Source organism: Eriocheir sinensis, chromosome 27 (genome assembly GCF_024679095.1).
Source record: "Eriocheir sinensis breed Jianghai 21 chromosome 27, ASM2467909v1, whole genome shotgun sequence".
In the NCBI taxonomy this organism is placed as follows: domain Eukaryota; kingdom Metazoa; phylum Arthropoda; class Malacostraca; order Decapoda; family Varunidae; genus Eriocheir; species Eriocheir sinensis.
Window position 1 is genome coordinate 8,751,121 of NC_066535.1, and position 247,500 is coordinate 8,998,620.

The 247,500-nt window shown below is 40.0% G+C and overlaps 8 protein-coding genes and 1 long non-coding RNA gene across 16 annotated transcripts in view; 5 read left to right on the forward strand and 4 right to left on the reverse strand.

Annotated features, from left to right (window-relative positions):
• Positions 1–3,862, forward strand: part of LOC127004080 (mpv17-like protein) — a 6,280-nt gene extending 2,418 nt beyond the window's left edge. The window contains exons 3-4 of the mRNA XM_050871399.1: positions 1,850–1,981; positions 3,594–3,862. Coding sequence (XP_050727356.1) covers positions 1,850–1,981; positions 3,594–3,737 — 276 coding nt within the window. The 3' untranslated portion in view covers positions 3,738–3,862. The remainder of the gene's footprint in view (positions 1–1,849; positions 1,982–3,593) is intronic.
• Positions 3,863–8,606: 4,744 nt separating this feature from the next.
• On the forward strand, positions 8,607–15,191 carry LOC127004081 (reactive oxygen species modulator 1-like). Its single transcript, XM_050871400.1, has 3 exons — positions 8,607–8,855; positions 11,005–11,165; positions 13,173–15,191. Exons 2-3 carry the CDS (start codon positions 11,026–11,028, stop codon positions 13,279–13,281), a joined length of 249 nt encoding a protein of 82 aa, XP_050727357.1. The 5' UTR covers positions 8,607–8,855; positions 11,005–11,025; the 3' UTR covers positions 13,282–15,191.
• A 1,810-nt stretch (positions 15,192–17,001) lies between these two features.
• Positions 17,002–118,846, forward strand: LOC127004082 (uncharacterized). 3 transcript variants are annotated; one of them, XM_050871401.1, is made up of 13 exons: positions 17,002–17,253; positions 32,974–33,190; positions 46,670–46,983; positions 49,202–49,441; positions 52,819–52,914; positions 104,340–104,486; positions 105,096–105,191; positions 106,884–107,204; positions 108,929–109,092; positions 109,711–109,904; positions 110,059–110,207; positions 110,670–110,917; positions 111,795–118,846. In XM_050871401.1, exons 2-13 carry the CDS (start codon positions 33,160–33,162, stop codon positions 112,033–112,035), a joined length of 2,241 nt encoding a protein of 746 aa, XP_050727358.1. In that variant the 5' UTR covers positions 17,002–17,253; positions 32,974–33,159; the 3' UTR covers positions 112,036–118,846. The 3 variants fall into 3 exon arrangements, with proteins under 3 accessions (XP_050727358.1, XP_050727360.1, XP_050727359.1); XM_050871403.1 differs by lacking the exon at positions 106,884–107,204; XM_050871402.1 differs by lacking the exon at positions 32,974–33,190.
• On the reverse strand, positions 71,569–76,648 carry LOC127004084 (uncharacterized). Its single transcript, XR_007757615.1, has 2 exons — positions 73,551–76,648; positions 71,569–73,445 (listed from the first exon to the last, which is right to left on the reverse strand). It is a non-coding gene; the product is annotated as an uncharacterized LOC127004084 (long non-coding RNA).
• On the reverse strand, positions 118,552–131,225 carry LOC127004083 (general transcription factor IIH subunit 2-like). The gene is made up of 8 exons (XM_050871405.1): positions 130,823–131,225; positions 129,852–130,053; positions 129,402–129,530; positions 128,881–129,054; positions 127,976–128,220; positions 127,196–127,336; positions 121,813–121,921; positions 118,552–121,463 (listed from the first exon to the last, which is right to left on the reverse strand). Exons 1-8 carry the CDS (start codon positions 130,879–130,881, stop codon positions 121,338–121,340), a joined length of 1,185 nt encoding a protein of 394 aa, XP_050727362.1. The 5' UTR covers positions 130,882–131,225; the 3' UTR covers positions 118,552–121,337.
• Positions 131,226–132,177: 952 nt separating this feature from the next.
• On the forward strand, positions 132,178–150,401 carry LOC127004086 (beta-1,3-galactosyltransferase brn-like). 4 transcript variants are annotated; one of them, XR_007757617.1, is made up of 3 exons: positions 132,178–132,844; positions 135,637–135,692; positions 140,062–140,943. XR_007757617.1 is itself a non-coding variant. In XM_050871407.1 (3 exons), exon 3 carries the CDS (start codon positions 140,957–140,959, stop codon positions 142,022–142,024), a length of 1,068 nt encoding a protein of 355 aa, XP_050727364.1. In that variant the 5' UTR covers positions 132,202–132,844; positions 135,637–135,692; the 3' UTR covers positions 142,025–150,401. The 4 variants fall into 4 exon arrangements, 2 of the variants coding, with proteins under 2 accessions (XP_050727365.1, XP_050727364.1); XR_007757616.1 differs by having other exon boundaries at positions 132,196–132,844; positions 140,004–140,933; XM_050871407.1 differs by lacking the exon at positions 140,062–140,943 and adding an exon at positions 140,957–150,401 and having other exon boundaries at positions 132,202–132,844.
• A 2,084-nt stretch (positions 150,402–152,485) lies between these two features.
• Positions 152,486–213,527, reverse strand: LOC127004085 (nucleoprotein TPR-like). The gene is made up of 40 exons (XM_050871406.1): positions 213,328–213,527; positions 207,214–207,397; positions 206,515–206,611; positions 205,999–206,102; positions 203,834–203,993; positions 201,782–201,956; positions 200,886–201,113; positions 199,786–199,958; positions 199,372–199,491; positions 198,958–199,114; positions 196,551–196,732; positions 194,983–195,123; positions 194,271–194,476; positions 192,730–192,857; positions 187,980–188,104; positions 186,206–186,429; positions 183,467–183,633; positions 182,979–183,198; positions 181,989–182,115; positions 179,971–180,083; positions 178,847–179,004; positions 176,343–176,509; positions 175,969–176,187; positions 174,861–175,076; positions 174,412–174,518; positions 172,180–172,249; positions 171,838–171,984; positions 171,243–171,296; positions 170,827–170,910; positions 170,506–170,661; positions 170,068–170,127; positions 169,774–169,904; positions 164,902–164,971; positions 163,935–164,076; positions 161,918–162,069; positions 159,870–161,610; positions 159,584–159,700; positions 159,203–159,421; positions 157,840–158,061; positions 152,486–153,563 (listed from the first exon to the last, which is right to left on the reverse strand). Exons 1-40 carry the CDS (start codon positions 213,491–213,493, stop codon positions 153,388–153,390), a joined length of 7,605 nt encoding a protein of 2,534 aa, XP_050727363.1. The 5' UTR covers positions 213,494–213,527; the 3' UTR covers positions 152,486–153,387.
• Positions 213,528–224,917: 11,390 nt separating this feature from the next.
• On the reverse strand, positions 224,918–241,897 carry LOC127004087 (lysosomal-associated transmembrane protein 4B-like). 3 transcript variants are annotated; one of them, XR_007757618.1, is made up of 7 exons: positions 241,552–241,859; positions 239,858–239,898; positions 239,246–239,323; positions 235,416–235,539; positions 232,127–232,209; positions 230,812–231,018; positions 224,918–228,409 (listed from the first exon to the last, which is right to left on the reverse strand). XR_007757618.1 is itself a non-coding variant. In XM_050871409.1 (6 exons), exons 1-6 carry the CDS (start codon positions 241,831–241,833, stop codon positions 228,305–228,307), a joined length of 879 nt encoding a protein of 292 aa, XP_050727366.1. In that variant the 5' UTR covers positions 241,834–241,892; the 3' UTR covers positions 224,918–228,304. The 3 variants fall into 3 exon arrangements, 1 of the variants encoding a protein (XP_050727366.1); XR_007757619.1 differs by lacking the exon at positions 235,416–235,539 and having other exon boundaries at positions 241,552–241,897; XM_050871409.1 differs by lacking the exon at positions 239,858–239,898 and having other exon boundaries at positions 241,552–241,892.
• A 763-nt stretch (positions 241,898–242,660) lies between these two features.
• The window catches only part of LOC127004088 (uncharacterized), a 31,532-nt gene continuing 26,692 nt past the window's right edge, over positions 242,661–247,500 (forward strand). Inside the window, exon 1 of the mRNA XM_050871411.1 lies at positions 242,661–242,757. Coding sequence (XP_050727368.1) covers positions 242,676–242,757 — 82 coding nt within the window. The 5' untranslated portion in view covers positions 242,661–242,675. The remainder of the gene's footprint in view (positions 242,758–247,500) is intronic.

Genomic DNA, 247,500 nt, shown 5'->3' on the forward strand with positions numbered 1-247,500 from the left:
TTTAACATCATAAGAGGTTATGGGAAAATCTGATGTTAAACAGAAATGATGATGTAATGAAAATGAATGAGGATGACTTTGTGAAGTGGAAGAGTATAAGGACAGGACTGAGGGAGAAAGTATCAAAGATAGACCACCAGTTAAATGGATCAGTAAAGTGGATTAATACTGAAGAGAATTACAGGAGAGATTACAGGCAAGGGATTTCAGCCATTGCAAGGGTGTACCAGAACAAGGAAATTTGAAGGTGCTTCTGCTGTGACCATTCCCTTGCAAGAAGCTCATATAAGGGGACAGAGCTTCAGAGGGCCTTAAGTGGTTGCATGTACTCAAAACAACACTGCAACCCAGGACTATATTGTCAATAGCAACTTAACATCAATGTCCTTTCCTCTGTACTTCTTCTTCCCACTTACTTGGGCCATGTACATAGTAATTATTTCCAGTAAGGTCTTTTGTTTTCAGCTAGTATGCTTGATAATATCATTTTTTTTAATTATGGATATTTTTAAAATGATTAATTAATGATGCATTCAGAATTTGTTTCATTCTACAGATTACTAAATATTAAAAGGTGGATATTAATAGAGTTATGATAAACGGAGGAGAAAATTTCCCAGTAAGGTGTGCAATGCTGTGCATTCCACACCTGTGACCTGTTGCCCAGATGCTGATATTATCTGAGATTAATGTAGCTTGAAACCCACCATATGATATCTAGAGCACATCACAGTCAGAGGCAACCAATGGTCTTCAGAGTTAAATATTATGCATACATGTTTTCTACATCCTGATCTAATAATTACCAGCTCCCTAGAATCATTAATTTTTTGAGCATCAACCTTTAGACTACAGGTTTAGTTATATACCACATCAACAGCCTTGGCTATTGCTACGGGTGTAGTTGTGTAACATAAGCCATTTTCCACTGGAATATTACAGTGAATGCAGCAACAATGGGCCTATGTGCTTCTTCTTTTCTTAGCATAAATTTCCACAGTTGGTAACCTCCTCTTATCACTCACTCCTATGTCAGCTGTCAAGATACACGGAAGTCATGTGAAAACAGTGAAGTCTACGGAGAAAACGACATCACAATAAATTTTAACACTTTTTATCTCCAAAATTACTTAATGTAACTGAACAAATTGTAATGCACTGAAATTGGACAGTTTACTGATCATCAGCATATTTTTATATACTGGAAATATCCAAAAATACACAGCTAATGTTCCCTCACTCACAGGCTCACCTCTCCTGCTCCCACTAATGCTTCAGTTAGGATTTAAACCATCAATCATAGTCAGGTTCAAGGTAAGCTGAATCAATTGACATCAAAATGAACTTCAGTGAAGTTCCACTACTGGAGTAATTGAGCTCAGAAAAATAACTTTGCGTTTGGTGCCTGCTGAAAAACTGTCAAGTGTGGGAGTTGCAAGAACAAATTCCTGCACCCTATAATTTAAATTGTACCAGAATCATTGACTTTTCCTCAAAAGATGCTGCCATGGCTCACTCATTGTTACATTCATCCATCTTTACATATGTCGGACTCTCCAGACTATTATTTGCCAGTTCCTTTTCATCAGTATTAAAAGCATAAAGTCATTATAACTTATTTACTTTTCATCAAAGGTGCAAGGTAGTTGAGTTATATGATGACATAGGTCCTGACAGTGTTTTATATTTCCATGATACACAGTAAAATGTATAGGATAGGAAAACACATTTGCCAAACTCTTAATTTAAAGGTAAAAAAATCTAGAAAAAAAATATTCTTGCAAATATGATTTTTGTAAAAATGCTAACTGCTGCTTTTAGGAGACTGAATATAGTTTCTTCTCTGCAGGCACTTGTTGAGCAGGTGACATGGTCACCTTTTGCTTACACGCAGTTTTACCTGTGCATAAACCTGATGGAAGGAAAGTCATGGGATGAGTGTGAGCAGCAATGGAGGACAAAGGTGCCACAAACATGGAAGGTAAAACCTAGTTTCCTCTGCCTCACACTGTTGATCATTGCATGCTGGCTGTTCACATTAACTGGGAAAACAAGCCTCACTTCCTTTCCCATTTTGTCTATATAATTAACTGCTCCACAAGCAAGGCACACCCCCTCTAACATGCTTCATACTATGTCCACATTGTCTTGGCCAATAATATTTGTCAAGGTAATGTGAACAAAGTAAGCATATATTATTAACAATACCACAAGCAAGTCTCATCCCCGGTCCTGGTGAGGGTGCATGTGATTGGTGGTTGCTGGGAAAGAAAAATTAATCTTGTTGTTAGTTGTTGGGTTGGTGTGGGCAGAGGTTAATTTGAAAGTTAATGTGAACAGAATTATCCTTCATTAACATCATTATCATCATCATTGTTACCATCACATGCAGCAGCAGCTGTATTTATGTTATTATTGCCAAATTAACATGCTTAGCAGAGTTGCAGGAAGCAAGAATCCCTTGCAAGTTTGAACAATATGTATGACCATTGTACTATAAGCATAAAATAGCTCAGATCCACTTATATTTTGCCTTTATTCATATTAAATTATAATCAGAAATTCCTGTAGACAAATTGATCTGCTCTCATTCGAATAAAAATTGTACAAGTTAATAGATTTGTTTATAGAGCTAATGTTCAGCCTTAGATTAGGTAGAGTTTTGGTCACTTGCTTAATTAACTGTGTTGGGTTACTTTCTTAACTCAGTCACCTTCTAGCCAGCCCTTTCCAGGCATGCATCATATAGCACTTTGTAGTTTGAATTATTTTTTGTGTATCATTTATCTCAATAGGCGCACCTAACATCACCGTAGCCAATCCAGGATTTAGTACATTTCCAAACTACTAGGAGGTAGTGTTATAATTGTATTTCGTAAAGAATCCTTTTAACCAAAAACTAACTAAAATTATGGGTATTCTTTTTTTTGACAGAACACTGAATAAACTACAGAACAATAATATGAAAATATGCATAATTATCTGTAGCTCCGAGGCCCGAGGCAGCCCATACGCCATTTTGCGGGTATCAGATACCATAAATAGCATACTTTTACTGGGCAAAGCAGGTGATGTTACTTATTGTGACTTTGTGAGCTTTCATATTTATCTATTTGTGTATATTTCATGGTGGCAAAACTTCCATTACTAGTTTCATTTTTACTAGTGACACGAATGTGACCGTTTTTCACAATAGAATTTCACTCAAATAAGTGAATCAGACATGACAGAAATATTACCAGTGTGTGTATGAATGAATACAAAGATAAGCACATACTTTGATTTAACTCTAGGATGTCTCGTTGATCATTAATAAATTAAAACAAAATATGCGGATAGACTACCCTTTAGCCCGCTACCGCTGTATGGCGGCTAAAATAGTCCCTCCACCAAGTTTGTACCCCACATTTGGTGATGTTAGGTGTGTCTATTATGTGATTTATGTCTTTCAGCAGCAATGTAGTTTACCCCAAACATACATTTTCAGTTACTCAATCATGGCAAACCACATTTATTTCAACACCTTACTTTATTTTCTTGGGCAATCATTCTCACAGCTGACTTGATTCATACATGCCAGTCTGTGGTTTTAGACTGGAGCGTGTTTCTGGCCGGTGGTCCAGACGGTGAACTTCTGGCTGGTGCCCATGAAGAACAGGGTGCCCTTCACTGCCTGCTTCTCCTACATCTGGAACACCTTTCTCTCCTACATGCACCACAAACAAGTGCCAGCTTAGGGCCTCCAGGGATAACCTTGGTGTGCAACTCAAGATAAATTTTGTAGATATTTTAAAACAAATCTTATCTTAGAAGAATGGCTTACTTACGCAAAGTGTGAATATTTTAATTGATATGTGATTAAAAGTATATATATATATATATATATATATATATATATATATATATATATATATATATATATATATATATATACATATACATATATATATATATATATATATATATATATATATATATATATATATATATATATATATATATATATATATATATATATATATATATATATATATATATATATATATATATATATATATATATATATATATATATATATGTGTGTGTGTGTGTGTGTGTGTGTGTGTGTGTGTGTTTTTAACTGCTGGTCTTTAGGAAATAGCAGTGGAGTGTTACTTACACTTTTTTAAGTGTAACTAAAAAAGCCTTGGGGACTTTCACCTTATTTTTATTGGTGTCCTGCATGTACAGGTAAGCCAATGTGATAGTGCAGATACTAATAATGAATACAGGGTAAAATTGCAGAACAACTACTTCTCCCCCTCCACCATTCCAGCCCAAATTAAACCCCAAAACAAGCCTGGGGACCTGTGGGGAACTGGGGTTTTGGAAAGGAAGAAGGCAAAATCACTGAAAAATGAGCTTCCAAAATTTCCATAAAAAAATCTGTCAAATAGGAAAAATTCCCTGGTCTCGAAAGTAAGGAAAGTCCGTAATGTATATACAGTCACCCCTCAAATAGTACAGGGGTTAGGGACCCAGGGCCCCCGTACTATTCAAAAATCCATATAAAATTAGTGACCCCCATAGAAATACTCCTGGGCTGAGTTTGAGAGAGGGAATCGGGACTCTCGGAACGTCCCGAGTGCTCTCAAACGTGTGACGCGGCAGCACAAATTACCAACTCAGCACGTGCGCTGGCTCCCAGCTTTGAGATGTGGAGCGACTTCATGCTGTGATGACGTCATCAGCAAATATGGCGGCTAACGGTGACCAGATGTGTAACGTTGTCTCATTAGAATCATAGGCATAATTACCTACATACTGTAGACATTTATAACACATGAACTACATGCTACAGTGTCATATCAAGGTGTTAAGAGGCTCAGTCTGCTTAGCCCATGTGAAACCACAATACTGGACTCAGAATTTCAACGCAACTCTGTTGATTTCAATGACGAACTGTAGGTTTACTAATAACAAGTGCGCTCTGAAACTTTCGCTAATGTGAACCTTGGTAAGAGTTTTATACAGTGCAATATAGGTATTAACGACTAGTATAAGAAGGACTAGACCTACAGTTTAACCGAATACAGTTAACAGGCTGTGCTATTGTTAGCTCATTATCTTTATATTTTGTTTTGGTTGTTATAAATATTTATGGTATATGTACAAAGGGTCTTCAAAAAAATCATGAAAATGCATGTTGATAAAAAAAATCATGTTTAACATCCTTATTTTCCCTTATGGGGATAGAGGGGCTATGAGTGTCTCCCTCTGTTGAGAATATGCATGAATTTGATTTTCTTTGCTCTGAAATAAACTAAAGCTGGAGCAAGAACATCATTATGAATATGGTAAAGCTTTTGTGGAAGAATGGTGAAATCATTAATGCTTTAGGAAATTTTATGGAGACAATTCCCTGAAGAAATAATCATTATGCAGTTTAAATGGATAACTCATTTTAAGAATGGAGACATTGATGATGAAGACAACACTCACAGGGGCAGGCCATGCACCTCAGCTTGTGAGGAAAAGTTGATGGTGTTTGCACCCTAATTGAAGAGGACCAATGATTAGCAGCAGAAACAATAGCCAACACCCCAGACATCTCAGTTGGTTCAGCTTTAACCTGGTAGCAGCGATGGGCCAAATTTGTGGCTTTACTGTGTAGCAGCGACGGGCCAAATTTATGCCAAGATATAAACCCCCCAAAATAGATGATACATAATCTGATCACAAATGCTTTGACATATATTATTGTAATGACACGACTTGCCTGATGGGCGAGCCTCCCATAACCCACTTAGCCAGGGGGGTACCTCTTTGGCCGACTGGTAAAGGAGTGGCTCTCCCGTTACGCTGGTTGCGGGTTCGATCTCCAGCGCCGGCAAACCTTTCCTTGTCTGGATTAATTTCTCGTGTGTTTCGTTACACACAGAGGTCGTGTTGGAGTATAGTAAAAGAGTAAAAATTCTGGCATTTCATTATGAAATGGTTTGTGTGAGGGGTGATTTTTTCTCATTTTTCTCGCTTGGAGGGACCATTAAGAAACATGATCCCTGCTGCTACCAGGTTAACAATGCTGACAGAAAAATTCCAGTTGAGAAAACTTTTCACTTGATGGCCCCCAAACCGGTTGCTCTTGGATCATTTGCAGACAAGAACAAATCTTTCAATGGAAATTTCAAGCAAACAGGCTGAAGATTCTTTGCATTTCTTCAAAGAACTGTAACACGGGATGAATCATGGCTCTACCAGTACAATCCTGAAGACAAAGCACAACCAAAGCAACAGCTGCCAAGAGGTGGAAGTGGTCCAGTCTAAGCAAAAGTGGACTGGGACCATATTTTCAAACGCTTCGCCGCGTACACACTCACATTTGACAGGGTTTTTGAAGGGGTATTGGGCATTTCCAGAGGTACATTTATGAGCCTGGTGGTAGTTTGACCCCTCTTCTGTAACTTAAACGTGAAAAACACCCATGAAAACCCGATTAAACTCTATTTTAGCCTTTGGAAATATATGACATGAGAGGTGGAAGCGTCTGAGAATACTGATCCTGGTCAGGAATAAAAGTCAGGGCAACTGTGTTTTATTATTATTATTATTATTATTATTATTATTATTATTATTATTATTATTATTATTATTATTATTATTATTATTATTATTATTATTATTATTATTATTATTATTATTATTATTATTATTATTATTATTATTATTATTATTATTATTATTATTATTATTATTATTATTATTATTATTATTGAGATCTAGGAAAGGGCATTAGGGGAAAGTAAATAATTGGTATAGATGCAGAGTCCACTTTATGAGCAGACATGGACATGAAAAATAGACAGTAAAGTAAGGAGAAGACTGAAAAATTTGGGTACAAAAAGAGTACCTAATCATGCATAATTAACTCTCAATCTGTATTGCCTTGTTATAATATCTATTTATCTGAATGTCACTCTATTTTCACTTGAACTAACATTTTGTTGCTTGATCCTATCAGTTAGGCAGACTCTATTGATTTAATTATCTATCTTCTACCCAAGTCATTTCAGCCTTAATTTCCTGCTGTGTTGTAGCGCTGTGCTGGGATTATAAACTTTGTAACAGTGTATTTGTTCTCTTCCGACTCTACCTATTGCACTGTGCTTTGATATTAAAAGTGTTTGAGATTGATGAAGAAATGGTAGTTACATGTAAATGTGTACATGTAATACAAACAGAAAAGTGCTGTTGAATGACTGGAGGGACCAAGGAACCTGCTGATCCTCTCTAAATATTGTTGACAGGGTAATCCCAACAAAGGCTGATATATGACAGGAAGAATCAAAGTTCTCGGTGAGCCCCTATGAGCATTACTGGTAGTTTTCTTCCGTCCACCAACTTAATCTTTAAAGACACTTTTGGAAGTAAGTTTCACTACTTTGGTATTGCATTTTTTAGGGACTAGCATGTTTTACTGTGTAGTCTGTCTTCCATGAAAAAAATTTAGCTACAATAAACTATCAATCAATTATATATATATATATATATATATATATATATATATATATATATATATATATATATATATATATATATATATATATATATATATATATATAGGCTACCTATAACAATTTATAAATTTCTAGAGTGGTTACTCCTAAGTTTTAAGCAGAATACTCTCCACATAGCACTGTCGTTGTTTAAACTTCACTAAAAAAAAAAAAAAAAAAATCAAGCTTACCAAGCACCATACCCACGTATTGAGCCGCCCTGCCTCTTCCCTCATCAAAAAGTTTTCCATCTATATTTCCTACAATTCCTCCTTTTCATTTGTTTCCTTGAAAGGCTTTGATGAGCTACCCAGTCAAATTATTAGTATAGAGCCTAGCTACTTATTATCCTTTTGTCTGCTTCTGCTACTCTCACACGCTGAAGCTAGGTTTTGTTGTTCATGGCCATCCTTTAAAAAGCTAAATGACTCATGATTGATTGATATTGTTGTAAGTAAAACAACAAGGGAGAAGGGAGGAGCATGAATGTCTCTACTCTCTAGGTGCACCAAAATTTTCCGTCAAATTTCCGGTGTGTGTGGATCAGTGTTGCCAACTCAAAATTTACAAATCCGCTAGGATGGCATGAAAAATCCGCCAGATTATAGAAAAATAAAAAAAATTTGCCGCTAGATTGGAAAAAAAAAAATTATTCTACTGTCAATTTTTTTTTTTTTTTTCCTTTCCATTTCAAACAAAACCTCTGATTTAGATTTAGCGCTTTAATTTTGCAAACTGGTGTGGATGGAGCCACCCATACATTATAATTATATAGGCTACAACAAATACTTCATGATTTAAAAAAAATGCAATGGCATGAACAAAAAGATTTCTATAGGGACATACTGACCAAGTGGGAAAGGAAAATAAAGATAACGCAAATATCTGGCTCAAGTTTTATTTTTATAGTAGTTCCTTTTTAGTCTATAAAATGTGTTTGAATAGCTCTCTCATTTTGACTCTCGTTTTATTTTAGTATGTCGTCTCTTCATTGTTTCATTACATTCAGCCTTAAATTTACTTTTTGGACATTTTAGCTGTTTATCTCTGTAATCTTATTCTGAGCCTGTTTCCCCCAACTGTTTACTTCACCCATCCATAAATTTGGAACTATATCAATTTGGGTCATATTTTGATTTTTATTGTAATTCTGGGCTGTTTTACTGGTTGAGTGTGACTTTGTATCCCTGTGATAACTTGTGTGCCGAGTGTGTGTTTACCTGACGCAGGCCGCGGCCTTGACGGTGCAGGCACTGAAGGACGGAACGTGTGTGTGTGTTTGTGTGCTACGTGCCGCTCCTCGCCTCCTCCTCGCTGCAGGTGTGTTGTGACCTGTAACGCCACTCTGCATTGAGGGCAGGTGATAGGAGTCTGCGTGAGACTGGCAGCGGGTCAGGGACACAATAGTAAAGTTGGATAATTCATGCTAAGCAGCGCGATGCCCCGGTGCTCATCCCCGTCGCCTCAGCCCTCGAGGCTGTGGTGGGTAAGAACCCTTTACCGCGGGACATGGCCTTTGTGACATCGGGGTTACCGCAGTTCACTTTCGCCAGGTACCAGCGTAAAAGGGAGGATGAGAAGCTAGGTGTTGTCCCTATTTTGGTAATACTTCATTATTACACCTAAATCATCATGGCATAGCAGGCCACAGCCTGCCACTTTCCAATGTCATAAACAGATGGCAGAAGCAGAACCCCACCATTACCTAAGGGATAGTAACCTATTGCTGTTAAAATAGTAACATTGCAGTCAAAAGCAACCAATTGCTGTTGGAATAGTAACCACCATGAACTTGGTAGTTAAAATATCAGAAATGAGCAATATGCCACAGAACTTCAATCATTGGGGACATACACTGGGGAGCATGTCACCTCGCCCACCCTAAGATTCAATCCCCATACAAGTCTCCATGCAGGTCAATTTCCTATCCTGAATCATGGCAGGATCCAAGTCAAAAGCTTTGTGGAAACCTCTTTGCCCACCACAGAGGATTTTCTTTTTCAGAAATATCCCAGTAACTTTCTTTTGACCTGTTTGCTTTGTATTGCTTCTTAGGTCCACTTTAATTCTTCTTCGCACGTAGATACTTCACTATGCACTGAGCTGTTTTTCTGTACACTTTGCTTACAGTCTTTTGCTTTTCCATTATATTTTTTCTCTGTTTCACTTCTAGCCTACTTTGGTTGTGAGGGGTGAGTATGGGCAAACACTAAGAATAATGCCCTTTTTTATTTCTCTTTCACTGCTGTGCTCTTTTTTCCTTTTCTCAACATTGCTCCAGAAATATTTTTGTAAAATGGGAGGCGGTGGCTGACTGGTTAGCATGCCAGCTCCGCAACCAAGAAGATGCAGGTTTGAGTCTTGCCCACTGCCACAGCTAGGATTTTTCAGTCACTGCCGAGTGGCCTAAGACATGGTGTCCTGAAGACCAAGAAAACACACTAACGCCATAGGTTGAAGTGTTAGAAAAAAAAAATTCTTCACAGTTTCTTCTTTACATCCATACAGTCCTAGCATTGTGCTTATTCCCCACATCTTCCTCCCCCAATCTGTTGTTCCATTCCTCTTCCCCAATGATCTACACCAAGGATGCTATTTGCCCCTGCCCTTCCTCTTCATATCTACTACATGCCATTATCAGGTGTTCTATGGTTTCCCTTTTCCCCTACACACAAGCTGCAATTCTGGTCTTACTTGTCTCATCAACTTGTGGGTGGTGTGCTAAATGCCCATACAGCCAAAATTGGTGTCCATGGTCTATGGGATTCCTGAGCTGCTGTAAATACCCAGCAAATATTACCAGAATTGTGTCCAAAGGCTATGACATTCCTACATTGATGGAGAGATTGTATATCAGTCCTATTGGGGAGAACCAAGAATGCTGTATACCATTGTCATGTAGAACTGAGAACTGTAGTAGTGACAGCTTTGTGTTGAGTAGAAAGTGTAGTTACCTGCCTAAAGCGGAAAGCACTCTAAACTCCACTTGGCCGAGGGCCGAGTGGGTAGAGTGCCAGCTTCTCATCTCGCTGCTGTGGGTTGGATCCCTGGCATCGTAAAGTTTCTTTACCCCTCTCTTATCAAGATACATTTTGCATGTACGTATATGAGACACTAATGAGATAGAAGTTATTAAAAATCACCCTCACTACAAAAGTTCAGCTTCTTCAAGCTGTGACAAGTACCTATACAGAGCTTGCCACTGGTGGTGGGGTAACTAAGATCATCCTTGCCATGATTGTGTGATGGAAGAGGCATTTATAAATAACTGTGGTTAGTTTATATATTCATAAAAAAATTGTGAAGTGTGGTAACAGACAGGATGTCTGGCATGTTTTGCAGTACGTATTGGGTTTCACCAAATTACTTATTAAGTTATATTTTTGCTAGTTTGTTAACATGTACCAGTAGGAAGAATATAATGGATGTAAGATTTCTATCATATATGTAATCACTTTCCTCTCCCCAGGACTAACCCGTGACTGCCACAATGCCAGCTGTGCCAGCAGGAAACTACTATCAGCAGGGGCAGGGGCCCAGCTGCTGGGACAGGGTCAAATTGGGCTTCATGATGGGCTTCTCTGTGGGCATGGCAACAGGGGCCCTCTTTGGGGGCTTCACTGCTCTGAGGTACAGTAAGATTTCAAGCTAAATGATATTTCATTTTGGAGATTTACCATTTTAGCAATGGGAGGCAGTGGCTGAGTGGATAGCGTGATGGCGCTGCGTTCTAGACGACATGGGTTTGCGCCCCACTTGGTGCCACAAGCTGGGATTTTTCAGCCACCGTCGAGTGGCCTTGGACTACCCACGTGCTGTCCACAAGACCACCTATCAACCCGGACTCTAGATTCTAGGATCAAAGATGAGCTCTGAGGGGCCGCATGAGCCAATGCAAGATGGTGCCACTATAAACACTTGCCTGCACCACAACAGGCTGGGGCTGACCATCAGGCCCTATCAAGAAAGCCTACTGCCCCCATAGGCGAAAACATTAAAAAAAAAAAAAAAAAAAAATGAAGGGTATCAAGGTTATAGTTGTAATAGGTTAAAATGTTCCCAATATGGAAACAGACCTAGGATAAAACAGGAATATCTAAAAGTCCACAGCACACTGGGCAGGACTTAGGGAATGTAGAGAATGGAAATCTGTTTTTGTCTCCATTTTTGCTGATTTGAGATTCTGTCTCAGGACTTGACATGAATGCCATTGCCAGAAAATTACTGATACTGATTAGGTATACTTTTATGACCTTCACTTAAAGTCTTAAGATTCTGACTCATGAGACCTGACCTCATATATTGACTTGAAAAGATATAATATTCAATTTGATCTGAATATACACATTTCCAAAATTCATTGACTGAAATCTTTATGATTTGCCTATTCTCATATATATATATATATATATATATATATATATATATATATATATATATATATATATATATATATATATATATATATATATATATATATATATATATATAATTATCATAACTTCATTGGTTTTTGAGGTGGACACTTCAATCAAAGACCAAAATGAAGGTTAAGGTATGTAGAATATTGGCATGTACTTAGTTATAAAAAAATATATATATAGGTCCGAAAAGTAGGTTTTTCAAAACATCCATGATGTAATATACTAATAAACAATAAATGCTTATTAGCGCTCTGTACATTTTTATTTCACTACTTTCTTATCTCACTTTCAACTGCGTGGGTGATAATGTATACAAACCATTCCCTATATATATATATATATATATATATATATATATATATATATATATATATATATATATATATATATATATATATATATATATATATATATATATATATATATATATATATATATATATATATATATATATATATATATATATATATATATATATATATATATATATATATATATATATATATATATATATATATATATATATATATATATATATATATATATATATATATATATATATATATATATATATATATATATATATATATATATATATATATATATATATATATATATATATATATATATATATATATATATATATATATATATATATATATATATATATATATATATATATATATTAGTCAATAATCTTCTTTTAAGGCCATGACTTGGTAGAACATTTTTGTCATGACATGGATGGAAAGAAAAAAATGGTGTTTCCTTTCTTTTGAAATATGCATAACTAATATATCCAACAAACATCTGTTACAAGTGCTCATCAGTGAGTTGGTGATTAGTTGCCAGGAACCTCTTCTCAGGAAACTTCTCGGTCAGTCCTCGTGGATTCCTGACCCTCTGACCTTGTCCGGTATATCCGAAATCCGTTGAAAGCGGGTCCGTTGTACCAAGGGTTTACTGTATAACACATCAGCTTATTCCTCCTCCCATCTAGTATATACGTGAAAGTAGTCTTGTTTTTTTGTGCTGCTGCAGTGGTAGCACAAAGGGGAGAGGCTTAGGAGTTAGCCTCCCAAAAAATCCTCTTAACAATCCCATTAATCATAAAACTAATAATTGTTCTTTTCTCTTGGTACAACCTCAGCTCCCCTTTGCACCAAGGTAGCCACCACTGTGCTATTGTAACCATCTCAAATCCATCTCACAGGTATGGGCTGCGAGGGCGTGAGCTCATGAATAACGTGGGCAAGGTGATGCTCCAGTCTGGCGGCACCTTTGGCACCTTTATGTCCATTGGCGCTGGCATCCGGTGCTGAGGATGCCTGCTGAAGTCTGCTCTAGATAGATACACATTTTCCTCTCATATCTGTGGTGATATTGCTGTGCCACCAGAGCCTTGTGTTGGCCTCCAGGTGGCAGCTCAAACAGGAGTTATATATGTAAAATGTTTATATGCTGAAAAGATATTAGTTGTTAGGTGTTTTGTTCCTGCTATTGTGAGTGCAGTGAAAGAAAGGTACTAGGTATAAAAAAAAAAATAGTTATCTTTTTATTTTATTTATTTATTATTTTTTTTCCTCCAAGTTTAAAGGTGTCATTACTATTAACAAACATCAATCTGCTAGGTGGTAACTCATGAATGTGCTTATATGATTAATTTTCAGCATCCTTATTGTTATATATATTTGTTTTCCTGGAAATAGGAAACATTATTGTTATTTATTTTTTGTTATTGTACAATATTTACCCAAAGTATAAGTTACGTAATGCATGGGTGTATGTACTGTGTCACACATTTTCTTGGTCAATCTGTTCCTTGTCCAGTTTTTTTCCATGACACTCAGAGACTTACGTACGCACCTAGTTCCCTTTTCATTTGCTGAACTAATAATGTATCCGATATTCTACTAATAAACCACAATAGTGCCGGATAAAAGATAAAATAAGTTTTAGACATGACCACAAAAGCATTCTTGACACCCAGAGATTGTAACATACCTCAATTTTTTACTTTGCTAAATCAAGTGCATTTGTTTAACACTTAATTGACCCAGAGAATTACATAATAGATGAATAGAGTATTTAGGCACTGGCCAATAATGGAGATTCCAACACCCAGATGCTGTCACATACATTTGTTCCTCCAAGTGGCAAATTTTAGGTAGCACATAACAAAGGGAATTCCTGACACCAAGAGTAAGTGTATCACAGAAGAGAGCATAAGAAAAATAATCAATTGGCGGGGTCTCCTCTAGGGCTAGTTCCATAGTTTAATACAATGGGTTTGTAAGCCCCCAAACCAAACAAAATACTGCAATAAAAATTCCTTGTATAGTGTTTGGTGTTCATGTAGAAGGTAAGAATTTTGAGAACACATGCAGGAAATCTTTTTTAGTATCTGGTGTCAAAGAGAAAACCTAACGGAGAGGCATGGTAGCTGTGTGGGTAAGAGTCAAATCTCAGAAGTGACAAGTCAGGATGAAGTGATTCAAACCTCACAACCCTGAAACAGCAACCCTATTTGCACTTGGGCCAAAGCTGTCAAGAGAGAGAAGAGAAGGGAGAGAAAGATGATACACAGAAGAGTAGATAACCTAACCAATATGGAGAGTATAGTTGGTTTGGACTCTCACAAAGCCACGAGCTTGAGCAAGTGTACCATGGCATCACGGGCCAGAATGGTGTGTGCATGGTTACCCATCTGTGACTGAAGAACCTTATCACCTTATCAGATTTTTCTCACTATCTGTTTGTCATTGGAGATGGAGATATTGATGGAAATGGTCATTTTTTAAGGAGACCGTTTTATTTGTTAGTATGGGTATTACCTCTTGAGAAATACTTTACATAATTACTTTCTCTATTCTTATTTGGTACACTTATGGAAAGTGTATGATACAAGATGCTAACATGATAATAGTACTACTTGAAAATATTGTCAGTATTTATTTACTATATGTATATTTAAAAGGGTAAATGTTTTGCAGAAAAGGCATTGTCTAAAAGAGTGGTTGAGTTGATGTACTTCTTCAGTCTGATAGTTCATGCTCCAAGAAATTAAACAAAACTTCTATGGTTTGGCTTTAGTTCAACTTTGGATGATACTTTTCACTCAATTTGTAAACCTATTTATCCTAAAAATCCAAAATTGACTGAAGCAAGAGTGTTAATAAGCTGTAAAAAGTACTGTGGCATTTTCAAGGTAAAATGAAAGTGTATATAATTATGTGTGCAATTTTCTTTCACCCATTTATCCAAACCTGTGTGTGTAGCTTTTTATATGCCATGTTTTAGCCCTTGTGTTTTGGGAATGGATTGTGTGAGTGCCCTCTTTTCTCTCTCTCTCTCTCTCTCTCTCCTGAAAAATAAAAAGGAAATTAAAAAAGAGCATAGTAAGTGTTGGTGGTTGTACTAATACGAAATCTTTTGAAAGTATGCATTAATATTTTTCTTGCCCCATGCAGTTTGAAATGGCTCAGTGAGTGTTGGTCTGCCTCTGTGCAATGACTGGGTAAAATGCATCGTTTTTTTTTATGATTCTAACAGTAACACCCCTTGCATAAACACTAACTTCTTACCGAAGGCGTCATCTTGATAAAATTAGAATAAGTAAAGTATATTGGCAGGTTGACCATTTATCTGGTGCAAATGTAAAAGCTTTTTCTTCCTCAACTGAATGGGGATTTTTATATTATATTATGACATAGACGCTAAATAATGGCTTGTAGAGGCGAACAGACACTTTAGATAATGTCCGTAGAAGCATGGGATAACGCTGAAATGACCTTGTGTCCTATCAGCATTTACACCGTGACACTGAACCAAGGCCTTTTACCTGCATAGTCCTTGAACGCCAACTCTAGGGTTGGCGTTCAAGGACTATGCAGGTAATAAGCCTTGGTTCTAGCTAGCTATATGGGGATGATGTACATGTGGAGGGGTTCCAGGGGGGGGTTAGGAGGGAGGTTACGGGGGGGGGGGGGAAGCGAAGCCCTCCCGTTAGAGGTTAGGTTGTGTAAAGTTCGGTTGGATTAGTGTAAATATGCTTCCCCACCCAAAAAAAACGATTTCCCACGGGTCCCCCAAGTTGAACCTTTCTGCGAGCTATTTTGCGTCTGCGGCGGCGGGTGCACAAATGGCATTGAAAAGTTAATCATTTAGTGATTTCCGGAGAAAAAATACTATATCTCCATAATAAGCAGCATCATATTTTGTCCAGAAATAAGCAGTCAACATCTCGAAATTAGTAGGCTACCCTTTCGTGAATAATCCCCGGGTAGAAATCTGCAGCATGTTAATTAAGCTACATAACATGATAGTAAGGTAGAGCTAAATAAATCAATTTCTTTGCATCGATAGCAGAATAAGCAGAGCGCCTCTATACAATATCTACCAAGTCGGGAGAGAAAACATATCAAAGATATTTACTGTTACGCCATTACGTTTTCCTGTTCGAAGAATAAAATATAGACAATTTCAGTTGATATACGCTGAGCGACATTCAGGGTTTCGCCATCCACAAGCAGAGAAAGGCTGATAACGATATCACGTAATTTTAGGGGAAATGGCAGTGGTGGCGTATCACTATAGACAGACAGATAGGTAGATTCTTTAGATATTTTACTGACTCCACCAAAGCAAAAAACACTTACAGCTACCGTAAGCATTATAACTATTTTCACTGATGCAGCCCAGAGAAAAAAAACAAGCATGCATAAGATTTAAGAATAAGACAAAATAACATTTACCAAAATACAAGCATACAGAAAACAGGTAAACTAAAAAAAAACATGCGAAAAAGCAAGGCCACCAAAATTTCGGAATATGAAGAATAAAAAAAACAACGAAAATAATGGACATACGAGGAAAAAGTCACCATATGGCAATTAAATTCATCACCAACATACACGCATTACAAACAGCCAGCAACATTTCTGACTATAAAGAAGAAAAAACTAGAAAACGAAGGGAATTAATAATGCACAAACGAGGCATGTGGCAACTTTATCACCAACACGGCATTACGAACAGCGACCCCTGCCAACCCTCAGTGCAGGTTAGACAGTGAGGAAGAGAGGATTGACACGTCGCTTCTGAGTGCACACGGAGGCTTTACAACAGAACACGGACTAATTTATTGCCATTCACTCACACAACCGGACTATCGAGACTCTATTGGGACTAAATACGCCGTCGGGTAGGTGCTGGAAAGGCGCCTGCGGGGGGATTTCTCTGGTGCCGTCGTCTGCTGCTGGATCTGCCCACCTTTGCACAGCTGATTTCGACAGGTTAGTGAGTTGCCATGGTCAGCCCTTTGTTCTGTTGTTGTTGTTGTGCTCCCTTTAGCCATACACTCGTCCTCCCTTCCTTTATTTTTCACCCTATAAGTTGGTCTGGTGTGTGTGTGTGTAAAGGGGAGCAGAGAGATGGAGAGATGGAGGAGGAGGAGGAGAAGGAAGGAGTTTTGCATTGAACCAGGGACGAATTTTATGGATGCTTTGATTTGGGTGAATTTTGCTTGTTTTTCCGTGTTTGTGAGCGTTATGAGAAGTACAGGGAGGAGAGGAGATGGAGGAACTTGAAAAAGAGAAAGAGGAGAAGAGATGGAAGTGGAGGAGGAGGAGAAGGAAGGAGTTTTGCATTGAGCCAGGGACGAATTTTATGGATGCTTTGATTGGGTGAATTTTGCTTGTTTTTCCGTGTTTGTGAGCGTTATGAGAAGTACAGGGAGGAGATGGAGGAACTAGAAGAAGAGATAGAGGAGAAGGAGGGATTTTGCATTGAGCCATGGACGAATTTTGGATGCTTTGGTTTCCTTGCTTGGGTTATTTTTTGTCGTTTTCCATGTTTGTGAGCAGAAGAGATGTTTGGAGAGGAGGTAGAGCAAGAAGAAGGGAAAGAAGAGGAGAAAGAGAAGAAGGATGGAGGGATTTTGCACTGGGCTAAGGAAAATTTTTATGGATACTTTGGTTTAATCGTTAGTTTGGGTGACTGGTTGTATTTTATATATTATATTATTGTATTATATATTGTATGTGTTTGTTTGCGTTAGGAGAAGAACAGGGAGGAAAAGCGGTGTATGTAGAAGAGGTGGAGCAAGAGGAAGAAGTAGAGAAAGAGGAGAAGGAGGGATTTTGCACCGAGTCAGGGAAGAATTTTATGATGCTTTGGTTTAATCGCTGTTTGGGTGAATTTTGGTTGTTTTTTCCGTGTTTGTGAGCAGAGAAGTGAAGAGATGTTTGGAGAGGAGGTAGAGCAAGAGGAAGAAGTAGAGGAAGTGGAGGAGGAGGGATTTCACATTGAGCCAGGGAAGAATATTATGGATGCTTAGATTTCCTTGCTTGGGTTATTTATTTATTAATTTATTTTTCATGTTTGTGAGGATTATGAGAAGTATAGGGAGGAACTGGAAGAAGATAATTAAAGAGGAGGGAAAGGAGGAATTTCGTATCCAGCCAGGGACGAATTTTCTGGATGCTTTGATTTCTGTGTTAGGTTGATAATGATTATTTTCCAAGGTTGTAAGCAGAAGAAAAAATAAGAGATGTTGGGTAAGGAGACAAAGGAAGAGGAAGAGGAGGAGGAATGATTTTTTTATGGGCAGGGAAAAGAAAAAAACAAAACAAAACAAAAAAACGAATCCCTGATGCTTTGTGGTTTCACTGTTCAGCTAATTTTGGTATAAGCTCTACGGCTTTTGTTTGAGCATTATCAGGAGTGCAGGGAGGGGAAGGGACAAGGGACGATTTGCCTCCTCAGTCCTTTGTTATGATACATTTAGCTAGTCACGCAATCACATGATCCCAACCTCCCTACTCCTAGATTATAATTATGAGGCAAGTAATGAGAGGGGCCTACGCGCGTCTTAAAGTAATGGAGGTAAGTGAGCTCCTCTGTCACTACAAGCCCCATTTCCATACATACATACATACTTAGAAGACGTACAGATACCCCAAACAAAGCAATCCCTTTAGCCACACACACACACACACATACACACACTTCCCCTTCCCTTAAAATGACCTGCTACGGAAATATAATCAACGGGTTTTTGGCCCATATTCTTAAAAACGTACGACCATGACTCATGACCATTACGCGTAGTTCCCAAGGCCACCAAGAAGATAACCCGGATGTTCATGAGTGATTTTCCTGTTTAAGGTGCAGAAGGCGCGTAAAACAGTCTCAAGGATCACAAAATTGTCCACGTAAAGCCCAGCAACTTAGTCTTTTCAAACAGGCGTACTGAGCTGCATACCTAATATTGCGCATATCTATTAGTGGAAGGAAAAGAGGCTAGGAAGAAAAAGGAGTTAAAGAAGGATGATGGGGGGGAGAACTAGCGCTTATCTAACAGTGAAAGGAAGAGATGATAAAAAGTAAAGGAGTAATAGAAGGATCATGAGGGGGAAGACGAGCGTTAATCTAGTGAAAGGAAGAGACGATAGGAAGAAAAGGAGCAAAAGAAGGATCATGAGGAGGAGGACCGAGGACGAGCACTAATCTATTAATGAAAGGAAGAGACGATAGGAAGAAAAGACGCAAAAGAAGGATCATGAGGAGGAGAATGAGCCTTTTTTTTTTATTAGTGACAGGAAGAGAGGATAGGAAAAATGTGAGTAAATTTAGGAAGATGAGTGGGAGTGAGAGATTCTTAGTTTCAGTAAAAGATGTTATATATGATTTTTTGTTTGGCACATTTTGGTTGATTCTCCGTGTTTGTAAGCTCTTATCAGTAGTGCAAGGAAGAAGAGGGACATCTGGAGGGGAGGTAAAGGAACAGGGAAGAGGAGAGGAGAGAAGGAGGAAGGGAAAGGAGGAGGAATAAAGGAAGGAGAAAACGGTAAAAAGTCATTGATGCTTGAATTTATTTGTTGGGTAGTTTTGGTTGTTTTCCGCGTTTGTAAGCATTGTTAGCTGTGTTAGGATGAATGAGACAAGGAGAGGAGAGTAAGAAGAGTAAGAATGGGTAATCCGTAACTGTAGAAGAAGGAAGCGAAGGATGAGGGATAAGAAGGATTTGGTCACAGGTCTCAAACTGGTCTTTCAAGAGATGGCAGCCTCGCACATGTTTCCTGTTAAGTGTTCACCATTCTCTCTCTCTCTCTCTCTCTCTCTCTCTCTCTCTCTCTCTCTCTCTCTCACCACCCGAAATTGACCGCTCTTTTGGCCACTCTTCTATATCTACTGTCTTTTGTAGGTGCAGCAATTGGTTGACTTTTTCTCTCTCATTTATCTTTGCCCTTGAACTGCTTCCATTACTGTAAACAAAAAAAACAAACAAAAAAACGTTCAGCTAAGCACCTAATTGGAATAGTATAATCACCCCAACTTAATACAGGGCTTATATTATCATCAGTTTTTAAAGATTATCTTCCTCCCACTTGCCCAGAAACATAATATTCCTCCTTGTCTTAATACATATGTTTAGCACGTGTATTTATGTATCACTTTCATTGGTTTGTTTTTGTTTTGTGAGAAGAGGGAAAAAACATGAATATCGTCACCTTTGTAAACAAAGCGCCTAAGTCATTATTTTCTACTTTCCAGGAAATCGTACAAGAAATGTCACTATCTCATTTGTATTAAGATTTAGGCAGGAATGAAAAGGCCAATTCTAGAACACTCAAACCCTGAATGATCAAGGCAACTATACAAAAATGAGCGTCACATGTTGAAAAATTGATGTTGACAAAAACCTGAAAATCTCTGAAAAATGACTTAGGCGATTATTTTATGAGGGTGACGATATTTCTTTTTTCGTAATGCTGTTTGTTGCAGCTACTCCTTTTTTTTTATTTCTCTCTGACTCACCGGAAACTTCCCTCTCAGTCCACTTTCTCTACTCTTTTTGCTTGTTATTGCGTGTTGTCGGGTTTTATTATTACGTCTGCCTTTGTCATATTCTAGTTCCCAGCCATATGACTCATCCAGATCCGCCTTTCTCTCTCTCTCTCTCTCTCTCTCTCTCTCTCTCTCTCTCTCTCTCTCTCTCTCTCTTGGTTTCACCGTAAACTTGTGCAAAATACGTCTTATGGCCATATTGCTTAAAGGTGTCTATTGTTATTATTATCATCATCATCATCATCTTTTTTATTATTATCATTATCATCATCGTCAACTCAAAATACAACGACCTCGAACCTGTTTCTTGCCTCTATTGAATTCCACACATTTCATTTCCAGTTACTTTGTCTGGGGGCATACTCGCGCCGTACCATTACTGTCAAGAGGAAATTAACTCCTTGGCTAGAACCGTAGATGAAGGAGCAGAGACCTAAGCGGCGATAAAAAGCGCCCGAGGTCTAAAGAAGAAAAAGTTTACCCGTTAACAAATTGGTTCGTAGAAACTAGAAAGCGCGTAGTAAAGTGATGCTGGAACTGATGTCAAGGGAATGGCCGAGGAAAGGGGATTTGTAATAAAGGTGCAAATGTTCCGGTTACAGTTCAGTATATAGCTGACTCTTAAAGTCCATAGGTATATTATCGGAGTTGATGTCAAGGGAATGGCCGAAGAAGAGAGAGCTTGTAATATAGGCGCCAATGTTCTTGTTATCGTTTTTTTTCTAACTAAATCTTTTAAAGTCCAGTGGTATATTTTGCCCTCTTTGCACATCTTGTCACGTGCATAACACAAGAAGGAATAAAGACGAAAACAGCGCAGTAAGAACATAATAAATACAAATAAATAAAAATAAAATTACATGTATAAAGTACGATGACAAAAGATCATGATATCTTGCAAGCTGAGAAAAAACGAAAATCTTAAATGACTCGACAGATGAATAACATGCTACTTATTTTTAACTGTAAATTCCTTTCTATTAAAGTTTGTGGAGTTTTGAGTTTCCATTTTCATCCGTTTTCTTCAATTCTACTTCTGTTTCATCTATTCTATTCTACTTTTTAATCAGTTCAACTTTTATGTCTGTACTTCTTTTTTTATTTTCTATTTCTAGTCTAATAACTTCTTTTTCATCTGTTCTATTTCTATTCTACTTTTTCTTCTGTTTTACTTCCAATATTTTTTTTATCAATTCTACTTTTTTTGTCCATTCTACTTGTTTATCTATTCTACTGTTTTATCTGTTCTGTTTCATTTAGGTATTCTGCGTCTATTCAACTTTTTTTCAGCTATTCTACTTCTTGTCTGTTTTCAAGTTAGGTTTGTTGCAGTATCTCATGTTGCTTGTATCTTATTAAAGGCGTTTCGAGTCTCAGCGCCTTCCCGTGACGTCAGGAAGGGGATCCGGTCTTGAACCCGGAGCTAACCCCCCCCAGCAACTCTATAATCGTGAACATGGGTACAAACTGTCAAGAGAAAAAAAGAAGTCGTGGGGAAACTATTAAGTGGTTGCCCTTATTTGATGTGTTTCGTATTGCTGCCCAAAGAGGATGAGAATCATGCATACTTACGGCGGATGTTTTAAACGTATTAGGAAGTTTTTCTTTTAAACGTCGTATTAGTTTTTATTAAGTTATGTTGCTAGTTTGGCTTTTCATTACATTTTTGGACGGAGTTGGTCTGTGTTGGACAGTGGAATTGGCCCTTAGAGTCAAAATCATATGGTTAGATTAGGTAGGCCGGTCAAGGTAAAGGTAAAGTTGAGTTCAACTTCATACGCTATAGCTGCGCGTGGCAGGTAGGTAGGCCCGTTAAACAAACATTAATATCATAGAAAAAAAGAGCAGTCCTGTCCTGTTTGGTATATGAAGGTGAACTACTCTAAAAAAAATAGATATATATAAAACGTCAACCGATCCTGTCTTCCCCCCCCATTTTTTTTAATGAGTTGTAGGGTACGGTACATGTCATACGCTAAATGACTGTCACGAGGAGTTGTGTCAAAGCATTGCGTAGGTAGCTTGACATACGTTTCCGACACTGACTCGCCATTATTATCTCCAACGGAAATACTTGGTTCCTGTGGCGAACAAATTCAGAGAACACTTGCTTATCAGCAGACGTTACACCACGCAGCTTTGTGGATGACCCAGCATGTTGAACAACGAGCTAAGAAAAGTTATTGTTAAAGAACTCACACCGAAAAAATATATATATAGATCACGCAGTAATGGGTAAAGATCGGGCTGAATTCAGGCTCAAGAAGATAAGACGAGAGTGCGTGGACAAATAAGATAGAGGTGATTGCGTCGTTACTGCAGATAGAACGTTCCAGTGAAGGGTACGTAGATAAATTTATCGGTGTGGAGAGCAGAGAGTAATAACTGGTTCTCAGGGGCTGCCTTGTGGAAACCGGTTGATCATTTGTAGTCTCCTTGTATTCATGTGTATAAAGCGAATCTTTAAAGCACGCCATTTAATGTTATCAGCGTTATGTAAAGCCCCCACGTGTCCTCCCCCGTGACGCGGAGTAGTTGCTGCAAGATTAGGTGAGGTTAGATAGAGGATGTCGGCCGCCCTCTGCTATACGGATCCAATGGACTATTAAGTTTTTAGAAGAGGCATCACATGTCCACCTCTTTGACGCTGGATTGGGGCTGCATGTTTTTTTTTTTTTTTAATTTTTTTTTTTTTTTTAATTTTTTGACAGCAGAGGAGACAGCGCAAGGGCATAAAAAACAATAATGAAAAAAAAGCCCGCTACTTACTGCTCCTAAATAGAGTTGAGGTTTGATTAGTTTAGGTGAAGCAGAAGTTAGGTTAGATTGGGTTAGGTAGAAAATATCGGTCCCTTTCTGATACAGGCACTTATGATCTGTTTGCGTGCATGTAGATCCCACTCGTGTCCACCTTGGCGATAGATTGGTGCTGCCTGAGGTTAGGTTAGGCAATGTTTGTTCTGGTAAGGTAGAGGTTTGGTTAGGTACGGTATATGTCGGTCCCTCGCTGATATAATTCTGATAGTTTGTTAGGTTAGGGTAGGGTAAGTAAGGTTAGGTTATATTATGTTAGGCAACGTTAGAGTAGATTAGGTTAGGTAGGTGTCGGCCTCTCGCTGATACGTTTTTTTTTTTAGTTAGTTAGGCCAGGTCGGGGTAGGAAAGGTTAGGTTAGATAAGGTAAGATCAGGTAAGGTTTGGTTAGATTAGGGTAGGTAACGTTAGGGTAGGTTAGGTTAGGTAATTGTCGGTCTCTCGCTGATACGTTTTTTTTAGTTAGTTAGGTAAGGCCGGGGTAGGAAAGGTTAGATAAGGTAAGATCAGGTAAGGTTTGGGTAGATTAGGTTAGGTAACGTTAAGGTAGGTTAGGTTTGGTAATTGTCGGTCTCTCGCTGATACGTTTTTTTTAGTTAGTTAGGTAAGGTCGGGGTAGGAAAGGTTAGGTTAGATAAGGTAAGATCAGGTAAGGTTTGGTTAGATTAGGTTAGGTAACGTTAAGGCAGGTTAGGTTAGGTGGGTGTCGGTCCCTTTCTGATTTTTTTTTTTTAAGAGCTGTATGTGTGTATGATATATGTATGTAATGTATGTATGTATGTAGGTCCCACACGTGGCCTCCTCCTTGACATTGTATTACGCTGTATGAGGAAAAGTGAACCTGGAATATGTCATTATCAGCAATGTCACCGTAACCTATCTGTGACTTTTTTGTATGTTATCTTGGTTCTTGATGTTATCTGCATGTGTGTGTGTGTGTGTGTGTGTGTGTGTGTGTGTGTGTGTGTGTGTGTGTGTGTGTGTGTGTGTGTTTCCACTCATCTTTCAAACACACACACACACACACACTAAAGACTAAAGTAAATACAACATCAAAATATAGTTAGTCATGCAAAGTGTTCGTTTTCTTGTGTGTATATGTATATAATTTGAGAGAGAGAGAGAGAGAGAGAGAGAGAGAGAGAGAGAGAGAGAGAGAGAGAGAGAGAGAGAGCGCACCAGTAGGTTAGTAGTAACGCAGAAAGAATTCACGTCGATACTTTTGGATTACACTTACCGTAACACCTCCAGGTGCCAACATTCCGAAGCTCTGCACAAAACATTTCATTATTTTAAGATTATCATTTACGGCCTGTACTACCTGGGTGTGGGTGTTGAGTCCCCACATTCCATCCCTCCTTCCTCTAAGACGTAGTTGGTATTTCTTTTTCTTTTCGTTTATTATTTTTTTATATTTTTTACATTTTTCTTCAGTTTCCGTTTTCCTAATTCGTCTTTAATTCGTTTTCCCTCTTGTTTCATTTATCGATATTTAATCATTTATTGCTATTGTTTTTCTCATTCCAGTAAGACATAGTTGGTATTTCTTTTTCCTTTTCGCTTATTATTTTTTTATATTTTTACATTTTTCTTCAGTTTCCGTTTTCCTAATTCGTCTTTAATTCGTTTTCCCTCTTGTTTCATTTATCGATATTTAATCATTTATTGCTATTGTTTTTCTCATTCCAGTAAGACATAGTTGGTATTTCTTTTCCTTTTCGCTTATTATTATTATTTTTTTTTTACATTTTTCTTCAGTTTCCTTTTTTCCTAATTCGTCTTTAATTCGTTTTCTCTCTTGTTTCATTTATCGATATTTAATCATTTATTGCTATTGTTTTTCTCATTCCAGTAAGACAGTTGTTATTTCTTTTTCCTTTTCGTTTATTATTTTTTTATATTTTTACATTTTTCTTCAGTTTCCGTTTTCCTAATTCGTCTTTAATTCGTTTTCTCTCTTGTTTCATTTATCGATATTTAATCATTTATTGCTATTGTTTTTCTCATTCCAGTAAGACATAGTTGGTATTTCTTTTCCTTTTCGCTTATTATTATTATTTTTTTTTTTTTACATTTTTCTTCAGTTTCCTTTTTTCCTAATTCGTCTTTAATTCGTTTTCTCTCTTGTTTCATTTATCGATATTTAATCATTTATTGCTATTGTTTTTCTCATTCCAGTAAGACAGTTGGTATTTCTTTTTCCTTTTTTTTTTTTTTTTTTTACATGTTTCTTCAGTTTCCTTTTTTCCTAATTCGTCTTTAATTCGTTTTCCCTCTTGTTTCATTTATCGTTATTTAATAATTTATTGCTATTGTTTTTTCTCATTCCAGTAAGATATAGTTGGTATTTCTTTTAATTTCCTTTCTTTCCTTTCCTTTCTTTCCTGTGAGACTAAGTTGATGGTTTTTATCCCTTTTCGTTTGTTTTTTATTGTTTTTTCTTTACTTCCCTTTTGTTACTTAATTTTCTTTCATCTTTTATTGCCATTGTTTTTCTCATTCCAGTAAGATATAGTTGGTAGTTCTTTTAATTTCCTTTCTTTCCTTTCTTTTCTTTCCTGTGAGACTAAGTTGATGGTTTTTATCCCTTTTCGCTTGTTTTTTATTGTTTTTCTTTACTTCCCTTTTGTTACTTAATTTTCTTTCATTTTCATTTGTTTTTTTATTCGTTTTCTTTCTCGTCTCATTCACCGTTACCTACTTGTTCATTTACTTCCATTATTTTCCTTCTTCCTGTATGACATAGTTGGGGGTTCGTTTGTCTTTTCTATATTTTCTTCTGTTCCTTACTTTTTCCTTTTTTCTTGCTCTATTGATTCTTCCTTTTCTTCCTTCCTTTCTTATTGAAATTTATCTTGGTGATTCATTTATTTACATTCTCTTTACTGTTCCACCTGTTAAGATGATTTTACCATTATTCTTTGATTTAGTTGTATATATTTTTCGTATTTTCCATTTTTGAATAGGTACATGCTTTCTTTTATGCATATTTGCTGTTCATTTTTTCTAGCATCCTTCTTCATTCATAGCGAGGAGGAGGAGGAAGATCAAAACCAGGAGGAGGAGAAGGAGGAGGAGGAGGAGGAGGAGGAGGAGGAGGAAGAGGAAAAGGAAAACCAGGAGGAGGAGGAAGAGGAAGACCAGGAGGAAGACCAGGAGGAGGTGAAGGAAGAGGAAGACCAAGAGGAGGAGGAGGAGGAGGTGAAGGAAGAGGAAGACCAGGAGGAGGAGGAGGGGGATCGGGGCAAAAGAAGGGTATTGAAACTTTATCAGATTGTTGTGATACGTGGAACCTCTTAATTAGGAACGAAAGGGGGGCAAATGGCGTCTTAGAGAGAGAGAGAGAGAGAGAGAGAGAGAGAGAGAGAGAGAGAGAGAGAGAGAGAGAGAGACGCAATTTGTAAGTCTTCCTCGCGCCGCTGAATTGTGTGTGTGGACATGAAGTGGAGAGTGAGGTGAAAGTGGGCTGATGATGATGATGATGATGATGATGATGGTGGTGATGACGGCGGTGATGGTGATAATGGTGGTGGTTTTGGTTATTTATCCGTCTGTCTACCTGTTTGGCTATTGTAATTCTGCATTTTTCTCTATCTATATCCTGGCATCTGTCTTTATCTGTTTGTCTTTTAATCAGTTAGTCTGTCCGTGGATCTGTATCTATATCTATATTTTCTTATCTGTATCTATTCAGCTAGCAATCTATCTGTCCATCTCTATCGAACTATATTATTATAACCCCATTTACCAATCTTTCTTTCTCGTCTTGTTTATCCTTGTATAATAATTTATTTGCACCCCCCATCAACACACACACACACACACACACACACACACACACACACACACACACACACACACACACACACTTCCAGGTACGCATAAGTTACATCCACTCCAAAGATTTTAACTTCAGGTGGGCATGACAGTCCAGCCTAAACAACTGACAACATTCCCGTCAAAAAACAAACCGATGACTGTAAAGGAACCGAACGAATGATAAGATAAAGCTAGGTGTTGGTTACGTAAAGAACACACCTACCTACCCTCCTACCTACCCACCTACCTGTATGAATGACGTGATGGAGATGATAAAAGACAGGTGTACCCGACAGATTATTACGTCTATAGTTTCGCAGTTTTTTTCATGTATAATTCAAGTGAGGTTTTACGCATACGTGTCAGGGTTGAGTTAGATGTTACTGATGTTGGTCATGGTGGTGATAGTGGTGGTTTTGCTATTATTATCACCTGTCATTATTGTTATCGTTATGAAAGGTTATAGTACGAATGACTATTTATACGTAAATGTTACAAGCACACCATGAATGAAAGGATGTATAAGTGTAGGCAAACTGCAGTAGTAATAGTAGTAGTAGTAGTAGTAGTAGTAATAGTAGTAGTAGTAGTAGTAGTAATAGTAGTAGTAGTAGTAGTAGTAGTAGTAATAGTAGTAGTAGTAATATAAGTGGGTGTAATATAGTAGTAGTACAGTAGTAGTTGTAGTAGTAGTAATATAAGTGGGTGCAATATAGTAGTAGTAGTAATAGTAGTAGTAGTAGTAGTAATAGTAGTAGTAGTGGTTTACCAATAATCGCGTACGAAGCAACTCGGAAAACGACACACACACACACACACACACACACACACACACACACACACACACACACACACACACAGCCTAGGTGCTCGTGTACTCGTGTGTTCGATGCGTCACGACTAAACAGAACGGCTTAATTTTTTCCTACTTTTTTGTTGTATGCTCATTTTTTTTTCCCCCTTCACACATTCATCCACGTGTTTACCCTTCTAGCGTTGGTCTCTGAAGGTTGGTGTCACTGTGTGTGTGTGTGTGTGTGTGTGTGTGTGTGTGTGTGTGTGTGTGTGTGTGTTTCCGGTGTGTCGCTGCTACCCTATAATATTAGTTTTGGTTTCCGCTGACGTTATATTCAGTTTGGTCCTATCCATTCATGTCTGTGTGTGGGCGTCAAGAGAGAGAGAGAGAGAGAGAGAGAGAGAGAGAGAGAGAGAGAGAGAGAGAGAGAGAGAGAGTCGTAGTTATTCATCTTTTTATTCACTGACATTGTATACTGGTTTGGTTTGTGTTCATGTATTTATTTAATTGCTCTTAATACAGATTGACCTCGTATATTTTTGTCTTTCATTATATGTTTTCACCATTCACCTTCTTTCCATTTATCTAAACGTTATACTTAAATCACTCTTTATTTTATTTACGGTACTCTATTTTCTTTTCCCGTGTCGTATTTTTCACCATTCCATCACGTCCAGATTGCCTAACACATAACACCTTTGTTTTGCCGCCTCGAAGTTCATACTGTACCATTCTTGTTGTTTTTTAAGGTAATGAGACAAGCCCCATATATATTTTTTTTATCAAACATTTGGGGGCTTACAAATCCACTTTCGATAAGGTTTTCATAAAGGTAGTCGGCATTTCCATGGATATTTTTTTTACCTTAGTGATAATTTGACAAACTTATGCACCATGAATGAGAAACACTCTCATGAGAACCCGACTGATCTCCTTTGTGGCCTTGTGATATATTTGTTGTGAGCCGGAAGTGTCTTAAGAATACGGACCTTTTTTTTTTGTGTGTGTGTGTTATAACGCCTCGATTCTGCGGACTGTGGAATCGTTTTATTTTTCTATGATGGACAGTTTTTTTTCCTTTGTGGCCTTGTGATATATTTGTTGTGAGCCGGAAGTGTCTTAAGAATACGGACCTTTTGTGTGTGTGTGTGTGTGTGTGTTATAACGCCTCGATTCTACGGACTGTGGAATCGTTTTATTTTTCTATGATGGACAGTTTTTCTCCTTTGTGGCCTTGTGATATATTTGTTGTGAGCCGGAAGTGTCTTAAGAATACGGACCTTTTTTTTTTGTGTGTATGTGTTATAAGCCTCGATTCTACGGACTGTGGAATCGTTTTATTTTTCTATGATGGACAGTTTTTTTTTATATATAGATGTATTGTTTAGCTGACCTCAACTACCCACATACCTCTTGCCTGGGACATAGACTAAAGTACATCGCGCACAGCTGTTGATGAGTGTGTAATGTTAACCTGAAAAACACCCGAGTCATCTACTTTATGGTCTTCGGAAATATTTGTTATGAAAGCCGAAAGCGTCTTAAGAATACGGGCCAGTTTTGAAGATTACACCTCGTTGATTTACGTAAGGCCAAACACACTGCGCCACCTGGAGGAGCGAATGAACGGTAGAATTAATTAAGGTAGTGGTAGGGGAAGGGACTGTTGATAAGCTCGCGCGCTAGTGTGTGTGTGTGTGTGTGTGTGTGTGTGTGTGTGTAGTTTATTCAGAGCTGTATGTTTTGGGGAAAGTGTATGTGACTGCCAGCTGAGTTGTTGTTGCTGGTTGTGGTGGTGGCTTTGTTGTTGTTGTTGTTGTTATTGTTGTTGTTGTTGTTAAAGTTTACTCCCTCCTGGATTGGCGTGTGTCTGGTGGCTTGGTGGTGATGGCAGTGATGGTGATTGTTGTAGTTGTGGTTGTTGTTGCAGTGGTCATCGTAATATTGGTTGTGGTTGTTATCCTTATATTTGTAGATGATTCTAGTATGAGTTAGTTGTTATTGTGGTTGGTATGGTTGTCGTATGCATGGTTGCTGTGGTGGTGAGAGGAGGTCGTTAACGTAGTAATAGTTGTTCCGGTGGTGTTATATTTATCTGAAATAGTCGTGTTTTTTGTAGCAGTTCTAAGGTGGGTGCTTTGTATGTTTATGGTGATGGTGGTAGTGGATGTGATAGTAGTAGTAGTAGTAGTAGTAGTAGTAAGTAGACGAAAGAGTGGTAGATGTGGAAGTAGCAGTATATGTAGTAGTAGTCGTAATATAAATAGTAGCAGTAAGTAGACGTTATGGTAGTAGTTGTGGTAGTAGCAGTAGTACATATGTTGTTATTTTCGTTATAGCAGTTGTGGTGGTAGCGGTGGTGGTGGTGGTGACTTGTCGGTGCAGCGGCTATTTTTGTTGTTTGTGATGGTGGTGGTGGTGGTGATAGTAGCATTAAGGCTAATCCAACAGGGCTATCAGTCACGTGTGTGTGTGTGTGTGTGTGTGTGTGTGTGTGTGTGTGTGTGATTACGAAGGACAACAGCAGAAACCGGTACACATGCACCAGAAATCGTCCTGAGAGACAAAGAGAGAGAGAGAGAGAGAGAGAGAGAGAGAGAATTCTCATGGTCATTTAGGTTGTTGTCTTGTTAAGTTTATTAGGCGCTTAGTTAGTCAGTTACGGTAGTTATTTAGTCAACTAGTTAATGTAATAATTGACTAATATAGCTGACTAGTTCTTGGTAGTTCATGTAGTTAGGAAGTTAATAAAATGAGTGTTAGTTTGTCACCTAGTTTATTAGTTAGGAAGTTAGTGAGGTAGTTAGATCGTGGTCAGATAATTAGATGCTTAGCTCCTTAGCTGACAAGTTAGTTACTGAATAATAATAATAATAATAATAATAATAATAATAATAATAATAATAATAGTAATAATAGTAATAATAATAAGCCTGCTAAGTTTGTGTGTGTGTGTGTGTGTGTGTGTGAGAGAGAGAGAGAGAGAGAGAGAGTATTGAGATTAGTTGACGGTTTTTATTTGTCGAGTAACGACGAAACGTGATTCAAGAGGGGCTCGTGTAGTGGAGAAAGTGACCGAGTGTGTGTGTGTGTGTGTGTGTTCTCCCTCTTCTTCATCTTTATCATTTTTTCATCCTTTTTTTCTCCTTCATTTTCCTCCTCCTCCTCCTCCTCCTCCTGTGATTCTTCTTCTTCTTCTTCTTCTTCTTCTTCTTCGTTATCATCTTCGCCTTATTATTATCATTATCATCATTATATTTCGTCTTTTGTTTTCTTTTTCTCTTCCATGTCCCTCCTCCTCCTCCTCCTCCTCCTCCTCCTCCTCCTCCCTTTCCACGTGTTCCACCTGTCTGCCCACGTGACCACTGATCCTGTTTCGCTGGTAATCCGCCTCCTCCTCCTTGTCTTTCTTCTTGAGGATAATAACCTTAAGTGATGCTCCGGCTTTTTCATCTTCTTTACCTCCTTTTTCCTTTTTTTTATTCACTATATATATTTTTTCTTCCTTCTTTCTTCCCGTCCTTCATATATTCTCATTGTTTGTATTTCCTTTGTCTTTCTTTTTTTTCTAATTCTTATTCGTCTTTCTTTTTTTTCTGATTTTTATTCGTAATTTTCTGCCTCTTCCTTTTATCCTTGTCTTCCTCTCATTTTTCTTATTGTTTATACATTTATCAGTTTGACATAGCTATCCCTTTTCCTCTTTACCTGTTTTTTTTTCTGTATTTAGTCTCTCTCTCTCTCTCTCTCTCTCTCTCTCTCTCTCTCTCTCTCTCTCTCTCTCTCTCTCTCTCTTGTCCGGTTTGTTTCAGTATGGTGGGTTATTTATGGCAGCAGGTGGGGGTGGTGGGTACAATCGCTGGTAGTGGTGGATAGAAATCCTCAAACAGGACTTCCCTTTGTGGCCAGTGTGTGTGCTGTTTGCTTGCTCTTGGTGCTCCGTAGAGACTTGTCAACCGCACTGTCAACACGCTTTACCCGACAGCCCCGTTCCGTGGTTGCCAACACACACACACACACACACACACTGGTTGGCGGGTGGCCTTCCCAGGAATTAGCTGACTAGCTGTCTGCCTTCACCTCGTCCTCCGCGTCGTTTGCTGTGATTACACTAGGAAGTTGCTTCTGTTGGTGCTGCGTCTGTCTGTTTGAATGTTTAGTGGTGAAGTCATCATCCTTTTAACCCAAGAGTTAACCTCAAGTATTATTCTGCCAAGAGAGAGACTCGCACATTTACGCATGCACGCGTCCACGTTCGTGCGTGCACATAGCTGCACACACACACACACACACACACACACATAGGGCTTGGTGAGGTTGGGGTAGCTCGCGGCTGGTATTATTATGATTATTATTATTATTATTGTTATTATTATTATTATTATTATTATTATTATTATTATTATTATTATTATTATTATTGCAATTAATACTGTTGCTGCTATTCAGGATACTAACTCCTCATACTACTACTACTACACTATACTACTACTTCCATTTGCTATATTGACAACTAATTCTAACTATTGGTAACATTTTGATCAGGGTTTTGGAGAAAAATATTACCACAATGGCATGTTCACACATCCATAATTTTCAGTCTCTCTCTCTCTCTCTCTCTCTCTCTCTCTCTCTCTCTCTCTCTCTCTCTCTCTCTCTCTCTCTCTCTCTCTCTCTCTCAATGACCACGTGCTTTCTCATAACAAAACAAAACGAATTCTCGGCCACTTCACAGGCAGGCGAAGAAGGCTGCCAGGTGACTCGTCTGCTCCGGCGGTAGGGGTGGAGGTGCAGGTGAAGGTTGTGGAGGTGGTGGTGATGGTGGAGGAAGAAGAGGAGGAGGAGGAGGACCAGTGAAAGACGAGCGCGGGAACCCCAGTCTCTTGTTGCTACCCAGCCGCTGCCTCCCTTCCGTCCCTGCATGGCCCTGATGATGATGATGATGATGACTTGTAAGAAATAGCTGTTGTTTGCTCTTGGCTGACTGTTGGTTGGCTGTATTACTTTGGTGGCTGGTTGATTGGCTGAGTAGCTGGTTGACTCAGTAGTTGATTGGCGTAGTAATTGATTGGGTGACTGGTTGGTCGAGTGACGAAGTAGCTGATTGGTTGGTTGAGTGACGAAGTAGTTGATTGGGTGATTGGCTGGTTGATTGACTTAGTTGATTGGTTGGCTCGTTGGTTGGTTGACTTTGTAGATGATTGGCTGATTGAAGTACGGAGTAGTTGATTGGTTGACTGGCTAGTTGAAGTAGTTGATTGGTTGGCTGGATGGTTGAAGTAGTTGACTGGTTGACTGCCTAGTTGACGAAGTAGTTGATTGGTTGGCTGGATGGTTGAAGTAGTTGATTGGTTGACTGGTTAGTTGACGAAGTAGTTGATTGATTGGCTGGGTGGTTGAAGTAGTTGGCTGACTGGATGAAGTAGATGAATGGTTGACTTTTTGGCTGATTCCCTATTGGTTGATTGGTTAGCTGACCGGTTCATTGGCTGGGTGATGGGCTGATTGACTTAGTAGGTGATTGACTGGCTGGCTGGTTCAGTGACGGGCTGTGTGGCATATTAAGTAGATGATTGGTTAGCTGTCTTATTCACTGACCGGCTGGTTGGTTGTAATTAGGAAGATGGCTGATTGATTAAGTCGTAATTGATTTGCTGTCTGGCTGATTGCTGGCCGGTTAGTTAACTTGTTCACTTGATGGCTGGCTGTAATTAGGAAGGTGGTTGATTGGCCTTCTTGGCGGTTCCCTGACTGGCTGAGTGGCTGGCTGGCTGACTCAATGATTGGCTTACTGGCTGGTCCACTGATTGGCTGTCTGGTTCTGTAGTGGTTGGCTAGCTCACTGGTTCACTGTCTGGCTGAGTGGCTGGCTGGCTGACTCAATGATTGGCTTACTGGCTGGATCACTGGTTGACTGTCTGGTTCTCTGGGTGGTTGGCTAGCTCACTGGTTCACTGTCTGGCTGAGTGGCTGTCTGACTCAATGATTGTTTTACTGGCTGGTTCACTGATTGGCTGGCTGGTTCTCTGGGTGGTTGGCTAGCTCACTGGTTCACTGTCTGGCTGGGCGGCTCAACTGGCCCTCAATGCCCTACATAATATCCCTTGGCTGATTCACTGATTGGCTTACTGGCTGGTTCACTAATTGGCTGTCTGGTTCTGTAGTGGTTGGCTAGCTCACTGGTTCACTGTCTGGCTGGGCGGCTCAACTGGCCCTCAATGCCCTACATAATATCCCTTGGCTGATTCACTGATTGGCTTACTGGCTGGTTCACTAATTGGCTGTCTGGTTCTGTAGTGGTTGGCTAGCTCACTGGTTCTCTGGCTGGCTGGGCGGCTCAACTGGCCCTCAATGCCCTATATAATATCCCTTGGTGGTGCTGTATGGTCCTTGCTGAGATGGGTTGATTCATTACTTCTTACCTACCTTGCTGACTGGATGGTCGGTCAGAGGGTTGGTTGGTTAAGTGGTTGATTCATTGATTGGTTAATTGGTTGATTCGACTGGCTTTTCATCATTTTAGCACTTTTTTTTCTTTCTTTGATTTTCTTGATTATAGTACACCGATTGTTTCCCAGGTGATTTCATTCATTCATTCATTTATTCATTCTCTCTCTCTCTCTCTCTCTCTCTCTCTCTCTCTCTCTCTCTCTCTCTCTCTCTCTCTCTCTCTCTCTCTCTCTCTCTCTCTCTCTCTCTCTCTCTCTCTCTCTCAACATTATTCATTCCCCATCCTCCTCAAGGTCATTCACCCCGGACTGCCTCGCTCTACACGCAAGGCAAGGATTCTAGTTTACCTCTTCCCTTGTTTGCCCCTCCTCCTCCTCCTCCTCCTCCTCCTCCTGCTATTCATCATCATCTTCCTCTCTTTCCTTATCCTGCACTTTTCTTCCTGTTATTATTATTATTTTTATTATTATCATCATCATTATCGTTGTTTGTATTATTATACTCCTGCTCATCTTTTAACATTTTAATTCAGGAATGTTTGTTCTAACTTGCATTCTTCCTCTTCCTCATTCTTCTCCTCCTCTTCCTTATTTTCTTCTTCCTCAATTTTCCTCCTCCTCCTCCTCCTCCTAACATTTTCTTTCATGAATGCTCTAACTTGCATTCATTGAAGAGACCACTCCCTCCTCCTCCTCCTCCTCCTTTTTCTCCACACCTCTTCACAGACAGCTGCAAGGCGGAGTGGTCTGTCTGTGTCTGGCTGGCGGTCTGGCTCTCTTTATCTCATTGAAGTGCGCCACGCTATACAACTTTCTCGTTAACATTAATTACTCTCTCTCTCTCTCTCTCTCTCTCTCTCTCTCTCTCTCTCTCTCTCTCTCTCTCTCGACAGGGTTCAAGACAGTCGCAAAGTTTTAATAGCCAGGTAAAATGATAACAACAACAAAAATAAGGATAATAATAATAATATAATAGCTACTGTATTTAATCAACTTTTATTATATACAAACCGGAATTTGTTGGGGATAAGGAGAAGCAAACAGATATGATAAAATATAATATTCAATAGATTCATTTGTACGTTACTTATAAAAAAAACTGAACTCGAAATTTTCCATACTTACTATGTCAAATGTGCTCAATTTCCTAACCTACCCTTTTTGTCAAACTTACTTAATTTCCAAACCTACCATACTCTTTTCCAACCCTACTTTATTTTCCAAAACTAGGTAATCTATTTTCCAGACCTGCTCTCATAAACCTAATCTATTTTCCAGACCTGCTCTTATAAACCTAATCTATTTTCCAAACCTGCTCTTGTAAACCTAATCTATTTTCCAAACCTGCTCTTGTAAACCTAATCTATTTTCCAAACCTAATTTTCGAAACCTACTCTATTTTCCAAACCTGCTCTTGTAAACCTAATCTATTTTCCAAACCTGCTCTTGTAAACCTAATCTATTTTCCAAACCTGCTCTTATAAACCTAATCTATTTTCCAAACCTGCTCTTGTAAACCTAATCTATTTTCCAAACCTCTATTTTCTCTCTAAACCAAATATTTTCTGCCCAAACCAACTCTTTATTTTCCACCCAAACTAACTCTGTATGCAAACCAACTATTTTCTACCCAAACCAACTCTATTTTCTATCCAAACCAACTCTTATTTTCTACCCAAACTAACTCTGTATGCAAACCAGCTCTATTTTCTACCCAAACCAACTCTTTTCTATCCAGACCAACTCTTATTTTCTACCCAAACCAACTCTATTTTCTATCCAAACCAACTCTTTCTACCCAAACCAGCTCTATTTTCTATCCAAACCAACTCTTATTTTCTACCCAAACTAACTCTGTATGCAAACCAGCTCTATTTTCTACCCAAACCAACTCTTTTCTATCCAGACCAACTCTTATTTTCTACCCAAACCAACTCTATTTTCTATCCAAACCAACTCTTTTTCTACCCAAACTAACTCTATTTTCTATCCAAACCAACTCTTATTTTCTACCCAAACTAACTCTGTATGCAAACCAGCTCTATTTTCTACCCAAACCGACTCTATTTTTTATCCGAACCAACTCTATATCCAAACCAACTATATTCAAGCCAACTTTATTATTCTACCCAAACCAACACTATATTCAAACCTACTTTATTTTCTGTCCAAACCAACATCATCTTCTACCCGACGCCACTTCCATTTTCCGGTCGTTCATCTTATAACTTGCGTTGGAACGGAATAAATCACTGCCGTACGTATAGGTGGTTAGCCCCGCCCTACGCCTTTCTTTTTCCTTTATGCTCCTTTGTATCAGGGAGCAAATATTGACGGGTTTATTTGTCCATTATAATTGTACTGCCTTGAATGGTGCCTTTGTTTGTTGTAGAAGTATTATCATTGGCATTATTATAAGTAGTAGTAGTAGTAGTAGAAGTAGTGGTGGTAGTAATAGTAGTAGTAGTAGTAGTAGAAGTAGTACTGTGTGTGTGTGTGTGTGGCCTCTCGTGTGTCTGAAGATATCCTAAACTTAACCTTACTAACCAAAACCTAAAGTTATCATAATAGTGTGTGTGTGTTTTGCCTATCATGTGTCTGAAGACTCCCTAAACTTAACCTAACTTAGCACAAACCAAAGTTATCATAACATTGTGTGTGTGTGTGTGTGTGTGTGTGTGTGTGTGTGTGTGTGTGTGTGTGTGTGTGTGTTATCAGGCCACCCGTCGCGCATTAGTGGAGGAGGTCATTAAGCTGACCATGCATGTAATGATGATATGATAATGTTATCTGTTTGCCTTACTTTATCATCATCATTTTTTTCTTATTATTATTATTATTATAATTATGTTTTTGTATTTTTGTTTCTACTACTACTACTACTACTACTACTACTATACTACTACTACTTCTACTACTACTACATTAATAGTGTCGGTGCGGTGCGAGAAAAGTTAATCGCTGCATATCAGGTTGTTTAAAAAGTGTCAATATCATGACTGCATCTCTTATGTCTATTGTCTCGTATTACTCTCTAGTGTTATAAGTGTAGTGTAGGGGCGTGTTTCCCGCCGCATATTTAGCCTTTTTTATTATTATTATTATTATTATTATTATTATTATTATTATTATTATTTTTTTTTTTTTTTTTTACTGAGGAGTTTGTAGGTTTCAATCGCATCTGTTGGGTCGAAGGAGGTGGTTTAGGGTTCTATTCGGTGTGTTATTTCAAGAGCAAGGTAGTGCGTTGTTAAGAGATTTGATGGGTCAATATATTACCTTTCCCCCCTCACCCCCCCCCCCCACACACACACACACTTAATACTACTCGTTCTTGTTCTTGTTTTCTTCGTCCTCCTCCTCTTCATCATCATATTCTTCTCTTCTTTCTCTTCTTCTGCCTTCTCCTCCTCTTCAGCGTGTGACATAAGAGATAGGCGGGTCAGCACATCCGTAAACTGCTTAATACTCACACAATGACACAACGTTACAGTTAATGACGTGGATGGTTTTCAAATGGCACTAAAATCTTCTCCATTTTCTCCTCCTCTTCCTCCTCCTCCTCCTCCTCCCCCTCCTCCTTCCGTGGTTGTGCTGGTGATGGTCTGGTCAGTGGAATATTCCGTTGACGTTCCAGTACAGGCTGATCTTAATATATGCTACTTCTGCCATGTTGGTACAAACACACACACACACACACACACACACACACACACACACACACACACACACGGGGCCACAATAGTTCACATGGACCGGTTCACCTGACTTGTTTCATTTTTACCCTCGAGCTCTGAACTATTAGATATTTAGATAGACAGACAGATAGGCAGAGATAGATACACTGACATAGATAGAATGACTTTTGACTACATTCTCTACAACAGACAACATTGTAGGTCAATTACACTGACTGCATAAATACGAATGACATTTTGTTTTTTATCGAAAGTATTGGCAGCTGCGGTCCATATAAGATAGCGAGCATATTAGAGTTCAATTAAAAGAATACCCACATGTACGGACGATGATGCCCCTCGCCGAGCCGCCCCATGCCTTCCCTTCAGCTTAGTTACTCCCTGTCATGTAACACGTTCTCCCTTCTTATAGTATTGGTGTGCTAGCGCCCGCTCCCTCCTTTCTCTCTGTGAACCACTTTTACGGGTTACATTTCTTCTTGTTCTCCGCCTGTTTGCGAGGATAACGCCAATCTTAGTTTTTACCCCAGAGCTGAGGGAGATTTTCAGGTCCAGTATTAACACTTATATTTGCCAAAGAAAACATTACTAACATTTAGAGAATGGTTTTCAGCAAGGTTTACTATTATGACTTAATGAAACATTTTGTTAATATTTATATGGCGCAAATAAAATATAAAAAAGTTATCGTAAGTGAAGTCTGCAAATAATCTATGATGACGAAAAACAGTTTAGAAGCTGCCGTTGCTTTTTGAGTTGGTTGTAACTGGAACCATTCGGTAAGGGAGCTCACGGAATGCTGCAATACAGTTCGCGCCGCAGTAGACTATGTGGATCCCGTTAATCGTGCCTATCTCGTAAAGAATTTAAATGTTATCAGGTCATTAGAGAAACTGCAATAACGCAGTGAAAAACTTTCAGTGGTATTCATTACCAGATTTTCAGGTTAATTGATGTTGACGAGAATAGGAAGTGAGCATCATGGAATAGAGAATTAACTTGATGGTAGTCTAATGATTATAGACAAAGAATGGACTTGGGCAGGTCATGCGTAGGATGAGAACCAAAATTACAGTGGCAACCCAGAGTTCGTAGAAGTTAGGGCAGACAAAGAACCACTTGGAGAGAAGTTAGAACATTTCCCGGAGAAGGGTGAAGAAAACCAACACGAGATTGAGACTGGTGGGTTACGTTGCGAAAGGCCTTTTGTATTGTAATAAACAGAAGACTGTAGTACATAATGCCTGAAGCTTATGATGATATATGAGACGAGAAGCTAAAGATAAAGATAAGTATTTAATGTCACTCGTATAATTTATTTACATCAACGTTTTTTTGTCTACTTTTTTCCCGTTGAAGCTTTTAATAGATTTTCTTAAATCGAGTTTAAATGTGATGTAGATATGGCGAGGGATACTAAAGGGAATACAAAGAAAAAGAAAACTGAGTCGATTATTATTTGCTGAATGTTCTGTGCCGCATCGAAATATTGAAGCAGACGTGTACCAAACTAGAACCAATTTAGTTCCTGGAGTGACATGGGGTGAAAGGCATCCAGTTATCGATCGACCTAAGCTGTGAGGGGAGGGAGCAGGCAGGGCACGAGGCAGACTGTGTGTGTGTGTGTGTGTGTGTGTGTGTGTGTGCGTGCGCGTGTGTATACCCAGTGACCCTGCCTGCTGCTCAATAATTGCAAGCCTCGTGTGTAGATTCACGGCATTAAGTCAGTGTGTGCTTGAGAATCTATTGTGTCTTTGGCCCGCAGGTTGCTAGCGGGATGGAGTAAGAATATAATGCGCACTTATTTCACTTAGTTTATGACGAGGTTTGTAGTCTCTCTCTCTCTCTAGTAGCGCGGGCGGATTTTTCTTCATAGTGACGCCGCCAAATTTAAATCTTGCTGCTTGGCTCATACGATTCCACCTTTCTAAGTTCCCTTGGGATAAATCGCTTAGAACAGGATAACAGTGGCTGGTTATAGTGTTTGTGAAGGCGAAGGAGAGTTATTAGAAAGGCTTTAAATACACGTTCAGCCGAGATTTTATTGTTTGTATTGAAATCAGTAAATCACACGTTTCATTATTCATACGAGTTGCGGAGTGATAGAGGGAAGGTCAGGTGTATTGATTGTATTGTAATTTTCTTAGGCGAAGTTTTAGTGTATTGAATTATCGTATCAATAGCCTAGTTATGTTATGCAAATATTAGGTATAGTTTGTGAATTATATCGCATCTGTAGACTAATTATGTAATGCGAAGGTTATAAGTATAGTCAAGTCGTGTTATGCGAAAGTTACGTGTATTATGTAAAAGTTTAATCTGTCTCTAGCCCAGTTTATAGTGTTTTTATTATATATGTTGTTCGGTTTTATTGCATGTCTTAGCTAGGTTATGTAATGCTCGTATGAGAATCAGGCACCTATACAACTCCCAATATACTTATACACGAGTCGCGCAGTGGTGAAGGCTAAATATATCAAATTTCGACTATATTCTAGTTTACACTATATTTATATTATTAGCTTTAGATTTAGATATTAATCGGTAGCTAAGCTTAAGTTGTTTGTATTCTGAATAGACGATTACACAACCTAACGTGATATATACGAGTTTGTTGTGATGGTAAAAGACGAGGAAAGTTATTTAGGCTTGATCTGTGTTTATCCAAGTTTATATTTATACGAGACAGAGGTGGTACAGAATAAATATAGCTACATAATAAACGTATATATGTAGTCATACATGATAGAATCTTAATATGCGTTTGTATAGCCGAGTTGATGAATGCTTTTTATCACAATATCCGTATGTGTCCAAGTTTAGGAATGTTTGCCTTACGCTACTGAATCTAAATATGTGAATGTGTAGGCGAGATTAGGTATGCTTTCCCTATATTATAGAATCGAAATATGTAACAGAGCCAAGGCAGTGTTTTCTTCCAATGAGACAGCTCATTACTTATCATTATCTATACGAATTGCAAAGATAAATACATGTTAAAGTTGTTGAATATGTGTAGCCATGTTTTCAGACAGCTACACTACTTGTTATTATCTATATGAGTTGCAAAGTTAAGTAGAAGGTTAAGAAAAAAATTGTTGAATATGCATAGCCAAGTTTGTGAAGGCTTGCCTTGATACTTTTTTAGTATATATATATGAGAATATGCTGTCAGTTGACACATTTCTCCTGGCACAAAGGATAGAAGAAGGGGGGGGGGTCAGGGGTCATAATGATACAAAAAAAAAAAACACTTACAGTTCACAGACAATTCATCAGTATTCTTCTGTCTTCTTTCATTCATCCCATCAGGAATCAGGATCTTCCTTTTTTTTTTTTTACTGTTTGCCTTGTTTTATTGAATTTTATGTAAATCTAAGTTGTGTCCTCTGGAAATCAGGCAACAACACAATTATATATACAAGTCACGCCGCTGGTTAATGCATGCACGACCGCTCGGTAAACCAGCGCAATGCAGGGTGTTGTTTGATTGCGAGAGTTCATCGGACGCCAAGGAACGAGAGACCAGATAAATGCGTGTAATGACTTTGCGAAGGCAGTGTTGGTTGTTTGGTTGGTTGGTTGGCGTGTGGAACGACCATGTGCAAACCAGGAACTCGACAGCTCTGGATTGTGTTTTAGACTTTAAGCTAGAGAGTTAGTCAGTGAGTTCCTTTGACACCAAGGATTTTGTGACTCAACGAATATGTATTAGTTAAGGAAATAAAAAGGTTAGAAGTTGGTGAATGATCACATGCTAACCTAGAATACGACACATCTGGACTCTGTATGAGCTAGAGAATTACGTTGACTGTCAGTGAGTTTAATAGACGCCAAGAAACAAGAAACCAAACGAATGTATAAGTTGAAGAGAGACTGCTGTTTTTAATGTTTATGCAGCGACCAATGCAAGCAAGGATCACGTTATCACGGGATGCTGTTTGAGTTAGAGCATTAGACAATTAGTGAGTTCAGTAGAAACCAAGGAACGAGAAAAACAAATGTATATATAAGCTAACGTGGGAAAGGGCGATGGTTATGTTTGTGCAGCGATCAATGCAAACCAGGATCTCGATAGTCTGGATTTTGTTTGAGCTAGAGCTTGAAAGTCGGTGAGCTCAATGGAGGCCGGAGAACAAGTGACCTAACAAATGTGTAAATAAATCAACGAGGGAAAGGTTGATGATTGTTTATTTAGCGATTAATGCAAACCAGGATCATGATATCACTGGATTCTATTTGAACTAGAGTGTGAAAGTCTGCGAGTTCAATGGAGGCCGGAGAATAAGTGACCTAACAAATGTGCAAATAAATCAACGAGGGAAAGGTTGATGATTGTTTATTTAAGGATCACTGTAAACCAGGATCACGATAGCCTGATCTTTTGGGGGACTAGAGTTTGAAAGTCGGTGAGTTAAATGGAGGCCGGAGAATAAGTGACCTAACAAATGTGCAAATAAATCAACGAGGGAAAGGTTGATGATTGTTTATTTAGCGATCAGTGTAAACCAGGATCATGATATCAATGGATTCTATTTGAACTAGAGTGTGAAGTCGGTGAGTTCAGTGGAAGCGAAAGAATAAGTAAATAAACATACATGTAAATAAATTAACGACGGAAGGATTGATGGTTATGTCTGTGGAGCGATCACTGCAAACTAGATACCGCTGAATTCTGGTTTTTGAGTCATAAAGTTAGTGAGTTCAAATGTGCAAACCATTAAACTTGATTGCTCTGGAATCAATTTCAGCTAGAGTTAGTAAAGTTAGTTCATTCAGTGCCTCAAAAGAGCAAATGGCCCGTTTTTTTCAGAGGTTACCGAGGGTTGGTTAGTGAGTTGGTGTCACAGGAGACCAGGAACTCACCAGCACTGGGAATTGCAGATTGAGCGAGATCAGTCTTATAGATAGGGAGAGTTGGGCCATTCGACATTTTCTTTTATGCCGCTCATGCTCACTCCTACCCAGCGCTCCTGCCTGAACACTACTGGTGGAATTTCAAACTACTTTTTTTTGTGGGTTTGTGTTCACTGTTCAGGCTGGGTAGGAGGCAGTGAGCGTGAGCGGCATAGATGCAAATGACGTCTCGGGAGATCATGGTCAACCTCTTCATATCCGTGGCTCTGGGCTCGAGAGTTTAGTGCATGCAAAGATACAAGAAACTCGATGAGTGTGTGTTTGTGAGTTACCGAGGGAAAGGTTGGTTGGTTGCAGCGTTACCAGATTATCGTACTGAGCACATCCGGTTTCTAACCCATCACTATTGCAAAAAAGACATCAATAATTAACAGTATTAGCAATGACTTTAACTAAATACGGTTATTTGTGTGGGTGCAACAGATTTGGGTCTGAGGGCCATATTCTTAGGACCGCTTTCACAGTCATTTTGTTTGTTTAGACCGTTACCAATGGCGGCGATCGACGCTATAGTATTTCCACGTAAAACTGGCCGATGGGGTAGTGGCGGCTGCGGGGTTAGCCTAGCCCTGCACCTTGCCACACACTCTCAACACCTCTCGCTTCCTCTGCAGCCGCCACTACCCCATAGGCCAGTTTCACGTGGATAACTATTGCGTTGATCGCCGCCATTGGTAACGATCAAAACAAACAAAGTGACTGTGAACGTGGCCCTTAAACATTTCGGCGCCCGAGCACACACATTTGACATGGCTTTCGTAGGGGTTATGGGCCTTTCCAGTGGGTAGTTTAATGACCCTGGTGATAGTTTGACCCTTCTTCTAAACCCTGAACCCCCCCAAAAAATCTCTAGAATCCGATTGAACATATTTTCGTCCTTTGCAAATAGTTGATGTGGGTGTTGGTAGCATCAAAGAATACCGCTCAGAAACTGATAAATGCAGTGTTCTGAGTACGACAATCTGGTGACGTTGGATGGTTGACTGATGCATAGCGATCACTACAAACTGATAATCTGCCTGCCTGCCTGCACTCGAGTTTGGTGTCGGTAAAGTTCATTGACCGGCAAATACCACGCTGTGTTAATAACTTACGAGGCCTGAGGCTGATGTGTAGCTGGTGGAAGCGACTCGTTCAAGGAGGAGGAGGAGGAAGAGGAGGAAAAAGAGAAGGACGAGGAAAAGGAAAAAGAGAAAGACGAGGAGGAGGAAAAAGAGAAAAACGACAAGGAGATGGAGAGGAGGAGGAAAAAGAGAAAGACGACGAGGAGGAGAGGAGGAGGGAAAAGAGAAAGAGGAGAGGAATAGAGAAAGACGTAGAGGAGGAGAATGAAAAAGAGAATGACGAGGAGAACAAGAAGGATGTTGACTCGCGGCTTCTGAAACTCTCGCTTTTAGGAATAAGAAAACAACGTCATGGGCACCGTTGCCAGATTGTCGTACTCAGAGCATAGTATTTACCGGTTTCTGACGCTTAACTATTGCCAAGAAACATCAGGAATTAACTATTTTAACGATAATTTTAAGTGAATCTCCTTATTGGGGTCCACGAGACAGTTTTTGGGTCGGAAGTCGGTAAACATAAGAGGCTGAGTAAGACAATCTGGCAACGTTGGTTACGGGGATCATAAAACTACCCATGGAAATGCCGCAAACCCCTACGAAAGCCTTGTCAAATAAGTTTTTTTATGCCCTTGAAAGAAGAAGAAGAAGTGTGCTAGGGAGCCGAAATGTTTAATAAGAATATAGCCCAAACCCATTCTTCATAATCTTTACCTTCCTTGTTTGTTTGTTTTCATATTCTTTTCTATCTCCTTTATCTCTTTTACTTCTCTTTGCTATTTTTATCCTCATTACCATTACGAGCTTCCTCTCTATCATCATGTCATTTCTTTCACCTTCGCAGATGTTCCCATCTAAATACTCGCTTTTAGGAATAAGAAAAACAACGTCATGGGGGTCATAAAACTACCCATGGAAATGCCCCAAACCCCTACGAAAGCCTTGTCAAATAAGTGTGGAAGTGAGCCGAAATGTTTAATAAGAATATAACCCAAACCCATTCTTCATAATCTTAACCTTCCTCGTTTTTCATATCCCTTTCTTTCTCCTTTATCTCTTTTACTTCTCTTCGTTATTTTTATCCGCATTGCCATTACGAGCTTCCTCTCTATCATCATGTCATTTCCTTCACCTTCGCAGCTGTTCCCATTTATTTGCCCGGGCTGAAGGTGGCGGTAAGAGGCGTCCTTCATATTCGCGGTGTCGGTGCTGGTGCCAACTTAGCTCCGCGTGGATAAGCGGCCGATCTATTACCAGGGTTTGGGGCGGGGGGAGGAGGAGGAGGAGGAAAAGGTCGAGCTATTCTTGTACTTTCTATATTTTGCAGTCTCCCCCTCTTCACCTGCCGAGACGCTACGCAAAGATCACCTAGTATCTCTCTCTCTCTCTCTCTCTCTCTCTCTCTCTCTCTCTCTCTCTCTCTCTCTCTCTCTCTCTCTCTCTCTCTCTCTCTCTTCTTTTTTTCTTTTTACATCTTACATATTGCAATTAAATACAAATATGTCGATGAGCGGGCAACGTCTCTCTCTCTCTCTCTCTCTCTCTCTCTCTCTCTCTCTCTCTCTCTCTCTCTTCTTTTTTTCTTTTTACATCTTACATATTGCAATTAAATACAAATATGTCGATGAGCGGGCAACGTCTCTCTCTCTCTCTCTCTCTCTCTCTCTCTCTCTCTCTCTCTCTCTCTCTCTCTCTCTCTCTCTCTCTCTCTCTCTCTCTCTCTCTCTCTCAAGAACATAATGAGTCTTCAGTAAGATGGTCAGTACTGATTATATTAACTTAAAACCATTTCTTCTTCTTCCTTAAAATCATTTATTCTCCCTCTTCGTAAATTAATATAACCTCTTGGTGTCTGTCTCTTTGGCATTCACTACGTGACTGCCACGCCTTTCAACTCGTCCATCACACCATTATGTAAGGTGATCCTTGCCCGTATATGTATTAATTGTATCTGATTGTCTATGATTTAAACCCATTTATTACATATTCGGACTTTTTATACAAGAGCAAGGCAGAAAAGTGTGTGTGTGCGTGTGTGTGTGTGTGTGTGTGTGTGTGTGTGTGTGTGTGTGTGTGTGTGTGTGTGTGTGTGTGTGTGTGTCCCTTGCGACTACTCATTGTAAGACTCAAACACTCGCTTTCTGCACTACTACTACCCTACTACAACAACAATAATAACTAATAATAATAATAATAATAATAATAATAATAATAATAATAATAATGCTACTGCTACTACTACTACCACTACTTCCTATAAAACTCAGCTCAGTACTCACCCCATCCTTCCCTTTCTCCCCCCACAGATGCAGGCGGGCAGACAAGCCGCATCGAGGGCTCGGGCGGCATGGTGGTAGGCGGGCACAGTGGCGGTGGTGCAGGGGGCAGTATTACCACGACGGCCCACCAGACTGTGTACCCGAGCCATGGCCCCCCAGCACCCACGCCCACTGCCGCCTCCTCCTCCTCGTCTGCCTCCTCGCTCGGTCAGTCCCTAAGCGAGTCCCTCTTCTCGTCCCTCAAGAGCTTCTACGAGAGCATGACCAATAATTTCTCGGAGGCGTGCCGGGCTAACTGCTCAGGGCGTGGCGAGTGTCTCAATGGAACCTGCGTGTGTCTGGTGAGTGGGTGCTGGTGTGTGCGTGGGGGGGGGGGGGGGGGTAGTGAGGGAGGGTGTAGTGGTAGAGGGTTCGTAGTGGGGGCAGTGGTTGTAGTAGTAGTAGTAATAGGAGGAGGAGGAGGCAGAGGAGGAGGAGATGGGGAAAAAGAAGAGGAGGAGGAGGTGATAGGGGAACAGAAGTGGGAGGGCCAGGGGAAGTAGTAGTCATAGTAGTAGTAGTAGTAGTAGTAGTAGTAGTAGTAGTAGTAGTAGCAATAGTAGTAGTAGTAGCAATGGTAGTAGTAGTAGTAGTAGTTATAGTAGAGTAATATTAATAGTAGTCACCGATAAGGCTGAGTATTCTGCTACACAACAAACGAGCGAAGTCTAGTCAGATTAACACGATTAGCACACTTCCGTTCACACTGCGAGTAGAGAAGCATCACATTTATCAGTAATTTCAGTATCTGTCCTTGAATCCAATCACGTGGGCCGCGGAGATCAGGGCGCTCCCGAACAAGCTTTATCAAATCCTCAAGAATCGGTAAAGCTTTTTTCGGAAGCGTCCTGATCTCAAAGATTCAATGTATTGGATGCTCTGAGATTGTTACGTCATCAACACATCACGAAACAGGTGACGAAACGTTGGAATATTATTATTATTATTAATATTATTATTATTGTTATTATTATTATTATTATTATTATTATTATTATTATTATTATTACCTATTATTATTATTATTTTTTTTTTTTACAGCAAAGGAGACAGCTCAAGGGCACAAAAATAAGGAAACAATAATAAATAAAAAAAAGCCCGCTACTCGCTGCTCCTAAAAAAAAAAGAATCAAAAGAGGTGGCCGAAAGAGGTCAATTTCGGGAGGAGAGGTGTCCTGATAGGTTTGCTTAGTGAATGAAAAGCCTCCACCGCGGCGCTCATTCTAATTATTATCCTCGTTGTAAAAATGTAGGTCACGTTCTTCCGTTCGCTGCAACATGTCAGGAAGGGGGAAAGTTTTTATCATCAGTTTTAGTGTCTGTGAATTAATCTCTCTCTCTCTCTCTCTCTCTCTCTCTCTCTCTCTCTCTCTCTCTCTCTCTCTCATACATAGAAACATAGATAATAAATTTAAACATATTGGTAGATATACTAATTAATACATTGCTGAAATGATAGTTAGATAGACAAATAGATGAATATAGGTAGATACTATAGATACGATAGATTAATAGATGAAATAAAGTGCATGAATTGAAATGAAAGGCGCTGAGGCTCACGTAATCTAGTGGAGCTTTTTTTTTTTTTTACAACAAAGGAGACAGCTCAAGGGCACAAAAAAAAGGAAACAATAATAAAAAAAAGCCCGCTACTCGATGCTCCTATAAAAAAAAAAAGAGTCAAAAGAGGTGGCCGAAAGAGAGGTCAGTTTCGGGAGGAGAGGTGTCCTGATAACCATATGTACGATAATGAGTAGGAGGTAATGAGGGCGATGCAGGTACGAAAAGATGGTGCACTTATCGGTTCGTCATATGTTAAAAGTTATAACATCTAATTTTACTCTTATTTATTTTATATCCTCCTCTCCTGTCCTCTTTGCTTCGATGTGCTCCCCCTTCACTCCCTCATCTTTGCATATTTCGCCTACTCCTTCTCCAAACTTCTACTCCTCCCTCTCCTTTTCCTTTTCTTCTTCCTCTTATTTTCCTTTTCTTCCTCCTCTTATTTTCCTTTTCTTCCTCCTCTTCCTCCTCCTCCTATTCTTCTTGCTCCTCCTCTTGTTTCTACTCCCAGTCTAACCCGGTAACAGCGAGGATCATGTTTCTTAATGCTCCCTTCAAGCGAGAAAAATGAGAAAAAATCACCCCTCACACAAACCATTTCATAATATATATCAAAGCATTTGTGATCAGATTATGTATCATCTATTTTGGGGGGTTATATCATGGCACAAATTTGGCCTGTCGCTGCTACACGGTAAAGCCACAAATTTGGCCCGTCTCTGCTACCAAACCATATCTAGCCAAATCCAGCCTGACCTACACTAAGCCAAACCCAACAGAAACCAAACCTAATATAACAAACTAGCTTAGCATTACCCAGCTTAACCTCACCGAACATAACCTGATATACTCGTACACCAACCCAGCCAATTGACCTTTTACCCAACCTACCTTAAACGCAACAAATGAAAAGCCAAAACCACACCACTACTGTTCTCTTTCCTTCCCCTCCGTCAGGTCCAGTATGAAGGGGACACGTGCCGGGAACCCAACCTGGCGTACTTCATTAGCTTCGCCACCGTGTTCTACCTGATCGCCGCCGTGAGCCTGGCGCAGCTGGTGGTGTGCGTGCGCGCAGAGTATATGCGGCAGAAGGCTCCCTCCCTCCGGCGTGCGTGTCGCGTCACCACACAGAAGATGCTTTACGTCATCACCTTCGTCGCCGCCACCCTCCGCGGGGCCTACTTCTCCTCGCCCGTGAGTGTTGGTAGCAGTGTGGGTGGGGATGAGGGGGGAGGGGGAATGTGTGTGTGATGGGGTGGGGTGGGGTTGGTGTTGTGTGTGTGTGTGTGTGTGTGTGTGTGTGTGTGGAGGGAGGAGGGCATACTGTTTTGTTTTCGTTTGCTTGTGTGTTCTGTTTTTGTTTGTTTGATGTGTGTTGTTTTGGTCAGGTTGATGTTGGTTGTATGTCTGACTGTTTTGGTTGGGTTGATTGATGTTGGATGTGTGTGGCAGTTTTGTTTGTGTGGGTCATTCATATTGGGGTTTATGGTGGTGCTGGTTTGGTTGGTAATCCTTGGCACTGATGACGAAAGACATTGCTGTATCGTTTTGTTGTGATGGTGAAGGGTGTTTTGTGGTTGCCAGAAAGCTTTGTTTATTTATTCATTTCAGTTGTGGTGGTTTGTTGTGGTGATACAAGTGGATTGCTGTTGTCACTCAGTTCTGCTTTACTTATTCATTCCAGTGGTAGGAATTTGTTGTCATGGTAAAGGGTGTTTTGTGGATGTCGTCTAGGTCTGTTTTATTCATTCATTCATCGATCCATTCTGGTATAATCTTGCTGTGCCCCAGATTCCCGTTTTTTTTCGGAGTTCAGTGGTTGTTGTGATGGTAGTTGTTGTTTTGTGGTTGTCGTTTGATCCACTTTTATTCACTTGTTGTCTTGGTATTTGTTGTTTTGTGGTTGTCGTTTGATCCACTTTTATTCACTTGTTGTCTTGGTATTTGTTGTTTTGTGGTTGTCATTTGATCCACTTTTATTCACTTGTTGTCTTGGTATTTGTTGTTTTGTGGTTGTCGTTTGATCCACTTTTATTCACTTGTTGTCTTGGTATTTGTTGTTTTGTGGTTGTCGTTTGATCCACTTTTATTCACTTGTTGTCTTGGTATTTGTTGTTTTGTGGTTGTCGTTTGATGCACTTTTATTCACTTGTTGTCTTGGTATTTGTTGTTTTGTGGTTGTCATTTGATTCACTTTGATTCACTTGTTGTCTTGGTATTTGTTGTTTTGTGGTTGTCGTTTGATTCACTTTTATTCACTTGTTGTCTTGGTATTTGTTGTTTTGTGGTTGTCGTTTGATTCACTTTTATTCACTTGTTGTCTTGGAATTTGTTGTTTTGTGGTTGTCGTTTGATCCACTTTTATTCACTTGTTGTCTTGGAATTTGTTGTTTTGTGGTTGTCGTTTGATCCACTTTTATTCACTTGTTGTCTTGGAATTTGTTTTGTGGTTGTCGTTTGATCCACTTTTATTCACTTGTTGTCTTGGAATTTGTTGTTTTGTGGTTGTCATTTGATCCACTTTGATTCACTTGTTGTCTAGGTATTTGTTGTTTTGTGGTTGTCGCTTGATCCACTTTTATTCACTCATTCACTCATACATTCTGATCTAATCTTACTACGACTCAGATTTCTATTTCTGCGGTGATTTCCTCTAACGTGGGAAGGAAGGGTTATCTGGGAAGGCTCTCGAGTAATTATATTATCAGTCTCTCTTGAAGCCCTCGCCGCGTAACACAAGCCCGTATTCTTACCCTATCGTTGTAGTTGCTGGGCTTTTCATGTGTTGTTTTGTGATGCTAGTTTTACACGACTTCTGCACCTTGAAAGGGAAAACCACTTATGAAAATCCGTATATCTTCTCTGTGATCTTGGAAAGTAGTCGTAATGGGAGCCGATACGTTTAAGAATATGGACCACAGCCTCCAGTGCTTAGCGGCCTTACGTGTACGGTTGTTTACGAGGGTGTGACGAAGCCCCGGCCTTGCCAGTTCATAGGCCAGTCAGTCAGTGTTGTTTTGCAGTGATCATTGATTTGTTTTAATTGGTAGGTCCTTGTTAGATTAGTGTTCATATTTTGTCATGTTCCCAGTTCATTAGCTTAGTAGGCTTTAAATGGTTGTCTCTGAAATTACTCACTACTTGCTCAGAAGTATTAAACTGAGGTGAGATAACTTAAGAATTGAGATTAACGGTGAAATAGATTAACAACCCTATATTCGCAGATGACAGTCTTACGAGCTGATTCCGAGAAATTTAGATTGCTGTTGTCACTCAGTTCTGCTTTACTTATTCATTCCAGTGGTAGGAATTTAAAGGGAGTCTGAAAGTAGGTCTGGAGAAGAAAAAGTACTGTTTAATAATCGATTGGCTGGACAAATATAATGATCGGGAACGAAACATTTGAGATGATAAAGAAATACATACATAATATCTGCGACAAACAATTATTTCAAACTCATTCCACAAAACAAATCAAAGACAATGGCTAATGGATGGAGCGCTTTTGGTAAACAAACTAATATGAATAGCAACCGGCCCCTCCGTGAAGATAAAGGTTATAAAAATCAGAGTATTCTACCAGTCCTAACACACGGTTCAGAAACTTGGCGCCTAACACACACAAAAAAAAAAAAGAAAGCTGAGAAGCGCACAAAAGGAATGAAACGAGAAGTGTTGGGCATAACATGGAGAAACAAGAAACGAGCATCATAGTGAACACAAAAAAACAAAGATATCATAATGACAAGAATAAGAAATGGTCCTCGGCAGGTCTCACCATGCGTAAAACTGACAACAGATAGACAGACAAATTAAAAGAGTAGCAAAGTAGGAGTCAGGGCAAACAGGAGGCCATATTAAAAAAAAAGGAGATGGGGAGATGAAGTAAGAGCATATGGCGGAGCTGGATGGAGTACACTATCATCAGTCGAGAGGTGGAAAACGTTGGGAAAGGCCATTATCTTGCATTGGACTAAGAATGGCTGCTGCTGACGATGATGATGACCGTCTTGGCTTACTCTATATTATACTCTATGGGTTTTCTTCCTATATATGTGTTTTTGGTGTTGGTGATGGCGTTTGTGGTCATGTTGATTGCAGTCGTTAGTGGTGTTGGTGTTCGTGGTGGTGGTGATGGTGGTGTTGTTGTTATTGGTGGTGGTGGGAGGGGTCAAATATTACCATCAATGCATTTTCCTTTCTTCTCAGGCTAATAGTGATGGCAGGTCGGTAATGGTAATAGTAGTAGAGGTCATGGGAATAGTAGTCGTTTTAGTGTTGTTGTTGTTGGTGGTGATTGTGTTATTGTTGTTGTTGTTGGTGGTGGTGGTGGGAGGGGTCAAATATCGGTACATTTTTCTCTCTCCTCAGGCCTCTCATTCTACTGGATTCTCATTTTACTGGAGCAGCGCTGGGCTTTTTTTTTTTTTTTTTTTTTTTTTTTAGCTGTTTCATTGTAAAAAATAGTGATCTCAGGTTGGCAATGCTAGTAGTCAGGGTCGCGGGAGTAGTAACAATTGTAAGTGTGATGGTCATAGGAACTGTCTGAGGCGTCCATTTTCTCCCTCCAGGCTAACGCTGACCTCAAGTTGGCGCCCTCCTTCGTCAGCGCCTTCTACCCCATCATCCTCAGCGGCGGCTCCCTCATCGTCTGCTTCTGGGCCGAGGTGAGTGTTGATTTGCAGTTTGTCTCGACTTGTCCCATTTTCTAGTATGTGTTGATTTTCCCGTTTTCTTATCCCGGACGGAGTGGAAAAATTTGGGCGGCTTTTCCGATACGGCGATACCCTACGCCCCTGTCCACCCAGCAGTGAATGGATGCCAGGTATTAATTGGGGGTTGTGTCCCGTCTCCTGGGATCTGTTCCATTCTATAATTCCTTCCCCTTCTGTCCCTCTCCGGCATATGACCACAGATGTTGCGCCGACTAAACGAAACTTTCCCGTTTTCTTTTTTGTGTTGCTTCTGTTCCTACACGAGCCTTACCATGAACACAGTGATATAAATTGGAAAACAACAACACGACCAAAAACTAATTGCTACTACTCATACTAACACCAATAAACATTCGCCTGATTTATTAAACATCGCTGTAGTCTTTTATTAACAATGATTTGCTGATGACGTGTCTTTTTTTACCCGTTTTTCAAGGGGTGATTAGTTAGTTTTATTGATTTTTTTTTTTTATATCACTTTTCACGAGTTTCTACAATATGTCGACGTTGTGAAAATCCAGCACTTTTAGCTAATTCCATCCCAAAAAATTAATTAAAAAGTTCTACTAGCTACATAACTGTTGGTATATGCTAATCCAACGACCATGACATACAAACTCGCTTGTATCGCAGTCACCACGTGTTTGTTTACTCGTCGAGTCACGTGTTAGTCTGTGACCTGTGGCATTATACAGACACATCCTCTTTAATATGACCCCCACTGCATGGTATTATACACGTTCACACAGGCTCCTCTGCTCCTGTACAAACCTTCGTGATGGCGGGTGACAGAAACGAACTCCAACAAGGAACCAATTCACTATCATTCGACCGTCGCCTCATCTGTTCCGTTCTTAATTAAAAGTCTGGAGTGAAGCCAGCTGGCCTTTGTTTTCATTATTATTATTATTATTATTATTATTATTATTATTATTTACAGTAAAGGAAGCAGCTCCGTGACACAAAAAAGCCCGCTAAGCTCTGTCTCCACAAAGAAAAACGTAAGAGTATTAAATTGTTAGTGAGGCGTTTTGATACTCCCCTCTCGAGAGCCTTCAAGTCGAGGGAAGGAGGAAATACAGACGAAGGAAGACATAGCCTTAGAGAGCCTGCTGAACTGCTCTTTGGGAATAATTGAGAGAAAGAGGAGACCCAGAGTGAGGACATGGGAGTCTTAGATAGGCTTGCAGCACCCCCTCGACCCCCCTCGTATATACCGGTACCTCCCCGGGAGTGGCTTACGTCAGGCTCGGCAGGTGTCTGAGCGGCTATACTCCGTCACCGCCTTGGAGACACGCCCAACACTTTATTTTCCCCTTAAAGTTCCTGGTGGTCCAATTAAAATCAACTTGCCTTGATAGAGAGAGAGGTGTGCCTTATTGCCCTCATATTATTTTTATTATTATAAGAGATAAAGCAAATAGAAAGTGCGGGCATTATAAGGTGCATGGAGGTAATAAGAGTGCATGTTCAGCAGCCCCCAAACATCTGAGACGCCGAGAAAAAGATGAAAGTGAAAGCAATGAGAGAGAAGGAGAAAAAGGACGAGAGTATAGATTATAGAAATGGTGAGACAGAGGGGTAGATTAATAAATATCTTAAAAAAACACAACAAAAATAAAACAATTAAGAAATAAAAAAAAAACGAATAAAATGTGAGGAGCACATAAGTAAAAATTCTAAAAAAACGCTATTAAAAGCATAACATAAATAAAACGATAAGTATATAAGTAAAAATATCTGCTATATATCACAAGGAAAAAACGACTAGCATAATTTTATCATTTATTTTTTTACCCTGTATTTTATTGAGTCACGTCTACAAACCACTTGCCAGTCCCTCTCTTCACCTACCTTTACCTGCCTCAAATAGTCCGCCTTTTTTTCCTCCTTTTTTATTTCTATTTTATTACCCAACACGTCCCTCTATACTCCTACCTTTACCTACCTCAAATAGTCCGCCTTTTTTTCCTCCTATTTTATTTTTATTTTATTATCCAACACTTTGTATTTCATCGACTTTCATTGTCACAAGTTTCTCGCTACAGGAATTGAGTTTTTTCCAACCTTACCTTTTTAGTATTTTTCCATTCATCATCATCACCAAAATTCACCCTCAGCCTATGCTATTTTTTTTAACCCGTCCGCTGCGATTGGCACGGATTTGGCCTTCCCTAGTAGCCTGGTAACATATAGTCCCAGGTCTTTCTCTGCCTCTGTGGTGGATAGTGGAGTGTTTCCCATGTGGTATTGGTGTGCTGGATATCCCCTCCCATGGTGCAGGACTTTACATTTTTCTTCATTGAATTGTAACAGCCACTTTTTGCTCCATTCCAGTAGCTTGGTGAGGTCTGACTAGGAAATCCGCATTCAGGGAGTTAATAGCATAGGCTGATGGTGAATTTTGGTGATGATGAACGGAAAGATAATAAAAAGAACAAAAGCCTTTCCCAGCGTCGTCCACCTCGTCTCTCCGTCTGATGTTAGTGTAGCTTTTTTTCAGCAGAGGAGACAGTGCAAGGGCGTAAAAAAAAGAAAAGAAAAGAAAACAATTAAAAAAAAAGCCCGCTACTGACTGCTCCGGCACATGTTCTATTTCCATCTCTCCGCCTGCTTGTTCGCTGCCTGCATTAACTTGTGCAATACCTGGGCTGCCACTCTTGCGTTGGTAGTTCATTTGCCTTGCCGACACTTATTATTATCATTATTATTATTATTATTATTATTCAGCTCATTTTTTTTACAGTGTACTTCACCAAAACCTTTAATTAACAAAAAGTACCTAAGCAAGAAAGACAAACACCCAGGAGTTCTTTTCATAGTGTGTGTGTGTGTGTGTGTGTGTGTGTGTGTGTGTGTGTGTGTGTTTTTCAGTCCTTGGCCTCCTAAACCTGTCTAACTTAACGTGTGTGTGTGTGTGTGTTTACATGCTGGTGATGAGTTGTAGAGGAGGGAGGGATGGGGAGAGAAGTGGAGAGAAGAGGGAAAAAAACTGAAAGGGGTGGAGAGGTGGGAAAACTTGTGAAGTGGAGGGAAGGGGGGAAGAGGGAGAATAGAGAAGGAGAGGGATAAGAAGAAGGGTTAGAGAAGAATGGGGGGTAGGAGAGCTGACGAGGGAAAATGATAGAAAGTAAATAGGAGGGCTAGAGGAAGGATGGAGGGAAGGAGGAAGAATGGAGAGAATGATACTTGACAGGAGAGATAATGAAAGGAGGTGAGAGGAGAAGGAAAGTTAACTGGAAAGAGAGAAGAAGGAGGGATTAGAGGAAGAATGGAGAGAAGGACAGTTGACAGAGGGGAGAACAGAGAGAAGGAAAGAAGGAAGGAGGAAAGAGGAGGGAGGATGGAAACGGAGGAAAGTGGAGAAGGAAAGTTAACTGGAAAGATGGAAGAAGAAGGGATTAGAGGAAGAATGAAGAGAAGGACAGTTGAGAGGCGAGAGAATTAAAAGAAGGAAACCGGGAAGGAGGAGAAAAAAATTAGTTCACAGGAAAGAGGGAAGAAGGAGGGATTAAAGGAAGAATGGAGCGAAGGAAAGTTGACGGAGGGAGAATAGAGAGAAGGAAAGAAGGAAGGAGGAAGGAAGGGGGGGGGGAGAAACAGAGGAAAGGAGAGAAGGAAAATTAACAGGAAACAGAGAAGAAAAATGGAGCGTTTAGGAAGAACGGAGAGAAGAAACGTTAACAGGAGAAGGAAAAGGGGGGTGGAAACAGAGGAAAGGGAGTTACTTAATGAAAAAATAATGATGGAGAAAAGAATTAAAGGAGTTGAGGAAATGACAGAAAAAAAGAGGGGAAAGTGGAAGGGAGAAGATAGGGTAGAGGGAGGAGTGAAGAGAAGTAAGAGCAGGGATGGTGGAGAGGCAATAGAGAGGAAGAGGAGAGAGGGAGAGAAAGGATGAAGAAAGGAAGGTGTGAGGAGGGAAGTGAGGGACGAATGAGAGAAAGGAAAGAAAGTGGAGAGAAGAAAATCCCTTATCTAACCTAAGAGAGAGAGAGAGAGAGAGAGAGAGAGAGAGAGAGAGAGAGAGAGAGAGAGAGAGAGAGAGGTGGTGATGAAGGAGAAAATAACGAAATGTGATTTATATTCGGTAGAGTGAAGAAGCAAGGAGGAGGAGGAGAGGAGAGGAGGAGGAGGAGGAGGGGGAGGAGGAGGAGGAGGAGGAGGAGGAGGGGGAGGTTATAAAGTCGGGTGGCAAGGCAAGGACACATGTACCGAGCTGAGTGAGAGAGAGAGAGAGAGAGAGAGAGAGAGAGAGAGAGAGAGAGAGAGAGAGAGAGAGAGAGAGAGAGAGAGAAGCCTTACATTACATTATTTTACACAAAGGAAGAAGGAAAGCGAAGAAAGAGCGTACGTACATGCTGGATTACGAAAGGTGTGTACGCGTTATTGTGTGTGTGTGTGTGTGTGAGAGAGGAGGAGGAAATAAGCACGTTGATGGGTGTGCGCAAACATTTACACAGCACCAAGGTAGGAGAGAGAGAGAGAGAGAGAGAGAGAGAGAGAGAGAGAGAGAGAGAGAGAGAGAGAGAGAGAGAGAGAGAGATATTCCTTGTTGAATTTTACCTCATAACGAAAATTTGAAGCAGTAGATGCAAATATAAATTCATGGGGGCAGACGCTGAGAGAGAGAGAGAGAGAGAGAGAGAGAGAGAGAGAGAGAGAGAGAGAGAGAGAGAGAGCATGGGTAGAACACAAGGAGGACGATAAAGAGGAGAGGAAATAACGTGGAGGGAAGAAGGAGGGGGGGGTGAAAGGAAGGAGGGAGGGGATGGGGAGAGGAGTCCTTATCCGTTTCTTGTCACACTGCTAACAATGTGTGTGTGTGTGTGTGTGTGTGTGTGTGTGTGTGTGTGTGTGTGTTTGTACTTACATGGCTAGTGTGTGTGTATTGGCTGGTATGTGTGTTTACACCAGTGTGAGAGAGAGAGAGAGAGAGAGAGAGAGAGAGAGAGAGAGAGAGAGAGAGAGAGAGAGAGAGAGAATGTGACCAGCGTAATGGTAGGTCGCTTAAAACTAGAACACTGCCTCCTCCTCCTCTTCCTTCTTCTGGTCCTCCTCCTCCTCCTCCTCCTCTTTCTCTTCCTCTTCTTCTGAATGACCATTGAATACTAACCGCCAACACACTTAACAACAAGCACACTAACTAACTAAAACAACAATGATGTCCTGCAAAACTGCCCTAAACACACACACACACACACACACACACACACACACACACACACACACACACATTAATAAAACAACATATATTCACATACTCGAATACATGCATACATCACCACGCACTACCATCCTATACAGCCCGCTACACTGCTTCACGGCCTCAAACATGCATAGGTACGCCGCTAAACTGGCTACACTGCTACATGGCTACACTTAAAGCATATAGAAGAAGGAGGGGCTCTTGCACAACATAAGCTAACTGACACTCACCTTCTGGCTACACTATATATTTATAAGCCTTCTGCGTCATCATCATCATCATCTTCAGTTCTAGCTAGTCCACTGCATGACTTAAGACTTTCCCAGCACTCTCATCTCTGTGTCTGATGTTAGGTAAATGCTTCACTAAATATAAAACTTTTCCGTGTCATCATCATCATCATCATCATATTCAGTTGTAGCTAGTCCACTGGATGACTTAAGACTTTCATCTCTGTGTCTGATGTTAGGTAAATGCTTCACTAAATATAAAACTTTTCAGTGTCATCATCATCATCATCATATTCAGTTGTAGTTAGTCCACCGCATGACTTTCCCAGCACTTTCATCTCTGTGTCTGATGTTAGGTAAATGCTTCACTAAATATAAAACTTTTCTGTGTCATCATCATTATCATCATCAGCCATGACTAGCCCTCTGCATGGTTATAGGCTCTCCCAACGGTCTCCATCTCTGTGTCTGTCTGATGTTAGTGTACTCCATCCTGTTCCGGTAAACTCTTCACTATGTAATACTTCAACGTCATCATCATCGTCGTCATTATCTTCATCGTCAGTTCTAGCTAGTCCAATGCATTTTAAGGTCTTTCTCAACGTTCTCCACCTCGCCCTGTCTGATGTTAGTGTACTCCCTCCTGTTCCGGTAAACCCTACTCTATATAACCCTTCAACGTCATCATCATCATTATCTTCATTTTCAGTTCTAGCTAGTCCACTGCATGGTTAAAGGTCTTTCCCAGCGTTCCCTATCTCTCTGTCTGGTGTTAGTATGCTCCATCCTGTTCCGGTAAACTTTGCACTATATAATACTTCAACGTCATCATCATCATTATCTTCATTTTCAGTTCTAGCTAGTCCACTGCATGGTTAAAGGTCTTTCCCAGCGTTCTCTCTCTAATGTTAGTGTGCTCCATCCTGTTCCGGTAAACTTTGCACTATATAATACTTCAACGTCATCATCATCATCATCATTATCTTCATTTTCAGTTCTAGCTAGTCCACTGCATGGTTAAAAGTCTTTCCCAGCGTTCCCTATCTCTCTGTCTGGTGTTAGTGTGCTCCATCCTGTTCCGGTAAACTTTGCACTATATAATACTTCAACGTCATCATCATCATTATCTTCATTTTCAGTTCTAGCTAGTCCACCGCATGGTTAAAGGTCTTTCCCAACGTTCTCTCTCTAATGTTAGTGTGTTCCATCCTGTTCCGGTAAACTCTTCACTATATAATACTTAAACGTCATCATCATCATTATCTTCAGCTTCAATTCTAGCTAGCCCACTGCATGGTTAAAAGTCTTTCCCAGCGTTCCCTATCTCTCTGTCTGGTGTTAGTGTACTCCATCCTGTTCCGGTAAACTTTGCACTATACAATACTTCAACGTCATCATCATCATCATCATCATTATCTTCATTTTCAGTTCTAGCTAGTCCACTGCATGGTTAAAGGTCTTTCCCAGCGTTCCCTATCTCTCTGTCTGGTGTTAGTGTACTCCATCCTGTTCCGGTAAACTTTGCACTATATAATACTTCAACGTCATCATCATCATCATCATCATCATTATCTTCATTTTCAGTTCTAGCTAGTCCACTGCATGGTTAAAGGTCTTTCCCAGCGTTCCCTATCTCTCTGTCTGGTGTTAGTGTGCTCCATCCTGTTCCGGTAAACTTTGCACTATATAATACTTCAACGTCATCATCATCATCATCATTATCTTCATTTTCAGTTCTAGCTAGTCCACTGCATGGTTAAAGGTCTTTCCCAACGTTCTCTATCTCTCTCTTTGGTGTTAGTGTGCTCCAATCCTGTTGCGGTAAATGCTCTATTTTTTTAATCTCTCCACCTGGTCCTGTCTGACCTTTGTTTGACTTCAGTAGTTTCTAGGATGCCACTCTGTTACTTTGCTTGTTCATCATTTTTCAAGTCTCGACATGACACGACCTTCTCAAGTTCATTTCATATTCTGATCGTGGTTGGAATGTCTTTAACCTTTGTTCACTATTCATGATGCTTCCTGTCTCCATGTCACACACAGCTTTCATCTCTCCATTCTTCTTTGTTCCTTTCGTAGCTTTATTTCTAGCTATTTAGTCAGGAGTACGAGATGGCTAACATTCACTCATCAACAGCAATACAGTAGACACTAGCATATGATCCTGGCAAGATGTATGTGAATAGCCTTGCGGTTGAGGGTCAATAATTATTGTCCCTCGTAGAAAGTGATTCCATATTCCGAGGATAATTATAATCAAGGCGCCAAAGAAAAAAAAAGTCGGTATTCTCAGTCACTTTTGCCTCTGAATCAACTATTTCCGAAGTCGTCCAATAATGAGATGAATCGGCTTCTCAGGAGTTTTTCTTTCACATTTATGATACAGAAGCCTTGCCAATCTACCACTAGGCTCATGAAAATGCCCATGGAAATGTACTCAACCTCTGCGAAAACTATCTAATATGAGTATATAAGCCCCGAGGTGTTTGAGAGTATGGCCCAAAGGCACTTCATAATAACAGCAAAAGGAACCCAGTCCATTTTTTTTGGGGGGGGGATCAATCAGTTAGTCAGTAATTTATATTTTTCGTTCATCATTTGGTCAGTCAGTCAGTCAGTCAGCATATCTTTTAATCACTAGAGTAGACAGTCGGGGGGTAAAGGAAGCAGCTCAAGGGTAAAAAATAGATAAATAAAAACCAACAGCACTAGCCCAATAAAAGAAAGTAAGAAGAGAGGTCAATTTCGGATGGAGAGGTGTCTTGATACTCCCCTCTACGCCCTTTACTTCTCCCGTCTCATATCCAGGCAGGTCCATATTGCAAGCCTCCCTTCCCTGGTCATTCCCTTTACATCAGAACCGGCAGTATCAGCGCGCCAGACCTTACTCCTAGCGAACTCTCCTTTACCACTTTACGGGGGTGATGTAAGTCGGGGAAAACTTAAAAAGGAGGATAGAGTATGAGAATATATATATTGAGAGAGAGAGAGAGAGAGAGAGAGAGAGAGAGAGAGAGAGAGAGAGAGAGAGTTCAGTACTGCGTATAAAGTCTGCCCCTAACAGAAAAAAAGAGAGAGAGAGAGAGAGAGAGAGAGAGAGAGAGAGAGAGAGAGAGAGAGAGAGTTCAGTTCTTGTTATAAAGTCTGCCCATAACATAAAAAAAGAGAGAGAGAGAGAGAGAGAGAGAGAGAGAGAGAGAGAGAGAGAGAGAGAGAGAGAGAGAGAGACTAACTCGGGAATTAATGCAGTTCGTGTTTACCTGGATGTCCGTCTGCACCTCTCTCTCTCTCTCTCTGTTTTGGGGAGACTTTCTACGCAGTAGTGAACCATTCTCTCTCTCTCTCTCTCTCTCTCTCTCTCTCTCTCTCTCTCTCTCTCTCTCATTATTTTCAAACAAAGCGGCGCCCAAGTACACTTATTTGACAAGGCTTTCGTAGGAGTCATGGGCATTTCCAGTGGTTGTTTGATGGCCCCGGTGGTAGTCTGACCCACCGTTGCCAGGTTATCGTACTCAGAGCATAGTATCATCGGTTTCTGACGCCTGACTATTGCCAAGAGACATCAGGATTTAACTTTTTTAACGATAACTATAAGCGAGTCTCGTTATTGGGGCCCAGAAGACAATTTTGGGGCAGGAAGTCGGGAAGTATAAGCGGCTGGGTACGACAATCTGGCATCGGTGGTCTGACCCTTCTTCTGTACCATGAATTCAAAACAACACTCATGATAACCCGACTGATCTCCTTTTTCGGCCTGTGGATATAGCTGATGTGAGAGGCGGAAGCGTCTGAGAATATCGATTTTTGTGCTTTTCCTGTAACTAGCCGAGTTATGATGGCCTTATCTAACAAGCCGAGGCGGAGGAGGGCGGGCGGCCTTCAATCCCTTTTTTATTTTATTTTGATAAGCACATTGAAATAGCTTATCGTTGAGAGAGAGAGAGAGAGAGAGAGAGAGAGAGCATGTAGCATTGTAGTTCTCGAAATTATAATGGGAGAGATGAGAAGGGCGTTCGCAATGATGATGACGAGGAGGAGAAGAAGGAGGGGGAGAACAAGTAACCTAAGACTCATTTAAATCGTTGTTTGATTGCTCTGAGTCAGGGGGGAGAGAGAGAGAGAGAGAGAGAGAGAGAGTGGGGGGGGGGGAGGTAGGGATTAGTGTGAGGAGAGCAGAAAGGAAGGTATGGCAATTGGAGGCGGGGATGAGGTAAGGAGGAACGAGAAGGAGGAGGAGAGGAAGGATGTCAGCGAAGGAAAGAGAAGGAAGAGTAGAAGGCGGAGCGGAGGAGAGAGAAGTGCAAGGGAAGGATTGCCGGAGAATGTCAGGAAGAGGAGGGGGAAAAGCGGGAGCAGGTAGGAAGGAGAGAGAAGGAAGAATGGAGGAACAGAAGAGGAAGGAGGTGATGCAAAAGAAAGAAAAAAAATAAGAGGAAGGAAGGAGAAGGAGAGAAGCAGGGGCTTGAAGAAGAGAGATAACGAGAGGAACATAAGAACATAAGAACGTAAGGAGTCTGCAAGAGGCCGGTTGGCCTATACAAGGCAGTTCCTGTACACTTAACCCCACCTTACCTCACCATCCATGGCTTTATCTAACCTCTTCTTGAAGAGGAATAAGAGATGGTCGGAAGAGGGAGGGAAAGATGCAAAAAAGAGGAGCAAGAGGAACCAGGCAAGGAGGGAAGAGGGAGGAGGTGAGGGATAGATGAGTAAGAAGGGAGACAAGAAGGAGAGGAGGAGGACGGTGGTGCAATGGAGGGAGGGAGCGAGAGGCAAGGCAGGCAGGGAGGGAAGGGAGGGATGTTCACATCGACCCGACTTGAGTTCAGGTGTACCGAGAGTGGCAGGTAAGGCTTGGTGCACGAGTACTTACCTGAGAGAGAGAGAGAGAGAGAGAGAGAGAGAGAGAGAGAGAAGGTAAGATAAGGAGGTTATAGACAAGGAAAATTAAGAGGAGAAGGATGGAAATGAAGGAGAATGAGGTTACAAAGAAAGAATGAAGAGAGAGAGAGAGAGAGAGAGAGAGAGAGGTTACAAAGGGTTGGACAGTAAAGGAGAGGGAGGGATGTTTAAGAGGTGAGAAGCTTATGTAGGAGAGATGAAAAGGAGGTTACAGAGTGAAGGATGGTCGAGAGGAGGGGGAGGAGGTTACAAAGCAGATAGTTAGGAAGTGGAGTTTGATGTAAAGAGGAGGAGGAGGAGGAGGTTACAAAGCAGATAGTTAGGAAGTGGAGTTTGATGTAAAGAGGAGGAGGAAGAGGAGGAGATGAAGAAAGATGAAAAGGTTACTGAGGAGTTAGTTAAGAAGTTGAGTTTTATGTAAAGAGGAAGAAAGTGAGGAAAGGGATAGGAAAAGAGGAGGAGAAGGATGTGATGGTGGTGGTGGTGGTGGTGAAGGAAAAGGATGAAGAAGGAGAACAGGAGTAGAGGGAGAAAGATGAAGAGGAAAATGAAAAAGGGAAGGAGGAAATGGAGAACAAGAAGGGAGGAGGAAGAGATGATGTTCAATGTTCTAACTCTGAAATTCCGCCTCAATGTTGCTTCACTCTTTATCTTTTATCAGTTTTCTTGCTCACTGCTCTTCTGAACTTGATGACGAGGCTTCTACTCCTCCCGCGGCCTCACTACACACGACTTTCTCCCTACGCTCACCCCTCTGCTGTCCAACTCCCTAATGCAAGAGTTAACCAACACCTTCATGACGCATTCACCCCTCCCGCGGCCTCACTGCACACGACTTTCTGCTTACGCTCATCCCTCTGCAGTCCACCTCCCAAATGCAAGAGTTAACCAGTACCTTCATTCTTTCATCTCTTTCACTGCCCTTTGCTATCCAACTCCCTTATGCAAGAGTTAACCAGTACTTTCATTCTTTCATCTCTTTCACTACCCTATGCTGTCCAACTCCCTTATGCAAGAGTTAACCAGTACTTTCATTCTTTCATCTCTTTCACTGCCCTATGCTGTTCAACTTCCTAATGCAAGAGTTAAGTTGTACCTTCATTCTTTCATCTCTTTCACTGCCCTTTGCTATCCAACTCCCATATGCAAGAGTTAACCAGTACCTTCATGCTTTCATCTCTCTCACTGCCCTGCTGTCCAACTTCTTAAATAATCTCTTTCAATACCCTTTGCTACCCAACTCCCTTATGCAAGAGTTAACCAGTACCTTCATGTGTTAATCTCTTTCACTGCCCTTTGCTATCCAACTCCCTTATGCAAGAGTTAACCAGTACCTTCATGCGTTAATCTCTTTCACTGCCCTATGCTGTCCAACTATCTTATGCAAGAGTTAACCAGTACCTTCATGTGTTAATCTCTTTCACTGCCCTTTGCTATCCAACTCCCTTATGCAAGAGTTAACCAGTACCTTCATGCGTTAATCTCTTTCACTGCCCTTTGCTATCCAACTCCCTTATGCAAGAGTTAACCAGTACCTTCATGCGTTAATCTCTTTCACTGCCCTATGCTGTCCAACTCCCTAATGCATGAGTTAACCAGTACATTTATTCTTTCATCTCATTCAGCATGGCCTATGCTGTCCAACTTCCTAATGCAAGAGTTAAGTAGTACCTTCATATTTTCATCTCTCACTGGCCTATGCTGTCCAACTCTCTAATGTAAGAGTTAATCAGTATATACCTTCATGCTTTCATCTCTTTCTCTGCCCTATGCTATCTAACTCCCTAATGCAAGAGTTAAACAGTACCTTCATACTTTCATCTCTTTCACTGCCCTATGCTATCCAGCTCCCAAATGCAAGAGTTAAACAGTACCTTCATACTTTCATCTCTTTCACTGCCCTATGCTGTCCAACTCCCTTATGCTTAAGTTAACCAGTACCTTTATTCTTTCATCTAATTCATTGGCCTGTGCTGTCCAACTTCCTAATGCAAGAGTTAACTCATTCTTTCACCTTTCACTGGTACACTCTGCAACAGCCTTTTTTTTTTTTCGCCTATAATTCTTCCTTCTTACGACTTATACGCCTTCAAGAGAGCAGTATCAAGACGCCTCTTTAGCCTAATGTTATGGTGACGTTCTTCTTTATTCAGTTTTCGTTTTTATGGAGTAGCGTTTTGTCGATTATTTTTTTCTATTCTATTCTGAAGGAGGAGGAGGAGGAGGAGGAGGAGGAGAAGTGAAAAAGGAGAAAGATTACGATTATGTTATTTTGAGTGGTCCTTGAGAGAGAGAGAGAGAGAGAGAGAGAGAGAGAGAGAGAAAATGACCCCGAGCATTGTCAAGGGAATGAAGTTGGGACAGAATAAATAATCGAGTTGAAGGGAAGAGACTTGACGGGGAGAGAGAGAGAGAGAGAGAGAGAGAGAGAGAGAGAGAGAGAGAGAGAGAGAGAGGCAGAAATTTTCAGATAACAAAGACAACCTATTAAGCAAGCAATATTATCTATTTCAGAGAGAGAGAGAGAGAGAGAGAGAGAGGGGGGGGGGGAATTTAAAAGATAACAAGACATCCCATAAAGCAAGCAAAGTTATCTTTTTCCTGGAGAGAGAGAGAGAGAGAGAGAGAGAGAGAGAGAGAGAGAGAGAGACATAGAGAGAGAGGGAAGGATTTAACAGATAACAAGACATCCCATGAAACAACCAATGTTATCTTTTTCCTGGAGAGAGAGAGAGAGAGAGAGAGAGGGAATTTAACAGATAACAAGACATCCCATGAAGCAACCAATGTTATCTTTTTCCTGGAGAGAGAGAGAGAGAGAGAGAGAGAGAGAGAGAGAGAGAGAGAGAGAGAGAGAGGGGGGGGGGGATTTAACAGATAACTAGACATCCCATGAAGCAAACAATGTTATCTTTTTCCTGGAGAGAGAGAGAGAGAGAGAGAGAGAGAGAGAGAGAGAGAGAGAGAGAGAGGGGGTGGGGATTTAACAGATAACTAGACATCCCATGAAGCAAACAATGTTATCTTTTTCCTGGAGAGAGAGAGAGAGAGAGAGAGAGAGAGAGAGAGAGATCAGGTTGGGTCTTCCGACGTGACGCAAAACATCATATTCCGCAATGCAGCCGGTTCGGACCAGATGAGACCAGAGAGAGAGAGAGAGAGAGAGAGAGAGAGAGAGAGAATGCAATATACCATAAAAAAATTAATGGCATGACAAGACAAACCATTTACTCTTGTGTTGTTGACTCAGCGGGTTAGTAGTTTGGCCTTTCTTTAACAGCCTTCATTTCTGGGTGTGTTAACTAGTGGTGTAGAGTTTCATTCAAGGTCGCTCAAGTTAACTAGTGGCGTAAGGTTTCACTCAAGTTCATTCATCGCCTACGTAATAGTTATCGGGATCTGCTTCAAATTTGTGTAGGACTGTAAACAAAAATAAATCAAAAATGTTCCTCTAGAAGGTGCAAACTTGAACTGTATGCACCGTGAAGGGAAAAGAAAAAAAAAGTTTATATACGTAATAGTTATCGGGATCTTCAAATGTATGTATACTGTAAACAAAAATGAAAAAGAATGTTCGTCTAGAAGGTGCAAACTCGAGCTGTATGCACCGTGAAGGGAAAAGAGGAAAAAAAGTCTCCTGAATGGTACAAGACGAAATTCATGTCTAACGTAAACGAGAAAGGAAAAAATCGGTCGTCTTAGAGGTACAAAGACTTTAAATTTGTGCCAAAAGCGAGGAAAGAAAGATTATTACTTTTGTACCGTAAACGTAAAAGAGAAAAGTCAGTCTTAATGGTACAAAGACTTTTGAAACTTATGTATCGAATGTGAAAACGAAAATTAATATGAGGTACGAAGGCTTAAAATTTTGCGTACGGTAAAAGAGAGAAAAAATCGGTCCTCTTAAAGGTGGTGAGACGAAATTTATGGATCGTAAGCAAGAAAAAGAAAAAAAAATCTGTCGTTATGGCTTTTTTTTTTTTTTTTGTGTGTGTGTGTGTGTGTGTTTACGAACGCTCTGGCCTTATGGCTAGGTATACTATTGCATTTTTTTACTTTTTTTATTTATTTATTTATTTATTTTTTTTTTTTATTTTTTTTTTTTTTTTAGTATATAACATCTTCCAGCAGCCTTCCGATTCTTTTTCTTATCATATGCACGCTCTTATGTGGCTGATGAATAGAACTATATTTTCCCGTTCCTCATCCTAGTTTCTCACGCTTTTTTTTTTTTCGTATTCTGCACAAAAAGAAAAAGAGAAGGAAAGTATGTCGACCTTGAATTTGAAAGACTCCTGGACCCGTATTCTCAAACCTTTCGGCGCCCAATTACACATATTTGACAAGGCTTTCGCAGGCGTTTCGGGTACATATTTTCAGGTGTAATTTAATGGCCCTGGTGGTTGTTTAACTCTTCTTCTGTACCATGAATGTGAAAAAAAACTCATGAAAGCCCGATTAATTTCCATTTTGACCTTTGAAAATAGTTGATGTGCGAGGTGGAAGCATCTGGGAATACCGCCCCTGAGAACCCGATAGTCTCCTTTGTTGCCTCGGGAAACGTTTGCTGCGAGGGCCGGAAATGAGGATACGGGGCGGAGACTCAGCGTAAGCCTTCATGTAAACAGAAGAAAAGAACGGAAAAACTAGAAAAAATGTGTTCGTATAAAAAGGTATGTGCAGAATACGACAAAAAAGCGTGAGAAACCAGGGACAGAATAAATAATCGAGTTGAAGGGAAGAGACTTGACGGAGAGAGAGAGAGAGAGAGAGAGAGAGAGAGAGAGAGAGAGAGAGAGAGAGAGAGAGAGAGAGAAGGTGAAAAGGAAAATTAATCTGAGATACGAAGGCTTAAAATTTGTGTACCGTAAAAGAGAGAGAAAAAAGGGACAGAATAAATAATCGAGTTGAAGGGAAGAGACTAGAGAGAGAGAGAGAGAGAGAGAGAGAGACAGGGTGAAAAGAAAAATTAATCTGAGGTACGAAGGCCTAAAATTTGCGTACCGTAAAAGAGAGAGAAAAAATCGGTCCTCTTACAGGTGCTAAGACGAAATTTATGAATAGTAAACAAGAAAAAGGGACAAAAAATCGATCTCAAGAAGAGGAACGGGAAAATCTAGTTCTATTCATCAGCCACAGAAGAGCGTGCATATGATAAGAAAAAGAATCAGAAAGCTACTGGAAGATGTTATGGACTAAAAAAAAAAAAGATATGCATGGAAAACGAAAAAAAAATGTAAAAAAATGCAATAGATAGTGTAGCCATCAAGCCAGAGCGTTCGTAAACACACACACACACACACACACACACACACACACACACACACACACACACACACACACACACACACACACAGAAAAGAAAAGAAAGCCATAACACTTAATAAAGGAAGAAAATTATATCATGTACCTAACGATTTTATTCTGAAGATAAAGAAGAAGAAAAAAGAGCAACAACAACAACAACAACAACAAACGAAACCATCCTTTAAACCGCTGAAATAAGACAAAGACAACAACCTCATTTTATTACTTGAGAAGCCAAGGGGAGAGGGGGGAGGAGGGAGGGAGGGAGGTCCATGCAGTTAAGTGTGTAAGGGAGTGAGTAATGTCTGCTGCTGTAATAATAATGCTAACGTTCGTAATTGAGAGGAGTAAAAGAGGAGACAACAGGGGGGTGCGAGAGGAGGAGGAGGAGGAGGAGGAGGAGACGAAGACATGAAAGAGGAGGAGGAGTTTAACGGAAAGAGTTGAGTCATTGTCTTGGAATGGATATGACAATGCAGAAGAAGGAGGAGAAGGAGAAGGAGGAGGAGGAGGAGGGTAACATAATAATTGTGGTGGAGGGATGAAGGAGAAGATAAAGGGGGAAAAAAAAGCAAAATGACACGTGGGAGAAAAGGAAGAAGAGGAAGGAGAAGAAACAAGAGAGATAGAAAAGGAAATGTAAGAAGACTGAAAAATATGGAGGTGGAGGAAGGAGTAAAGAGAATTCGAAGAAAGTTGAGGAGGGAGGAGGAGGAGGAGGAGGAGGAGGAAGATAAACAGGGGGGACGATGGGGGGGGATGAGGGAGATGGAAGGAGAAGATAAAGGGGGAAAAAAAAGCAAAATGACACGTGGAAGAAAAGGAAGAGGAAGGAGAAGAAACAAGAGAGATAGAAAAGGGAATGTAAGAAGACTGAAAAATATGGAGGTGGAGGAAAGAGTAAAGAGAATTCGAAGAAGACGAAGAAAGAAGAGGAGGGAGGAGGAGGAGGAGGAGGAGGAGGAAGATGATAAACAGGGGGGACGGGGAGGGGGGATGAGGGAGATGGAAGGAGAAGATAAAGGAAAAAAATGACACGTGAAAGAAAAGGAAGGAGAGGAAGGAGAAGAAACAAAGGAGATAGAAAAGGGAATGTAAGAAGACTGAAAAATATGGAGGTGGAGGAAGGAGTAAAGAGAAGAATTCGAAGAAGACGAAGAAAGAAGAGGAGGGAGGAGGAGGAGGAGGAGGAGAAGAAGAATAACAAAGCGTGCAAGAGAATTAACCATCCGTACCCAATGACAAGAAAACAAAAATAACCACAGTAAAGAAACACCATTACGCAAGAGAGAGAGAGAGAGAGAGAGAGAGAGAGAGAGAGAGAGAGAGAGAGAGAGAGAGATGGTCCTCAACTGATATGTTCTAAAATTAAACTTATTCAACATTTATCGAGAAGCGAAGTCAGTCAGTCAGTCAGTCAGTCAGTCAGAGAGAGAGAGAGAGAGAGAGAGAGAGAGAGAGGTGAAGTAAAATTATTTGTTAGAGAAAATTATTTAACAAACCCTTGAATAAAATTAGTTGAGATAATAGTAATAATAATAATAATAATAATAATAATAATAATAAGTCGCCGAATATCCTCCTCCTCCTCCTCCTCTTAGGTTTTTTTTCTCGTTTTCTTTTTCTTTCTTTTTTTTCTTATTTAATTGTTCATCGCTTCCTCCCCCTTTAAATTTTCGAGGAGGAGGAGGAGGAGGAGGAGGAGGCGATGTAATAAGTAAAATAATAAAGGTCACATGATTATGGTAAGTTGGTAACGATAATTTTACTGCTGCTGATAATAATGATGATAATGATTAAAAGGAAGAAGAAGAAGAAGAAGAAGAAAGAAGAGGAGGAGAAGTTGTATTAAGTCAAAGAACAAGAAAAAAAATGATTATGGCAACGATCATTTTGCTACTGAAATGCTTGCTGATAATGATGATGAAAAGAAAGAAGAAGAGGAGAAGGAGGAGGAGGTCTGGCACACTGTCACTCCAACTCAAGTCGCCACAGAGGCCGCTTATAAATAGCTGAGAGAGAGAGAGAGAGAGAGAGAGAGAGAGAGAATACTGTGTCCGAGAAATTCTACTCACGTGGTTTTAAGAACATCTAAAGTCAGTCGGTATTTCCTTTCGTTTTCTTTCCACTTCCTTTCTTTGTTTCTTTTCTTATGGTGTTTTATTTGATTTTTTCTTTCTCACTTTCGCTTTTTCATTCATTTAGTCTTCCTTTCATTCATCGTTTCTTTTTTTTTTTCATTATTCATGCATTCATTTTTGTCCTTTCCTCTTTCCTTCCTTTTCTCTCTCTTTCCTTTTTCCTTATCTATAAAGTTTTCATATTTTAGTTTAGAAGTGTATTCTCTTTTTAATTCTCTCTCTCTCTCTCTCTCTCTCTCTCTCTCTCTCTCTCTCTCTCTCTCTCTCTCTCTCTCTCTCTCTCTCTCATTCGTTTTCCCTTCATTTCCAGTCTCCCTTCTTTTATCCTTTCCCTTACACACACACACACACACACACACACACACACACACATCCCCCCACTTAACCCTCACTCATCCTCCCTCACACTCACTCACTCAGTCACGCACTCTTTCCAACCAATCGCTTCCAGTTACATGTGAGGCACTCCTTCACTCTGTCCTCATCAATCAGAGTGCCACTAAAGGAAAGGCACTCAGGCACTTGTATCACTCAGTCGCCGTGGCCCATGTAAACACACACCCTGGCACTCTTCTCTGTAGTCACCATGGCAACGGGTATAGGCAGGCTGGCACTCAGCAGGCATGGGTGGCACTGTTGTTCATTATGGGTGGCACTACGATTTTGTATTGACTTATATCTGTATCGGTTGGTGTTGCTTGTTTGTTTATTTGTTTGTTTTATCGTGTGGCATCTTTTTCGTTTTTTTATGAGGATCACAGACTCATGTTTTATCGTGTGGCATCTTTTTCGTTTTTTTATGAGGATCACAGACTCATGTTTTATCGTGTGGCATCTTTTTCGTTTTTTTATGAGGATCACAGACTCATGTTTTATCGTGTGGCGTCTTTTTCGTTTTTTTTAATGAGTATAACAAAGACTCGTATCAACATAATGAGTGATGGTAGCATTGTAAAGCCTAAGAAACTCCTACGAAATGCTGATCCGAATGAGAAAAAGGCAACATATTCTGCCGGCCTTTGCTTTAACTAACATCGACAACTCCATCCCACAGTTTTGTTCTCCTTCTCCACCTTGGCATCGTTTTCTATTCCCAGAGTCGTTAGTTTTATCCTCGGTACAAGAACAAGAAAAACTACATGCTGTAAATAAAGTTTTTAATGAGGGGAACAGCATAATTTTCCATCACTTCGAGTTTGATTCAAGGCTGTTCTTCTTCTTTTACCCATCGCTTTACATTCTTACAGGACCGTATTACTAAACATTCCGTCGCCAAAGTTCACCTATTTGACAAGGCTTTCGTAGGAGCTTTGGGCATTTCCAGAAGTAGTTTTATGACCCTGGTGGCAGTCTGACCCTTCTTCTGCACCATGGACCTAAAGAGCCACTCATTAGAACTCGGCTGATTCCCTCTTTAACCTTTAGAAATAGTTAATATGAGGAGCGAAAGAGTCTTATAATACCAACCTAGTAGTGTCGTTAGTTTTATCCCCAACAGAACAAATACAGGTATATGCCCTAAATGGTGCTTTAATGTAAGGGAAACAGCATATTCTTCTACACTTCGTTTGCTTCAAGGCTCCGTGCCACACTGCTATTCTCCGTCTTTATCTTGGCATCGTTTTCCTTTCCCAGGGTCGTTAGTTTTATGATATGTACAAAAAAAAAAAAATACATGCCCTTAATGGTGGGTTTCTTTTTCTTTTTTTCTTTTCTTTTTTAATGTGAGGGGAACATCATATTCTTTCCTTACTTCGTTTCATTCAAGGCTCCATTCCACTGCTATTTTCGATCTCTACCTTGGCTTCGTTTTCCTTTCCTGGGGTCGTTATCTTAACCCCTTGACTGCGGATTTCCTACCAGAAGACATCACCAAGCTACAGGAATGGAACAAAAAGTGGCTGCTACAATTCAATGAAGAAAAATGTGAAGTCCTGCACCTTGAGAGGGGATATCCAGCACACCAATACCACATGGGAAACACTCCACTACCCACCACAGAGGCAGAGAAAGACCTGGGAGTATGTGTTACCAGGCTACCAGTGAAGGTGAAATCCGTGCCAATCGCAGCGAACGGGTTAAGTCCAGTACAGAACAAGAACAACTACATGGTGCTTTCACTGAGAGGAGAGCATCATATATTCTTCTGTTACTCTGGGGTTCATTCAGAGCGCCGTGCCACAATTCTGTTTTACCTCCACCTTGGCATCGTTCTCCTTTCCCAGTCAGCCGTCGCCAGTGTGTGTTCCTGCGTGCGTGGCTGTCCAATACACTCAATACCTTGTTTATTCAGGTGCTTCTTATGACGGACCGCGCGGCACACATTCCCTCGCTCGATAAATGATAATGACGCAGCTGGCTTACGAATTAACCTTGACCCCGTTCTCAGTAACATGTGATAGAAAAACCACAAATTGAGAGGTTGCCCACTTAGCACATTTATCGATAGGAGTACACAAAGCTGCTCAAGTATGTAAGGAGACTGCAAGAGGCCAGTTTGTTTACACTTGGCAGCTCCTGAGAACCAGCTATTAACCTCTGCCCTTGCTATCCATAAATCTATAGGGTTGTATTATAATTCACTTCGTCGCCCAAGCACACATATTTGACAAGGCTTTCGTAGGAGCTGTGGGCCTTTCCAGGGGTAGTTTGAAGACCCTGGTGGTAGATTGACCCTTCTTCTGTACCGTGAACCTAAAGAAACACATATTTGACAAGGCTTTCGTAGGAGTTGTGGGCCTTTCCAGGGGTAGTTTAAAGACCCTGGTGGTAGATTGACCCTTCTTCTGTACCGTGAACCTAAAGAAACATTCATTAGAACCCGACTGACCCCCTCTTTGACCTTTAGAAATAGCTGATGTGAGAAGCGAAGGTGTTTTATAATACCGACCATATTTATAACCTCCATTTGAAACCCTCAGTCGTATTTGCACCATCTACATGACTACTAACTTCTTTCCCTTCGTCCACTTCCCCTATTTGTAAACTAGTTCTCCCGCTCTCCTTAACCTGAATTTATATAACTTTACCCATTGTTTTGCACTTTTTTTTTTTTGCAAGGCCAACACATCAACACAGTGACGGTTTTTCATGGTCGTCTTGGCGTCCTTTACTATAGAGACAGATTACGATTACTCTTGTCTCCTGCCTGAAAGAGCTATAATGGTCTTAAATATGCGGCCAGTTTCACAGTTTGGCACAGCAAGTTTGTAAGCCCCCAAACCAAACACTTTTAAGTGAGCGGCCTTTCAATCGTGTAGGAGACTAAGGTTCATCATCTCCTGTACCATTGTCACCTTGGGAGAAACGACCCCGGAAGAGCTGCCACGGTGTCCATGAGCTGGGGGATCCTTCCTGTAGATCACGAGTTAATTCCACGCGGTTCAACACAGTTTCTTTGTAACTGCCCGAGCCAAACTCTACAATCCCATACAATCTATAACAGTTAGGTTTTCGACCCATCACACACACACAAAAAAAAAAAGATTTATCGCATGGTTTTCTCAAATTTCTTACCTAAAAAGCACTATACAGGGAATATTAATAGTGTTTTAAGAAACGAACCCCAACACATGAACACGATTGTTACTTCTCTGCAGGCCTGGTCTTGTCCGTGTTGGCAACAATATTATATAATACGATTGTAGCTCTCCTGGTTGTCTTGTAGCTTTCCTGGTCTTGTTCGTGGTGACAACAATGTTATATAACTCGATTGTAGCTTTCCTGGTTGACTTGTCCGTGCTGGCAACAATATTACAGAGAATGATGTCAATTAAACTCCTTCGTTATACAATAGTCATTAATAGTGTGTGGCAAAAGGTTCATCAAGGCGGAAGTAACTTTTGTAGGTCACTTTTTCTGTGTTGGCAACAATATTACAGAGACTGATTGCTATTAAACTCCTGCATCATAGTGGCCATTAATACTATTTACGGAAAGTAGGTCATCAACAACCCAGCGGTAGCTTTTATCAGGTCGCTTTGTTTTCCGTGCTGGCAACAGTGTTTAAGAGACTGATGGCTATTATTAACTACAAACCCTTCATTTGCTCTCCATACATATTCTATTATATTTGAATTACACGATAGAATTTTTACGCGGCCCCTTTAGAAAATCTGAACACATGAATCGAGCTGCAAAACCCTCTTGAATACTTACAATACTTACGATTCTTACCGATTTTTTGTTTTAAATTACGCGGCTGGTTCTGGAAATAAATGCGTAAATCGAGATGCAAAACCATTCATTTACGCTATACTTACTTTCTTTTTTTATTAATTCTGATATAACTTTACTGATTTTCATTTTTTATTGAATTTCCTGATATAACTTTACTTATTTTCTTTTTTATTGAATCTCCTGATATAACTTTACTTATTTTCTTTTTTTATTGAATCTCCTGATATAACTTTACTTATTTTCTTTTTTTATTGAATCTCCTGATATAACTTTACTTATTTTCTTTTTTTATTGAATCTCCTGATATAACTTTTATGTAGCCTCTTTAAGAAATCAGTCATAGTAGAAATTGACCACTACTTATATTGCCTTAGTTTTACATATACACCAGTCATCGCAAACCTTACAGATCTTAGGTCGGTATTTTCAAACGCTTACGCCTTTCACATCAACTAGTTCCAAAGGCCGAAAAGAAGATCAATCGGTTCTACTGGGCTCTTTTGGGAGGTGGGATGGGGGGAGGGAGTTAACCCGGTAGCAGCGACGGGCCAAATTCGTGGCTTTCCCGTGTTTCAGCGACGATCCAAATTTGTGCCATGATATAAACCCTCCAAAATAGATGATGCATAAACTGATCGCAAATGCTTTGATATGTACTATGAAATGGTTTGTGCGAGTGGTGATTTTTTCTCATTTTTCTCGCTTAGAAGGACCATTTAGAAACATGGTCCCCGCTGCTGCCGGGTTAATGGTAAAGAAAAAGTCAGACTACCACCGGGGCCATAAAACAACTCATGGAAATACCCAGAAATTCTACGATACCCTTGTGAAGTGTTTGATGGGCGCCGAAACGTTTGAGCATATTGTCCTTATTAATGTCAAACGGCCACGTCCATTTCCTTCCGCGTGCATTCTGGCCCACATGCGAAGTGACACCCTTTGTCATCAGTTCTCCCTTGCAGCCATAAACACTCGTCTTACTGGTGCCAAGAGTGGGTAGGAGACGAGATGGCGACAGTGAGAGAGAGAGAGAGAGAGAGAGAGAGAGAGAGAGAGAGATGGGTGCGTGGTGGTTCCCTCTCTCCCTCCCTCCCTGGCTGGCTCGTTGGTTGGCCGTGTGTGTGTGTGTGTGTGTGTGTGACTCAGCATCTTAGAATTCCTCGATGGGATTCGTTGTCTGGGAGTTGTCATTATCTTCACCTATTCTTATCGTTGTCCTTGTCGTTGATGGTATTACTATTATTATTGCCATTATCTTTATTGTTTTGTATATTCTTTTTAATCTCCCAACAATATTTCATGGTTGTATTTATCTTTCTTATTTTCTTCCTTTTCTTTCCATTTGGTTACTTTATTCTTCTTTTTCTTCCTTCTCCGCCTCCACCTCCTGCTTCTTTCCCCTTCTTCTCTTCTCCTCCTCCATCCTCTGTCAGCAACTCCTCTCCCCCACCTCTATTAATCTTTTTCTTGGGTCCACTTGGTGAAATGTGACATCGCAACACACACACACACACACACACACACACACACACAGATTCAGGAAGTAAGACAGTCTACTTACTTTATCCGCTTCCGTGTTGACCGAGTGACAGTGCTCTCTCTCTCTCTCTCTCTCTCTCTCTCTCTCTCTCTCTCTCATCACTTTCCCTTCTCCCTTCCTTTGCTTTCCCTCTTCGCCCGTTCATTATTTCTCCCTCTACTTCCCCCTTTTCATCACTTTCCCTGTTCTCTCTCTCTCTCTCTCTCTCTCTCTCTCTCTCTCTCTCTCTCTCTCTCTCTCTCTCTTATATACACACACACACACACACACATATCGTAAACAAAGTATGAGTCACACCCCAGTCAGTCGGTATTGGTCAATGTTTACAATCATAGCGAACACGTGTCTGCCTGATGCGTTCCTATTCACTCACTCTTCTGTGCCTCGAAAATACAGGGTGGTAAAGAGGAGGAGGAGGTAGAGAGGTTGTTTTTAGTGGTGGTGATGAGGCGAGGAGGACGGAGGATTTTAAGAAGGAAGAAGAATAAGATGATGATGAGGAGGAGAAGAGAGAGGAAGAATGGGAGGAAAATAAAAAGAAAAAAAATAATGTGGAAGTAAGAGGAGGGTGGAAAATGAAGAGAGAAAGAAAGATAAGGAGGAGGAAAAGAGAATGGAGGAGTAGGAGGTGAAATATTTAAAGTAGAGAAGAAAACAGAATAAAAAGATTAAGAAGATGATGATGATGACGATGAAGAGGAGAAGTAGAAGGAAAAATGACGGAATATATAAGTGAACGAGGTAAAAAAAAAACATGAAGTATATAATCTAGGAAAGGGAGGAGGAAGAAAAAAGAAAAGATGAGGAAAAAAGAAGTTGAGGGAGGAAAGCAGGAAGATATAAAAATGAAGAAAACAGGAATGGAAATGAAGAAAAATAAAAAGAGGAGGAGGAGGAGAAGCTGGATATACAGGTCGGTGTGTGTGTGTGTGTGTGTGTGTGTGTGTGTGTGTGTGTAACGAGGAAGAAGAGTCGTTGTGGTGTTCCACTTAAGTTAATCTTCATCAGTTAAAGAAGGATATTGTTTTCTCTTGTTGTTGTTGTTAGGAGGAAAGTGTTATGTAAGGGAGATGAGTGAGATAAGGTCATGAGTATTAGCCGATTTATTTCTCATAGTTTGTTTATTCTTTTGATTAATCCAACCCCCCGAGTCTGCCTGTTTGTTATTCAGTCTGTCTTTCGTCTTTGTAATTTAATCGGGTCTTGCGTCTGGTTGCATATTATTGAAATTGCTCCATCTTCTGTCTGTTGTTCTCATGATTGCGTATGTCTGTGAGTGTCGTTCAAGTTGGGTTTCGTTCTTCGTTTCTCTATAATCTATATATTGGCTGTGTGTGTGTGTGTGTTAATTTGTTTTCTGCTGTATGTTTGTGGTTTTCTCTATCATCATCCACCTCCATCTCCTCTATCACCACTATTCCCTCCTCCTCCACCCTATCATTATCATAATCACCACCACCACCACCATCACCCACCTCAACGTCTTCCACCACCACTATTCCCTCCTCCTCCTCCTTCCTATCATTATCATCATCATCATCAACCCCCACCCCCACTATCTCTACCACAACTACTACTACTACCACCCTCATCACCTCTCCTACCGTCACTTTCATAACCAACCTCAACATCAACACCACCCTATCATCATCATCATCACTGTTCCTCATCATAAGTCAGCATCTTCCGCCCTTTGTGTCAGGTGCTGTCTTGGCCCCTCCTTCAAGGGTTTTTCCCGCCAAGTAAACCGTCGTGAAGGGTTGAGGGGGAGGGGTAAGGGTTGCTAAGGCTGGCTGGCTAACTGACACACACACACACACACACACACACACACACACTTAAACCTTCATAGTCATAGTTGTGTGTTTCTTGTGTGCAGTTTCTCTCATATATATTGATTTTAATCTCTCAAGGTCTCTCTCTCTCTCTCTCTCTCTCTCTCTCTCTCTCTCTCTCTCTCTCTCATATTTCACCCGTATACGATTTTTTTTTTTTTTCAACGCGCAAAAGTCTATCATCCCTTATCAATATCTCATAATACTGCGCACAATATTTCCTCAGCGTGTTCGATAATTTATCACTGCACAACACTCTATATCACACCGACGTACCACAGACAGTATAAAGCTTGGAGGAAGAATGTATTTTCCTCCAAGGTATAAAGGTTCAGTCAGTGTTGCCAAGGATGGGGAAGGAGGAAGGGAGGGGAGAGAAGGTCTGACTCACGCCTTACTTCCCTTCGTTTTCCGTTGGCTGTTGTTTTTATTGAAGCGTTTTCGTTGAAGTCATTTCTTACACCCACCTCTGGCTTCTCCCTCTCATTTCCCAGAGAGAAGAGAAAGGGAGACGGGGGGGCAGATATTCTGCCAGATTCTCCTAATAGCACCTTTAACCTCCGATTCCTCCTTAAAATCTTAATTATTTTATATATACACAGAGGTTCGCAGACTGGCAGCGCGGCGTCTGGAGTCTGACGAAGGCCGTGGTCTGACTCAATTTTGTGGTCGGTGACTGTGTTCATGAGCTCATTTTACTGTTTCAAAACTTTAGAACGGTGCTGTACCCAGTTACGTCAAGAAGGTATTTATCAGTGAAAAATGTTCATGAATGTATTCATAAATACTTTCAAGAAGTATTTGTATTTGTATTCGAATTTAAATTATTTCAGTGTGTTGGAATTTGAAGTATTCGTATTCGTAATCGAATACACAAATCTTGTATCAACTCCATCCATGATAGCTACAGCCTACATCTATGTCTGCGCTAAGTGTTCCCTGAGTGTAGAAACCGTGCCGTGTGTTTCAGTCTCGGCCGCAGCACCGTCCGTTCACTGGATTTTTTTTTTTTTGAGAGAGAGAGAGAGCGTTTTTACGCTTTGCTCTTTTATGCTGAAGATCGAAGCGCGGCCTTGCCAAGAAACCCAAACACGGCTGTTAACATGAGCAAATGATATTCTTGAGATGACCCAGTTTTGGGTTATGCATTGCCTTCACGACCTGGTTACCAAACTTTGTTTTACTCCGTAAAGCGAATGACTTCCCAGTCCAGTATTTATTAATTCGTCCGTTGAGGTAGTGACCCAGTGAACAGGAGTCCCGCCACCCGGTAAACGAGTCCTGCGACCCAGTAAGCATCAGTTCTGTGACCCACTCCATGAAGATCCCTGATCGTAGCTGTTATGCCCACGGAGACCTATTTGTTCTTGGCACTTTTTTTATCGTAGAGCTCGTATATGCATAGACCCCCAACACAGCTAATAATCTAAACCGTTATGTCAACAGAGATCCATTCCCAGACATGATCAGCAGAGGATGAACAAGCAGTGACCTACGTTCTTGAAGCTGTGCTCGCTCAGCCCAGCCCAGCCCAGCAGCCCCCACACACTCGTGCTTGGCTCTCCTATTTCAGCCTTGGCCAGCGGACAGCGCAGCACACAAGGGTCACTGTGACCACACGAGCCTTGGGGCATATTATCGCTTCTCTGCAACAGCTGCCAAGACTTGTTTGTCGTGGTACAGCGTCAGGGAGTTTCTGGTGCAACACAGTGATCATCCACGGCAAGGCCGTCAGTGTTTACGTGCGTGCTGCTCGTGGCAATGAGGCAAGACCTGCGCGCGTGGCTGCCGCTGCCGCCTTGGCTTGCAGAAACAGGTCACGATGCAGACCAGCGAGGACCGCGACCTGCCAGGCTGGGCAGGTTGCGTCGCGGGGTTCAGGTCGACCGATGGTCTTGGAGATGAAATTTCAATCCTTGACGTGACGCCACAACACCGGCCGGCACCACAATGAGGACAGTGCCGCTGCTAACCAGTCAGCCATCGGCCAGTCTGTAGCTGAGCAAGCCGCATAACCAACCATTGGTGGAATGTTATGTAGCCAGCCAGTGACCCCCCAGCAGCTAACTAAGCCATCCAGGAGCTGAATAAAGAAGCAGTGGGTTAATAAGCCAGACACTGGTTGGCTAGGACAATGATCTTGAACCAAGTTTGGGTATGTGTATCACCCTCACGCACCGTTTTTTTTTTTTTTTTTTTTTTTTTCCGTGCACGTATAGTAATGGCTTCTCCGTCAAGTATTTATAATTTGCGGCGAACCAGTAAGTCGAGTCTTGCGACCCAGCGCTGCACCAGTTGTGACCCGCGCTGAGCTGGTCAGTGAATGGGCCAGCCATCGGCCGGCCAGCAGGTGAATATGTCAGCAAAGATTAAGCAGCTTGTTATGTCAGGGCCAGGCAGGCAGCTAGCGGAGCGGCGCCGACCCTCGCTCCACTGACCCACGCTGCCGGCGACGCTGAGTCTCCCCTCGTCGCCGCTGCTGCTGTGGGACGGGGTAGAAGAAGGTGGTGCAGCAGCAGCAGGAGGGGGGAGCGGGCGGGGGCGGCTGACCTCCAAAGCCTCGGCCTGCTGGATCAATACTCCACACAAAACCTCGCCGTCAGTCCGCCCTCAGGCCCCGGGCGTAGGCTGCTGCTGCCGCCACAGATGATGTGTTGATGTGGTGATGATAGTTGTGGCGATGACAATGCCGGCGAGGGTGAGGGAGAAAGGCGCTGCTACATAATGCTGATCTTTGCATAATGGTGATAGTGGTGGTGGTGGTAGTGAGGATGATAAGAGAACTTAGCATAATAAAGGATATCCCTTCCACGCTGATTTATGCCGCTCACCACTACCCTCACAACCACCACCAACACCACCACCATTATTATCATCACCCTCACTATCACCATCACCACGTGCTAACCAGGTGACAACCACGTGAGGATGAATGACTCACACACACACACACACACACACAGGAACCCCATAGCGACCTCTGACTCTCTGAGATGCAAGTCTTAGTTGAGTGTGCAGTGGGTTACTAGGGAGGCGAAGGGAGGTGAGGATAGGGAGGCAGGGAAGAGGTGATGCGGCACTGTGGCCCTTGTGTGTGTGTGTGTGTGTGTGTCTGTGTGTGTGTGTGTTACCATGCTCGGTGTGGCTCTAAGGCTTCATTATAACCCTCATGTATGTGATGTGGCTACGTGTGATTTGCATGTGGTAGTGTGGGTGTCCTCGTCATCAACGTTTGGCATTCGTAACCTGAACTAATGACTTGTGGTGTGGCTCTCACGCACTGTTGAAAAGAATGTGTGGTGCGGCTCGTGACGTCGATGTGTGACTGTATGGTGTAACTGTGAATGAGCGTGATACTATGGCACTATTAGCTGATAGATATAGAACCTGAAGAAACACTCATTAGAACCCTCTTTGACCTTTAGAAATAGATGACTTCCATAGACTCTGGTTTTGTTCATTGGCACTATACAACCGAGACTCTGGTTTTGTTCATTGGCACTATACAACCGAGACTCTGGTTTTGTTCATTGGCACTATACAACCGGACCTGTAATGTGGCTTGTAATGTGGTAGTGTGACTTTGTATTGTGTGGCATTGTTGTAACTGTGAATGAGCGTGATACTGTGGCACTCTTAGCTGATACATAGGTACTTTGGTTTGGCTCATTGGCACTATACAACCGGATCTGTGATGGGGCTCGTGTGGCCGTGATGGTCCCTAGGTGCCACGCAAACAGGCCCGTGATGTGGCTCGGGATGTGATTCTATGACCGCATGGGGTGTGGCTTTGTATGCGGCTCTGTGAAGGGTCAATTTAGCGTGGCACTCATTAATAACACATAGACGCGGCGGTGATTCCTAGGTGCCATGTAAACAGGCCTGTGATGTGACTGGGAATGTGGCACTGTGACCTTGCGTGATGACATGTGGCACCGGGGATGTGTAATTGATGATAATGTGGCATTCATCGGTGTATAAATTTTGTGTGGTTCCTTGGCACTGAGTAAACGCTTGTGAAAAGAAAAGAACGAGAAAAGTGATGATGATGATGAGGAGGAGGAAGAAGGAGAAGAAGAAGAAGAAGAAGAAGAAGAAGAGGAGGAGGAGGAGGAGGAGAAGGGAAGAAAAAGAGGACTGTATATTATTAGTGTGGCACTCATATAAAGAAGTTATATTTTTCGGGCATAATATCAACGACCTTGTAAGCAGAAAAGAATAAGGAAAAGGAGGAGGAGAAGGAGACGAACGAGAAAATGAGGAAGAAGAGAGGAGGAGGAGAAGGGGTCTCTCTCTCTCTCTCTCTCTCTCTCTCTCTCTCTCTCTCTCTCTCTCTCTCTCTCTCTCTCTCTCTCTCTCACAATGCCTGTAACGTTACCCACTGGCACTGTCGCCCCAAAATGTGGCCCTCGCGTGGCCCTGATAATGGCTGTAAAGGGGAGAGGGAGGGACAGATATGGATGGGGGGGGGGGGGCTGGCGGACATGAGGGAAGGAAGGATAGGATAGTGCCGGAAGGAGAGGAAGGGGTGAGGCAAGGAGGGTGAGGATCATGGAGGATGCTTGGGTTGGGGAGGGGCCGGCGTGGAAGGAAAGGAAGGAAGGGTTAGGGGAAGGGAAGGGAAGGGAAACAACGGTTGAAAGAAATATGGAAAGGGGTGGAATATAGACAGCGAAAGAAAAGGAAAGGAAACAAGAAGAGGAATGGAAAGGTAAATGAAGGAAAAGAGGAAATAAGCAAGGATAGGGGGAAGCATGGACAGCGAAAGGGAATGTACAGAGAAATGAAAGCGGTGAAAACAAAAACAGTGAAGGGCAACGAAGGACTGGAAAAGTAAAGGAAGGAAAAGAAAAGAAAGGAAGGAGAGAAGGGAGGCAAGGATACAGATGATTTTGAAGAGGCTGGCTCCCCCCCCTCTCTTGCCTTCCTCCATTTTCTCTCCCTTTCTTCCTCCTCCAGTTCTTCGTCCTCTTTGCACCCTTTCTTTCCTCCCTTTCTCCCATTCCCTCTCTCTTCCTCTCCCTCCATTCCTTTTCTCCCTATGTTTCTCTCCTCATCTTCCTCTGGCTCTCCCTTTCTCTTCCACTCTCCCTGCCTCCCTTTATATCTCCCCTCTCCTCCTCTCCTGTTCCTGTCCTCTCTCCCTTTCTCCCCCTCCCTTCCTCCCCCTCTCCCTCCCTTCCCCTCTTTCCCTCTCTCCCTCCCTCCCCCTCTCTCCCTCCCTCAAAGCTGGCCCATCGATCGCTCCTCTTTATCTCTCTTGTCCTTCAGTTTACACTCTCTCTCTCTCTCTCTCTCTCTCTCTCTCTCTCTCTCTCCTTTTTCTTCTTTCTCATCCTCATCCTACTTCTACTACTAGTAACTACTACTACTATTGCTACTACCACTACTACTACTGCCACTACTACTACTGCCACTACTACTACTGCCACTACTACTACCACTACTACTACTGCCACTACTACTACCACTACTACTACCACTACTACTACTACTACTACTACTACTACTTAACCCACACACACACATAATCATGCTTGACTACTACTACTACCACCACCACCACCACCACCACCAAACAAGCATGCAGTAGTAATTGTAGACTTCAAATGCCCTAACATTGGCTGGGACACGCTCAACAGACTCATGGTGGAGGACACACTATTCACCCAGATTATTGCCCAGCCGACGCGAGGAAACTATATACTGACAGGTCTGGTATTGGGGACTGACCTTGACCTTATACGCGACGGGTGGGGAAAAAGTAGATAATTGCGATCATCACCTCATTCGTGCCAGTATTCAGGGCCTTATTCTCAAATATTTCGAGGTTTACACACCCACGCATTGTAAGGATTTCGTAGAGGTTGTGGGTATTTCCATAGGTAGTTTTATAAGCCCCGTGATAGTTTGACAAAGCTTCTTCACCGTGAACGGGATAAATATTGAGAACCCGACTCATCTCCTTTGTGACCTTTGGATTTATTTATTTATTTATATATTTATTTATTTTTATTCATTTATTTATTTGGATTTTTTTTTTTTTTTTTTTTTTTGTGTGTGTGTGTGTGTGTGTGTGTGTGTGTGTGTGTGCGCGAGACCTGGAAGTGTTTAAGAATACGGCCTTTGATTACATGCAAGTCCCCCCCGCCGCTACAAGTTGACAGTTTTGTGACATCGGCGAGTGGCTTTATTTACCCACATTCTGCCCTGAGGACCACCTGTCAACCCGAACTCTCGATTAACTCTCCAAAGTGGATCAAGAATAAGCTCCGGGTGACACCATGAACCAAGCAAAATGGCGCCACCTTAAAACACTTGCCTGCGCCGTGACGGGCTCGGGCCAACTAGCAGACCACACCAAGAAAGCCTATACCGCCGCCATAGGCCTAAACATGAAGAAAAAAAAAAGAATATTGACAACACACGACCAAGACTACGAAACTACGTGGATGAATTTGACACCTTTGAAGTTCTTAGGCAACCTAGTTTTTGTTGCCTGCTCTTCCGTGTTGCCGTGTTTCCTCCCCACCCTGCTCTTAGCCACCGAAGCGAGGTCGTCCGAGGTTGGCAACGTGAAAGTAAGGAAGCTGGAAGGACATTGAGTATTACAGGGGGTACGCTCTCTCTCTCTCTCTCTCTCTCTCTCTCTCTCTCTCTCTCTCTCTCTCTCTCTCTCTCTCTCTCTCTCTCTCTCTCTCTCTCTCTCATTTCTTATTCCTCTTCCATCAGTGCCTCCTCCTCCTCCTCCTCCTCCTTTTTCTTTGCCATCTCCATTCCATGCACGCAACACCTCCCCTTCCTCCTCCTCCTCCTCCTCCTCCTCCTCCTCTTCTTCCTCCTCCTCCTCCTCCTCCTCCTCCTCCTCCTCCTCCCACTGCTTTTTCATCTCCATTTCAAGCACGACTCCTTCATCTCCTCCCTTATCTCCTCCACCTCCTCCTCCTCCTCCTGCCTCCTTCCCCCTTCCCCCTCCACCTCTCCCATTGTCTCCTCCTCCTCCTCCTCAGTAATCTATTATCTTGTTTGGGTCATTTCTTTTCTTGCTCCAGTTTTTCTTTTTTATTCTTTATTTTTCGGTCTAATTTTCCTCTCTCTCTCTCTCTCTCTCTCTCTCTCTCTCTCTCTCTCTCTCTCTCTCTCTCTCTCTCTCTCTCTCTCTCTCTCTCTCTCTCTCTCTCTCTCTCTCTCTCTCTCATCCTCCTCATTTTCCTCATTTATTCCTTAACTCTTCTATCCCCTTTTTGTTCCTCTCTTCTTTCTTTTTTTTCTCCTTTTTTTACTGTCCCCGATTTTCTTACTCCATTTTTTCCCTAATTCTTTTTTTCTTCATTCTTTTGATCTTATGTTCCGTTATTTCTCCCTCCCTTCTCTCCTCCCTTCTTCCTTCGTGTGTAGTTTTCTTTATTTCCTTCCTTCCTTCCTCCCTTCTTTATCCTTTCTTGCTTGCTTTCCTTCTTTCCTTCCATCCTGTGTAGTTTTCCTTATTTCCTTCCTTCCTTCCTCCCTTCTGTATCCTTTTTTGCTTGCTTTCCTTCTTTCCTTCCTTCCTTTCATTGACAATCCTTTCTTCCCCTCCCTTTTCTCCCCTTCCCCTCCCCTCCCCTCCCCTCCCCTTCCCTGTAATTTTCACCTCCATCTCCGTCCTTTCACTCCCTCCCTTCCCTTGACCCTCTCTTATCTCCCCTTACTTCCCTCCCTTTCCCCTTCTTCCTCTCTCCTTCTCTCCCCTCCCTTCCTCCAGTCTGTATACCTCCCTTCTTGCTCTCCCTTTTTCATTTACTCCATTCTTCCTTCTCTCTCTCTCTCTCTCTCTCTCTCTCTCTCTCTCTCTCTCTCTCTCTCTCTCTCTCTCTCTCTCTCTCTCTCTCTCTCGTGGCGCATTAACCTATTTTAAAATTTCTGGAAGTGAAGTGTTTTATAGTTGCGGGCAAGAGAGAGAGAGAGAGAGAGAGAGAGATTTCTTCCTTCCTTCTTTCTATTGATTTTGTCTCAGTCTTCGTTCACTCCAATTTTTTATTATTATCATCTTATCATCATTATCTATAGACATTTTTTGTGTGGGGGAGAGAGATAAAGAGAAAGATTATAACTATTGATGTCATCTGTCCCTTCTTCCCTCTTCCTCCGGCTCTGTCCTTACTATTCCCTGCTTCCCTCCTTCTATCCTTGCTATTCCCTCCTTCCCTCCTTCTCTCCCTACCTATCTTCGCTGTTTCCCTCCTTGTCTTAACTATCCCTTCCTATCCTCCCTTGTCTCCTTATCTGCACCTATCCCTTCCTCTATCCCTCCCTGTCTTAACTATCCCTTCCTATCCTCCCTTGTCTCCTTATCTGCACCTATCCCTTCCTCTATCCCTCCCTGTCTTAACTATCCCTTCCTATCCTCCCTTGTCTCCTTATCTGCACACTAACCCTTCCTCTATCCCTCTCCCTCCCTCCCTGTCCTATACCTCCATCCCTCTCCCTCCATCCCTCCCTCTCTCCGCTGGGCACGTTTTATCTATCACACTCAGCTAATGACAAAGGGAGATATCGCGTGGCCACCTTATATCTCCCATATCAGCAGGAGGAAGAGCAGCGATGTGGACAAAGGGTGTTTCTTGCATACTAATATTGATTTCTGGGGCGAGGGTCGGGAAGAGGGGGCATCTCAAGGGCGAAGGTGGATTATGTAAAGAGAGAGAGAGAGAGAGAGAGAGAGAGAGAGAGTTACCGTGTGTGATAAATTGAACTGATGACAAAGTTTTTTTTTTTCCTACTTCAAGTTTTTATTCCTTCTCCCATTTACTCTTATTCCTCCTTTTCCTCACATGTTTCTTATCTTTTTTTTTCTCCTTTTAAGATAAGATGTATATGGAAAGATTATCACTGTTTGTTGTTGTTATTGTTGTTATTATTATTATTATTATTATTATTATTATATTGTCATTGCTACCACTACCCCTACTACTACTACTACTACTACCACCACTACCACTACTGTTATTTTATTTATTTTATTTATTTTTTATTTATTTATTTTTTTTTTTTTGAAAGGGAGGTACGGAATAAAAGATGAGGGGGAGCAATTACGTTTTTTATTGCTATCATCCATCACTGTTATTATCATTGTTGCCATTACCGGTGCTATTACTGCCGCTGCTGCTACTATTACCGTGGCAGCCACAGTAGTAATTATCATGCCACACGTAGCGACTCCCCTTGCAGCCAACCATTGCTACAAGTTATATCATTTATTTGTTTGGCTAGGCTGGGTTAGGTTAGGTTACTGACATGAACACCCCCGCTAAGGTAGTACCACTGTTGCTACTACTACTACTACTACTACTACTACTACTACTACTACTACTACTACTACTACCACCACCACTACTACTACTACCACTACTACTACTACTACTACTACCACTACCAACTCAACACACTACTACTACTACTACTACTACTACTACTACTACTACTACTACTACTACTACCACTACCAACTCAACACTACTCCTATTGCCCATCACCAACATTACCACCGTCATTACCACTGTCACCACCACGACCACCACGTCTGTCACCATCACTCATATTCTGTCACTCATTGCTGCCACTGCTGTTGTTGTTTCTTACTGTTCTTGATATAGAAAAAAATTGTCAACTATTACCACTACTACTACTACTACTACTTTTTTTTTCTACTACTACTACTACTACTACTACTATTACTACCACTTTTGCTATTGTTTTCTGTTGTTGCTGCTGTTGATAATTTTACAATCACTTCAACAGTTTCAGATGCTAGACTTATAATCATTTCCACAACTGCTACTAGCCTATTACTATTATTACTATTACTGCTATTGATGCTGAAGTTAGTGTTTGTTACTATTGACATAACCACCATCGCCCTCATCGTCATAAAGCAGACATGAATGTACTTATCATAACACCCACATACTGTCCTCTATTCCCTCCTCCCTCACCTTACCTCCCTCTATCCCTCCCTCTGTTCTCACTATCTCTCCTTCCATGGAGGTATTGATTATCTGTCCTCACCCTGACCTCGGTTTATCTGGACCTGATTCATCATAGCCCAACTCATAAACAGACCTGACTCTCCTTGTTAACTATGTGACCTTACCCCAACCCCACCTCTAAGACAGGGGTCAAACATGCATGCCAACGTAGCCAAGTACTTCCATGACGTGTTTGGTCACTACCCGTCAATCGCTGACTAATCCTACAAAAAGATGGCTGACTGACAGTTCGCTGGCGTCACCCCGAGCGCCTCACTCCATGCCTCCCTCCCTCTCTTCATTATTTCCCTCTGTCCCTCCCTCCCTCCACACCCTGTCTCCCTATCTCTTCTCACTATCCCTTCCTTTCTATCCTTCTCTCTTTCCCTCCCTCCCTGTCCTCACTATCCCTCCCTCCCTCTATCCCTCCCTTCCCTAACTCTCCCTCCCTACTCCCCCTGTCTTCTTATCTGCATAGTCCCTTCCTCTATTCCTCCCTCCCTCCCTGCTTTCACTATCCCTCCCTCCCTTCCCTAAGTATCCCTCCCTACTCCCCCCTGTCTTCTTATCTGCACTATCCCTTCCTCTATTCCTCCCTCCCTCGCTGCCTTCACTATCCCTCCCTCCCTGTCCTTATACCTCCATCACCCTCCCTCCCCCCCGCTGGGCATGTCACAAACACCACTTATAAGTCATAACTCCCCCACTTATCTACACTGTCAGCTTGTATCTTTGCGTAACCCTTCCTCCCTCCCTGCTTACCTTCGTACCTCCCTTCCTCCGTGACTCCCTGCATCCCCTCCCTCACTACTGCAGCTCCTCACTCCCTCTCCCTCCATGCTTCAAACTCATTCCTCTCCCCTCATGTAATTCTCACTTTCTCTTCATCCTTCTCTTCTCCCTGTCTTCCCACACCTTTCTTCTTTATCTCAACCTTCATCCATTTTTTTTCTCTCTCCTCTTCCATCCCTCCTCTTCCCTCCCCCTCAGTCTCTTTCATCTTATTTCTCTACATTATACTTATCCTCTTTATCTCCCTTCCTTCTAACCTCTCCTTAATTCAGTCTTCCTTTCTCTCCCTCCCTCACTTCCTATCTTCCTTCTTCCCCTCTACCATCGTCCCTTTCCAAATCATCCTCTATCCTTCCTTATCTGTTATCCATCTCTCTCTCTCTCTCTCTCTCTCTCTCTCTCTCTCTCTCTCTCTCTCTCTCTCTCTCTCCCCTTCACCCTCATCCTGCCTCCTACATTCAACTCCTCCCTCCTCTCTCTCTTCTTCACATCCTCGTCCTTCTTTTACCTCACCTTCTTCCTTTATTTTTACTCCTCTCTACTACTACTACTACTAATACTAATACTACTACTACTACTAATAATAATAATAATAATAATAATAATAATAATAATAATGATAATGTATTAACTGAAAAATATAAATGCAAGTGTGAAGGCTTTAGAAAAATCAGCATTATTCGAATTACTACTACTACTACTATTACTACCACTACTACTACTACTACTACTACCACTACTACTATTAATGCCACCACCACCACCATCACCACCTTTCTGAGTACTGCACGACCTTCACCAACGGAAAGAGGGGAAGGAGGGAGCGAAGGGGGAAGGGAGAGGGAAGTGTGAAGCGAGGTCATGACACATTGCCAAATATTTGACCTTTGCCGCGCTCCGCTAGTATCCTGGGAGAGAGAGAGAGAGAGAGAGAGAGAGAGAGAGAGAGAGAGAGAGAGAGAGAGAGAGAGAGAGTATGTTTTCTTTTAATTAAGGTTGAAGTATTTTTTATCACTCATATGACACACACACACACACACACACACACACACACACACACACACACACACTGATCGTTGTCTTCCTTTTCCTTCCTTCCTTTATTGAGCCCTTCCTTTGCACCCTCCCTCTCATGTCTGTCCTCTCCTCGTAACTTCCTTCCTGCTTACCAACTCCCTTATCCTTCCCTTAACACTTCTCTCCATTTTTCTCATTTTCCACCTAACTTCTCATCTCTGCATTCCTTTATCTCTTTGTCTCCCTTCCTCCTCACTTTTCTTGTCTTTCTTTCCTTTTTTTTTCTCACTTTTCTTGTCTTTCTTTCCTCCATCTGTCTCCTTTCCTCCACACTTTTCTTGTCTTTCTTTCCTTTCCTTTCTCAATCTGTCTCCTTTTCACTTTTCTCATCTTTCCTTCCTTTCTCAATTTATCTCATTTTCTCATCACTTCTTTCATCTTTCCTTCCTCTCTCATTCCAGATCCTTTTCTCTTAACTTCTTTTATCTTTCCTTCTTTTCCCATCTACTTTCCTTCTCACTTTTCTCCTCTTCCCTTCCTTTCCTCTTCACTTCTCTCGCCTCTCCTTCCTCTCTCCATCCATCTCTTTCCCTCCTCACCTTTATCAGATCTCCATTTTTTCTTCATCACATATCTGTCTGTCCCTCTTCTCACTTCTTTCATCTCCCTCTCCTCCTTATTTCGCTCATCTCTCTTCATCACGTATATCTCTTTCCATCTTTTCCTCACTTCTATTATCTCTTCAACTTCTTCGTTTCGTACCGCAAACTATTTTGTTTTCTTCTCATTATATTCTTGATTCGGAAAGTTAGCAAGAGAGAGAGAGAGAGAGAGAGAGAGAGAGAGAGAGAGAGAGAGGTAACAGGACTGGAAACGGTCAGGATAAGGTGGATTAGGAGTGAAAGTTGAAAAGGTTGAGGCAAGGTTACGTTGTTGAGGTTACTACTACTACTACTACTACTACTGCTGCTACCACTACTGCTACTATTACCACTACTACTACCACCACCACTACTACTACTACTACTACTACTACTACTATACTACTACTACTACCACCACCACCACCACCACCACTACTATTATTACTACTACTACTACTACTACTACTACTACTACTACTATTACCACAACCACCACCACCACCACCATTGCTACTACTACTACTCCTACTACTACTACTACTACTACTGCAACCACTACTACTATTACTACTACTACTTGTACTATTTCCAGTGCTAAATTTTTCACTATCACTAGTTTCTTCAGCTTCTGTGGCTATATTGAGAGAGAGAGAGAGAGAGAGAGAGAGAGAGAGAGAGAGAGAGAGAGAGAGAGAGAGAGAGTCACCTGGTGTGGCAGGGGTACGTTTTTTCCACTCAACTCACTCCATCTCGTATCCTCTTCATCTTCATCCTCACATATTATTTGGCTTGTTACACCTCGTCCTTCATGCATTGATCCTCCTCCTCCTCCTCCTCCGCCTCCTGAGCCCTCCTCCTCCTCCTCCTTGTAAACTTTTCAAATTCATATTCATAATTTTGTTTTCTATCCTTCAAAATCCACGCCTTAATAGTACCTCCTCCTCCTCCTCCTCCTCCTCCTCCTTCTGCAGGTCGCAACGGCTCACATTGCACAGGTGTTCGCTGTCACGTGTCGGAAAAGCAGTTTGGCGGCTGTTGCTAGGGGGGTGGAGAAGGACGGGGGGAGGGGGAGGGGGAGGAGGAGTAGGTTAGGGGTAAGATTGGTGGAGGAGGATAGAAGGTGAAGGAGGTGTTGGCTGCTCTTGTTGCGAGGGAGGAAGGGGAGGAGGATGTGTGACTCCTCTTGTTTGGAGGGAGGAAGAAGAGTAGAAGGAGGAGGAGGCGGCGATGGTGCTGGTGCTGGTCATGGTGGTGAAGGATAAGATAGGTAGGCGAGGAGGTGGAAGAAGAGGAGAAGGAGGTGTTGTTTGAGGGTAAAATGGAGATGAAGAAGTGAGGAAGGAGTAGAAAGAAAAGGGAAGAGAAGGGGAGGTTTGTGTGAAGGAGGAGGAGGAAGAGTAGTAGAAGCAGGAGGAAGAGGAAAGGGAAGTCTTACCTGCTCTGTTTGCAAAGGGAGGAGGCGAGCAAGATGGCGATGTGGAGGTGAGGGAGGAGGAGGAACAGCAGGAGAAATAGGAGGTGGTAAAGGGAGAGTAAAGGAAGAGGAATAGACGTTAATAAGGGGAAGGAGTTAAGAAGGCGTTTGCTGCTCTTGTGTTTCTTAGAAGAAAAAGAAGACGGAGAAGAGGAAGAAAACGCGAAGAAATATATGGGAAAGTTAGAGGAGAGAAGAGAAGGAAATGATGTGTTCGCTGATCTTGTTGCTGAGGAGGAGGAGGAGGAGGGCGTTACAGGAGGAGGAAGGTGAAGTGTGAAGGAGGAAGAAGAGGGGAGAGATTATCCTAAAGTGGAGTGTGAAGGACAGACAGACACACTCACCAAATAATCATGAGAGTATGAAAGAAGAGGAAGAGGACAAATGAAAGGGTAGAGAAGTAAATAACAAAGAATGAAAGGAAAGAAACGGAGAAAGAAAAAATAATGGAAGAGGTGGAGAAATAGAAAGAAAATTCAAAATAAAAATAGGAAGGTAACCAAGACGAGCATCAAGAAACGTAAAAAAAGAATGAAAGAAAAGGAAGATAGGAAGCAAAATGAAAGACATAACAGAAAAAGAAAAAAAATATGTAACCAAGACTAGGATCAAGAAAAATTACACTATGATAGAGAAATTGGTAACATGTAAAGGGTATTAAAATCATAATAATGATAATACTTATAATAATAATAATAAAACATTATGCAGACAAGGACGATGAGGATGAATAAAGGGGCTTTCACACATTCATGAACTGTATCCGGTGTGGTGTCATCTGACATCCCACCCTTAACTTCGTATCGCGGAACCCAAAATTTACAAGCGTAGAGTAACTAAGTGAAGCATCTAAGTAAAAAAAAGTACTAAGGATTACCTAAAAAGCGATGTAAAGAGGAACCGGTCACAAGAAGAAGAAGAGTGTGATACACACATAAGTCATTTGCTTTAATAAAATAAATAAACTTGGGTGGGACAGATCCCGACAAGCAGTCGACAAAAGACACGGTATCGTGTCGAAATTCATGTATGTGTACAAGATGGGATGTCTCACGATACCCGGATGTCTCATGACACCACACCGGAACTGCGACGCTGCGTGATTCGGCATCACTTCACGTCCCCTAGCATTGTGACTGTGTTGTGTGTGTGTGAGAGAGAGAGAGAGAGAGAGAGAGAGAGAGAGAGAGAGAGACGAGGAAGGAGATGGTGAAAGAATAGAAGTCGGAAACGATGAGAGAGAGAGAGAGAGAGAGAGAGAGACGAGGAAGGAGATGGTGAAAGAATAGAAGTCGGAGAGAGAGAGAGAGAGAGAGAGAGAGAGAGAGAGAGATGAGGAAGATGGTGGAAGAATAATAGACGGAAACGATGAGAGAGAGAGAGAGAGAGAGAGAGAGAGAGAGAGAGAGAGAGAGAGTGTCCTCAGGCTATAACTATTACTGTGGTCCTGACGAACAATTCGAGGCACTTTTTTTCCCATGATCCAGCTCGGTTTTATGGCCGTCAGAGATTAGCGAGTAGTTCATGAATCTGTGAAAGACAAAGAAGGGGATTAGGAGGAGGAGGAGGAGGAGGGCGGAAGGGAACAGGCCATCAGATTGCACAGTCGATTATGTAGCCGGTTATCGTCAGTCATTCTCTCTCTCTCTCTCTCTCTCTCTCTCTCTCTCTCTCTCAAGGACTTGTATGATTGTTTCTTCTTTCATTATCTGCGGTTTAGGAGAGAGAGAGAGAGAGACACACACACACACACACACACACACACACACACACACAGAGAGAGAGAGAGAGAGAGAGAGAGAGAGAGAGAGAGTTACCCCCTATCAAACATAACCAATGATATAACCGTACCACCAGCACCTTCATCACCACCACCACCACCACGACCACCACTCAACTTTTCACAACCGCCCCCATCAACCACCACAACCTTCACCCCCACCACCCTAAAAACCACTACGCTAGACCCTTGGGTGTGGTCGCCCTAGGAAGCGATCACCGTCACCATGGAGAAGAGGGGGAAAAATTCGAATTATTAAGGGCAAGTCTTATGGGTTCGGGAAAGCGAGGTCGCGGTGCGTTGCCATGACGACGGTCGCTCGGTGCATGTGTACTGGCGGGAGTGCTTTGTCCGTCCGCCTCTCTCTCTCTCTCTCTCTCTCTCTCATCCGGATGCACACACACACACACTTGTTTAGATACATACCCATAAGCTGCAGAGAGAGAGAGAGAGTTTTCTTATTGCTACCTTTCCGCTTCTCCAAGAAATTTTCAGCTTCCTCCTCTATCTCCTTCCCTTCTTTCTTACCTTCACATGGAGGGGAGCGCGTTTCTCTCTCTCTCTCTCTCTCTCTCTCTCTCTCTCTCTCTCTCTCTCTCTCTCTCTCATTAATATGTTTTTCCTCTATCCCCCCTTCCATTTCCAGTCTCTATCTCCGGTGCATTCTTCTTTCCTCTCTCTCTCTCTCTCTCTCTCTCTCTCTCTCTCTCTCAGATAAAACTATTATTTGCTTTGAAGTGCAAATTTTTTATTCAGATTTGACGTTCATTTCATAGCAAACTGAATTTATCCTCTTATTTTTTTTTGTTGTTGTTGTTGTTATTATCATTATTTATTACTTTTATTATTACTACTATTATTTCTACTACTTCTACTACTACTACTACTACTACTATTACTGCCGCTACTGTTGCTGCTGCTACTTCTATTTTTTGTCTCCTCCTCCTCCTCCTCCTCCTCCCATAAATTTCAGCAATATTTCTTTGAATGTTAATTAAGCCTTGCGCCTAGCAAATGTCTTGATTAAATACTCCTCATACCTTTCTCCACACACACACACACACACACACACACACACACACACACCACAACTGTTATTACATGGTGGTGGTGAATTTGGGTTATGATGGTGCTGGTGAAAGTGATGCTGGTATAGTGAGGGCTGCAGGGTAGAAATAATGGTGCAAGGAAGCTACGCAGTGATGGTGATGGTTTAGTATGGACTAGTGATAGTGAAGTACGGGAGTGATGGTGATTTAATTAGTGTAGCTTAGTGATGGTGAAGCCTGTAATAGTAATATGATGTGATGATAGTGGTGATGATGAATGGTTTAATAGAGCCAAATAGTAATGCAGTGATGGTTTGGGTGTAGGTTAGGGGTGGCGATGTGAAGAATGGTGAAGTCCTGTAATGGTGATAGTGATGGTGGTTGAAAAGGGTGATCATGGTGAAGGTGGTGGTCGGGTGAAGTGACCGAGAAACTGACTCCAAAACATTCCATGAGTCATCTTTTTGTAATGACTTTCTCTCTCTCTCTCTCTCTCTCTCTCTCTCTCTCTCTCTCTCTCTCTCTCTCTCTCTCTCTCCACGCACAGAAATAAAATGAAAATACAAACTCCAAGCATTAGTCATAACCAATAGCAGTAACTAAAACAACAAAGATGATGCTAATAATAATAATAATAATAATAATAATAATAATAATAATAATAATAAAGGTTGATGAACGGAGGACATCGATTATTAGGGTCACAATACTATGGCGTCTTCACTGGCCGCCATGGGGAAGTTAATATTGCAGAGGGAATGGTTGGTTAGATAGCTGGGTCTCTCTCTCTCTCTCTCTCTCTCTCTCTCTCTCTCTCTCTCTCTCTCTCTCTCTCTCTCTCTCTCTCCAGCTTTCCATTTTTTGCACGTCTTTGATTTCAGCATTGATTACAACTTTGTCAGGAGATGGAATTTTACTTCTACACTCATTCAAGTTAACACACACACACACACACACACACACACACACACACGAAAAGGAGTGACATGACTCACATCTTGATAAGCACACACGCGTTCCGTCGACCTGAAACGCCTTCTATATAAAAAAAAATACTATCCAATTTTTCCATGGTATATCCCTGTTACTTGTTATCTTGTCCTTCTCTACTCTTTCACCTCCCCTCATTTAATTTCATTTCATATCCCCTCCTGTCATTATTTTCCTTTTCTTTCCCTTCCCTTATTTTACTTTTCTTTCCTTCTGTTTTTCTCTCCTGTATTTCCCCCCCTAGACAGTATCTCCTCCTCCTGGATCCAGTCACTCACTCCCTTAAAAAAAAAAAAAAAAAACTTGGCCTTGTTCCCTTGTTGAGTATATTGTCAACCTGCGTCACCACCACCACAACCACCATTGTTTGTTGATACATAGTGCAGCAGCAGCAGTAGTAGTAGTAGTAGGAATAGTAATGTGGGACGGCATATTTTTCCCGCCGGCGCCTTGGTCCATTATAATTGTTGTCAATGTACTTTTTTTTCTTTTATTTTTCTGTATCGACATAATTTCACGTATGTAGAGGGTTGCACCGTACTTTTGAGTTCTTTTGCCCAGAGCCTTCGAGTTATCATCAGACAGGGGCAGTATCAAGACACCTCTCCAACCGAAATTGACCTCTATTCTAGCCACTCCTGTTTGCTGTGAAGGAGCAGCGAATTGGCGTTTTATTTCTATTTCTTTGTTTATTGCCCTTGAGCTGTTTCCTTTGCCGTAAAAGTGTTGCCTTCTACATACAGCCGCCTTCAACCTACGTACAAGCAGCTTTGGAAGTTCCCCATTTTTAGATTGTTTGGACAGTCTCTACATTTGATTCAGAAACTTAACGCCTCACTAATGATTAAGCGAGAAAACTTTTAAATTCACAAAGAGGAATGGAGAAAGAATGCTGGGTATAACAAGGCAGGAAGCGAGCATCATGGATTAGGGAACAAAGGTCAAACATATTTCAATGACGCATGAAGAATAAGTTGACTTGTGAAGGTCATGTCATGTGTAGAACTGATAACAGGTGGACAGCCAAAGTAACAGTGATCAGGGCAGACAGAGGCCCATGCAGGTGAAGAGGTGAAGCTAGAGCAATTGTCGAAATAGGATGAAATACACTATGAGAGAGAGAGAGAGAGAGAGAGAGAGAGAGAGAGAGAGAGAGAGAGAGTACTGTGGGTGAGAGGAAAGTTAAGAAAAAGGTGAGGAAATAAAAATAAGGAAAGTAGTTGATGGGAAAGGAAAGGAAGAGTGAATGGATAGAAGGAAAGGAAATAATTTAGCCAATGAGAAGTAAAAAGAAATGAGAAAGTGGAGGAGAAAAGGGAGAAGAAATGAAAAAAAATGCATTGGAGGAAAACAGAAAGGAGAGGGAATAGTGTAGAGGAGAGGTGAGAGGAAAGGAAAGGAAAGAGAAGGGAGAAAATAAGAGGAAAGGAAAGACAAATTGGAGATCGGCTTGTCTTGCATAAGACACGTGTGTTGCAGAGGATCTCTCTCTCTCTCTCTCTCTCTCTCTCTCTCTCTCTCTCTCTCTCTCTCTCTCTCAGCAGTTCACGTGACCAGAGAAGCTTATTTTTATTTTTATTTTATCCTTGATGTTCACTATTACGTAGAAAATTCTGGAGGCAAAAAAGTGTTGATATGTCAGAATTAAGTTGCTTGGTTTTACTTCCTTATCTGTTTTAATTTTTAGACACATTTTTTTATTTATTATTCGTTTTTCATATGTATATTTCTTATCCACAGTATCATTTTTCTCTCGTTTTTTCCATCTTCTTCATCATCATCATTTTTTTCTTATTCTACTACTACTACTACTACTACTACTACTACTACTACTGCTACCACCACTACCACCACCACCACCACTACTACTACTACTACCACTACTACTTATATAAACATTTTTCTCTTTTAATTCTTTTTTATTATTATTATATTTTATCATCATCATCGTCGTCATTTATGGATTGAGCATTATAGTTGAGAAGGAAAGAAAAAATAAGTGAAGTAGATTTAAAAATGAATCCACCTACATAAATAATATCACAGCAAATGTTTATGTAGAACGAGCTGGCTGCCCTTTTGAAAGTATTCGGTCTGCCAGGTAAGAAGCATAAGCAGGATTTTGTCTTTTATATATTTTCCCAGAGTGGAAGTTTGGGGCCACTGAGTGAAAGGAGAAGTAAGGAGGAGGAGAAGGAAAAAGAAATCTCCAGACGGACGCGAACTAGACCAGAGAGAGAGAGAGAGAGAGAGAGAGAGAGAGAGAGAGATTGGTTCATTCACATAAAATATATCTGCTTTGTCTTGTCGGTTGCGTGCGTCAGAGAGAAGGGGAGGGTCAGACCGTGTGTGTGTGTGTGTGTGTGTGTGTGTGTCAAGCAGAAATATAGTGAGAGGCTATCTGTCTTGAGCATGCATATCTTGACTCAACTGGCTGCAGGACTTGGATGGCGGGGCGGATGGCTGTGGGTGGCTGGATGGGTTATGGATTGGGCCATGCAAGCAGCCACGTGCAGGGTGGGGGAAAGCTAGGTTAGGTAGGTGGATATGATTGACAGGGAGCAATAAAAGTAGTAGTCTAATATAGTAGTAGTAGTGGTAGTAGTAACAGTAGAAGTAGTAGCAGTAGTAGTAGTTTCAATCATCATTGGCCTCTATTTTTCCTCCTTTTCACATATTATTATTATTATTATTATTATCAGTGGCAGCAGTAGTTGTATAGTACACACCGCTCACAATAACCCCAAAACGATTCTCTATAAGGAAATGGAAGTCTTACAATAATTGAAGCGTTCCTTTAATTTTGGTTGCAGGTTTTGTTGCATTATTTTTACGGAGTAGTAGAGAGAGTGGGGGCATATGCTAAAGCTGCGCGTGGGGCTTTTCTCTCTCTCTCTCTCTCTCTCTCTCTCTCTCTCTCTCTCTCTCTCTCGTTTGTAATGCTTATATTCTCGACACATTTCCATCATTAGTTAAAAAGAAGAAAAGGAGCGCCAGTGATGAGACGCAAACAGACGCTTGAAACTCCATCCAAAATTCAGTTTCTCTCTCTCTCTCTCTCTCTCTCTCTCTCTCTCTCTCTCTCTCTCTCTCTCTCTCTCTCTCATGAAGTTAAGAGGCTTATATGAGTGTGCTCACGTTCCTGTGTTCACGTTCCGAGCATGGTTACCGTGTGTGTGTGTGTGTGTGTGTGTGAGAGAGAGAGAGAGAGAGAGAGAGAGAGAGAGAGAGTATTAGTCGAACATGTGAATGCTTATTGCACGAGGAAGAAAGGACAAAGCGAGGGAAGGAGGAAGAGGATGATAAAGTAATGAAGGAAGAGGAGGAGGAACAGCAGAAGGAAGGATTAGAAGGAAGGAGGAAGAAAAAAGAAGATCGGAGGAGGAACAGGAGAGAGAGAGAGAGAGAGAGAGAGAGAGAGAGAGAGAGAGAGAGAGAGAGAGAGAGAGAGATGAAGGGCAGGAGGAGGGTGAAGAGGAGGAGTAAGAAGGGAGTTAGAAAAGGAGGAAGGGCGAGGGATAATTGGAGAGGAAAGGAAGAAAAACGAAATCTAGGACGAGATAGGAGAGAATGAGGTGTAGGAAGAGGAGTAAGGAAAAGGGTGTAGAGAGAGATGAGAGTTAAGTGGGTGGGTGGAGAGTCAAGTGCTGTGAATATATCCGCTCACGTCAGTTCTGGTTAGAGAGAGAGAGAGAGAGAGAGAGAGAGAGAGAGAGAATTTGGGGACGAATGGAGTGGATAATATAAAATGCAGGATGTAATGCAACTTCCTTCTCTTTCTCTGCATTTCCTGCTCCTCCTCCCTGAGGGTAAGACTTCACCTATTACATGCAGTGCAGTTTTTATCCCCTAATTACAAGGACTTTATTATAGAAGCAACTTGGACGCGCTACAAAAATCATGCCATCACCCACAAGACCCAGCTTTATGAAGCGACTCATCTCTTTACGTTAGAAAAGATCCGATTGCGAGGAATTTGATGCAGGTCTTCACGTGTAAACCTGCGTAAGTTCAGTAATGCATATCCATTTTTTTAACTCAAAACTAGCATGATATCTAGAAATTACAGTCCACCTATCAAAACGAAGCGATGTAGTACAAACCTCGGCAGTAGTTTTATTATTATTGAGTCGAGCCTTCCGTCAGTGGAATAACCTTCCTGCAAAAGTAGCGGGGGAACGTACGCACGGGGGCGCGTCGGTTCACTCACTCACCGCCTCCACTCCCGTCTTCCCGTTAATGCAAAAACTATCAACTTTAAAAACTGCATCCACCGTTACTGATCATCTCTGTCAACAGGCTTTCCGTTGCCTGCATTATCATGCTTCCACGTTTCCTTCCGTTTTACGTCCTCTTCTGTTTGTAAACGAAAATGATTGACAGTCCCTTACACACACACACACACACACACACACACACCATTCATTCAGGACCGTTACTTCTTTCTGCCTAAGTGCATGGCCAGGTCAGCCATCTTCCTCGTCTATTTCTAATCTTCCTCAGCATTATGTTTATCTTTCTAGGATTACCATTTGCTTTTCGTCTTTCTTTCAGTTTTCTTTTTCTTCTCTTTCTCCTGTGTTCGTCGTTGTCGTTGTTTTTGTTGTTGCTGTTGTTAATATATTCTTCGCATCACTGTCATGTTTGTTTTGTCGACCTATCTTTATTACTACCACTAGTGGATTCATGACTAACTTTCTTCATAGATATCATCAATTAGACGCAGCTGCTCCGTTGATGGGAAATTAGATCGCAGTGATATGAACCGAAATTATGTAACGCCTCAGCATAAAGATCCTAGAAACAACAACTTTCACCATCAGCCACAGAGAGAGAGAGAGAGAGAGAGAGAGAGAGAGAGAGAGAGAGAGAGAGAGAGAGAGAAACTAGTGACGATTCAGTATTTTTAAGTTCGCATTGATAATAATAAGCTGTAATGAGAGAGAGAGAGAGAGAGAGAGAGAGAGAGAGAGAGAGAGAGAGAGAGAGAGAGACTTAGCAGAAGATTGGTGTACGTTCACATCGAGAAAGTGAGAAAGTGACTATAAGCGAGAGAGAGAGAGAGAGAGAGAGAGAGAGAGAGAGAGAGAGAGAGAGAGAGAGAGAGAGAGAGAGAGAGGAGAAAGTGTTGGCTTTAGGTTACCTAGTTCAGTTGATGTTGGTTGCGTTGGGAGTGTGTTCTCGCGACAGTTGTGGTGTGCGGTGTTGCTTGGTGTGTTATAGTGACGGTGATTGTGGTGGTGGGTGTGTGGGTGAGTGCATGTGGCCGGAGGGGGAGGGGGAGGATGTAAATGACTAAAGGAGAAACTTCTTTCTCTTCTTATTCCCGTGTGTGATGTCCGTGTGTGGTGTGTAGCTTGTTGTGGTGTGTGTTTGTATCATCAGTGACAGTGGTGACAGGTGTGTGGTTGTGTGCATGTGGTTAGAGGAGGAGGAGGAGGAGGTGAAGGTAGATAAGTAAAGGGGAAACTTCTTAATCTAATCTTATTCCCGTGCGTAATGTCCTTTTGTGGCGTGCGTTGTCTTTATTGATGAGTGTTTTTATTTTAACCTTCGTAGATTTTAGCCAGAGGGGAACTTGATCCTATTCCCGTGTGAAGAGCCTACTTACTGTTGCTTGCGTAGGTGTTCAAGGACGTTGGGTTCGTAAACTAGAAGTGCTACATCTAACTGTTCCTTGCCGGTAAGAGCAAACGTTTGATATCTCTAGATTTGGTTGGATGATATAAAGTATTCATGAACATGCATTTGTATCCATACATTTCACCAAAGTTAACACGTGCAAGTGCATAGTAACATTAACACTTATTTCCAATGCTGAGGATGGCAACCTGAAGAAAGGAACGGTGGCTGAAAAGAATAAGTAAACAGTAGAATGAATTAAATCAGCGAGGAAGAGAGAGTATGAAGCATAGAAGAATTTCAGCATATGGGCTTCCTATTTAAAATTGTAAAATCGAATCGTTGGATGTGAAATATTCTGGTGTCAGCAAAAGAGATTATATGGAAATGGAAAAGAGGGCATACCTTCAGAATCTAACTTTAGTATGCCATTGGTTGATTCATATCCTAATGCAGCAGGCTGAGTTGTGTGCACAGTGGCAACTGGCAACCTACTGGAAGGAAAATAAAATTAGAGGAAGGGGGGAGAGATTATGGGATGGAACGAAAAAAAATTAAAGGGAAGTTTCGGGGATATAAATGATATGATAAACATTCAGAGACCAATTAAGGGTTTTTAGGCTGACACAGTGCACATTATATGAGAGAGAGAGAGAGAGAGAGAGAGAGAGAGAGAGAGAGAGAGAGCAAGGGGGAGGAAATTTTTTGAAGGATAAATTTCATGATAAACTTTAAAAGGCGTAAGTCGTCGAAGAAATATTATTCCGTTCACTGAAAGTTCTCGTAATTTTGGGGATGGAGACACAGGCTTCTTACATGCAAGTGACGCCGGCCTGTGGCCGTGGGTGTGCCCTGTTACTCCAAAACCGACGACTTCACACACCTCACTCCCACCCTGTTTCCTGACCCCAACATTCATTATTAAGAAAAACTGAGACTACCATCATCTTCCTGAGAAAATCTTGCATAAAATTGTAACAATAATGTAAAAATACATATACGAAAATCAGAGTTAAATGAAGTAGGGAGTACACATTTTCTTGCACTTATTTCCCTTCAACTCCTCAGTACTCAGTAACTCAGCTATTTTTCGTCGCATCACTTTTTTAAGCACAGATCCTAAATGCATGCTTTTCTGATTCTGATGGTGTAGGGTACGTCCCGAGGTAAAAATATGTATATGGTCAAAATCGCCTCCGAACATAAGCTGTGTCGAGATGGCGTTCATTCACCTCAGCATTTGTTTACTCAGACTCCGCTCCTGCACAGACAGGTGTCAGGACGCCCAGCTGTATTGAAAGGACGCCCGGATCGACACTCCGCCGTCCAGGCACAGCTTATATTCGGAGGCGATTTTGACCCTCTCTATATTTTTACCTCGGAACGTACCCTACATCTTCAGAATCAGAACAGCGTGCAGATTTAGGATCTGGGCTCAAAAATGTGATGCAACGAAAAATAAATGTACTTAGGAGTTGAGGGGAAATAAGTGCAAGAAAATGTTTATGCACGATTTCATTTAACTCTGATTTTCGTGTATTTGTTTTTGAATTATTGTTACAAATTTATGGTAGTGTGATGCGGAATTTTCTCAGGAAGACGATGGGGGACGCGCAGTCTAGTATGTAAGTCTGTGATGGTGACAGCAGTTGGCATAATTATGGAATCATCGTGGTGTGGGGGGGGGGAGAGGGGGGGGAGCACTCCTTGTCAGACCACTACTAATACGTAGGTCCATCTAGTGTTTTTGGACGAAGCACGAAGCCAGTCCATAACGTCAAGGTGTTGCTTCAGGATTTGTTTGGGAGTAGCCTGTGGTCGGTATCTCAGACCCTTTCGCCTCTCTCACTAACAATTTCCAAAGATAGAAAAGGAGATGAATGGGGTTCTAATGAGTGTTATTTTAGGTTCATGGTACAGAAGGGGCGAACCACCACCAGGGTCATGAAAGTACCAATGGAAATACCCAGAAATCCTACGAAAGCCTTGTTAAATGTGTATGCTTGGGCTCCTAAATATTAAAGAGTACATGGCCCATAGTCCTGCATGATGACCACGTTACTTCAATACGCAGACTTTATTAGCTCACTTATTACATACGACGCTGGAAATGTCAAACAAAACGAGTCTTACCGCTTTTGAGATATTTAGGGTGACATTTTGAGTGACCGCTCTACATAATGCAAACAACGGGGCTCGCTCGTCTCCTCGCTGTTGCTACCATGAGACCAAATGCGCCACAGTGATGAGGCACCATTCTAGGTTACAGGGCGTGAAAAGGAAGGATACCAATTTCTAGGCATCACTTACAATATAATTATGCTCGTAGAAAAGTCGAAATTTTCAACTTTTTTTAAGTGGTACGTCTGATTATTTATCATTTATAACCATCAGCTGTATGCTCGTGAAAAAGGCGAAATATTCTATTTACATTTTTAAAGTCAAGGGGTATATGTCTACTGTTAGTTCGAGAACCACTGGTTTACAGAATTGAGTCAGTCTTGAATTGCCCCGTATTTTTGTCACATTGCATCATATATATCCCAAGATTTGTGGATACTGTTTTGCACACACAATCAAATTTCTTCTCTGTAACTTTATGCATGAAGATGAAACATGCCTGGAAAAGCACGCTAACACCTACTTTCCTCTTCCCCAGGCCTTCCATCTAAGGGACATCAGATGCGACCGGCCACGGTTCCTGAGCAAATCGTTCTGCGGGTTCCTCACCTTCAACGTGCTCACCTACTCCCTCCTGGTGGCTGAGATCGTCCTCACGCGGCAGACGATCACACTGGAGGAGCGGGTGAGTGCGGGGCCCACAGCAAAGTGTGGCCCCCTGGTGATGAAGGAGAGAGAGAGAGAGAGAGAGAGAGAGAGAGAGAGTTTATCCAACTAATCATTATCATTATCAGCATTTCATTATCCGTTCACTTCTTGATATTCTTAAATACATATATGTACTGAAATAAAACAGTCATACCTTGAGTTGGTTCTTTGATTAAGTGAATATATATACACAGAGTTGGTTCATTGATTAATTGAGTATATATAGAATTTTTGATTGGTCTGAAGAGTCTTTAATTCTTTGACACAGATCCTTTGAAATTTTTACACTTACCAGAATACATATTGAAATTCCTAGACATCTTCATACAGCTAGATAGTATGGTTTAGAATAAAATAATATATAAACTCTGCTTATAATGACTGATACACCATGTTTTCCTTTTCTTGCATTAATTATGAAATATCTCTACAAATGCAAGAATCATGTTATGAAGATTAAGGTTGTTGGTTTCTTTTGGTTAATTATGCTTCTTACCTTTACTAAGCTTCTAAACACATATCTTCAATGAGTGTTGTGTTTTGCTGTATGTAGTTCACCTCCTTATGCTCCTCCTTGCCTTTACAGAGCTTCTTCACACACATCTTCAATGGGTGTTATGCCGTGCTGCTGTTCATCGTGGTGGTGTTTTTCCTCATCTATGGGGTGGAGGTGTACTTCAAGGTGAGTTACTTGCTCAGCCACTCAGCACACTCCAGTCACATCACTGCTGTATGCCAATTGATTTCCCTTGATTTAAACAATGCCACGTATTTGATTGTTGCGTATCTTTGATCAGTGCACTGTAGCCATTTATCATGTACTCAAGTAAATGTTGATCTCATGCAAAAGCAGGGCCCCCCTGACCTTTCTCCCCCTTAAGTCTTTGGTATGTTGGATTGAGAATGAATTTGAGCCCCTTTGGTATTAGTGTGTCCATGTACAGATTGACACTCAATTTAGCCTAGATTTTATCTCTTAAAAGTTGGATTTCTACTTGAGTATATAAATATCTTTTGATGGTGTTTTTTTACTTGAGTATATGTAGTACTCATTTATTTGTTTATCTTTATATTTGCTCGTAGTTTAGTGTTGAATAAGACAGATTGGTAGCCCAGTAATACCAGGTAAAATAAATAGGAAGTAAGGTTTACCCATGGGTTTTAAGTATACTATGAGCTCTGTATTGTTCAAATATTGCTGTTGTGACAAGCTTACCGTAATTGATTGATCTCACATATTGTAAGCCAATATTTTTTATTTTTTTTTTTTTTTTTTTTTTTTTTTTTTTTTTTTTTCTCCATGTACATCATCCTTTTGTATTATGTAGTATTTTTTGCAGTTTATTGTTATGTTGATAGGTCAGTAGTAGAGATCATTGCTACCAGGAATAGTATATATGTATATCATAATGTTTTCTTATGAATCATACTTTGTGTTGTATATATTTCTGAGATTGATTTCTTACAAAAGTTAATTATTCATACTGATATTTATGAGGTAACAGCTGTGTTTGCAATTGTCAGCAGGTGGCCAGCTTCATGAGTCATGGATATGACATGTGGGTGTTGTTTTTTTTATGTGAAATTTTTACAAGGTGCAGTGGTTTTTAGTATCCATCTTGATATTTTTTAAGCAACAGCTGTGAAGTTGAAGATAGCAGGAGACTTTGGTTTATAGCAATCATTTGAGGGAGTTGTTTTCTTATTGGACCACCTGGAGGGATAGTGTGCATAGTGCAGCAGCAGCCAGAAGATGCAGAGTCAAGGAACTGATTTCTGCTCTCAGGACCAGGAGATGGAAATGGTTTGGGCATATGAAGCTAAGAGAATAAGAGTTAAGCATTCAGACAGACCATAGGGACCTGAAGGAAGTGTGTTGAGGAGGAGTCAGCTGCTCTCAGTGGTTTCAAAGGGGAAGCACCTGATGTAATTGGAAGACAGTCATTGAACATCCAGCCTCATAATTAAAATGAGAAAGTTGATGAAAAACAGATAATAAAATAACGAGTAGTTTTTTTTTATCGGAAGTTCTTTTGTTATTTATATGAAATTTTTACAAAGTGCTATTTTGTTTAGCATTCAGCCAGATATATAAAGTAACAGCCATACAGTTATGTACATCAGACTACTGAGGTTATATCCATCACATGTGCGTGTTGTTTTGTCATGATGTGAAATTCTTACAAGCATTCAGCCAGCCTTACATTTATGAGGTAGCAGGTGTGAAGTTGAAGACAATGCAGGTATTATGTCTCTGTTCAATAGGTCTTATGGTGTAAGGAGCATGATATAAGACTTACCTTACTTTGAACTCCTTCCCTTATTATTGTGGGTGTTGTCTCATTATTGATGTGGTGCTTCTGTTGTGTTGTAGGTGCGTGGGGGCTTCGTTGACGACACCATAATTGTTGGGCACGTCCATTCCCGCACTCCTCCCCAGGACCTTCTCAACCAGTCCCTCCCTCCCCTCCTCAACTCTATAGACTCTGATCTTACTCCCTCCTCCTCCTCTTCCTCCCTTCCAAGTGAGCCATCCACCTCCTCCTCCTCCTCCTCCTCTTGCTCCCCTTTAACCTCCCTGACTCCTCTCACACCGTCCTCCCCTTCCAAAAAGAAACGTATAGCAAAGTCCACCAATGCGGGCAAGCCCACTGAAGAGCAAGACCCCTCCACCCAGCGCCTTGTGCCGGAGCAGGTGTGTGTAGCATTAGTATACTCACTCTTTGGGTCTGGCTGCATGGGAAAAACAATGTGAGAGGTTTGTATGAGACAAAGTTGATGTAGTGGAGTTTGTATTACTCTTAGGAGATAGCTGTGAGGCTTTCCTGCGTGTGTTACATTAGTACACTCACTCTTTGGATCTTGGTGCATGGGATGAATGAGTTAAGAGAGAGATGCCTGTTAAGGCAGTGACCAGGTGGTTGTAAAGTGTATAGCATCAGCTTAAGGAGACAGATGTGAGGCCTTCCTGTGCTTATATATCTTAATGTAGGTGCATGGAAGGAATCATTTGAATGGTGTATCTTAAGGGAAAGATGAGGCATTGCGAATGAACTACTGTAAACTGATTGATAGATAGGTAGATAGATGGACAAGGATAGATAGATAAATCCATGAGACCTTGTCCTTACTGCTAACCTATATGCATGAAATGAATGGTGCATATCACAGAACATATAATATATCATAGTATAATATGATATAAGCATTGATAGAATATGAAATGCAAGTATTGAAGTTTAGTGGAAGAATATAAATTGGATTGTAGATCAAAAGATGGTATGGTTATTATATGGGAACAGTTAAACTTATGGAAGAGGTCTAGAAGAGCTACAATTTATGGGTTTTATGTGTGAGAAAGAAAGTATATGATTGAGTAGAAAAGTTTGTCTGAAATAGATGCTTGATGTATGAACTTTTATCTGATAACTATCTATTGGAGACATTCCAAAGTATGAGGCATAAAGACATATATTTCATATTTTCTTGTTCTATGTATGTCCATAATAACTCTTCCTAGTGTGTGCTTGCTTCTATGGGACTTCTTTGCTGCATGATATACTGTCCATCACAATAGAAATAATACATCTTTGTGATTGATATAATATGCATAATTTGTGCTTTATTCGGTTGATTTTGCATGTATAGTATGTGGGTTTTATAAGCTTTGTGTTTGCCTTCATAATGTTTTGTTTGAGTGCAGGGGTTGCAGTTCAGTTTCTTTGCACTGTGTGAACACATGCTTTGTTTTGGTGATTTTTTATGTATTTACCTTGTTGCAACTTTGTATGCTAAAGGACAAACTCTTGCTTGTTGAGCTTTCTGCTTTTGCATCCATTAATCCAAATTTCAGTGGTCAAAAAATTACAATAGTACTAATTCTTAAAGACAGGAATCTATAATAAAAATGAAAAAATCCAAATTTATATGAAAAAATATATGGATTAAAGGACTTTTGCTGTATATATATATTTTCTCTTGCATCCTTAGGCTCAGTGTTGATGTTGTTTGAGGTACCATCATATCCATAGATAGTATAAGTATACAAGCCTGTTGATGTTTCATCCTTTGTGTTAATTGGTCCAGTAATTATGAGATGCAGTGCAGTAGAGCACACTATATTACTGTTTTTTTATTTCTTTTTTTTTTTTTTTTTTTTTAGTAGTAGTAGGAAACCTGTATATCACAGCAGTACTGCTTTTCAAAATTTCCCTACAGAAATTTGCATTTCTTAATAGGAATATTTCCCTTCATTTATTTCATAGTGTTTTCTTGAGGATTTGTAAGATATGCAATTATCATTTCTTCTATTTTCTGCTCCTCCTTAGTTTCTTTTATTCTTGTACTTTTCCTTTCTCTATCCTCCATGTCCTTCCCACACCCTCTGTCCTTCCCCGTGCTAACCTCCATCCCCAACAGCTGCAGGTCACTGGTAAGGTGCGAGGTGAGTCAACCCCCCAGCAAGGCATTGACCAGTCGCAGCTCCATCAGTCCAGGTTTGGTCTGGTGTTCCAAGCCTGCATGTTGATGATCACCGTCTGCTTCCTCTTCTCAGACGTGCTTGGGGGATTTTGGAAGAACAGGTGTGTCATGCCTGGAACAGTTTTTAATGTGCACACCTGTATAATCATTTTTTTTATACTGTGAGGAGTAACATTTAGTAGGCAGTCCATTTAAACATTTCCTCATAGGTCTCAGTTTGTTCGTATTTGTTATAAAAATATTTTTGTGCCTGTCAGATTAAGAATTATTAACTGAAGGCAAGTTGTTTTCAGAATGGGTGCTTTATACTGTTGTATATCGATGTAATAGTAGAAGGGAGCTTCACTATATTTTCTCTAAATGATATATTTCTATAAAAATTGAGTAAACAAGGAAATTAGATTATACTGTATTTTATCCATGTTGATAAGACAGGGCCTGAAATATAAAAAAAAGTGCTTGGAGTCTTACCACTTAATAAAACAAAACAGGAAACTTCCATAGATTATATTACAATTGTTTTTATGTCCAAGATTTTCACTCATTTCATTTTTTTCCCTTCATAAACTATAGTTTGTGTTTAAAATACCCGTTCACCTTTTTTATTGTATCATAATTTTGTAGAGAATCTCTCAGTTGCAACTTATATGAAAAATAACCTAAACAGTTGGATTTTGAAATTTAAAAAAATAAACATTTACCCAATGCTGTATCTTCAGGGTTCCCTTAATGTCGAGAAATGCGTACGACATCATATTCCGCGTGGTGGAGCTTGGGGTGGCCTTGTGGTTCCCTTGTGTCTTGTGGAACTGCATGTCTCCAGAGCAACTATGGATCCTCAATCCCAAGAAAATCCTCAAGAAGCTGGACATGGACCGATCACTGGAGCTAGGACAGACGGTGCAGCAGAAGTGTGAGTGTGTGATCATAGTGAGATCCATTGGGCTAACTTCAAGGCTAAATTTATATTGATTAATTATCCTTATATATATAGATATTGACAGTAGTAACAAAAACTGATAAATAAAGAAGAAGCTAACTGTCTTGATCTGCTTCTGTGTTGCCAGCTGAGGGAGTGTCAGGTGATGGGAATGCTGAGTGCTGGATCTGCTACGACACTGAACGCACTGATGCTGGGCAGATGATCCAACCATGTGACTGCCGGGGCGACGTTGGGGCTGTACACCACAATTGCCTCCGAAAGTGGCTCATGGAGGTGTGTTATTCTTCCTTGTTTATACTGTTTGCCTCATGTTCTCTTTATCTTTTCACATGCTTACATATTCATCTCCTTCTCAGTTCAGTGGTCAGGGGACAGAAAATGAATATCATTCTGTTTTTGTAGTGAACAACTTTTTTGTCCAAGCTGTTCCACTGGTCAATGCATCTATTGATAAAGTTGGATTTCATGATATCTTACAAGCATCTTGTCTTTTTCAATATTCTGTCATGGCCTCTGCTTGCTTTCTCATTTCACAAAAACAAAGCTTTTCTATCAAATCTGTCTATTTCCTTAACCACCCTGAACACTGTAGTCATGTCACCTCTCTTGCTTCTTTTAAAGGTAGCAGGCCAAACTGGGTAGCAGGGAAAGCAACATTGTTGCAGACTTTAATAGGATGAAGATAGTCAGAGGAGAGGATGCTAACTTATTCTTGATTGTGATTTTGTGTTGCAGTGTGCAGAGAACTCTTCTGAGAACCTGTCTTGCAAGGTGTGTGGGGCTGTGTACCAGCTGGAGCGTGGCCGTGCCTGGTGGATTGGCCAAGGCTTCACCACCCGCCACTGGCTGCAGACTGCCTCACTGGTCACCGTTATGTGTGGCACCATCGCAGGTGCCTGGACACTCATTCAGATGTATGAGGATGCTTACATTCGATCCCTGGCAGCTGGAGCCACTCTTCTCATCATCTACGTCTGCCTAAAGTGAGGAAGCCTAAGTTTTCCTTGCAATCTTTTGTAGGGTTGTGGAGTTGTAAAGAATACCTTCTGTCTATGACTTTGATCCTGACTCCATGCAATGTCATCTACTCCTTAATTAACTCAGACTTCATGACCTTGTTTTCTTTTGTTGGAAGGTTATGCATTGAAGTTCATCCAAGGTAGAAATATTAATTATCTCCTTGTGTCCATTCACAAGTCACTTGTATAAAGATATTAAATAACTTTCTCAGTGTGCAACATGCTTGCATTTCATACACATATACTATTATCCACTCTGCAGAATGCTAACATTTTAGCTGCTTCTTTAAAATAATTGTAATATCCAGCAGTAATAGAAGGCAAGTATAGAGCTCTATTAATATAAGTCATGCTTTCCATCATTACAAGTTAAAAGATTGCCACAGTTGTCAAATGATATTGTATAATGCACACTTGATGAATTAGCTTCCTCCCTCTTAACCCGGTAGCTGCGGGGGTCATGTTTCTTAGGTTAGATTAGGTTAGGTTAGGTTAAAGGCCCCTCTAAGCAAAATAATGAGAAAGAATCATCACTCACGCAAACCATTTCATAATATATATCAACGCATTTGTGATCAGTTTATGCACCATCTATCTTGGGAGGTTTATATCATGGCAGAAATTTGGCCCGTTGCTGCTACACAGTAAAGCCACAAATTTGGTCCGTCGCTGCTACCAGGTTAAAAGGTGTTGTAATTATTATTAATATGCCTATATTTCATCAACAATTACCCTAGAGTAACTGAAAGGAACAAAGTATTTCTCTGATTTAACAAGAATGAGTTTGGTTTACTATAGGGATTGAAATTAATTGACTGACAACATTGATATGTTCCTACAGGTTCCTAGGCTTCAACACATTCAGTGCTTACCAGCGTGCTCGGTACTCCGCTGTGAAGATCCTGGGGCGACACTTTGCCCAGCGGGAACCATGTAGTGGGCCCATAGAGGCAGCAGCAGCAGCAGCAGCAGCATCACCACCACCACCACCACCACCCACCAATGTTGCCACCATCAGCTCTGAGGTGTTGGTGGACATGAATGCCACAGGTCTTCCCAAGATGCCTGAAGCTACCATTTGAAACTTGAGCTGAAGCCTTGGAGATGTCTGCATCTATTCTACTATGTGAATAAGCTGCAAATTAAGACAATGTATCTGCTGTGCGTGCATGAGAGAGAGAGAGAGAGAGAGAGAGAGAGAGAATTAGTGACTCCAATTGCTGGCTGGTTCTGCTGTCATGCTCTGTGATGGAATGCTGGCATTCAAGATATCCAAAGAAAACCAAAAGTACCATAATGTAGTACACAGTTCCCTCCTATATTTTTGTTGGATACACTTGCTCCCACTCCTTGACAGTGTGATATGTGACTGCTTGCTAAAGTGAAGCTTGTGGCAACGCATGGGAATGGCTGCCAGGACTCAAACTTCCCTCTGAAGCTCCTGACAAGGACATATGAGGATCGGGTGCTGCCTTCCCTCTGAGTGGTAATGGTGTTGATGGAACTCATTAATGAAGAGTGAACAATAACATGACGGGTCTGGCATGGAAAATAATCAAGAGCAAATTGACTGTCATCTGTGGTGTTACTCCTATCATATATTTTCTTGAAATTGGTACTTTGTGTATTTTATATACTTACCAGTTGAACGTTATGCACTGATGTTCATCCTTGATAGAAGTATTCAGAAATATTCATCTCCTAATGTTCATTCGCACATCACTTGTACACAGACATCAGACATGCTTGCTCAACGCACAACATGTTTACATTTCAGGCACACGCATCATCATCCACAATGCAGAATACTGACAAACGAATCACATATTTTGCATAATTATCATTTTCATGTGTAATTAAAACAAATATGGAGAGTCCAATTAGAATAAGTTACAATTTTCATCATTACAAGTTTAATGATTGCTGTATGTTTGCTGCTGTTGTCAGATAAATAGGCCGACTTAATACCATCCATGTTGCATGTCATTTGTGTCATGTTTACATTCAGATCTTTGCAAAATGCCAAAAAAGCAGACGCTACTATTTTCATGAACCTGCTGCCAATCTATGAGGGTTTGCTTGTTCAACCATGTGGTGTTGTGCATGTTTCAAGAATCTTGTTCACTTCTTAAGTAAGAACAGAGTATAAAGCAGGTGATCAGTCTCTTCAGTGAAAGTTGTTCACAGAAATAGTATAGTTGGCTTTTTCTGAACGCTCGTGCACGTGTCTGTCCATCAGTAGTAACACTTAGTCGTGACCATAGCAGACTAGTAGCCAAGTGGCAGCTGTAAATAAGATGGAGATTCTGTTGTTTGTTCTCTAAAGTGCATTAGATGTAGGACACTCATAGAAGAATTTAATTAAAGTATATTTGGACATGAAAAGTGAAACATCTAGTTGAAGAGCTTAGAGTATGAAAAGTTTAAGATCACAAATTAAATGGAAATGTTGAAGATGCTTTGGTACTTCCTATCCCTCGTAGGATGGATCTGTCGACAGGTTTTGCATGCTGTTTATTAGCGATCGTACATATACTGGCAAGCTCTGAAAAGCAGGCAGATATTTTGGCTCTATAAGAACCTTGCATATAATCATGAATACCAGAGATAGGTTGTGATAATGGCTTTAATTTATTCTGTATTATCTTCATGCATAAGTTTATGCTTGTATTGTCTTCTTGGGATTCACTTAGACACGTTTGTAAAGTAACACTCAGATGATTGAAACATATGTGTACTGTGTGGCCAGAATCATTTTGTGTGAGGACAAAGTAAGGTGTTTTATTGGTACTGTAAAACTTATGTCTTGGTCTCCCCAGCACGTAACTTACACATAATTTAACATTTTTTAGATGAGTTAAATATACAAATAACAAGTATATACATCGTAAGGCAGAATATTTGTGAAAGTATGAAGCTTTGTATATCATGCATATGTAAGAGTAGCAGGCACAAAGTTATAATGCCTCAGAAATTAATATAGTGTTGGTTTAACTAACTGGTAAAAAAAAGTGGAGAACATAGAATACATAAATGTAGGTGATCAAGAAAATAACAGAAATCATGAAGGCTGATGTATTAAGTAAAGAGGCTAAAGAAATCTGAGAACTGCCTACTTGGATTGGTTGAAATAGTATGGAAATGCTCGAAGGGACAACAATGAGCACTGTTATTACATATTTTTTTTTTTTTTTTTTTTTTTTTTTTTTTATAGTGTCTGTTCCAGTCTACTTGTCCTTCATTACAGAGATGTTGAGACAGCATTTCAGTAGTCAGTTAGGTGTCCTATGTGTTTGGCCACAGCTTACTACAAAGGAGTTAGTGGAGCTTTTATAAAGTTCCTGACCCGTTGTATTCAACTGAACAGTTGGTCTTCAGACCTAAGAAGCACAGTGTATGGTCTGGTCTGGGAGGATGTGTGAAGGCTTAACCCAGCAACGGAGGGTGGTATCCTTTTAAGTTGATGCAACAGCTGCTTGGCTTGACCTTGCCTTCTATGACTTAGGATTATATGGCTTTATCACACAACTGTATTTTACATGCCAATATTTCAGAAGTATTTGGTAGAGATGCCAGTTTCTTCTCCTGTCATCTACATTTGCTACAAGTAATTATCCCATTGCCATCACTAACAAGGGTACTCATCTGGCTCCCTCCTGTACAATAGATATTCTTGAAATTTGATAGCTCATATAGTTAACTTCTGTGAAGTTGGATGTATACTGTACTTTCTCTGCCAGCTGTACCCCTTCCTCAAATACTACTGTCCTATTGGAATGGACTATGTACACACCATTCTCCTCATGTAGTGGTATTCAGTAGGCTTTCTCATTTATTTGCATCTTGGCCTGTCTCCACTTGTGTAAAGAAGCACAGAGAGCAAGCTGTGTAGTCAAGCCAATGAATAGGTTTTCATATTGATCAGTTTGTTTGTCAGTCAGATTTTTTTTTTTTTTTTTTTTTTTTTTCTTGAATGTCTCAGTTACATTGTTATCAGAAATGCACAGGTGTGGGTGCCCAGAATGAGGCATCTGTCACACTAGCCTGGTATATTGTGTGTGTTATCTGACTGAATTGTTTGCTTTCAGTAAATGGTAGGGCTGCACTTTTAATTATATATTTTTTTTGTTTAATAATATATGGATAGCAAGCATAGCATGGGGGAATATAACATGATAAAAACTGGTAAAGGAATTGCTGATTTGACATCCTGTTAGGTCTGTGATAGTGATTTGTAGCAGAATTACATGATACCAAGTTGGTACTTGTATTATTTGTATTTAAGTGTTAGTTATAGTTGACATAAGCTTTGTTTGTGAGAGACCCGGATTGTATTTGATGGTAATTAAATTATGTGAAAAGGATACAAAATCAATGTTCAAACAAACAATAACAAGGCTGCTTGTGATATTAAGTAAGGCTGATAAAGATTAAATTTAAATCAGGCTGCACCTTAACAAATTGTTGATGTCCTCACTATTCATACATTTAGAATACATTTTCATTTTTTTATAAGTATCTTCTGTAAAAAAAATTCTTTGTCCAATATTCCACCTTCCTGCCAGGTAGTATGTAAGGGCACCTGTGGTAGTAGTTCTCCTCCCCTTCATTGTTGTGTTTCCTCAGTGAGAAAACTAATGTTGTGGGAAAGGTGATCATGAACATCAGTGATTTTTAATTTGAATGTAGTTAGCAGTGGGTATACAGTGATATGCACCATTCCATATATTTAATACTCATCAAAAAGAAAAAAAATTGCTTTGGAAAGTTGAGCTGAAGTATAAAGATGAACTATTGTTTGAAATATTTCATTTACATAATTGAGCAAAATTTTTCAAAGCAATTTTTTCCTTACATGAAGAGTCATCAGAATGGTGTGTACAAATTGGTGGACATTGGAATTGTATGAACAAATTGGTGAAGACACCTTGCATGGCTTTGAAGAAAATAGGATGTGGACTTTCAGAAGCAGAGCAAGCACACATGTGTATCACTGTTGTAGAAAATATTTACTGAACCATGAGAGAGGACAGAAAATTGATTCCTAAATCCATGAAACTCAATGAGTTAAAGAAGATGTGAACTTTTCTGAAAATTTCAAGCATATTTGCATATCACTGTTTTACTAAATATATGCTGACTCATGAGGAAAGAAGACCAAATAATAAATAAAAGACCTGGCAAGTTCCACACTGTTTAAGGCTCAGGTCCACTTTTGGTGTTTAAGAAATGATTATTATTAAGAGCATGGTTGAAATCTGTAACTTGATGACCACAGTTTTCTCTCATAGGAGTCTTTATATTAATATTAACCTATCTTATACAGCAATACCTTGATTTGCTGGACTCAGAAAATCCTGACAAAATTGTCAAGTTAAAAGGAAGTTCAGAAATTCATATTTGTCCACCTTTACAGAGCGAATGTTCACATTCGCCAGTTTCCAGTCGTGCACATCAGCTATTTACCTCATATATTTATCAACAGTGCTGTTTGTTTCACATAAGATGACTTAATACTTAATTTCAATGTTTAAAGTGTGTTATATAGTTTTTGTGCATTTACAGTGTTTATATTCCAGTCATTGCATTCAATATACCATGTCTAATTTTCCACATCAGTTAATTTTGTTCCTCTATTTTGCCGTATGAAACTTTTGATTTCTGCCAATGTCAGACATGGCCTCCTCCACTCTAAACCTGGATTCAAGGTATGCTGTCGTCACTTATCAGTGAAGGTGCGCTGTGCCACACAATTTTTTTTTTTTTTTTTCTCTCTCATGAGGTAAATCAACCTTAACACGAATAAATATTATGTTTATGTGGAATATCTATGAGTGGCTGTCTTAAGGAGAAACTGTGTGAATGACTTAACATGTCAGATGAGAAATTTCTAGGTATTCCAGTTTTGAGCTTCCTCAGGACTACTTTGTGTCTGCCAGTTTATACATGTCACTCTACATGTATACTCCGTGTCCTCTGAATATCCTTGCAGAATCACCACACTTTTCCTTTAATAATATAACATCTTTCCTTCAAGAAACTTCCCGTCTCCATTTGATCTAACCACCGTTATAACTTACTGCTCATTCATAGATCACCACTGTGTCTTCCCTCTACCGAGCTGCCTACTCCATCTTACCTCCATAGAGTATCGCATCTTTTCCACACATCACTGTGTCTCCTTTCCTCCATCTGGCCATGGTGCCATATGGCCTCTGATGCCTGGCACATTATGTTCTATTAACTCGCATCTTCCATTTGATCTAATCATCCTATTATAGTTACAGCTCTCTCCTGTACCACTGTGTTTTTTTTCCTTTACTCCCACTGTCTACTCCATCTTACCTCCATGCATTACCGTATCTTTTCCACATATCACCGTGTCTCATGCCCTTCACCTTCTACCTCCATCTGACCACGATGCCATATGGCTTCTAATGCATGGCACATTTTATTTTCTCATTAACTCACTTCAGTTAGTATTCATAAAAAAATTAAAAAAAGCTGAATTACTTTTGTCAAAATATTGACAAATTATTTTGACAGTAGTTCATTTCATGCCTTCGGTCAATTTTCTAGGGTAGTTTTCTTTTTCTGATATGAATAGAAATTGGAATGGTGTGTATAAAGTGGCAAACATACCCTGCCCTCACTGAGGAGGTGCACTTGTTCTTTGAAATAATCCAGAACTTTTGGGGAATCACACAGTGTCCCTATGCATTGTACATCTGCCAGCAAAAATTCCCCTCTACTTGTGAGTGGTGTTTAATGAATATCAAGGAAACTCATCTTCCTCTGCCTGCTCCCACTCTCTTATAGGATTGTCAGTGAGTGGGACACAGGGAGGAGTTGCAATCCTGCCATATTTACCAAGTGCTACTCAAGGAGTGGAATTCCTGCCAGTGGTTGTACTACTGTTGAGGAAAACTAATTGGAGGTACCCCTACTGTCAGCTTACCTCTTGCTGTATACCTCATAAATTATATCATAATGGAAGATAACTTGGTTCCTTGGTGTGCAGGTTCCTCAGTGAGATTACTTTGGATGATGCTGTAGTGTGTCCCAGCAACTCTTACAAAGGATTGCTCACAGTATGGCAACAGCTTCCTCAAGTCATTCCTCCAGGGTATGTCGTGACATGTCCTGTAAATATGTTTTGATCCACACGGGCTAAAGAATGCAATCAAGTGCTCCTTTTAACACCATGTTATAGTTCATTGATAATGACCAAAAACTTAATTACGCAATGGCTCAATTCATAGTGCCACGTTAGAAAGACGTCTAGAGGCAGAGGAAGGAAGTTGTTGGCATGGATGAGTTTTGTTAATGAGTCACTGGGATGGGCTGTAGTGAAGCTTTCATTTAGTGTTGTTCCTTTCTTCCAGCTGTCACCAATACATCATATTTTATCTACAGCAGACTTTATGTACACTGATGCTGAGGTGTATCATATATTCTTGATATATTAGAATGTGGGTTTACTAATGTTTTGCATTTTAAATCATTACAAAGTTGTCTTACTAACAAATAACTTTTAAAGCATTCCCAAACTTTTATCAAGACAAAAAATGCAAGTAGAGGGTAAGTCTGAAAGGGAATAAGATGTACATTTTATTCATATTGCTTAATCAGATTGTTCGTGCATCGTCACTACATGTAGACATACATGATATACACATATGACCGTGCATGTACCTTATATTTTGCTGTATCTGTAACAACTGGTCCCTGGAGCAGGAGATAGTCCAGGCTCTACCACTTATTTATTTTCCTAGAAATCTGTGACTGGAGAAGGTGTCAGCCTAGGAGAACAGGGTTTATTGATCTTCAGTATCCCCTCAACATGTCTCATAATGTAGAGACTTCCGTCATCAATAATAGCTATTTCAAGAGTGTTGGCTCTTTGTATCCTGAATTATTCTAGTTGTTAGTGTTGTAGGCCTGCAGTCACCTCATATTCTACCATATGTACGTATGTTAAAGCCAATAATCTAATATTTACCATATTTTATTTTTATTTATTTACAAGGCCAGTAGACTGTCTTAAGGGGCCTCTTTGGCGACCCCAGTGCATTAGTGGCACAAGCGAGTTTTACTTATAGTGGCTGCTGTGATGTATGCCTCTTGCTTGGTCCATGCTGTCTACCAGTATTCCACTTGAATGAAGTCGCTGAAGTTAAAGAGTTGATTGAAGATCCGTGCAGCATGTGGGTAATCTTTCACCACTCAATGATGGTTAAAAAATCAGCATGTTTTGGTGGGATTCAAACCTAGGTCTACGGACTCATCATGCCTGCACGCTGACCGCTCAGCCACCACCTCCCCACTCTTGTTAAGCCAGTCACCTAAAATTTTACAATATGCACTCGTGTTGAGGTCAATCTCGTGTAAAAGCCAACCCCCAAAGGCTACAACATGTGCTGTTGTGGAATGAATTTTAACCCCCCCAAAAGTAGAAGTAGTGGTTGCAGCAGCAGAAGTAGTGACACTATAAAGTAGTAGTATTCATGTAAGTCACCCACTAACAATGGGAAAAAAAACATACTTTTGAATTTTATAAACATGTGTTTGGAATGATGCCACACATTTTGACTGGAGAGTAACCACTAATCATGGGTATAGATTTCAGTAGAGTAACACCTGGAGAGGCAATGGAATGAGTACAAAAATCCATTTATTTACTCCTTTTCCCACACCTGATGTCAATACACCTTCACCTGTTTGAGCACAATTATTTTTGGAAAATAGGTGGTTCAGAACTGTTGTGCTTTCATCATCCGAACAAACATACACATAATTCCATAATACTATCCCCCCCCCACACACACACACACACACACACACACACATACATCTGTACAATAGGAAGTTATTTAAAATTTACAAAGATCAACATGTTAAGCATCCTATGCCAAAATAGATTCCATATTCAACCAGTGCTCCCCTCAGGACACCCAGTCCCCAACAACAACAACAACAACAACAGCGGAGCAACTGGCCATGCTTTAACAATGCTAATTAAGCTTAAATCCAATGACCACTGATTGGTAAAATGGAAAGTAGGCTTAATCTTGAGAAAAAAAAAGGGAATAAGAAACACTAATATTCTTACAGTCAGGACTGCTGAAGAATTCAACAAACATTCAAAACAAATTCTTCCTCGTGCCAACATGTCCCATTAGCTTATGTGCTCATAGTGTTGTTGGGGACCTTTCTCTGCCAGATTTCCCAATAGCTGTAGTACAGCTGCCTCAAATCACCCCCTGGGAATTTTCGGAAAGAATGCTGCAGTTGCTTCCCCTTCAGTAAGGCTGCTGTTTTGGAGGGAACTGCCTGGCAGGTTTTTCTTTCATGCTCTGCCAGCCATGCAACATCAATACCAGTATTCATGGACAGCTCCAAATCTGATGCTGGCATTGGATTTCAAGCTGTCTCCTACCCTGGCATCAATCAACCTTTTTCTACTTGGACTCACAGTCTTGGAGGAATTTACTAGCAACCACCTGGCAATTTTAGGAATGCTTAGCTGGCTTATTTCAGCCAAAATATAGGGTTGTGTGATCTCTTGTTGGGTCCCTCCCCATGTCTATGTGACAAAAAGGAGGCCAATGGGACAGCGTGACCCGCCGTCTCACATCCTCCCTTACTTTGCCCCCTCCCCTACAGAGACCTGTACCCCACTGTGTGGTACACACTCCACAGTATGTGGCAGAGTTATTGTAAAGAACTGACTGCCACAACCAGGATGGGGAAGATCACGACCAGAGCTGCAAGGTGCCACCATGAATAATGTGGAGGAAGTAGTTAGGGTTGTGAGGAATTCTACACCTAATTGTAGTGATCAAGGTGGGCAGAAGTAGAATGAGTTGCTGAACTTTGAAGTTCCCAGTGTAACCATGGATGAGGTAAAGAAACCTTAAAAAAAAATAAGTATGGGCTGCAGAGAAAATAACCTAATTATTTTTACTATCACCTAGGATTGGAGCTCTCCTGAGGAGAGACAAGGAGAGGTACATGTCAGGAGTTTCACTGAGGATGTAAATGGTCATTTCAATGCAAATGAGCTCTGACCTACTGGTTGAGCCCTTCAGGTGAATGATATCCAAACAGCCTTGTGTCATAGTATATGGATGGGCAGAGGATTTTGGACTGAGCACAATGAGCAGTGTATAGTGTACATGGCAGACTCTCAGAGCAGCCAAGGGGGTGCTCACAGAACTTGTGGCTGAAGCAAGAAGATGGATCCTCTGGGAGGTAGTTGGTGTGGGAAAGAGGCCTTTAAGGGACTTTCTCATAGGCAGGGTATGACATAGGGTGGGTGAGGCAATCTGCTCCCCAGTGTATGCACCCAAGACCTGATTGATTGCATAAATTAGTGTCATACTCAGGTGTTGGTGTACTGTGATATGGTTGGGTTGGAGGCACAGCCAGGACATGAATGAACAGTCTCATGCAGGAAGATGTCACAGTTGAAGCAGAACACTTGCTGGCATGTCCTGCACACATACACCTGATGACACAAGGAAGCACATGTAAGTACTCATATCTGTTGTATATTCCATTAAAATGAAAATGTAGCAGAAAAGCAAAGTTACATTTACTGACTGAAGATGCAGCTTTGCATACAGCTTTTTTCAAAGCTTCCTTTCTAGTTACATAATTTTCTCAAAGCTTTAGCAGTAACTGTAGGCAGCTGTTTGAAGCCCCAAGTTGTATCAAATGGGAATAAATTCAATGTAAGCATATGTCCTTTGTTGACAGAGAACCAATTATAAAATAAAATGGACTTGGTAAAAACTTTTGATGAGGCAAAGGATAACTAAGTTATGTTTGTCTTCAATTAAAAGCACATCACTCACATTTTTATCAGCAGCTGTTTCAGTGAAGGTTTTCTGACAGCCGTAGCACTCCTTGGCAGAATTCTCTTTGGCTGGTATTTCGCTAAAATGCTTCAGTGGAAAGAGATGTCTGAAATAGAGGAAAAAATATTAAATGTCATACCCTGACAATGAGAAATATATTTGCCAGCATCAAAGATGAACCCCGTTTTCGGTGCTATTCTATCTATCTATCTATATCTTCGATGCCTTGCTCCCTCGCGGGAACTACCCTCCAGGGGGTGGCCGCGGCAGAAGTGTCTCCATCTCTCCCTGTTCTGGCACTCCCTCTCACCACATTCAATTCTGCTACTTCCAACTCTCTCACTCCAATACTCACCCTATTGATCCACTGGGTAGGCGGTGGCGTAGGTGGTATCGTACTGGGCTCACATTCACCGCGTGATGGACGACGCGGGTTCGAATCCCCACGCTACCACTCGGATTTTTCAGTCACCGCCGAGTGGCTTAAAACTACCCACATGCTGTCCTGAAGACCACCCATCAACCCGGACTCTAGAGGAAGCCGTCCAAGCGAATCAAGAACGAGTTCCGGGGGGCAGCATGAGCCAATGCAAGATGGCGCCACTATAAACACTCGCCTGCGCCAGAACGGGCTGGGCCGACCATCAGGCCCCACCTGGAAGAAGCCTTGGGCCGACCATCAGGCCCCACCGGGAAGATGCCTACCGGCGCAATAGGCAACAACGTAAAAAAAAATAATAAATAAATAAAAAAAAAAAAAAAACTTCACAAGTGGTCTTCCCCTGACACCCCCTCCCTCAATCCTTCCCTTATACACTCTCTTCACAAATTCATTCTTTACCATTCTCATCATGTATCCAAACCATCTCAATGCACCATGTTTCACCCACTCCACCACTCCACACTCCACTCCTTTTGCTGTCACACCCATACCAAACTGCTCATACATGCTTTCATTACTTTCTCCATCCCATCCTGACACACCACATGCACCTCTTATATAACTCCTTTCCACTGCATGTATTCTTGATTGCTGTGCTGCATTCCCTTTTCACTCCTTGCTCAAACTCTCTTCTGATTTCCTCCTCCCTCAGCTTTCACACATTTATTTTTCTTTCTTTTTTCTTTTTCTTCCCTACCTTCATGACTATGTCAGCACACAGAAGTCTATGTTGTGGCAGGCACACTTCCCCCGGGATCACCTTCATGTCTTTTATCCAAAAATCCTCATCCTCTCTGTACACTATATAGTCTACTTGTGTTTCCACTCTTCCACTTTTATACGTTACCACCTTTTCTCTTTCTTTCTTGAACATAGTGTTTGCCGCAACCAGTCCCCTGCCCTCACAAAACTCCAATATTTTCTCCCCTTCTCTGTTTCTCTCCCCATGACCATACACACCCATTACTTCCTCAAATTCATTTCTACTTTGCCCTATATGACCATTCAAATCTCCTCCAATGAACACCTTCTCATTTCTTAGACTTGCCATCTCATCATCCAGCACTCCCCCAAACTCCTCCTTCTCCTCGTCTGTCCTCCCCACCTGAGGGGCATACACAGAGAAAACGCTGAATAGTTTCTCTCCTATTACTAATTATTACAACAAGGTAAAACACAACTAGGTAAATACATATGTATGCACAGTATTTTGTGATGCATTATCAAGCATCAGGCAGCTTGACTACTGATAAAAACAGGCAGTGGACAACTGGACATGTGTCTATTCTTTTGAGAGAGAGAGAGAGACAAAAAAATAGCTTACCACCAAATGAACAGGCTTGAGTCATTTTCTGCGGTTTGTCATCCACATCTTCAGGGTGAGAGAGAACGAGAGAATAAAAAGGAAAATATTACCGATGTAGCTTCATATCTTGTGTGATATTATGAAAATTAGCCGCTGTAGCTCAGTGACGTATTGAGCTATGCCATGACATATGACTACCTGCTAACCACCTACACTGAACAGGAAGGGATAGAACTACGATCTTCCCAGGCGGAAATTAGCAATATACCGACTGAGCTACCATGGCTATGGGTTCAAGAAAGGTTGCAGTTTCATCAAATCTTACTTTCCTTTCAACACTCTCTCTCTCTCTCTCTCTCTCTCTCTCTCTCTCTCTCTCTCTCTCTCTCTCTCTCTCTCTCTCTCTCTCACACACACACACACACACACACACAAACGCACACACACAAAGTTGAGGGCGACCACATGTAGGAGAGATGCAAAAAAGTTTAGCTTCCCAAACAAAAGCATTGAGCTGTGGAATAGACTGGAGGAGGAGGTGGTTGGTGCGAGAAACATTCATGATTTTAAGGAAAAATTGGATAAGAGTGGATATGGAGACGGGACAGTGCGAGAGTAGCTCTTTTCCCGTATGTCACAACTAGGTAAATACACACACACAAGACCCACCTCCGGGAGGACGGCCTTTCAGCCTTTTACTCCATGAAATCTGTGTGTATTGCTGGTGAATCAGTGGGATATTTTCCATGATCTTACGTCTGTGTCCTTCCCTTCCCTCTCCTCCACTTTCCTCCACAAATCTATTTGTTTATCGCAACTAAAATAAGGAAATACAATTCAGCAGCTACACGTCATCTATGCATAACACCAATTTCTCTGTGTATTTATGCATACATCTCAAAATTATCAATTAATTTATGTTTCTTTATGTGCACCATTTAATTTTGCATATTTTTATATATAATACATGATGATTATGTTGAGTTTATGGCTTAAAACTTATTATATTCAATAATGACGTTTGAAATTTGGCATGCGCAGCCAGACTGGATACGGGGCGGGGCGCTGTTGTCGCCCGGCCGTTGTGCAGGGGTTAATTGGAATTGTCTCGCTTTCCTTATGGGCGCTTAATGGTTGCTGTGCTGTCTCATTATATATTTCACAACACCTTTATGTACGGTTCATCTATAACCTGCCCTCTGACTGCCTGCATGACTGCTGAAACTGCCTTTGTCAAAACCAGTCTTGCAGATATTCTTAGTGAATTGCACCTCTCAATACAATCTACTTGCATTCTCCCCACAATCCCTCTCCATTCTCTCTTCATCATCTGAATACTAATACAACATTCCTCCACTTATAATTTAGCCAATTACTCTTACTTAACCTGTTAAGCGTCAGAGACGTAAGAGATACGTTGGCCGCTCTCAGACACTCGAGCGTCAGAGATGTAAGAGACACTTCACTCTCTTCCCATCCTTTTCCTAATAAATTATGCCCTCAAAACGTCTCCATATATTGCTCTCATACATTAAATGCACCATATATGCTGCCTCCTTGACCCTGCTAACATGAATATCGTCTTTTTTTTTCCTTTTATTAGTTTTCAATTTTTTAGCAGTTTCTGCTCCATTATTTTTGTGGTAGCTGCCTTATGGCAGGCGCTTTGACCACGCTAATATGAACACGGTCTAATTTCCATTACTTACTTTCCCCATTTCTAGTGTTTTTTGGTGCGTGTTGTAATGTGGTTGTGAAACCTTGTATGTTATGAATTATGATATGCCTTTCATTTTGTCGTATGGAAAACACACACATATGCACATTCTCCATCCAGACATCTGCAGAGAAGGAAAAAAACAATTATGAAAAACCAATCACACGGGAAAGGGCTTTTTTCATTCATTCATTCATCTTTGATGCCTGCTCCTAGGAGCTCCCACCAGGGGATGGTCCATGGCAGAAGAGTTTCCATCTCTCTCTATTCAGACACTCCCTCCTTGCCTGCTCAAAGTTTCTCAAATATCTTTCCCCCCTCTCCCTGACATACTCCTGCACCTTATCTCCAAATTTCACTGGAGGTCGTCCTCTAACATTCCCTCCCTCCATCTCACTCACATACACCCTCCTGGTCATTTTACTCTCCTCCATTCGCTCCATGTGGCCAAACCACTTTAAAGACTGTCACTTCACTTCTTCCACCACTCCACACTTCTTCCCTTCACCCACGTGACACATTCCAAAACACTGCTCATACACACTTTCATTAAGGCGGACATACACTATACGATGCGGCCTGTCCGGCGGATGGAAAGTGGGCGGAGCTAGAGGCCTTAAGGCAGTGTGTGTGGGTGTAATTTGTGCGGCGCGGCCTCACGACGCGGCCGGATGGCCTTCTGTTTTTGTTTGAAATTCCGTCCGGTGTGGCCCGCCGCCTCACAGTGTGTCACCTTGCAGCGCGGCCTTGAGGCGGGAAGCGACGCTGACAGCCATGGTGTACACATTATCTACGCTCCACGATGTCTGACATCTGGATAAATAAAGACTTTTGGATCAGTTTTATTGATCTGTACAAGGGCCATCCATGTTTGTGGAACATAAAACATAAATTGTGTTGTTGTCGTCACTGTGGCGGTGGGGCTCAGAGTGACGGCCGCCGCCCGGTATTCCATGAGGCCGCCTCATAGTGTGTATGCTTCATCCGGCGGACGAGGCTCCGCCCACTTTTGGCTGCCGGACAGGCCGCATCGTATAGTGTGTGTCCACCTCTACTCATTCCATCCATTCTACTCACACCACATGCACTCCTCAAATAATTAATTTCCACTGCCTGCACTCTAGACCTCTGACTTTCATTCCAGGCCCATGTTTCGCTTGCATCTGTGAGGGTTGGTACTATTACTGTATTTCTCAAATCTCTCTTTACCTCCATGCTCACACTTCTGCCATTCATGATACAGCCCACATTACAAGTCCAATCCGAGAAGTTTCAGGTCCCTACAGTTATTCATCCCGAACTCTATAAGGACCTGAAACTTCTTGGATTGGACTTGTAGTACATCCCTACATCCCAAAGACCCTACCACCTTTCTTCCTGGCACAGGCACAAGTCACTTTTTTCGTGACTGTATAATTTCTTGAAGCTAAAGTATGACATGTTTTTTCCTCTCAACACAGTAATGATGTTATGCATGTCCCCAACTCATTGCTCCAAATGTGAGAAAAAGAGGAAGCAAAAAAACTACATACATAAGGTTTCGCTAAGATCGCTAACTCTAGCGCAGAATATCTTGTGTGCCATAATACCACTTCCAGTCAGTTCTGGGTGCAATGGCTGTCATTTCCATTCCTTCCACATCATTTAAGACTGGTTTCGCAAATAAAAAAAAATCCAAGATGTGGCCGGCACTGGCGTAACCACAAGGTGTCATATTTGCCAACGATTTACGGGTTGATACGTGGTCATTGTTGTGTAGTGATTTTATTCAATAAATTATGATTAAAAGAAAATCTCAATTTGAGCACTGGAGGTCTCTTCAAAAATTTTAGGAGAGCAGTGTTGTACTTTTTTTATTTTACCTTTGGTCTGCCTCCTTACCATGAAATAAAAAGAAATAAGGCAAGAGTCTTACCTGTAGGAACGTGCAAGGTGAGGTGCAGTGACCAGCATGAGGCCACACACCCGACACTCTGCTGGCAAGTCACAGTACTTGGCAGTGCATTGTGGGCAGTAGTAACCATGGGTGTTGAGTGGAGGAAGGTCATCCAGATGACTGACAGAAAGATGATTATGTGATTATACACCAAATGAATTCTGAAGTGAATTGCTTTCTCCGTATATAATTATACAGTTGAACTATGAGAGGTAAGGCAGCAGTAAAGTTGGGTGCACACATTATATATAACTGCATGTGGCTAGAACTATGAGAGGGAGAAAAGTTAAATTAGAGAAAATTGTAGAAGACAGAAAAACCTATTTATTTTTTTCATATGGATAAAAGTTCAAATGGGTTTATAAACATATCATCCATTGCCAATCACCAGATCAACCCCAGGGTCAGAGACTGTCTGAGAAGCTGATTTTGCCATTAATTGATGGTTCAACTTAATTTTCTTCTCATAATCAAAGAGTAAGGTACTGCATGAAATTATAAACTACAATGACAATTAGGTAAAAATGGAAACAAAGAGGAAATGCCTTGACTTCTGGTGTTAATAATAAGCATATATTCTCATGTCAAAGTCAACTTCCCAAGCCCATGATGCATGCAATTAAGAAATTAATGTAATCCCTAGGAAAGTAGTATCCATGTTATAGTTGGTCCTCTAAGCTTGGCCTTTAAAAAGATAAATAAAAAGTAATAGATATAAGTATATAGAGCAGATGAATACAACACATCTTCCTCACTCACCACATGCAGAGGGCTGGTTTGGCATCAGCATTAATCTGGTGAGGGAAGCCAACCTTGATGAGGGTGTGATCCATCTTCGTAGAGGCGGGCGGAGGCTCCAGGTGTTCATTGATGAGCTCTTTCAAGTGGAGGTCATTGATTGAGACAGAGAAAGACCCACCTGTGGTTTTAGTTATGTCTTTGCACACATGTAGCTCTGCAGCCAAACCAACCACAGACACTCTTATGTTGGAATCTTGTACTTTCTGGAGGGGGAAGGGTAATTTTGGTTCCAGTTACAAATTGTATGTAATAACAAAGAGATTGAAAGGACAAGAGTTGAGTCTAAGAAGCTGTGACACAAGTTCCACCTAAATCTAAAATTCAAATGACTGCTCAGAATCTAAAATTAAATCTCAAGAGGAAAGGATTAGTGACTTCGTAAATTTCAATCAATATATACTTAAAAAGTCAGATCTGAGGCAGTTCAAATGGTCTTACAAATCTGGTTAACAAAAGGTTTCTATGATGTACAAGTGGTGGGACTGTATAATAAGAGGGGAGTAACATAATTCAGAGCAGGAGGGAGTAGGCGGGTAGACACCTGCCAAAATGGGCATCAGCCATTCCCAATGAGGTATATATGGGAGGCGAAGAGGCGCTGCAAGCCTATCAAAGACCGTCCCGTTTCCTTACTTTCCATATCCCTATTGCCTCATCAACACCATGGAGTAGTCCAGCATGCTCTCTAAAGACAAATTCTCTTACTTTCCACACCACACTGCATACACGCAACACACATTATTTCCTCAAAAATTATCTAAATTTATTATGGTTAAAAAAATCCTACCTCGAAGTCCCCATCAGGAGAGGTGACTCTAATGTCCCCACTCCCCAGGTCAGACTCCATGAAATGCTATGCCTACCTGTAAAGTAACACCAATCTCCCCAGGGTCACAAGTTGTTAGGGCCGCATAGATGATCAGGATTTCTCTTGATGTGTGGGGGGGCAGGTGCCGTAAGGAACTGAGGGCCACTTCAAGGGCATTCTGTAGTGATGGCTCTCCTCGACACGGCACATCTTTCAATTTCTTGAGGCACTGTGAGAAGCATGAGTTAACATGTCTGTATGATGACAAGAGAAGGTTCATGTGTGTGTTTTGATGTACTATATATTAGTATTGTTCATGGCTGACACATTGCCAAATGAGAGAATCCTGTGAGTTAGAGATTTGAGGAGACATGGAGTTAGTAGAGAATTGTGTGGCAAAAGCAGATCTTGTAATAAATGTCTGTGATTACTGATAAAGAAAGTCCAGGACATGGGAATCAAGAGAATCATGAGTTACTAAGATTTGTGGGCAGACACGGAACATGGAAATATGGTTGAGCAAGCAACAGAAAGGTCTGGTGAACAAAAAGGCAATTATGCAGACCAAGAACTTACATCAAGGTGGCGTTGAGGGTTATTACTGAGATCACTGTTCCTCTTGGCAACCTTGTTCTGTGTTGTGATGATGCCCAGCTGGCTGATGGGGTTCTGGTCATGAAACTCCTTGATGAAGTCTTCCAGAATCTGTTGAAAGTAATGTATACATGACTCTCATTATGTTTCTGTACAGAAACTTTATAGAAGAATGATAGCATACAATAAGTAAAATATTAATACCTAAGGGTGGAATCATAAATTGCATTGTACATAGAAGAGAAGAAGGAGAAGGAAGAGGAAAAAGAGGAGACAAAGATGTTAATGATGAAGAGAAGGAAAAAAAAAAAAAAAGGAACAGGAACAGGAAACATGCAAAACAATAATATACACCAATTTAAACAATCATCCAATTTCCCAAACCATTAACCATAGCAACATCATCAGCAGGATCCATGCAACAAACCTAACCTTGAGTGTGCATATCTGGCGTGTGGGCTTGAGGTCCTGCTCCATCATGGCCTGGGAGTAGTCAAGAATAATGTAAACATGTCTCATGATACCAAGACGCACGCTTGCCTCCCGGTCCAGCAGCTTCCTTCTCTTCGTCCGCTGTATGATCTCCGTCACCGAAGGCTCCAAGCGCCCGGACTCGTCTTCCTGTATGGTCTCCCTGTGGTCGGTTGTGAGGTTAATTAGTCCATGTTTTTAGGTCTCAGTGGATTGTTGGTTAATTCTAGATAAAAAGGACTGTATTAAAAAAAAAAACTGACTGCCTAGTCACCCTAGTGTAACCTAAATCCATATTATTTGTTGGGAATTGACAATCATGACCAATTATTTTTTATAACAGACCCCAACAGCATAGCACATCTTTAAGGATAGCAACAAAATCCACTAAATTAATAACCTAGCCCCACTAACCCAGAAGAGGATAATTCAGTAATTACTGACACTTAACGGCTTTGAAAATACCATATCGGCCTTTAGATTATAATTAAGGTACAAAATACATGTCCCTTTATTGTACTATAAAGGAGAAAATGGTAAAAAATAGTAACCCAGCTCCCCCTTCTGATAATTCAGCTACAGTGTTAATTAAAGATCAGCAAAATAATTACCCCAGCCCCACCTTGTGATTATACAGCTACAGAATTTATCAGGGAACACCAAAATAAGTAGTTCAGCCCCCCTCAGAATAATTCACCTGCAGTATTTATTGCCGAACACCAAAATAAGTCAATAATTCAGTCGCAGTGTTTATTACGGAATGCCAAAATTAACACCCCAGGACCCCCCTTTGTAACAAATAATTCAGCTGCAAGATTTGTCAGAGAACACCAAAACAAATCAATAATTCAGCTGCAGAATTTATCAAAGATCAAAATAAGTATGGTTCAGTCCCTCAACACCCCCTTAAGATTAACCAGCCATCTACTAACCATGTCTTCTCGTAGCCACTCTCCCAGCGGTATTCCTTAGGGTCTTCCTCCTCGTTCATCCTTCCTTCCTTTTCCTCGCAACGTTCTTCCTATTTATTATCTTCTTTAGTGTTTATTCTCTTCTTTGGCCTTCCTCCTCCTTCCTCCCTTCACGCTGCTCCTCCTGCTCTCCTTCACAAGTTTGCTCCTCCTTCTTCGTCTTGTGTTATCTCCGTCTTGTCCCTTGTTAAGAGAAGAGACTTGGCAGGATGGAGGCTGTGTAAACTGTGTATCTCTTCCTTTTTCTTTTTGGCTGTAAGAGACAAAAAACTTAAACCATGCCGGTAGTTTGGGTGAAAGGAGAGCTTGAACTTGGACTTGAGGTTAAGGGGACATTTTGTTTACGTCTATTTTTCGGCACCAAGAAATGAACACGGGAAGACCCTCAACTCTGTGCCCTCAACCCCAACACAGCCTTGCAAGCCTTCAAGTGTACGCAGACTTTCCTGCAGAAGTCGCGACATGATCTAACCCCTCCCTTGGTGACAGATGTACAGACAACATCCGCTAACGTTTCACACTGGACACGTCCTAGTTTTTTGTTTATAACTTTTTATTTATTTATTTAGTGCCTTCCATTTTTTTTATTATTAATCTGTATTAATACAGCTTTCATTTGCCATCAATTAAGCACGCCTTCCTAGCTTCAGTAGTTTTTGCTCGAGCTTGACCAGACGAAAATTCGCCGAATCTGATTCATTTCACGCGCCGCGACGAAAAACCTTCCTGACGCCACAAAAAATACTATATCGCAGCGTTACGTAGCCTACCGTTCTAGGGTTAATAGGGAAAACTTTTTGGAAAAATGTCGTGCTGCCATGAGCTATATGGAAACAGCTAGCATTATAAACTACACAGAATCATGACATAGAGAACCTACAGAAAATAGAAAACAAAGTGTATAGATCATGGTAAAGACAGATCTTAGGAGGACAGACAAGTATACACCCATATATATGTGCACTGAGGGGGAGATAGGAACATCACTGATGAAAACAAGAATTATGAAAGATAAGCTATATACGTTACTTAAAGCACATAAAAGCCCCGTTGTTGGGCCTCCTCCTTGAAAGAATTGGGCACCTCTCTACCAGCCGTCTGGGGGGTTGCGCGGCATGCACCGCCTTCCTCCATTGGGGTATATCCCCAACGAAATACCCCCCCCCCCCAAAAAAAAAAAAAAAAAAAAGGAAAAAATTAGCTCCTGAAAACTATAGTAAGAGACATGCAAGGAAAAGGAAACTATAAATGGATAGTAACAGTAAAGAAATCTATAATGGAACCCAAGTTAACAAATGGAATATAGACAGTGTACCAAGAGAGCAGATAAAGGAACTGACAAGGAAGTGGGACAACGAGAAATGGAATTTGGAAATTGGCAAATAAGACAAGTTTGAGTAAATACATACAATGAAAAAAAAAGACCAATACAAGAAGAGAAAATATATGACAACTGCAGCATCATGATCGAGTGACATTGTTCAAGGCAGGTCAAATACTCTACAGCTAAACGACAGAAACAGACACACAAATAGACAGACAGAGTGCATAGCTGTGTGGAGCAGAGGTGGAAAACATCAATCATTTTGTGATATGGTGCCCGTTCCTGCAAGACACAAGAAGAAGAGCAATATAGAACTGCAGCAGCCGTACCAGCAAGAAGCCGAATAGGAAATAATTGGAAAATTCCTATTCGAAGACGTAAGACTGAAGGAAAAAAAGGAGATATTACAGGATGTGGAAGGCAAGAGAGAAAAGATTAGAAGAATTGCAAGACCAAGACGAATAGACACAAGTAGAAGGTGCCGTTGTAAAGGCAATACCTCCGACACCATCACACCACACTGCCCAGTGCCACGGCCAGTGCCTGCCCAGTGCCCAGTGCCCACCCTACTGAGCAGAAAAAAGGAGGCGAGGAGGCACGCCGGTATTGTTGTCGTGCCCAAACTCTCGTGCTTGCCGTGGGGGCGCCAGGATACGCAGGTGAGCACAGGGGCTTCCAGCAGCGGCTTAATAGTTTTAGTGCTAAGAGTAATTACACAAATATGCATTCTGCTGGCGTGTTGGCACTTGTGGGGCTCCCTTCTCGTGGAACCCGTCTAGGTAAGATGTCTAGGCTAGGGGCAAGGAGCGTGTGCACCGTGAGGAGGCCAGGGCGTCAGGTGAGGCGGCTCGCCGGACGCACACAGAGGGCAGGCAGGCTAGCAGCTAGCCACACACGGCAGGGGTTAGGCTGTCGCCTGTCACCGCGGGGCGCGGGATGATGATAAAGATTTGTTTCAGGTCCAAAGTGTTTGATGGAAGGATGTGGTTTCCCATAATCCATTATCAGAGAAAAAATTGAATCCGCACACATCAGAACCCTCCTGACATGTTATTTTAAGACAAATGCTGAAAATTAAAATGTCACTCCAGTCTCACCAGCTTTACCCAGGAGGTCTTACCTAGACATTTTACCTAGACGGGTTCCACGAGAAGGGAACCCCACAAGTGCCACCACGCCAGCAGAATGCATATTTGCGTAATTACTCTTAACACTAAAACTATTAAGCTGTTGCTGGTATGTGCGTTGATTGCTCTAAGTAAAGACTAGTTATAAAATATAATGACATGTATATAAGTGAAATAAGTATTTATATTTATATTGCTGTAAGTAAAATAAAGTAATTTAGAGTTGATATGTTCTTTGACCAGAGTGTTTAGGAACTATAGTTAAAAATGAGATCATATGAAATTATATATGAGAATACATTGGTATTAGTATGTAGGGGTTAAAATTCGTATATCCTATGACTAAGGTACTCTGCTAGTTTTCTCTTAAATACAGTTAAGGATGTTGACAGGATAACTGTGTCTGGCAGGCTATTCCACAAAGCAATCACTTGGACTGAGAAGTATCGCCTACGTATTTCTGTGTTGCTGTGGGGTAGAAATATTCTGTGTGAATTTCCACGGGTTCTAGATGATGTCTGGAGGGAAAATAACTCAGAGGGATGCACAGGAGAGAGGCCATTGAGAATCTTCCAGACCTTCAGGTCAACACCTCTTTTCTGATAGACCTCAACGTGCTCTTCAACGTTTCTTAGTACTGTTTCTGTCACAAATTACTTGTTTGTGGTATTTTTTCTTTCACTATAAATAAATAGATGAAGGAAATATAGGGTCTATAGGGGGAAGCCCCTCCTGTTAGGGGGTTAGTTTCAATTTATTAGATTTAATTAATTTTCATACTTAATTGTAACCCATTTTGGTGTGCATAGTAGTGGTGTGGCGTGGCGGTGACTGCCGAGAACTGGCACCTCAGAGTGTAGTTGGTGAAACACTGGAAATTTACCAGTTAAAATCAGAAAAGCATAATATGGTATTTATCCATTAAAACACCCATCTCACTCTGGTGTTTGACACCATTTTTGTTTTTCATCTATTTTTACACCTGTCACACTGAGGAATTTGATTTTTTTTTCTGCATAGCCTAAATGTTTGTTTGAGGTCACTCAAAGATTTCCATAACCAATGGCAGAGTTCCCAGTTAGTCACACTTCCTGCCCAGGCTTCTGTGGGATTTAAACTTTTTCTGTCATTCATCAATGATCTTTCCACAACAAACTGTCCTATCCACTCGTACACTGATGACTCTACACTTCATTATTCAACTTGTTTCAACAGAAGACCATCCCAACAGGAATTACAAGACTCCAGACTGGAGGTTACAGAACACTTAACCTCAGACCTTGCTGTCATTTCTGATTGGGGTAGAAGGAACCTGCTGTCCTTCAACTCCTCAAAAACTCAATTTCTCCTCCTAACTCGACACAATCTTCCAAATACCTATCCCCTATTCTTTGACAACACTTAGCTGTCACCTTCTTCTTCACTAAACATCCTTGGCCTATCCTTAACTCAAAATCTCAACTGAAAACTTTACATCTCTTCTATTACTAAGTCAGCTTCCTTGAGGTTGGGCGTTCTGTACCGTCTCCGCCAGTTCTTTTTCCCCTCCCAGATGCTGTCCATATACAGGGGCCTTGTCTGCCCTCGTATGGAGTATGCATCTCACATGTGGGGAGGCTCCACACACACAGTTCTCTTGGACAGAGTGGAGTCTAAGGCTCTTCATCTTATCAACTTCCCTCCTCTTACTGGCAGTCTCCTACCCCTTAAATTCCGCCGCAGTGTTGCATCTCTTTCTTTCTTCTTCCAATATTTTTGTGCTGGGTGCTCTTCAGAACTTGCTAACTGCATGCCTCCCCCTTCCCGTAGCCCCACTGCACTTGACTTTCTACTCAAGCTCATCCCAATACTGTCCAAATCCCTTATGCAAGAGTTAACAGCATCTTCATCCCTTCATCCCTTTTACTGGTAAACCCTGGCACAGTCTTCCTTTGTCTGTATTTCCTCCTGCCTATAACTTGACCTCTTTCAAGAGAGGAGTGTCAAGACACCTCTTCACCAGAAATTGACCTCTCTTTTGGCCTCTTGTTCTTTCTACTCTTGTTCGGAGCAGCGTCTAGTGTTTTTTTTTTTTTTTTTTCTCTCTCTCTCTCTCTCTCTCTCTCTCTCTCTCTCTCTCTCTCTCTCTCTCTCTCTCTCTCTCTCTCTCTCTCTCTCTCTCTCTCTCTCTCTCTCTCTCTCTCTCTCTCTCTCTCTCTCTCTCTCTCTCTCTCTCTCTCTCTCTCTCTCTCTCTCTCTCTCTCTCTCCCTTGAGCTGCTTGTACCCCACAACCAAGAAACTGACATAACTTAATTAGTTAATGGCTCTTTTTTCTTTATTTCAGTCACTTCCAGTTCCATTTGGAATATCAACCACAGCAACAGTGAATCTCATAATCTGGTGAGGAATAGCTTAAGGAATAATTATCTCAACTCAGGAGTAAACCTAACAAGTGTCATCCTCTTGTTCAATGCAAGTGACTAATGCAAATTTGGTGTTGGAGCATGACAGACTAGTACAAGTTTGTAAATTGTTATAGGCAATGTGAGGAGAAAGGAAGAGCTTATAAGTTGTAAAATTGTAAATTGTAATCAGATTGATTATAGTAATTTTATCTTGCAATAATTTCCTAACTCCTCCATTTCAGATAATTCATTCCAATATTTCTTACTTGTGCAGTGCAGAGAATTTTAACACATTAAAGTAAAAAATGTATTCCCTTTTGCTGCTTCAGTAACATGATTATATGTAAAAAAAATCTTAGTCTTTAATCTCTGATAATAGTCCAAATCTTACAGAGGGTTCCAGACTACAATTTATATTTGTACTTTTTGGGCTCTACTCATTGCACTGCTCAGTATCAGTGATGATAAGAATGACAATGATAATTAAAATTACTAAATGCTGCAAATCTTGAAATTATTGCATTTTTCTTTCAAAAATGCTGTGAAACTGAAGTTACTGTAAAAATTTAAGTAATTTAAGGAGAGCGTCCGACATGAAGTTTAAAAAAAAATCGATAAGATTAAAAAATCACATGTCTGCGTAAACGCCTCTGCTAGCTTGTGGCAAAATATTACGAAGAAATAAGGAAAAATGACAGAGTTATGGGTGCGGAATCCCCCCCCTTCCGCTCGTCACTCACGTCACTATAAAACACTTGCCTGAGTTTTCTTTTCAATTAAGGGACAATTGTCGGAAAAAAATAAACATCGTTAGATACACCAACAAAATTGAAAAAACTTCTCATTATTTAACAAAAGCAAAATTGAAAAATTTTCCAGATTGAATCTTTTGGATTCTGCTTTAAGTTTCTTTGGTATTTTTTTTCAGTAGCATAGCTCATTAGATGAGAGAGAAATTGAGTGTTTTTTTTTATTACATTTTATTTTTACCTGCTATTATGTATCGACTTATAGAACTGAAAGTAACCGTATATTACTCCATAAGCATACATTTCACATGAACATAATCAGGATCATACGCTAATAATTACAGATATGGCAGACGCTCCCCTTAAGGAGTATATTCACATCATCCAATATAAGTTTTTTTAAGTTTACAAAAAAAATATTAGAAAGTAAATGAATGCAAGCCATGGGCTACATTGATCAGGAGTAAGAACACCAGTAAAAGGAATAGGGCTATCTGTAGAGTGCATTCAGTATATTAAAATGTGATTTATATCATTTCTAGGGCTGGCAGTAATGTCATGTGAAGATGGGAGAAATTAACTATGATTTCTAGTTGATGCAAATGCAATAAAATATTTCACATGGACATTGATTTATGAATAGGGAGGGCAGATGGTGAATAACTGATTCTCAGCACCTGCCATGTGTAGGCTGACTGGCTTCCTTGTATGTGTGAAGTAAACTACCATATTTCCTGCCATATAAGACACCTTTTTTAAAAAAAAGATTTTAAAAAATCAGCCTGCGTCTTATACCCCGATGGTTAGGTCTTGGTAGGCCTAGGGGTTATTGTTACTGGTACGAGACCAACACCCAAAACACCTCCGTTTGACACAGTAGTTCCCAGATGTCCCCAGAATGAAATATATGTTTATAAATTATTAGGTAACGATTACAAATGACAATAATGCTAAAATATAAAATTAACAAAGTCTTTTAGATTGTTGTCTTGATGCCGTAGATGCCAGACGCCCATTGTTGGTGTAGATACAAGATGGCCATTGTTGTTTTTGGCACTGACACTTTACACAGACAAAACATGGTATCATTGTAAACAGTAATGCCCAGCTCAGTAATAGTTACAGTATTCTGTGAATTATTATTGTTATTACAGGTTGAGAATCCCTTATCTAAAATGCCTGGGACTGAAAGGGTTCCAGATTTTGAATTTTTTTGTATTTCAGAATATTTTTATTTGAATCTACATAAAATGAAAACTGAAATAGGGGATTATTGGGGATTAGATGCTGACTGCTTATTTCTGGACAAAATATGATTCTATTTATTATGGAGATTTTTTTTTTTTTTTTTTTTTTTTTAAATCACTAAATGACTGACTTTTCAATTTCCTGTTATGCACTTGCCGCTGCCGCAAAATAGCTTGCAAAGAGGTTGAACTTGTTTACTGTTTCTATATTTCACTCACCGCTCATAAATATCACAAGTGGACAAACAAGAACAAAACCAGACAAATTAATGTTTTCCTGTTGTGTATTCCCCCAGTGTGCATGCATATTGAACAGCAGAGCGACTTATTTCTGCGAGGAGGTATTTCTCACAACACTGACCCTCGTATAGTGGACCGCCTCCACCATGTCCTGTCTTGCACTGCATTACGTATTATTGCCACCCCACACTGTGTGCTGAATAGATTTAAACTAACCAAACCTAACTTTACATTTGCCATTTGTTCCGTATTTGGTTGTCTGAATGGTTAAGCAGATAAAATTCAGTATTTTAAAACAGTAGTGAGCGCATTTTTCAGTGAACCACAAAACCAGTCCATAAAATAATATTTGTCAAGGGTCGTCCTGAAATAGTTGTAAAATAAACGTCGTAACGTCCCTCCCCCCTTCCTCCTACCTTCACCAGCAGCAGGCAGCAGCTGTCAGTCATGGCAGGCTAGAGAAATTTTAGGGTTGCTACCCGTTCCTTAGCATATGGATTCGTTCTGTATTGGAGAATGGAATGTTGCATTCCTTATTTTTTTTAGCTCAAGGTGGTAACCTTAACTGAGACTGTTCCCATTGTTTTCCACTTTGAGCACTCTCGTCTTGTGGCGAACAAAGGGAACCCATGCTCACGTCTTCCACTTATACAAAGAGACATGCCAGTCCTCGTCGAAAGACCGACTTGGTCGGCTAGGGTGACGTCAGCTGATAGTCGGTCTACAGGTAACTCGATTTATGCGAGTTTGATTTACGCGTTTTTAAAATAACGCGGGGACCAAAATCCAAATAAATGTTTAATTTACACGTTTTCTCACTTATACGCGATATTTTATGGAGTGGCCACCAGATGTCTCACGCAAATGGACTCACACGGCGCCGCGGCCACACAGCTGAGCACAGTTCTTCACGCGTGCCACTTGAACAACAATACAGTTCCCACGCTGCCACGCTACTCAACAATAGGGGTGGGCAGGTACCGGTACCAGTACCAGTACTAACTGTACCAGCTATACGGTACGGTACGGCATGGTGTCCCTCATTTCTTCCTCACAAGAAGTGAAGCTGAGACTGAGTGCCTGGAATGTATCTCTCTATATATATGGATCTCTCTCTCTCTCTCTCTCTCTCTCTCTCTCTCTCTCTCTCTCTCTCTCTCTCTCTCTCTCTCTCTCTCTCTCTCTCTCTCTCTCTCTCTCTCCTCTCTCTCTCTCTCTCTCTCTCTCTCTCTCTCTCTCTCTCTCTCTCTCTCTCTCTCTCTCTCTCTCTCTCTCTCTCTCTCTCTCTCTCTCTCTCTCTCTCTCTCTCTCTCTCTCTCTCTCTCTCTCTCTCTCTCTCTCTCTCTCTCTCTCTCTCTCTCTCTCTCTCTCTCTCTCCTCTCTCTCTCTCTCTCTCTCTCTCTCTCTCTCTCTCTCTCTCTCTCTCTCTCTCTCTCTCTCTCTCTCTCTCTCTCTCTCTCTCTCTCTCTCTCTTCTCTCTCTCTCTCTCTCTCTCTCTCTCTCACTCTCTCTCTCTCTCTCTCTCTCTCTCTCTCTCTCTCTCTCCACTGAATGACATGCATATTTATTTTTCGAGAGAAACCTACCTCTTGTTTGATTTACATTTTTTTTTATTTACATGACCTCTTCAAGGACACAATACTCGCGTAAATCGAGAGTTACCTGTATCATAAGAACATAGGGAGACTGCAAGAGGCCTAATGGCCTACATAAGGCCATTAGGCTTTGTGTAGGCCATCCCCTTCATGAGCCGTCACCCGGCAAGAGTCTGTGGTCCCTCCTCGGGGGGACGTACACACTTGACCCTGACAGCCTCCATATAGCTTGTGTCCCCACCCGCAAGGTGGCGAAAAAAAAAAAAAAAAAAAAAAGCGTCAGCATTCTAAAATCTTTTGGATTTTGGAATTTTGGATAAAGGATTTTCAACCTGTATTATTATTATTATTATTATTATTATTATTATTATTATTATTATTATTATTATTATTATTATTATTATTATTATTATTATTATTATTATTATTATTATTATTATTATTATTATTATTATTATTATTATTATTACTGCAGTCTGCCCCTCCATGCCCTTCTGTTCTGTGCTTCATGGCGGTGGATTGTTTACATGCAGCACCTTGCCTGGCCGGCCCCTGACAGCCCCAGGGGGGGGGATATACCCCAATGGAGGAAGGCGGTGCATGCCGCGCAACCCCCCAGATGGCTGGTAGAGAGATACCCAATTCTTTTCAAGGAGGAGGCCCAACAACGGGGCTGAGGGTGTCGGAAAGAGCCCACCTTTCCACCATGGTAACTGATAGGTCTCGAACCCACGCCTTAGCACCCCGCCGAAGCGCAAGGCAGAGACTCTACCACGGGACCACGGGAGCCCCCCAATTAACATTCTTACTTTGCATACATGTTCAACAAACATTGAAGCACATTCAAGTTTGAAACTTTACACTTTCTTATGTTTTAAAAATGTACTAGAATATTACAACAACTAGAATTATGATGTAGAATAATAATAAAGAAATATGATGCACAAACTTTATACCCGTTACCCCTCTGAATGTCACTGTCTCCGCCATTTTTGTTTACATTTCAAAGCAGTACCCTCGAGTCTATAAGAAGGACCAATTCTGGCAGGTCCCATCAAATATTAAGGGTTTTAAATGTAAAGTATTAGGATTTGATAAGGATCTGAATACATGTGAAACTTTAATAATGACCTGATAGAGGGGAGGGCTGCGAATGTCGGGCGAAAAATCTTGACCTGACACTCGTTCTTCAAACCTGTTTATAATATTTTTTTCAAATGCCTATTGAAATTGGGGGTGCGTCTTATAAGCCCATGCATCTTATGAGCCATCAAATACGGTAGTTGTTCAGTAGTAGGAATAATATCAGTTATAGTAGCAGCAGTATTGGTACTAACTGCAACTATAGAAATATTTGTATAGTAATAATAGTAATACCAATAGTCTTACCATTCTGACATCTTCATGCCAACTTTTCCCTCCTTCCAGATGATATGTTGTTACAAGAGCGTTATGCCAAGGCGACGTACTCTACCATGGATCTGGCTTGGGCTTGTGCTGGCATTTTTTTATATGAGTGGCTTGTACCAGTACCTGCTTGCCTGGTCATACACAAGTTATTATACACACTGGGGACCCCCCTACCCCCTGGCACCTCTAATGACCCAACTTAAGGCAGGGGAAGAGGTTAGTGTAAAGCCTGTGAATGAATTTACATTCCCTTACACATACCTGAATGAAAAGTGCAAAGGTAAAGACTCTGTACGACTTATGTATGTTGTGAAATCTGCAATAGTAAATTTTGATAAAAGAAAAGCGATTCGTAATTCTTGGGGTTTTGAAAGTCGCTTCTCAGATGTGGAGATACGAACAGTTTTCCTCGTTGGCATGAGTGTACATGAATCAAACTCTCAGAAGTTGCTGGAAAAGGAAATTGAAGAACACAAAGATATTATTCAGGCTGATTTTGTTGACTCTTATTTCAATAATACAGTAAAAACTATGATGGGACTACACTGGACATACCATTTCTGTCACAATGTTAAGTATTTTCTGTTTGTTGATGATGATTATTATGTGTCAACCAGAAATATGTTACGTTTTTTGAGGAATCCCAGTAACTATCCTCAGTACCTGGATAAGTACATTGTGACAGCCATGAATGAGTACCAGGAAGACTTATACGCAGGTTATGTGTTTGACAACTCGGCACCCATCAGATGGATATTCAGCAAGTGGTACATGTCACTTGACGAATACCCTTACTCCAAATGGCCTCCTTATGTCACCGCCGGCGCTTACGTGTTGTCCAGGAAGAGCCTTGAAGACTTGTATTTTGGCAGTATTTACACCAATCACTTCCGCTTTGATGACGTATTCCTTGGGATGGCAGCAAAGAAGGCAGGCATCAAGCCTTTCCACCACAAGGAGTTTTATTTTTACCGCAAGCTCTATGATAAGGAAGGGTTCAAGTGGGTTATTGCCTCCCATGGTTTTGACAGTCCTCAGGAGATTCAGCAAGTGTGGAATGAACAGAGGTCTGCTGGAAATGCTTAACACATCTTCCATTGAGGGATGTATCTACTACACGTCTGTCACCAACATGTATTTACTTGTAAGAAATGTTGCACTGAATCTTATTGCTTTTAGGCATATTGCATTTACTTTTCTTATTGATATTGTTACAGGAATTTAAGGAAGCAGCATGTCTTGGTCTTTCATACCAAATGCTTTACCTAAGCAATCAAGTATAGATCTTTAAAGGCTATCAGTTGGCTGAAAACCTCTGTTAGACTAATGGCAGTGGGGTGATAAATAATCGTAGGCCCTTTTTTTGTAGCAATATTTTGTGTAGTCTTCCTTCTATAGCCTTTTGTTTAATATAATTATTTACATTTTCTTCAGAAGGATATTGGGTTTCCTTCCTTTTATCTTTCTGTACCCCATTGACTCATTGAGTTGTTTTACTACTTGTGGTTAAATGCAGATCATTATAAACTTGTGAAAGTTGACGTAATTTGGGAGTACGTATATGCAAACATGTTTATTTATTTATTTATTTATTTTGTTTACTTTGCGTGTGTTGGTAGCAGGGACCATAAGATTAGCTATTTATCTATGAGATGATACTCTGGTCACTGACTGTAGGTGCCTCAAGTTGCCTTTAACAGGCAGTAACACCCTCTAGGTAATTCATCTTATTACTTCCGATTGCTAGGTTGAAGGCACCCTTAATTTTAAGCTTTCAGAGGCCTAAAATCTTAGCCATACTATTTTTTTTTCTTTTTTTCATTGGGCTTATTGCACTGGTAGGCTTTCATGAGGTGCCCTGTTGACTGGCCCCAGCCCATTTTTGGCCCAGGCAAATAGTTTTTAGTGGTGCCATTTTTGCTGGCTTATGCTGCCCACCCAGAACTCCAATTGATCCTCTTGAGAGAGTTTTGCTAGAGTCTGGGTTGATAGTGGTTCATCAGGACAGCATGTGGGTTGTCTTCAGCCACCTGGTACTGACTGAAAATTGTCAGCTTTAGTAGGGGGCGGAACTTGAACTTGGGTCCTCCAGGACACCGTGCTCGCAGGCTGACCATTCAGCAACTGCTGAGTGCTTAAAGTCTCACAGAGTGGTGTTCTTTGGGTAGTTCAGCTCATTGCTTCAGGGTGCCTGGTTTAAATAACACATTCTAGGTCTGACACAGGGCTTTGTTGTTTAAATAATTGGAAAGGATAAGGGTATATTTGTCAAGTCTTATGCACCATTTCAGTTACCACTCATAACAGGAAAATATCTGAAAAAATTGTCATTGTACATTAAGAGGGATCATTGTTAAAGGGATTTTTTTATTATTGTTTTTACATTTGGCCTTTAACACCAGTAGGCTTTCAGGATGGAGCCTGTTGATCAGCCCCAGCCTGTTAGTGGCACAGACAAGTAGTTTATAGTGGTGACATTCTTGCTTGCCTCGTGCTATCCTCTCGGAGATCCACTTGATCATCTTTAAAGAGTTTCACTAGAGTCCAGTTTATTAGGTGATCATCAGGACAGGCCACTCAGTAATGACTTAAAATTGTCAGCTTGTAGCGGTGAGTGGAACTTAAACCCAAATCCTCCAAGACACCATGCCCGCATGCAGATCACTCAGCCACTGTCTCCGCTAGCAATCTTTTGACATGGTAAATTTTAATATTTTTCAGATTTTTCTCATAATATGAGTACTAATTAGATTGGTGCATATAAATCAACAAACATTTCCTATCTCCAAATGGCACTCAGTCAGGGCTAAAATGCTGAACCATTAAGATTTAGAGCCACACCCTTCAGTGTCATTTAACTGATTTGCTGTGGACTAATACCACAGCCTTTTTGCTGTGTTTCACCTCATAAGCATTATCTCATGCTGATTGGCCTTTCTTTAATGCCATATCATAGTTGCCAACAGCAACTAGTCCCCCAGAGCTCTGCCCCATTCCTAGAGTTGTCATTGATTAGGTGAGGTTATTTTTGTTATCTCAGATGCAAATTTACCTAAGCCATAAGACAATCTTATTCATATCAAGATTATTAGTTTATAGAAAAAGAAGTTGGAGTTGGTCAACAGTAAAGTTATTAACCATCACTACCCTGGAATAAAGAGGAGGGAGGGAGGGGGCTTAGGGAACCAATTGGTTGATGGTGACTATGGTTTGGTTCCCTGCAGTCGTAGTCATCTTGCCCGTTCCTGACAGCCAATGATTTGCTCAGTACACAAAGCAAGTCTGAGGCTATAGATTGACATTAATATTTTTGATATTCACATGTGTATTTCCATAGTTTTATCAGTATAGATTTGTGTTTCTTCTCCAGTTATATCTATGTCCTGATATTTGCATGAGTATGGTAATGATGGTTTTTGCTGTGACAGTAGGTAGTATTAGGTTGTGCATTTTGCATGTTCTGAATCTCTTTTTCAAGTTACATGATTTGACTTTAAATCATTTCTGTGTTACATTCATATTGTAAGAGAGCTTGTATATTTTCTACAGTGACAGGAAGCAGTGGGTAAACTGAAAGGTTTGACATGCTGGAGAAAGGTGGTGCAATATTAGAATGAGTCATTAAGCTGTAGTGGTACATAGGACTTACTCAGCTGGTAGAGCCACTCGTCTAGCATTACTAGGCTTGTCAAGGGGGGAGGGGAGGAGGCAAGCAGCTCAATACAGTTTGTTGTCCAGACATGATCAGCTCAAGTCTTATATATTTATAATTTTCACTTGAGACAAATTTTAGATACCTGAAAAGGTATAGTATAACCAATGAGTTCCAAAATTATTTTCTGAGGAAAAATTACAAATTAATTCATAGCTTCTTAAGCTGGTTGTGCAATTGTGATCTATTTTGTTAACAAAATGTTGTGTCTTGGTTTCAGTGAGTCGTTTTCATAAGCCACTGAAGGATTACTGCCACTTGAAAGATTAGGTAAATTGTTTACTCAAGTTGGTCAAGTAATCTGTGTGTGTGTGTGTGTGTGTGTGTGTGTGTGTGTGTGTGTGTGTTTACCTAGTTGTGATATACAGGAAAAGAACTATGCTCGCGCTGTCCCGTCTCCATATCCTCTCTTACCCAACTTTTCCTTAAAATCATGAATGTTTCTTGCACAAACCACCTCCTCCAGTCCATTCCACAGCTCAGTGCTTCTGTTTGGGAAGCTAAACTTTTTCACATCTCGCCTACACATGGTCGCCCTCAACTTCTTTCCATGTCCTCTCGTTTCTCTCTCGCTCCACACACACAGGTGTGTGTGTGTGTGTGTGTGTGTAATTCACCACAGCCTGATCACGTGTTGGACTCGTATTGCCACCAGGTACCCTGTAAACACAGTAAAAAATTGAGGAAAGGAAGATGCTTGAGAGACATAAAGAAATATAGCTTCCTGCAAAGAAATATAGAGGTTTGGAACAGACCAAGTGAGGATGTAGTATCGGCAAAGAGTGTGCAAAGCTTTAAGGAGAAGTTGGACAAATACAGATACAGAGACGGGACCACACGAGCGTAAGCCCAGGCCCTGTAAAACTACAACTAGGTAAATACAACTAGGTAAATACACACACACACACACCCACACACACAGAAGCATAACAACATGGAACGGACTTGACGAGGAGACTGTGTGTGCAAAAACGATTCATGAATTTAAACCTGAACTGGATAATAAGCATTATGGAGACGGGACAGCACGAGCCTAGTACAGCTCTTTTCCTGTATTTCACAACTAGATAAATACAACTAGGTAAATACACACACACATACACACACACACACACACACACGAACAAAGAACGGAGAGAGATCTGATCACGCTGTATAAGTTGGTAAATAAGTTTGATGAGGTGGATAGAGATGATCTCTTCTCTACTGCGAGAAGTCTTGAGGCGATGAGTTGGGGAAGGGTGGGCGGCTGCCTGTCTGGTTCCTGGGTTGTCATCTTTTGACTAAAGTGACAGGCCAGCAGGTCAGCCTTTTCCCGGCTGGTGATGGCCAGGTCTCCGTCAGGTTTCCTCAGGGGCGGGATACGTTCTTGGGGGGGTAAGGTCTTGCTGTGCCTTCACCAGCCCTCACCACTGTTTCGGGTCGGTTTGGTTAGAGGACAGCTTTCTCCTCCTGTCGGCATCCCACCTTTCTTTTGCCCACTTTGCTGTCTTTTTTTTTTTTTTTTATTTTTCCACACACACACACACACACACACACACACACACCACACACACACACACACACACACACACACACACACACACACACAGGAATGTTTGAAAGGCTGAGATTGTGTAATCCTTTAATCCTTCTCTTTTTGCCAGTTATATACCAAAGTACAGTTTTGATGATAGCAATTTTCCTTGCATATATGTTTTGTGTTCATTTAAGAATCTTTAATTTAATGATATCATAAATGTGAATGTGTTTTCAAAAATTGGTAGTCATGTCTTTTTACGAGGATGAGAAGATGTTGAGATTAAAATTATGTTATTATTTTAGTGATAATGTTTTGTAGGTAGTCATAAGCTTGATGGCATACATTACAAATTTGGAGTATTAGCTTTGGTGCTTTGACAGTTTGTGTATAATTAATGATATTGTTATTCCACATGATGTAAGATCTTCCGAGGCAGTCCAACGTCACTGATAATGATGATTATTTCTAGATTTTCCTTCTCATCATCATCACTGTATTGCTATATTGCTATAAAAACTGAGAGATATTAAGTGGGTCATTGTAAGTATCAGTGGTGATAGGAGGATGGGTGAGGCATTCATAGCATTGCCTGACAGACATATTTTGTGCTATAAATGTCTTGTAAAAAAGGAGGAATGTGGGGTTTGATTTTTAATTAACAAGAATTTAACAGGGAACATAGAAGAATTCATCAGGATTGACAAAAGAGTAGCAGTAATTAATATCAAGTTGAATAAAAGATACAAACTTAAAATACTTCAGGGTTATACACCAACGTCAACATACAATGACAATGAAGTAAAATGTTTTATGAGGATATGGAAGTAGCAATGAAGAAACATGAAACATAGTTTTCAATAGTCTTGGGAGACTTTAATACCAAAGTGGGCACCAAAAATGTTTGTTGAAATTCAACAAGTAGATCACCTCACCAGTTTTTTGTACGTATCCAAAATGTTAAATTGCTAACTGGCCATTTTGGAAAAAGTACAGAAAATGGACAAGGAAATCAACTTGTTGAATATGCGGAAAGAAACAGACTGAGTCATGAGTAGACTTTTCGAAAAAAAAGTGAACAGGTGGACCTGGAAAAGTTCCATTGGAGAGACAAAGAATGAAATTTACTTTATTCTCTCTGAAAATTTGGACAAAGTGAAATGTGACCGTAACAAATAAAATAAAATTCAGTAACCACCAATTGGTTATTGAAAAACTAGCTTAAATTCAAGTAGAAATAGGGAGAAGTGAATGAATAAACTCCTTAAATATTCTTGTAGTTAGGGAGAAGGCTGAAGAATTTAGTTTAAAAAAAATTCAGAACAAATCCTTGAATCTACTTGATGAGGTTGATGGAGATACAGAGGAAGCAAATGACAAGTATCTAAAATTGTAATGGAAGCAGCACTAGAAGGAGGAGGACAGGCACCAACAAACAAAGGCAGTAGACTAATGGAGAAAACAAGCAATCTCAAAAAGACAAAGGTATAAGTAAGATCCGAAAGGGATAAGATAGCATTGACAAAACTGACAAAACTTATCAATTGGAAAGTTAGTGCTATACATAAATTTAACATGAACAAGATTGAAGGAACTCTTAGAGTGGAAAAAGCATGAAAATAACCGAGAGAAGTTAGGCCATTGCTAAATAACGCTGTTTGCTGTAAAAGCTACAAATGATGATATCACAAATAATATGGAGGAGGTAGTTAGGGTTGAGGAAAACTTTTAGTACATTGAACTGTACAGTGATCAAGGTGGGCGGGAGGATGGTGGTGAGGAACATGGTACGCTGAAGGCTACAGTGGAAAAATGTTATAAGCTGCAATCATGAAATGTTATTTCATAAGCTTGTATGGCAATGTAGTGCTTGGATAGAAATGCATGATAAGAGAATTGCATTGCTTAGTCTAGAACAATATTGAGAATTCTTGGATGGTTTTCCTAGCATAGTATGTAATTTAATGCATACTTATTCCCTCCAACTTGCAATAGTTTTAAGCTGTGGGAGTTATAGTCATGAAACTGTTCAATACATCATATTGTTATTTCAAGTAAGCAGCAAATCCTATGGATTGTGAGTGTTTGAGCTGTCTGGAAACTGTAATTAAAATGCTGAATGCTGTATTGACATGTTTCTCATGGCTGGGAAGGTATTGATAGCCATTAAAGATTTGTGGGGCTGGATTCCAGTCTTGAAGCATCTTTTTTTTTTTTTTTTTTTTTTTTGTTTTTCCTGTACCATTGTTTTAAACAGTGAGTTTATTGTACAAACTAAACCACTTGTTTGAGCCAGAAAATGCTAATAAGCATGTGCAAATTTGCAATATTTTGCAATATGTACAGATCTCAGTTACATTTATAATTTTGATATTGTTATTGTGCTTATGAACCTGTATTGTCTCTTGTCAACAATAATTAATTTATGGTTTGTATTTAACTTCTCTCTCTGAATATTACTTACCAGAACCCATTGAATAAGTTTAAAATTATAACCAGTGAACTAAACTCAGTCTTAAAATATAAATTATTATGTGGTGCTTGCAATTCACACTTTGCATAACATGTTTTTGGAGGGAAAGCACCTACAGAGATTATGATTTGCACCAGACCTGTTGTGGTGCAATCCACCTTCAGAAACTTGCTTATTATGTGTCAGATATGTGAAGGGTTTTACTACATAGAACATTGGATGTGTACTGGGTGTAGTTTGGTGAGAAAACTTCAACTGTGTAGCAAACTCAAGGCTGACAGTAGAGTTTGGTTGCCAATTTCCATGCACTCTTCTAATTGGTACTCATGCATGGAAAAAAATCATCTGGAGAATGGATCTGAGGTATAAAAAAATAAGAATATTTTATTTATTGACAGTAGTTAATTTTTATGCCTAAGTTCAATTGTCAAAAGTAGCACTTTGCCTGATATGGATATGTGTTGAAAGGGTGTGTACAGATTGACAAACTTGCCGATTATTTGTAGACTTTGTTTAGTTTTTAATATTTTACCTGTGTAGTGCTAAGGTAAATGGTTTCTGTATAACTAACATTTCTTGTGTATCTTTGAGTTTTGGGGGGTAGCTTTAGCCCTGAGGATCTGGTCATAGCATGTTTGTAGTCATAGTTTGAAATGAATCACATGTAATGAAGACTCAGTTTTAAGTTTTAATGTAATGAAGAACAATACCAGGCTCACCACTATGGGCTTTATGACCGACACGTACGTCATTAGATCTTGAGTAGGGTATGTGTGGCAAATCTTATGAGCCTTTCCAAGTAGTACTCATATCCGGAACAGATAAGTAGTTCAGAAAATTAAGTGAGGTGTGAAAATCATTTGACTTTAATCATTTTGGTTTTATACCTTGGCTCAATTTGTCATTCTTTCTCCACCATTGCAAGTATACTTACTGGAAGAGCATGTATGAATTGGTCAGCATACCATTCCCACTATTTGCTGTGGGTGGTAGAATTAATAATATTCTCATTTGCTGTCCTACTTGGTTACCCTAAATATGTCAGTAATATGGATTCCAACACAATATTTTATAAAGTTTAGTGTGAAGCAAGAGCAACAACAACAAAAAAGCAGAGAAATCTTGGTGAGTTTTGTTCCTCTTAAGTTGTGGGGAATAGGTTCAATTTATTCTTAACCCGGTAGAAGCGACGGGCCAAATTTGTGGCTTTACCGTGTACCAGTGACGGGCAAAATTTGTGGCTTTACCGTGTACCAGCGACGGGCCAAATTCTTGCCTTGACATGAACCCCCCAAAATAGAGGATACATAAACTGATCACAAATGCGTTGATACATATAACGGTTTGCGTGAGTGATGACTTTTTCTCATTAATTTGCTTAGAGGGGCCTTTAAGAAACATGATCCCCGTAGCTACCGGGTTAAGACCTCATGAATACTTGATATGAAAGTCTTGGCCTGTGTCTGAGTGCCTTTCATAAAATATAGAATAACTTCACAGTATTAAGAAAAAAGTATTCTTAAGTATTGTATTTTTTATTATTTCTTGCTCACATTTGTTTCTATTTCTTATTCCAAGTTCAAAATGCTTGGTTCAGTGTTAAGCTTTTCTCATACTGCGTCAGAATGATTATCTTAGTATCTTTTTAACATTATTTATTGTGCCAAATGTTCTTGTTAATTAGTAGCAAGATCAGTTTATCAGTATTTTATTATCTGTATAGTTATTGAGAATATTTAAGGTAAACTACCCCACTGCATGACAATTTCTGTATCCTTTTTTATATTTTTAAGTCTTAAGATAGGATGAAAGGATGCATACCATATGTGTTTTGTTTAAGTCAAATTTTTAACCACTTTTAGGATCAACTTCCCTCACTTCCAAGCTCATTGTAGTCATAAGGAAGTTTATGTGGTAAGGATTGGCACACAGTGCTGGGGAGAGGGACCTTGTGACCACCACCTTGACTTTAGGAACTTGTCCCTGATCCAGCAAATTGTACTTTGACTTTCCCTTCTTCATATTGTCCCCCAGTTCATCTATAATTTTCCCTCCGCCTTACACTACCCCCCTCCTTTTCCTAAGCCGTGAGAGCTGTGCTGAAATGTGAGGGTAATTATGTGTCCAACTATGAATGGCCTGAGAGTGACACAGGCACAGCAAACCCTCTTATTCCTTTCCCTTTAATTCTTCATGGGGGTCTTAAGGAGCTGAGAGGTTGCATTCCTCATTCTATAAGCCTCATAATGCTCAATAATTAAATATATCCCACTTCTCAAGAGGCTTTGGGGGCTTTGGCTATAGGAAAGCCGAGAAGTGGCCGAGAAACGACGAAATTACACTGCATTTTGAGGCTAAGAAAAGAGCATGGAGTGTACATCAGAGTACTCCTCTCATAACCATAAAGCCGTTAACCCGTGGGCTTCGGCTATGGGACAGCCGAGAAGTGGCCGAGAAACGGCTACATTACACTGCATTTTGAGACTAAGAAAAGAGTATGGAACGTACATCTCATAACCGTAAAGCCGTTAAAAATATTTACTTATACTCAAACTCCATTCTTTTTGGGTGGTGTTTGTTACAAAATAAACAGTCTCATGACATGTGGCATCTAGCCAAGAGTCGCTTGTTGTCTACTTTAGAGAATTTGACAAGTGATTACTGTATGGATAGCTAATTCAGTCTGCCATGACCTTACAGCACCACCTATGACAACTAAGCTCACCTCAAGATCAATCACCCACCACAATGACCCAGGGCATGCATGGTGGGTTGCTCTATGCCGCCACCGCCTACAATTAGCTCAAATTAGGTGTTTTGAGCCGAGCCCCAAACAGGGTCCACCATTTCAGTGGACCGACTCGCAGGAGCCCAAAAATGGGTCTGCCGACGCTGCTGGGTTAAGTATTTTAAAACATTCGATCGGTTTTCCTCTGAGGCGCGTTTCTCAAGAGAGAACAAGTTAAGAGTTGAGAGCCTTTCGTCGTAGGGCTTGTTGCGCAAAGAAGGGATCTTTTTTTGTTGTTATCCAATGTTCAACACCTAATTTAACAATATCCTTTGCATGGTGGGGAGACCAAAACTACTGCGTATTGCAAAGCAAAAGTATTATTTTAATTTTTTTAGTAAAAGGTTTCTATTAATGAAGCCCAGCATTCTGTTCGCTTTATTTGCTGCGTCTGTGCATTGCCGTGAGAATTTGAGGTTTGACTCGATCACATATAAAATTCAAAATTTTTTTTAGTTTTAATTTTTTTGTCTAGAAAATGCTTATTTTACCGCAAAAAATATTTGAAATAATAAATATATAAAAATACCTATAAACCACAAAATCCCACAATATAGCGAAAAATCCGTGATAAGATACAATTTAAAAAATAAGTGAACCGCGATATGGCGAGGGATTACTGTATAGAGCAGCTGGTTCAGCGCCCTACACGCATTCTCAACTTCATTGACTGACCAGGGATAGAGAGGTCAGCTCAGGTGATTCATGGGCTGGGAGCGTGTGTGTTTGTTTGGCAGTAGTAGTAGTAGTAGTAGTAGTAGTGAATAATAAGAAAATTATCATACCATTATTTCCCCACCTCCTCTTTCCCGTCTCTTCCTCCTTTTGCTCCTTCCCCTGGCTACCTGGAGACTAACACTTACTCTTCCTGTGGTGTCAAAATTCATCAGTGTTGTTCTTTATAGTTTCACTCACAAATGAGACAAATATGAGTCGAGGTGATAGTACCTGTATTTGTGTGTCCAGGTGGTGTAATGGTTAGTCCACTCAAACTCATCTTGTAACTCAATGATTTCATTTTTCTAAAGACTTGAGTCAAATCATACCTTTCCCAATACACATTCAAGTGTTTATTCAAAAACAAATGACACTATGATTACAATGCTGTGACAATTTTTGAAGCACACTATAAAAGACAAGCATGAGAAATGTAATTTTCATCATTTTTATACATTGTGAAGTATGTTCAACAAAGAGTAAAATTTGTTGTTTAACAAAGTAAGAGTCTGTAAAAATTATACTAGCTTTAGTATCTGTCAAGATAAAGCTAAATAAACCTCAGTAAAAAATATACTAGCTTAAGTATCTGTCAAGATAAAGCTAGATAAACCTAATAGATGTATTATGAAAGTAGAAAATCAATGTCTGAGGACCATGAAAGGTTGGCATAATATATGCATGTATGTATCCTTGAAGTAGCACATTACTAATGAACTAAGGTGATGTTATTTGTACATTTAATTACCAACAAGGAAAATATTTATGGATAAATTGGTTAACCCTTAAAACAGCCATTACTGCAGCACACATGAAAAGAAAAAAAATCAGGAGTGGATAAATATGTGAAATAGACAATGCTACAAGTAGGGAGGCATATCCAAGGTGTGTTTCACCTATAAACTGAAATGTTTACATCATAGTTGGTACAGTAAAATAATTTGGTAAGTGCTATTTTTTATACTATAATTATATTCATCACAAACCACAAATTTCAAACAATGCTTTTCTAGGCTGGACTTAGTTCACTAAGTATATCTACTCATGAAACAATTTACAATCTTGTTACAGATCTAAATGAATTACAAACATTTTCTTGGTATAAAAATCTAATTTCTGTCCATGAAACTGAAGTTACTTATGTTGTACCAGAAGAATAGCAAAAATGACATCACATTTCAATAGCACAGCTTTTTCTACACAGGAGAATAAGTTCTTGATTTATTCAGAACACAGGTTGTTACATAGGTGGACCTCGCATGAATGGCCCAGGGCGGGACCTCCTGGCTCGTTGTGGGCTGGTCCCTCTCATTTGGGGTGGATTATGTAGTAAGGGATTAAATCCACGGCCTCCCATACTGGGGTTTCTTATGAAGCCACGTCCACGGTCTCCACGGCTCAACATGTACCCTCGACCTGAAGGTACCAAAAGAGAGTTTCTCATTGCACACCTGTACTGGGCACTTTAATATAATGAGAAAAAAAAGGAGTAAATGGGATGTGGGCAGGGTGGAATACACGCACACATATATATATATATATATATATATATATATATATATATATATATATATATATATATATATATATATATATATATATATATATATATATATATATATATATATATATATATATATATATTTTTTTTTGACATACATTAATAATGATTTGATGATCTTTTTTTGTTCATATGCACCAGTGCATAAAACCTGCAGTCAGCCTTTTAAGAGTTACATCCACTCTGGATGATTCTGGGCATATTCCTCCTACTCTTCCCCCCTCTGACTCCTTTATGCCTGTTATTAAGTTTCTTAAGAATGATGTTTTCTATGTCCTCTCTGGCCTCAACTCTCAGAAGGCTTATGGAGTGCCTCCTACTGTTCTTAAAAACTGTGCTTCCATGCTGACACCCTGCCTGGTCAAACTCTTTCGCCTCTGCCTATCAACATCTACCTTTCCTTCCTGCTGGAAGTATGCCTTCATACAGCCTGTGCCTAAGAAGGGTGACCGTTCCAATCCCTCAAACTACCGCCTTATAACTTTACTTTCCTGTCTATCTAAAGCTTTTGAATCAATCCTCAACTGGAAGATTCAAAAGCACCTTTCCACTTCTGACCTTCTATCTGATCACCAGTATGGGTTCTGCAAGGGGCGTTCTACTGGTGATCTTCTTGCTCTCTTAACTAACTCTTGGTCATCCTCTCTTAGCCGTTTCGGTGAAAGTTTCTCAGTTGCGCTAGACATATCAAAAGCCTTTAATAGAGTCTAGCACAAGTCTTTGCTTTCCAAACTACCCTCCTACGGTTTCTATCCTTCTCTCTGTACCTTTATCTCCAGTTTCCTCTCTGACTGATCTATCACTGCTGTAGTAGACGGTCACTGTTCTTCCCCTAAACTTATCAACAGTGGTGTTCTTCAGGGCTCTGTTCTATCTCCCACTCTCTTTCTGTTGTTCATTGATGATGTTCTTTCCAAAACGAACTGTCCTATCCATTCTTACACCAATGACTCTACTCTGCATTTCTCAACTTCTTTTGATAGAAGGCCAACTCAACAGGAACTAGATGATTCCAGGCTGGAGGCTGCAGAACGCTTAACCTCAGACCTTACTATCATTTCTGATAGGGGCAAGAAGAACCTGTTGTCCTTCAGTGCCTCAAAAACTAAATTTCTTCACCTAACTCAACACAATCTTCCAAACACCTATCCCCTATTCTTCGACAACACTCAGCTGACACCTTCTCCTACACTAAACATCCTCAGTCTATCCTTAACTTAAAATCTCAACTTGAAACTCCATATCTCCTCTCACTAAATCAGCTTCCTCAAGGTTGGCCGTTTTGTATCGTCTCCGCCAGTTCTTCTCCCCCGCACAGATGCTGTCCATATAAAGGGGCCTTGTCCGCCCTCGTATGGAGTATGCATCACGTGTGGGGGGGCTCCACTCACACAGATCTCTTGGACAAAGTAGAGTCAAAGGCTCTTCGTCTCATCAACTCCCCTCTTCATACTGACAGTCTTCTACCTCTTAAATTCCACCGCCATGTTGCCTCTCTATCTTCTATCGATATTTTCATGCCGACTGCTCTTCTGAACTTGCTAACTACATGCCTCCCCCTTCCCACGGCCCTGCTGCACTCGACTTTCTACTCTAGCTCATCCATATACTGTCCAAACCCCTTATGCAAGAGTTAATCAGCATCTTCACTCTTTCATCCCTTACACTGGTAAACTCTGGAACAGCCTTCCTTCCTTTCTGGCCACTATTTACTTTTGTCTATTATGGGAGCGGTGAGTAGCGGGCTTTTTTTTCTACACTCTTTTTGTTGCCCTTGAGCCGTCTCTGTTGTAAAAAATAATAATAATAATAATAATAATAATAATAATAATAATAATAATAATAATAATAAAAAATCACTTCCTTAAAATCACAGCCAATGCACACACTCATTGCTCCTGTTTCTCTAGCATAATGAGCCAGTCTGTATCTTGTTGGTCAGTATCCCATTTTCATGGTTGCAAGTTATTCTAGCTTTAGGATTTGCACCAGTTATTATAGGAAAATGTCTGATGCCTGAAATGACGTCTGAAATCATTCGACTACACAAGGAAACGGTCCAGCAAGTTATGTTTATGTGCTCTTAGAGGAACCAGGTGAAGTGCTTCGGAGATGGTGGCAGTGTGAAAACACCCATAGCCAACAACATCCTGGTAAAACAAAAAGACCAGTTATCCTGTGACTGATAGATCTCAAGAAAAGACAAGAAGAATTAACTTTTTTGAGAACTGTCGGTCCTGGGGGAAGTCTTCTTGGTCTTACCCAAATGAAGTTAGGTGTGGGCATTTTAATACTGCCATAATCTCTGAACATCTTACCTATAGTGAAACCATTTTAGTGCATTCGATGTGGCGTTGGATCCCACGGGTCCTTTCCTCCCCTCAGCTCTGCCACACAGTCCCAACACCTATTTTTCCTCTCATATGTTACCTATACACTGTGTGGCAGAGCAGAAAGGAGGAAAGGACACATGGGAGCCAAAGCCACAACGGATTTACTAAAATGCCATTAGTCCTTGCAGGAACCCCATGGATCCACAGAATGTCCCAAAGTGCCTCATGATGCAATGAGTTAAAAGCCTTCTTGAGATTGAAATAGACTGAGAGTACCTCCTGTTGAAACTCAAGTTGGCATTCCATAAAGCAGCGAAGTGCTTTGAGCCAGTTAATTGTTGACTTACTGGGCAAAAACCCAGATTGCCAGATTTTAGGTTCTCCCCATAGCTACCACTGGATTAGGTGCCCAGGAGTCATGCATATAAACCTTTTCACTCAGTGGTGGACCAGCTAGAAATCGAGGTGATAGTACCTCTCACTTTCAGCCTTGGACCTAGCTCCCCCACTCTAGCTTTCATTTCTCTCATACAACCATCCATGTACACATTAAAAAGCCATGGTGACATCACACACCCCTGTCTCACACCCACACCAACACCAAAACACTCACTCAACTCACCATTCACGTGTACAGAGGCACTCGCATCCTTATAGAAGGATCTGATCCCCTCCAGCAAATGCTCTCCCACACCCCACACCATGTGTCCTTAGAACATCCCATAAATCCTTCCCGTCAACCCTGTCATATGCCTTCTCTAGGTCCATGAAAGCAGCAAACAGCCTCTTATCCTTCTCTTGGTACTTTTCAACTAGTATTTTCAGTGCAAATATTTGATCTACACAACCCCTCCCTTTCTTAAAACCCCCTTGGTTTCAGGTTTCTGGAGAGTATATTATCTTATCTATATCTCTGACGCCATGTTACTTCTACAAGGGGCCAGCCATGGCAGAAGAGCTTCCAATTCTCCTTATTTTGACACACCATTGCAGCACATTCAATCTCCCCTGCCAGCTCAGTCATCCACGATTTCTCTCCGATACCGATCTGTTCTATTGATCCTTTCACTAATGGTCTTTCCCTGATACCATCTCCCTCAATCCTACCCTCATATACTCTTCAAGAGTAATTGTCAGTCAATGGTATCTCATGTCCAAAGCTTCTCAGAGTATACCACACTTCACCCATTCAATCACTCCTCGATGAAAAGAAAGTGTGAGCATGTCGGTAAAAGACATTTGAAATAGCACTATCCTCCCAACTTTGTCATATGAATCAAACACTGATGTGGAATATAGCACAGCAATCAAGAAAATGTGCAGTGAAAATTAACTACTATGCAAGAGGTGTGAGTGGTGAATCAAAATGGGATGAAGAAAGTAATGAAGATATTTTCACCAATGCCTTACTCTCTAGTCTTTCTCGTCTGTCTCTCACCTCTTCTGATACATTTACCTGTAATATTTAGTGCACATCTTTCTTATATCCTCAACTGCCCCTTTTATCTTTTCTGTCCACCATTCATCTTTCCTCTTCCACATAGCTTATATCTAATTGCTTTTTCAGTTTGTATTATCACAGTCCTCTTTAAAATGTCAAACACCAAAGCAACCAGAAAATGCCTCCTACTGCTCAGTCCAGTTTGAGGTAATGTCTGACATTTGAGTTTGAAGCTCAGGCTGGTAACTCAAATGTTCAATATGCCATCTATCTGCGCAGGCAACTTGCGGGTAATCCTATTTAAGAAAAGACATGATAATAAACCTAGTAACCACAGAAATACAAGTTCTTTCAAACCTCTGTGGAATCGCTGTGGAGACTCATCCCATGTGATAGGCGTTATCCTCCGTTGGTGTGAGGAGGAAGGCATGGAGCTAGGGGTAGAGGAGGGCACACTGGAAACATCTTGGGCTGCCTGATTACTACTGCTACTACTGTTGCTGTTGTCACCTCGCCTCTCCTCTGCCTCACTGGCTTGTCTGTCTGCTTCGGCTTCTCCCTCGTCATCCAAATCAAGCACTACAATTGTTGGTAAAAGGTTATTTTCTTATGTTGATATATCAAGAAATTTCTTACCTGTAAACATGCACAAGACATTCTATCACTGGAAAGACATGTAAACATGACTACAAAAGTAACATACAGATTACCAAAACACAATTTTCCATAACAGGAAGGTTCTTAAGTATCTATCAACTTGTGACCTTCAGAGTCGCAGAGACGGGCAAGATATCTATTGCCTATGACTTTGACACCCTTTTCCCACCCAGAACTTCCTTTGAGGTGGCTATGGCAGAAGAATCAATGGGAGAGGTCTATGGCTCCCTGTCATTTGAGGAAAATGCACTTAGAGGATGGATTGTTCAGTGTAATGTGGAACACTACTCATTTGCACACCGTATCATTTAGTAGGAGTTGTCTCATAACTTGACTCATTTTGAAAGTCTCCATATATACTTGCATGTTAGCAGTGTTCTCCAAAGGGCAATTCTCCTTTGAGTTACTACATGGAATCAGGGGGAATTTTTATATTTGTATGCACACACTGGCACCAACCCCTTCAATGCTAGGGATGCATGGCTGTGCGAGGAAGGAATGTCCATGCCCCCCTTAATCCCAACATCTGTCAGTCATAACTCTGGGGCGGGGTGTTGACCTTACTTGCCTAAATTTGACCTGATGGCTTAGGGTTGCCCACCCATCCTTGTCCTGCCCCTTCCATATTTACCCATTCCTGTTTGTCAATAAGATAAGCTAATCCCTATACCTACTTCTACTCTTCCCGCCCCCTTAATCCCCCCATCTGTCAGTCACAACGTTGGGGCAGGGTGGTGACCTTACTTCCCTCCCCTGGACCTGACGGACTTACCCATCCCTCTCTGCCCTGCCCTTCCAATATTTACTCATTCCGTTTTGTATATAAGGAGAATTGTAAACCATTGTAATTACTTCTACTCTTCCTTTACACCACTGAAGATGGTGGCAGTGTCTATCGACACTGTCAGGTTAAAAATATAACTCTTATCATCTGCCAGTATGAGTTTTTATTTACAGAGACATGCCAGCTGCATACTGAGGAATTAGTCACATTGATCATTTGCATATTCTGTTGTTGACTATGATGACTGAGGTTTACTTAACAGAAAGCATCATCAAATACCTTCATCATCAGCATCTCCACGTGGTTCTTCCTCCTCCTCCTCAATGTCATCTTCACCCACTTCTGCTGCCATGGAGTCAGCCTCAGTAAAGTTTTCCTCCGAGTCTTGTGTGCTTTCCTCGTTGGACTGCTCAGCTCTCGTCACCAAGATTGTTGGAGGTTCACGATGGGAGGTGTCACCTTCACTGGTGCTAACGCCACCTTCTGCTCCCAAGTCAGCTGAAGAAAACTTTTTATTTTCAATAGGAAAGAGAGGACTAAACTAGAGCAGCAGCTTTTGCTCCTAATTACAGTGAAAAGTGAAATAATGCATGCAGAAAAAAAAAAAAAAAAAAAAAAAAAAAAATTTTTTAGTGTACCATGAAGTTGTTGCTCACACACCTGTTGGGGAGCGGCGCAAGGGAGTGCTGGGCTGGGATCTGTTGCTCTCATCAAGTTGGCCAAGGTCAATCCTGGTGTCATCAATGAGGCCACCTTCTGCCATTTGTGCCAGACCACCTGAGGAAAAAATATTTTTTTAGTAACAACAAAATTACCACAATAAATATGTCAATTTTACAAAACTGTCTAACAATAATCTCTTAGAAAATATGTTTCATCTCAATGTCCAGTCTCTGTATACTTCAGGAGTGCAAGATGAAGGCAGAGAACTGACTCATTCACTTACTTGTTTGTGGTGGATTGGATATTTCAGGGTTAGAACCAAAGACAAATCCACCAGATGGAACCTGAGGAGAACTAACAGCTTCAGAAAAGCCGTCCCCACGTCTGGGAACAAAGAGCGTTGGTGTTGATGGAACAATACTGTCATCTCCACCTTCCTCATACTGAGGCAACTGGCTGAAGGGTACCAAGGCCTGGCGGCGCTCTTGACGGATTATGGGTCGTGGGAGCACAAGAGGTGACCTGGAGGTGGTCTGTGAGGGTCCGTCCATTCCACGACTTGAGGAGGAGGGTTGGCTTGGTCCTGCTGAGGGCTGAGGATGCTGACTCTCACTTGGAGTTTCTTGGGGTTCTCCCCTTGAATCTTCAGCATCTTCTGAGAGCCGAGATGTTGCTTCAGCCTCTGCCTCAGCATCTCCTAAGTCTCCTTCAGCCTCTCGAGTATTTTGGCCCTCCTCGGCATTAAGGCCTTGACTGCATTCTCGTGTGGTTTCATCATGCTCCATGGCTTCATCTTCCTCATCTGAGTCAATCTGATGAATGCCTGGCTCTTGCTCTTCTTCATCCATGTGGTCTTCATCCTCCTCCTCTTCCTCTTCCTCATCTTCCTCTCCTTGGTCACCATATTCTTCTGTTTCATCATCTGATTCCAGTTGAATCACATCATCTTCATTTTCCTGAGTTTGACTTGCATCATCATTTTCCTGCTCAGCATGTGATGATGATGGCCCAGCTTCCTCAGTAGACTGTTGTGCGTCTCCTTCCAGACATGTGCGTTTGGCATCCTTAGTATTGGTTACTGTCTCTGGCGAGTCAAGTTTTCTCTTCAGTGAGCTGGTGTCTGACGGTCCAGCAAGTTCTTGGGTACTAAGTGGGCTCACAAGAGCAATTGCCTGTGAAACTAGTGTATCAGCAGATACTTCTTGGGAGTCTTGCCTTAAGTGTGGAGCTGATGAGGCTGCAGTCTTTGATGAGGCCCCTGAGCCACCAGCAGCTACAGACACAATGGGTGCAACTATTGAGGTACTGGCTGTGGCAGCCTGAGGCCCCAGAGTGGACTGGCTGGCCAATGTAGACTGAGAACCAGCAGTTGATGAAGTGGCTGCAGCAGTTTGTAAAGCAGCAGTTTTTGTTGAGGGTGCTGACTGAGCAGAAGCTGTTGACTGGGTGGCTGGTGTGGACTCTGCAACACCTGTGGTTGACTGAGAGGCTGGAGATGATTGACTGGCAAGTGTAGACTTTGTAGCAGTTGAGGACTGTGAGGAGGGTTGTGAAGATGTAATGGAAGAGATGGATGCAGCAGGAGCCACTGGAGTGGTTAAGGAAACAGAGACTGGGGTGGGAGACACTGTGGCAGTGAGAGTTGTAGTCATGGTGGTGGTAGCTGAAGGTGTTGTGGTGGCTGTGGTGAGTAGTGTTGGGGCAGAGATGGCAGGGGTGGGTGTTACAGTAGCCTGGGGCAAGGTCACAGTTGAGGACACCATGCCATCACTGTGGGTTTCTAAAGGAGACACAACCATGACAGTTGACCCTTGGGGAGGAGCTGAACCTCCTGTGGGTGGAGCCATTGGCCGAATGCTGGCGGTGGGGATGGCACGTGACGGGGGAACAACTTGTGTGGCAGCCTGTGAGCGAGGAGAAGCAGATGGAGTCCCTGGGGTGCTCATGGGTTTGATGTTGGCTGTTGGTGGAGGCTCAAAACCAGACTTTTCTGAAGACACACCACTTGTAGATGGCTTAGACACCTGCGGGTTCACAAGTAAAAATTAGTTAAGTATTACTAATACAGTCAAGTGGTTTATCCAGGTAAATGGCAATTAAATTTTCCACACGATTTACTGAAATCCCCCAGTAATTATGGTATCTAAAATTTTTTGATATGGTATGGCTAACAAGGATGCCACAACTAAAACTGGCTTTCAGGCATTGCAGACTTGCTTCTGTCTAATGTAATCAAAGGCAAATTTATTAAATAACAATATGCTACATCTAAAAAGGACTGTTGGGTAATGACACTACTTTGTAGTCTGTGAATAAATAATACAACATTACCCCTGCAGTTTGTTTCTGAAGGTTTTCCAGTTGGCGTTGCTGCATCTGAAGTTTCTTGTTAAGAGTTTCAACTTCATGAGTTAGCTGATCACGTTCCTTTTCCAGCTGGGCAATGCGACTCTCGTACATCTGCTTCTTGTTCTGAGTTTCCTCTGCAATATATATATATATATATATATATATATATATATATATATATATATATATATATATATATATATATATATATATATATATATATATATATATATATATATATATATATATATATATATATATGTGTGTGTGTGTGTGTGTGTTTGTATTCTGCTGAGAGCAAGAGAACATAAATGGACCACAAAGATTACTATGCTATGCACTACCATACTGAACACATCCATTTATGCCTCTAGTTTTACTGATCTCTGCACATAATTGTTGGAAAAGACTCCTACTAGTAGTTTTGTGATTTGGGGCACATTCCCATTTTAAATCTCGTGCTAATTGCACAGCATTTTTGCTGTCTAGAAACATTTATAGTATTTCTACAAGAAACTGGTGGGCGGGAGAATAGCAGCTGGGGGGTCAGCCAAGGTCAGCACTGCCCCGCACCTTGCCACACACTTTCAACACCTCCCTCTTCCTCTCATATGTCATCTATTTACTACATTTAAGTGAATTCAATTATATAATTGAATAATTGAATAAGGTCATATAGTGTTCAGATTATTTCAATTTTAGGACAATAACAAATATTTTGTGTAAATACCAGGACACTTGACAACGTTGTATTCCAACGTTGTCAAGTGTCCTGGTATTTACACAAAATATTTGTTATTATCCTAAAAACGAAACAATCTGAACACTATATGACCTTATTCGATTATTCAATTATTTAAATTCACTTAAATGTAGTAAATAGTTGACATATGAGAGGAGGAGGGAGGTGTTGAAAGTGTGTGGCAAGGTGCGGGGCGGTGCTGACCTTGGCTGACCCCCCAGCTGCCACTCTCCCGCTCGCCAGTTTCTCATAGAAGTACTACAGGTAACTCTCGATTTACGTGAGTTTGGTTTACGAGTTTCTGAAATACGCAGGATCCAAAATCCAAATAAATGTTTAATTTACAAGTTTTTTTCCATTTATACGCGATATTTTAAGGAGTGGCCACCAGATGTCTCACGCAACTGGACTCACATGGCACTGCGGCCACATAGCTGAGTTCAGTTCTTCCCACGCGCCACTCAAACAACAATACAGTACCCACGCTGCCACGCTACTCAACAAAAGGTGTGGGCAGGTACCAGTACTGGTACTAATGGTACCATCTATATGGTATGGTACTGGTACCAGACTGCTCGGTACCAGTACCAATACTAGCCAGTTGCTCATGGTGTCCCTCATTTCTTCCTCACACGAGTGAGGCTGAGACTGAGTGCCTGAGTGGATATCTAGGTAATATGGATATATTCTCTCTCTCTCTCTCTCTCTCTCTCCACTGAATGAAGTGAATATTTATTTTTCGATAGAAACCTTCAAACCTACCTCTTGTTTGATTTACATTGTTTTTTATTCACGCGACCTCTTCAAGGACACAATACTCGCGTAAATCGAGAGTTACCTGTATAAGAAGTTGATCTAGTCTGAAAAGGGAGAAAAAAAATTCTGATGCTGGGGATTGATCCCACAACCAGCCAGATGGGAAGCCACATCACTACCAATCAGCTGAAGAGGTACCACACCAGCTAAGTGGGTTTTGGGAGGCTTTCCACATCTGGTGCATCACTACAGTTTATAACAGTGGTTCCCAACCAGTGGGTAGAAATGGATTGGGAGAATAAGTTTAATAGCTTATTGTTTTGAGACAGTTTTCCATGTTATAAATCTGCTGGTGCTGTATGCTTCTGCTGGTGAGTGTTGAGAGGAACGTCAGGGCCATGTATGTTAGAAAATTGGTGTTAAAAAGTGTAAAACAAACTGCAACCCAAATGCAAATACATAGGGAACCACTGGTTTATACTAAGGTTCAAATAACAGTACCCAATCTCTTGGTAAAGTCTGCCATCTGCTTGGACACATTTTGTTTGAGCTGCGTAGAAAAGTTCTGTGCCACTTGAAGTTCCCGTGTCTTGCCCTCTAGATCATTCCGTAGCTTATTAAATTCTCCTTCTTTCTGTTGGGTCTGTAATGAGGCCAAAGAAATACAATGCTTAGAATATGTCCAGAAGATAACATTTAAAATTAAGAGACAGCCATGGACATTAAAACCAGATAAGCATCACTTAATACAACCATACTAATAAAATACATTTGCTTCACTATCTTATTACTCTGATGCCCTGCTTCCTCTCTAAGTTTACACATCTATGCACTTTTATAAAATATCTACACTTCCTTCTCTTCCAACTCTCCATAATATAACTAACTCCTTAACCCTAACATTTTCTGTCTAACTCCCTTAGTGCCCTGAAACCTCGTTACTTGACTTTCATACAACCTCTTATTGAACCTATTCTGTATCCTTTTCACCTATTTGTACACTAGAAATATAGTGCATTTCTTAAATTCTACCACTCCACACCAAACATTCACTACTCTCACTCATACAACACCTATAAACATTTTCATTGGCCTCTCCACCCCATCTTGCCGGGCAATGGGGTCTTCACAATTAATCCATCTCCACTACACAAATATCTTGCCTAAAATGCCTCATTAAAGGCCCATATTTCAAAGTTATTGGTGATAAAAAAAAATATATATAAATAAATAAAACATGAATAAATCAGTATTTTTTTTTATCTCCAAGCTTACCACACTGCTTATCATACATCTTTAGTTCTTGTGACCTGCATTAACTTTATTCTCCCATCTTTTTACCCTCCAAGACTACCTCACCCCACCAGACTTTGCTAGCAGGTAATGTAAAAATTACTAATTTCTTATTTATTCATTTTAATTACTGATCACAAGTAATGCAAAAGGTGTGAAAATATAAACTTCTTACCTGGGTTTTTGCTTGTTCCATTTCAGCCTCCTTGTTGGACAGCAACTGTTTCAAATTAGCAACTTCTTTTCTGTAATGTTTAATAATCTTAATTATCATCATTCACATCTCTTTAAAATCAGTTTTTGGTGTGAGGTCCAGGTGAGTTACAAGTTTTTGAACAGTGTCTATGTCAACAACATTATATATATATATATATATATATATATATATATATATATATATATATATATATATATATATATATATATATATATATATATACATATATATATATATATATATATATATATATATATATATATATATATATATATATATATATATATATATACACACACACACACACACACACACACACAGAGAAAAGGTCACTCATGTGTAACAAACTTACTGAGCTTTTACTCAAGAGTGACAGACAAAATACAGGAAAGGGACGGATGGGTTGATTGCATTTACTTGGACCTGAAGAAGGTATTCGACAAAGTTCCACATACAAGACTGCTATGGAAGCTGGAGAAAAAGGAGGATTGAAAGGGAAAATGATAAATTGGATGGAAAGCTACTTAGGGGAAGAGAGATGAGAACAGTGGTAAAGGACGTAAAATCGAAATGGAGAGTTGTAGAGTGGAGTGCCTCAGGGATCAGTATTGGGCACTATTGGCACAAGTACTTTTCCTAGTATGTGTAAATGATTTGACAGAGGGAGTAAACAGTTATATGAGCCTGTTTGCAGATGATGCAAAATTGCAAGGACAAAGTTGGACAAATACAGATACGGAGACGGGACCACACGAGCGTAAGCCCAGGCCCTGTAAAACTACAACTAGATAAATACACACACACACACACACACAGTAAAACCTGTACTCCTTGTCATACATCTTTAGTTCTTGTGACCTGCATTAAGTTTATTCTCCCATCTTTTTACCCTCCAAGACTACCTCACCTCACCAGACTTTGCTAGCAGGTAATGTAAAAATTACTAACTTTGCAAGACAAAGAAATATTCCAAAAATCAATTTTGAATTCTAAAAATTAATGGGAAAAAAATCAATGAAAATTATGAATCTTGCATTTTGCAGAGTTGTACCGACATATAGTGGTCTCTACTCAGCAGAAGTCCACACTGAACTCATCGGGTACTGTATATATGCCTGAGGCATGTGACCCAACTCACTCTCCTGCACACACTGATTCATATCAGCATGCTGCTGAGTCATAGCCACACCGGCAAGACTGGATTTGGTGTTGACAAGAGAAATTCACGTGAATGATGAATTGAGGCATGATTGCCCCCTCGGAAAAAGTGATCACGTGCTCATAGAAATGGAAATGGAGGAGGGAGGAAGGGAACAAGACAAAACTTATAGAAGCGATAGATTAAACTATAGGAAAGCAGAGGTGGAAAACTTCAAGAAGTTTTTTGGTGAAATGGATTGGAAAGAGTTAATGAGTGCAAGTGAAGTTCAAGGAAAGTATGATATTTTCATGAAGGCGTACAACACAGGTGTTATGAAGTTCATACCAAAATACAGACCGAGGGAGAGGGCTAAAAAGAACTGGTTTAATGGAACATGTGCAAAGGCAAAAGAAAAGAGAGACAAAGCGTGGTCGATTGAAAAGAAACAAAAATCAAAGAAACAAAGAAGACTTTAAGGCAGCGAGAAATAAGTACATGAAAGTGAGAAAGGACGAAGAGAAACGATACGAAAAGGATATTGTGGAAAAATGTAAAGAACAACCTAAACTATTTTATAGATTTATAAATGGAAAAATTAAATCAAGAGAAACAATTGAAAGACTGACTCAAGAGAATACGGTACGGTACCGGTACAAATACTAGCCGGGCGCTCATGCTGTCCCTCATTTCTTTCTCAGACGAGTGAGGCTGAGACTGAGTGCCTGAGTGGATATCTCGGTGATATGGATATTCTCTCTCTCTCTCTCTCTCTCTCTCTCCACTGAATGTATAACGCGCACCTTTTTCACATAAATAATGCCTGAAAGTTTAGCCCTGCGCGTTATACACCGAATGTACAAATTTTTAATGATTTTTTTTCTTCTTTGGAGTGTTTTTAAGGGTCTGTGTTTTGTCTTATCCAATAACAACTGCAAACTTACCTTTATTATTGTTAATGATCTTTCAAAGTCCATAGCTGTCTTATAATATGTTACCATAGAATACAGGGCGATCAAATAACTGCCATACAAAAATTAAATCGGTGGAGGATCGCCCATGCCCTGCTGCTATCCCGTTTTCCTGTCGGGCGCCATTTGTATGATCTTGATCTTGATGTCACAGCTGGCTTACGATTGTATGACTTAAGAGCAGTACAAGCTACATAAAAGAATCATATTGGAAAAAAATATCCATGTGTTCATTATTAATTATTAATATTAGTGAGAATAATGGGGTAAATATGATATCAGAAACTGTACATCATGAGTCTTGTACGAGGAGTTATTTCACGCCCGGCCGCCATTTGCATTGTTTACAAACCACACAACCACACCCATACAACAAACAGCTGCATGCCGCGTGTCACCAGAACCGCGTGAATTGTGTCTTGCCTAGTTGTCTGTCATAACCTAAGAGTGACTGTGAGAATAATATACTTATTATGATCTCAGAAGCTGTACATAATCAGTCTGTACGAGGAGATATTTCTCGCAACACCAGCCCGGCCGCCATTTGCATTGTTTGAAAACCACACAACCATACCCAAACAACAAACAGCTGCATGCCGCGTGTCACCAGAACCGTGTGAATTGTGTCTTGCCTAGTTGTCTGTCATAACCTACGAGTGATGGTGAGAATAATATGCTTATCATGATATCAGAAGCTGTGCATCATCAGTATGTTTACAGGGATGTATTTCTCACAACACCAGCCTGGCCGCCATTTTCATTGCTTTACTCAAGGACACTTGTCAATTCAAGCAGTAAAGATTACATCAAAAATATATAAATTTCGGGAAACTGTACATTGTCAATGTTCTTTAACCCGTACATATTTCTGAGCATTTTAAGAACCTTTTTTTTTTTTAATTTTTGTCTTAAAGTTTGGGGTGCGCGTTATACGCCGCAAAATACGGTATTTATTTTTCGACAGAAACCTATCTCTTGTTTGATTTCCATTGTTTTTGATTTACACGACCTCTTCACGGACGCAATACTCGCGTAAATCAAGAGTTACCTGTATATGGAAAAGTCATAATAGAGAGGGTGCAAAGACTTACAAAAGAGAAAATCAGTGAAGAACAAGGAGGCTTCAGGAAGGGAAGGGGATGTGTGGATCAGATATTTGCCTTCAGGATGGTAGTAGAAAAATAATAGCAAAAGGAAAGAAACTATACGCTGCCTTCATGGATTTGGAAAAAGCTTATGACAGAGTCGATTGGATTGCATTGTGGGATGTTTTAAAGATTTATGGTGTGGGAGGAAAACTGCTTAGTGCAATAAACTCTTTTTATGAGGATGCATCTGCATGTGTCAAAATTACTGGAGAAACAAGTGAACATTTTGAGATAAAAGTGGGCTTAAGACAAGGGTGTGTCATGTCACCATGGTTATTCAATATTTATATGGATGGTGTCATTAGAGAAATGAAGGGCAAAGTTGGAGAAGTTGGAGTAAGACTGTTTGATGAGGGAAGGAAGCGGGGTACTGAATTCGATACAGTTTGCTGATGACACGGTGCTCATTGCAGAAAATGAAAGTGACCTACAAAATTTGGTCAGTGTTTTTGATAGTGTCTGTAATAGGAGAAAGCTGAAAGTAAATGTCAACAAAAGTAAAGTGATGGTTTGTGAGCGAAGTAGAAGTGAGGTTGTAGATTTTGTATGCCCATATAGAGTGGGAATTGAATGTGAAAAGAATGCAAAATAATTTTGAATGGTGAAGAAATGGAGGAGGTCAATGAGTTTAAGTACCTTGGATCAGTTATGTGTAAGCATGGTGGTACAGAAGGAAAGACAAGAGAAAGGGCATTGCAAGGAAGAAGGGTGGTGGGGTCTTGGGGATGAATCATGAATGGCAGAAGTGGGAGCGTGGAAGTAAAGAGGGATTTGAGAAATGCAATAATAGTACCAACCCTCACATATGCAAGTGAAACGTGGGCCTGGAATGAAAATCAGAGGTCTAGAGTGCAGGCAGTGGAAATTAGTTATTTGAGGAGTGCTTGTGGTGTGAGTAGAATAGATGGAATGAGTAATGAAAGTGTGTACGAGCATTTTGGAATGTGTCACTGGGGTGAAGGGAAGAAGTGTGGAGTGGTGGAAGAAGTGAAGCGACAGACCTTAAAGTGGTTTGGCCACATGGAGCGAATGGAGTAGAGTAAGATGACCAGAAGGGTGTATGTGAGTGAGATAGAGGGAGGGAATGCTAGAGGACGACCTCCAGTGAAATGGAGGGATAGGGTGCAAGAGTACGTTGGGGAGAGGGGGGAAAGATCTTTGAGAAACTTTGAGCAGGCAAGGAGGGAGTGTCTGGATAGAGAAAGTTGGAAGCTCTTCTGCTGTGGCCATCCCCTGGTGGGAGCTCCTAGGAGCAGGCGTCGATGAAATGATATATATATATATATATATATATATATATATATATATATATATATATATATATATATATATATATATATATATATATATATATATATATATATATATATATATATATATATATATATATATATATATATATATATATATATATATATATATATATATATATATATATATATATATATATATATATATATATATATATATATATATATATATATATATATATATATATATATATATATATATATATATATATATATATATATATATATATATATTCTTTATCTTTTCCCAAATATTCACTTACTGCATATTGTTGTGTTCTTCTTGGGCAGCATCCTGCTTTTGACGAAGTGTGTTGATTGTATCCTCCAACTCCTTCACTCTTTCTGGGCCAGCAACACCTGCCTCACTCTCTGTACCCTCATTTCCACTTGTCTGAAAGAATGATCAATCCTGTATTCATTTTTTTTTTTTTTTATAAGTTTCTCAAGCAAGAAAATGGGAAAAACATAGTGGTATTGCTAGTAATGTGATGTGATCAGTGAATAAATAACAAGGTAGGAATATTTGCAATGAAAACAGATCTATCGATACTTACTCCTGCTGCTGAGGCTCCTCCTTCTGCTGCTTTTTTGTATTTTGTTGCAATTTTTCGAAGCTGAAAAATGGGAAAACATATCACTCCAAGTTTTTACAGCTTAATATATACATACTTGCTTACCAATATGCATTTTGTTTTCACACCAAAAAATCAATGTAGGATGTTTGGTAGAAAGGAGTTTGAAATGTGAGCCCTTATATTACACAGATTTGTACATATATTGGAAAACTTGTTTCATTATTAGTAAAAAAATAATCTATAAGAATTTGATGGAACCCATACATAAAATGAGAACTGTCTGTACTTCTAGTTTGTGAATTTAAATATATATAATTTGTGCAGAAAGGCTACTATATATTATGAAAATTCTATTTAATTGACTATTTAGTACAATCTTAATAGACTGAGTTCTAGCACAGAGGTCAGCCAATGCACCTGTAATGTCTGCTTTTCAAAGTTGTCTGCCTTCTTTGCAGTCTCTGCTAACTTTGATTCAGCCTCCTTCAGCTTCTCAACCAATGAGTCAAGTTCACGTTTTGTTGCCTCTAATTGGTGTCTCTGCGTTTCGTCTCGCTGCTTCAGTTCCATCATCTACAATACCAAAACAAAAGTAATGTGAGTGAGAAAGGTACTGTTCCCACACACTCCTTCCCTAACAAAATGGTAATCTTTCAAATTAGAACACTGAAGTATTCTATTATTAATATCAAATACCACAACAAACATTGTAAGCCATGGCCACATGAGGCATCTTACATTAGCCATCTCCTGCTGGTGTGTGGCCTGAGCCTGCTGGGACGATGCTTCTAGCCCCCGCACACGCTCTTGGGACTGCACCAGCTGACAGCAAAACCATCTTATTAATGTTAAGTAAACTACTGATGAATTTTCAAAATATTTCTTACCAAGCAATAAGGGTTTGAAAACTGAAAATAACTATCAGGACACCTCTCCTCCCGAAATTGACCTCTCTTTCAGCCATCTCTTTTGATTTTTTTTTGTAGGAGCAGCGGGTAGCGGGCTTTTTTTATTATTGTTTCCTATTTTTGTGCCCTTAAACTGTCCCCTTTATTGTTAAAAAAAAAAAAAAAAAAAAAAAAAAAAAAACTGCTTAAAAGTCACATTAATAGCATATTATGGTAATTTTTCCTGGAAATTCAAGCAAAACATACTTGCTGCTGAAGACGGGCTCTTTCTGCAGCAACTTTCTTGTTCTCTTCTCCATGCTGCAGGGAAATTCATGGATTATTGGTATTTGAATTTTTAACTAAATTAGGGAGATATTTCCTCTTAAATAATGTATACTGTATATCCATTTTAATACACCTAGACTCTTCCAATGTATAAATACGTAGACAGAATTATCACTGAAAGACTACAAACTAGTGAAGATAAAAGATGAAAGCAACTTCAAGAACACTAGACAATATTTAGATTCAAGTTTTCAAATTTAGCTGTTATCCCATAAATGTGTCGCTCCCTACTGGTGAGGTAAGCAACATGGGGGTCGATCTTGAGATATCACTTGCCTCGCATCAACCAACTATTCAGGTGTTCTGAGGCAACTTTTCAAACTAAAATTCAAAGAAGTTGTGGGATTATGGTCAATTATTTTCATTCATATTCCGACAATAAGCAATGATCACCCAACTTCAATCGCAGTTTATTAATTTTCTGGTGCATGTCGCTTGCCTCACTTTAGCAGGGAATGCCACAAATTAGGTAAGGTTATTTTTTGGTTGAGGGACAAGAAAACTGTAATTTTACTTGTTGTTGCAGCCGAGTTTTCTCCAGCAAGTTCTTTCTTGTTTCTTCATGAGCTTTACGTAGCTCTTCTCGGGCACTTGTCAGCTGCTGTTGGAACTGGTTCTTTTGGTTAACAATCATTTGCTGATTCTTGGACAGCTGTGCAAGCTGAAAAAAGCCATTTTATGTTTCATGTGGAAAGTTGTGGAATATGGTACAAAAATGCAGGATACAGTTGTAGTGTTTTCATGCTCAAACATTTTCCCAAAGTCTGACATTGTACACAAGCCTACTATCTCAACATAAAGAAATGAAGAAAGGAAAATCTTAATCTGTAACAGAAAATGAATGGAAAATAATTACCTGACTCTTCAGCCTGTTGATTTCAACTTCTCTGCTCTGAAGTAATTTCTGCTGCTCATTTACCTCTTGTCTGGAAGATGTATCACAAAATCAATTAGAGCATTTCCTTAACTCCTATCTCTCACTTGGCATGGTTTGGATAAAAAAAAAAAAAATAAATAAAAATAAATAAATAAAAAAAAAATTGCTTAACCCCTTCACTCCAGCGACGCTGACGTTGGCGTCTGACGGCATCACTGTTAGTCCTCTTCTAAACCTCTTAATCCTCTTCTAAACCTTTTAAGAGGAAATGGAAGAGGATTAAGAGGAATTTAGAGGAGGATTGAGAGGTTTAGATGAGGAGTAATCCTCTTCCATTTCCTCTTGACCCTTTCCATACTGTGACGCCGACGTCTGTGTCACGGATGGAAAGGGTTAACATATTCACAGGTAACAATGTTATATTTTCATGTGCTTGATATAATAGATTTTGAATGTAATTAATACCCATATAAAGTAGGAGTGTATGACAAGTTTTCCATAAAGGGTGATTTGCATTGTGGCCTTCTAACTTCATGGTCTGGGTTTGTACTAATTGTTTGTCCTAAGTATGTGTATTCTTCTCTCTCAAGAGTTGAATTCGTGATCATTATCTGTTGCATTTTACATTTATTCCCTGTGTATCACTTTTCTCTGCATAATACTTGGCTAATAATGAAGAGATAGTTTTATAACAAGTAATATTTGTTATATTATGGATACTAGAACAAATAAAAATCTTCAGATATTGTATGCAAGAATATGAACACAATAACTACTTGACAGCAACTAAAGGTGTCCTTGTAAGTTTGACGTGAATCAATAAATAATAGACAACTCCACAGTACTTCATCTCACTGAGTGATAATAATTCTGTAGTGGCTCCAAGATTGCATGCCAAGGAGAGTTGTCAAATGCTCAAATTCAGGGAACACCTTAGTGAGAAAGGCACTGTTCCCACACACTCCATCCCTAGCAAAATGGTCTGTGATGCCTAGCCCAAGGATGAATCATTCAAATAATAGTTATTTAGAGAAAAGTAATGGTGCCTAGGAATATGTAGGGATGAAAGTAGAACATATTTTCAGTACTGTACCTAACTTCAAATGATCCTCCATAGACTCCATTCTCTACTCAATAGGAAGTTTTAATGTCAATAGAATATCCCTTGTCCCTATATTGAGGATTTAAAAATTGTTTATCTATCTAAATCTCCGACGCTCTGCTCCCTCGCGGGAACTTTCCTTCAGGGGGTTGCCGCACCAGAAGTGTCTCCATCTCTCCACGTTCTGGCACTCCCTCTCAGCACACTCAATCCTGCTACTTCCAACTCTCTCGCTCCAATACTGTCTCATCCTATTGATCCACTTCACAGGTGGACTTCCCCTCCCTCAATCCTTCCCTCATACACTCTCTTCACAAATTCATTCTCCCCATTCTCATCACATGTCCAAACCATCTCAGCCTATCATGCTTCATCCACTCCACAATCCACTCCTTTCGCTGTCACACCCATACCAAACCTCTCATACACGCTTTCATTACTTTCTCCATCCCATCCTGAAACACCACCTGCACGTATTTTCCATTGCTGTGCTGCATTCCATGTCCACGTCTCTGATACATACGACAGATTTGGCAGGATAATACTGTTCTTTATTCCCTTCTTTACCTCCATGCTCACACTTTTTTTCATAACTCTCTCCAATGTACCTACTACCTGTCTGCCCTTTACTGCTCTTTTCCTCACCTCACCTTCCATACTTAAATAAAACTGTCCCTGAATGACTCCTCTGTACATCTCACTTTTTTTTTCAGCCTTGGGCCTAGCTCCTCCACTCTGATCCAGTAGTCAAAATAACCTCAACAAAAAATAAATAATTAAATAAGCAACAAAAAATTCAGAAAACTTGAATAAGAATAGAGCACTAGTGAAATTGATCCCACAGCTTTTCAGGCCCCTAATAGTAATAAAAAAAAAAAAAATAATAAATAAATAAATAAATAAAAATAGATAAATAAATGAAATAAAGACTATAAATACATCACTAGCATGGAATAACATATTAGTTCATGAAAATCTGAAGGAAAATAATGATTTCCAAGATAAAATGTGATTCAGCATTTCTTCTTTCCAAATGTAATCTATCCCAGATGAACAGTTGCCAGCTATTCTGCTTTCCTTTTCTCCATGCACTAAAACAACATACTTACTGAAGCTTAACAAAATCTTCTGGTTTGGCTCGATTGAGTTTTTCTACAAGTTCTACTGTTCTCTTTTTGAACATCTCCTTGTCATTTCCCAGTGTCTTCTTTTCAAGCTGAAAAATTACATGCAAGAATCAATTAATTCTGTTGAAAAAAATAAATAAATAAATAAAAATAAAATCAGTCTTACACACAATAGAGAAGCTTGAGGAAAAGCTCACTACTAATCAACTTAATGATGTTAGTTCAAAGATTCAAATCTAAATGCTGGACAATCTTCCAATCTCTTTAAATATTTAGTGATATGTGTAGGTTTATGAACTATAGAAACTTTGAAGTAAGAATGAGGATGGAGGAGGAAGATGATACTTAAACTGTTCAGATGACACTGAATGGTTTGGATTAAAGATTGTTCACTGATGAATTAAATTATTCACTTGACGCCACACACTCACCGTCAATGCCTCAATCTTGTAATCATTCAACCGTAGTTTTTCCTGCAGTGGTTCAATCTGCTTTTGGATAGACTCATATTTGGCCTTGAACTCTACCAAAGAGTTCTGTAGCCCTTCCTTCTCTTCTCGCATGAGGCGGTTGCTGTCGGCCAGAGCATCCATGGTGTGCACCTTTCGCAGCAACTCAGCATAGCGACTGGCACTGTCTGAAGACACCTGTTATAGAGGAGTCATTTAGTTATCTTAATGGTTATGTTTTTAATCAATTCAAATAGGAGTAGGAATTTCTAATTATCCATGACCAAAATTATTCTACAAATTACAGTATTTTAGTTAAATGTCTTTTTGTTGAGAAGACTGTGCTGGTTCTCAAATGCATTTGCACCTTGGTAAATATATGGTTGTGTTTGACACAATAAACACACATAACTAGAAATTATGCAATTATAAACCTTTTTCATCGATAAAATCAAAACACTACATCAGATAAAGATGATACAACGCACGCTAAGGAATGGCTGTGGGACACCTCGAGTCCTTGACAAACTGTTGTCAAGTTTTCAAAGGTTTGTGAGGTTCAGCAGTGCAATTATCTAACACCATATTTTTGCCTTTAGCCTTTTCAATATAACTTTAGCTATGAGCTGGCAAACCTTAGAAATTTAGAAACCAATAACCTCTGAGCAGAAAGTGAAAAAATTGTAGCAGATAAAAGGGTTGAGTATGGTAAGGTAAAATCAATAATCTAGGAAAAAAAAGGGCAGAAGTGGTGAGGAGAACTTCTGGGTTTAAGCAGTTCACCTCCTCCCTTCTTGCCTTCCTCCTGGGGATATCCAAGCCCACTTCCCTCCCAAAAATGGCTCATTGCTAGTCTTTCCCCACACCCTATGTCACACAGTAGAGTATTGCACCACTTTCAGAGAATTTATATTTCACTTTTCATGCTTAAATGGTTGTGTTGCATAGCAGCTCTGGTCTCCAGTGTTGGCCTGGAGCAGAGTACAGACTCTTCAGCATACGAACATTAGTGTTGTGAACCCTTGATATTATTAATAAGAATAGAACACTAGGCCTAAAGTTCATATTTGGGAAGTAAGGTTATTCTTACCTGGTTCTTCTCCCTCTCATTAGCCAACTCCTTGGTGATCTGCTCCAACTGGGTCCTGAGGCAAGTCCTCTGAGCCTCCAGCCTTTGGTTTTCTGCCTGAGCCACCTCAAACTTTCCAACAGTCACGTCACGCTCGCGACGCAGGTACTTAATGATCTCTCGAAGTTGATCTGAAGAGCGCGCTTCATCTTCGGTGAATGATACGTTCTGACCTTCTCCCTACAACAAAAATGTCATTACCACTCTTGTTCATCTAATTACTAATCACTTGGATGAATGAAAAATATATATAAACAAATCATGACTATTCACCCAAAATTACTAAAAAAAAAAAAAACACTTACAAAGGATAAATGACAGCTCAGCCAACATACCTCAGAGGAAGAGAATTTACTTTGAATTGCTGCCATTTTGTCAGACAGCTGTGTGAACTGGTCTAGGAGTGACTTGTTTTGTTCTTCCAGTTCATGGCAGCGAGTCATCAGGTCCTTGTTTTCTTTGCGCAGCTGCGTTTCTCGTTCCTCAAAGCCAAGACGCGTTTCTGTAATTATTCTTATTAGTTTGACAGGAAATTATCACAACAGCACATAAATTGTAGGAAAGTATTAATAATAATAACAATAATAATAATGTCACTTATATTTCCTAAGTGCCAATTCTTATGAATAATTCATTAGCACTTGACAATAAAAGGTCAAATAATTGGAAGTATATACCATAATCTACATCCATCAAACATTAATAAGGTAAACAACTGTGACAAACTAAACTCTGAAATTGTCTATCACAAAACTCCTCTCAAGATTATAACTTTCTTCAAAAACAAAGGTCCTGTTGCCTATTGAAGCATTCAATAGAATTTAGCTGTCCCATGGACAGTGAGTCAGATGAAATACAGATGTTGGGGCAACAGTTCTTGACTTTCTACATATAAAACCTATAACACAGAGACAACCAGTGATAGATAACAAGGCTTATGCTGGTGCATGGTGGGGGAAATTCTTAATCAAAAGATCACTGGATAAGGTTAAGTTGTAACAAAGTAAAACTTTCTTCAATAAATACCAATTTTCTACCTATTATTGTAAAAGAAGTATAATATAATGTCAAGATACCTTGCATCTCCTTTAACATAAAAACTATAAAGCTAATCTAAAACACTCATTAGAGAAACAGTAATAGCAATGAAAAAACAAATTGGTGTACTATGCCAAGGGATTGAACCATGCCTCTCAGGTGAGAAGAGGAGCAGTAATTTTAAAGATGAAAAGCTTTCCCACTGCCTACAAGTGTATTCACCTATTTGCAGTATACAGGGCCTGAGCTCAAGCTAGGGCAGTCTTGTCTCCCAACCTATACTTGTCCAACTTTTCCTTCATTATATGGACACTGCCTGATTCAACAGTCATTTCCTGTATGGAAAACTGTACTTCTTTATGTCTTTAAAACAAGTCACCTTTCTCAATTTTTTACTGTGCCCTCTTAGTTGTCTCCTTCCTTCCATCTCGATTAAACCATTTCTATCCAACACGTCCATTCCACTTGTATTCCTGTACAATTCTATCATGTCTCCTCTTTCTCTTTTTTCTTCAGGTGTTGGTAGGCCCAGTTCCCCCAATCTAGTCTCGTATGACAGATCTGATAGTACTAGTGCCATCTTAGTTGCAATCCCTTGAATCCTTTTAAGTTTCCTTGTGTGTATGGTGGGGGGGTGGATGTTTACCCAAGTCGTAAATGTTCATGGTGAGGGACAGGACGCCAGTCTTAGGTTGCACACGTAGCTGTTAGCTGGCTAACCTTTGACTCCATTGATGGTGGTGTGGTTACACTGCCCTGCTACTCACCTGAGGTGCCTGTTTGATCCCTTGGCAAGGTGTACCCATGAAAGAGTAAACTAAAATGCTTGTGATGGCAATGAAAATGATTATGAGTAGGTATAATCTTAGTTCTCTTTAACCTTTGACAGCTTACTCAACCTTTGCCTTAAAAACCTCTTAACCCCTTTGGCACTGCTCTGCTTTCCAGCGCTCCACTACCCCATATCGCTCTCCACCCGGCCACATTCACCCTCCCCCCCTGGCGTTTTACGCAACAGCGAATGGGTCGGGCATGAACCGCCACCCTTGGTCAACAATAGGTTCAGTGTCATCCAATAACTCACCATCACTGTCGTCTTGAACGTCACTATCACCACTCGCATAACTTTTGTCACTCTGTTCCTCATCAGAGCTACCTGGCAGGTACTCTGACCCTGACTCAAAAAGCTCATCACTCGACATGACGCCGTAACATGCGATAAAGTCAGTCACGTAAATGAATCAAGTATGGCTAGGGGTAGGGAGCACAAAAACACTGTAATCCTGCTTGTATGGATGCCTGAGGCAAACTGAGGGGTGAAGCGCTGTGAGTGGGCTTCAATGCCGTGACGTTACCCCGCATCATGGGCATCTGGGACTCTGATTGGGTCCCGGGATTGTGGGCAGAGCTTCAGCCATCCCCAACACACAAAGCCAGTCCATAAACACCACCCAGTGCCTCCAAACCGCTTTCATTTCAGCGCTAATAAAAAAGATGTACACCCGTACGTCCCGGTATGGTTTACTGAAGCAAAAAAGACGTACATGTGTACGTCCCGGTGCGGAAGGGTTAATTAATATGATGACAAGAATAATGATGATTCAATATCAGTTCCCTCTTCACTCTGCATTTGTTTTGACTGAAAGAGTCTCTTGATAATTATAGTGATAATGAAGGTAGGTGAAATATTAGTTCCCTCTTACCTGACAACCTACTCAACCTTTGACTTGACTGAAAGATAATCTTGATAATGATGACAATAATGATAATGAAGGTGAGTAAAATATTAATTCCCCCTTACCTCTGACAGCCTCCTCTGCCTTTGCCTTGGCTGAAAGAGCTTCTTGAAGCTCAGTATTATACTCTGCCTGTCTTTCCTTCAAGGTGGCCAGGGCCTTGAGGTCTGCAGCATGTAGAATCACCTCCCTCTCATACTTGTCTTGAACTTCACCTGCAATCCTAAAAGACAAGAAGATATATAAATTGTAAATCTATAAATCATATAAATTGGAAATTTTAATAAAATCATATGTAAATTGCTAAATATATCAATGGGAAATTTTCACTGATACTCTATCCCTTTAAACTTTGGGTAAGGGAAACCCACAACAGGAATTTCCCCTTTTCTTTTCATATACTTTTGCTGGAATGCTTCAATCTTCTTACTTTGTCAGTAGTCTGTGACCTTCCCCTCTGCAGGAAGGGTTAATAACTTAGGAGCTTGTCTTTACCATTATTATTTAGCATGATTCATAATATACAATAAACCATAAGAAAATACATAAAGTAAGTAAGTAAATAATGCCATGTGTCTGGTGTAGTGATTAGCATGCCTAGCTACAAGGGCCTGAGTTCAACCCTGGCCAGGGCAGTCAGTGTCCAACTCACCCAGCTGTTTATTCTCCCATCCTGTATATAAGACCAATTTGTGTTTATAGAGGTCAAGCCTTGTCCACAAAGATGGGATGTAATCAACACAGAAACAGACACTGCTTTTTGGCAGTCTGTTTATGTCAGTGTCTTTACAGACACTGACTGCCCATGCCTGTCTGATCCCATCCCATCTTTGCAAGTGGGGCCTGGCCTCTGCAAAAACAATTTGATCTCATATACAGGATTGTTTCTGAGTTACCAAATACCAACAATTATTCTGAATATATTTTTGCCAAAAGACAAAGCTGAGTCAATATGTGCGCTTGGTTAAATCACTAGAAACCATGCTGACCATTCTAATTAGTGTTCTAAGCAAAAATAATTGAAGGGAGCTTACTCTTAACCTGAATCTCTTGCATCATGGGAGACATGTTTGTTACAGCCACCTCTATGACATGCAGCGGAATACAGGATATATTCTTAATTCCTGTCTCAGTGACATAAAAAGAAATTATGTGATAAATCTAAATAAATCTCAAAAACATATCTTACCTAATTTGCTCTTGAGCTTCTTTCTTGGCAGCAGTTTCATCTTCCTTGGCCTTCTGCAGAGTTTCATTGGCTTCAGTGAGTTGTTTCTGGCATGTCTGCAACTCATCCTCAGTCTGAAAAGGGGAAGTTTTATGTAAAAACAGGGCATACAACTGCTTGGGGCTCCCTTTGTATGTATGGGTCCCCAAATTCTTAAAAAAAAAAAAAAAAAGAAAAAAAAAAAAAAAAAAAAAAAATTATCCTGATATTTGATATCTTTTCATTATCTAGTCTGCATGAAAATGTACCCTGCCAACAAGTTCTGGGAGGGTGTTTTCTATCAGATCACTAAAACTTTACATATTTTAACTCCACATTGAACTCGGTATTTAATCACATTTCTTTCTTTCTACAGCTCCTCTTGAGATATTCTGGTACACTACCAGCCAAATAGTGAAGTCTTTCAAACTTGAAATTTGCCTAACAATTGTGCAGCTCTGCTTCCATTCGGAGGGAGCAGAGGTGTGAAAGCATCATAACTTGCCCTTCATTACTACTACCTATACAGTCTGTGGGTAAAGCTGCCATGGAAATAGATTTCAGGGAAGATGGTGCCACTATAAACATCTGCCTGCACCAAGACGGGCTCGGGCCGACCACCAGGCCCCTCAAGAAATCCTACCGGTGCTACAGGTGTTTGGGGGGGGGGGGGGAAAAAAAAAGTTTTCTATCAGACCACAAAAAATTCTATATAAATTTGAGCTTCATGTAGAACTTGATATTTCATTGTATTTCTTTTTTGCTTGAGCACCTCTTTGAGATGTTTTGGAACACTATCAGCCAAATGAAGAATTCAAGCTTTAATTTTGCCCAACAATTGCAAAGCTCTAATTCCAGCTTGGAGTGTGTGGAGGTGTCACAGCCTAATAGCTTGGCCTTCATTACTCCCCATAAGTTCTCTACTTAAAAAATATCTGGTGACATTACGCCAGATTTTGATGAGTCAAATTTCACAGTTAGCTAGCCATTCTTTTACAATTTTAGCAGATTGAGCTGCTGGAAAATAATGGCTCAAGATATTACATTAACAGTTCTAAATACACTTATTTAGTGACTAGTGTTTTGGGGGAATATTACAAGATTACCAAGACTGTGGAAGTAAGACATTCCCATACCATTAACTTCTGAGGGTATTTTGTGTTTTTAGTGTAGCTGGGTCACTGGGAACAGACCCTGGGTGCCTGAACACTTTGTTAGATGTTGTACTACCCATAAAATACTTTCATTAGACCACAATCCAATCTTGATATCTCTTTGCAAATTGGATCCTTTTTTTAATCTGTGAATCACTCAATTTTTTTTCCTCTGCATTGTAACTGCAGTACCCAAGGTCAGAGCATGGAGTATCCTGGACTACATGAAGGGAGACACCAGCAAATTAATAAGTATATCCTTCCTTAAGTTTTCATTCTGTAAGGCAAGGATTAGCTTTCAACTGCCTCTGAGAAGCTTCCTTAAAATCTCAGATACTTAACGCAGTCTCCCCAATGGCTTTTGCGGGAATGGTAAGCATTTCCTCCCAGCAGGTCTGAATTTTTTGTGTGGGTTCTTGGGAAGTGGGTAGCTTCAAGCCATTCTGAGTACAAATTTCCTTGTTACTAAGACCTGCTTTATGTAGCTCTATGAGAGCCTGAATAGTGTTTGCATAAGTGTGCTTTCCACCCATATCTAGTGGGCTAAAAACAGTAACACAATATGAGACCAGAAAGCATCAGTCATACATTTGACATTCTTAGTGACTAAAGTACTGATGGTAGCAGTGCACTGTGTGAGAGTAGGAGTTGGGTGTATGTCACTGCCAAATGCACAAAAATATATACCCCATGCAAGGAGAGTTAAACTTTAATTATATTTCAAAGTAGAAGCTTAATGTGTTACTTTTTTCCTTTGTTTAGCATTGGCCTGTCTCCTTTACTCCATGAAAAAAAGGAATATACAGCACCTTAGTGAATGCCTCAACTTGATGTAAAATCTGTTACCTTGGCCAACTTAGAATTCAGGAGACTCTTCAGTGTTTCACCTTCCTCTATGGCTTCCTTCAGCTGTGTTTCAGTTTTGTTCAGTTTCTCCTCTGTCTCTTCAGATTCTTTTTTCAGTTTGTTGTACCTGAATAGACCACATGAACATTAGAAGTCTTCAAGATGCAAATCTTGAATACCACACCCTAAGATCCCAAATAGAATTCAAGGCATAGTAAAAATGATCCATAAGAGGCAAATGCTAAGTACCACACCCTAAGATCACTAATAGAATTCAAGGCATTGTAAAAATGATCTCAACTATCTGACAAACTAGGGTCATCTAAAGCCCAACTTGCTATTAGTTATCTGTATTATGTATTTACAAAGCCTGCACCTAACCTAACTATAAATCACAAAAAAATCACATCTCCAACTTCATGCACACCTTTTCATCGTGTTCCCTTGACAGCAACCACGAAGAGAGAACTGCATACTCTCTGGCAATACTTATGGTCAATCCCTTTCATGTATTTGAGAACCTATTCTAACTGGGCATTGACAATCTGCTGTCCAAGGATATACTGTCATATACCTAGCCTATGTAAAGTTTTGTGTTGGGTGCATTAAATAGTGAGATGTACACTGCATGATAGCCATGGGGTCCAAAGACTAACAAAGGTGCCATATATGAAAGCTAGCTGAAAAGTCTACAGTAACATCACCAAAACATTTATTACTTACTCCTCATTTCCTGTCTACCAACAAGTAAAGCATGCATTAAATATAGCAAACAAATCTACAGTTACAACGCAAACACTCTTAATACTAGCAATTCACTTGTCTTCTACCAACGCAAGATGGCATGCATGAAATTTGGCCAAGAAGCCTAAGAAACTAAACTTAAAGTACTTGCTCTTTAATAGCTGTCTACAAACAATGATGATAAGTATGAAAGTATGAAATCTGGCCAAGATATCTACAATGACATTACTAACACTGAAGACTTACTCCTCATTGGCTGTCTTACAAGCCTCAGTTGAGTCAGCTAGTTGCTTCTCATGCTTCTTGCCAAGATCCATTAACTCAATCAGCGAGCGCTTCGACTGGTCCAGAGCAGACTGTAGGGCTGACACTTTAGCCTTTTCCTCTGCCAACTGAACCTCTAAATCTCGGACTTGTGGTGAGGGTCCAGGTGGACGCATTGGCCCTAATGCTCCGGGGCTTGTGCCTGAAATAAGTTATAATTTATTTGCTCATGAAAAATCATCTTATGGTATGTTTGACTATTCATATTCAGCAAAGCAATTGGTATTTACATGAAAAAATAAATTATTTCATGAAAACTGCACAGTGCTCATTTTGCCTGTTATATATACGAAGAATGATGAATAGGCAACTAAAGAGAACCCTTGTGCACCATGATGGACAGCTAGTAAACAATTCACCAAGGAACCTTCTGATGCTTCTAATTACAGGTTTGAACTTAAAGAACACACCTCTGGGTCTTGGTCCTAGCAATGATTGGGAGACTTTGGCTCTCTCCTGGAGCTCATTCATTTTATTCTTGGTTGATACCAACTCAGTTTTGACTTCCATAAGTTGCTTAGTTGTGGAAGCACGCTCCTCTGTCATGGACTTGATGCGAGCCTCCAACTCAGTCACCCTGGAGAAGAAATAATCCAATTGTCTTTCACAGTAAATATATATATATATATATATATATATATATATATATATATATATATATATATATATATATATATATATATATATATATTTTTTTTTTTTTTTTTCAGAAAAGGAGGTAGCTCAAGGGTAGAATAAAGAGGAAAGAAAAAGCCTGCTGGCAATGCTTCAGCGAATAGTGTATAGTAAAAGAATTCCAAGAGTTAGAAGCATTAAAAGAGGTGTCTAGATACTCATCATCATCATCATTTCATTGACGCCTGCTCCTAGGAGCTCCCACCAGGGGATGGCCAGGGCAGAAGAGTTTCCAACTTTCTCTATAAAGACACCCTCCTTACCTGCTCAAAGTTTCTCAAAGATCTTTACCCCCTCTCCCCAACGTACTCCTGCACCCTATCCCTCCATTTCACTGGAGGTCATCCTCTAGCATTCCCTCCCTCTTTCTCACTCACACACCCTTCAGGTCATCTTACTCTCCATTCGCTCCATGTGGCCAAACCACTTAAAAGTCTGTCACTTCACTTCTTTCACCACTCCACACTTCTTCCCTTCACCCCCGTGACACAATCCAAAATGCTCGTACACACTTTCATTACTCATTCCATCCATTCTACTTACACCACAAGCACTCCTCAAATAACTAATTTCCACTGCCTGCACTCTAGACCTCTGACTTTCATTCCAGGCCCACGTTTCACTTACATATGTGAGGGTTGGTACTATTATTGTACTTCTCAATTCCCTCTTTACCTCCATGCTCACACTTCTGCCACTCTTGATTCATCCCAAAGACCCTACCACCCTTCTTCCTTGCAATGCCCTTTCTCTTATCTCTCCCTCCATACCACCATGCCTACACATAACTGATCCAAGGTACTTAAACTCATTGACCTCCTCCATTTCTTCACCATTCAAAAATATCTTGCATTTTTTTTCACATTCAATTCCCACTCTATTTGGGCATACAAAACCTACAACCTCACTTCTACTTTGCTCACAAACCATCACTTTACTTTTGGTGACATTTGCTTTTAGCTTTCTCCTTTTACAGACACTATCAAAAACACTGACCAAATTTTGTAAGTCACTTTCATTTTCTGCAATGAACACTGTCATCAGCACACAGTATTGAATTCAGTACCCACTTCTTTCCCTTTGCTGATGAAATAAACAAGTTCAGAAAAAGTCAGTATGAAAATATTGATAGAAGATAGAGAGGCAACACTGCAGTGAAATTTAAGAGGTAAAAGACTCAGCAAGGAGAGGGGTGTGCATTTAGTGGTAACTAATGTAAAAATACATTAAAAAATAACCTTTATGCCACACATATGTATATGTACATCTATATGGTTGTAGTGTACAGGATTGGAGCTAGCTCATACTGTTATATACCCAAATCTGCTCAAATTATCTCTACTTCAAAATTATTCAAAAGACCAATGATTTTATTGGGGAAGCAACACTAATTTACAGCCATTCTGCATCTTGCTTCTCTTAATTTGTGTTCATGTTCCCTTGTCCTTCCACTATCCTTTACCAGCAAATCTTCCCTATCTACATCCACACAACAATTACCTGAAACATGCTAAACACAATTCAGGAAAACATTGTTATGTACAAAGTTCAGGTGAGCACACCAAAACAGAAAAACTAATGCTTACTTTTCTGTATTTCTTTAACTGCGTTATTACTGATCAAAATACAATAATAGATACATTGCTGAGAAGAAAATATTTTCAGCTACATCACCAGGAAAACATTCAAACAAAAAACTACCCTTTTTTTTTTTTTTTGATATTTTTTGTAAGGTGTACAAATTTTGCATATCGGCTAACTCTTATTCACATTACTTGCATTAAATTTTAAGATTTTTCCTTTCTAACCTGTTCAATTCAATGTATCTATAAGTCATACTACAATTTGTGGAAAAAAAAAAAAAAAAAAAAAAAAACCTTTTCTGCAGTGTCATCTTCAGAAAATGTCTTTTACTGGCTTCATGAGTTTTGCATCATATGCAAACAGATTTGCATAGCTTGTTAACTTATCTGGTATGCCTTTGATGTACACCAAAAAATGACTGGTGCCAAAACTTAACCTTACTTACTCCTCTTACTGCAATCCTATATGTAGACACCCTGCCTTTTCTGAAATCCCCTGTCTTTCTATCAAATAGCTCTCCTTACACCTATGCATCTTCCCCTGGTTTTCCCTTCAGAACTCCAGTTTTCAAAGGAGCCTCTTGTGTGGCACTCCATCAAAAGCTGTTTTTAATGATTGACAGATGCAATCAACCCAGTCTTCTCTCTCTTGTACAATATCCACAGCCCTACTATACAGGCTCAATAAGTTTGAAACATAAAATGATCGATATATATGTATGTGTGTGTGTGTCTTTGCAAGAAGGATTGAACGCATCATATTGTAACTGAAAAAGGACAGACTGGGATTCGAGGGCCTTGTCCGTCACTGCTACAAATTATGCAGGAATCTCCTAAAGAAATCAAGAACATCATCAGACAATCATGCGAGTGTTATTCATCATTACTTACTTCTCTTGTGCAGCTTTAAGATCTGAATTGGATTCCAATTTTGCTTTTAGACGAGTGACTTGTTCAGTCAATTCTGCAATACGATTTTCAGATCTCATCTTTCCTTCAGAGTCCTTGCGCTCCAAGTTTATCTTGATTGCTTCCAAATTGGCTAAAAGCATAGCCTGAGAAGTTTGTCCATGAGACAAGGATTCTCTCTCAGCAAGAAGTCTGGCCTCTGCCTCCTATGAAAAAAATTTCATTACTACATTATTATTACATTAATAAAATACAAACAAAAAGTCTAACTTCTTGCTGAAAAGGATAAATGGAAAACTGTATGTTAAGATTAATAGAGTACAGATGGATAAAATATTTCGAAAAGGTGAGTGAATGTGTATGGGTATCTTTAATTCTAATGATCTTTGTTTTTGTACTCAGAAAAGCTTAAAAATTTCCTTCTTCCTTGGTCACCAATCTGCAGATACTGAAGAGGGCTACTTGTAAAAATATATATGGTAAGATTTACTCTTGATGGGGCACATGATAAAATAGAATTAACAATAAATAAATGGATTTCGAAGGCAACTGGGTAGTGCTGATAAGGATGAGTGAAGATGCTGGTTAACTCTTGCATAAGGAGTTTGGACAGGAGGGGGGAGGCATGCAGTTAGCAAGTTCAGAAGAGCAGTCAGCATGAAAATATAAATAGAAAATAGAAAGAGAGGCAACATGGCAGCAGAATTGAAGAGGTAGAAGACTATCAGTAAGAGGAGGAGAGCTGATGAGACAAAGAGTCTTAGACTCCATTCTGTCCAGGAGAGCTGTGTGAGTGGAGCCCCTCCACACGCGAGATGTATACTCCATACGAGGGCGGACAAGATCTTTATATATGGAACATATCTGTGCGGAGGTGAAGAACTGGCGGAGACGATACAGAACATCCAACCTCGAGGAAGCTGATTTAGTGAGAGAGATGTGATGTTTCCAATTGAGATTTTGAGTTAAGGATAGACCGAGGATATTCAGTGTTGAAGAAGGTGACAGCCGAGTGTTGCCGAAGAATAGGGGATAGGTGTTTGGAAGATTATGTCGAGTTGATAGGTGGAGAAATTGGGTTTTTGAGGCATTGAAGGACACAAGGTTAATTTTACCCCAATCGGAAATGATACCAAGGTCTGATGTTAAATGTTCTGCAGCCTCCAGTCAAGAGTTTCACAATTCCTGTTGAGTGGGTCTTCTGTTGAAAGAAGTTGAATAATGCAGAGGGGAGTCGTCAGCGTATAAGTGGATAGGACAGTTTGTTATGGAAAGGAGATCATTGATGAATAACAGGAAGAGAGTGGGTGATAGGACATAGCCCTGTGGAACACCATTGTTGATAGGTTTAGGCAGAATCAATAATAATGGCCCCTACATGTCAGTGAGAGGTGATGATGATTGGGGCGTTTGGTTTTGGCGCCGCAACTGCAGGGTCGTGTGGCGCTGGCCAGTGATATAACTTATATATAAGCAAGGCATACTGCCTTGCTTATATATAAGTTGGTGCAAATATGCTTGACTTCCTATCACATAAGCTGTAATTAATTGGGTAAAGTAGGACCAGGCAAGGTAGCACTGACATAACTAATCCCTGGGTTGCCGAGGGTGAGGCTGCCTGTAAATGGTATCTCGTCCATTCAAACAGTGGGTGCTTCTATACCAAACATCCTCATGCTTTCCTAGCTAGCAAGTTCAGGTGACAAAAATACAAAAAGGATGTAAAAGAACTCTACAGAACCATTTCCTTACCAACCTTAAGCAAAGTTTTCTCTTCCCTAAGATTATCCACAGCAATTTCTGCACGGGAGAGTTTCTTCTGCAGGGTGAGGTATTCATTGCGCAGGGTGTCAATGGTCCCTTCATGTCGACCAATGATGCCTGGAATGTATAAAGCATAAGTTAATCAATGATCCATCTATCTTTCACTTCCTGTGGAATAAGAGATGGACCACTGGAGAGAAGTAGAGTAGTGTGTGAAGGGTGGCAATGAAAAGAAGAGGCTTGTGATTGGCAACTAATAATTCAATGAACCATTAATCTTTGACTTCTTGTTAAATAAGAGTAGGGCTATAAGGAGAGAGCAGAGTAATAAGTGAAAGATGGTGCTGAAAGGAATGACTAGACTGTAAGGGGAGGCGGTGCCTGAGTGGTTAGCATGCCAGCACCACGTCCAGGAGGACACAGGTTCAAGTCCTGCCCACCGCCACAGCTGGGATTTTTCAGTCACCGCTGAGTGGCCTAAGACTACCCACATGCTGTCCTGAAGGCCACCTACCAACCTGGACTCTATAGCCTCTTTCTAAAGAAAGGCTAACAGATGAGCTCTGGGGGGCAGTATGAGCCAAGCAAGATGGCGCCACTATAAACACATGCCTGTGCCACAACAGGCTGGTGTTGACCGTCAGGCCCCAAGAAAGCCTACTGGTGGAAAAAAAATTGCAAAGGTTGACTGTGAGAAACATTTTGCAACAGCCTTACACCTGGAAGAAGTCCTTTAGAGATGGTAAGGCATGAGACACAGACAGACAGTTAAGTCACTTGGGAAGAAAAGAGAAACTTAAATCAAAAAAATAAAAACAAAACTGACCAATGTCACTATCATTATCATCAGTGAACATTGCAAAACAATGGCCATTCCCAATGTTATGTACTTATCTGTCTGATGTTAGTGTGCTCCATCTTGCTCTTGAAAAGACTTCTTAATCAATTAAGAAAGCTTCAATCATTGTCTGTTCTCTATTCCATTATGCTCACTCCTGTCTCTTCATATTAGGCCAAGCATTTCTCTCTCCATTCACTTTGTGTGTTTCTTAGCTTTCTCTCTAAATCTTCTGGAAGGTGCCAAGTTCTAAACTGTATATATTAGAACTAGGAGACACTGATTCTACCCCTTTCTTTTCAGGGAGTAGAAGGTTGCTATTCATTATATTACTGTTTACCAGTGGTGGGCACCTATCACTTTTTTGCTGTTCCGATCCCCGATCATCCGATCACTTCGGGCAACTGATCCGCGTTGGCAGTAGCTAGGGCAACCGGCAACTCCAACTTTAACGGGTGTGTGTCACACACGGCCAAGGTCGGTTGCCTATATCCACATCCACAACGTAAACAAAGCACTTGCCATGTATCGACATGGCATTGTCTGCTTAAGTAAGGGCTGTCGCAATTTGTGCTGCTATTACCCAAGTTATGAACTTGCTGCAGTTAAAAGGAAGAAGTGGTTGTGGGTGTGGCGTGCCTGTGAATCCTCCGTGCCAGAAGATCTCATTGTCACCACTGCACGTACATGGCCAACCCACCCATCTGGACTCCAACCACATAAACACATGGATCAAGTAACAACAAACACACACACATACGCACGCACATACAAACCATGGCAGATGTTTCTGACAAACAGAAACAACTTCACCATTTCTTTGAGTGTGTTAAAACGTATTTACATGAATCAAACCTAACTCTTGGCAAGAAGAAAGCAGTCGTCTTTAACACTGCTCTCTTCTTGCCACTGGGTATATTTGGTTTGTATGAACCACTCACCAAATAAGTTCTAACACACTCTAGAAAATGGCAAAGCCATTTCTGTTTGTCAGAAATATCTGCCATGGTTCATGATGAGTCTGGTGTGTATGTGTGTGTGTGTGTGTGTGTGTGTGTGTGTGTGTGTGTGTGTGTGTCTTTGTTGTTACTCGATCCACGTGTTTATGTGGTCGGAGTCTAGATGGGTGGGTTGGCCGTGCATACGCAGTGGTGGCAATGAGAAATTCTGGCACGGAGGAACCACAGGCACGCCACACCCACAACTGCATCTTCCTTCTATTTAACTGGAGCAACAAGTCCATAACTTGGGTAATAGCAGCACAAGCCGCGACAGTCCTTACTTTAGCAGACGGCGTCATGTCGATACAGGGCAAGTGCTTTGTTTACGTTGTGGACGTGGATACGGGCAACCGACCTTGGCCGTGTGTGACGCACACCCGGAAAAGTTGGAGTTGCCGGTTGCCCTAGCTGCCGCCAACGCGGTGTGAAGAAAAAGGCCCAGAGTGACACCAGCTTACAGGGCAACCGACAACTCGATCCCAGTTGACGGCTGGGCGTAAGGGCGTTGCCCATAGCCCTAATGGTTGGAGGAAAACGGCCAGTGTGACACCGCCTTAAGGCAGTGAAGCCGCTGATTGGGTGAGCACCAGCGATGACATCGGACTCCCAGCGAATCACAAGCGTGTTTTCAGAACTGTCACCTAATCATAAGGCAGCCGCCTTCAACTGCGACTTATAAACGACACGTTCTCTTTTCCCATTTCCTTCCTTTTTCCAAGGTACTTATTTTGAGATAGCAAGGGAGTAAGGGGGGAAAAAGAGTCAGCTTCTCCACAGGTCCGAACAAATAAGCTCTTTTTCAGTGTTTTTAATACCTGCTCCCACAACAGACAAAAGTAAAGAGTGGCCAAAAGAGAGGTCAATTTTGTGTGGAAAGGTGTCTTGATACACTCTTCTTGAAAGAGGTCAAGTCATAGGCAGGAGGATATACAGATGAAGGAAGGCTGTTCCAGAGATTACCAATGTAAGGGATGAAAGAGTGAAGATGCCGGTTAACTCTTGCATAAGGGGTTTGGACAGTAAAGGGATGAGCTAGAGTAGAAAGGCGAGTGCACCGGGGCCGCGGGAGGGGGGGGAGGCATGCAGTTAGCAAGTTCAAAAGAGCAGTCAGCATGAAAATATCGATACAAGATAGAGAGGCAACATGGTGGCGGAATTTAACCCCTTCACTCCGGTGACGCCGACATCGGCGTCCGACGGCATCACCGTTAGTCCTCTTCTAAACCTCTTAATCCTCTTCTAAACCTCTTAATCCTCTTCTAAACCTCTTAAGAGGAAATGGAAGAGGATTAAGAGGTTTAGAAGAGGATTAATCCCCTTCCATTTCCTCTTGACCCTTTCTTTCCATACTGTGACGTCGACGTCACAGATGGAAGGGGTTCAGAGAAAAAAGACTGTCAGTATGAGGAGGGGAGTTGATGAGACAAAGAGCCTTTGACTCTACTCTGTCCAAGAGAGCTGCGTGAGTGGAGGCCCCCCACACGTGTGATGCATACTCCATACGAGGGCAGACAAGGCCCATGTATATTATATGGACAGCATCTGTGCGGGGTAGAAGAACTGGCGGAGACAATATAGAATGCCCAACCTCGATGAAGCTGATTTAGTGAGAGGAGATATGGAGTTTCCAGTTGCGATTTTGAGTTAAAGATAGACCGAGGATGTTTAGTGTAGAAGGTGACAGCTGAGTGTTGTCGAAGAATAGGGGACAGGAGTTTGGAAGGTTGTGTCGAGTTGATAGGTGAAGAGATTGAGTTTTTGAGGCGTTGAAGGACACCAGGTTCTTCTTGCCCCAGTTGGAAATGATAGTAAGGTCTGAAGTTAAGCGTTCTGCAGCTTCCAGCCTGGAATCATATAGTTCCTGTTGGGTTGGCCTCCTATCAAAAGAAGTTGAGTAATGCAGAGTAGAGTCATCGGCGTAAGAATGGATAGGACAGTTCGTTTTGGAAAGAAGATCATCAATGAACAACAGGAGAGATTTTTACACAATGACAATGTAATCTTGGACATGGCCAAGTACAACAGTGTCAACAAGTAACAGGATGTGATGCTTCTCAGCATGTTTACTGAATGAAACCTCTGATCACTTGTTCAAAGCAAGTGGCTGTAGAAGCTTTATTCAACAATAGATGTGTGTGATCACTGGATCATTCATGACTCCCTAGCAAGACAGTCGTGATTGAAATAGTATTCAGAACTGAGTGATCTGTAAATATGCCAATGGCCAAGCATTAGGGCTTGTCACACATCTTTCCCACAAGACATTCATAACAAGTTAACATCATTAACACCCATGGCGTCGGAACATTTCCCACCCGTGACCCCCCCCAGCGTCGGCACTTTTCAAAAAAAATTTTTCTCCCATTATGTCAGAAATGCTGAAAAAACATAGGTTTAAGTCATGAAAAAAAAAAAAATGACATCTGAGTCACGGTGTGTGTGTGTCATTGTCGCGTCAGGCGTCGTATATACGGACGCTTGCCTGTGTGACAGCCTGTGTGCCCCATGGCTGTGATGCACTACTTGTGAGGTGAGTTAAATCAGGTGTTTCACAGTGTAGTGGTTAGCATGCTAGACTCACATCAAAGAGGTCATGGGTTCAATCTCTGGACAAAAAGGAAAAGGATGGACAGTCTCCTCATGCCCTTGTCTCTGTTACCTAACAGTACTGAGATACAGAGCATGTCAGGTGTTGTGGACTGCATCCCTGGGAGTTGACCCTCTCGTATACACTTTGTCTCATCAGTTACCAGTGTACCAGTGTGGAGGGAACCAACTTTAGAAGAATGGACCTTCCTCTCACCGGACACCAAAGGCTGTTTATTAGCTGAGCATCATGCTTCTTGCTAGGCAAGTGCAATTATCCTCAGCCAATAAACATTGGAAAACGAGCAATGTCTCACCATTCAGTGTGGCGTTGTTTTTCTCAAGGACAGCAATCTGTCGGCGCAGCACCTCCCCATTGTTCTGCAGAGTCTTGATGCGCTCATTGTCATACTCCGACTGTGATAGCAGCTTGATGTTCTCATTTCTGAAAATTCAAGTAATACTCAAATTAAGGTATGAAAACCACTAGAAAAAGGCAACTGGGATACTTGGAACATGTTAAGAGAGCAAGAGAACTAGAAGTAACTGCTGCCTAACAAGAAAAGCCACTGCAGGACAAAGCTTTCCCAACTTTTTCCACCCCTCTCTGTCTGCTGTTAGCGCATTCCATCCTGCTCTGGCAAATGCATTAATTCTACCTTTTACCTGGTTTTCTGCCTACCCTGAATTCTATAGTTCCTTGGCTATCATTTTGTTACTTTCATCGTCCATTGTCCATTTTTTTTTTTTAACATCCCTAAAATATTTTAAACATTTGATATACAAGCATCCACCTATATTACTTTATTCTGTCCTCTTTTAAGTGTTATGGATAGTTATACCTTAACTATAATGGAGATTTTGGTATATCAAATGAATTAGTGGATAAAAAAAATCCATCAGGGCCTATATTACAAAAATGCATTGGTAGATATGCACTGCATGTAATTAAACAACCAGCAAAACATCTTGGTAAAACTGGTCAGGGTTAGGATTTTTTCCCCCAAAAAATGTAGCACTTGAAAACAGGGGGCGTCTTTGACACTGGCAAATCCAGTATATGATCATGGGTTGTCCTAGCTGGATATCATACAGTATGCTCTGCCAGAAACCAATGGTTTCTCTAACCTAAATTCACTACCACTCATAATAAAAAATACAGAGAATCCATTTCATATATATATATATATATATATATATATATATATATATATATATATATATATATATATATATATATATATATATATATATATATATATATATATATATATATATATATATATATATATATATATATATATATATATATATATATATATATATATATATATATATACCAATCACAGCTTTTCAGTGCACTTGGCAGCTACACTGGGAGCGAGAAAATGCACCAGTGTGGGCCATGAGTCAGAAGTGAGCGGATTTCCATAAAATTGCTTCTCTTCTCGCCCTGCTCACACCTAACACAAGGGAGGCAAGTTTACCAAAACCTTATAGGACATAGCTAAATAGTTGTAATACATGCTGAAATTTAGGGGTGTTGAGTGAGTACCCGCAAATCGGGCGATTAGCTCGCATGGGCTACTTTTTTATGCAACTTTGCAATGGATGAGTGGGTCAAATCAAACTATGTTCAAGGGTAAAAATGTCTAAGAAAAGCCTCAATTTTAACATAAAGAAAGTGTTTTTTGATACCTCCACTATTTCTATGAGTGCCCGGCAAAGGGTTAATGCAAGAATGTCATAATGGTGAAAAACATCACTATGCAGTTCAGAGAGATAATTGTGTCACTATGCAGTTCAGAGAGAGAGAGAGTTGTAGTTGGGGCAGTTTGTAGTTTCTATTCAAGCTCACCTGGTCTTTTCCATAGTTTTTCTCAAGTTATCATAATCATCTTTGATTAGCTTGTCATTCTTTGCTTTTTCTAATCTGTACTCCTCATGCTCCTTCTTCAGAGTCATCACCTCTTTCCTTGACTGCTCCAGTTCTTGCTGAAGTTTATTAAGTTTCTCATTTGATCCATCAGATGGCTGTGGTGTTTGGCTTCTCCGATCAGGCTTCTGAGACATAAAAATGGAAATGTTAATAAACAGCCTGGCAAATGGTATAAATAGTATAAAACAATTCAGTAAGTGTCTACTCCTTTGGAAATAATTAAAGGAAGGCAGCCACAACTTTAAGTCTCCATCTGTTCCTCTCCATACAAATGTCCTTCCATACTATGATCCTTTCATTCTCAGAAGTGTTAGTCCACAGTTTTCCTTCTGATTTTTATGAGCTGCTTTTCACAGTCCACTGATCTTACTCTCCAAGTCCTCCTTTCTCTACTCATATAAACCAGGACCTCTAACCCTTTTCACCTCACTACCCTCATTATCCTCTCCACACAGCCAAATCACCTTAATTTGCACTTCCTTATTTCAACACTAATACCTTCAAGATTGATGCAACTCCTCAGATCCTCATTCAAAATCTGAACCCCTTCAGACCTATAATTCAGGGCAGTTCCCAATTCATCTTACCATCCTCTATCATTTTTCAGAGGATTACATAAAGGTCTACTTACAGATTCTGCCTTTGGACTCTGCTGGGTGAGGAGAGTGCGGTACATGTCACGCTGGTGCACCAGGTTTGTCATCAAAGCCTCTTGCCGTTCACGTGCTGTGGTTAGCTCTGTCAACTGGGACTTGACAGCATCCAGTTCATCCTAGAAAGCAGTTCACAGAAGTAATGATGTAGCACAAGCTTGATAAAAAAAAAAATAAATAAATAAATAAATCGTATTCCAAATGTAAATACACAACTGGTGGAGTGGAAGGTGTTCTCAACTCACACAACCAAGTACACTGGGGTACAATGGGAGGCCCTGATGTCAGATGACCACTGTTGCCATAAGTAGTTTTATTCGTTTTATGAGAAAAGGCAGTAATCAGTGATCAAAGGTGCTCACAAAGATGATGAAATGTGTTCTTAGAAATATAAATATGTTTTGTTTATATAATATTTTAACTATTATCTAATCACACTAGGAGACTTTTCTATGTAAAGTGACATTTTATTTTGGTATTGATTCAATATCTGCTTCAACTGCCATTATGTAAAATATTTTAAAGATATTCTTTCACTCATCTTGTAAAAAGTAACATGTAAAAAGATTTTATATATAAATATTTTTTTGAGATATGGGATGCATTAATGGGATTAACATTAATTTCATTGGGGAAATTTGTTTTGGTTTACGAGTGTTTTGGTGTGCGAGCAAAATTCCAGAACGGATTAACCCCTTCAACACGAGGACGCGTATACTGCGTCCTTGTGTGCCCCGTACCATGTCTGAGAACGCGTATACTGCGTCCTTGTGTGCCCCGTACCATATCCAAGGACGCGCATACTGCGTCCTGGCTCACTTTAGCCAATATACGAGTTATTTTATCTCTACATTTATGCTTACATCTAAAAATTATCAATTAATTTATGTTTCTTTATGTGCACCATTCTGCATGTTTTCATATATAATACATGATGATTATGTTGGAGTTTATGGCTGAAAACTTGTTACATTCAATAGCAACATTTGAAATTTGGCGCGCAGCGATCTCGGATACGGCGCGGGGCGATGCTTTGGCCTGGCCATAGTGAAGGGGTTCAACTCATAAACCGAGGCCTGACTGTATGTATATATATATATATATATATATATATATATATATATATATATATATATATATATATATATATATATATATATATATATATATATATATATATATATATATATATATATATATATATATATATATATATATATATATATATATATATATATATATATATATATATATATATATATATATATATATATATATATATATATATATATATATATATATATATATATATATATATATATATATATATATATATATATATATATATATATATATATATATATATATATATATATATATATATATATATATATATATATATATATATATATATATATATATATATATATATATATATATATATATATATATATATATATATATATATATATATATATATATATATATATATATATATATATATATATATATATATATATATATATATATATATATAGAGGCATACCTTAAGTTCCTTAGTTTTCTCATCTACAGCAGACTGCTCTGAGACCTCTAGTTGTTCTGAAAGTTCTCGCAGGGATGCACGCAAGCTGACATTCTGCTCTTGTAGCTCTGCAATGTCTCTGAATGCCACGAGACGCTGTGATATTACATCTCCAGCAAAAGTTGGATTCTTGGAGGTGTCTTCTGTAAACACATGCAAAAAAAAATAATAAATAAATAAATAAATAAATAAATAAATAAATAAATAAAATAAATAAATAAACAAAGAAAGAAAGAAAAGAAAATACATTACACATTTTCTTTGCATCACATGTCCATTCTTTGGGTCGGAACAATATATAATAATACCAATTCTACATTATTAGGAACTTGAATGTGTAATGATGAACATCATGGAAATCACCTACATACATTACAGATCAAAATGCATGTGGGTTATGAACATGGGACATGCATGAGTATGAGACCAACAGATGTTAAGTGTGGAGTAGTAGAAGAGGTGAAATGGAAGAAATTATGACAGTTTGGACATAGTATGGATGCAGGATAAAGAAATCATGGAGGGTGAATAGAGTCATACAGAAAGGCACAGAATGGCTGCAAGGCCATAAATTCCAAGGGTCTTGTTTGCCCCTGCATGGAGTATACACCTCATGCATGCAGGTTCCACACAAACATGTCTTTTGGAAAGATCAGTCAAAGGTTTTCCACCTTAACGGCTCTAGTACCCTTACTGACTTTCTTCTACCTCAACAATTCTGCTGCAATGTTGCCTCTTTTTCTATCTTCTATCAATATTTTCAGAACAGTTCCTCTGAATGTGCTAAATACATGCCTCCACCATTTCTACAGCCCCACTACACAAGAATTTCTACTCTAAACAATTCTATGCTGTCCAAATCCATTATGCGAGACATCATCATTCTTTCATCCCAGTCGGTGGTACACTCTGGAACCTGACTTAATTGCCTTAATAAAGGCAATATCACAAATCTGACCCTTTACTTTTGCTACTCTTACTTACCTGTTTGTGGTGACAAAGCTATAACAGACTATTTTTCTTTTGCCTGTAAGCTGCCTCCATTGAGTAAAAACAAAAAGACATGCTTGAGAAATATAAGAGAGGCAGGTGGGGGTGTTGATGTTTCAAACTGGTAAGAACATAGAGAACTTGAGATTTTTGCCACAACCACCAAGTGTTTTGGAGTTCTTGAAGGGAACGGCATAACAACTATTGGTATGAGGTAAGGAGCTGTCTTTAGTGGTAGGCCTACTTGCAAGTATTTTTTTTTAATGTTCTGCCTACTGTGTTGGTAGGCTTTCTTGAGGGGGCCAGTTGGTTGGTTCCAGCCTGTAATGGCCCAGGCAAGTGTTTTTATAGAGGTGTCATCTTGCTTGGCTCATACCACCCCACAGAGCTTATCTTCGATTCTCTTTAGTGTTTATCTAGAGTTAGGGTTGATAGGTGGTCTTCAGAATAGCATGTGGATAGTCTTAGGCCACTTGGTGATGACTGAAAATTGTCAGCGGTGGGTGGGACTTCAACCCGGGTCCTCCAGGACACTGCGACCGCATGCTGCCAACTCAGCCATCGCCTCCCCAAAGTATTGTGGATGACTTTGACAGGTAAAAGGTGCACTGGATTGGAGGGTTATGAAGGGAAGGAGGGTGATTATTGGGGTAAAGAAGGGAATACAAAACAGCATTATCCTCCAATGTCATATGCATCAGACATATATGTGGATGTTGCACAGCAATAAAAAATAGGTGCAGTGGAAATTAGCTATAAAAGAGGTGCATATACCGTATGTTATGATGGAATTGAGAAAGAAATGAAAATATGTATCGAGGAGTGGGTTGTGGAGTGAATGATTGGCCAAAGCATGGTGGTCTGACATGGTTTGGACACGTGATGAGAATGAATGCAGAAGACTTTGTGGAGAATATATGAGGGCAGAATTGAATAAAAGAGCAGCAGGGGGAGGCCATACCAGTAAAACGGACCAACAGAGTAGGAGAGTATTGGAGAGTTGATAGGTAAGGGATTAAGTATGCCAATAGGGAGTAACAAAACAGAAAGTTGAGAAAATTCTGCCATGGCCACCCCTTACAGGGAAGTTCCCATGAGGGATATATAGATATAGATAAATCAACTGAATTAAATCAATAATCTATTCTCTTACACAAATCAGTTATATTATATACATCCATAATTTCACTAATGTAGTTATGCAACATTCTCTTGTGTAAATTACTTGAAATCTATTTATAATTTAATTGATATAGTAATGCATATTTTATTATCCAAATCACTTAAAGTTTATCTATAAAACAAATTAAAAGCTATGAAATACTTTCTTCTACAAATAACTCGCAGTTCATAATATTATATAATCATGAAAACTCACTTGGGATCATTGGGGGAGGAAGTCCGGCTCTGGCAGCCTCAACCTGCGATACCAGTATAGTCACTTGCTTGCTCAAGTCCTTCACCTGGGTGTCAAGACGCTTGTTCTCTCGATCTAAGTAGCTGGACCGTCGCCGAGCTTCATCTGCCTCTAACCTCTGAAAATTAAGTTCTTTTTTCAAATTTCACTTTTTTTTATTTCCTAACGTCATCTCCTATCTTTCATACCCCCTTTATGTAGAATGAAAGGAAATTTATAAAAATAATAACCAAGTCTACACCCCTCAAAAAAAAAAAAAAATAAATAAATAAAAAAAAAATAATAATAATAATAATAATAATAATAATAATAATAATAATAAATAAATAAACTAAAAAAAATAAAAATAAATAAATAAAAACTGTGGACAAATACCTGCTTCTCCATCTCCACAAGGGTCTCCTCAAGTTGGTTATGAAGTGAAGTGATGGTTTCTAGGGACTTCTGGTGGTCTTCTCTCTGTTTTTTCAGTACAGGAACTCTTTCCTCAATTTCCTGAAGAAAACAATTTTAACTATTTAATCTAAATTATTACAAATTTAGAATATTTATTTACTGGGCCTTTGAAAGGAAGATCAAAGAATTCAATTGGTGTCAAACAGTCCTTAGAATCATTATATTTTCATATCATGTTTATAAGAAATGTTATTTTCTGTAGAATCAAGGATGAGAGTGGAATTCAAGAAAGTACTTTCATTTCTCACATGAATCACTCAAGACATTTTCTCCTGAAACAATCTCTACAACATGTTGCTTTCATAAAAAGATGGATTGAAAACTAATTAGTACCTTCAAGATCTGGTCCACATAACGCTGCAGTCGCTTATTTTCCTCCTCAACCCCCATGAGCTTCTCTGTGGTGGAAAGGTATTCGGCATACAGCTGGGTCAGGCTTAGGCCGCGACTCACTAGCTGACTTGCTGCACTGGCTGCTGGGGAAAGTTCATCACAGTCACCTGTACCTGAAAGTTAAAGTACAACATGTTACCTTGACCATTTCTCAGCCAAGAGGCAGTCAAAAAAAAGAGAGAGAGAGAGAGAGAGAGAGAGTAGCTGCTCTCTCAATCTCTCTCACTTTCCCTTTGTATCAGTGAGGTGTCAATCTTTGGCTCTCTCTCTCTCTCTCTCTCTCTCTCTCTCTCACACACACACACACGACCCACCTCCAGGAGGACGGCCTTTCAACCTTATACTGCGTGAAATCTGTGCATATTGCCGGTGAATCAGCGGGATACTTTCTATGATCTTATGTCTGTGTCCTTCCCTTCCCTCTCCTCCACAAATCTATTTCTTTATCACAACTAATATAAGGAAATACAATTCACCAGATACACGTCATCTATGCATAAAGCAAATTTCTCTGTGTGTTAGTGCATACATCTCAAAATTATCAAATAATTTATGTTTCTTTATGTGCACCATTTAATTTTGCATATTTTTATATATAGTACATGACGATTATGTTGAGTTTATAGCTTAAAACTTGTTACATTCAGTAGCGACGTTTCAAATTTGGCGCATGGCCGGCACTGTTTTCGCCCGACCGTAGTGAAAGGGTTAATACAAAAATTACTTAACTACTCAGAAAAAAGCATTGGCTGAGCTTTTTTTGCAGTTGGTTTCTAGCAGTGTATGAGCCTTATCCACACTTAGGATAAAAAAGCTTGCTAAATGCTACTGCTTCTTCCTGATACCAAACTTACTAATCTATATACAGATCAGTAATTAGCATGGGTTTAATTTTATTGGCATGACTTCTGGTAGCAAGCCAACCTTATCCAAACTGAAGATAAAAAAGAGAAAGTCTTGTTAAATACTGCAGATTCTTGGTATCAAACATAAATCACTAAACAAAACTATGTACAGAAAAATGAATATCTTGGACTGACCTCTCTTGGCATTAGCTTCCAGTAGTGTGTTGACTTTATCCAATTCTTCCTTGAGTTCCTTAACAAGAGTGTTGGACTGCTGCAAGGCTTCAGCGTTTTCCTCGTCAGTCTTAGCTTTGGCTCGCTCAAGGGCCCCATACTGTTCACTGGCCTCCTGCAGCAGCTTGTGGAGCTCCTCAACACCCTTCTCAAGAGCTGCGGCACGCTCCTTCTCATTCTGTGCTGAGCCTGGAAACAAACAGCCATTCATTCACTCTTCATACTTTCCTCTCCTACATTTCCTCCTCCCATGACTTAAGTCTTGCAAAAGGGGAAATCATGACACCTCTTCAACTAAACTTAACCAATATATTTTGGCATCTGTTAGATTTTACAAGAGCAGCACATTATAGGCATATCTTTTTGTAATTTCAAGTACAGTTCTTCAGCCTTTAAAATATACCCCAAAAGTTCAAATCAGCCAACTGTTAAAATATCCTGTGAAAACAAGAAAAGAGGACAGCAATGTACAAACAGCTGAAAACTATTGTAGTAGTCAGTCAGCCAGTTACCAGACAGTGTATGATTTTTTACATTTATCTTTAACATGCCTTTGTAGGACTACACCATAAATCCCTTTTGATGCCCAATGGTGGTACTCAGGCACTGCTTTAACAACACTGCTTTGAGAATATGACTTTTTTTAACTCAGCTTAATTTACCATATTGTATTTTTCATGTGAATAGTAACTAGAATGATACATACAAACTGGCAAACATACCTTATGCCCATGTCAACTTTTTTCTCAGCTTAATTTACCAAATTGTATTATTCATGTGAGTACTAACTAGAATGGTAAATGCAAACTGCCAAATATACCTTATGCTTATGGTCCCTCTACATAATAATTACACACCTTGATAAACTTCAGTGAGCTTCTTCTGTGCAGCCAACTCTTGGCGGAAAGTCTCTTCCAGTTCTACCTCAGACTCCCTTGAGGCATTCAGAGTCTCCAGAAGTTCCTGAATCCGCTGTGCTTTCTCCTCAACCTGATTTTGAAGTTGGGTTCTTTCTTCTTTCTCTACCCTAAGCTGTAGACAAACATACATGCAGAATACTAGTTACATTTCATAAAGGGCAAACATAAGAACAATGACTTTACCTCTTCTCCCATTTCTTGTACCTATCTCAAAAATGTCTGTCCTTATTTGGTGTTAAAATTTCTCATAACTATTGATAACCAAGTTTTATGCTTCTTCATTGCTACTTCCACATCCTCATAATACTTTTCTTTACCATCAAGATAAATTATGTTGATGCAAAAGAGTGGAATATTTCAGGTTTCTATATTGTATTCAACTTGATGATTTCTGCAACTCTTTCACTGATATCAAAGAATTTCTCTACAATTCCTGCTTGATTCTTGCTTCACCCATTTTCCTACCTCACAGAGACCTATAATGTCTCATTCAATAACATACAGTTCTAGCAATACAGGCAAGTTATTTTCACTTGATGAAGTCCTAACATTGCATGCTGCAGGCAGCCTGATTACTCCAAGATTGTTAGAATCCTCTGCTTTGAAGCCAGTCTTGATGCCACCAAGGCCTATTCTATTGCTGCAAGGGACTAGGGGCAGAACATTAGAGGTATGCCACTGTTGAAAAGGGTTGACCATACTAAACTATGAGCCATGTAATATCTGAAACTCTTAATCCATTTGGTATACAGTGTTGTAATAGATCCCTCACAGACTGCAAATCACAGTAATCTTTCTCAAATCTTACAGGTTAGTCAGGTTAGCTCATATGGAAACAAAGATTATCATAAAAACATTACAAAATAAAATTTTCATAAAAACATAACTACCTGTATATCTGTAAAACACAGAAAAAAGGTCATTGATCACCTATAAGGTATGTAGGAACAATGCAATGCATGACACTTTCTGGGACTTTAGTACACAGAACTGCTGCAGTGTGCACATATGAATACAACTAATCATGTATTACTAAATAAAAAAAATAAAAAAATGCAATTATTACCTCTTAGATACTGCAGCAAGGTAATATCCCTCACTGTTACGTTAACAAATGTGACTGAGATTGAGACAGGAGTGAGGAATAAAACTGCAGGGAGAGGGGAAAAGGGCTAGTGACAAGATTAAGTTTGTTGTCACACTGTTAACAACTGGGGCAGTGATAGTGAGTTTATCAGTGGGAAGATGTATTTCTTTATGAACCTGCAAATGTGTGTCTGTGTGTGTGTGTGTGTGTGTGAGTGGGTGGGTGGGGGGTGGGTATTGAGCTGTCATATGAAAACACTGATTCCAGTCTTAAAAAAAAAAAAAAAAAAAAAAAAAAAAAAAAAAAACAGGCTGGGTCCTGAAGTGTGTCAAAGGCCCTCAACTATTTTTGTATATAGCAGTTGCAAGGAGGAACAGGCCTGAAAATAAATAAATAAATAAATTAAATAAAAATAAATAAATTAACATAATCCCCAGTAATATTGAGCAGTAGAAAGTGCATAAAACGAAGCTGTCCTAACACAACCAAAATCACAACTAACCCTAACATAAACCTATTTTTTATATTGCACAGTTCAAACAACCTCTGCAATTTATCTGTGGACCCATTCTATTGTAGGATTTTCCTATGTATTTCCTTATTCACTTCATTATCTGCTCCAGCACTCAGTATATTTAATACACTCAGTAAATTTGAGATTCTTCAAGTCACCGTCTTTGACTTATGTGTAAAATTTGGTAATACAAGGGTGTTTTAGCAAAATGAATCAATTGTTACAGGATGTGCAGATACAAAGTAAGTACCCTAATCTTCTGCTGCTTTGCAAACGCTTGGTTTGGATGAGAAAGCTGCAAAGGAAAGAGTCAGCTTAAACTGAATGCTGCAGCCAATGGGTTAACATGGGTTGGTAGCAACATCTTTTAATTTCAATTTGGTCTCACCTCTTCTAATTTATGATTGAGGTCTGTTTGGAGTCCAAGAATGATGGAGGAATGTTCCTGGCGCTGCTTGATGGTCTCTTCTGTTCTCTGCTCCAGTTGGTGTTGCAGGACAGAGATCTGACGGGACAGCAGGCCATGCTCTTGCTCAAGCCTCTTTTCCCTGCACATATCAAAATACAGAAGTGTTGTGGAATGACTGGGGAGTGAAATGAGACACAGTGCACATCCACAAACCACAGTGCCAGCCAGGTCCTGAGAGTAGCTAAGAGAACAAAGAGTCTGTAAAAGGCCAATAAGCCTCCTGCAATCCTGACTTCAATCCTCCTGAACAATTGATTTATCTAGTCTGTTCTTCAATATGTCTATTGTATCTCCATTCACTACATAACTGCTAGGATTGCACCACTCATCCACCAATGTATTGTTGAGCAATCTTGCCAATGACATTATCAGATATGAATTTATCTAATTCAAACCCATTGATACAAATCCTGCCCTACATTTTTCTTACTATAAGAACCTTCCTATCATCACCCTTGTCAAAGGGTCTTCCACAGTTAATCAAAGGTCTAACGGAAGCTTGCTTCCAGGTTAAAAATAATATGAATGAACCTTAGCTCACTCATTCTGCTTTGCAAACTTCATTAACAGCTTGCTAGTTGTCAGTTTTCCAGCATTCACTATTCATACAAGCTCAATGTATCCATTCATTTTTTTTGCCTAATTGTTCCTTCCAATTTTTATGTCATTACCATTGCTCCCACTAAACCAGTTTCATTGTGGTCACACTACCCTGACACTTTTCTTTCTTTCCATGTCACAAGATTATACTTGGTACTCTTGCACCTGCTCTTCTTCAGCTGTAAATTCCATGTACTCCACAACCTTAATGTGTCCTTTCCTTAGCTTTTAACTTAGTATTTTCCTGTATACAGTCAAAGCTCGGTTTTCGTATGCCCTAGTTTTCGTACGATTCGGTTTTCAACGACTTTTGTCCCAGTTTTTGTACAGTTGAAAATGGTCCATACCAAACATGTCCACCTGCCTGCATGACTTGGCCATTCATTTCCCGGAATCTAGCGCCCACACAAAGCATCCCATGCGTTCATGACCCACAGCCGTATGCTTGTCTCCAAACACCATCCTCGAAGGAAAACTCAGCATTTCCAAGGCACCTCCAGACCTCCCTTGAACCTTTCCCTTGAGACATAATTAGGAATTATATCGTCATTTATGCACGATGAAGTGCTAGTATATTCTCATTGGTGTAAAATACGTGAATTTCGGTCCACCTTGACCCGAATACGAGGAAAAAATTACAGATACAAACCCGTTTATAAGACTTTGGTGTTCAAGCAAATTAACGTTGTGATGTTATTCTGTAAGGTGTCACGTTTATTGACAGCATAAAACATGTTCTATAAAGTAAAACGTGTTAGCGAGAATTGTTATTAGAATAAGAAGTACATTTTGTTTATTTATAAGTGGAAGTAGAAGAACTGCTAAATATTCAATTGCTCAAGCTATACATTTTTTACATAGAGGAAGCGGCAACACCGTGTTCCAACAATGTCGTCACCTGAACCGTGGATTCAACTGTTTTCTTATCCATATTTCGAACATGAGGTAAGTACTACATCGATAATCATCTCCTGTGCTGGGCAGGAAGGTTTATATAGGGGAGTTATTCAGATTTCTTGCATACAAAGGACAGAGGATGCTTACAACATGTTCACAGGCGAGCTTTAACCCGTACAGCGTCAGATACGTACGATGTACGTATTATTTTTTAATACCATTGAGCGTCAGATACATACATCATACGTATTGAATGTATTATTTTTCCCCGTCAATGGAGTGTGATCTCTGTGGTGGTGCCCTAGTAGTTATTCTTTATAAAATATAATATTTGTCAACATTTTTGGATGTCTGGAACGGATTAATTGGATTTACATTATTTCTTGTGGGAAATATTGCTTCAGTTTTCGTACATTCGGTTTTCGTCAGACTTTTTCGAACGGATGAAACACGAAAACCGAGGTTCCACTGTATATCCAATATGCACTGCACCAAGATCCCTTCATGGATATCCTCAGGAGCAGTATGGCTGGAGTACCCACACCTAACTTCCTTTGGTTAGTCACAAGTTCAATGGCAATACCCACCTGTACTTGAGCTGCATCTCTCGACTGCTTGCTTCCTCAGCATGGATTACAGCTTCATTCTTTAACCGAGCCAGCTCACTCAGCTGTTCATTCAGGCGATGGACCTAGGAAGTTACCAGGTGATAAGTGATTACAAGATTAAATATCCACTTTGAATTTTACATGACTGAATACATCTGTGAGGTTTTATCATATGAGAAGACTAGAAAAATAAGACAACTAGAAAAATAAGACAAATATGTTTGTGGAAGGAAACAGGTTGGAATGGGTGAAGATAGTTTTGAAACATTTTGGGAAAGGAAAGGTGGATTGTAAGAATTAGAGTATTTAAAGAAAGACAATATGAGTATCAGCAAGTGGAAATGCCTCTGACAGACTGAATTTATTGGTTTTATTAAATTACTGAAATGGGTAACAAACAAAATCACAGAGCAAATGAGGTGATTGTGAAAGCACCTCTGTTCACTTTATATTAATCAAGTCCATAAACAGACAGCACTTCTTGTCTAGTCTTACCTGCTCTTGTAATTCCTGTATTTGTTTATTTCGCGATTCAAGGCTTCCAGCCATGGCTGTTGACTGTGAGGATACATTATTTTTCTCATTCTGACAACTGTAAAAGAACAAACAAGTTAATGGAATGATAAATAGTGTGGTTACCTTCATTCGCAGCAACACACATCAATACTACTGCATATAAATCAAAGAAATTTGCATGTTTTCCTATGGGAAACTATCAATCCATCTTCATATTTATAAACAATTTTTGAAACTAAGAAAAGTTGTAACTGAAATAAGAGTGACCTGCCAGCAGACATCCGTAGGCTGGCTGCTTCCCACATCCCTTGATGCCTGCTAGTTTTGACCCCTTAAGGCTTAGACAGATCAGATTTTCTACAACAGTATGAATGACATGTCATTCATTACTGATCAACTCTTTGTCACACTGAGTTTAATTTTTGTGTTTAAAAATACATCAATGTGTTGATTTGTCATATTAAAGTATCTTTACTGTCAAACAGGAAATGTTTTTTATATAAGCTGCATGGTTGACTGTGGGTGAAAACAAAGTATCACTGAACCTAGTGTGGTCAGTTTGCAATACTAGGATGCAGCCCAGTCATATTATAACAAGGGACATGTATAAATGTAATATATAAATAATACATTTGCATTAACCATAAAGCCCTCATACAAAAGAATGCATCACTCAACTGTTCCAGTTCTCTGGAGAGTGAAGTAATCTTCTGTCTTGACTGTTGAAGGTCATCCTCAATTTTTTCAAGTTTCTTCTCAAAATTTTCCTTCTGAGTCTTGAATTCATCTTTCAGGCTTGTTTCCTCTTCCAGCTGGCTCTGGAAGCCCACCACCTGCTTCTCAAGTTGAAATCTTTCTTGCTCTGAGAGGGAGATGAAGAAAATGTAATAATCATGGAAAGCAATTATCATTTGGCAACGTAAATTTCATATGACTTAATCTTGTTCCCATTCATTATTATCAAGAATGCTAGTTGAACAGTCAATGTATTTAGACTATGTATATCATATTTCCCGCCATATAAGACGCACTTAAAAAAAAAAGTTAAAAAAATCACCCTGCATCTTATACCTGATGGTTAGGTTTCGGTAGGCCTAAGAGTTATTGTTACTGGTACAAAACCAATACCCAAAACACCTCCGTTTGACACAATAGTTCCCACATGTACCAAGAATGATATACTGGTTAGTGGTTACCATATTTTGCAGCGTGTAACGTGCACTTTTTTCACTCAGAAAATGACAAGTTACAAATTTTGATTGCTTTAAATAATGAATAGTATGATGAAATAAAAAAGGAAAGAGTGAATAAGCAGAAGAGAGAATGTGATGCGAAAAAAACATACAGGTCACAAGAAGATGACACGCCACACGTGGGAGCCAATGCACGGCTTGAACATGAAATAAAAAATACAATTCCGCCATGGCGGGCCATTCACCAGTGTGCCGGGTACCTTGGCAGTGATGGTTAAAGTGGCTATTACACGGGAACAATATTGGTTGAGCAGGAAGCTGCCTGACATGACTCTGCTCGGCGACCATGGGGCGGACTTGGGCGAATTTGTCTGGAGGTATTTCTGGTGTGCAGCGGCCCGGTCAGCTGACGTTTTCTGTGATACATGTTCGAAAGAACGGATATCCTTTGATGACTAGAGTGTTTATTGTAAACGCATTTTTGTTTCTCATTGTAAAAATAACTGTATGAAAACATAATATGATTAATCAAAATCTATTTCTACTTGAGCCGGTCCCTGAAAGTAAGGATCAAGACCAAGACTGCCCATCGAATGTAGCATCCCTGCGTGATTAGTTCCCTCAGTAGCTCAGCGAAATTTACCGCCTGCACACTGCAGTGAGAGAATCTACCAACCAACCCTTTTGTTTACCATTTCTAAGTCACAGCAGCTCGGGGAAGAGAACTGTAACTTTTCAATCAACAATGGAACACTTTAAACACAGAGAAGGGCACAAAGCAACATACGGTATCAGTCATAATTTTAAGTAAGGTGGCCAAATGTAATACTGCACATACATTAAGTTCAGGGAAAATCTGGAGTTTTTAATTTTTTTCTAAATATATCTTGCCAAATTAACACGAAACCAGTCCATAAACTTATGTTTGCCAAGGGTCATCCCGAAATATGTGCAAAATACGCGTCGTAATGTCCCTCCCTCCTTCTTCCAGCCTTTACCAGCAGTGGGTGGCGGCTGTCAGTCATGGTAGGCTAGAGAAATTTTAGGGTTGCTACCCGTTCCTGAAAATGTGGAGTCGTCCTGTATTGGAGAATGAGATGTTGAGTTCCTTATTTTTTTTTGGCTCAAGGTGGACCTCTAACTGAGACTCTATTCTCATTATTTTCGACTTTGAACACTCTTATTTTGCAGCGAACAAACGAAACCCATGCTCACGTCTTCGACTTGTATAAAGAGACACGCAAGTCCTCGTCGAATGAACGACTTGGTCGGCTAGGCTGACGTCAGCTGATAGAGTCGGCCTATCGGCATCCTCCCCTCCCCTTCATGAGCCGTCACCTGCCAAGGGTATGTGGTCCCTCCTTGGAGAAACATACGCGCTTAACCCAGACAGCCTCCATATAGCTCGTGTCCCCACCCGTGAGGTGGCGGAAAAAAAAAGTGCTGTCAACATTAAAAAACTTTCGGATTTTGAAATTTCGGATAAAGGGTTTTTAACCTGTATATATATGTATGTATGTATGTGTGTATATATATATATAGATATATATATATATATATATATATATATATATATATATATATATATATATATATATATATATATATATATATATATATATATAGTCAAACCTCACCATTTGCGCACATATGGGCAGTCTGAAGGTGCGCAAATGGCGAATTTAATAACCTATAGGGAAAAATACATATGGACAGTCACAGCTCAAACCCCAGGAAACACATCATACTCATGGCCAATCTCTCGCTTTTGTCTTCCGCTGTCCACCTTCTTAATCACTTCCACCTGTGCTATGGTTATCATCGGGTTCTTCCAGGGTTTAGGCTTCAATGACGCTGCTTGCAGCGTGATGGTGGTGCAAAGGTGAGGCAGAAAACAGCGAATAATCACAGTCACCATGAGACGAGGAGAGGCAATCGGGTTATGGTGGGAAACGACATGTTGTGTATGTTAGCAGTGTTCTCCACTGGCGGCAGAGGGCGCACGGGTGGTAGACAGCTGTAGCTCACCAGCGGATGCCATTTTGCTGCCAGAACAGCTAGTAAACATCCCCAGATCAGCAGACGCCATTTTGCTGCCAGAACAGCTAGTAAATGTCCTCAAGATCAGCGGACGCCATTTTGCTGCCAGAACAGCTAGTAAACGTCCTCAAGATCAGCGGACGCCATTTTGCTGCCAGAACAGATAGTAAACGTCCTTAGAAGATCAGCGGATGCCATTTTGCTGCCAGAACAGCTAGTAAACGTCCTCAGAAGATCAACAGACGCCATTTTGCTGCCAAAACAGCTAGTAAACGTCCTCAGAAGATCAGCGGATGCCATTTTGCTGCCAGTGAGACACCATTACCATAACGGCGAGGTGCGCAAATGGCAAGACCACCTGCGCATATGGTGGGATGATGGCCGCAAATTAAGGCCGCGCAAATAGTGAGTGCGCAAATGGTGAGGTTTTACTGTATACCGGTATATGTATATCAGTAAAACCTATACATATGGAACGGACACTTGCCCCAGCCTTGACATTAAGCCGCAAATTTTGAAAAATCAACCGCTTAGATGCGAATCGCCAAAACTCCCTTACTTCTGGGGCTACAGAAAGGTTATTGGTATCAATCGACGGCACAATGCAAGGGCAAAAAAAAAATCATTAGCGACTGGGCTCGAAAACCAACTCAAAAGGGTCAAAAATTGGATAAATTCACAAAAAACGACTAAAAAAACGTATTTTTGAGTTCCCAACCTTGAGACCCACTCATTTTTTTTAGAATTTCAAACAACTCATTTAACAAATGATTTAGTGCTGCCAATGTGTTTTCCAAAATGGTGCAAAACTTTTCCCTACTCCCGGTACTTTCGTCGCTAGAGCTCGAAACGTAAACCCTATCGAGAGCTATTTTGACGAATTCCAGACATTTTGCCATTTTTGTCTAGTGTGGCCTTGCTATTGCCTCTAGAAGACTGTAATTTTGTGGCCCCTCTTGGCCAACTAACACAAGTATATCTGGATCTGGACAATAATGTGCAGGGCACCTGTATAGGTGCATAACACGCATATTTGTGTCGGCTGTTGGGGGGACGGGGGAGCCGAGTGTGCAGGGGAGGGAAGTGAATCAAGTGTAGTTGTTAGTGTTGGTGTTGTGGTGACATGTGAGTATGTATTTGTTTTCTGAATGAGTCTATTATACCGAAGTCTAAAATCTGTTGAGGGAGGCTGTTTCAGTCATGTATGGTGCATGGAAAGTATGAGTGCTTGTATGCGTCAGTGTTTACCGTTTTGTACCGTGTACCATTGATGAGGTTTCAGGCCCCGGTCCGCCACGGTAGCAGCACTCCACAGGGCCGCTAACATTATAACAGTAATATTAGCACCTAAAGTTGTCCTCAATCCTCATATTTGTTAAGTCGTAGGATTTAGTGAATAAGTGAGTCTTCAGTGCTTTCTTGAAGATTGCCAGACTGTCACTGTTCTTAACATCCCCAGGAAACTCATTATAGAGCCGCGGGGCACTCTTCTCAAATGCTCTGAAACCCAGTTCCAGGTTGACCCTGGGCTCATAGAGTCTATACTGTTCTGTACTGTGTCTCACTGACATGGTGGTGTCCAAATAAAAATCCTGTAGTATATTTCTCAAATATCCAGGTTTACCAAGTCACGTTGCTTGATAAGTCAAGACACATATTTTGTAGACTATTCGTGCCTTAATGGGTAGCCAATGCAAGTCTATAAGTGCAGGTGTTATTCTCTCACGGGGGGGGCAGACCCTTTATTAGCCTTGCAGCTCTGTTCATAACAAGTTGTAGTTTCTTCAGCAGATATTTAGGAAGGCCATAATAAATTGAGTTACAATAATCCAGCTTACTAGTTACATGATTATATATAAGCATCTTCATAGTCTTATCATCCAGGAATTTCTTGACAAATGCAATATTTCTCAGATGGTAGCCTGCCATTCTCACCACCTGATTGATCTGTTCTTTGAATGATAAAGTGCAGTCAAGTATCACACCTAAATCTTTGACTGACTTTTTTACAGTCATAGTGTCATCTTTTATCTGAAGAGTGGAAATATCTAGCCTCCTGAGATCCTTGTTCTTCCCCACAATTAAGCATTCAGTTTTATCCTCATTCAGCTTCAGTTGCTTAGAATTCATCCATTTCCCAACATCATCCATAATTCTGCTCAGCTTATCTTCAGTGTTTTCCACATCACTCAGCGACAAATAGAACTGTGTATCATCAGCATACAGTTTAAAGTCAACTTCATGCCTTCTTAGCAATTGTGAAAGACCAATAGTATAAAAACAGAATAAAATTGGACCCAGTACACTTCCCTGGGGGACTCCTCTTTGCAAAAGTTTGTAAGTAGAGAACGATTTACCTATTTGCACACAGTAAATTCTGTTCTCATGGTAACTCCTCAGATAATCCAGCGCGCCACCCTCAATTCCAATATTCTTACAATCCTGAAGCAATGGATTGCTCCACCATGTCAAACGCAGCACTCAAGTCTAACAAAATCAGAACACCACACTTCCCTTCATCCATGAGTACAAGCAAGTTGTTTACCACCGAACAGAGAGTAGTTTCAGTTGAGTAAAGCCTCTTGTAGGCAGATTGATTATCCGGTAAAGCCTGCACCACTAGCAAATGCTCCATTAGCTGATTTAAGATCACATTTTCAAGTATCTAAGATAGAAATGTCAAGTTGGATACTGGTCTAAAGGAACTTTAACACTGTGGGTCCAGTTTACCTTTAACGATAGGTTTCACGATCGCCACTTTCTCACTCTCAGGAAAAGTCTTGTTTTCGATACTAGTGTTAACCATCACAGTCATAATATTTAAGAAATCACTAAAGTTTTCACTCTTAATGATGTCATTTATCAGCAAGGGATCGTTAGCGTGATATGTTTGGTATTTATGGATGTGTGTGTTACGAGTATGTTGACTGTTTGCCTTGTGTAGGTATGTTTGTGGGTCAATGTCAATGTGAGTGTTTGTGATCTTGTACATAAGTGTAAGTCTGTGTGCTTGTCTGTGTATGTGAAGAGGTTCCATGTTTATTCAAATATTCATTCTTTCCCTGCAGTACCCAAGAGTGGAATCATCTCCCATCTCATGTGGTTAATAGTCCCACTCTTGACACATTTAGGAATAGGATCATCAATCATCTCCCTAATCCTGGCCCTTTACCTTATCCCAATACCTTTCCTCATCCTAACCCTTATCCTAATCCTGTCCTGGCCCCTTGAATCACCTGCACAATCCCCGCATATTATGCCACCCGAGAGTGGCCCTCTGCGGGTCCCCTAGAAATGAAATGAAAAATGAAATGAAAATGTGGTTGAGACGGGTGACTCTAGTCTAGAATAATACCGATTAGGGGGGGGGGGGGGGAGGATGTATTAACACGCCGATATCTAGTTTTCTACTTAAAAAAAACTGTTGTTGTTGTCACATATGCATTCCACTAGCCTTTAAACCTCCAGGAAAACCTTAGGAAAGAGTGTAGCGATCAAAACAACCGTGAAAATAGATAACCATGACAGTGATGCCGACAAACCAGCCCAGCCAACTCACCAGAACTCAGCTTCAACTTCTCGACTTCCACCTTCAGGTTAGTAATTTCCTTCACTTTGAGCTCCCACACATCTTGCAGCTTCCTCGCCAAGGCTTCAGGAATGAGGCTCTTCTCCTCCACGGACACAAGGGAGAAAAAATCCTCCCCTTCCGCCACACACGCCATGCTCACACGCAGCGCTGGGACCACTGTGTGTTTACGCCGGGCGCGGGAGGAATAAACTCGCAGTCGCAAAATAGCTCGCTGAGAGAGGTTCAACTTGCATATTTTTTTTCTATATTTCACTCACCTCTACCATTTAAAATTCCTGATTCGTCTCCAACACATGACACAAACATCAAAGAAACAAGAGAAGGGTTTATAACGAGCGAATAAGGGAGATTTTAGAAAGAATTAACTGTCAAAATAGGTCGCCAGCTAGAGTGAATCAACTCACTTATTTTCTATATTTCACTCACCGTTACCATTTAAAGTTCCTGATTCGTCTCCAACACATGGCACAAACATCAGAGAAACAAGAGAAGGGTTTATAACGAACGAATAAGGGAGATTTTAGAAAGAATTAACTGTCAAAATAGGTCGCCAGCTAGAGTGAATCAACTCACTTATTTTCTATATTTCACTCACCGTTACCATTTAAAGTTCCTGATTCGTCTCCAACACATGGCACAAACATCAGAGAAACAAGAGAAGGGTTTATAACGAACGAATAGGGGAGATTTTAGAAAGAATTAACTGTCAAAATAGGTCGCTGAGGTTGTATAATCACATTAACTTGCGTACTTTTCTTCTATATTTCACTCACCGCTACCAATTAAAGTTCCTGATTCGTCTCCAAGAGAAGGGTTTATAACGAACGAATAAGGGAGATTTTAGAACAAATTAATTGTCAAAATAGCTCGTCGAGAGAGGTTCAATTACTTGCATACTTTTTTTCTAAATTTCAATCACCGCTATACCATTTCAAGTTCCTGATTCGTCTCCAACACATGACACAAACATCAGGGAAACAAGAGATAGGGTTTATAACGAAAGAATAGGGGAGATTTTAGAAAGAATTAACCCCTCCCTTGTGCATTATTAATTCATTCCTACCATTATATCTTTTTAGTTTCATGGTGCTACCTACACATATATATTACTGGTTGTATAATCACATTAATTCTGCCCTGCCTGGGGGTTGGGATGGCATGTTATTTAATTAATCCTCCCTTCTCCATTGTTGTTTGTAACCTGCAACAATAAACTATATCAATCATGGCATGTTCCTCCCTTCTCCCTTATTGTTTACCTGCAACAATAAACTATCAATCAATCAATCAACTATCAATCAATCAATCAATCATAAAAAGTCGCTCGGGCCAAGGCTTTCGAAGGAGTTTTGGGTATTTCCATCGGTAGTTTTATATGACCTTGGTGGATAGTTTAATTTGACCCTTATATAATTCGATCTTCTGTACCACATATATGAAACTAAAAAAAACACCCATGAGAACCCGATTAATCTCTTTTTTTGGCCTTTGAAAACAGTAGATAGCGTGACAGTACCCTTCCGTAAAACCAACAATTATAAAAGAGTTCCTAACAGTACGGTGCTGGGAAAAAGATGACAAAAATATGCTTGAATAAAACCAAGGGAAAGGATAGAAAATGTCATTCAAGCAAGAAAATAGAGAAGTAAGGTTTAATTGGAAATCATTATTGCGATAGTGCATTATGATGAGGAAAGATAAACAAAGAAGTACGTACGTGTTCAACGCGGGAGGGCTTGCAAATATAACTGTGCGGTCCATGTGTTATTAGGGTCAAAATAAATGAAGTGAACAATAGTAGTTAAGTGAAGCATGGACAAAAAAAGTGGGCAAGTTGAATTTTTCCCTGCGAGTTATTTTTCAGCTGCGACCTATATACACCACAACGCCCGCCACCCCGCAGCGCCGATTTTCGTTTGAACCGCCAATTTCTGCGCCAAACCACCTTTCATTATCTTCTGTAAATGACTTTAGCGTGGCTGTATCATTATGGTTCAGTCATGCGCCTATATCACAGCTACAACAACAACAACAACAACAAAAGAAAAAAAAAAAAAAAACCGTTTGAAGTCATAGATCAATATATGTGAATGGTCTACTTGATTATAGACAGTAGTACCCATCATTGAAAAAAAAAAAAATGTGTAAGTAGATGAGTTAAGAAATACAATGGAAAGAGCTTGTCGATCATATATTTTTTTCCTCAGGACCAAAGTTAAGCAACACACACACACACACACACAAAAAAAAAAAAAAAAAAAAAAAAAAAAACCGCACATGATGCTTCCACACTTATATAAGAGGATAGATCTTTAGAGATGATATATACTTCCCTCTTGCATATAAGCTTCTCCATCTTTTTGAACATCTATTTTCTAGCATTTTTTTTTTCATTTCCCAAATTATATAAGTATATATCATCTTTACAATTTCCCTCATCACACCTTTTGAGACATCTTTCCTAATGCTACTTTCTTTCTGTCATGCCTGTGTTAGCTAGGTCAGTGTTCTCGATCCTCTTGACTAAAAATAGGTGATGTTTCTCTTTCTTCCATGGTTGTTGAGTCTCACTGTCCTCTTCTTGACTTGAGTGATGGTCCCCTTTCTTACATGGCTGTGATAATTAAGGTTGGTATTATAAGACTCTTTCGCTTCTCACATCACCCATTTCTAAAGGTCAAAGAGGGGGTCAGTCGGGTTCTAATGAGTGTTTCTTTAGGTTCACGGTACAGAGGAAGGGTCAAACTACCACCAGGGTCATAAAACTACTCCTGGAAATTACCACAACTACGAAAACCTTGTCAAATATGTGTTCTTGGGCGTGGAAATGTCTTACAATACGACCCTAAGTCTCCTGGTCCTCTTGATTAGCAGGTGATGTTTTCTTTTCCTCCACGTCTGTGTTAAGTCTCTCTGTTCTCCTCTTGACTAATAGTAGACTGGAGTTGCCCTAGCTCTGCACTGATTTCATACAACAATAAATGTATAGAATGCAAATGCAAAAGAAAAACTCTTCTGACTGAAGCCTCAGAGATAATCAAACCCTGCTTAATTGCATCCCATCTAGGACATGACAGGCCAAAAAATGTTTAATATACTGTCCAAAGATTAAAAGACCTAGTAGGCTGTCCAGTGGGCAAGTTCAATGACCGACTTCGTGAATTCCTGAAGACAGTGCCAGACGAGCCACTAGTTCCAGGCTATTCTGCAAGTAGCTGGCCCTGCAGTCTCAACCTCCATAGCAAACCAAGTGATGCTCACCAACAGGGGAATCAGGACCAGAGGCACCAGTGGATCATCACGGCTTGGAGGTAATAATAAATCCCTCGACAACATTAAGTACGCTAAATTGACTTTCTTTTTTACAGTCCCACCACTTTTTTTTTATATTACTTTGGGGCTCCATGGCTTGACACTATAAAATGAAAACATGTGAGTGCCTCTACGTCTATCGTGTATTCAACTGATATAAAAAAAAAAATCAGTTTTCTCAAGCACCCAATTCAGTCTATGATGTCCATATCTTTGAAGTAAAAATCCACTTGTTGATTGTTCTGTGGGTTGTCCATCACTCTTTAGTAGCAACTAGAATATCTCTTTTTAGAAGTCATAATATTGGAGGCTTTAGATAAGGAATGGATAGATTTGCAATTTTTTTATCAGAATTAATTTAAATCCCATCAATAAACTTTTGTAGGGATATTAATGTATGGAAGTGAAAGTCAGAAGACTTTGATCATTAAATTCAACATGATTTACTCTCAACACGTACATTGCCTTCTTTTTGAAAGTGGTATTTTTTCAGATGTTTGCACTACAACAGTGGAAACACCCTACATGATTTAAAGCAAATTTACAAAGTATACATTGCTCAGTAATTATTCAAACAGCAAAAGAGATTCATCAGGGCAACTAATTGAAGGACAAAGATCATTATCTTTATTCATTAAATTTAGCACCAGATCATGAAAACACATAAAAGTTGCATAACTAAGAATCATTCAATATATCCTTATCTTATCAGGTTGAAAGGTAGCATAAGTTCTAAAAAAACAGCATATGAAGAAAGCAAGATTTGGAAAAAGTCACACACACACACACACACACACACACACACACACATGCACACACAAAAAAACATATATAGATGTACAATATTCACATTTTCTTCATGGCATATAAAACTTCACCTAAAAGCAATACATGCATATACATACAGAGTTACAAAAATATGCAATGAAGTACAAGTGTAACTATGTTTTCTCATTGGATTTTGAGAAAATATAGGCACCAATACCTGCTCGTTTGTACATACAAACAATTATTGTTGAATATTGTTGAAATTATCAAGGTGACTGAACCTCATATCTACTTTTATTAATAAACATTCAAGATAAGAAAGAACATCCAAACCATACATAGTTTACACTGATAAAAGATAACTCCTTCAGTGACATTTTCAGTAGAGGGAAAATACTTGTGGGAGAGCATATACAAAAGCTTTTTTTTATTCTGAAACTATAAGCTTCATACAACAAAAGCCTCTTGCTTGCAAAAGGTTTCTGCTCTGCAACAACACACAGGCTCAGTCAGTGGAGGCCAACTATTCCATAACTAAGGAAAGTGTACTGAGAGACGACTGCATTTTTTTAAATTTTTTTTTCAAGATAACCATTGCACAGGCCATGTGCATGTCTACCAAGACTGGTCCTGGAATAAGTCTAAAGTCTATAGGCCCTGCCAGACAACTAGTTCCCCAAGCTCCATTCCTTTCTTAATTAACCCCTTCACTCCGGCGCCGCCGACGTCGGCGTCTGACGGCCGTCCGACGACGTCACCGTTAGTCTTCTTCTAAACCTCTTAATCCTCTTCCATTTCCTTTTAATCCTCTTCTAAACCTCTTAAGAGGAAATAAGAGGGGATTATGAGGAATTTAGAGGAGGATTGAGAGGTTTGGAAGAGGATTAATCCTCTTCCATTTCCTCTTGACCCTTTCCATACTGTGACGCCAACGTCTGTGTCACGGATGGAAAGGGTTAAAGTCACTGCTGATTGATGATTTTTATTGTCCTGATAGAAAAAGACAACTTAAGCCATGAAATAATCACACATGTAAAAAGATGTTGGAAATGAGATCAGCACTACTCTGAAGAGTGTGGAGGAACGTCAGGGGCTATTTTCCTGAGGATGGAGTTGAAATTGGCAATATACCTTAAATGGAAATAAAGGGGTAAGCCAGGTATAGGGGAGAAGTTGCATGGTGGTGACTGTAGTGATAGCCAAAAACCTTTTGAAGTGTATTTTGTGTAAATTGGTGACCGTACTCAATGACTGAACCTGGGATTGTGACCTCAATACATTTAATACAAACATTAAACACATACTTCCATAAGTAAAATGGAGATATATGCAGTAAATCTTCACAAGAAAGTTACACTAACAGCTGCACAATGCACTATACCTATAAGTACTATTACAGACACACAGCATTTATAAAAGCGTGGGAGATTGAGGTAGTGGGGTTGTAAAGCACCACTAGTAGAGCCTCGCATAACACAGGTATCAAGGGGTGAGAAGGGAATCTTTGGCACAATAATTGTAAAAAATAGGGAAAGAAAAATACTATTGAAACAATCTATTTACATTCTATGGCAATTCTAATTTGACTTGCTAGCAGATTTCAATTAGTTTTTAGTAAGTAAGTTTATTTAATTTGGAAAAATTCAGATTTTGTTTGTATTACTCCTCATGTGGGATGAACATGAACCAAAGTCACTATTATTAGTTAATTTTAAAAAGTAAAACTATAATGGGTCCATTTGTGTAATACTGCAGAGAAAAAAATTCAATGAAGAATTTCAAGTTACCTAGCTTAAAAAATTACAAAGACAAATGGCTTGCTCATTATAAAGTGATTGCATGTTCCACTCTTACTAAATGCTATCTCATCCTAAACAGGTACATTTAATAAATCAACACCAAAAGCAGACCACAGTTTTTACAGAAAAAAATGAAGGCTACTATCACTACTACTAACAAGGACACCACCACCACCAACAGCAACAACAACAACAACAACAACAATAACAATAATAATAATAATAATAATAATAATAATAATAATAATAATAATAATAATAATAATAATAATAATAATAATAATAGTAATAAATGTCACAAATTACCTAGGTTTACTTAGAGGCAGGTTGGAAAGTTAAAAAGTCATACAATCCTATTGAAATAAATTCTTGGAAAAATAGTATAGGAAGGGCCAAGACCCCAGCCTCAACCTCCAGTACCATGGGAGTCACAGTGACTCCCATGGTACTGGAGGTACTGGGGTCCATTTCACAACAAGAGCAGTGACTCAGTCACTGCTCTTGTTGTGGAATGGAATAAGGAAAAGCCTTCTCATTACCATTATCATTATTAATGTTGTTATTATCAACAAGAATAAATTCTTTGTATAAGCAAGGGTGAGCTTAATAACATAAGAGTGTGTTACTCATTTCTAAGGATGATAGTTCTATTTGTGATTGTATGTGTTTCCCTTATTTTTATTTGCCCTGAATCCTCCACCTTGCTTATGTAGGAAAAAAGGGAGACGATGATAGTGATGACATAACACCTAAAATGACTTTCCATAGAATGCTCCTGTGGGAAGATATTTCATAAGACTGTGTCAAACATGTTTGGTCATCAACTACAATCATCACACATCATTTACCAAATATACTTTGGTAGAAAAATAGAATAAAGAACTGAGCTCAAAGAAAATTCCAATACCTATAATTTGCCTAAACTGTACAATAAGATCAGAACATTTATCAAGAAATTCACATGTGCAGAAGACACTGATAAATTTGTTCATGTAAGTCATTCAAGAAGAGCATCCAACAACACACACTAAACCTACACACCAAAATGACCTCCAAATATCAACAACACTTACAGAGGACTAGTTATTTTTTGATATCATATAATCATCACGAAATTCTCTTCCTTCCTAACTTAAGGAATACACAATATACAAGAATAAGGAAGTACAAATTATGACATTGTGTTACTTGAATTCAATCTAGAATATGAATATGATTCATCCAACAAAGTTATGGTTCATACTGCAGACTACTGATGAAGGTGAAAAAAAAGTGTCCATAAATCTTGGCTGTTGACCGTGATTACATTTGCTAAGATTTCTTAAACGTTCACCAGAGATCTCTTGGTCCCGTCTTGAAACTGTCTACACTTTTAAGTAATGAAACGCATGCAGCTGGGTTATGTTCATCAACCTATGCACATCATTCCACTTAGTACTCATCAGGAAAAATACTGCTCTGGAAAATCAAGTTGGGGTATAAAAGTTAAACATTTGACAAAATAGACTAATAAAACATGTCTTATTCTTATATGTTCAATTTTACTACACAGCTCAATCTTCTATTTATTTTTTCCTTCTAGAGAACTGGGTTGCTTTAAAACTTTTTTTTCTGTGCTTCCCCTTAGTCTTATTCTTTCCCATGATATTTAAAGCCTTTCTTGGCTATTTTACAGAGTCCTTTAGTTTTAACTATTTTGTTATCTTCTGTGGAAGTCTGTGTTCACATTGATGAATATACCCTATATTACTGTCTTAAGCAAAGCAACTGCATGAAAAGGTTACATAATCATGGCTGAAAGCAAATAAATATGATAAACCCCTCATCATATGAATCTCTGACCATCATACTTTAACAGTCATTATGGCACCTACTCAGCTAAGTGTTACCTATTTGTATCAACCTTTACCTAATGAGCAAGGGTGGCAGGGCATGATTGCCAAGTCATGCACCATCATAATTAGTATTCACATCAAGAATCAAACTATCTCTGGAAATTTGGGGTGAGGTTTAAGAATGAAACATTCAAAATAAAGGTTAATAAACATTCTTAATTTTCACATAATTTAGTTCATTTTAATGCCTCAACCTGATTTTCTAGGATAGATTTTTTATCCTGATGTAAGTACTATTTGGAACAGAGCATATGCATTGAGGAAGATATCCTAAAACCCATGTGCAGTAATGGTCCATTAATCCTCTTGCACTTGTCAGAAAATTCAATGATCTGACTTCATGCAAAAAGGAAATTCCAATCCCATAGAAAAAAAAATCAGTGAATTATGAAGGCAGGATATTTTGGAAAAAAAAAATAATAATAATAATAATAATAATAATAATAATAATAATGGACTTTATCTGTAGTAAGGAATATGCAGTGTGCAGTGAAATATCATTACTCATTTTACCCATGAGTTCATTGAGCAGTATATGCTGGAGAGAGGAAGCACACAGTCACATGACTTGTGAGGGGTTAAGAGAATCTGACTATGACTTTGTGAGGCAGTTGGTTTGTGGGATGTAGAAAATGCTGGTAGGGTATGTTTGCTCATTAATTAGCAGTCACATCATTGGAAAAAAAAAAAAAAAAAAAAAAACATAGTGCAGTGGTTAGCACTCTCCCCTCACAACTGAGAAGTCCCGGCATTGATTCCCGGGTGAAGTGAGGATGGATTGGCAGTCTCCTTTAATCTGTGCCCCCTGTCTGCCCAATGGTGAATGGGTAATTAATGGGTATTAGACAGAAGGATGTGTCATGCCTCCCAGGTGTGTGAGGGTGTGAATGGCAAACATACCCTACTCCAGGTACTATAGCCCAAGGGAGATGAAATAGAAAGTTAAGATCATTTTGTGCTTAAACTGTGCAAAATGTGTGAATTCTACTTCAGCCCTTGACACATTTCAAAACTCACATGGATAAAGTAATTTTTAATTCCTTGTCTTGTATTTGGTCCCAGTTTATCCAACTTGGAATTACATTTAAGAAATCAAAGCTGGTTTTTCAATGTTGTCTGGTGTGTGCGTGTGTGTGTGTGTGTGTGTAATTCACCACCACGGCCTAATCATAAATTGGACTCGCAATCACCAGGAAGTACCCTCCCGACAAGAGCAAGCTCATTATAGTCAATCTCTGGGTACTGCCGGGACCTTCCTACACCATACACTCCATCCCCCTTGCTCAAGGGGGGACAGCGGAAAAATCCCGGCCTGAGCAGGGCTTGAACCTCCACCCGTCAGGCCGTGAAGCCTGGCAACACTGAGCTTTAACCAACTGAGTTATTGGAGTGGTGTGTATTTACCTATTTGTATTTACCTATTTGTGGCATATAGGGCCTGAGCTAGGCTTGGATAGTCCTGTCTCTTTGTCTACTTTTATCCAATCTTTCTTTCATTTGATGGACACTCTGCACCTCCACCAATTCTTCCTCCAAACTGTTACACAAATCCACACTTTTATGAGTGTTTGTGTGTATTTACCTAGTTGTAGTTTGACAGGGCCTGGGCTGTGTGTGTGTGTGTGTGTGTTTGTGTGTGTGTATTTACCTAGTTGTAGTTCTACAGGGCTTGCTTTACGCTCATGTGGTCCCGTCTCCGTATCTGCATTTATCCAACTTTTCCTTAAAGCTTTGCACACTCCTTGCCGATACTACAGCCTCACTTAGTCTGTTCCAAACCTCTATATTTCTTTGCGGAAAGCTATATTTCTTTATGTCTCTCAAGCATCTTCCTTTCCTCAGTTTTTTACAATGTCCTCTTGTGTTCCTGGTGGTAATTCCTTCTTTAAGTAGTAACTCCTTGTTATCTACTTCTTCCATTTTGCTCAATAATTTATAGATTTGTATTAGGTCTCCCCTTTCTCTTCTTTGTTCTGTGTGTGTGTGTGTGTGTGTGTGTGTACAGATAAATAAAATTTCTTCCATAGAAGAAAAAAATCAGCACCATTCACCATCACCTTTGTACTATTGTAGATATCTTTAAAGTGTATGGTATAACCACTTCAGCCAGACACTTGGTTATTTAAGTACATGTTACAGATTATTGCACTGTACATATGCACAGGTTATTGCACTGGCTGCATGTCCTCTTCTATGCAAACCTCTGCTTGTCAAAGGTCTGGGACAAGATGAACAACACTCAGTTTAACATGATAAAATTACAAACAATGAGATCAAGTGTAAATCAGTTTTCTTCAGTTTTCTTACTGCAATTCAGCTTAATTTTAAGCATTACCCTCGTGACCCATTTGCCAGCCTCATGACAGTACTAAGGGCTGTGTGCCTCCTGCTATCTGGAACTCATTTATTGATTTGAAGAGTGGTAACCCAAATAGTGGCTTAGCGTGACCTAGCGGTGCTTTTGAAGAATCCTGGTGTAAATTACATTTCCTAAAGATATAGCACATAGAGAATTGCACCAGCCAAAGTTAAATGAATGATGCATTATATTTGCTGGAGCTCTGATACACTGAATAAACCACATTGGCTATCAGTTTGCAATGGGAACGCTTTACCCTTGGTTTGCCAACTTTTTACAGTTTCGGTGGTGCCTACCACAGCACCATGTGTGTAAAACACGTATTTTAAGATCAGAAGTCAAAATAACCACACCTTCAGAATTAATACCCATCTAACATCAAATTAAATTATACTAGAGATGGTAAAAAGCAAAATACAACTATGAATGAAATATTCAGGAGACAAAACATCTTATGTTGCCTTCAGCCAGTATGGGACTATTCACAAGGTAGACACAGGTCCACATACATTTGGCACTCAGTGGTCATATATACCATAAATAGAAGCAAACCTTAAATCCTATGAGCAATGGGTAAAATATGTTTTTTCCTGACCAGCAGGTACCGTGTTGAGACATTTGGCACCAAACAATAACTTGTATTCCGTAATCCCGAAACAGAAAAGAGAACAGAGTTCCATAAGAAAATGATCTATTTGACAGTTCTCTGGGTGGCAGCGTGTGGCACTGCGTGTATAGCCAATACCGTCTATTACCAGGGCTGGTTTAAGGTGGTGCATGCAACACTGTTTTAGAAACAAGAATATGAGTTAGCACTTACATCTGGCACTAGTTAGGCCCTACCTGGATTATACAGTTCAATTTTGGTCTCCTTGGTACAGAAAGGAAAATATTCCCTTAATTGAGTACATAGGAGAATGATCAAAATGATTCAAGGGCATATCTATTGATATTTGATATTTCAAGATAATCTAATTACTCTAAAAACAGGGGGGGAGGGGGGTACAATGAGACCCCTAACCATAGTGCTGCTTAGGGTTCACAGAAGACTAGAGCCACCATGGCAAATGACAACTGCCGAAGTTTGGTATCAGTATTTGGTGAACCACACTTGACACAGTTTAATTGAATTACACCCAACTCTGACATGAGGCTCACTGCTCCTGCTTTACACGCCCACGAGACATGAGTCAGCTAAAACGTATTGCAGAGACTCCTGTGATAAAAGCAGCACAATCTGACAGCCAAGTGTATTTTGTAGTATTAAGTCAAGCTCAGTCCCTATTAAGGTATAAGTGATTATGAAATATATATATATATATATATATATATATATATATATATATATATATATATATATATATATATATATATATATATATATATATATATTAATGTGTGTTTCATGTGAGTTTACCAAAAAAAAAAAAAAAAAAAAAAAAAAGCACGCAAGTAAATGGTACCAAGTATCCAGGGCAAGTCGAAGTCAAGTGCAGGCAGGTTGGGTGAATAAGTAGCCATCTGAAACATGCAAGTACATCATAACAACTCAAATGCTGAAATGATGTCATTCTCTGACAAGTTAGGAAAAAAGAGATAAGGCAATAAAAAATCCATCCTGATGTGACATTATGGATATAAAAGCATTCAAAATAATAATATAGAGTCTAGAAAGCAGAAGAACTAGCCTTAGAGGATAAAAGGGAACTATAAAATGAGATGGGAAAAATGAAGAAACAAATGTTAAACTTAAAATTTGTGAAGTTCTAAATAGTAAAATAGTAGCCTACAGTCATTAGTTACTACAGAATGGCCATTTGAAGAAGGTAAAATTATACAACTAACAACACATAAACTGGGAAACATTTATCTTGAGAGAAGAGGGAAACAGAAATCAAATGGACCAGATGAAATGATCAGTTGGTAATTAGAAAATGTGTAAAAGAATCAAGTGAGGTGATGAAAATAATATTTAAAGTAATTATATAATGGTAAGTTACCAGAAATATGGAAAAAGGCCACATATAATAAGAATAATTGATTGATTGGGGTATGAAGTCATTGCACCACAATTAATAGTAATAATAATAATAATAATAATAATAATAATAATAATAATAATAATAATAATAATAATAATAATAATAATAATAATAATAAAATAATTTATTCAGTTTTGGCAGCTTTAGGATGGTGCTGATCAAATATAACAGGAAAAATAATAAAAAACGATGAGTAGGACACTTGAAAAGTAGGAAATGTTGTCAGAAATGCAATTTGGATTTAGGAAAGGAAAATCATACATATCAGGTCTCCTATATTGCTATGAAAGAATTGCAAAAATGACACAAGACAGATGGATGGTTAGACAGTAAACAATTAGACTTCAGCTTTTGATAAGTCTGTCTTCAAAAGGTAATGTGAAAACTTGAATACACAGGAGGAATCTAGGGGAATAAATTGCAATCAATGAAAGACCTTAAAAAAAAAATAATAATAAATAAATAAATAAATAAATAATAATAATAATAATAATAATAATAATAATAATAATAATAATAATAATAATATTAAGAGGAGAGTACTAATCTTGGAAAGAGGTAATAATTGGTGTCCCACATGGTTTAATGCTGGCGCCAATCATGTTTCAGGTATGTACGTGCATATGTATATGGTAAATAAACATAAGATCAGAACAAAATTACATGAATAGGTTGAATAGGAGAGTTACATGAAAAGAAAAATAAGAAAGAAAAAACTTGTGTAAAGAATTACAAAAGGCTATGACAAAACTATATGAGTGGATGGCAGATGGAATTCAATGCAGAGATATGCCATGTAATAATTGAAACTTGGAAAGAGTGTAAAATGGGTTGACTGGGACTATATACTAAGGAGTAAAAGTTTAAAGGCATCTAACAAGGAACATGTATAACCTGTTGGCAAATATGAGAGTTGCCTTTGCATACATCACTGAGGAAATAGTAAAGAAGACACAGTAAACCCTCTATATCTCAGATATTCATATAATGAATATTGGTTATCTCAGACACTTTCAGGGTGGTGGATACTTATTTATGCATCAGATAAAAATCCAAATATGGTGAGAATTTAGATAGGTAGGCATCTGGCAGAAATTTGTGCCACAAGAGCTGCCACGCTACTCAGTTCACACTGTTCCTCCTTACCCATTGGACATGTGGTCAGTGCTATTCACACACCACATGTTATGCGTGTGCTTTATTGGCCTTCAGCCCTTGTTTGCGCATTTGTGATGAATTCCAAGGATAAGGCTGTGCCTTCTAATTCCTTATTATGAGAAAAAGGAAGAGCCTGAATATTGTTAAGAAGCTGAAGGTGATTAAGGGTCATGAGACAGAATTTTTTTTGTGAAAAAGCAAAGTTTTAGTGAGTGTAGGTGTGTTAGGGGAACTGGGGTACATGTGAAATTAACCCTTGGATACATCGGATTTTCATCAAGATATACTGGATTGAGTCTCCCCTCTGATCTAATTATAAGAGAGTTTACTGTAATTACATTATTCACAAGATCAATGCTAATATATGCAACAATAGTATGGACCCCATACATAAAAAGCATGTTGAGAAGATTAATTTGGTACAAAGAGATGGGTGCCAAGCCAGAGAAATTTCTGCCACAAAGAAATATTTGAAAAGCTACATTTACTAACACTAGAAAAGAGAAGAAAAGGTGATATGATCATGCTATATAAACATGTCACAGAAAAAGGGAAGATTAAAATAAATAAATATATACTCTCTAGGCAGTCATCAAGAGGGCACAACAAGATATTATAGTGGAAATGATTAAAAATAGAAGTAAGAAAATTCAGCTTTTCAGACAGAACAATAGCTCACTGTAATATATTATCAGAAAAAGTTGTGTGCCAAAAATATTTGCAATTTTAAAGAACATTATGATAAAAGTTTTAAAAGATGGGACATAACAAGCTTGACTCAATCTTGTAAAAATACAATTAGGTAAGAACATACATGATACACTCAACAACACCCTTCATAGTTCTGTTAGACAATGAATCACAACATTAACTTTAATTTTTCTCCATTTTTTCACATTTTAAGCACTGCTGAAGAATTAAGGATTACCTTAAAAGGTTGCCATAAAAACAACTGTAGAGAAGAATGCCATTAGAAAAAGGGAAGCATGATATGGTGACGTTAGCCTTGAGCCAGTGATCAAAATTTATGATATTAGTTATGGTCAGTGTCATGTGAACCTTAACAGAAGAGCCACCCTGTAGTTACACTCGGAGGTCCTCTGCACCTGATGAGCTGATAAAGCACATTGCACTGATAATTCAAATGAAAACAATACCGTTAAAGTCCATTAATGTACGTTCCACTTGTCTGGAAATCCCAATTCTCTAACTTCTTGATGGTAGGATACTATAATCTAATATTATTATTTATGTATACAGTTATGGAAATGTTTACAGTGATTTGGGTGACCATCCAAGTCTGAAAAATTCAACATTCCAAAACAAATGTGGTGCTGATGTTATTCATATTAATGCACTTTTACGGTACAGTTACTTTGAATGAAGCACTGGAGAAAAATCAAAACCACTATCATATTAAGCAAAATTATATTGAGCTGTTTTCTGTTCAGAATTAACCCAATTATTGTTGTCTACTACCTGCTGCTTATTAGAAGTATTTTGAGTCACAAGATGAAGCAGCGTGAATGGAAAGAGGTCAGACTGCCACTATTGTAAACCCTCTCCAGGGCAGGGAACTGAGGGGCATCCCTGCCAAATGCGTGTGGGTACTTAGGTAGCAGGATATACAGGAGGGGCTTGAGGCTCAGGATTTGGAATGACCTCAACATTCTGCTCATGCAGGGCCACATGAAGATCCCCCTTCACTCTTTTAATCTGTAACAGTTTAGAAAATCAGATATGTACCATGATGTTACAGAAAATTATTGATTAGCAACCCTGGCACTCTATGAGAGGTCAGGGCAGACAGATATTAATAATAATAATATAATAATAATAATAATAATAATAATAATAATAATAATAATAATAATAATAATAATAATAATAATAATAATAATAATACAACTCGTACTACTACTACTAGTACAGCTACAACTAATAATATCAATAATAATAGTAATAATAATAATAATAACAATAATAATAATAATAATAATAATAATAATAATAATAATAATAAAAAATAACAATATTAACAGTATTACCAATAATAATACTGTAAAAATTCAATAATTTGGCATCCAATGCCTCAGAAATCCTGATGGTTTGCAATTCTCAGGCGAGGGTTAATTTTAGCTTTTTTGGGTGACCGAGAAAAATCAGGGGAAAAAAATAAATAAATAAATAAATAAAAAAATACAGAAAAAAAATACACGAAAGCGGTGCGCCATATCACATTCGGCACCAATGCTGACACTTGTACAATATTGAAAAATACAAGTTTTTTTATTGTTTAAGACTTCCTTTTTTGGGTAAACAACTAAGTAATAATGGTATTTTATGAAAGAATAGGTTAAGGTATTATTTAGAAGTAAAAATGAGCATTATTTAAAGTTTTTTGTTGTGTTCGTAGAAACTGCTGGTTATCGTTATCATTATCGAGTTATTAAAGTCACCGATTTGGTTACTGAAGATTATCGAGTAATCGTTATTGAAGTAGCCATAATCGAAAAAGGTTATAAAAGTATTGTTATCGAAGTCTGGGTCAAGTTATCAAATCTGTTATCTATTATATAATGATTTGCATGAGTGATGATTTTTTCTCATTAATTCGCTTAGAGGAGCCTTTAAGAAACATAATCCCCACAGCTGCGGGGGGAATTTGTTCTGGAATTCTGCTTGCAAACCAAAAACTCGTAAACCAAAACGAACACATACTGTAGTGCTGAAAACACAAAGATCGCACACTAGAGCACAAATGTAAGTGGACACGAGTGCATGGGTGCTACCTCTGTGAGTGTACAACACGGACTGAGACCATATTCCCATTGTTTTCTGCTATGAGTGCTCTCGTCTTTCAATAAGCAAAGGGAACCCATGCTTGTGTCTTCGGCTTGTACAAACAGGATGCTCATACACCAAGGCATTTTTTTGTGATAATTTTTTGCCCGTAAATCAAAACACTAGTAAAGTAAGGCACTAATAAACCGAGGTATTAACGTATGGAGCTACCGTGCCCCCACCGACATGTCATCTGCATGTTTACGTGCATCAGCTGAGCAGTGGTAGCTGTTACTGCTGCTTGAAGCTATAGCAATAATTATGATAATAATCATAATAATGCTAATCATAATAATAATAATAATAATAATAATAATAATAATAATAATAATAATAATAATAATAATAATAATAATAATAATAATAATAATAATAACAACAACAATAATGTAATGTTACTTATTTCTAGGTAAAGGTAAAAAGGAAAGTTGGGAGTTTATGCTACAGCTGCATGCTATGTCAGCACTCATCTTTGTCACCTCGAGCCCTTAAGTCACAGGGTCACAGCTAGGGTGTGATATCTGAGCTACCACATTACCTTTCCTAGTTTTTCCCAGGTACTTATTTATCCACCAGCTCAAATAACAAGATAAACAGAATAACCAAGTGGAGAGAGATGAAAACAAAAATTTTCCTTGGGCATGATAAATTACAACAGTATTGGACAGAAAGGGGTGAAAGATGTTGGTAGAAGTCTTAGCCCCACAGTGGACTATCAATGTAGGAACAGTATTATCCAGCCAACTCTGTCGTATGCAGCAAAGATGTGGACATGGAATGCAGCACAGCAATGGAGAATCCGTGCAGTGGAAATGAGTTATATAATAGGTGCAGGTGGTGTTTCAGGATGGGATGGAGAAAGTAATGAAAGCGTGTATGAGAGGTTTGGTATGGGTGTGAAAGCGAAAGGAGTGGATTGTGGAGTGGTGGAGTGGGTGAAGTGTGGTGCACTGAGATGGTTTGGACAGGTGATGAGAATGGGGGAGAATGAATTTGTGAAAAGAGTATATGAGGGAAGGAGTGAGGGAGGGGATGTCAGGGGAAGGCCACCTATGAGGTGGATAAATAAGGTGAGCGAGTATTGGAGCGAGAGAGTTGGAAGTAGCAGGATTGGGTGTGCTGAGAGGGAGTGCCAGAACAGGGAGAAATGGAGACACTTCTGGAGGGAAGTTCCCGCAAGGGAGCAGGGCATCGGATATACAGATAGATATGGATGAACAAATAGTAATGAAAGATAGACAGAAAGATACAAAGAGGCATTTCAATACACTTACTTCATAGAAGTGGGCACGGATGACCAGGAGGAAGTATGACATCACATATATTATCATGCCAGAGACACCTCCGAAAAGTAAAATGAACATAAAGTGAACTCTATAATACAAAAGAAGAGCAAATATCAGTCCGACAGTAAGCAGGATCAGCAAGCTTATCTGAACTGCATAAACTGTCATCAGAGGAATGAAGACTGCAGTTTTTTGCTGGAAAAGAAAAGAATAAATACATTAATCAAGGTGACTTTAAACACTTTTAAAGTTTATTAAATGAAACACACACAAACACATTCGTACTCTCTCTCTCTCTCACACACACACACACACACACACACACACACATATAGACTGAATAAGTGGGGAAACATACAATCTTCTTAGAAACATAAAACCAGCATTTACATATTTAGATGAAGAAATGGTGAAGAAACTAACAACATCGATGATACGTCCAAGACTGGAATATGTAGCATTAGTGTGGTCACCTAGATTGAAGAAAGAAATTAGAAAGTCGGAAAGAATACAAAGAGCAGCGACTAAATTACCGGAAACTCTGAGAGAATATACTTACGAAGAAAGACTGGAGAAACTGGGACTAACAACACTGGAGAGAAGAGAGAGAGGGGACCTAATAGCATTGTACAGGATGCAAGAGGGATTGGAGAAATTGGACAGGGAAGACCTAGTGGTACGTGACAGAAGTGTGACAAGAGGCAATGGTAAGAAATTGAAGAAGAGCGTCTGTAGGAGAGATGTCACGAAGTACAGTTTTCCATACAGAAGTATAACAACATGGAACAGACTTGACGAGGAGACTGTGTGTGCAAAAACGATTCATGAATTTAAAGCCAAACTGGATAATAAGCGTTATGGAGATGGGACAGCACGAGCCTAATACGGCTCTTTTCCCGTATTTCACAACTAGGTAAATACACACACACACACACACACACACACACACACTAAAAAATGTCAGTCATGACCAATTAGCAAGGTGTGCTGGTTGTTAACCCATTTGAATATATGAGTAAACTTAATTACTCAATAAAGTAAATCTCTGATGAAATATACTTTATAGATGATAATTATCAGATATTTGCATATAACTGTTTGCCTTGGGCTTGAGTGGTATGTAAAGATTCACTGATTTACAGAATATATAATTGTCACTTGATATTTTTCAATAATTCTACATGCCTACCATCTGAAGCACAAAAAAAAGCAATAAAGAAAATAAAGATTTTGAGAATTTACATTCAGCTTAAACACTATGCTCAAGTATTTAGATTTCCCAAAGCATAGATAAATAGCTTACCTTGAGGATTCCATAAAGAAGGAGGCTGCTGAAGACAACATGAAAACATGCTATCAGCAAAAATGTGATAGTCATCCCCAACTCTGTAAATTTGAAAAGAAAATTAATAAGGTGCTTGATTTGAACAGAATGGGTGGTGAGAGCAATGAGAATGTTGACAGAAGCTTTTGCATGGGTAACTGATCTGAGGGAATGAGTTATGGCATTTAAAGTGATCAAACTTATTAAACTGGGGTGGTTTTGTCATGCGGAAAAATGGAAAAGGAGGAACTGGCTAAAATGGCATAAAAAGTAGGATGGATGGCAGGTATCTGAAAGGTTGATTCCTTGTGAAGTTGGAAGTTATAAATATTTCAAAGAAAAGGAGAGTGGAAGGGAAGAAAGCACAAGTATGCAAGGTCACAGTTTACAGAAAGGAGAAAAATACAGACCAACTGAAGTCATTTCCAAGACGGAACTATGCAGCAGAGGTGTCAAAACAAACCGAGTAGATAGTCAAGCGGACAAATTACCATACACCCTCGTGGGAAAGCTTTATCTTTTGATTTTTTTTTAAGGTTAAGTTTGCATGAATACTACTACTACTACTACTATTACTATTTCTACTACTACTACTACTTTTCTGGAGGATTAATTATATTCCTCAATCACACTGCCTTGGGGAGGGGTGCTCAACTTTAACAGGAGACTGACTTTCACATGAGTATGCATGGTATAAGAAAGTTTATTATCATTTGCAAAAGAAGAGTGTACCAAGTTAGCAGGGTGAGTTACTCACAAGTTTTGAAATTAACACTTGTACACTGAATGAAAATGTTTCGACAACAAAACTCTGGAACATCGCTAGAAACAGGAGCCAAGACTACGTCATATGAGTGAATTTGTTTCCTCTTACCCAACCAGTTACCAAGAGGGAGGAGGAGAGGAGAGATCAGGAGCAGGGTAGAAACAAATGTAAAGTACCCTCAAGAGTTTCGCGCTATCCGAGTTTCGCGATCCTCGAGTTTCGCGGTTAGTCCTAAATTCTTACCATCCCAACTTTCGCACATTATCACCACGAGTTTCGCGCTGCTTTGACATGTACGGGTCAAGTCTATTTACCATCCATCGGCGTCAAGCGCACTGCCTTAAAAGGTAGTGTTACACTGGCCGTTTTACTCCAGACATTGGGGCTACGGCAAAGAGAGAGAGAGAGAGAGAGAGAGAGAGAGAGAGAGAGAGAGAGAGAGAGAGAGAGAGAGAGAGAGAGAGAGAGAGAGAGAGAGAGAGAGAGAGAGAGAGAGAGAGAGAGAGAGAGAGAGAGAGAGAGAGAGAGAGAGAGAGAGAGAGTTGGGGAGAGTGGGAGGGGGGATGTGAGGAATTCCTGTCCAAGTAAAGTCTCAAAATACGTACCTTGGAAAAAGGAAGAAAACAGGAAAAGAGAATGTGTCGTTTGAAAGCCACAGTTGAAGGCGGTTGCTTTACGATTGGCTGGCAGTTCTGAAAACACGCTTGTGATCCGCTGGGAGTTCGAAGATGTCATAACCAGCGCACACCCAATCTGTGGCCTCACTGCCTTAAGGTGGTGTCACACTAGCCGTTTTCCTCCAACCGTTGGAGCTATGGACAACACCCGTATGCCCAACCGGGAGGAAGTTGTCGGTTGGCTGTAAGCTGGTGTCACACTGAGCCTTTTTTCTTGCCACTGCATTGGCAGCAGCTAGGGCAACCGGCAACTCCAGCTTTTCCAGGTGTGCATCAAACACAGCCAAGGTCGGTTGCCTGTATTCACATCCACAACTTAAACAAAGCACTTGCCCTGTATCGACGTGGCATCGTCTGATAAAGTAAGGGCTGTCGCGGCTTGTGCTGCCATTACCCAAGTTATGGACTTGTTGCTGCAGTTAAATGGAGGGAAGAAGCGGTTGTGGGGGTGGCATGTCTGTGGTTCCTCCGTGCCAGTTCTCATTGTCACCGCAGCACGTGCGAGGCCAACCCACCCATCTAGACTCCGACCACATAAACACATAGATCGAATAACTACTAACAACACACACACACACATCAGACTCATTAGGAACCATGGCAGATGTTTCTGACTAACAGAAACGATTTCACCATTTCTTTGAGTGTGTTAGAACGTATATCGTGAGTGGCTCACATGAACCAAACCTAACTCTTTGCAAGAAGAGAGCAGTCATCATTAATACTGATCTCTTTTTGCCATTGGGTATGTTTGGTTTGGATGAACCACTCACCAAATTAGTTCTAACACACTCTAGGAAATGGCGAAGCCATTTATGTTTGTCAGAAACATCTGCTATGGTTCACGATGAGTCGTGTGTGTCTGCATGTGTGTATGTGTCTTTGTTGTTACTTGATTCACATGTTTTTATGTGGTCGGAGTTAAGATGGGTTGGTTGGCCGCGCACGTGCAGTGGTGACAATGAGAACTGGCATGGAGGAACCACAGGCATGCCACACCCACAACTGCTTCTTCCTTCCATTTAACTGCAGCAACAAGTCCATAACTTGGGTAATGGCAGCACAAGCCGCAACAGCCTTTACTTTAGCAGACGACACCACATTGATACAGGGCAAGTGCTTTGTTTACGTTGTGGATGTGGATACGGGCAACCAACCTTGGCCGTGTGTGAGGCACACCTGGAAAAGTTGGAGTTGTTGGTTGCCCAAACTGCCGCCAACACGGTGGGAAGGAAAAGGCCCAGTGTAACACCAGCTTATGGCCAACTGACAACCCGCTCCCGGTTGGGTGTACGAACGTTGCCCGTAGCACCAGTGGTTGGAAGAAAACGGCCAGTGTGACACAGCCTTAAGGCAGTGAGGCCGCTGATTGGGAGGGCGCCAGCGATGACGTCATTGGACTCCCAGCGAATCACAAGCGTGTTTTCAGAGCTCAGCCAATCATACGGCAGCTGCCTTCAACTGTGGCTTCAAAATGACCCGTTCTCTTTTCCCATTTTCTTCCTTTTTCCAAGGTATGCATTTTGAGATAACAAGGGAGTAAAGAGGGGAAAAAAGTCAGCTTCTCCACAGGCCGGAACAAATAAGCACTTTTTCAGTGTTTTCAATACCATGAGTTTCGAGATCCTCAAGGAACGAAGCAAGAGTGAAACTCGGGAGGGTACTAGGAACAGGGTAAAAAAAAGGAAATATTTCTACTATCCACCTCCTTAATTCATCTCTGGGGAGCAGGTATCAAAAAGGAACTATGGTAAATGCCTGTGATTGTTAAGTAAATTATTATTCACTTTATTTCACACAAAAAAAATTAAGGAAGAATCCTTACCTCTTCCATAATGGCTTTCTTCACAGGCCTCAAGTACATAATCATCTGAACATGCAACTTTTGTAGATTCCTCTATATTGATCAGGTGCAGCACTAGTACTACAGCCCCAAGGCAGCCACAAACCTAAGGAAAAGAAAACTGAAGAATGAGAAACATGGACTGAGAACCTTTAGACTATAGTAACTGTAATTACTGTGCATATTTGTATAAACGTCAATATTCTGACCTTTTTTAAGGCCAAGCACAGGGACTTGACTTTTACATGGACACTATTTTTACAGGAGATTACTACTACTACTATTACTACTATTACTATTACTACTGACACTACTACTGCTACTACTACTACAACTACTGCTATTACTACTACTTTTACTATTACTTTTACTACACTACTGTACTACCACTTCTACCATTTCTACTACTGCTACTACTACTATTACTACTACTACTACTACTACTACTACTACTTTTACTACTACATACTACTGCCACTATTATTGCTTGTAAAGAGTTAAATCTTTCTAACTGAACAGAGCATTGGTGGTTGACTTTAACATGAACACATAGATGGTAATAAAGTAATTAATGACTAAAAATCAATTAGGAGTATTCTAGTCTTGAAGCTTATCAGACAATATATAGAGATGCCTCTGTGGGTAATGCACATTCCATCAAGGGAATAAAAGAACACATAAGCAGCGTTATTTGTTGGAGCTTTTCAATTTAGATTTTTACCAATTGTTGTATATATGTATATTATCTGTGATCTCTATGAATATAATTTGGATGAAACTTTGCTGAGAAGAATGGTGCCTAAATGAACTTGTCGAACTTTCTGAACAATATTCTTAAGGTAAAATTCCGGGGGCATATGCATGTTAAATCAATTCCAAAACACATGTTTATGGTAGTTGCCTATTACATGTTAAATCTATTAAAAAATCAACATGTCATTGCCTAGGTTGACTAATACATATTAATTCTGCTTCCTAATCTGACATGACATACCTTTTGGGTGGTTGAGTATTGTGTGTGATATACTTTTAGATGAGAGTAGATAGCAAAGATCCACACAAAAGACCTGCTACCACTACCTTGCTGTTCTTTTATGGTTAATGAGACAGACCAAGGGCTAAGCAAATAATAAAAAAAGCCTGGACTGCACTGTTCCCATGAAGAAAGGCAGAAGTTGCCCCCCAAAGGAACATCTAATTTAGTTACAGAGGAGTACTGATATTCCCTTTTGAAAAAGTTTAAGTCACAGGATGGGGGAAACTTCCTTCACCAGCCAATACTTTACTAGCTGCTGTTTCTTTGCCAGTGGAGGAATGGAATGGTGCACAGATCAATTCACCTAAGTCCTGATCTTCCCAAAAAGGCCACTACCACTGCCTCACTTCTGTCCATTTCTCCTGTCAGCAAGACTTCAGCAGTGTGTGTGTGTGTGTGTGTGTGTGTGTGTGTGTGTGTGTGTGTGTGTGAAAACTGTGTCTGTTGCAGCCAACTAAATAATAAAAATGGTAACAGGAGTGCAATCTGGAACTTCCTAATTGCTAAATTTATGATAACTTAACCTCTGTAAATTGACCCAGGTGCAGTTTGAAATATTTCTGCCATCTCGTTATATAACACAAAAAATTGCTATTCGTTAAGTTCTGAGTGACAAAGGACTTATTAGTACCCTGGTCAGGCAGAGGTACGCATGACCCAAAAGGTGCCTAAAAACTGTGACGGGTAAAAAAAAAAAAAAAAAAAAAAAAAAAAAAAAAAAAAAAAAATTATGAAATTTGACATTATCCAAGGATATTAACAGAGGTGGGCAAGTGCGGTACTTAATGCGGTAGAGCGGTAGTACCGCATCACAAAAAAAGTACTACACTACCGCAAACTTTCTGAAAATACACCACTACCGCGGACCACACTAAAAAATACTGTGATACTTAGAAAACTATCGAAGACATTTACAGCACGGCATGCTCACATTAGTTTTTTTTTTTTTCAGTGAATCGGACTCAATCAGTCAATCGATATCAGTCATCAGAATCAGTGATTCAATCATTCTGACTTTTCATTTATTGTTCAAAATTAATTAAATACTAAATGAATAACTAACATGATCGCCGCTCAATCTCATGTCCCGTACAAATTTTTCTTTGATGCATAACATAGACCATAGTACATACTATATCTGTTTTTTAACTTCATTGTAACTTCTCTATTTTATCATTCTCTCTCTCTCTCTCTCTCTCTCTCTCTCTCTCTCTCTCTCTCTCTCTCTCTCTCTCTCTCTCTCTCTTTTCAATGTAGCCAAGATCAGTATTGTATGATTATAATAATAATAATAATAATAATAATAATAATAATAATAATAATGATAATAATAATAATAATAATAATAATTTATCATCATTATTATTATTATTATTATTATTATTATTATTATTATTATCATTATTATTATTATTATTATAATTATCTCTGTTGAAATTTCCATGTGGTTTCTTCACTGAGGCCTGAGATGCCAGGGCTTACAGCTTTCCCATGGGAGCTGCAATTAACAGTTGCAGTTGATGTGTTTTGTCTTAATATGTTGGACAGTTTGAATACGTAATGTTTCACTCTTCCTGTCATGACTTTCCTATATTAGTAATCTTTCGTTTTCCCTCAAACGCTGGATAATATTCCTCCCCTTCCCCTTCACTCCCCTATATCCCTCAGCTGCACCACCCTTCCTTCCTTCCCACTGCCCACTTCCTCCTCTCTCACATGACGGTGATCTCCTCGTCCCCCTTCCATGTCCCCTCCCTCCTCCCTCAGAAAGTTGCATTCCCTTCCCTTCCCCTCCTCCCCTTCCTGTCCTCTACTCCCCTGTCCCACCCCCCTCCCTTCCCCAGTCCTCCTTTATTTTTTTTTGTATCTCACAAGTTATTAGTTAGTCAATGGATAGCCAGAATAGGCAATGAAGTATTTTTTTATATTGACTAGTGACTACCGCTACTGCAGTACCGCACACCACGTACTGCACTACCACAACTGCACTACTCCAGAAAAAGTAACGCACTACCGCAACCGCACTACTGATTTTTCAGTACCGCAGCCACCTCTGGATATTAATGCAGAATTGTGCATGATATTTTAATTTCATCCTTACCAGCCAATTTCTTTCATTACTGAAAATGGCCTGAGAAGGGTTGATTTTTGGAGCTGATGCATAATGAACCTAAAATGTAGCAGGAGATGGTTAATTGGCAAGGTTATGTTAAATTTAATTATCTTTCTCTCCCGGTGTGTTCTAATATGACTTTTTTTCTTCTAACATTTGGCCTGTTGCACCAGTAGGCTATTTTAATGGGGCCTGGTGGTTGGCCTCAGCCTGTTTGTGGTGCAACCAAGTGTTTATAGTGGCACCATCTTGTTTGTCTCAAATGTTGCCTCCCAGAACTTGTCTATGTTCCACTCTAGAGAGTTTTGCTAGAGTCCGGGTTAATAGGTGGTCTTCAGGACAGCTTGTAGGTAGTTTAAGCCACTTGGTGACGAGTGAAAATTGTCAGCTTGTAGAAGCGGGTGGGACTTGAACCCAGATCCTCCAGGACACTGCACCTGCATACTGACCACTCAGCCACTGCCTCCCAGGTGTGGAGTATAAAGTTTACATAAGAAAGAACTGATAGTTACCTAGTTACCACATGTTGAGAGGAGGAGAGAGTATAATGTTACACTCAGTACAGTAACTCATTATTGAAAAAGATTAAAAACTGAATAAGCTTTAAGAATTGATTGGATCACAGCAACAGGAAAAGTTGCTGACACAGATAAGGTGACTCACCAAATAGGAGACTCCAATCAGTATGCTTCCAGTTTTCAGCTTGAAGCAGCAGCAGTTGGAGGGCTCCCATAGCTTCATCTGTATATAAAAGGATCACACTGATTCCCCCATTCACAATAGTAAATATCTAATAAAGCTTGCAATGAATCAGTATTTTTCTACTTTTGATGCTTTTGTAATATCCCTGTACCTTTTATACTGTTTAGGGGTTGGAATACCAAGCCCCTCCCTACTTCTTTGTTGTTTTTATACAATAAAATTATTCAATCCATCAAGCTAATATATGCAAACTGACAGGGTCTAGATCTTAATATTTTTCACCTCTACCATTTCTCTAGCCAGGGCCGGTTTTAGGTAGTGCAAGCGATGCATGCAACTGCTTGGAGTTCCTTTATCTGTGGGGGCTTCAAAATATTGATTATTAAAAAAGATAATGAATTAATTGATATTTGAAATTTCATAATCTAATAACCCTATGTAAATGATGAAGGAGGTAAATATGAAACACCAAAATATAATCCTGCTTAGGGTCCCCCCAGAAGACTAGAACCGGCACTGTCTCTAAGTTAAATCAAGTGTTGAAATAGCAATGAAATAATAAAATACACATACTTATCATATAAACTGGTCCTTAGATAACAACTTGGATGAATCTGAAGGGGAGAGAAGAAGGTTTTACGATGATCTGTAGTTATGTAGTTAGATAGTTATGTAGTTAGACAGCTAATTAGATTGATAGTTACTTAGATAGTTAGACACTTAGTTAAATGGATATTTATAAAGTTAGAGTTAGTTATGTGGTTATAACAATCTGTGGTTATATATTTAGGGAGAGAAAGCAGCTTTATGAAGATCTGTAGCCTTGTTATAATTTGTTAGCAAATATTAATCATAGCATGCAATGAGGGTCTCTCTCTCTCTCTCCTGATGACTGTTCCTGCCTTCCTGCATATAAAGGAGGTATCCATGGCAATGCCAGTGAATATCACTTCTGACATATTTCCCATTATTCATATTTCCACTATAAAAAAGACTGGTGAGTATAGCATGCACTGGGAAGCTCTATATACATGCTCACACAGCTATACTTGCCTACCTTTGTATAATGAAGGTTGGCATAGTTTTGCCAATGAATAACACCTATTATACTTTGAGTCTTGTTTATGATTTTCCTTATTTCCATCAACAGGCAACTGGCACACCTCTATTTTCTTTTTTTAATTTCCAGATTTTCACACAAACTTTAGTGATATACATTAGAAAAAAAACAAAAACAGGAATAGCAATTTTTTTTTTTTTGGGGGGGGGTCAAAGGGGGGCAAGGCCTTCCAAGAGTTTACAATATATATTGAGCCGTCTTTTAGTTACCCTAGGATAACCAATCTAGTGGGAAAGGGCATGCTCCTGCTTGGTATCCACTAGGGTAACTACAGAGGTAAATAATAGCTACCGCCCTCCTGACGTTACACCTCCCTCAACCCCCTAAAGAGGCTATTACACTGGGCATTTTATCCGTGGATTTTCAGTCAAACCACGATTTCCGCTGGCGTGGTTCTCATTTGTTTCTTGTTATTGTTGCTGCTGCTGATGGTGAATAATACCGTCGTCCTTCGGTGAAATCTACCGTATCTTTGGATGATCATGGACGCGTCAGAAAACACGGATATGAAAACCACGCCCGCGGAAATCGTGGTTTGACTGAAGATCCACGGAAAATTTGCCCAGTGTATTAGCCCCTTTTACGTTTTACTGTTTTTCGTTGTTTATCATTGTTGTAGTCTACTATATTATGCGTTCGTGTGAAGTAATATCTGAAAAAAAAAAAAAATGAGGCACGCCCTTCATCTCCAGACGCATACGTCTTTACCTGTCTTTCCCGGTAGGGAGACTCTACACATATATCTCATGGCTACCTTCTCGTGCGTAACGAAGGTTTCTATTTATGTAAGTGAAAACCAAAAAGCTTATATCTGATCTGCTCTTTTCCATTTATCATATTTCCAAATGATGGCCACTGGTGGTAGAAGCATGCAATGAGGTGAGGGGGGTGGGGGGAATCTGACGCCTCTTCCTGCCTCTCCCTGTAATGATGGCTGGTGGTGTGCTATCGAATAATACGTTTTACGGTTTTACAGTATGCTTTTTCGTATTTCTAGCAACAGGGAACTAGTCATATATATAATATTTATATATATGCCTCCCATAGTTCACGCCGTAGGGTGTTTTCAACAGTATGATAGCCAAGGTTCCCCTGCCTTGTGTTTATGAAGGTTAGTATGGCCATGCCAACAAATATCACTCCTTACTTCTGGTCTGTTTTCCATTTTTCCTATTTCCAGCAACAGGCACCAAGCGATCGATGGACTCCGCTCTCCCCGGGATGCTGCGAGGCCCTGGCTGGATGCTGGGATGGCGCTATCCTCTTGTAGGCGCATGCGCTCTTTGTCTGCTAAACTGGAGGCAATACCATAGAGCCTATACATTAAGCTGCGGCTGCGGTTGCTGTCAGTCAAAGAAGAAAGCCATATAAGATAAATAATCATACATATCTTCCAGTAATTGCACGTGTGCTCTGATCCTAGGCTCATATCTCTCCCCACCCCCTATATATGTAACTCTGCTGGAGGCATCCGCTGACGACTGACACTGACAGCTGCAGCTCGCTGCTCTCCCGCCTCTCCGGCCTCCGCGCCCCAGACAAGATCACCAAACCGATGGAGATTGGAGACGTGGAGAGATTCATCTGCTGGCCAGTAAATGCTCGACGCTCGGCCAGTTTGCAATCGATGCAATGTAATCCGGTGTTCGTAAATTCGCAGGCTTTATGTATAATAAAAACGTACGTTTGTGTGTGTGTGTGTGTGTGTGTATATATATATATATATATATATATATATATATATATATATATATATAGATATATATATAGTTATATATAGTTATAGTTATAGTTATAGTTATATAACTAAATAACTATATAACTATATATATAACTATATATATAACTATATAACTATATATATATATATATATATATATATATATATATATATATATATATATATATATATACACACACACACAGTGGCGTACCGAGGGGGGAGGGGCTATGGGGCCATGGCCCCCCCCCTTTTGCAAACAAAAATAATAATGAATAAACAAATGTTACAGGAAAATAATAGGAATATGTATATTATAATATTACGATTACGAATGTGTGTGTGTGTGTGTGTGTGTGTGTAGTGAGAGCTCAGTGGCACCGACTGACCGAGTTATTTCCCCTTTGGTTTTGTTTTGAGTTAATGGTAGGATATAAGGTGTGCTCTGAGTGAAAAAAAAAAAGTAAGGTGTTAAATGTGTTCATAAAATAGTGTGTTGAGTGCTATATATATATATGTCAAGCTGTCAACTGAAAGCGGCGGAGGCCGGGATGTTTGAAGCAGGAGCGGGGAGACAGGAAGAAGAGGAATACAAGATTGGGATGGCTCTGGCAGAGAGAGAGCACGAAAGTCGTAAGTGTGCCTTCTCTCCTTCTTGCCTCTCAGACTTACTTGATTTTAGGTGTAAGTTTTTTTTTATTATTATTATTATTATTATTTTTTTTTTTACGTCTTGGCCTATAGCGCCGGTAGGCTTCTTCCCGGTGGATCCTGATGGTCGGTCCAAGGCTTCTTCCTGGTGGGTCCTGATGGTCGGCCCAGCCCGTTCTGGCGCAGGCGAGTGTTTATAGTGGCGCCATCTTGCATTGACTCATGCTGCCCTCCCGGAGCTCATCTTTAATCCTAGAATCTAGAGTCCGGGTTGATAGGTGGTCTTCTGGACAGCATGTGGGTAGTTTTTTATTTAAGCCACTCGGCGGCGGCTGAAAAATCCCAGCTTGGTGGCACCGGTCGGGATTGAACTCGCGTCCTCCTGAACGCTGGGGCCGTCTTGCTATCCGTTCAGCCACCGCCTACCCAATGGTGCTGTCAAAGTGATTGGAGGACTATATAATTATACTATAGAGGCACCAAGTGAACTTGTCTGGTGACAGTGATGAGTATGTAATATGATTCTAGTGATGAGTATGTAATATGATTCTGTATTATGACGGGGAGAGTGGCAGGCGACGCGAGACGCGTTTGGGACCTGTAAGGTCGACCTTTGCCTCTATATTACCACCTTTAATGACCGTTTTGTGCTTGACAGTGAACAGTGTAGAGTGGCCGAGTAACTTAATTGTGTATGTTCAGCACTTGAACAATGGAGCTGCTGAGTTGAATAAGAGCAGGTGATCTATTTTGAGAAACATTCATTGACAACGTAATTAAGCTCACGTGGCCGTAGCCTATTCATGTTATCCGTATAATATTTTCTGACCACAAATTCCAAATTTCTGAACATTATGATTGACAGACTTCATTTTCTGTTTATGTAGTACTTTTTTTTACGCAGGTTTGGGATTTGTGCCTTTCCATTCTTTACATATTTCCTCCTTGGTCACAAAACGCCAGAAAACGCTTCACGTACGAACTCTATCTGGTGTAAGAAAGTCACCACAGACTCGGCTGATGCCCCGGATAATTCAGTTAATCAGTATAGGTAAATAATGAAATAATGATTAAGAATAATTACTGCAAAACACGTTAGGTGAAGAATCAGCAGCCAAGCCTAATCTAAAGCAATAAGTGACCCAGGTTTTCTCATGAGTTTGGAAGTGCTCACCTCAGTTCTATAAGTGTCACTAAACCCTTGCCAGAAAAGCTGCACGGGTCACAACAAGAACTGATGGGTGCTCATGGAAGTGTAGCTACAAAGAGCTGCATAGATGCATTTCAGTCCTATCGTGATGGAAATAAGTTCAACCAACTTTTTGCCCAATCTGAAGAAAGGTAGCTACGGATATATCATCCAGAAGCCTTGAACAATCAGTGGTCATCAGAAACATAATTAAGGCTAACCCTCCAACAGCAACTCCATAGGAGTATTATCTAAGAGCTATTTTTCTCCCATTTTCGGACACTGCTATAGCACAACTCAGGGAAATTAAGGTTTGCATCTAAACGCATTAGGAGTTTTTTGTTGGGAAATCTTGTTCCCTCTCTTTCAGTTGATACTGATTTCAGTGAACTGAAGGAGGCAGTTGAATTTTATGGAAAATTTCTTGATGGAGATGCAAATCTCGTTGAAGATGTCATATCTACAGGGGCAGAGTTATTGGAAGCGTCGTGAATCTCATGAGAGGTCAAAGCAAGTTCTTGAGACATTGGCATGTGGCAAAATATTGGGCACATATTCAAAATTTTCCACCTTATTGCAATTTTTTCAACCCTACCTGTTAGCACTTCCACCAATGAGAGATCCTTTAGTGCATCAGCTCTCCTCCTCCTACTGATAGTCTTCTACCTCTTAAATTCCGCCGCGATGTTGCCTCTCTATCTTCTATCGATATTTCCACGCCGTCTGCTCTTCTGAACTTGCTAACAGCATGTCTCCCCCCCTCCCGCGGCCCCGCTGCACACGACTTTCTACTCATGCTCATCCCTACACTGTCCAAACCCCTTATGCAAGAGTTAACCAGCATCTTCACTCTTTCATCCCTCACGCTGGTAAACTCTGGAACAATCTTCCTTCATCTATATTTCCTCCTGCCTACGACTTGAACTCTTTCAAAAGGAGAGTATCAGAACACCTCTCCTTCCGATATTGATCTTTCTTTCGGCCACCTCTTTCAATTCTTTTTTTGGGAGCAGCGAGTAGCGGGCTTTTTTTTTTGTGTGTGTGTGTGTGTGTGTGTGTGTGTGCCCTTGAGCTGCCTTCTTTGTTGTAAAAAAAAAAAAAAAAATATATATATATATATATATATAGATACATATATATATATATAGATATATATATATATATATATATATATATATATATATATAGATATATATATATATATATATGTATATATATATATATATATATATATATATATATATATATATATATATATATATATATATATATATATATATATATATATATATATATATATATATATATATATATATATATATATATATATATATATATATATATATATATATATATATATATATATATATATATATATATATATATATATATATATATATATATATATATATATATATATATATATATATATATATATATATATATATATATATATATATATATATATATATATATATATATATATATATATATATATATATATATATATATATATATATATATATATATATATATATATATATATATATATATATATATATACATACATTATTAGGAGCGAGCGAAGAGCAAGGTCAGGCCGGTCAGGCCAGGTCCCTTCTCTTGTCGTGGTGTGAATGTGACTGGAGGGGTTGCCTGCTCGGTCAGCTTTTTTTTATACCGGCGCTACGTCACGCGGTCAGAACGGGGAGCCTCGAGGGGATGCGCGGAATGGAACGAGTTTTGAGCCGACCATGAGCAGACCTCCCTTTTTTTAGATCTTCCTCAGGACCAGGAGGATGTCGTTCTCCAGAGCTTGGACGGTTTGCCAGACGACCTGTCCCAGCTAGGGCGCCTCCCAGGAGACGCAGTACGTCACTCCTTTAAATACGGGTCGGCCAGGTGGGGGGCCTCCGTAGCTGATGCAACTACGATCATAGGCTGGCTGTCTTGGCGGGTGTGTATGAATGTTGGGCGGTATACGGTGTACCCACGTGAGGTGTTCGGCTCGACAGGAAAAAATCAACCTACAAACTCGGCAGGAACTTCGTGGCGCCCTCGTCTTGCGTTCGGCCTGGGTTCGGTTGTGTACGTATATATAGTAGGTATACGTGACGGTGTCGGTTAATTAGTTCGGGGGAAATGTGGTGCTTGCGTGGCATCTCGTGGTGCCATCAGATGCTGATGGACGGCTTCGGTTGGCCTTCGTACAAGCTTCGTACGACGTACGCGCAAAGCTTGCGTGCCAGTCTCGTACTGGCAAAAAAAAAACGGTTAAAAATCGCCCCAATCTCGCCGAACTCAAAAGTCGGCGACTTCGGGGATAGCCAAAAGTCGTGTGAGTGTGAAACAGGCTTTAGCGGAAGCTAATTAGTCCCGTATACACTAGGGATGGGCAAGTACCGTTTATTTGAGTACCGGTAGTACCGGTACCGAAAACTCAGGTACCGTTAGTACCGTACCGGTACCCGAAGGAGTATTTTTTTTTTTTTATATATGACTGATGAAATTCCCAAATAAATTTCCTGTAAAGAAAACTCTCTCTCTCTCTCTCTCTCTCTCTCTCTCTCTGAATGAAGTGAATATTTATTTTTTCGATAAAAAAATAGCATGTATATATTAAGTTATCATGGATGTACTCGATCATAGTCTAATAACAATAACAATATTTATTAGCAACCTAAAAAAGAAAAAGAATCGGACATGAAGACTTATCCAGTAACTCCAATAAATAAATCAAATAATAAAATAATGGAAACGGGAGCTGTGATGGAAACGGAAAGCAGAACAAAATGGTGGGAACTTGGGGAGACGGTCAGCGGGGCAGTGCCTCAGCGTCTACACACAGGGCCCATACCACATGGAGGCGGGCGGGCGAGCGCCGAGCGTCACTAAGATCCAAACGGTACCGGTACTAGCGGCAATGCGTAGTGCCGAGTGATCAGGACGCTTCCCGGAATCCAAGTGATCATGAGGCTTCGCGGTACCAGGTACCGGTACCAGGTACCGCGAAGCCTCATGATCACTTGGGTTCCGGGAAGCTTAATGATCACTCGGCACTGCGCATTGCCGCGAGGGCCGGTACCGTTTCCATTATTTTATTATTTGAGATATTGATCTCCCATCTCTCTCTCTCTCTCTCTCTCTCTCTCTCTGAATGAAGTGAATATTTGTTTTTTCGATAAAAAAATAGCATGTATAGTTATTATGGATGTACTCGATCATAGTCTAATAACAATAACAATATTTAGTAGCAACCTAAAAAAGAATCGGACATGAAGAATTATCAATAAATCCAATAAATAAATCCGAGAAATCTGGTACCGGTACCGAGCAATCTGCTACCGGTATCGTACCATTTAGCTGGTACCGTTAGTACCGGTACTGGTACCGGTACCTGCCCACCCCTAGTATACACCTCCGTGGTCTAGTGGTCAGCGTACCTGGCTTCTACTCTGCGGGCCCGGGTTCGAATCCTGGCCCGGGCAGTCGGCGTGCAGCTCACCCAGCTGTTCATCCTCCCTCTCGGGCGTGTC

Bases quoted from the DNA above. Each gene is read 5' to 3' on its own strand.
- LOC127004081 (XM_050871400.1), top strand. From the start codon at position 11,026: ATGCCAGCTGTGCCAGCAGGAAACTACTATCAGCAGGGGCAGGGGCCC. The intron at 11,166-13,172 runs GTACAGTAAGAT...TCCATCTCACAG, and splicing joins GGGGGCTTCACTGCTCTGAG to GTATGGGCTGCGAGGGCGTG.
- LOC127004082 (XM_050871401.1), top strand. From the start codon at position 33,160: ATGGCCCTGATGATGATGATGATGATGACTT. The intron at 49,442-52,818 runs GTGAGTGTTGGT...TTCTCCCTCCAG, and splicing joins GGGCCTACTTCTCCTCGCCC to GCTAACGCTGACCTCAAGTT. The intron at 104,487-105,095 runs GTGAGTGCGGGG...TTGCCTTTACAG, and splicing joins CGATCACACTGGAGGAGCGG to AGCTTCTTCACACACATCTT.
- LOC127004083 (XM_050871405.1), bottom strand. From the start codon at position 130,881: ATGAACGAGGAGGAAGACCCTAAGGAATACCGCTGGGAGAGTGGCTAC. The intron at 127,337-127,975 runs GTGAGTGAGGAA...TCTTTCTGTCAG, and splicing joins AAACCAGCCCTCTGCATGTG to TCATCTGGATGACCTTCCTC. The intron at 121,922-127,195 runs GTAAGACTCTTG...CCTCTATTTCAG, and splicing joins CACCTTGCACGTTCCTACAG to ACATCTCTTTCCACTGAAGC.
- LOC127004086 (XM_050871408.1), top strand. From the start codon at position 140,957: ATGATATGTTGTTACAAGAGCGTTATGCCAAGGCGACGTACTCTACCA.
- LOC127004085 (XM_050871406.1), bottom strand. From the start codon at position 213,493: ATGGCGTGTGTGGCGGAAGGGGAGGATTTTTTCTCCCTTGTGTCCGTG. The intron at 183,634-186,205 runs GTAAGTAATGAT...TTTCTTCTCCAG, and splicing joins CTTAAAGCTGCACAAGAGAA to GGTGACTGAGTTGGAGGCTC. The intron at 158,062-159,202 runs GTATTTGATGAT...CAACAATTGTAG, and splicing joins TGGAGATGCTGATGATGAAG to TGCTTGATTTGGATGACGAG.
- LOC127004087 (XM_050871409.1), bottom strand. From the start codon at position 241,833: ATGAGCCTAGGATCAGAGCACACGTGCAATTACTGGAAGATATGTATG. The intron at 239,324-241,551 runs GTAAGGAGTGAT...TTTTATATACAG, and splicing joins AAATGGAAAACAGACCAGAA to ATGAAGCTATGGGAGCCCTC. The intron at 235,540-239,245 runs GTGAGTCACCTT...TCTTTTCCTTAG, and splicing joins TGATTGGAGTCTCCTATTTG to GTTTGTGGCTGCCTTGGGGC.